The sequence below is a fragment of the Perna viridis genome, chromosome 5 (genome assembly GCF_037379345.1).
Source record: "Perna viridis isolate PV_CMFRI_1.1 ecotype Kerala chromosome 5, ASM3737934v1, whole genome shotgun sequence".
Taxonomy (NCBI): Eukaryota; Metazoa; Mollusca; class Bivalvia; order Mytilida; family Mytilidae; genus Perna; species Perna viridis.
The window spans coordinates 10,386,757-10,675,114 of record NC_142449.1 but is presented as its reverse complement, the minus strand read 5'-3'; the positions used below and the strand labels follow the sequence as shown (position 1 = coordinate 10,675,114).

At 33.5% G+C, this 288,358-nt stretch overlaps 5 protein-coding genes, 1 long non-coding RNA gene and 60 other non-coding genes across 71 annotated transcripts; 63 read left to right on the top strand and 3 right to left on the bottom strand.

The window, feature by feature from the left end:
* The first annotated feature begins 72,140 nt into the window (after positions 1–72,140).
* Trnai-aau (transfer RNA isoleucine (anticodon AAU)) lies at positions 72,141–72,214 on the top strand. Its single transcript has one exon. It is a non-coding gene; the product is annotated as a tRNA-Ile (tRNA).
* A 9,519-nt stretch (positions 72,215–81,733) lies between these two features.
* Positions 81,734–81,807, top strand: Trnai-aau (transfer RNA isoleucine (anticodon AAU)). Its single transcript has one exon. It is a non-coding gene; the product is annotated as a tRNA-Ile (tRNA).
* Positions 81,808–82,190: 383 nt separating this feature from the next.
* Trnai-aau (transfer RNA isoleucine (anticodon AAU)) lies at positions 82,191–82,264 on the top strand. The gene has a single exon. It is a non-coding gene; the product is annotated as a tRNA-Ile (tRNA).
* A 383-nt stretch (positions 82,265–82,647) lies between these two features.
* Trnai-aau (transfer RNA isoleucine (anticodon AAU)) lies at positions 82,648–82,721 on the top strand. The gene has a single exon. It is a non-coding gene; the product is annotated as a tRNA-Ile (tRNA).
* A 383-nt stretch (positions 82,722–83,104) lies between these two features.
* Positions 83,105–83,178, top strand: Trnai-aau (transfer RNA isoleucine (anticodon AAU)). The gene has a single exon. It is a non-coding gene; the product is annotated as a tRNA-Ile (tRNA).
* Positions 83,179–83,561: 383 nt separating this feature from the next.
* On the top strand, positions 83,562–83,635 carry Trnai-aau (transfer RNA isoleucine (anticodon AAU)). The gene has a single exon. It is a non-coding gene; the product is annotated as a tRNA-Ile (tRNA).
* Positions 83,636–84,018: 383 nt separating this feature from the next.
* On the top strand, positions 84,019–84,092 carry Trnai-aau (transfer RNA isoleucine (anticodon AAU)). The gene has a single exon. It is a non-coding gene; the product is annotated as a tRNA-Ile (tRNA).
* Positions 84,093–84,475: 383 nt separating this feature from the next.
* On the top strand, positions 84,476–84,549 carry Trnai-aau (transfer RNA isoleucine (anticodon AAU)). The gene has a single exon. It is a non-coding gene; the product is annotated as a tRNA-Ile (tRNA).
* Positions 84,550–84,932: 383 nt separating this feature from the next.
* Positions 84,933–85,006, top strand: Trnai-aau (transfer RNA isoleucine (anticodon AAU)). Its single transcript has one exon. It is a non-coding gene; the product is annotated as a tRNA-Ile (tRNA).
* A 383-nt stretch (positions 85,007–85,389) lies between these two features.
* Trnai-aau (transfer RNA isoleucine (anticodon AAU)) lies at positions 85,390–85,463 on the top strand. The gene has a single exon. It is a non-coding gene; the product is annotated as a tRNA-Ile (tRNA).
* Positions 85,464–85,846: 383 nt separating this feature from the next.
* On the top strand, positions 85,847–85,920 carry Trnai-aau (transfer RNA isoleucine (anticodon AAU)). Its single transcript has one exon. It is a non-coding gene; the product is annotated as a tRNA-Ile (tRNA).
* Positions 85,921–86,303: 383 nt separating this feature from the next.
* Positions 86,304–86,377, top strand: Trnai-aau (transfer RNA isoleucine (anticodon AAU)). The gene has a single exon. It is a non-coding gene; the product is annotated as a tRNA-Ile (tRNA).
* A 383-nt stretch (positions 86,378–86,760) lies between these two features.
* On the top strand, positions 86,761–86,834 carry Trnai-aau (transfer RNA isoleucine (anticodon AAU)). Its single transcript has one exon. It is a non-coding gene; the product is annotated as a tRNA-Ile (tRNA).
* A 383-nt stretch (positions 86,835–87,217) lies between these two features.
* Positions 87,218–87,291, top strand: Trnai-aau (transfer RNA isoleucine (anticodon AAU)). Its single transcript has one exon. It is a non-coding gene; the product is annotated as a tRNA-Ile (tRNA).
* A 383-nt stretch (positions 87,292–87,674) lies between these two features.
* On the top strand, positions 87,675–87,748 carry Trnai-aau (transfer RNA isoleucine (anticodon AAU)). Its single transcript has one exon. It is a non-coding gene; the product is annotated as a tRNA-Ile (tRNA).
* Positions 87,749–90,905: 3,157 nt separating this feature from the next.
* On the top strand, positions 90,906–90,979 carry Trnai-aau (transfer RNA isoleucine (anticodon AAU)). The gene has a single exon. It is a non-coding gene; the product is annotated as a tRNA-Ile (tRNA).
* A 383-nt stretch (positions 90,980–91,362) lies between these two features.
* On the top strand, positions 91,363–91,436 carry Trnai-aau (transfer RNA isoleucine (anticodon AAU)). The gene has a single exon. It is a non-coding gene; the product is annotated as a tRNA-Ile (tRNA).
* Positions 91,437–91,819: 383 nt separating this feature from the next.
* Trnai-aau (transfer RNA isoleucine (anticodon AAU)) lies at positions 91,820–91,893 on the top strand. Its single transcript has one exon. It is a non-coding gene; the product is annotated as a tRNA-Ile (tRNA).
* Positions 91,894–92,276: 383 nt separating this feature from the next.
* On the top strand, positions 92,277–92,350 carry Trnai-aau (transfer RNA isoleucine (anticodon AAU)). The gene has a single exon. It is a non-coding gene; the product is annotated as a tRNA-Ile (tRNA).
* A 383-nt stretch (positions 92,351–92,733) lies between these two features.
* On the top strand, positions 92,734–92,807 carry Trnai-aau (transfer RNA isoleucine (anticodon AAU)). The gene has a single exon. It is a non-coding gene; the product is annotated as a tRNA-Ile (tRNA).
* A 2,460-nt stretch (positions 92,808–95,267) lies between these two features.
* Trnai-aau (transfer RNA isoleucine (anticodon AAU)) lies at positions 95,268–95,341 on the top strand. Its single transcript has one exon. It is a non-coding gene; the product is annotated as a tRNA-Ile (tRNA).
* Positions 95,342–95,724: 383 nt separating this feature from the next.
* Trnai-aau (transfer RNA isoleucine (anticodon AAU)) lies at positions 95,725–95,798 on the top strand. The gene has a single exon. It is a non-coding gene; the product is annotated as a tRNA-Ile (tRNA).
* A 383-nt stretch (positions 95,799–96,181) lies between these two features.
* On the top strand, positions 96,182–96,255 carry Trnai-aau (transfer RNA isoleucine (anticodon AAU)). The gene has a single exon. It is a non-coding gene; the product is annotated as a tRNA-Ile (tRNA).
* A 2,461-nt stretch (positions 96,256–98,716) lies between these two features.
* On the top strand, positions 98,717–98,790 carry Trnai-aau (transfer RNA isoleucine (anticodon AAU)). Its single transcript has one exon. It is a non-coding gene; the product is annotated as a tRNA-Ile (tRNA).
* Positions 98,791–99,173: 383 nt separating this feature from the next.
* Positions 99,174–99,247, top strand: Trnai-aau (transfer RNA isoleucine (anticodon AAU)). Its single transcript has one exon. It is a non-coding gene; the product is annotated as a tRNA-Ile (tRNA).
* Positions 99,248–99,630: 383 nt separating this feature from the next.
* Trnai-aau (transfer RNA isoleucine (anticodon AAU)) lies at positions 99,631–99,704 on the top strand. The gene has a single exon. It is a non-coding gene; the product is annotated as a tRNA-Ile (tRNA).
* Positions 99,705–100,087: 383 nt separating this feature from the next.
* On the top strand, positions 100,088–100,161 carry Trnai-aau (transfer RNA isoleucine (anticodon AAU)). Its single transcript has one exon. It is a non-coding gene; the product is annotated as a tRNA-Ile (tRNA).
* Positions 100,162–100,544: 383 nt separating this feature from the next.
* Trnai-aau (transfer RNA isoleucine (anticodon AAU)) lies at positions 100,545–100,618 on the top strand. Its single transcript has one exon. It is a non-coding gene; the product is annotated as a tRNA-Ile (tRNA).
* Positions 100,619–101,001: 383 nt separating this feature from the next.
* Trnai-aau (transfer RNA isoleucine (anticodon AAU)) lies at positions 101,002–101,075 on the top strand. The gene has a single exon. It is a non-coding gene; the product is annotated as a tRNA-Ile (tRNA).
* Positions 101,076–101,458: 383 nt separating this feature from the next.
* Trnai-aau (transfer RNA isoleucine (anticodon AAU)) lies at positions 101,459–101,532 on the top strand. The gene has a single exon. It is a non-coding gene; the product is annotated as a tRNA-Ile (tRNA).
* Positions 101,533–101,915: 383 nt separating this feature from the next.
* On the top strand, positions 101,916–101,989 carry Trnai-aau (transfer RNA isoleucine (anticodon AAU)). Its single transcript has one exon. It is a non-coding gene; the product is annotated as a tRNA-Ile (tRNA).
* Positions 101,990–102,372: 383 nt separating this feature from the next.
* On the top strand, positions 102,373–102,446 carry Trnai-aau (transfer RNA isoleucine (anticodon AAU)). The gene has a single exon. It is a non-coding gene; the product is annotated as a tRNA-Ile (tRNA).
* Positions 102,447–102,829: 383 nt separating this feature from the next.
* Trnai-aau (transfer RNA isoleucine (anticodon AAU)) lies at positions 102,830–102,903 on the top strand. Its single transcript has one exon. It is a non-coding gene; the product is annotated as a tRNA-Ile (tRNA).
* Positions 102,904–103,286: 383 nt separating this feature from the next.
* Trnai-aau (transfer RNA isoleucine (anticodon AAU)) lies at positions 103,287–103,360 on the top strand. The gene has a single exon. It is a non-coding gene; the product is annotated as a tRNA-Ile (tRNA).
* A 383-nt stretch (positions 103,361–103,743) lies between these two features.
* On the top strand, positions 103,744–103,817 carry Trnai-aau (transfer RNA isoleucine (anticodon AAU)). The gene has a single exon. It is a non-coding gene; the product is annotated as a tRNA-Ile (tRNA).
* A 383-nt stretch (positions 103,818–104,200) lies between these two features.
* Positions 104,201–104,274, top strand: Trnai-aau (transfer RNA isoleucine (anticodon AAU)). Its single transcript has one exon. It is a non-coding gene; the product is annotated as a tRNA-Ile (tRNA).
* A 2,460-nt stretch (positions 104,275–106,734) lies between these two features.
* On the top strand, positions 106,735–106,808 carry Trnai-aau (transfer RNA isoleucine (anticodon AAU)). Its single transcript has one exon. It is a non-coding gene; the product is annotated as a tRNA-Ile (tRNA).
* A 383-nt stretch (positions 106,809–107,191) lies between these two features.
* Positions 107,192–107,265, top strand: Trnai-aau (transfer RNA isoleucine (anticodon AAU)). Its single transcript has one exon. It is a non-coding gene; the product is annotated as a tRNA-Ile (tRNA).
* Positions 107,266–107,648: 383 nt separating this feature from the next.
* Trnai-aau (transfer RNA isoleucine (anticodon AAU)) lies at positions 107,649–107,722 on the top strand. Its single transcript has one exon. It is a non-coding gene; the product is annotated as a tRNA-Ile (tRNA).
* Positions 107,723–108,105: 383 nt separating this feature from the next.
* On the top strand, positions 108,106–108,179 carry Trnai-aau (transfer RNA isoleucine (anticodon AAU)). Its single transcript has one exon. It is a non-coding gene; the product is annotated as a tRNA-Ile (tRNA).
* Positions 108,180–108,562: 383 nt separating this feature from the next.
* On the top strand, positions 108,563–108,636 carry Trnai-aau (transfer RNA isoleucine (anticodon AAU)). Its single transcript has one exon. It is a non-coding gene; the product is annotated as a tRNA-Ile (tRNA).
* A 383-nt stretch (positions 108,637–109,019) lies between these two features.
* On the top strand, positions 109,020–109,093 carry Trnai-aau (transfer RNA isoleucine (anticodon AAU)). The gene has a single exon. It is a non-coding gene; the product is annotated as a tRNA-Ile (tRNA).
* A 6,755-nt stretch (positions 109,094–115,848) lies between these two features.
* Positions 115,849–115,922, top strand: Trnai-aau (transfer RNA isoleucine (anticodon AAU)). Its single transcript has one exon. It is a non-coding gene; the product is annotated as a tRNA-Ile (tRNA).
* A 383-nt stretch (positions 115,923–116,305) lies between these two features.
* Trnai-aau (transfer RNA isoleucine (anticodon AAU)) lies at positions 116,306–116,379 on the top strand. The gene has a single exon. It is a non-coding gene; the product is annotated as a tRNA-Ile (tRNA).
* Positions 116,380–116,762: 383 nt separating this feature from the next.
* Trnai-aau (transfer RNA isoleucine (anticodon AAU)) lies at positions 116,763–116,836 on the top strand. Its single transcript has one exon. It is a non-coding gene; the product is annotated as a tRNA-Ile (tRNA).
* A 383-nt stretch (positions 116,837–117,219) lies between these two features.
* Trnai-aau (transfer RNA isoleucine (anticodon AAU)) lies at positions 117,220–117,293 on the top strand. The gene has a single exon. It is a non-coding gene; the product is annotated as a tRNA-Ile (tRNA).
* Positions 117,294–117,676: 383 nt separating this feature from the next.
* On the top strand, positions 117,677–117,750 carry Trnai-aau (transfer RNA isoleucine (anticodon AAU)). The gene has a single exon. It is a non-coding gene; the product is annotated as a tRNA-Ile (tRNA).
* A 383-nt stretch (positions 117,751–118,133) lies between these two features.
* Positions 118,134–118,207, top strand: Trnai-aau (transfer RNA isoleucine (anticodon AAU)). The gene has a single exon. It is a non-coding gene; the product is annotated as a tRNA-Ile (tRNA).
* Positions 118,208–118,590: 383 nt separating this feature from the next.
* Trnai-aau (transfer RNA isoleucine (anticodon AAU)) lies at positions 118,591–118,664 on the top strand. Its single transcript has one exon. It is a non-coding gene; the product is annotated as a tRNA-Ile (tRNA).
* Positions 118,665–119,047: 383 nt separating this feature from the next.
* Positions 119,048–119,121, top strand: Trnai-aau (transfer RNA isoleucine (anticodon AAU)). Its single transcript has one exon. It is a non-coding gene; the product is annotated as a tRNA-Ile (tRNA).
* Positions 119,122–119,504: 383 nt separating this feature from the next.
* Positions 119,505–119,578, top strand: Trnai-aau (transfer RNA isoleucine (anticodon AAU)). Its single transcript has one exon. It is a non-coding gene; the product is annotated as a tRNA-Ile (tRNA).
* A 383-nt stretch (positions 119,579–119,961) lies between these two features.
* On the top strand, positions 119,962–120,035 carry Trnai-aau (transfer RNA isoleucine (anticodon AAU)). The gene has a single exon. It is a non-coding gene; the product is annotated as a tRNA-Ile (tRNA).
* A 2,460-nt stretch (positions 120,036–122,495) lies between these two features.
* On the top strand, positions 122,496–122,569 carry Trnai-aau (transfer RNA isoleucine (anticodon AAU)). Its single transcript has one exon. It is a non-coding gene; the product is annotated as a tRNA-Ile (tRNA).
* Positions 122,570–122,952: 383 nt separating this feature from the next.
* On the top strand, positions 122,953–123,026 carry Trnai-aau (transfer RNA isoleucine (anticodon AAU)). The gene has a single exon. It is a non-coding gene; the product is annotated as a tRNA-Ile (tRNA).
* A 383-nt stretch (positions 123,027–123,409) lies between these two features.
* On the top strand, positions 123,410–123,483 carry Trnai-aau (transfer RNA isoleucine (anticodon AAU)). Its single transcript has one exon. It is a non-coding gene; the product is annotated as a tRNA-Ile (tRNA).
* Positions 123,484–130,240: 6,757 nt separating this feature from the next.
* Trnai-aau (transfer RNA isoleucine (anticodon AAU)) lies at positions 130,241–130,314 on the top strand. Its single transcript has one exon. It is a non-coding gene; the product is annotated as a tRNA-Ile (tRNA).
* A 383-nt stretch (positions 130,315–130,697) lies between these two features.
* Trnai-aau (transfer RNA isoleucine (anticodon AAU)) lies at positions 130,698–130,771 on the top strand. Its single transcript has one exon. It is a non-coding gene; the product is annotated as a tRNA-Ile (tRNA).
* Positions 130,772–131,154: 383 nt separating this feature from the next.
* Trnai-aau (transfer RNA isoleucine (anticodon AAU)) lies at positions 131,155–131,228 on the top strand. The gene has a single exon. It is a non-coding gene; the product is annotated as a tRNA-Ile (tRNA).
* Positions 131,229–131,611: 383 nt separating this feature from the next.
* Positions 131,612–131,685, top strand: Trnai-aau (transfer RNA isoleucine (anticodon AAU)). The gene has a single exon. It is a non-coding gene; the product is annotated as a tRNA-Ile (tRNA).
* Positions 131,686–132,068: 383 nt separating this feature from the next.
* On the top strand, positions 132,069–132,142 carry Trnai-aau (transfer RNA isoleucine (anticodon AAU)). Its single transcript has one exon. It is a non-coding gene; the product is annotated as a tRNA-Ile (tRNA).
* A 19,406-nt stretch (positions 132,143–151,548) lies between these two features.
* LOC148615938 (sodium-dependent multivitamin transporter-like) lies at positions 151,549–184,248 on the bottom strand. 4 transcript variants are annotated; one of them, XM_088582597.1, is made up of 15 exons: positions 184,137–184,248; positions 183,259–183,619; positions 161,253–161,318; positions 160,709–160,760; positions 160,106–160,173; positions 159,219–159,373; positions 158,754–158,894; positions 158,204–158,330; positions 157,862–157,950; positions 157,304–157,589; positions 156,760–156,980; positions 155,652–155,752; positions 154,567–154,664; positions 153,749–153,891; positions 151,549–152,855 (listed from the first exon to the last, which is right to left on the bottom strand). In XM_088582597.1, exons 2-14 carry the CDS (start codon positions 183,601–183,603, stop codon positions 153,766–153,768), a joined length of 1,875 nt encoding a protein of 624 aa, XP_088438723.1. In that variant the 5' UTR covers positions 183,604–183,619; positions 184,137–184,248; the 3' UTR covers positions 151,549–152,855; positions 153,749–153,765. The 4 variants fall into 4 exon arrangements, with proteins under 4 accessions (XP_088438723.1, XP_088438724.1, XP_088438726.1 ...); XM_088582598.1 differs by lacking the exon at positions 184,137–184,248 and adding an exon at positions 162,071–162,261 and having other exon boundaries at positions 183,259–183,391; XM_088582600.1 differs by lacking the exons at positions 183,259–183,619; positions 184,137–184,248 and adding an exon at positions 178,050–183,065.
* On the top strand, positions 183,613–184,734 carry LOC148615937 (uncharacterized). The gene is made up of 2 exons (XR_015922089.1): positions 183,613–184,174; positions 184,473–184,734. It is a non-coding gene; the product is annotated as an uncharacterized LOC148615937 (long non-coding RNA).
* Positions 184,735–186,965: 2,231 nt separating this feature from the next.
* On the bottom strand, positions 186,966–195,884 carry LOC148615936 (ADP-ribosylation factor-like protein 2-binding protein). 2 transcript variants are annotated; one of them, XM_088582595.1, is made up of 7 exons: positions 195,824–195,884; positions 193,116–193,170; positions 191,218–191,279; positions 190,615–190,721; positions 190,082–190,167; positions 188,434–188,530; positions 186,966–187,367 (listed from the first exon to the last, which is right to left on the bottom strand). In XM_088582595.1, the coding sequence occupies exons 1-7, from the start codon at positions 195,852–195,854 to the stop codon at positions 187,242–187,244; spliced, it is 564 nt and encodes a 187-aa protein (XP_088438721.1). In that variant the 5' UTR covers positions 195,855–195,884; the 3' UTR covers positions 186,966–187,241. The 2 variants fall into 2 exon arrangements, with proteins under 2 accessions (XP_088438721.1, XP_088438722.1); XM_088582596.1 differs by lacking the exon at positions 195,824–195,884 and adding an exon at positions 195,438–195,588.
* A 4,148-nt stretch (positions 195,885–200,032) lies between these two features.
* On the bottom strand, positions 200,033–232,637 carry LOC148615935 (NEDD4-like E3 ubiquitin-protein ligase WWP1). 2 transcript variants are annotated; one of them, XM_088582592.1, is made up of 20 exons: positions 232,554–232,637; positions 227,675–227,759; positions 219,243–219,390; positions 218,475–218,599; positions 216,251–216,397; positions 214,838–214,960; positions 214,155–214,350; positions 212,701–212,796; positions 212,018–212,247; positions 211,796–211,880; positions 211,430–211,558; positions 210,573–210,726; positions 209,990–210,078; positions 209,509–209,668; positions 208,880–209,013; positions 208,251–208,391; positions 206,669–206,789; positions 205,657–205,761; positions 205,102–205,198; positions 200,033–203,782 (listed from the first exon to the last, which is right to left on the bottom strand). In XM_088582592.1, exons 2-20 carry the CDS (start codon positions 227,733–227,735, stop codon positions 203,610–203,612), a joined length of 2,514 nt encoding a protein of 837 aa, XP_088438718.1. In that variant the 5' UTR covers positions 227,736–227,759; positions 232,554–232,637; the 3' UTR covers positions 200,033–203,609. The 2 variants fall into 2 exon arrangements, with proteins under 2 accessions (XP_088438718.1, XP_088438719.1); XM_088582593.1 differs by lacking the exon at positions 214,838–214,960 and having other exon boundaries at positions 232,554–232,626.
* Positions 232,638–232,799: 162 nt separating this feature from the next.
* Positions 232,800–254,463, top strand: LOC148615934 (RNA-binding protein NOB1-like). Its single transcript, XM_088582594.1, has 8 exons — positions 232,800–232,920; positions 240,407–240,539; positions 243,852–243,985; positions 244,417–244,485; positions 247,074–247,547; positions 247,966–248,063; positions 251,680–251,821; positions 253,819–254,463. The coding sequence occupies exons 1-8, from the start codon at positions 232,855–232,857 to the stop codon at positions 254,083–254,085; spliced, it is 1,383 nt and encodes a 460-aa protein (XP_088438720.1). The 5' UTR covers positions 232,800–232,854; the 3' UTR covers positions 254,086–254,463.
* An 11,793-nt stretch (positions 254,464–266,256) lies between these two features.
* Positions 266,257–282,730, top strand: LOC148615933 (uncharacterized). The gene is made up of 8 exons (XM_088582589.1): positions 266,257–266,861; positions 271,951–272,083; positions 274,918–274,978; positions 275,522–275,657; positions 275,970–276,052; positions 278,087–278,340; positions 279,524–280,564; positions 282,646–282,730. Exons 1-8 carry the CDS (start codon positions 266,367–266,369, stop codon positions 282,687–282,689), a joined length of 2,247 nt encoding a protein of 748 aa, XP_088438715.1. The 5' UTR covers positions 266,257–266,366; the 3' UTR covers positions 282,690–282,730.
* Positions 282,731–288,358: the final 5,628 nt, after the last annotated feature.

The window sequence follows — 288,358 nt, the reverse complement described above, 5'->3', positions numbered from 1 at the left end:
ATCAGTATTTCTATTTCAACTGTTAACAAAAGCCATAAAAGTACCGAACATCAGAAAACACTGCCAAAAGCATTTAGAGGAAATTACTGAAATATGTCTGAAGTTGTCCTAACTCCGAGGAGGTCTTTCAGATACAAGAATGTTTCAAATGAGGGTAGACAAAGGATGCAATAAAAAAACTGGTAATTGGTCTAGAATGTGGACCTTTAATTTGTTTAAGTGCTAAAATAGCAACATTGCCATGATAGATGAAATTCCAAGTGCTGGAGAGGTCTAGCTATAGAAATACACTGCCACTTTAAATTCTTGAATAATCAAGTGAATCAACACATTTAACGATTTCTTCTTCTGTTAAAAAGTATGTGAATCATTTGTCATTTGAGTTTTAATCAGAATGCAATATCACTTGACATCGATTTCAATCCTTCAAGGGCTATTGATCCATCTTGGATATGGTTAGAACGCCTCTGTTTATTTAACACATCATTATTCTCAGATTTCTGTCAAACCAATTGCATTCGAATCACCTGAAATTGCATTAGCTCACCTAAGATTGACAGGTAGAACAAGCACATGTATCATCAAAGTTTATCAAAGACAAACATAAGTAATCTCCCCTGGATTGTGTTCCTTGACAACTTATCTCCCTCAAGTACCCTGTATCAATATCTGTGACTTTGATTTTACTGAATGTTTACCAATCAGTTACTTATGTTGATAATAGTTCACACCTTTTCAAACAAATGAACCTAGTAGTTGTCTTTCTTTTCACAAAACTATTTTATTTTGACTCTTAAATTTCAGCAAAGAAAGTTACCATTCCTTGCAGTTTGAGATGCAAGTTTCATTATGCTATGACATTTATCCCTGCTCTTTGTTAACATATCACAAGTGCCCTCTGTTAATATATATCACATGTGCTCTTTGTTAATATATATCACATGTGCTCAATTAACCATCATATCTAGGTCAATGCATATACTATCAGAGTCAATTAAGCGGATCATTTTGTTAGTGACTTCTTGCACTCGTAATTTCAGTACTTTACATTCACATATGATTTGTATAATTTTTTGTTACTCCTCTACATTAAGCTGCTGATCGGTGCTGTATCTACTGCCATAGCTTCTTAGTTCTAGCTTCATACAAGATCAAAATGTACCTCTAAAATATCATACATAAGTGTTCTATGTGTATTTTTTGCTTCTTAGAGAACAAGTTTACATTAAAAGATGAACAGATCGGTTAGCATCAAACATTACCAAGTTTCCAATTCAGACACAGGGGCTCTTTACATTTGACTATGTACGTCATGTAAATTAGCACTTCCTGGTAACCAGTTGTTTTGACTGGAAAACAATCTGGTCATCAAAGTTTCGAATGAGTAATCATATCAAGGAAACCAAGATTCTAACGGAAGTTACCTGATTTTAGAATTTAGCTAAACCTAACAGATCTAGAGATACATGGGGAACCTCTGACTGACCCCTATGGTCAAGTTTTAGTAACAGTGGCTATGTTTTTTAATGAATCAAAATCCCCATAACAATTATACAGAGGACATCCTAGGGAATATTCATGTCATGTTTGATTGAAATTGCCAGAGTGGTTTCAAAGGAGAAGTTTACACTAACAAAGACGGACACAAAGTGAAAACAATAGCTCACATGGCCTTCAACCTGGTGAGCTAAAAATGAGAATTCAAAAGAGTTCAAAATTATGGTGCCTGCTTCTGTAGGCAATGCACATGCCTTCAACATATTATTATTTGAACATAATGCTAAACTGATTTTCATTAATTTTCATCAATAAAATGGAAAATATCTAATACTGCCATTATTCTCCATATCTGATCACACCAAATAGATTGTATTAAATCTATCAGTCATACAACTTGTTCCAATTAAATTTCCTTATCTACTAGCAATGCATGTACAATTATAAGCTTTGCAATATATATTAATAACCAAGAAACTCGGAATAAAAACCGAATAAAGATTGCTATGGATTCAAAAAACCACCTCAAAGATCTGGACATAAGAATATTTAAATAAAAAGATTGAATAGTTCCATAAACTGGTATATATATATAGATAAAATTATCATCTGGATGCAGCTTGATACAACCACAGACGTTGAATAATGAACATTTTGGGCATGTATGGATGTACCAACTAGCTTGATACAGCTCTGAATTTTGATTCCAAGTAAATATATGTCACAGGATAAGAATTTGACTAGAATCAAAATGGCACCTTTTCAACATCTTATTCAAAATTAAAATTTAACTGAAGTGCTATAATTTCTTTAAAACAGTAATTAAACTAAAATTCAAACTTAACTAAGTTGCAGTGGTAGACAAAATGAAATTCTAGAATGATTAACAACATTAACAAATCAATTTTAACTAAAGACTTTAGAGAGCCTGAAATACAATAACAGAACAGCGTACCAATGTCCCCAGCGAAAAGTGCAGAAAACTTTAAATTCAATGAAATTTTCTAAGTCCAAGGGCCATAAATTCCATAAAAATCAATCAACCGTAACCAAAAGAAGAACTTAATCAGTAACTTCTCATAGTAAGACTACATACAAAATTTAAAATCAATTGGTAAAAGCGTTACAAAAAAGTGCGGAAAACTGTAAATTCACTGAAATTTTGTAAGTCCAAGGGCCATATCTTCCGTAAAAATTGTTCAACTGTAACCACAATCAACCTTAATTTGTGACTTTTCATAGTAAGACTACATACAAAATATAACAAAATATAAAATCAATTAGTAAAAGCATTACAAAAAAAAAGCACGGAAAACTTCACTGAAATTTTCTACGTCCAAGGGCTATAACTTCCGTGAAAATCATTCAACTGTAACCAAAGTCAAATTTAATCTGTAATTCTTCATAATAAGGCCACATACCAAAAAACTAACTTATTCGGTTAAAGCATAACAAAAAATTGCAGAAAACGCGGATGGACGGATGCCTACACTCAGCGAACTTCATACAATATTCTCCTTCAATAACTCAACATACTAATGTATTAAAACAAATTCTTCAAATGAAAGACTGGTGTAGAGACCAAATGACAAAAGATGAAAACAAACTCTTAAGTCTCAAAGCTACAAAAAGTCAGGAGACAAAACAATACAGCTCATTCACATCTAAGTATATAAGATTGTTTTTATCCCCACAAAGACACAGAGAACACTGTTACTAGACTTCTTTGTCCTTGATCATACTACCAGTAAAGCATCCTATCTCATCTAACTATCTGACAAATAAGGATACTAAATTAACAAAACTCATTTAATTGTATACAGTTGTCAATAAATCAGACTCAGGAACATGGAATTCCCATCATTTCTTACAATGGCCAGTTTTATGCAATTAATCAATACAATAAAGTTTTATTATTCAGGAGCCTGATCGGTTTTAATGAATCTTATTGTGATGTAATGCAGGTATTCATACATGATTCCATTTCTATCATACCAGCTTAAGGGTAGAGCCATGATACCAACTCACGAATAATCACAAATATTATGTAATGAAATATCTTGTAACTTAAAATTCTGCAGGCATGGAAAATTCATGGCTGACAACTTGGATTAAAGTTATAAATGTTACATGATTCGAAGGAAATTACCTTGTATAGATGCAGGCAAAGAATAGTTTTCTCCCACATCCTGCCTGATCCTGGCAACTCCTTATTTTGCCCAAATTTACACTAGCTTGCACAATTTGCATTGTTCATGTATCATTTGTTTTCTACTTGACCATATTTTTTTCTGAATTCTCACCATCCATCCATCCTTTAGTTTCTGGGGTGAGTTTCCTGAATTCTAACCATCCATCTTTTTGTTTCTGGGGTGTGTTTCTAGAAAAGCAGAGGAACTTACCCTACTGGTGCACCTTGTAATAATTCTCATTTTTCGCTGGAGTTCCGACTGTTTCTTGATTTTTGTTTGTGTAATTTGTGAGATTTCTATATCTTGTTTGTCGTTTTTGCCTGAATTTTTTCAAGGCCCCTGGTATTTCTTGATCCAAGGTCCAATTCTACTTCCTTTCCAGGGAGTTCCCTGTAAATAATTGGATTTTTTATTATGCAGTCCATACTAGTTGAACCAGATTGATGTTGCTTACAGTGTTAGTCCAGTAGATACTTATAAATGATAGTCTAGCAGAACAATAAGTGAAACTATTATAAGTTAGTAAGAACCATCTGATGAAAAAACACTCAATATCATCCTTTTATTTCTTCAAAAATCAAAAGTTAAGGACAAATTGGCAACTTATGGCTTATTTTTCACAACACAATTATTAAGGGAACAAACTGAATGCAGTTTCGAAGATTCAGGACAGAATACCAATGATAGAATGTAAGATGCATCTCAGACCTTTCATGTCAAGTGTCATGATAAAGAACATCAATGTCATATCACATAACATCGTGCCTGTAAATGGCATAATTATATCAAAAAATATGTTCTATGCTTTAAGATTGTTTCAGATCAAAAGACGAAGTAGATTCATTCCTTTTATCATCGTTAGTCACAAAGAGCTATTGAAGCAGAATTATTCAATTGTACAAGGAGCAACAAACATTCGATAACTTGTTAGAAAAAATTACAGACTGAGATTTACGGTTCATGATGTAGATAGAAGCACGTTAATTTCTATACAATGTAATTATCATCCAAGTTCTCACGGAAAACTTTTTGTCATATGGGAGATGATATCATCAACTTTACCGAGAAATTTTTGGATCCTTTGAGATATCAATTCACAACAAGTAACAATCTATATTCTTCGTATGTAATAAAAGATAAGGCAATATGTGCTAGCAGCCAATTCTGTTAAGGTAATCAATAGTACTCTAAGGGAACACTGCACAATAAGGGTTTCTGTTTTTCATATTTGTCCATAAATTGGCAATAGAACTAATGTTTGTTTATGGCCATTTCTGTAGCCAGTGAAAATGACATAAGTCTGGCAATGTAATTGGAATCTTGTCTATTGATTTCTACTTTAAGAATGTAAAATAAGTTTGAACTGTATAGTGTTATTAGTACCGGTTCTTACTATAATAACCCTTTAATCATTTTATCACAGAAAAACAGTGTCTCCATTGTACAATAAAAGAATGAGTCTCATCAAGCAATTACATAGAACTGACTATTACCTTTGAGTTAATATGTTCAACAAGTACATAAATCAGAATATATACCATTTTATTGTCTCGGTAGGAATATGCTTCCGTCAAGTAAAATGTCAAAGATAAGACATTCTGTCAATATTCCTGTACTTCAAAAGATCTATACAACCGCTATCTGAAAGTAAAATGCAGGCTGTTTCACACAATAAATTCTATTAAGAGTTATTTGTGAATCAGTTTAAGAGGAGGCGCTGCCATAAAGATGTTTCTTAGATTTTAAAAGGTCAATTATAATTACAGGTCTCTATCAACTGTGGGTACTCCATATCCTCATGGCATATATTGATTGCTCTACACAGCCAAAAAAAAGTCATCAATAAGATGCAATTTTGCATATATATCCATGACGTAATAAGAAGATTCAGAAAAAATAGTGTCAAACTATGTTTGGAAAAATTAATAGATTATAGAAAGGATGGTGCAAGATACATGTCATAGATCATATTTTTGGCATTAAATGTTTGATGCTAAAAAATTAAAACATTGTTAGGGTCCATGCACTTAAAATGTATTGTTAGACTATTTGTACCATCAGAGTAAAGGAGACCTGGAATATAGTTGCCAAGAAATAGGTTTCTACCATTCTTTTGAAAAATTACCCAATATCTGCAGTGAAGCAGACAAAGATATTTGAAAATTTAATACTGATGGAAGGTTACTCTGGCAGGTGTTAAATTCAACAATTTTGGGATGAAAAGGTATACACAAATTTTAGGTGTTTCTAATTTTGGCATATGGTAAGTGCTCCATAAAATACTGATATCAATTAATATTTCACTAAAAAAGTCAAAACAAGCTCTTGCAAAAACTGCTACATGTAAACGCTATATTAGCTAATAATGACAACATTATTTGACTGCAGAAAATACAGATAATGAACATGCATAAAGCTAATACCAGCCCACACATTATTGAACACAGAGAAACAAACTAAAAGAAATGTACCTCCTACAGAAGAGAGCCCTTTACAAAGCTGGCTCTAGTACCAGACCAGTAATGGAGTGCACCCCATGACCACCATTTCTACATTAATTGCACTATTAAGCATAAAAATAATTTCATTTCATTCTAATCTCTTTGAAATTACACATTACAGAGCATGATACTGCATTTATTTGACAAAATGACAAATTCTCCCATTTAAAAATGAAAAATAATGCTACCAATGCAATAATGGACAAAGAGACATTAATTTGGATATTAGTGCTGTAGGATAATAAAGGCACAGCTTGACTAGCAGTGAAACTCAGTTGGCCAATTTTTTGTATTATTGGTCATTTTTCACATTTAATGTTTACCAACAGTATAATCATGAAGAGAGTAGACTCTGATGAGAAAAGATTTCTAACTTTAATAATTAATGGTACAATATCAGTTAAAGCTTTTAATCAAGTTCTATCCCACTGGTTTATTATACAGAGCTCTAAGCCCACTTTTAAAAGACTCAATGATCAGTAGTACTTATAGTCAGATCACATGCATCTTCTCTTAATTGGCTCAGAGTTTACTATTGATGACGGCTTAGTATTTCAAATATAGCTTTTTCACATGCAGGTGGTTCTCAATAGAGGGAAAAGGCCCAAAGTGTGAAACTACAAAATGGGTAATTTACAAACATGGGGTTAAGCCTTTACTCACTATTATTTAATTACATATATTTCCTTTTAAGTCAAGCAATTGAATCATTCACGATGATTATTGAAAATAAAATATATCCATGACTTGTTTACAAGAAGCACTGATACCATTTAGTAGATTAAAATATGACAAAGCAAATTTAGAAACTAAAAGTACATTTCAGTGAAATCAAAACCATGTTGAAACTATTACTGTGAAAGTATTATTGTTCATGGGGTACCAATTTTCGTGGTTTTTGTGGGTAGACCAAACCACTAAATTTGGTTCCTAACGAAAATGAGTTTTCCACTGAAGTATATACTGAAAACCTCAAAACCATGAATTCAAGAATCCACAAATCTGTGTTTCTTCCCTAATCCTTGAAAAATGGTATCCATGAAATAAAGTACTTTCACAGTAAGTATGTTTGAATTTAAGGAGCAACTATTCAATGATGATCCATTTAAATAAAAACTGGGCATAATCACAAAGTCCTTCAACAAAGTATTTCAAAATAAACCTAACTTTGAGGTGTGACTGGTGAATAGTCAAACAGACACAGACAGACAATATGAGAATACACCTTATAAATTTGTAAGACAATGAGCACTATTTTGTAACTGATCACATCTTAAAACAACAAGATGCTCTAAGGAGCCTAAATTACTCACTGTACCCTGTTTGCATTTCATGATTATTAACAAGTAATTCTAAAGTCATAATTGTTTAATTTCATCAAAATTGAACAACTATAGCTTTATAAGTTTACATTAACATGTCTACCATCAATTTAGATCAGTGTGTGAGAATTGTCAAATTTGACATATAACAGGCAATCATCCTAACAACAAGCTGCCAAATCATTTAATTTTTGGATTTAGATCTTCCTATATATTTGATTCTAATTCTGCTGATCAAAGGTTACTCCTTGAAACCTGCATACAGCATATCAAAATTTACAATATATATAATTGGTATCTTTGTATTTATTAGGTACTGAAATAAGTAGAGTCATTATGGATTTGCACATTACCCAGTTTACATTTATATGACCTTATTTCTCAGAACATGTAACTTTAAAGTCTCAAATAGAATATATCAGGATACGGAAATTCCAAAAATCAGAACGTTAAGTTGAAACAACCACGCCAACAACAATTACAAGGCAATATATGTTTAACAAATAATCTGTAATTAAATATATTCAGTAATACCAGTTTAATCCAAACGCTTTTTGGACTGTTTTTTTTTTCTTCAATTTATGCAGGAGTTGCAAAGTGATATGATAGGTACACCAAAGTCATCTGCTGCAACCAAGTTTCACTGTAACCATTGATGTGATATTTGACATGAGAATTTACATACAGGAAGTCATTTTCTATAACACCTTAATCTGTTACCCTACCATATGTGACTTCTCCCTCATTCACAGATTAACTTTCATCACAAAACAGATATTGTCTCAAATCTAAGACTTTTCAAGGTTGATTGTCCCATTCTGAAATGTATTGGTAAATACCTTATGCTCCTGCTTTCTGTAGTGTATTGCTGAAGAATACCTTATGCTCCTGCGTTCTGTAGTGTATTGCTGAAGAATACCTTATGCTCATGCGTTCTGTAGTGTATTGCTGAAGAATACCTTATGCTACTGTGTTCTGTAGTGCAGTGCTGAAGAATACCTTAAGCTACTGCGTTCTATTGTGTATTGCTGAAGAATATCTAATGCTCCTGCATTCTGTTGTGTATTGCTGAAGAATATCTTAAATGCTCCTGATTTCTGTAATGTTCTTGACATTAAATGAGGCCATTTCAACTTGTGATGAATATACAAAAAGAATCACTACCTGATTACATCCAAATAAGTGAATGAAACATTCAGCAGAATTTTTTTCTTGAAGGTGTGTTTACACTGTCTTGTTGAAGACCATCATCTGAACATATATCTGTTTTTCTATTCAATAAAATAACAACAGGCTTCAGGGAATCTTATTGATCAACTGTGTACTGTTCTATACACTAGAGATATTTCTATATACATGAACAAGCAAGGAACAAACATATTTCAAATATCAATTTTTTTTAAAAGAACACCTTTTAAAGAATATGCCCATAAAAGAACACTCATTAATGTGGTCAATTTTGGTTACTATTGGTCACCAGAGACATGGGCTAAAATCTGTTTCCTCTTGGGTTACAATAGAAAGTTTAGATTCATCAAGTCACATGAAAAAGAGAAGGATTGTAGAGGGCACAGAAAATTTATCATTAAGTACTGGCTAATCAGAACCTTCAACAGCCTTCAGTGGATTATTTTTTCAATCAAACAGAACTTAAGTTAATGATGTCTAATAAGGTCCCATTTTATTGATTAAGCCACAGTTGGTTACTATCAATTCATTTTTAAGCAGAGATATGGACCAAAATTTGATATCCTAGAATCCTGCTGCATTTTAACACTCACCATGCTGAATTGTTAGAAAAAATGTCTAGATTTCGATATTTTACAAACTTTTGCAAATTATATGCAAATTAGTTGCATCATGGTGCTGATGCCGATTGTTTTATATAAGTTAAAGATACATGATCATAGAGTGGGATGAATATGGTGAGGAGGTGGTGTAAGGGAGAGTGGGTGTGCATGCACAGGAAAATGGGTCTGTTGCCTGAAAATGTTCATATTCGGCAATTTTGGTCATTTTTCACCAGATGTGGTGCTCACCAGGGGTAAGACAGTGTCCAAAGTTTCCACAGCAAGACAAACATTGTTCATTACTGTCACAAGTGAAAGGTCAGGGGTCCCAAGAGGGGTCATTCATGAGAAAAAATGAGAATATTTTGCAATTTTTGGCTTCAGATTGGCCTAAAACCTGGAGTGGTTAGTATATGGGGTTGACATTGTGAGAGTGGTGAGAGACATCATTATTCTTTAGAAACCAGGTAAAATGAAGCACTAGGATCCATTCTGCTGTTGTTAGAGGCCAAGAATTGAGCCCTACCCTTAAAAACTTTTTGTGGCCTTCTTAACTCATGACCTCTTCTTCAGCTGTCAAGTCCATATTTTTGATAAAATTCTGTTTAAGCCTCATTTTAAAGCACATTCACTCTACTTGCATATGAAATCATACTGTGGTTTCCAAAGCTAAAAATAAAATTGCCAGAACCCAAAAATCAAAAAAACAGCCCATGACCGTATATCAAGGGTCTGGAAATGGTAAAAAATGCCAGTCATTGACTGACAAATTTTGCAAATGTCCGACAACCATTTTCCAATATCGGACATAAAAAAAAAGTCAACCCTTATAAATTACAGTCAGCATGGTTTTATTACTTTATAAACATCCTGGCTACCTGTCTCCTAATTGTTTATTGAAAATTATTTGACAGGTGTACGTCAATTAGCCAATGTGCAGCCACCCGTGACTGCAATTTTACCTGTAACTGATTGGTTGATTGCATAATTAAATTAACGCTACACGTGCAGCACCATTGTGTATATGAATTAAATGAAATGACTCGCAGAATTTTCATACATTTATTACTTAATTTAAATAAGAAAAAGATTGACAAATCCATTATCCCGCCAATCATTCAATGGTAATGAAAGCACATGGTGCTGTTGAAACTATGGATCAGTCGTAGTTTGTTATTATTAATTCATCGATTGAATCTTTTCAATACAAAAGTCAACAACCCATTCAAATCAATATACTGGTTCACATGTTCAGATATTTTGTAAAAGACAGAGTATGTGATGGAATAACACAAATTCCAATATTTATCTTTAAATACACTACTATCAACCAAAATTTTAATTTCTCCACTCTTCACAGTGGAGTCATGTCCTATACTGTGACTCCACTGTGACTCCACCAAAGTAGAAACCAGGATAAAATTGCCAAATTTCAATAGTTTTCAATATTTTTTTCTACCCTTTACAGAGTAATCAAGGGAACCAAGGTTATAGCGGTAATCAAAAGAATGTAAAACAAAGACCAGACATGGAAAACAGACATACACAACTAAGAACATAAAGTAACTACAATCATACATACAAAGTAACAAAAGTAAATGAGCAACTCGGACTCCACTAAAAACTGGGAGCATGGACCAGGTGCACTGGTAGGGTAAGCGTCCTCTGCTTTTCTAGAAACACCCACCGCGTTGCTCATAAAAAGTCAAGTCCAGGGTAGACAAACGAGGGAAGGAAAACTATGACCCGTTGAATAAATCAGTTTTCATGATGCTGAGGGATACACCATAACGAGAAATGGTATTTAACTACTAGAACCATAAAATATATCTTGGCATAAAGACAGAAGAAGTTAATTACAGACAATTTTGGAAATGGTGACTCCACTGTGGAGAGTGGAGGCAATGTGACTCCACTCAAAATATCTCCACTGTGGAGAGTGGAGAAATTAAACTTTGTGTTGACAGTAGTGTAACTACAAATAGGTTTTTTTAAAGTTTATTCTCGATCTAGGCAGGTAAAAGACTGACACAAACATCTGCTGAAATTTTACTTACAAGGAAGTACTGCTCAGTTAACGAAAGCTATATTATATAGCCAAGTTGGCCGAGTAGTCTAGAACATTGGACTTAGTGCAGGCGGTATTGCCATAGATGTCAGAGAAGAGAAGGGGTTCAAATTCCGCTGAGGGAGCCTTGCATCAATTCTAGAGTTGGGGTGTAGTTTAGACTTGATTTTAAATATATATATATATGGTTCCTGCATGGTAAGGGTTAATGGAATGGAAAGTGGAAGCAGCCACCCACAAAGATCAAAAAAGTGTATCCGAGTAGAAGATACAATCGAACTTCACTCGCTCGAACTCGGATGGCTCGAACACCCGGATTTCTCAAACACAATTTGAAAGTACCAAAATTTCCCCCTATATAATGAATATAAATAACCTTGGATTTCTCGTACTTAGATTTCTCAAACACTTGAACGGACTAGTCGGTCCGTTCGGTAATAAATCTTGGAAAATAACGCTCACTAACTCAAATTCCTCAGCCATTTTGTCAGCTTGGGTAATAAAAGGTGTGAAAAACTGAAACCCTATCATTAATCAATGGCATTTTAGTTAATTACAGGTAAAATTTAAGTCATCACTAATTAGATAGTTTTGATCTTAACTAGTACTGATTGAAGTTCGAGAATGTTCCGAAGTCGGCATGATGAAATCATCAAAGAAAATCAGATGAAAACAAATTACTGACTAAGGAACTCAAACTCTGAAAATTTTTAAAAGCAAACACAACATTTTTAATGCCATTAAGTCAACATGATCTTCACCAATCGAATGAAAAAAGATCCACGAAATAACAAAACTTTGTAGGAAGTAAGCAATTTCTAATGATAAAGTCAAACTCGGACCAGCATTTTTCACCTTTCACAGACAGCAATTCATCAAAGAACCAAGCATACAACTTAGACCTAATCAAGACCATTTTTGTACAGGAGGTTTTATTATAAGAATATCATTGAAAGTTTCTTTCTATATTACACCTGTTTACTTTTTGAAAACTCAAATGGGATAACTCCCTCTTTCAAACATTTCAAAGAATGACATATAGTGTGAATGAACTCTTCAGAGAAATACAATACAAAGTTGCATTAACAAATTAAGTTAAATCAGCATTGATAGACCATTGGTATGTTTTTATATTTATATGAATGTTTTTACAAATAATAGTAAGGGCAATAACTCTTACAAGGCATCATCCTTCAACTTTGACTCAATATGACTATTGTAGGTCTTATCATTAAGATCATTCCATCAACTGTTCCAAGATATTGGTTAAAAAATGCAAAAAAGTATCATGTATCATTTTTAGCTTTTCAAGGGCATCAACTCTTTCAATGAGTTGTCCTAGGACTTCATATCATAAGGATTATTTCATAAATGAAATGTATTTTCAATCCATTATGATTTTCAAGATATAAAATAAACTACAAAAGGTTAATGTATTACATTACAAGGGTAATACGGTATTATCCTACAACTTTGATCATCAAAAAACTTAATAGAACTCTTCAAGCCCAGAAAAGAAAGATATTTATCAATCTGGGTTATTAAGATATGACTTCAGATAAAGAGATTCATATCTATGTCCTTTTTTAAGCTATGGTGGTCATTCGAACGCTCTTAGGAAGATGGCAACAAAAAAATTATTACCAAATCTGTGGTTTAAGAGATATGTGGAGAAGATTTATTTTAAAGTTTACAGTTGAGGACTGATGGACCACTTGAACCATGCGATGGCACTAGCTCATATAGACATTTGGTACAGGGGAGTTAATAACCAATTCTTAGTATATGAGACAAATGATAAAATATCTACATGCAAAAATGTCAAAATTAGGCTATAACCATGAAGGAAAATGTCACTGATGTGGATCCTAATAACTACCTGTGAAACAAGTTCAATAATACTACTTATTCTTTACACCCAAACCCAAACAGCACTGAATGCTAGAATCAAGCAGAGACACTGAACAATTTAAAACTGACTATCGGTATTGCAATGTAATACTTCAGTTTTCTTTTCATTAGTATGAGGCTAGAATATATAGATAATAAACAAAATTATATCAAACACTATACATTTTAATCTTTGCCATTTTTTTTTTCATCAAAGATATAGGTCTCTGTGGGTAAGAAACATTCCAATATGGTTAACAGTATTGGTTCTCATACAGAACATTTTACTGAATAACCTGAAACAGAATGCCTCTACTCTACTAAAGGATGCAATATGAATAGTGAAAGACACAATTATCTAAAGTCATGGTGATAATTATAACAAGTCATACAAATTTCAACTAGCAATGTCATTTTTGAAATGAAAATCGATTTGCAATTAGGATGTCAAATCAGCCAATTAACTCCTAACCAACAATTAAGGTCCTGACTGAGTTTAACTGCAACAAATTAATACCAAATTAAAATCTTGCATTTAGATGCCAACTCAATGTGAATTTTATGCAGATTAAATACCAACATTGTATTCACCATTGCACAATAAATAGCGAGTTTTGTATCAGTTCAGAAAATAAACAAGTGTTGTTGTCGACTAACAATTAGATAACAAAGTGCAATAATTGGTAATTTGTCGATGCATTGAAATGTAATCATAAAATCAGAGAAAGAATTACTTTCTCCACTGATAATGGAAAGAAGGAATTTCAAACGAAAACAACTTTGTTTATTTTTTATAATTAGTAAACAAAAACTCATTGAATTGAATTTCATTTATTTCACCACCAAAGCAAAATAATATTAGACATGAAAACAAAGAAATTCAATTCCAGAAAGTAATAAATTGCATAAAAATAATAGCTTCCTCCCCTGTTTCTGTGTGTGGAGGAAGTACCATTAGACAAAGGAAGCCATTATCATATTTTATTAAGACAAATCTGTATTTTACTGATAATGGTTATTATTATCCAAATAATTTGTATTTCAATTAATGCATCAATGTGTCTGCCAAAAAACCTTCAAATTGTTATCCCCAACTAGCATAGACAAGGAACAGTAATAATTGTCACTCAAAATTTAATTACAACTCAGAATGTTGAACAAGTTGGGCATGGCAATTCCAAACACATGAAGAAGTCTTCACATTCATCATACTTTAAAAACACATGTAATCAAATCAAACCAAATTTTCACAGTATTTCACCTCTAAATATGTATGTATTAACACTTTGAAAATAATGTTTAAATGGGATTAAATTAAAACCATCGTAAAAGTCCTTCAGTGCTGAGACAACTCTATAACAGTGAGGTTCCATTAATCATACTCTACAACAATCATACAGTACCCTGAGATATAGCAAAACCATCCAGGATACAACCATCATACAGTACCCTGAGATATAGCAAAACCATCCAGGATACAACCATCATACAGTACCCTGAGATATAGCAAAACCATCCAGGATACAACCATCATACAGTACCCTGAGATATAGCAAAAATGTCCAGGATACAACAATCATATGGTACCTTGAGATATAGCAAAAATGTCCAGGATACAACAATCATATGGTCCCCCGGGATATGGCAAAACTGTCTAGGATACAACAATTATAGGGTACCCCAAGATATAGGGATACTGTCAGGATACAACAATCATATATTACTGTGATTTAGGGATACTGTCCAGGATACAACAATCATATGGTATGCAGTGATATATGGATACTCTCCAGGATACAATAGTCATATGGTATGCTGTGATATAGGGATACTGTCAGGATACAGCAATCATATGGTATGCTGTGATAAAGAGATGCTGTCAGGATACACCAATAATATGGTATGCTGTGATATAGGGATACTGTCTAGGATGCAACAATCATATGGCATGCTGTGATATATGGATACTGTCCAGGATACAAAAATTATACGATATGCAGTGATATAGGGATACTGTCTAAGATACAACAATCATATGGCATGCTGTGATATATGGATACTGTCCAGGATACAACAATCATATGGTAATCTGTGATATATGGATACTGTCCAGGATACAAAAATTACATGGTATGCAGTGATATAGGGATACTGTCTAGGATACAACAATCATATGATATTCTGTGATATAGGGAAAGTGTCCAGGATACAACAATCATATGATATTCTGTGATATGATAAAAATACAAGAGACACAATCTTACCTTCAACATTAAGTTCAACTCAGTAAAAACTAAACAGTTTGCCATTCTTTAATAAGTAATTTATCTGGATAAGATCAATTCATATATAAATAAAACTGAATGGGAAGAAAACAGGATAGGGATTTAAAAAAAAGCAACTGTAAGGAAATACAGAAAGCTAAAGCTTTGTTTATGAAATGAACCACTCGGCTTCTAGTCCATATTTTACTTGAACTACTTGATTCATAGTTTATTGTTATGAAATATTCACTTAAGAAACACAAATACCAGAATAACTCAATTCTTTTAAAATAATGCTTCATATACCCAGTCTCATTGCCAAGATAAAACAATTGTCCATGTCAACATGTTGATATTGTATTGATTGTGAGATGAAGGGATCATGTAAACTTTCTCACCAACTCTGGTCAGGATAATTACTACCCTGTCAAACTCAGTGTAATGCTCATTGATTGGCTCAGATGGAAATGGACAATTATCGTAACATAACATGCATTTTTACTATGTCCATGTCCGGAAGAGAAAAATCTATTTAAAGTGGATAACTAGTGCATTAGGTGATCAGCCATGGACAGACTACTGTAATCCTATTTTACCAAGGAAGTGGGGTAAATTAATAAATGGATGAAGGTGTGGAATTATCTCTGATATTTAGCCATGAACAGTGTTTAAATTGGGTTCACCAGAGAGCAAAGGTTATAAAGGGTTAATGATTATAATTAGTGCTATAACTAAATCTTAAGTTTAGAAAGTGTTCAATAAAAGGTTCAATAAAAATCTATGATTAAAAGTCTCCTTCAGAAATTCATTTTTTTTCTTTATTTCGTTTCTTCCAGTCTCCTACAACTAAAAGTTTGCATTTTCTCACTGTCAAAATGATAAGTTCAGTCACAATCAGTACTTGTAAAATGCTCAAAATTACTAAATGGCACTACAATATAGCTTGTGACTTTGATTAAAGAGACTGAGTGATATGGAGATCCTGGATAAATGTGACAATCTGCAAAGAGAGGAAAACTTTCCAGCAAAAAAAAAAAATAAGCTTGCTATGGTAATTTTAGAACAGAGCTACAATTATTTTACAGTAAGACTTAGACTTATTCATTAGAGCCTTGAAATAAAATTCTTTATGTTGAAAAATTTCAGAAATTGAAATTTTAAATGAATTTTCTCATAAAATTTTCTAATAATTTAATTTCGAAAAAAAAAAACAATAAAAATATTCTTTAATTTTTATTACATCACATTAGTTCCCTATTATACTAGCACCCCAATGCTGTATTATCTATCAATACAAGCAAGCTTTGCAAACACCAACTAAAATCACTTCACATGATGGGAGTTAATGGAAAGGAAACATTAAAAGAACTAGGTTTTTACACAATTTCCCATTAGGTAGTGATTCAACTCATGTCAAAGCAACAATCATCTTCTCCAGCTTAAACATTGAAAGGCCTGTAAATGAAGCCAATATCAAACCCTTAAAAAATTAACAGGAATTTTTGCAATCAACAGAAAAAATTGACAGAGTGATACATCATTAGATTCATTACCCAGCTTAGGAAAAAATCTGAATCGGAATTAGTCAGCTTTCTTTGCAGGCAGATACTGTTAATTAACCCTACTTTCTCATAAAACCACTATTTGCATTGTAATTCTCAATCATACTTCCAATCCCTGACAATATTTGACACTTTCAATTATCTCTTACCGCCAAAAATTTTTCCTGTCACCGCAGTGTAAGGACAATTCAAACAGCAAGAATATCCCCTCCTTCATGTCAATCTAATTACTATGTAACCGGGCAGGGAAACTCAACAGTCATGTTAACAACTGGAACTGATAGGGGGAATTGAATGGTGATATCACACATCAAAAAAGAAATGTCAGATTATCACAGAATTATCTGACAGACCTATTTCACAGTACAAAGTTCATTGTGGTTCAATGACTAATTAGGGACTTGCATTTATTGTAAATAAATATCTTTTCTACTTTTTCTTAAAAATTTATTTTTCATGCATCAGCCTGTCACCATTTCTACCAACTCTCAATACAACAAGGCAGATTTTGAAACTTTTCTATCAAGCCAAGAATCCATATAAGTTAATCCAAATCATTTCAGATCTTGACAGAGCTATGATGGAGTAATCAACAAATACATTCCTGGGCAACAATCAACCAGCCATGTTCAGACATCAGGAAAAACAGAGCAGTATCTTATAAGACCTAATTCTTTTATGGTCTACAACACATGATAAGTGCAGTTAATTCAAAGATATGCAAAATACCTTCTTATCATGTCAGAGAATTTATGAGAAAGTACAGAGTTAAATTGGAAATGGATGCCTGTGATCAATTTTTAACAGAAATTCAATAAGCTACGGAGTTATTGGCCTTTGTTGGACTTGTCACTATCGCAGTGCTGTAGATAGAGACGTCAACAATATAACTTTATCTCTATTTTATTGTCTTTTTAAATCTTATAATGGTATTTCATTACAACATTCAAAGCACGAATACAATTTTAAGATACAACTAAATGTCTTTACTCAAATTAGACATGTCAAAGAAAAGCTAGATTAAAATCGTTGGTCTCTCTTGAGGGTTTACTGCTAAATTAAAACGAGAAATTCATTTGTTCGACTAAGCTAAATTTCTCCAATCTAAAAACTTTTAAAAGCTTTCTGGAGCCGACAAAGTTGTTCTAACAATGACATTCAAAATGAGACAAACGGGTCTCTCTCAACAATTCAATACATTGTTATTCTTTAAATGAGAAATTTCTGTCAATGATAAAAAGTTATTTTTGGAAAGTTTAAACTATTTTAGACATTATTACCACAATATAGACTAACAGTATACTTACATATTATCAAGGCAATTTATCATCACAGTATTAGTAGTTTAGAGCTTAATGCAATTCTAATATTTGAAATACAAATGTATAAGCTTACAGAATATACTTGTACTGAATAAAGTTAACAATAGGCTCCTATAGAGCCAGACTTGCTCATCTGGAAATTCCTGGAAATAACTGTTTATTACTTAATGGCAGTTCTTTCATAAATGAGACATTATACATGTACATCCTCCATCAAATCTATAATTTTTGCAGGTCAAAAGGAAGGTCTCTTTTATTCTGGTTATGGAAATAGAAGTTAAATTTTAACTATAATTGGACTACAATTCATGTGATAGTTTTAGGGGAATAAGTTTATAACAAACAATAGCAAATAATGACAACAGATCTGCAGGGGAGGATCAAGGATTTCAGGTTACAGGGTGTAAATAGAGTTAAATGCCGAGTGGGGGGCAAACAAATTTTTTTTGGGGGAAAAGAAATCTTGCTTTAAAAAAATCATTTCACAATTATAGAGGAAGTAAACCTCCCCTCCAACCTTTCTGGATCCCTCACTGATCTTTATTATGACAATGCTCACATGTAACTCAAGTCAAGGTACTGGTAGTTTATAAGGGTGGCTTTGACATTATTCATCATTTAAATGTTTTTGTCTTCTACAGTTTTCATTGGTTATGGTAAAAACAAACAAGAAGTTGAAAACGATGCTGTGCTAAGGAAGCTAAAACTAAAGACTTCCAGGAGTTTGAATTGCTCACCTGGTATATTTTTTGCCCTTCTAAGGCAGTGACTCTAACGAGAAGTTCTCTGACAACTTTGACCCAATATAGACTTTAGTAGGCTTCATCAATTCATAGATTTCATCAATTGATAGTAGTTTTCTACCTATTATAGTTATCATGATATTGGCTAAAACCTCAAGTTTCACTTTTCAAGGGCAATAACTGTAATAAAGAGTTATCCGAAGAATTTGACTGAATGTATACTTTTGTAGAGCTGAAGAAGTAACATATCTCTTATAGTTTTTGAGATATAAGTCAAAAATAGTGATTTACCCCCAGTGGTTAAGAACAACAGATGACACAGACTAGGATAGAAGCTAAATGATAGCAATAGCTGCTAAAAAGTGGAAATTGGGGTTTGATAGAACTGAAAAAGACCACGAATAATTAGTCTTGACAAACCTAATAATATAAAAGTTTGATCTTTCTAATTTTCGTATTGCTAATATTGGCAAATGCAAAGTTGTGCTCCAAGTACAACATAGAGTAAATATTTTATGAAATATCAAAGATCATGCACCACTCACATCAATCCATATACTCTTCTAAATAAAAAACCATTCTGCTCTTTGGAAAAATACCACATAAATTAATTTGTACCAAAAGAGACAAATGAACAGCCCCTCTGTAGTGAGTGGGGGTATAAACAGATAATGTTGTCTAGCTCCTCTGTAGTGAGTGGCAGGGTATTAACAGATAAACAGAGTGTTGTAGACCCCCTCTGTAGTGAGTGGATGGTATGATTGTAACCAGTTTACCTATATGTATATTTTGTTTAACCAGCAAGATTGACATACCACCATGTTTTAGTTAACATCTAAGTTTTCAATCCAAATCAAAAATAACTAAGGAAAGACACTTGAATTTAAAACATTAATCATGAGTAACTGTACATGCATGTTCCTTCACTAAAAGTAGTACATTGACTAACAGTATAATTCAGAAATTGACTATTTCTTCTTTTACCTATATGCTCCACTCTTGTTTAGTCTTTACCCTTTGAAGACAAAAACTTTTCTATTTTAAAACCAACTTTGATTTGAAGATGAATAGAGTGACACACCTCATACTGTAACAGAACACAAAAGTATCCAACTCTGAAGCCTTATTGTAACAAATATAATTAGAATTGATATGGTGATCATGTCAAAGTGACAACAACCCTAACAGGATGAAAAATGTCAGCTTTAGGCCACCGATGGGTCTTCATTGAATGAGGAGGAAACCCTCATACCACAGGGCAGGCTGTAGTTGGCATGGAAAGAATATTATACACAAGTGCAGCAAAATAGTTGCCCCAATGTACTCCAACAACATAAGAGTAAACTGGAAGTGAAAATGAAACAATTCATACAAAGCATACTACTAGTATTTGTCCCCATCTTACTCCTAACACAATGCTGAGTATCTATTTTCATATTATACAATATATATGCAATAAACGTTCAGATGATAGCATTATAAAGCTATTCTTACTATCATAATCTTCTCTGAAACAGCTTAAAGCCTATAAACAATGACAATGAATACAATTTGTTTAGAAATAAAGCATCTGTGTTAATGTAGAAGGTATTTCAACCTTTATGATCAGTACACAAAAGTCTTTCTTGCTATGTGAACCGTGACAAAACTTGATAAATTTATTGACAATTACCAGCAGGCATCAGATGCACAATAAAAACAGCCACAAAAACCAAATTATCATCTATAAAAGGATAAAAGCTCATAAAATTGTAAAATTAAATCAACTTACAGTTGTTTTTTCACTGCTGTCCAAGCCCTATCAATTTTTTTAACCAATTTGGAGGTGAAAATTAATTAAGTTCCGTAAATGGCTACACATAACTCAGCCTGATGCGGTGGTGCATCAATCGCCAGCTTCCTATTCTAGATTGCCTTTGATCAATACTCAATTGAATGCTTGCATCTTTCCATCACAAGAAATTTCCACCATTTTTACTCACATGCAACAATTTACAACTTTTTTGAAGGAATCAATTGTTTAAGTTTGACCTTGAAGGTTACAGGACAGAAGACATGAAAATAAAGAGGCAGGTGTTTCAGATTTCTCTGTACCTTCTGAGGATATCTGAAGCCTTTGTTGTCCTTGTTAGAATCTTTCTTTTAATTTTCTATACAAGTAAACCTACATACATGTATCAAATCATTTTGTATAGCCAGGTACTCTCTATCAAAAGCTAGAAAAAATGCAGCATAATACATCATTTTGTCTTGACAAAAATACAAAATGTAAATGAGAAAGTTTGTGACATAACAAGCACTTATGAAATATAGTATCCACCATTAAAATAGAATTTTCAATGATCTAAATGGTTTCATTAAGTTTATTTGTATAAGTAAGTATAAACATTCCAAGAGACACATACATGTACATGTAAAACCATGTGGAGATCAATTGCTTGCTGAAAAAAAGGGAAATTTTTTGCAGTATAAGCTATCAATATAATTGTGCACAGTTTTGAAATCTCAAATCAAAATTATTTTATTTATCTGTGAAAATAGTGAAAATTCAACTGCCATAAAGAAATTCATGTTTTACAGTAAATAAAACATTGCCAATTTAGCAGCCAGTTTATGGTGAGCCATACCACAATTTTGTTTTAAGCATGTACCTATACACCTATAAGGTTATGGGTTTTTTTTGCACTGTAGAATATAAATGTAAGTACTGAACTTCTTCGTGTCACCCAGAACTTATAATTCTACAGAATTCCCATTTTCCAAAAATGTACAAGGTGGGCTGCCCATCAGTACTTGTATTTATGAGTTTGACATCATCATCATACTGGTACTTTTTAAAGTAGACTTCAACTGGGTAAATTGACTTAGAAATCCAGGAGTAATTAACTCATCACTCAAACTGTCAACATATTCTACCACCCAAGCAGGTAAATACAGAACTGACAGAGACCATAACAATATCACTTGCCTTATTACAAAACCCTACGTGGTATTAAATCTTACTATAATAGAATATCCATTCATCTCTGGAAACAAAAATTGACCTTATATCCGTTTAAACTGTATCATTCAATACAAATAAATTCACATTCAAAACATGCCACAATAGATTCCTTTCAATCAATCAATATTATACAGCTGCATGTGACTAAAATATAATGTTTCATCAATTTTTTGTAAAATATTAATTAACTATGAGTGATAGAAGGGCTAGTGATAGAAATAATCAGAATTATATCTTTGCTTTTAAAGTCACTTTCAGACAAAATATGACATTATTGCAAAAATATTATGAGATCGCTGTCAATCTGTGTTCAACATTTCAATAGATTTCCTGGGTGAAAATTTAAAGGATTATTTCTCTTGAATGAATCACTGTAAGAATTTACATAATGGAGAATTATGGTGGTACCAGGCAGTTTTTTTTTTCTCTCACTAAACCTTAACTTGATTTTTCACATGAGGAAGTTCTAAGCATTGGAAAACATGACAAAGAATTCTAATACTAATTTCTATATGTTTTCAATATCTGATAATAACTGAATTTCCTGGATGTTTCCAGGGATTTCAGTGGTTGGTTCTGCCCCTCTTATAATTCACCAATAATAGCCCGAACCTACCCAACACTATATTCAAGTTTATTCAGCTAACACTGCCGTCCACTACGTGCAAGTTCATTTCGCCAACACTACAGTCCACTACATGCAAGTTTATTTAGCTAACACTGCTGTCCACTACATGCAAGTTTATTTAGCTAACAATGCAGTCCACTACATGTATATTTATAAAATTTTCAATTCAGTACACTACATATATGTATATAACTTTCATTTCAGTACACTACATGTATGTTCATACAGCTCCCAATGCAGTACACTATATGAATGCTATAGAACTTTCATTTCAGTACACTACATGTATGTTATAAAACTTTCATTTCAGTACATGTATGTTATAAAACTTTCATTTCAGTACACTAAATGTACATTTATAAAACTTGCATTTCAGTACATTACATGTATGTTTACAAAACTTTTATTTCAGTACACTACATGTATGTTCAACAGCTCCCAATGCAGTATACTACAAGTATGTTTATAAAACTTTCATTTCAGTACACTACATGTATGTTTATACAGCTACCAATGCAGTGCACTATATGAATCTATAGCTAACATGTAATGTACAGTCAATTTATAATGATAAAATTCACACTGGCATTATCTGTTATCAATGAATAACAAAAACTACATTGTAGGTATACAGTAGTACAATTTTATCAAATTTCTAAAGAATTACTAAAGAATTAGTAGTATTTTCAAATCATCATGTGAACAAAGTGCTCCTGCATTTTTGTTTAAATCATGCTTCATTTTTGACAAGATAGTCACAACTCTTTTAAATGCAAATTTAGTGGGTTGGTTTGACATGAAAATTCACTTTTCAACCAATAAAAACTTTCAAATATAGCTTTCCATGACCTTAATCTACCTTTCCATGGGTGAAGGTAAACAGGAATTCTAAAATCCTTCAGTTTGTAATTAGCATTTAGTAAAATGTTCTTGTCAGTAAAGACCGTATCATTAAAATATATTTAGTTTAGTTCCTGAAACAATTTTGTACATAACATCAAAAAGAATGGAATAAACAGCTTAATAGAAGAGAAGAGCAAATGAAGGATTTTCCAGAAATCTTAAAATGATCACTGAACACCTTGATAAATTTATCACTGCTTAAAAGGTCTTGTAAAAGGGAAGATATCAAACAAACTAGTGAACAGAGAGTAGTATTCTACTGGGTAGAGAATCATGTCAAGTCATATTCTGCTGGGTAGATTATCATGTCAATCGTAATCTAATGGGTGGAGAGTCAAGTCAGTCGTATTCTGCTGGGTAGAGAATCAAGTCAGTCATATTCTATTTGGTAGAGAATCAAGTCAGTTGTATTCTACTGGGGTAGAGAATCATGTCAGTCATATTCTACTGGATAGAGAATCATGTCAGTCGTAATATACTGGGTGGAGAGTCGTCAGTCATAATCTATTGGGCAGTGAATCAAGTCAGTCACATTCTACTAGGTAGAGAATCAAGTCAGTCACATTCTATTTGGTAGAGAATCAAGTCAGTTGTATTCCACTGGGTGGAGAATCAAGTCAGTTGTATTCTACTGGGTAGAGAATCAAGTCAATTCATTTTGACAACAAGACAATTCATCACCAATTCAACCCCAACCAATCTATTTTAACACTAAAATATCAATTTAAATGCACAAGAGGTGTCCACAACTTTCTAAGAAAGGCAGAAAAGATTGCCAGTGTTAAGCTGGTTCCACATCAATAAACTGAAAGAATCATCATTCACTCTGTGTCGCTCTTGCTTCTTTAATATAAATGTTCACTTAACTAAAATCCATTTTCACATTTCCTGCATTAAACGAGCACAGTTCATTTGCTAGCCAATTAATATCTTTACAGAGTGTTGCATGTTGTGGAATACCAAGATCTTCACAATGGGAAACGATCAAATTTCCAGTTTGGTATCCAGATTTTCTTAGAATCAATACAAAATGTAGCCAAGTATGAAAAAAGATCAAAAGATTTAAAATCTTGTAACAACTCGTTTTCTCTACCACATAGGTAGCGTGGTGGATTGGGGTCTTTTACTTGACTGAAACATTACCATGTCCTACTGAGTACTAAGTCAAGGAGAACCAGAAGATATTCAATACTTCTCCAGCTGGAATTTACATTTTAACTTGAAAATATCAAAGATCTGCTGTATAAACAGTTATATATGTAAAGAGGTTAGAACAGAGAAGTGACTTATTCTTCATGCTAGCTACAACTGGTCTATACAATGTATGAAGTACAATTTAGCAGAACTTTCAATTCTGTACAATTAATCCTGATGGCCTTAAAATTCAAAGAATATCTTTGAAGAGAGATATGCAGCTCATTAAAATCTGCATGTAAAACTGTTTGTGGGATATAAAAAGTAAAAACTACATGTACAGTCTTATATGTACATGTATTTGAAAACATATAAATGCAAGTCCTACCTACTAGATTACTTTCTGTTCAGTGTTACCTTGATTAAAATATACTTAAAAACGTAAATAATTGTGCTGCTGTTTGGTCTAAAGATAGGACCCCAACCATAATAAAGATGAAGTTTAATGCACAGTGATTAATATCTTGTCTGGATTAAGTGCACACAGTATGCCCTTAAAAAGCACAACATTTATCATTTTTTGTGAAAACCCATAACGGCATGTGACTCAAAATGTAACACATGTCCAAAATATTAAACAAACACAATTTTTGGCTTAGAAACCTTAGAGGCATACAATAACTTGATAAATCTCCCGCCGGCAGCAAGCGACAACCTCTCAAGCCTTGCAATTGTTACACAAAATTAAATCTTTTTTTGTTCATTACATTTCTCGCTTTATTAATGTTGCTTTTGACAATAACCATTCAGGACCTCATTACAACACATTCAACCCAACACATCAGATCCTTTTATAAGAAATCCTATTACAATTTTTTAAGAATTTTTAATCGGAAAGTAAATATGACCCATTCAATCAAGCAGATGTCTTAAAAAACATTTCTCAGTTCTGCTGTAAGTAGATTATAAAAAATCAATTCATAAAAATCCACAAAGCCCTCCATGACCAGCCCAATCCAGCATTACGTTAAACATTAAGTTAACACATTCTTCAAATTTTCATACTTATCACTGAATTACTAAGACAGATCTGTAATAATAAAAGTTACATGCATGTATGTGTATAAATGTAATATATTTTTTGGATTTTCTAACTTTCCTATAAAAGTTGACGTAAAAGTGCAAAAACAGTATACAATAGTATCAACAAAAATCATTGATACAAAAAAACATTTCATCCAACAAAAAATACCAATATATATATATATATCTATCCAACGAAATCTGCAAAAACTAAACTTGGTTATGGTGTCATATTTTTCATTGCTAGAAGCCTATGGGCTATCATGTTCTCTAGCATCCAAAAATACAGAAGCTAATAGGTTTCTGACTGTCATATGACATTTTTTTTCAAGTATGTTAACTGTCTAAAATTGTTTGTCAATAGATGATACAGTGTGTGTTCAATCTAATTATCATATAAAAAGCAGTGATTTACCAAATTTACCCTGTGTAAAAAAATTTGAAAATTCATACTGTGAAATAAATTCTATAAATTTTACTCTTGGACTTTCTCCAGCCTAAACATTATAACATGAATATCAATCCACCGTAATAATAATTTAAAATTTAATATTGGAATAATGGAGGAAATATACATAATAAACAGGATAATCAATTGGTTATTGTGATTGATTGATTTTTGGGGTTTAACACTCGAGCAGCAATATTTCAGCTATATTCAGGCAATGAACATGAAATGGATGATAAAATGATCATGAAACGATGATGAAATGAAAAATGGGATGGGACACAAGGACAACGGGGTCGAAAAACTCTGACTGCCACTGTTAACAGAGGGAGGCAGGTAGGGTCGGGCAATTTAGCCTCCTGTGGCAGAGCGCAAAGGTTCGTACTCCTATCAAATACCACAGCAGGGTTCTTTAACGTGCTAGGAACGTAGCATCTTTCCCAACATGGAGAACCACTATGATTTGCAGTCAGGTTTTTCGTATTATAGCCTGACAACCCAAGCATGTAACATGCCAAGGTTACCACATTCCACCACCTGGGGCACACACCCCAGTTAGCGCTGCTGCAGGTCTATTCTTTTGACATCCGGACGTGCACGGGGCATTGGTTATTGTAAATAACTAAAATATGATCACTTGTGCCAAGAATGCATTAAGACTGAACTCGTGCATGGAACAAGTTTCTCACATTTGTTAAATCTGGGCATTCTTCAGCACTAGTGATAATATTTTGGTTATTCACACTTTCAAATAAATTATCCTAGTAGTAAGAACTTTAAGACATTTTTTTAGACAGTCATGTTATATCAAAATATTCCAATAGGAATATATTTCATAAAATTGGTATTTCACGCTGCAAATTTGACACACAAAAAAGTCACATGCATCTGCATCTTGACGTCAGTGATGGATTAGGGTAAAAAAAATCCCTCCTTCACATTATGACTCAGATCTAGATGACATTTTCAGAAATGTAGATCAGTGAGAAACCTAACATAATTCTGATAAAAATACAGTATGTTGGTGATCTCAATCTCTTGTCAATGCTCTTCTTCTAAAAACATATAAATTTTGATTACCAATTTTGATGAATGATTGTAGCACTACACAAATATGGTTAAGATATGGAAAGGAGATAATTATAAATAGTCAATTACTACATTGATGACATTGTCATGGCAAGTAGGGTTCTTTAGGGAATAGAATGATACGATAGCAAACCTGTAGATGACTTTTAATTTCATTACAGATCGTATCCATACTGGAGATATTTGTTTAGCTACCCCATGTGAAAACACACCAAAACTTTACAGTCTATGAAATTCCTATACAGAAAATCTAATTACAAAGTTCTGTTTTGGGAAAATATGCATTTTTTATTATTAACTCCGACATTCACATAGAAAATGATTCTATTTTGTTTGCACATAATGATACTGTGAATTGATAGAAATAATGGCTTTATGACACAGTGTTATCTGTTTAAATCACAGAAACTAATTCACAACTCTGCATTTACCCTTTTAGCTTAATACATTTCAAATCTGAGATATAGGGATTAGTTCAGAGGAAAGCTCAACTGCAAACAAAAATTCAAACTGCAAATAAAAGTATTTCAAATTGACTAACTACAACATGCAATAGAAAAATCAATCATTATAAACAGGACTTAAAGCTACAGAATCAGTAGACTGTGTACAGATATGGAATTAAGCAAGAAGAAAATTCCCACAACATCTTACACACCAATAAAATAATCAGTGTCCCAGCTAACCTGAAATAGGGGGATATCTGGCCAAAAGACAGCAATTTTTTAAAGGGGAGTTAATATGGCAACATTTTCCTAATTTGAACAGTCCTTAACTAAATTTAAGTAGTTTTTAATCTTCTTAGCTTCCAAGGAGGGATACATGTAATTATAATACTATTACTCATCCTCTGGTTGTGGACCTGAACACCGTGCCCCTCAGCAATTAAGATGAACCTTTCCGGCCTGTAAAGGAAAATTGGAAACAATGTTTGTCGCAAATGTACTTTAAATGCCAGAATTAGCTTTAAATCCCTTTCAAACTATTTGTTTACTGGTGCACCTGGTCTATGGTCCAGTTTTTAGTGGAATCTGAGTTGGTCATTTACTTTTGTTACTTAGTAATTTTGGTTATTTTATGTTCCTTGTTGTGTGTGTCTGTTTTCCATGACTGGTCTTTGTCCCTGGATTACATTCTTTTGATTTCTGCTAGAATCTTGGTAATCTTGATTAGTCTATCGAACAGGTACATTGAAATTCATTGGGAAACCCCCAAGTATGGACTCCGGTGAAAAATACTAAAAACTTAAAGTTAAGAGTTTAAAACTGTCCTTGACAAAATAAAAATTGAAATGATTAATATTTTATCTTGAATTTCTAACTTTACAAAACAACTTGTACATTTGTGTATGAACAAAAAACAGTTCAATGCAATCTTGACCGTAAAGGAAATCTTACGACAATTTTATTTTCATGATCACACCTACATCACTAAAATAAAGCTAAGACGAATACTTTCTTCAGATGATAGTAAAATAATCAGACACAAGATATGGAGTTTAAGAATGCACAAAAGAAGAGGAGAAAGGCAGACTCAAACAATTTCTATTTACAATGTTCTCTAAACCAATATTGACTTCTTCATCAGAATATTTCTCTGTACCAAAACACTATATTCTGTACTGCAACAAATGTATTCTGTATTTCTCCTATTCAAGGAAGATAGAATCATATATCATTACTTAACTTGATTATTAATCAATCATAGAGGAATGAGTTCAATTCAATCTCTCCTGGGATGACTAATCATTAACAATCTACAATGAACAGCGATGGCCTTCAGGAAAGGTATTATTATGAAAAGTCTTGGAGCTACAATAACTGTAGTCCAAGTGATATACTATGAACAGATAGACAAAACCTAGTTCTATATCCCAGTGTGTGTTCATCAAATTGCCCCATTCATAAAAGTTATATACCAATGAATTGAAAGCAAATGTCACAATACTGGTCAACGATTGACAGTCCTTTTGTTATACCATCCCAGTCAACATAACCTAATTAAGCGACAATACAAGGATGACCAGGAAGGAAGACCAATTCAAACCAAAAGTGATATTGAATACCAAATCTAATCTATAAACCGAAAATAAGGACCATCAATAATAGTAAGAAAATCCAGCATTCAACACATCTGTCAAATCATTACAAAGAAAAAAAAATTTTTAAAAATGATACTCATTCAACAACTAAACTTGCTATTTGATCAGACATACTGTCCTTCAGATTAATCAACAGTGTCCCGGACATGTAGCCATTGATTTTTAATCAATCACCTACTTATCATCTGATGAAATTTGTAGAAAACACAGATAAATCCAACTTAATGCACCAATATAATCATCTAAACAAGTGGAAATTATAAATTAGCTGTCTAAATGAGAAACTGGAAGAAATGCCCTTTAGTTGGCCAGATTAACACAAAAAATGATGTATATTTATAGAAGGTTATTTTGTGGTGGCAAGATCGCACATGAAGATGCTATCATTTCAATTTGGACGCTGTAATCAAAAAGGCGATTACTCACATGGAACATATATAATAGAATGTGTCAAATTGATTAATTCTATAGAGATCGTCATATTCCTGGGTACAAAGTACATAAATGGAACTGATCATATTGAAAATTTTATTAATTAGGTTTTATCTTGGAAAGAAAGATGTATCGGAATCTGACGAGAATGGCGTGAGAACCAACAAGTTAATTCTACCTCGTCCTGTTTTTTGCAATTACAAAGATTAGATTCCTAATGAAAATTTTTATTTCCTATTCAGTTTGCTTAAATAGGGAAATAACAGCAGTACATGTTCAATTTGTTCATTTTTAACATATCATGCTATCAATTCTCCTTCAATGATGTATAGAATCAATGCTTCAACTTCATGCATGTCCTCAGTGACTTGGAAAACTCCTATTGCGCAATATACGAAATCACTGTCTGAGATATGCAGCCAATCTTATGCTGGCAAGACTTGTTTTGTTAATATATACATTTTTTTTAGACACAAATTCTACAATTGATGCATTTAAATCATTCAAAGTAACCTTCTAGAAAATTTGAAGCATTTTTGTTCATTGACCTTGAAAGCAGCACTTCCTGTTTAAAATAGATACATGAGAGAAGTAAAAAGGTTCATATGAACTTCTCTTTTGATTGTAAGTCAAGGAAAGGAAGACAAATATTTAGCGAGTTTTTTTCCTGGATGGAAGGACAAGCTTCTTACTACTGAAATATTTAGTACATTTTTTACTTACCAAATTAAGTCCTACGATTTACATGTACATGTAGTACATGAATCAATCAATATCTGAACCAATGAATTATGTTGATCTGAGTGTTACTATAATAGATATATAATTACACATTTACATGAACTACACAATATCATACTTTTTCTAACATTTTCTCCCATTTGTATGCTGTAATCTAACTAGAGGCTCTAGAGAGCCTGGAAACATTGTACTTCTAAGAGAACAGACACTAAGCGATAACAGTAGGTGGAATTAAGAGCTCTAAAAACATCCTCTAAAGTATATAAAAATGAATTTTAAGACCCCTGAAAGTATATCATAAAAAGCTCTGCCAAGCACAGCATGATATGACTGCAGTGGCCAAACTCTGAACAGTTACGGCAAGTGTGGACACAATATTTTAGTTTCTGACACACTTAACCATAGGGACTTGCATTCCTAATGGACACATCAGGTTTGGACACAATATAGCACAAATTTGACAAAAAATATCAATTTTTTCCAGGTGTGGCCTATTTGACCCCTTATAACTCAAAAACCTTACAAGATATCTGAAATCTGAATGACAAATGCAGTCAGCGATTTTCAAGGAATCCAATAAAAAAAATTTCAAAATCATACCAAAAATAAAGAAGTCATTTTTTTGGGATGTGGCCCATTTAAGCCCTTATACCATATTTTGGTGAGTATCATGCACACATTTTTACATGGAAATCATTTCCAGAGCATGGAGGTGTGTATTATGCATCAATTTATAAGAATTGGCCATGAGATAAAACATTTTCGTACAAGAAAAGACATTGCGTTATGTAAACAAACAAACTGGAAGTGAAATTTTACTGGAAGAAAGATTATCTAATCATCAAATACATCTTTAAGTATTGAATTACCACATCAAGGTAAATAAATTGACTGATCAAGCGCAAAATATCAATCTTTTGTCTTTCAAAATTTTACTAAATTACTAAATTTTAAAAAAAAATTTTCACACATCTTGACCTTCAAAACTGCACTGCATACAATACATAAATGCATATTGTACACACCAAAATATGGTAACTTGAAAATAATCAGGCATATCTGGTCTGACTGACAACTGTAGACAGGAATTTTCTTATGGGCCGGAAAAATTAAAAAGTCAATTTTTGAGAGTGTGGTCCATTTATCTGCTATAACTCTAAAACCGTAAGAGATATCAAAAATTTGATTGATAAACAGTAGGTAGTGATTTTCATATGGAATCCAATAAAAAACAAGGGGCCCCTAGGAGCCTGAATCGCTCACCTGGTTAAATTTTTGCCTTTCAAGGGCAATAATGCAAACAAGGATTTGTCCAACAATTTTGACTCAAAGAATACTTCAATTCTGACTTTGTTAGGACTTACTTTATGTCAGGAAAACGCTTATTTCTGTGAATTTAATGATTACAGAGCCCGTAATTTTGGGAAAAATTATCGAAAAGTATACTTGTCCTTTAACTTATCATGGTGAACTTATTAACCAAAAAAATATTTCAATATCTGCAAGTGTTTAAAAAAAAAGTCTGGAAAACTTAAGATGGACTGATGGACTGACGGTCAGACGGACGGGTCAAACACATTTTACCCTGCACAACTGCATTGCGTGGGGTATAATTATTTAAGCTCAGAGTTCTTCTCCTTTGAAACTAAGAGAACCCATATTCCATAACAGATGTAAAAGATTAGTACTGCTACTGGAGTTGCGCACAATCAGGTGATAAAGGGCAAGTGATTCTTTACATTTACGACATACTGCGAGGTGAAATATTGCATGAAATCAGTCATGAACTTAAGCCAAATTTGTGTAAGTCATTTGACCATAAGGTCAAAGGTCATGTTCAAAAGTCACACACCTTAATTGGTACATCACACTCAACCTTGGCATGAAATACACATATACCAAATGTCAGACAGGCGCATAGCTGAGGCCAAATTGAAGTGTAGGCAAAATTATGGCAGGGGGTCCAGGAGGGCGAAGCCCCCCCCCCTCCCTTCAAAGCTACACGGAGATAGCGTTTTATCTCCCAAAAAAAGAAAAATTGGCAAAATTAAGTGCAGGCAAAAGCTTTTTTGCCTACCGGCAGCTACGCACCTGTCAGATATCTTAGTAAAAAGGCAAAAAAGTTATGGCACAGGTTTGGTGGTATTTTGCCAAAATGTGTATCTTATTTGACCATGTGGTTAACAGGTTAAATTCCGGTAAAATTTCATCTATTCTGGTACACAACACTCCACCTTGAGAGGATATACCAACATACTAAATATTAGAAGTCTAGGTCAAAAAGACAAAAAGCGTTATGGTATGGACAAATTTTGTATGAAAAACGTTAAGAAGAAGAAAAGTCCTTACAGGGGGTGATTTGGGTGCAGATGAGCAAAAAACAAAGACATGCAACATATTTTTATTTTTTATATGTTTCAATGGAGAGCACCTACTACACATCCATGCATACATTTAATTAATATCTTCTTGCTCTTGTTAGCAAAACAGGTCTGAACATAGCCTATTTTCGTACATTTCAAATTGTCAAAAATTAAGAATTTTGGTTGCTATGGTAACCAGATCTAAACCAATCTGATTGCTTTGTACTTTATTGTAAATTGTTTTTCATAAGACATACTTCATTAATATAATTATGTAGTTTGACAAATTTCCACCATTAGATACAAAAAAATTCATGTTTGTTTGTTTGTTTGTTGGGTTTTAACGTCCGAGCAGCAATATTTCAGCTATATTCAGATGATGAACATGAAGTGGATGATAAAATGAACATGAAATGATGAAATGAAAAAAGGGATGGGACACAAGGACAATGTGGGGTCGGCCAATTTTGATTGCCACTGGAAATAGGGAGAGGTGGGTAGGGTCGGGCAATTTAACCTCCTGTGGGGGGGCCCTATGGTTCCTACTCTGGGAGAATACCACAGTAGGGTTCTTTAACGTGCGAGGAACGTGGCATTTTTCCCAACACAGTGCACCACTATGGTTAGCGGTCAGGTTTTCCGTATTATAGCCTGACAACCCCAGCATGTAACACACCAGGGGTACCCCATTCCACCACCTGGAGCACACATCCCAGTTGCTCTGTGGGCAGAGTGCCCTAGCCCCCGGCTAGGGTTCTGAGCACTATTTAGTCGCCTTTTACGACAAGCTTAGCGCTGCTGCAGGCCTATTCTGCATCGATAAATCACCCACTGCATGATTCTTAGGTGGACTGCTACTTTTAAAAAAGGACCATATCATATATTGAAAGTTTCTTTTTATCTATTATAGTTTTCAAGATATTGGCTGAAAACTGCTAAAAACATCATTTTTCGCCTTTCAAGGGCAATTTTTCTAACAAGAAGTCGTCCGACAACTTGGATCTCCACTCACTAATATAAGCTTGATCATAAGGTTCATTTCATCAATTGAAAGTTGCTTTCTATCTATCTAACTTTTCAAGTTATTGAATAAACATGTAAAAAAAACAATATTTTTCACCTTTCAAGGGTAAAACTCTAACAAGGAATCTTTGACCCAATGCAGGCTCTTGTAAACCACAAAATGAAGATTATTGCGACAATGAATACAATTTGGTGTAGCTTTTTGGTTTTGGAGATATATGCAAAAAACCTACGTGTAACTCCTATGTTCTATTTTTAATAATGACATCTACGTTTTTCAACAGATAAAAAAATCCCCACAACAGCTCTATGCAGAACACCCTGAGGAAAATTCATACCAAGTTTGGTTCTGATTGGTCAAGACGTTTCAGAGGAAAAGATTTTTGAAAGAAATAACATTAAAAATAGGGAAAAAAACATCAAAAAGGGGGAACATGGCTTAACAGAATAAAACAAAAATTTGACCACAGATAGATCTCATCATGCTAAATACTTTTACCCCCATATCAAACTAACAGCTTTGGAGATATATGGAAAAACTTCTGTCTGACCCCTATATTCTATTTTTAGTAATGGTGGCCATGTTTTCTGGCAGATCAAAGATCCACACATCAGTTTTATGCAGAACACCCTAAGAAACATTCATACCAAGTTTGGTTCTGATTGGTCGAGTAATTTAAGAAGAGAATAATTTTTTAAAGAAATAACAATAAAAATAGGGGAAAATACGTCGAAAAAGGGCAATAACTGAAACATGGCTAAGCAGATTAAAACGAAATTTTGACTGCTGATAGATCTCATCATGCTGAACAGTATGATATATGTGAAAAAGCTCTGTCTGACCCCTATGTTCAAATTTTAGTAATGGCAGCCATATTTTTTACATATCAAAAAGCCACAAATCAGTTCTATGCAGAATACCCTAAAAAACATTCATACCAAGTTTGGTTTTAATTGGTCAAGTTTTTTTTCACGTTTTGAAAAATAGTAAACAACAACAGACGATGGACAACGACGAACAATGACAGAGGCCAAGTGACGGCAAATGCTCACCTGGCCTCTAAAAATCAGACCAAAAATGAAGTTATTGTCTTGACATCAGGAATATGCAGGTTTCTGGCTCCCTTTTTAGCCCCTAATTTATGAAAAGTTCAAGTCTTCACCCAAAAGAATCAACTTGAACTTCACCCCAAAAGAATCAGTCTGACCAATGTGGTGTAGAATACTGTGAAACAATATTATTGACATTCCTACACTTTAACAGGAAATTCTATGAAATGCTTATTTTAGGCTTCTAAATCTAAAATGGTTGGGGCTATAACCCCAAAAATCAATACCAACCTTTCTGTTATAGTTTGAAACTTGTTATAAAATTTTATATAGATCAACCAATACTCAAGTTATCACACAAAAACCGAGTGTCTCTGACAATGACAATTTTTTTTTGCGACCATATAAAAACAGATTTTAAGACCCCTGAAATATTGCTCTAAAACACATAAAAACAGATTTTAAGACCCCCAGAAACCTTCCTCTAAAATATATAAAAACAGATTTTAAGACCCCTGAAACCTTGCTCGCTCTAAAATATATAAAAACAGATTTTAAGATCCCTGAAACCATGCTATAAAGTATATAAAAATGGATTTTAAGGCCCCTGAAACCACCTTTAAAGTATGAAAAATCAACTCCTCATACACACGTAGCTGAATTTTAGAGGGAAAAAAAAACAAACTGTGCAATATGATTATCAGATAAAACAGATTAGTGCAAAGCACACAATATAACAAGTAACAAGTTTTGAGCTCGAATACTTGCAAAAAAAATTATGGTGATGTATACATGTGTACTCCTTCCATATCTGTCAATGAAGCCATGACAGTGGCTGAAATTGACCTAGGCATCACATGAAAATCTTGCTAAATATCATAATTTGTGGTTGCACTCACATGCATCCGCGATCAATAACATTGCAAATAGAAAAGAGTGAAATGTAAAATGGAAAGGAGTAAAAATAACCATGAAATTGATAGTTAATCAAACAGCATGCAAGGGAAATTTCGCATTTTCCATTTTATTTAGAAATCCGTGTAATATTTACAAACTATTTAATGACTTGTTTCTTCCGACTGTTGATCATGTGGTGAAAAATTGTTAGTGACCGGCCATCTCATGCATATGAATATCTCGCGTGACTTTAGAAGAAAAGTTTCTGAAGCTGAAGGGGACACCAAACAGGAAATAGTTTGATTACATAAGGTGGGTTACTGCACGAAAGCACTCCCTAATGTAGACACAATTCTTTCATTGCAGATACTATTTGCGAACAAGTTTTGATTATCTTGAGGGAAAGAATGGATATTTTTCTCTGTATCTGTAGACCCCGTTAGTACCCTCGCGTCACCCCGCCATCTTGGATTTCTCTAGTTGAGCATCATGACAAATCTAAATATATTCTTTAATTTGCCTGACAATTTTTAGATGTAGACTTAAAACAGCTAAAAATATTTTTTGAGGATTACGTTTCATATATTTTAATATTGAAGGAAAAATGAATCCTTTTTTTTTCCACAAGTCAACCTGTTAGTACAGTACTTTCACGTCACCCTGCATGCATCTCAACAGACAATTATCATGTATTAATCCTGTTTAATTTTTTTATAGCACTGATATACAATATTTGTAAAATGTTCTTTGTACTCTGTTAGTTTATGATAAATAGGTATGCATCTATCATGATCTCATAGTCCTGATAATTTACCCTTTTTGCAGTGTAACGTATGATTATATTCACGTTACAAACTTAAGAAGGTTTGAACTTTTTTAATCAATTTATAATTATGCAAGAACAGCTAAAGTACAGGTATTTGTAACATGTATTATTTTTCTGACGCATTTATTTCCAGAATGAAATGCAGAAAATTATAAGTAAAAAGAATAAATTTTACTGTGTTGGCTTTTTTTTTTTTTTTTCGACTTCTTTACAATGTGTTACTTGTAAACAGTACAAAAACCTGGTTTCAATTGATGTATTCATATCATTGCTTGTCATCTTAATACATATACACATATTTACAATTAACAACACATGTTGAAAACTGAGTAATGTACCTGTTTTTGTCTAAGTTTAGAATAGATAGTAAAAATGTTATTTACCAGAAGTTTTCAGTTCCTGTTTATTTAGAATATTTTGACAGCATTGCATTTAATAGGGATGGGCCTTGCTAGTTATCTGATTTAGCCATTAAACAAATATATGGGGTCCATTAGTACTGAAAGATACAAGTTGTTTGAATGACATGAAAACACAGATTGTTCCTATCACAGTATTGAATACCCTTTTTGCGTCTCGCAGGACTGATCCATTTTAAGGCTCTGTTAGTAACTCTATTTAGTAGAGGTGAAAGATCCTTGGTTTTGGGTGAATTACTATGTTGAAGATTTGGTCTGATTGTATGGTAATAATTCATTTTGAAAGTAATTAGACACCAAAAATGGCAAATTTACATGCTTTGACACAGAAACATAGGATTCAACAGTGGTTTAACTAAAGAGTCTTTGTCCATGCATGACCAAGGAAGAACTTGGAGCTGTATAAATATTTGCTTCCATTCTATGATAAGTAAAAGCAAAAGCTATGTAGTTAGGTGTTTTAAAAAAGCAAAAAAAAAAACATGGAAGAGTGAATTAACATGTATATTTTTAAATATGTACCGTCAAATCTGTGTGTGTGAAAAGTAAGAAAAGGTTGTGAGTCTTGTCAACTCGTGAAGCCATGGCTGCTCAGCTAATAAACGGTCTTTGAAAAAGAAATTCTTCCAAAAGAAAGAATGGTAAAAATATTACTTTCCCTAGTTCAAAATATTACAATCCTTTTTTTATGATTAGAAATGTGATTGTGCAGTATGAAACAGAGCAAAATATAAAGGCTTCATTGACTCAGTACTTCAGTACTTTGATTCAATACAGCCTGACAAGTTACAAATGGCATCATCCACAGGGACCCATCATATGACAGGAAATCAACTTGGCTAGTATTACTAAAACACCAGACAGGGCTACTTGTATGGTGCCAAAATATGAATCATATTCATTTCTGTTGAAAATACAATATTAGATCATCAATTTTATTGATAATTTATTACTATGTTTTAACATTAAATCATATTTTAAAATTTTGTATGGGGAGTCATCCCCATCCCCCTTTTGGATAATTTCAATTCTTGAACATTTGATAAAAATCAACACAAGTACAATGTATAAAATTCACCCTGGAGAATGGCCCAGGCCTGTCTTCTTAATAAGATTTAATGGAAACTCATTAGCTATATGGAGTTCCAAAAGCAAGATTATCATTTCGTTAAATTCAGATAAATCTTTCCAAAAAAATCACTAAATGGATAACTCAAATTACTAATTTTCTTATCATCAAAAAAGTCCCTCACATAATTTCAAATTAAAGAGTAATGGTTAAAGACAAGAATTTTTACCCTTCGGCTTTTTCAACGTTAACGTTGATTTCTTCACTTTAAATTTACTTCCCTGACAAAATTAAACTCTAACTGAGTTACATAGCAGTAATGACTAAGAATCCCTATTAAGTTAATGTCATTAACTCAAAAGTCCTAATATGCATTAGTTTCCTTCACTGTCTATTATACTGTAGAGAAGAAATAAACAGTATAATGACTAACAGATTTGACACAACAGATTATGCCATAAATGTTATATCCCAAAAAACTCTTTTCATCAATAACTTGATGAATACAATTTGTAGATGTATATCATCAATAGCTTTTAAAATCTCAGTTTTCATCCTCCATATTCTACATGGATATGGTATAAAATAGTAAACCAAGTTCATTTGCATGAGTTTGCAAACATTATATAAAAAGGACTCATCTTTTGAGACAGACTATATAAACCAATAACAACTGTTACTCTTTATCCAAACTAATAGGTCTGAATGGTTAGGAAGAGAAATGGTCACTTTTTGCCAATCAATGAATTGATATAATTAATTTACTTGTAGCTTATAACCTTTATTATAAATATGTGCCCAGTGAAATCCCTTCAAAGTTAATTACATAAGTAAAGGATTGACCAAGCTTAATGACCAAAATGTCCTTGTCATAATTTTCAATTCAGACTGTGATTTTGGGAGAGTTCAAGTGTTGTAGATAGCACCTCTCTTCTCAATGTCCCCCTAAAGGTCCAAATGCAGTGAACCATGAAATATCAACTTAATAAATTATTTTCTTATGGACAACATATTACAGATCTAGAGGTTATTCCACATTGAATGAATTGTGGCCTTTTATTTGACAATTCGTTCCTCCACTCCTTTTAGGCAGAATTGAAATAGTTTATTTTGTTCAAAAGAAAGAGCAACATTTAGCCAGGTCCTTCATTTCCAGTTTGAACTTAGGTGATGTTTTTTTTCAAAAAATTATCCTAAATTAAGCAATTTCCTACATCACATCTAACTCAAATCCTCGAAATAAATGCCACTACAGACACTATCAAGCATACATTGTATCTGGTATTTAGACATACATTGAGGAATCAAGACCAAGCAATTGCATATGACAAATTTTTTTTTCAATTTGTCATTCTAAATTGTGAATATTCTATTGTCTTCAACATTCTTTCAGTTATCGCTTCACTGCTTAATTTAATGGATTATGCAAGAGCCAATTTAATTTAAACAGCACATACATGTAAGTTGTTTTTCTGTGCTGAACTTCTGTCACCCTTCTCATGTTTATATACTAGATCGGCTGAATTTTTTATGGTGGGAGCAAGCCTCTGTAGTCCGAGGGACATGGGCAATATTTGTTGAAAGGTAACATTGATGAACCCGATCTTGACAACCCTGGGAGAGCGAAAGGAATTTGATCACCATAAGTACTGGAAAACACACCAAAAACGGATCAAAATAGCGGTAGTCGCATGTTTCATTTTTTAAATAAAATCATTTGGAACCCACTTAACTGCAGGCCAGGTAGTAAGATTCTGTAGGATGACAAATGGCGGGAAATATAGATAAAGCTGATAACCTGTAGTGGGAGCTGTGGCGGATAGTGCAACCACGTACATTTAATAGACCTTAGATTTTGCAGTGCAGTATGAAGTCCTTGGATTTTACGATCCTGTGACTGTACTGAAAGATTTCTGAAATGTATGCATTTTTTTTTCTATTTTTTTTCTATTTTTTTTGTGAACCAAACTGAAGTGAACTTAAGTTTCTTTTTAAATGTATTCCAATTAGTTTTATACAGAAAAGAATAGAATAAAATAGAATAGAAATGAGTATTTTTATTAGCCAATGATCATAGGCCCTTTCAGATAAAATTACATTACAACAGCATCAACGAACTTGAACAAAGAAATACAACTGAATTACAAGAGTATCTAGAAGAGTAGCGGATGTCTTGTATAACTGTCCTTGTTTGGTCTGTACAGGGAGTGGTCTGTTTAGGGTTTCACGGCACAGCATAACGAGAAGTTGGGGTCAACACATAACCCCTCCACTATTTAAAGTAATGATATAGCTTTCCATTGTGTCGCCACGACAACTTAACTTAAATAAACAGTATAATAATGTGTCATGTCCCAGCACAGTAAAATATATAATAATCAGTCAATTTTTTTGTCTGTTCAAGGATCAAACCGTCATCTGCTATCTTGCTTGTAATTTCAAACTGTCTTTTTCTTGTCAACATGTAGTTGCAGCAGAGAAGTGGTTCCTGCAACAGTAGACTGTCGGAATGACGTTTACGTCGCTATTGATTAAGACATGATGAATGTGTTCACAGCATCCTAAGATAAAGCACGTGCATTTAAAATTAGCTGATCAATCAAAATAATGAAATTTCATGTAGGGTTATACAAAATCTATCTTTTCTGTAAAAATAATAATCCTTGTAATGATATGGAGTTAATTCTCTATTTCCTAAGAAACTGGCGGTAATGGGTAAAAAACGGCGTGTGCCACTTCAAACACTGGCTATGAAAGTTGGGATATTTATAATGACTTACGAGACGTGACAGGAGGTATAAACAAGATTTAGCATATCTTACATCGATTCTCTTTGAAACATTGAAATTAAAAAAACATAAAAGAGAACCAATACGTTTGGCATATTTTAAGTCTAAAGCAAACAAATTCTAGTATGCGAAAATACAAGTCTAGAAAATAAAGAATTTCAAAAGAATGAAAATAGACATTAGTTTTGTTGCAAGAATGGAATGTTATTTCAATAACAAGGAAGTTGACGGTGAAAAGAAAAACATCACCTAATTGTCGACATGAAGCATCTACCCTAAAAACTAAACACTAGTGTCCAAGGGTCTGTAATTTCTTTTTAGTTTCCGTTTCTGTCTTTGATTTCTCTCCCCCGCCCATAGAATTTCGAATTCCGATAATCATAATGTTCAAATTTATGTCACTTTGTCCTATTTAGGCACTTCCTTGTTAGATAAGCAGCTGTCATGGGAATATTTGAAATTTGGTTTGCAGCTTCAGCTGAAGGTTTGTATAACGTGTATATTAAGCACTCACTGACAATCTTTTTAAATTCCTGCTTGCCGTGACGTAAACCTTTCCATTGTTTTTTTTCTTTTCAGGATTTCGCAAATAGGCGCCGCAACACAAAAAGGTTTCGGTTACTTTTGATGGGAAATTTCGTATGCAATTGTTTGTGCCATATCTAGTTTTTTTTTTTTTATTTGGTTTGAAGTTTCAGTTTGATTGCATGGTTTTAAGTGAAATGTTTAGCTCAGTGCAACATCCACTTCCTGTACAATGTCCCTTTGATTTTATGGATGGTGGGGTCATCTGCATATTTCCAATTTAACTATAGTACAGACAAAACTTTTGACATGAATCAACCTACATTTTCAATCGCATGTTAAGTAACAAGATCGGTCATGATGTTCGGAAATGATTTGTCATTCGGATTGCGTCGTGTCATTTTATCGTGTTATCTGTTGATAACAGATTGCCAAGGGATTGGTAGCGTCAGCGACAAGTGCATAACGCCATATTTATTTCCAGGTCCCACTAATCTAGTCTTAACCCTACTGTCTTTTCAATTAACCTTTCCTGTACTGTTGCATGGTATGTTATTAAAGCCGACCAAACGAGTGTAATATGTTTGCCTTCTCTAACAGGATTTGGCTGCAGTGGTAGGACAATAGCATAATTGGACCACGTTCTTCATAAACCAATATGTCAGCTTTGACAAATGAAGGATCAATCCGTTTTGTTTTAGTAATTCACTTGTTAACACCGGTGAACTATCGACCTTAAAACAAGCATATTGTATCATGAGAACATTCCCACAGACACAAACTTAGGCACTTGTCTCATTTAACAGTGTGGATTTGTAATCGCAAGAAAGGCAACAAGTGGAACCATTTTGTCTGATATTCTGCTCAATGTTTTGTTTATACATTAAATCATGAGATTTAGAATAACTTCCTTTTTTATAAAATCTGAATTATGCAGAATTCAAGTGTTAGCGAGTAATCAAGGGAACATAGATTCGAGTGGTAATCAAAAGAATATATTCCAAGGATAAAAACTAGGCAGGAAAAATACACATACACAACAAAGAACACAAAAAAATAGCAAGTACTAAGAAACAAAAGTAAGTAAGCAACCCGAGCGCCACTAAAAACTGGGATCATAGATCAGATGCACCAATAGGTTAAGCTTCATCTTCTTTTCTAGAAACACCCGCCGATTTGCTCATAAAATGTAACATCTGGGAAAGACGAAATAAGTTATTAGGTAAACTATGACACGGTGAACAAATCGGTTCCCACGTGCAGATTGAAATACCATAACGATACACGAGTCATGATGACGATCATAAAACTTCTTTAGTCTTGTAGAAACATAACCCTGTCCCAGAAACCTAATTGTAAATATAAAAAAAGTCCGCGTAATTTAGGCCAGCTATGGCATGACGTATGAGTTGTGATATGAAAATTTCATACGCAGGTGCTGAAAATATGTAGTTTGAAAAGAAAGTTGACAACATATTTGTCATGTATAGTACATTATGTTTTGCTACATCATGGTCTTTGAAAACTAATGTAGCATTGACAGTATTGACAGTATTGACATATTTCAGCCTTTCATACGTTTCGAAGATAAAGAATTCACAGCCTTTGTTGTACAGTTTGTTCATGAGCTTTCCTTTCCATCGATCTCTAAAAAAAGGTTAAGATATGAGGCTGACTACATAGTTTCTCTGGTGTCCTTTTTGTCACGAATCTCTCTATAAGATCCTTTCTAAAGGCCCAAGTACCGTAAATCACGCTCCATAGATAGAATTATAACTTTAAAGTTTTGGATGCTGTGGGGGACTACGCAAGAGAATGGATAAAACGAGAACAAGTAGATATTGATTCACTATCTGAGTGGGTACAGGCTGTGAGGTTTTTATCTTCGAAACGTATGCAAGGCTGAAATATGTCAATACTGTCAATGCTACATCAGTTTTCAAAGACCATGATGTAGCAAAACATTATGTACTATACATGACAAATATGTTGTACCAGCAGACAAAACCCAAAACAACATTGTTTTTTTTTCTGCAAAACGTATTACATCCATGATAGCTGGATCCGCAAAATGTACCACCAAACCTCTTTCAACACTTTTGACTTATTTACTCACGTCTGTCAGAGAGGGTCTCCAGTCCTACCACGACACTTGTTACTCCTGTAGTGGTGTCATTTCAATGTGGATCCTGAAAAATTCGAAAGTTCTTACGGAAACCCTAAATTTCAGGTTATTATCAGAACACAATAGAATTAAAATTTATCATTTTTTTTAATTCCCTATTCTTCTATTCTCCATACTCACTTAAAATCTCGACTTAGAATCATATACATTGCTATTACTCCGAGAAAGACGGTACACCTAGCTACAAATATGTAGTTCTTGGTAGAGGTTCCACATACTTCGTTAAAAACAATTTTTCAAATCATCTTCCAAATATACTGAAGAAAATGTTTTCAAAATGTTCATTTTTTTATTGACAACAAGTCATATTTGTCCAGTGTGGTGGACGCGTTTTTCAACAAATAGTTGGCATTCCAATGGGAACAAATTGTGCTCCTATAATTGCTGACCTATTCCTTCACTCTTGTTAGGCTGACTTTACAGCTGATCTGATCCAAAAGAAGGAAAATCGATCCTTTATTCTCAGTTTTCGCTATATAGATGAACGATATTATATTTAAAAATACATGTTTCGGGGTTTTATACATCGCATCTACCCGAAAGAACTTGAGACAAAGGATGTTTTTAGTGGAGTCCGATTTGCTTATTCACTTTTGATACTTTGTATGTAGTATTTTTCTTATTGTATATTCTTTGTTGTGTGTTTCTGTTTTCCATGTTTGGTCTTTGTCCCTGGATTACATTCTTTTTTATTTCCATTAGAATCTTGGTTCCTTTGATTACTCTCTCTCATACTTTGTGATAGATGCAATGTATAAAAAAACCCCAACCTATGATTGTTTAAGGACAACAGGTCATCTTTATAACATCTTTAATGCTATTACATACATGTATATTCCAATAATAATCTAGCAAGGGAGGTTTTCCAGGCGATCTTTCCAACATTTCAGGATTCAAACTTAATTGAAACCACTGAAGACCCTCTTTTACAACTGGAAATATTGAAGTTACTAGTTTCGAAAGAGGCTTGTAGAATATATCGCAGATCCAGCTAAGAATCCTTGTTTGAATTAATTCTTGTGGAGTTTTGGAATCCAATACATGGGTAGTAGATAACCATCATCGTCTTTTGTGAAGAGACCAAACGAGGGTAGAACGGATTTTCCACTATCTCTTCAAAGGAGAGTGTGATAGCAGTATGTCTTGTTACTGCTATTATTTACTACATCCACCTCCGACAACATCGTGCGTACAAGAAGAAAACAAAAAGGAAACTAATTTATCTCAAAGAGCCAAAAGTAAAAAGAAACTCTATAACACAAATGTCTTCCTCTTGTTAGCATTGCATTCGTTTCAAAACAGACCACAGATTGACGCTACAATTTTGATTAATCATTAGCATGTCATTTTCATACTTAATGAAGGCATCAAAATAAGCCGAATCGAGGATAACCTATGAACCGTCATCAAAATACACTTGTCAGTTTGATGAGCATATGGTCCGAATTCTCAATTCCAGTTTCTCAAAAGGAAACCAACAAGGATTACATGTAAACTATGTGTAGTTATAAACTGTTAGGATTATGCCAGAACCAACGTTACTGGTGGAGTTGAATTATGCATTTGTTTTTAAACAATTTTTTTAATATTTCTATCTAAATCATTCCCGCTTTGTGGTTTCTAATTTTGGCAGGGTCACATTTCATGTGCTCTTTCATTAAGCAATCACGCTTATTGCGTAATTTACATCTCAGACATGACTCTTTGTTCCGTGTTTCGGTTGTCAGGCAAGATTGATAAAGTTGAAAGGTCACGCGAAAAATTGATTCAAAATTTCAAAATGAGTGACAAGCACCGGACATTTTCAATAAAGTATTGTTGTATAATACAATTATCTAATGTCTATCTAATTTGGGTTATTTAATTGGGATTTTCCTCTGATAAAATGCTGATTAGATGCCCGTACAGGTCACCTCTAGAGGTCATAGTGGTTGTCATCTTTACTTGTGGGCAACAGTCAGGCTCACAATGCCCGTCATATTCCTTTTCTAACACAACATAACTTTAATTCCATCGATAACTCTACCTTAAAAAAGTTGACTCAAAATTCCTATAGAAAAGACAATCAAAGCACATCCGGGTTATTGTATTTCGATTTTTTGTACCTCATGTAATAATTGATGGAAGGAAATTTTACCAGAATGTACTTTGTATGGTTTATTTGCGTGGTCATCTTGGTATGCTTGTATAGCATTGTTTTCTTGGAATCTCTGTCAAACTACTCGAGATGCTAATCGATATTTTGACATATACGAGGTCCATATATGATAAAATAATGACATTCTATGAAACCATATGTTGATATATTTTGTTATGTTTCTGGAAACTGGAAAATAATGTCCCTTTGTTTGATACTTGTGAGTGTTTATTTAAACAAATATTTCATTTCCAACAGACAGTTCCTTGATGAGGAAAAAACATTGGAAATGATTTATTCTACAGTCATGAGTTTTTGATAACATTATTTCACGGTGGAATTAATCCACTAGATTACATTTTGTTTTGTTTTCCCTTCTTGGCAATAGGGCAACATATGGGCATGAAAAAATACTAATATATCGTCAATATTTATGTAACTGCTTTGTTCCTAAAACAAAAGGTTCTATTTCAAAATTTAATTTACTGCTTGGATTCATAACAAAACAAAGACCAATAGAAAATTATTCTCTAACACATCATGTCAAAATTTTCATTTAAAAACTTCCAAGCCATTGATTTCCAAGATTAGAAAACCGATTGAAATAAAACCTATTTTCCTCTTCCATATTAATCGGTTCAGAAACTATTTCAGCATTTTAAGCATTCCTGTAGAGTGCAACTCTACTCAAAGGTGGATAGGGGGAAGTCATGGAGCCCGTGTGCTCCAAAGGTTTGGTTGATTATACAGAAATATACAGTAAATCATTTTAGCCCATTCCTTTGCAAAATTTCTGGATCCGCCACTGCTACTATTTCAGTCTCGGAATGATGCAATAATGACTGAATGAATAACGTGGAAAATGTCCGTCAACCTGTAAATACGAATGAAAGTATTGGTCCTATGTTGTGGAATATTAACTGAAATTTGTAAAAAAAAACTAAAACAAACAAGAATACTACGTATCTTATTTAAAAGCAATCCAAAATTAGTCCGTAAAAATAGTATAGATAAATTTTAGAGATGTTTTAGTGTTTGACACCAATATTTTGGGAGTTTTTTAGTACTGCCTTAAAACACTGACATATATTTAAGTACCACTATGTGATTATGCTAATCTTGTGCATCACTTTTTCGTATTTTATCTTATCGGAGAAAATTACAGAAGTTTGATTGATATGCGGTTTATTCCCCGTGTTCTGTTTGTGCAAAACATATCATTTGAAACTTAACTCACACCAAACATCAATTAAATGCAGTTGTTAGTGGCCGTCAGACATTTATACTTAGTCACTCCTTACATAGACCAGGATTTTCATTGTGAATCCATAAAGAGCTACAATAATTGCATATAGAACACGTGCAACAAAGAATCATTAACACCCAAAACTAATTTGATATAGTAATTTTGTAGGCTTTTTGTGTCAGCGTGATGGAACAATTGTTCTTTACAAACTAGACATTTGTATCCCCTTGACAATTTCAATAACGACCGAGGCATATTAACTGCGGACCGGTCATCCAGCAGTAAATCAGGTCCTTTTGTCACAACTAGTCAGCTAATATCCGGGATAAAAGAAAACACTATTATATTAACAACAGAAATGCGATCTAAAAGACATTGCAGTATGCATTCATTAGGAAGTGCAAATCTAAAGTACTTTTAACCAGACTTACTGGATGAACTCAGCTGATGTGTCATATTCCATAAATATTAAAACACATGATTTTTTTGTACGACAAATAACAGAAAGTCAACAGAAAACTGTATGTGTTAGTTTGAACATATTTGAACAGCAAAAATATAAGTGAGATTTGGTACTGGTTAGATAAACTTGTCGAGTCTTTCCCAAAGTACACATATTTATGAAAATGGAACTAAAGAAACAGAGGACTGAAGTGTGTGTAAACTGCAAATCAAGCATATCCAGGCCTAATGAAAATCAAAGAGTCTTCAAAGTCGCTAATAGTCAAATATTCTCTGCCACTGATTTTGGCTTACTTTCAACATCCGAAATGGCACGAATGCGATATTGAGTGACTTCTGTAAGAATCTTGGTTCCCTTGATATGATTACTCTTTCATAACCGTGATGACCCGAATGCTTTCAATCAAAACAACTAGGAACCAAATTAAACAACTAGCAATGGCTACATATCGGTGCCCTGATAATGTATATGACCTATATAGTAAGTCAGCTGTAACTAGCCCCTGCGTTTGAATCGGAAACTGGGTAATATTACATAAATTCACTACTAACCGATCATTTCATCTTTTAACTCCCTGTTGTCATACAAGCAAAAAATTAAAAAAATTAAAAAAAAACACAGACATGAGTATGATACGTTTTAGCGATCTTTGGATCGCTTAATATATGATATTGGCCAGGGAACCAGATTAGGAACCAGAATAAACAATTGGCAATGAATATTTAAAGACATCGGGGCCCTGCTAATATATATATATATATATATAAAGGTCAAATTTGCGATGCAAATTTTTGGTCGTTTCCCTCGAACTCGTACCGCTGTGACATCTATGGCAACATCGCCTGCACAAAGTCCAGCGCCCTAGACCACTCGGCCAGCTAGGCTATATAGGGCGCTGGACTTTGTGCAGGCGGTGTTGACATAGATGTCACAGCGATACGAGTTCGAGTCTCACGGAGGGAACGATCAAAAATTTGCATCGCAAATTTGTCAGTTCTAACATCGTTAGGAATTTTTCAGAGGACATTTTAAACGAAAGTGAAGAGTGTGTTTCCTACAAGTCAGAACATAGTAATGTTTGCTGTCAACTCAGTTAAAACACTATTAAATTTGCGTGTGTCATATAATACACTAAGTCAAATTGGTACATTTTTTTTAATCCAATGCATATATGTACAGTGTTGATGTTAATGCGCTTGGAAGTTAATGCTATAATTCGACGACAATCTGGTATACACATTTCCCGTATGTGACACCTAACTTGACATATTAGAAGAAAATGGTCTGTGCCTAGTAAGCGAGCCATTGCTAAGTTTTTACCACTATCGACAATGACATTCACCTGTTGTCTTAGTCAGAGTTAACACTCCATCATCTGCACTGCAACATAATCCGTCCTTGTCTATGATCAGGCTACTTTAGGTATCAATTCTCCGAGCTTATAGACAGCTATGTCCACATTCAAGGAGGAAATAAATACGTCTTATTCAAGAAATGGTCGATTGCAAAAACTTGAGTCATCAAAAGGCATAGGGAGAAGATGAAAGTTCAGGAAAAAGTTATATTGATCAAAATTAAAACCTTAACAGCGTGTGAATGTTACTACCAGGGCACGACCGTTAAAATGGTACCATCATAAATCTCTAATCTCATAATGATCGTATATTGGCCTTTTATGTTTGGATGGGATTATGGATATTAATTGACCGTACATATAAAAAGTTAATGAAATAAACCTGTCATACATTGACCAATGCACTATTTATAATTCCTGTCCACTTTCCCAGGAAGATGAACCAAGATTTATTGCGTTTATCCTTCCACAAACAGTTGGGTGATAATAACAAGTGATGGTGGAAACCCAAGCGAATGTTATATTCCTATTTAAGGAAAGAAAGCACGAAGAAAACTATAACAACAATTTTTCGGTTGTACGCAAGCTATATAATCCTAGTATTATACGCCATAGTTTGCATCAAACACATGAACTTTAAAACTGACTGAAAATAATCACAAAACACAATATATTAAGGCTGATTTATTTGGTTTTAAATGCTGTCTTTATCATTAATTTTTGTGATAATTTCATTTCGTTTATAACTCTAAAATTTTTCTGTGCTTTGTTCATCATCTGTATGAACCCAATAAACTTGTATGTTGGTGGACCAGGAAATTATTTCTCTTGTAACAATTATAAACCCGTTTACTTAGTACCTATATTTGCCATATGCATAGTCATATATAATTTTTGATTTATAGCTTTGTCGAAATGATGAATAAGAAATTGTTTCCACTAATATTTTATAAGAACTCAGTAACAATAAATGAAATTGAAGTTCAATTGGTAGACAAAGATACGATGATTCAATAAAGAGTGATCAAGGGAACCAAGGTTATAGCGGTAATCAAAAGACTGTAGTCCAGGGACCAGACATGGAAAACAGACATACACAACAAAGAACATAAAGTAACTAAAATACATACAAAGTAACAAAAGCAAATGAGCAACTCGGACTCCACTAAAAACTGGGAGCATGGACCAGGTGCACCGGTAGGGTAAGCGTCCTCTGCTTTTAATAAAATCATAATGTAACCCAGACTTCAATGATAGGTTACAGAGAAACGACGGTCGTCTATTTTAGGTGCCATGACACATCATGGTAGAAGTCATGCATTGCTTTCGTAACTTAAAAAAACACATTTAAACTAGGTACTTTGTCACAAATATACAAAGAAAAACATATAGAAATGAACTAGGAGTCCCTTGGTTGCCAGACTAATGCAAATACATCGTATTTGATTCAATTATTGTAAACATGTTATTTCTACCAGAATATACATTAAACTGTCTACAAATAATAAAGACGGACTAACTATTTGTAAGTTTTAAAGCGGTAATTTATATGACGAAGCAATGACTTAAAATACAATTTAAACAGTAAAGGAAGTCCATTTCCGCATTAGTAAATGTCCGTACGTGAATAAGGAAAACAACTGTTGATTATTTGAACCGACTAACATTGAATTTATTGGAGTCGGAGAGCTTAAATTCCTATACTTAATTTCATGTAACGAGCCTTAAAAGAATTTACGACACTTTCAACGAAATAATTCAAAAACTGCAATCTCCCGAGGACTAATACCAACGCATGGTAATTTTGCAACAGCGTCGTTAAACCTGAAGCATTAATTCAGATTTATAAGAGCCGTACCGTCACTGGTTTTTGTAATGAAATAATCAAAATAAAATTAAATGATGGTAATTTATTGATGACCTTAGAAGGAACTGTCTTAATGGAAGTGAAATTGAAAAATCTGAGTAAGGAGCGCTGCTGTGACGAGTAATGACTTTTGATTTTAGGTGTCAGCAAATATTATGCCTAGCATCGTTACGTGAAAAAGAATCACAGGATAATGGTAACTTGTTACTCCAATGTTAAATTACTCCGCATAAAATTGAAAAATTCTACCATAAACTATTGGAGAAACACGAGAGTCGACTAATTAAAACCATGAAAAACATTAAAGCCGTAGTAAAACTTGTCGCAAAATGTTTAATCCTGCAAATTCGTCCACTGAATTAGAATTGAGACCATAAAAGGTGAAATTAAAAGTTATCTTGCAGTGCCCTCGCATTACAGAGTTTTAAGAAACATGTAATGTACCAAAGTCAATCTTTTTTCATTGTAGAAACTTACAAGAAGGTTATATTGTATTCACCCTGTAACTACAGCAGGGGACCAGAACACTGTACGTCCAAAACGGAAAGCATTGTAATTCCTAATCTCCTTCGCAGGCCAATAATTAGTACACAGCATTACTTCATCATATTAGCTCTGCTATACATAATGTAAAAATTTACTCAAGGCATCCACACTACTTTTGTAAAAATCCGCGAACTCTTTAAAATGACGCGGTGCAATTTACTATTTTTTTTTTCAAACCGGCTGACGGGATTAATCTCTCAATATGTTGGATATGTTATAGAATTTAATACCGCGCAGGATATTCTGAAGTACACACTGATCATTTATTAAACATGCATCTGTATTCTATCTTTGACCGCTGAAGGCGCTAGTTTCCATTTATGCGGGGAAGCACTATCAATTACCAGTAATCGAACCCCTTTTTAACTCAACATAAAACCCCAGCCCACCCTCCCCAACCCCGAGAAGAAAACGGTGTTGTGCCTTACCATCAATGCACATAACTTCGGTTGTGCTTAATACAGTAAAAGTAACGAGTGACCCTTTATTGATAGAATAGTGTTATGATGAATGTTGTCAGACCAAGTTTGACAGTTGTATAAAAACTAAACATAACCAGAACAACTTAATGGGTATCGTTCCGTCATAAATATTCCACAATTTTGGCAACGTCTTAGAAATGCGCATCATGAAGTATGATTTGTATGAAAGGTCTTCGCTGTTAATCAAGTTTTTCCAGACAAATCTAATACAGGAAAAATGAAAAATGTGATATTAAGATTTGAAAAATAGTATGAGGCTATGCACTGATATTTTTTTACCTATCTCTCCTACTAATAAACACTATATATACATGTGTTAACTGAAGAGTTTTTGTGGTGCTAGAATTAATCCTTGAATTGAGATGATTTATGATAACGCCGCAGTTTTAATATGACCTGATAATTTTGGGATGATTTTTTGCGATGACGCAGAATTGGGATGACTGTGTGATGCGGCACAATGCAATGATTTGTTGTGATGGACATACGAGACAATACTTCTCAAGCGCACCCACGCATGTACACTCAAATACCTAAAGTAGTGAATAAAAACACCTTCATACAACAAAAGAAGTAATCACTGTGGTCTTTTCATATATTTTCATTTAAAATAAAACAATAAAAGACAACAACACAAAACAGCTGACGTTGCTTGAGAAGCACTTATTATTTATCATCCTGATATTACGATTCAATTAAAATATTACACGCAGACTTTTGCAATTAGAATAGGTTGCTATTTCCTTAATTGGTTTGTATGTTGATAATATTGGTAATATATAGTAATATTCTTACTATTTATCCATTCAGCAAAAAGGAGACACTAATTAAAAATATCAAAGAAGAAAAGACGTTTCATGGCAAATTTTGATCTCTAAACTTTGTTTCCGGTCCGATAATATTCCTTGTATCAGACATGAAAAGTGGCAGGTATCCGGAACCTTAAATAATTTCACATCGTTTCTGTACCAATTACTGAAAGCGATTACGTTTAGATTTAACAATTAAGTGTTGGTATGAAGCAATTGTTTTGTCTAAAACTATTTGTTGTCTAATAAATGTAATGAAATTATTGAAACGTTTTCATGATATAATCACATTCGTTGCCTCTGCTTCCGGTGCGTTGTTTGTTTTCGCCGCAAAACTTACCGAGAATTACCGAAAGTTTCCGCAGCAAACAAAAATTACTGTACTTAGATATGACAGAAAATCACACACCGTTACTTCAAATAATTATCATAGGATAGTAGATACTGATTCAGTAGAGAAGGAAATTTGCTTAGCTATGCAACTGTTCTTTGTCTGGAGTCTACATTTACAGCTGTCAGCAGGTTTGATTTTTAATTTGTCAATCGGTCAATATTCAGTCCATTTTGTACAGTTTATACCATATGAAGCAGCAAATGACACTATGTAAACAACATTGTTTCTGTTTTAAAATGTTACACTGTGTATTTGACAAATAGCACATGTTGACTGAAAATGCTTATGAATGACCGTTGAGATCCAACAGAATTATACCACAGTTCCTTAACTAGCACACCTCTACGAAAACAGAATTATACCACAGTTCCTTAACTAGCACACCTCTATGTATAATTCTCTACTTCGTGGTAGTGTGTTATGCGTGGTTACTTCGTGGTAGTGTGTTATGCGTGGTATATCATGATTATTTTTAAAGATTCATTTTAGCTCACCTGGCCAGAGGCCACGTGAGCTACTGCTATCACTTGACGCCCGTCGTCGTCCGTCGTCGTCCGTCGCCGGTAACAATTTTTGAAAATCTTCTCCTAGGACCAATTGGAACCAAACCTAGTTTGAATATTCTTTGGGGTATCCTGCATAGAACCAAATATGGGGATTTTTTATCCGTCGAAAAATATGGCCGCCGTTACTAAAAATAGAACATAGGGGTCAGACATTAGTTTTTCGCTTATATCTCCAAAACCTTTAAGTTTAGCCAAATTCTGACGCGGGTAAAAGTATTCTGCAAGATGAGATCTATCTGTTGTCAAATTTTCATTTTAATCTGTTAAGTAATGTTGGAGTTATTCGACTTTTTTTGCTCTTTTTAATGTTAATCTAAATGTAAATCTTCTCCTCTGACACTACTTGACCAATTGGAACCAAACTTGGTATGAATGTCCCTTGGGGTATCCTGCATAGAACTAATGTGAGGATTTTTGATTTGTCGAAAAATATGGCTGCTGTTACTAAAAATAGAACATAGAGATCAGACAGTAGTTTTTCGCATATATCCCCAAAACCGTTAGGTTTAAGCTAAATTATTTCAATGGCTGAATTGATTTTATTATTAGGACTACAAAAGTCTTCAGGGATAAAAGTTGTCAGATGACTCCTTGTAAGAGTTATTGCCCTTGAAAGGAGAAAATGACGTTTTCTTTTTTTTTTGCAGTTTTCAGCCATTATCTTGAAAAATACGATAGATGGACAGAAACTTTCATTTCTGAAATAATCCATATGATAAGTCCTACCAAAGTCTTCTTGAGTCAAAATTGTTGGACAACTTGTTAAATTTGTTGCCTTTGAAAGGCAAAATTCAATCAGGTGAGCGATTTAGGCTCTTGAGAGCCTCTTGTTTTCATGTTTTGTCTTTAATAGTATGTCTATGTGTCACATTGTAAAATTCGTAGCCAGACTGAAGCCGTGCAGCCCTTACTATTCTATAAACAACAGTGGATAGCAGAGGCTGGCTTTTGTACGGACATTTGTATTTCTCAATAAATTAAATGATTTCATATCTAAAGTAAAAAAATAGTCCTATATTTTCAAGTGGAATCAATTTTGATTGTAAGAGTTATCAATTAACATTGTATATATACATCTTAAACACCATATTACAATTCATATATTACATGGAAGCAACACATAATGGTTGTTTAGGGGGACTAATGCAGTTGAGAAATTGTTAATTCTGTAACTGATTCGCAGAAAACGACGGCTCCAATAAGCCTCAGATAAAACCATCAACATGTTTTGTTTGGACTTCTTGGAGACACAATAGTTGCATATTGAGCTCTTAAAGGAGAAACAATATGACAGATGGCGCCACTGACCCTTTTTAAAAAGGTTGGAATTGTGGAATGAGAAAGCTAATGCAGCGTTCCATTCCTTGAATTAATTAGGTCCACTTCAACGGAGTTTGAAGAAATATTTGCAATTTTACAAATAGGAACAAAATTCAATTGTGTTTAATTTCCTCCGCATTCGACATTTTCCGTAATCAACTCTTACGGAGACTAAATAGAATCGCAATTAAGATTTCTAATTTCACAATGGAGGAATCGAGTGGACCCTTCAGATGATGACACACAATGTCATACTTCGTTAGATACAACCTTAATTTGGTAATCATTGTGATCAGCCTCTTTTCATGTTATAACGGGATCCTCGTTAGATCGCTATCTCAGTTATGCAATTGGCCATTATTATCGACACTAGTCTTTAGATTATTTCACATGTTAAATTAATAACGGGTTTCTTTGTTTCATAGTGACGGTAAACGGGAAAAAAAAGTCACAAGAAAAAAAGTCACAGGATAGAAAGTCACAAAATATGTGGGAAAAAAGTCACAGGAAAAAAAGTCACAATATATATGATTTGTTTGTTTTTGGTTTTGGTTTTTTTTGGTGTTTTTTGTTGTTTTTTTGTTGTTTTTTTTGTTTGTTTTTAAAGTTTTGTGACTTTTTTCTTTGTATGTATGTTTGTTTTGTTTTTAAAGTTTTGTGATTTTTTTGTTTGTTTGTTTGTTTTATTTTTTTGTTTTTGTTTTTGTTTTGTTTGTTTTGTTTCAAGACTTGATTGAAAATCAAATTCGATTGTCTCATTGCTATGTCTTCAATCACAACTCCTTCTAAATATAAGGGACTTATAGAGACCTTGATAAATGAGAACCATGTACCTTTCGCCATGATGCTTGAGTCAGGTGGTGGAAGCATCCCTGGTGGTTGATGTGGCGACCAAATACAGCTGTAACTGCACGAAGGACTGCATCTTCAAAGTCGGTGATGATAGCCTGGACATTGAGTTGTAGGTTGCTGGCTTGGCAGTTGTCAACAATAGACTGGAACAGCTCTCTGTACGTGTCTTGGGATTTATTTGGCAGGAAGGCATATACTGCAGTGACTGTTACATCTTTGAATGGAACCCGGATGGTGTACAGCTGTTTGAATAGATGTGGAGCTACAGAGAAGGTACCGTCCATGAAGAAGGTCTGAGCATCGGCTAATCTTTCCAAACTATCTGGTGAGTAGAAGACTAACATTCTGTTTTCTGCATTCTGGCCGTTGTCATATTGCAGGAACTGTTGGTTGTTGGTAGTTGTTGTGTACTCTTCAGGCAATCTGTCATCTGCATGAGTGGCTGGAACTGGAGGAGTAGGACGCTGGTAGCGAATTGTGCGTTTGCAGTTTTCTTCACGAGGCAGCAAGGCTTGAACATTGTCATCACACTGGGACACAACCTGGGCAAAGATCTGGCTGGGTTTGTCTCCGGTGTTGGTTGCTAGGTCTTTCATGGCATTTCTGGCTTTTGTGTACTTGATACTTGTATCACTGGGAGCGTGATTGTGTGACTTCCCTGGAACTGGATTTTCATTCTGCAGTGTAGTACTAAGGCTTCCTCTGCATCCTGTACTGGACCGCTTAACACACTTCTACCACTGACTGGTCTTTCTGGTAGCATGTTTGGTATACATGTACCCCTGGTAACATAGTTTGGAACCACCTCTGTTGCTTGGTATAATTTCCATTTTGGTTTATTGATAGTGAAAGTTAACTTTTCTTTTTATAGGAAAAGTGAAGGAAACCATACATTTTGCTCTGGCATCGGATTTACCAGGTATGGTTTCTCCATATGTTGATGTTCAACAATTTCTTTCACAATTGTATTCTTAACTACTAAATATGACCCTACAATTAATAAAGTATGTCAGTGTATAGACATTTATGACAATAGCAAGCAAGTGGCTTCTTTTTATAAACCACCCCTTTCAATTTCAATCATTAGGGTTTCTGAGTCATTTATAAATTAAATTCATGTACTAAGTAAACAACTGGGTTTCTATCCAGGAAGAATTAACTACAGTATAAACAAAATATATATTAAGGCATTTAAATTATATTTACCACAAAAAAATAATTATCCGTAAAATGACATTTTATATATCTATATAACAAATTAATCCTAAATACATGTATGATAAAGATATTAAAAAACAAAATTAAATTTATAACTTTTTCCCTATATATGTGACCATTATTCCTAACAAAAGATATATTGTGACTTTTTTTCCTGTGACTTTTTTTCTTGTGATTTTTTCTGTGACTTTTTATCCGTGACTATTTTTCTGTGACTTTTTTTCCTACATTCCATAGTGACTGTTTAAAACATATAAACAAAAATTGATGGCCTGTATGCATTATAAACTTAATAGGACAAGGAGTTAGAATTAGGACAGATATTCCGTACCTAATACTTAAGTTATTCATAGATAAATATGTATAATATTTTTATTGTATTGTAAAATCACTAAAACATTGTGCTTAGTTCCTCGATATAAACACATGCATGAACATCGTTTGTTTTGACTGCATGCATGATTCGACCGTAACCACTTTTTCTGTTGGACAAACAGCTATTTTTTCCCTGTATACATGACTTGTTTATTGACATATGTATATATGAAAAGGGAAATTATCTTAGGGATAGAAAAAAATATTTTGGTGATTTCGAGAGATTTACAGTCTTTAAATTGTAAGTTGATGGCGAAAACGCGAAAATATTGAAAGTTAATTTTTCACTAAATGGCATTTGTCTTTAATGTAATGCAAATAAAAAAGTTACAGCGAGCAAAATCATCTGACAGTTGTAATAAAAAGGACCAAAAGTGATAATTAGGACGGTTTTAAAGACAAAAAAGTGTTCAAGGCGATGTCTGTATCGATAATAAAAATGTCGAAATGTGAATATTATGCTGTCCAGCCTTTCTTCGATTCCGATTTTTTTTCAAGAAGAATGACCGAGGAGTATTTTACCGTACATTTATGTTGTAAACATGTCTAAAGTGATGATGTCATTTTGCAACTACATCGTAAAATAGAAATCAACATGTCTAAAAGGGTGTCCATTAATTTAGTGTTGAGTTAAAGCATCTTTGTCGAACGTGTAACTTCTATGGCGGATCCAGAGATGTGACGAAAAATAAGTGGTCAAATAGGATTTAGTAAATAACTAGGTCAAATAGGATTTACTAAGTAACTAGGTCAAATAGGATTTAGTAAATAACTAGGTCAAATGATTATCTAATTGTATTTTAATCGAGGGTGTTTTTTCCATGTCAAAACATACAATAACATATCTGGGGCCCGCCCCTTCCATCAGTTCGCATTTTTAACTGTTCAGTTGGCGTACCTCCAGGCGGTTAGTGGGTCTGGGAATCAACCAGAACAGAGCAGCCCAGCCGCTGTTAGGACTATGACTGAGTTCTTTTGCCAGTTACCCCGAAGGCTGGTCTCCGCCACCAACAAATGTTTGTTTTACTAACATTTAAAACCGATCATTCGAGATCAGGTCGTTATTAAACATTCCCACATTTATAATTTTATCTCTCAGACTTATTTTGTTTTCAACGACAAACATAATCTCATACAAATCTGACAAGAATATGGTGGTTGTAATATTTGACAACATTGTTGCATTTCTACTTGCATCATATCTCTGAAAGAAGCCATGCCTTCCAATTGAGATTCTTCTAGATTGTTATACAAAGCAGGTGATGATGTCACAGACATTTTTTTTTTCAGCAGGAAAAAATGAGCTAATAAACATCGAGGTTCATTAAGTTAATTAGGTGTGTATTAAAATATAAAACCAACAGACGGGACAGGAGGGTTGGTCATGGAAAGCCTAAAGTTAATTAAAGGATCATTAATTTCTTTGTATCAATTCATGGCCCATTTCTTTTATGAATAAGTTTATGTTTTACAGACGCTAGCCAAACAAAAGAGGTTAAAAGGGCTTCAATTTTCACTGGCCGAACTGCGGCCATTAGCCATCTATCATCTTTGCCCTTCCTATCAGCCCAGTATCCGACCACCCGACCATAAGAATTTGACAATTTTTGTAATTAAATAAATTGCATGTTTTGAAAGAACTTATCCAAGCAGAAATGTAAAAGCTGTGGTCATTGAATTCTTCTATTAATAACTAATATTTCTTCTAATTTTTGATTAAAGTGTCAGTTCTAATCAAGGCGACATCCGTTCTGCATGTGGCCAACGTATAGAGATTTGATTTTAAGAAAGATAGTCTTTAATCAAAATGAGTATATGATTTACAGTGATTGTAGATAAACATAAAATGGCTTTTTGAAGATAATAAACAAATGTTTCCATATTTAGTATAAGTAGATAAATGAATCAATCAGATCAGGGTTAAGGTACCATTTACTGTTATAGAATATGATGATTGTGGGGTTTGCGGTCTTGACTACTCTTTGGGTCTCTGTTACGAGAATTCTGTTAGCAGTTGGTGGTAGTTAAAAGACACTTTTGTTGGTGGGTAGTCCAGACTTCGGGATACCTGACTAGCGTACGTATGCCCTTCTAGTGACGACTGCTCAAGTCGTTTTAGAGGTACACCAACTGAAGAGTGTTTACAGAATAACTAATCGTTTGAAGTATTATATATACTTTGAATAAGTCACTAGATTAGATTCGACAGGACTTTCAAAATATAAGTATATACACTAAACATACTATATGTGAATACATGTACGTCACTATTGCATAAAACAACAAATAATGTGGATGTAAAATGACGAAGTAAATAAAAGAAAGATAATCATAATAATAATGCAACTTTGACTCCTTATAAGCTGGCAGCATTGTTATATTATATACCTTCAATAGCCGTCCATCTGTTAATCGCGCAGAGACTGATTCATGGATCAAATATTTTTATTTTTAATATGCTGTAAAGAGAGCTTCAGTCCTGAAGTTCAACAACTGTTTCATACTTTTTATAATCTTTTCAATAATGGCATGCATTATCATTATCTTTCAACGGGAAACAACTCTCATTTATCAAACAAGAAGAGTCATTATTGATTATATATATAAACAAGTACTATTTAAAAAAAAGATAGCCGACGCAGTAAAATTTGTTCTTTTTACTTAAAATTTTCATCAGGAAATAACGCATGGCACGCAATTTCAATTTCCTTTTTCGAACCCCACTAAGTTATCAGTATTTGGCCAATCTGGAAACAGAATTTTGATCAGGTGACTTGCGTTTCCATGGAAGAGCATCTTTAAGGTCAAAGGGTAAAAAGCGAAACTATACCGACTGCGTCGGAAAAATATTCAACATTTTTGATTACCACACGAATCGAAACTCCTTTGGTTTCTTCTTCACATAGTGTTAGGTTTGCACGATCACTAAGTGATTTTTTTCACTCGAAGTAGAAAGAATGAACATATAGGAACTACATTTTACCCTCCTGCATGATTTTGACTTTCTTTCTCGTAATTAGGTTCAGTGCAGCGTTCTGAATAAAGTTTTAAGGTCCGTTTTTAGTGTCCCAGAGGACGAGCAAGATTCAGAAATAGAAAATAACATGAAACCAGATTTAAACCAGAAAATATTAGAAAATTGTTCTTTGTTGTAAGAAATGAGATTTTAGATTCTCTTCTTAACAGTGTAAACATTATTCCGAAGTATTTTATTGAATTTTCGTCTTCTTTCCAATGGAGATATTACTATTTAATTGCATCTTGGAGGTATTTACACTATGGAAATTGGAAACTCTATTTACAAACTTGCCTATCCAAGGAGAAAAACACATCTCATATCTAACAATCAAGTGGTAATTTCTGTCTGAATTATTATTAAAAAGGCATTTAATTTTCCAGGAACCGAACGAAGCGTAGGATATTTTCCCATTTTCGATTTTTGACCTTTAGTCAGAAGGCACCGGACAGACAAAGAACAACTAACAAGGTAATATACCTCGATAATCACAGTCTGAGAAACATAAATAACTTAATCAACACTTTATATTAGATACCAATATTGCAACAAAGAGAGATGTTGATAGTATAACTAATACCCTCAATATTGCCACAAAACGCCTTTTCTTACTAATATACAGTTAATAACAGATGCTGGGACCATTTTACCATAAAACGACACAATCTAATACAAATTTTAAGACATATATTTTTTTCAGACACACTAGCACCCAATTAGAGTGATAAATCAGTCAATCAATCCATCAATCGGTTGTGGCATTCTTCAGTCAGGGTCATAGATATGTATCAGTCTATATCTCAAGCAATGCACATTTTATAAATGTTCATCTACGTGTATAATACATTTCACTTCAAAGACTTGGTTTCTGTACCGACATGTTTCCAGTCTGGTTCATGCCTGTGCTAATGTCGTTAGAATTTTCATTTGTGGTTTTAGGTCTTATCTTCGACAGATGAACACGTCTTGAATGACGTTTTCGAAGATAACAGCTATCCATGAAGTCTGATGGAAATAAGTATAAGACAAAAACATCGGATTCAGCCAAAACATTAGTGACCTTTATCGTAATTCGTCATAATGAGTGACGTCTGAATCAATGTGAAAGACAGAAGAAAATTGATATTAAAGTATAAAGTTTGAACTAATTTGATAGCATAGCTGTTCTAAATGCCAATAAATTTATATCTACTTATATACAGCGTTATTTTTTTTTTTTTAAATTTCAGTCAAATCGTTTCTGCTTTTTGAGCAATTGATGTAGAAATTACAGGGTCGGATCCACGATGTCAGGCTTGGGTCGTGTATGGGCCGAGCGAAGCAAAGCAAGACAAACAAAAATCAAGATTTCGTGAAAAAAAATAGTAGACGTACACTGGGTTTGCCCCTATAAATCCGCGCCTGGGAAACGAAGCATTGTTCTTTCCCCATTAAACGATATTGTTTTTACCACTGGTATGTGCTTTAATTTCAGTTGCAACAGGGATATTTCCCACCTACTTGCACTTCCCTGGTTTTATATACTTCCATGTTTGTATTCTTAGTTTAAAGGGTGAAAATATTCTAAACCAATCTTCGCTGAGAGAGAATCTTAAATATAAGCACTAAACTGACAAATAAACAAAACAAAATCAATAAAATCGTAACTGAAAATGACAATAAAAGTACTCGAAATCGCAATTGTGGGTATATGAATCATTTGAGGAAAAGAGAATCGGGAGGTGGGACTTATAAGGTTCCTTCTCCCTTCTGTTTGGAGTTCTTTTGATCTGACTGAGAAAAAAATGTTTGCATAATTTTGTTTTCAGTACCGATAAAAGATACAATAAATGTAAGTTTTATACTACCGTTTACAGCTCCGTCCAAAATATAGTAAAGGAAGCATGGTTTTGTATGTCTTCTAAAGTGCTTGTTTGAATTGACTTTCTAAACTTTCGAAACTAGGTACGTTTTTACTTCAGCATATGATAGTTCAAGGTAACATTGACACAATTCAACTAATAAACAAAAAGAAACGTAACAATATATCAGATACTAAACCACATGACAACCATAGCTAAACTTTGAAATATAAATGGAACCACATGACGACTATGGCTAAACTATATAGGAGATACAGAATCTCATGACGACCAAAAGAGGACCGGAGCCACATGACGAATATGGCTATACTATATAAGAGAAACGGAACCACATGACGACTGTGGCTAGCTTTTGTAATACTTCACTACATTTTATAAGTATTCAGTATTAGTTCTCTAAGTAGAAACTTCATCAGTACCGATCTGTCAATGTCGGATTTTCCGAGAGAGCTTAGTGATCCATATCATAGGTTAGAATTATTTTGGATTTAATTTAGAAATCTCATTTGTTTCAGAGTAGATTTCTGGAATTAAAAGACATAAAACTTGGTGATGTTACACAACGCCTTCTAATCAATTTTCTTCAATAAGACATGTTGAAGTTTATCTTGTAATGTAGGAGATTAAGTTTTCCATACGTTAACTTGTGTTAAGGACATTTATAATGTTATCATTTTGCAAATTTGTCAACTGCTTCTACACTTTTTCTCACAAAAAGAGTTATATTGCGCTCAAGTCAGAGTTTAGGAGTATGTATGGCCAAATGAAAACTGTTTTCCTTGTAGTGCCTGAATAATTTTAATACTACCAAAAGAGATTTGAAAAAAGTTATGTCATTACGTCATGTTTTCATAGTTGTATTACGCTGTGAACATTTTTATACATCAAAAGTTAAAGAGCTAGTGTATTACCATTTTCACCATATTATTGTAAGGCATCGACCATTTTCATCCTGAAGTTTGGGGGATGGGGGTTGATGTCGGATAAGAAATTTCTTTTTCGTGCAAGCGCATTTTTTTTTATTGATATTTAGCAGGAACCAAATCAATCATTTATTTTTTTGAAAATCTGCATGCGTTGCTAGGATACTGGGAAAATATAGAATCATTGTTTCCAACAGTAACTTGTTGATATTATGTGTATTTGATTTTAAACATACTTGATAATGTAGAAAACCTTATTTTTGCATGGTCGTTAGTTTATAAAGTACCTAAAACTTGTCCAGAAAACTTATATTCCCACTTTTTTTACCACGAGAACAAATTTTAATAGCAATATTTAGAAATAAATTTATTAGTTTCATAATCTCCACAATATTAGGATTAAAAAAAATGTTTTCTTAAAGGGCAACTTCAATTTGCTTGTTCAAATGCCTAAATAGACTGACATAAATTTATCTGTTACAGAATTATTATTTGGAACAATTCTTTTTTTCCAAATAAAATCATAGAGAAAACAGTTTTTTTTTTGTTTTGTATTGGTTCATTGAATGATTGTTTATAAGCATTTCTGGTAGGTTTTGTGATTTGTTTTTTTCCGAATAAATTCTAGTGGAACATATATAAGAAATAACATTTTTACAGATGATATCATCTAATTTCTCAGAAATCTGTTTTAGAAAAGACAATTTTGAAAAAAAAGACCCTTTCAGATCGAAATCTCATCTTCAAAACTATTAGATCTTAAGGTTGGTTAGAGAGAAGTTTTCGGTCGATTTGAGTTAATAGTTTGGCTAATGGAAAAATGGGAAAATAATGCGACTTTCGGTATTCTTATCTTATAGTACTACGATTTTTACTAATAACATTAACGGAAAAAGAGTAGAAAGTTAGATAAACAATAATAACTTTTGGGTTTACCGGAAGGACAAATAATTCAACTTACACATCAAATTTGTCTGGGAAAAACAAATGGAGCGATTTATTAGAACATTCATAACATTACTATAGAGAAATGGCTCTCAGTTATAGACAAGATCACAGAGATGAAGATAATGTTTCATTTCAACTTTATAATTTTTATCGAATATCTTACCTACTGATTTTAGAGCAGAATTGCTACGCTGGTGTCAGAAACAAGGATAAGGATATTCCAACCCGATCATTGATCGAAATTTTTTATTTGCTTAATATAAGAAGAAAAAACTATTTACTAAGATAAATTGTCCAGCTGCCCTTTATGTAATTGAGATGTTATTGTTATCGGATATGTATGTTTGAAACTTCAAATAGGCTAAAAGAAAATCATAAGATGGGGATAATCACATAATCGAGGGCAATGTAAGTGCGGGGCACAATATTTAAAGTGGCAAGTGGGGATCTTGCTCGAAAAACATGCCGGCTTATCTCAAAAAACAAAATTAATATGTCATCGAGTGCGAAGAAATAAAATTTTGGAAGCAGTATTGATTAGAATTTCGATAGTGATTTAGAGTCTTTCCCTACAAAGTACGTACACTTTGATCCATATGTTATTCCGTCACGGCATGACGGATATATACACCTGTAGTTAGTGGCATGACCGTTAACAAAAGGTTTATATCATGCCTATGATATTATTCCAAATAACAAAGAACCTATGGGTTGTAATGGTGAAATAAAACTAGAGACTCCTAGGATCATAGATTGCTCATCTGGTTCATTTTTCGTCTAACAATGGTAATACTCTAACAAGGAGTCATCCAACAATTTTGAGCTAATCGAGACTTTCGTAGGCCTTTTTATAAGGTTCATTTCATCAACTGAAAGTTTTTTCTACCAAGATATTGGCTAAAAACTGCAGAAAATGCCATTTTTCGCCTTCCAAGGGCAATAACACTATCAGGAGTCGTCCCACAACTTCGATGGAGACTTTAGTAGAACTCTTTAAGCCGAAGAAGAGAGGTCATCTTCATTTTTTTTCTTCCCATCATATTTTTTTAGTTATATTTTGATATAAGTGGCTTTACCTATGTTCTATAAATAGACATGGCGGCAACGGATCAAAAATCCAAACGCAAAGTTTGTGCAGGATACCTTTAAAAACATTCATGTGAACTTTAATTAAAATCTGTCGATTAGTCTCAGAAAAGAAAATGTTTATAGAAAAGTTCACAGATTACGACGAGGACGACGACGACGCTAGGAGATAGCCTGGTAAGCTTAAAAATCACAAAAGTCGAAACTCGCAGTCCTCAGGTAAGTTTTTAATTTTTTTATACCATATACTATCTGGTCACGTGCCGATTGTTTTTGATGACGCACAAATCCATACATTTGCCTGCACTGAGGATATTCTTCAATGTCCTTGACTTATCTTTGAAGTCTCAGACTAGTGTTTCAACGTCTTTGACAACCATTGCAAGTTTCACTGGGGTGGCTTTAACGTCGTTGAGTACCATTGGAAGTTTCACTGGGGTGGTTTTAATGTCGTTGACTACCATTGGAAGTTTCACAGTAATCTGGTTCTCTGGTCAATATCATAAGCGACCCTAGGATCGCTACAAATATAGAGGTATAACACCACTATTATGGGGAACCAGTCGCCTGCACATACCAGATAGTAGTCCGTAAAAAACAAAGTAGTTCCTAGGATGCATTGTATATTTTTGTGATTTAGCCATTATATGAAAACTGGGTATCATTTGAAAGCTTATCATTTCAGGTACACACTGAATACAACAGTTTTGAACTCTGATGTAGAGAATAATTTGTTAGAGTTTAGATCTTGAGCCCATTTATTTGTCAAATTTCCAAAAGGAAAGTAGTATTTTTAGTACCTGTCTACTTTCACTTCACCGTTCTTTCTTAGAAGCCATTAAAGGTATGCTGCAAATTTTATAAAAGAGTCTTTAAAGGGTCCCCTCTATGATAAAACCTGTTAAAGTTCATTTTAACAAACTTTAAAAAAGATTGGAACCTTGAAAATTGCTTAATTCAACATAGAAAGTAATGGGACTTTTAATAGTGGTTTTACATCTAGACTCAGGTCACCAGCGACGGATTTGAATAATATATATGAGTATAATGCCGCTTATAGAATAAAATAAAAACAAAGATTCGATTATTTGAATTAACTTTATAATTGTGCACTTATATCGGAAGATGATATAGGTAATTTGAAAAAAAAATTTAAGCGTATTTTTTTTTTTAATTTGAATATTAGAACGTATAAAAGTAAATAGGATTCAACTCAAATTCGCTCAGACAATAAAAAGAGAAAAGACGTCACTGGTGACCCGGGGTTATATTTGAGAGAAACCTTTGAACGAAAACATTACCCGGGCTTCCAGGTTAGTTTCACATGGGTTGTGTTTATTGTCATTGACTACCCTTGCAAGTTTCACGGTGATGGTTTTTACCCTTACAAGTCTCACACGGGGAGCTTAGCTTTTCTCTGAAATATTCTTCCAAGGAATTTATACTATTGGATATTGATAACTTTATCCCTAAAGCATATATTGTTAGTCTGCAATGAAGATGAAAGTGTATTAATGAGACAATAAAATAAGCAGTTGTCACCAATTATTTGAATTTCCTACAAGTTTGATAGATGTCACGCCACGACAATTATTCTCGAATTTCATTAATAATTCTAAATTGACATTTGTTGCTATGAATCATTGGTCACTGGTAAAAATTCTTTGATCCTTGCTTTGATCCACTATACCAATTAATTCTCCTGATCAGCATACAATATATTTTCCGTGAATACCACAGATAGGGTTAGTTTAAATCAGCCTGACTAATAGATAACGCTGTTCAAAATATAAAATATCAAATACAATAAATAAATAAATAAATACGTGTACAGTTCTTATCTCTATAAAAACAATGTTTTTTAATAGGATGCTAAAATAAAATATCAAATACAATAAATAAGTAAATAAATAAATAAATACTTGTACAGTTCTTATCTCTATAAAAACAATGTTTTCTTTAATAGGATGCTAAAATATTGTAATAAATTCACGTCAAATACTACTTGTTAGACTATTACACAGACTTCTATTGATCTATGATTAACTATACAAACTAGAAAAAAATTATAATTTCGATCCGTCAAACTTATATAAGACAAACTACACTGTACTTTATATGGTTGTACATGTACATGTACATGTTGCCTGGTAAAGAAAATCATAAGCACCAACAATAAAATATACATTGTATCTATAAAAGTTGTACCCAAAGGCGGACACAGAAGAGGAAAATTTGTGAAAACGCAATTAAATTCATCATGGTTTCCCCCTCCCCCACCCCACCCAGAATCCAGTACACATTTTGGTTGTTTGACCATTTGAAAAATGTAATTTTTAAGGGGATGTAAATTAAACATTGTAACTGACCTAATCGATTTTTAAGAAACTTTATGGTAAAAACTCCTAAAATATGAGTGTAAAAAAGTACACACAAAAACGTAAAGAATGAAAAACAAAAACAGAACTATAAAAAAAAAACCAAAAATAAGTTATAACGTCACAAAATTTGACACAATTTTGTTTTCATAGCTCCTGCGATCCTACAAACGTTGACGATTAGGTTGGTTTAGCTATCTGATCTTGAAACATTCCTGTCATGAAATACTTTTCTGTTGTCGTTTGCATTTTAGGGTCATGACTTTTTACTCCTACATTCTGTTTTTTTGTTTGGATTTGTTTTTTTGTTTTTGCTTTGTTTCGTTTGATTTTTTTTCGTCCCATGTTCATTCTTGATATAAAAAGTTTCAAAAATGACTTCGTTTGACCAAACAAAACATAAGTACTACTTAATATTAAGAAGAAAGCAGTTTTAAATCTCCCCATTTGACCTTAAACAAAAAAAAAACGAAAAAAAAAAATAATAAAATAGAAAGTTGCATTGGAAAAATACAGGGCGGACTAATTATACGTTTCTTCTTTTACATCTACAAACAAGACAAACGTTTCATTGATTATATTTATTTTCAGTTTTAGTTTTAGTTTACGAAAATAAGCTCCTTGGGCTTTCGTACAAAACAACCAAAGATCTATGTTTTCAGAATGGATTTTCCATTTTTTAAACTGAAAACTGACAAAAATGTTCTCAATTGAGTACATATGTACGACATTAATATATACTTGAATTACAGTAGAAAGAACGATAACTCTACTACCTACAAAAGTGGACTGTGTGATGATTCAACCGCCATGAAAGTTTCTGCATTTTGTATGCCTTTAATGAAAATGCAAATGTTATTAAGCGATGATACTTAGCTCAAACCTGTGTCGGTTATCATTGCTATCTATTCATCTCTTGATGTTCTATTCGGCCACTGTATCCATTCCTGGTGAACAGGTATGGTGTATCTAACGCTGAGAGTGTAATCCAGAACACCTCAAGTATTGGCAGGAAGGCAAAGAAGACGCGATGGAATTTTTCGCCCACTGGATGGGAGTCACCTAGGATTATTTATTCCGTTACACACATTGCAGGCTTATCAATCACTTAATTGTAAAATCAGGACTTCGGTGATCATTCAAACCACCCCCGAAAAAAGTTTAGCTGAATCTAATCACTCATCCGCTTCACCACATATGTATCCCTGTCATGTACATCCGGGACTCTAACTGGACCCTGTTGAGTACGTTGTATTTGCACAAGATTTTGCACACTTGAATACTACAACCAGTTCATGTCCCTTATTCTACAAAAATTCTACATGTACTTGATGATGCTATGTCCATAGATGAACTAGAGCAGTATTTCCTCGATCTCTAATAACATGTAGAAGGAATCTGGAAAACAATTTCATAAGCTTAGCATCTGTTTGTTTCAAAGCTTCAAGAATATTAAAGTAATTAAAATGACCAATTAGAAAAAAATGCCATACTATAAAAAAAAAACTTACGCAAATGAGCTCAGTAATTTTCTGATACTAAATTATCACGTCAATTTAGTTCGATGCATAAATCATTATCCAAGTAACTTTTGCCGAGTAGATAGCTATGTCAAATTACACATCATAGCGAATTCGTTTCAAATAGTGAATATCTCGAAAGTGTCTAACCCAGTTGTCTAATATAAAAATCAGTGGTCTAACCATTCAAGAATAGTTAATTATAGTTTATTAATTGTAATGGGAACTTGGAACCTACATGCTGAAAATGAAGCAAAATCAAAAAAGATTTGGATCTGATACATTGTTGTAATATCGAACCGAAAATAAACGAACAAATACAGTTCACGTCTCCAATGAATATGTTCAATGCACATCAAACAGACTTTAATTGACCTATCAATACCACCATCATCTGAATAAAAATCTTTACAATTAACGGTTTTCTGGAGTTAATATTGAATTTAAAAATACTTGTTTTTTATTCTTGCAAGAATACATTTTCAATACCAGAATACTTACTGATCATTCCAAGGCACGTCAATATTAAAAATCTTTACCATTCTGGTAAAGATAATGTTTGTTTTTCCCCCTTTTTTACAGAATTAATTGTTCGGTATACTAATTGAGAAAGAGACAAGAAATAGACACCATAACATTCGCCAAATGATCATTACTTTAACTCGAATAATTCAACCTCTTCAATTTTTGTGAAAAAGTAGTTAAAGGATATATTATCATATACTGAGTACATTAAAAAGGGAAAGTCCCTGAACATACTAGAAAGTAGTCCATTTAAATGCAAAATAGTCCGAGACAAATACCAACGGTTCATTGTAAGTCAAAGCCGCATCGCCTTATGAGATGCTACGTTTTACTTTTCAGGAAAAGTTATTAATATTGTTAGGACGCACATACAAGTTGAACATTGATTCAGAATCTTTATCGACCGCATGCTGAATATGAAAAATTTAAACAAAAACCAATATTTTCATCACTTTAAGTCAAGGGCCGGTTAGCTCAGTTGGTTAGAGCGTCGTGCTAGTGGATTTGGAAGCATCTTTGTACTTATTTCTTTTCCAAAGTACAAGAAATGAAACTTGGTATTGAGATTTTGTTCTGTGAATTTAAGCAGAGACAGTTGGAGAGTTTACCTGATTTTTATAAATGTATGCTGTTTGCTTGGGGAAAGATACGTGATTATATTGAAATTGATATCAATTTGAATAATGTATTTGACCTGCCTTTGTTCAATAATCCTTTGATTACTAATAATGGTAATATGCTGTATATCAAGACTTTTATAGATGCAGGCATTATTAAAGTGAAAGATTTAGCATTTGAATGTAAAAAGGGATTTATGAGAGATGAGTTTGTTCAAGATATTGTTTCTGAAAAGTTTCCACAGGTATCTGCTGCTAAGAGTATTAAGGTAGTACAATGTATAAAACAATGTATTCCTGATGAATGTAAAATTTTAGTAGAAAATAATGAAAATGTTCGTAGAAATCTCAGTTTGAATATAGAATGTAATGTTAGTAATAGAAAATACTCTTTTCCTAGTACAACAAAGTTTTTTTATTCTATGTTGTTGAAATCATTATCAAAAGAACCGAATGCTGTCAAATATTGGTGTGAGATGTTTTCTGATTTAATACTCAAAAAGCCCAAACAATTTTGAACTTGCCATTTTTACCAAGTGATTGGATTGAGTTATCATTTAAAATATTTCATAGAGTTTTATTTACCAAGGAGAGGTTATTGAGATGTCGCATTACTGATGATTCATTGTGTCCAGTTTCTAAAGAAAAAGTATTATAATCGACAAATTGCATAAGCTCTGATATAATTCAAAGAAACTGTTGTAGAATAAGTGAGTAGCTATTGAGGTTATTGAGATGTCGCATTACTGATGATTCATTGTGTCCAGTTTGTGATGATATGCATGAGGACTTAGAACATCTTATAATTTCGTGTAGATGTTTGACTCGATTCAATGACTTTTTTAAAGACTTTTTACATAATATATTGTGTAATAGTTCAGCTAGCTTTATCAATATGTTAGACTTTAATTTTCTATGTTATTTCGATCTACTCAAGAAAGATAAAAAAGTTAACTTTTATTTTGTTAATACTGCTTTATCTGTTAGAAGGTTTTGTGTTGTAAAGAGAAGAAATTTAGTCATGAAAGATGAGAAAGTTTTGCACATTATTTCTTATTTTAAATCTGTTCTTCAAAAGCATGTTAATTATGCTTACATGTATTATATACAGAAAAAGAACTTTTCTTTGTTTCAGAAATATTACTTGAATGACAATCCTGTTCTGCGCATCTCTGATGATAATGTTGTGATAGACTTTTAAATATACTTATTCAAATATATACTGTCAATGTAATTTAAGGAAAATTTGTGATCTGTGATATGTGAATTATTGGGAGACTAGCCCAATAATTCTTTTATACGATGTTTTACTGTGAATAAAATTTTATCAAGATAACAAAAGAGCGTCGTGCTAATAACGCGAATGTCGTGGGTTCGATCCCCACACTGGCCATTATTTTTGACGGCATGAGATGAGCGCTGCACATTTCTTTTCCATAGTTCGTCCGTTTATATAGCGTTGACTTCTAAGTTGTCGATCGTGCGCTTCTTAATTCGTAACATCTTGGTAAGTTCAAGATTTTACAGAGTCCGACCATGAACAAAATCCAAAGTTGATTATTTTCTTAACACACCTTAGAATGAATCCAGTGGACGGGCGATAAGGGTGAAATAGAAAAGTATTATAATCGACAAATTGCATAAGCTCTGATATAATTCAAAGAAACTGTTGTAGAATAAGTGAGTAGCTATTCGGCTGTGCAATTTTTTGACGTTACTAACGGATAAAAGACACCCGAGTAATAAGAACCAATATTTTCATTACTTTAAGTCAAGGGCCGGTTAGCTCAGTTGGTTAGAGCGTCGTGCTAATAACGCGAATGTCGTGGGTTCGATCCCCACACTGGCCATTATTTTTGACGGCATGAGATGAGCGCTGCACATTTCTTTTCCATAGTTCGTCCGTTTATATAGCGTTGACTTCTAAGTTGTCGATCGTGCGCTTCTTAATTCGTAACATCTTGGTAAGTTCAAGATTTTACAGAGTCCGACCATGAACAAAATCCAAAGTTGATTATTTTCTTAACACACCTTAGAATGAATCCAGTGGACGGGCGATAAGGGTGAAATAGAAAAGTATTATAATCGACAAATTGCAGTGATCATTCTATTGTTAGTATGAAATTAGATTTTTCTGAAGTTGAAAAAGGACCTGGTGTTTGGATTTTTAACAAGTCCTTATTGAGTGATGATTTTTTTGTTGAAAAAATTAGAAATATCTTACTTGATGAAATTGGTTCAGATTTTTATTTTTCACATCCATTAATTTGGTGGGATAATTTGAAATATAAAATCAAGAAAACAAGTCAACTCTATGGTAAAGAAAAACAGAGAGAGTTATATAGAGATTATTATAGAATACAGAATAAGTTACAAGAATTGTCAATAAAGGCTGCTTGTGGTAATGATATAGATCATGTCAAATATTTAGAGTTGAAAGAGGAACTTGAAGGTTTAGAAAAACATAGCTGTAATGGTGCTGTTATAAGATCCAAATGTCAATATTCATTAGAAAGTGATAAAAATACAGCCTATTTTTTGAATTTAGAGAAACATAGACAGAATAGAAATATGATAAATGGTTTAAAAAATTGTGATGGTAATGTTGTCAGTGAAACTGCTGAAATTTTAGATGTTATTTATAGTTTTTATAAAAGGCTATTTTCTTGTGTACAAACTGATTATGAAGCAATTGATAAAATGTTAGATTGTATTAACGTCAATGTTGACGTTTGTGATGTTGAAAAATGTGATGAGGAAATTAATATTGAAGAAATAAAAACCTCTATAAAAGGTATGAAACAAGGAAAAACACCTGGTCCTGATGGACTCACGGTGGAGTTTTATTTATATTTTTTTAATGAGTTGAAAGATGTTTTGAAATATATTTATGATACAGTTGAAGAGAATAAAGTTTTATTTAGGTCTATGAGGTATGGAATGATTAACCTAATTTATAAAAATAGAGGTGGCAAAACTGACTTGAAAAATTTTAGACCTATCAGTTCATTGAATGTAGATTATAAAATATTAGCAAGAGTCATGGCAAATAGGTTTAAATTTGTACTTCCAAAGATTATTTCACCAACTCAGAGTTGTTGTATAATAGGTAAAGACATCTCTAATACTACTGTTACTGTAAGAGACATAATTGACTTGGTTGAAATGGATAATCTAGAATGTTATTTGTTAAAGTTAGATCAGGAAAAGGCTTTTGACAGGGTTGGGCATGAATATCTTTTTTCGGTTTTACAAAAATTTGGTTTTGGGGGGAGATTTCTATCTTGGATAAAAAATTTTTATACAGATATTTTTAGTACTGTCAAGTGCAATGGTTTCCTATCCAAATATTTTCCATTGGCAAACTCTGTTAAACAAGGTTGCCCAATATCTGCTTTATTGTATGTTTTAGTTGCTGAACCTTTAAGTATAACGATCAAAAGGAATGATAGGATTCAAGGTATTAACATTCCTGTTGTGAATATTGAAGAAAAAATATTTTCACATGCTGATGACACTACATTGATATTGTCTGACAAAAATTCAGTAACTTAATCATTTAATGTTTTACAATTGTATGAACAAGCATCTGGGGCAAAATTAAATAAAGATAAATCTGAAATTTTGGCATTGGGTACTGGAAAAATATCAAAAAATGATTTAGATGCTTGGAAAATTAAAGAGTGTGATGGGGTTTTACAGCTTTTAGGCATATGGATTGGCAAGGATAAAAAGTTATGTGATAGTCTGAATTGGGAATGCAAAGTGCAGTCTATTTCAAAAATACTGAATCTTTGGAAAATGAGACAATTGTCAATACATGGTAGAGTAACTGTGATAAATACTCTTTTAATGAGCAAACTTTGGTATACTCTGATGGTAGTTAATATACCAGAAAAATACTATTTCGATATAAAGAAATTGTGCATCGGGTTTTTGTGGAATGATAAACCATCTTTGGTTGCTTATGATGTTGTTATTAATAGAATACTAGATGGAGGTTTGAACTTTCCAGAAATTTTACATAAGATGTATGCTTTTAGACTTAAATTTTTAAGTCGTTTGTTAGATGTAGAGTATTGTGCTGTTTGGAAGCATCTTTGTACTTATTTCTTTTCCAAAGTACAAGATATGAAACTTGGTATTGAGATTTTGTTCTGTGAATTTAAGCAGAGACAGTTGGGGAGTTTACCTGATTTTTATAAATGTATGCTGTTTGCTTGGGGAAAGATACGTGATTATATTGAAATTGATATCAATTTGAATAATGTATTTGACCTGCCTTTGTTCAATAATCCTTTGATTACTAATAATGGTAATATGCTGTATATCAAGACTTTTATAGATGCAAGCATTATTAAAGTGAAAGATTTAGCATTTGAATGTAAAAAGGGATTCATGAGAGATGAGTTTGTTCAAGATATTGTTTCTGAAAAGTTTCCACAGGTATCTGCTGCTAAGATTATTAAGGTAGTACAATGTATAAAACAATGTATTCCTGATGAATGTAAAATTTTAGTAGAAAATAATGAAAATGTTCGTAGAAATCTCAGTTTGAATATAGAATGTAATGTTAGTAATAGAAAGTACTCTTTTCCTAGTACAACAAAGTTTTTTTTATTCTATGTTGTTGAAATCATTATCAAAAGAACCAAATGCTGTCAAATATTGGTGTGAGATGTGTTCTGATTTTGATACTCAAAAAGTCCAAACAATTTTGAACTTTCCATTTTTACCAAGTGATTGGATTGAGTTATCATTTAAAATATTTCATAGAGTTTTATTTACTAAGGAGAGGTTATTGAGATGTCGCATTACTGATGATTCATTGTGTCCAATTCAGACAAAAAAGATATCGAAAATGGAGATCTATAATTCTGTATTTCTGGTTTGTATTTTTGCAATGGTGCTATTAGTAAGCAACAATTGTAATGGATTGAGAGATATCAATAAATTTAAGAAATATGTATCAATCATTGATAACAGTAAGATTGATTTCTTGTTACTGCAAGAAACGTTCTGGGATGATGATTTCATTTTGAATTTTGATAGAATTTATGATGGTTGTGTTTTATATTCTAATAGTAGTACTAAAAGGCAAGGAGTTGCTATTCTTGTGAACAAAAGGTTTAAAAATAATGTTAAAGTTATTTTTAAAGATGATGTGGGCAGATTTTTACATGTCCAATTTGAACATGAAGGTTGTATTTATAACATATTTAATATTTATGCATATAATTCTATTAAGGAAAGGTGTGAGTTTTTTACATTCCTCAATCAATATATTAGTTCTTATGAGAATATAATTGTATCAGGTGATTGGAATACAACATTGTCCAGCCTAGATAGATGTGGTAAATCTGTACACAGGAATGATATGAGTTATAACTTATTATGTAATTTGATGACAGATAACAATGTATATGATGTATGGAGATGTAGAAATCCTTGTGTTAGAACGTTTTCATGGCAACGAGTAAGTGATTTTTATTTACAACAATCAAGATTGGATTATTTTCTCATTTCTAGAAATTTGTCAAGTTTTGTACAACATATAAATTACAAAGACACTACTTTAAGTGATCATTCTTTTGTTGAAATGAGAATAGTTTTTGATGATGTAGAAAGAGGCCCGGGTGTGTGGATTTTTAATAATACATTGTTAGATAATAATGAGTTTGTATCAACTGTTTTGAATATTATCAATGATAGTAAGGAATGTACTCTTTTTGATGATGATGTTTTAATTTGGTGGGATAATTTAAAGTTTAGAATTAAGAAATTCTCTCAAGTTTTCAGTAAGAAAATTGCAAAAGAGAAAAATGCAGAGTATTATTGCATACAAAGTAAGATACAGCGAATATGTATGAGAATTGCTGAAGGTGAACAAATTAATGTAGAAAGGTATGAGAATTTAAAGCTTGAATTAAACAATTTAGAGGAAGAGAAATGTAAAGGTGCTATATTGAGGTCGAAGGCTTTTTGGGCTACAGAAAATGATAAATGTACAAAATATTTTTTGAACTTAGAGAAATATAAGCAAGAGAGTAATAGTATTAAAGAACTTTTTGATCATGATGGTAAAAATATTGTTTCTGATACTGATGGCTTATTAGACATACAGTATAAGTTTTATGATGAGTTGTATTCATGTGTAGAAACAGACAAAAATGCTATGGAGGTTTTGTTGCAAAATATAGATGTAAAAGTTGATAGTTTTGATCGAGGAGTATGTGATAATGATATTACTGAAGAAGAGATTTTTGTTGCATTACATAAAATGTCTAAAAATAAGAGTCCAGGATCTGATGGACTAACTGTTGAGTTTTATTGTAAATTTTATCATGTTTTAAAAGATATTTTACTGAAGGTATTTAAGGCCGTTGAAAAATGTAACACTTTATCAAGGTCTATGAAAAATGGTGTACTGTCTCTTATTTATAAGAAAAAAGGTGATAAAAGGGATTTAAAGAATTATAGACCTATTTCATTGTTGCAAGTTGATTACAAGATTTTAGCACGTGTCATGTCAAATAGATTCAAATCAGTACTTTGCAAGATAATATCAAATAGTCAGTCATGTTGTATACCTGGTAGAGATATTGCAGATACAATAGCTAGTGTACGTGATGTAATAAATATGGTAGAAGATGATGGTGTAGAAGGGTATATTTTAAAATTTGATCAAGAGAAAGCTTTTGACAGAGTGTCTCATGATTATCTCATTAGAGTATTAGAATGTTTTGGTTTTGGATGTAAATTTATTAATTGGATTAGGATTTTTTATACCGATATTCAGAGTACTGTCAAGTGTAACGGTTTTTTAACAAAATATTTTAAGATACGAAATGGTATTAGGCAAGGTTGCCCTATCAGTGCTTTGTTGTATGTTTTATCAGCAGAACCACTGTCAATGGCAATTAAGAAACATTGTAATATTAATGGAATACGTATACCTTACAGTAAAGAAACTGCAGTTTTGTTTCAACATGCAGATGATACTACCTTATGTTTGAGCGATAAAAAATCTATTGAATGTACTTTTGATGTATTTAATTTATATAGTAGAGCATCAGGTTCTAAGATTAATAGAAGTAAGTCTGAAATTTTATGTATTGGAAAAGGAAGTTTGACTGATGTTGATAAGACTGTACTTGGATTAAGAATTTGTGAAAAATGTATTCAAGTTCTTGGCGTTTATGTTGGTGTAGACATTGATGTATGTAATGACATGAATTGGAAGGATAAGATCAGAAAAATAAGAAGTATTGTTAATATGTGGAAACAAAGACAATTGACTCTATCTGGTAGAAATATTGTAATTTCTTCTTTATTGGTATCAAGAATTTGGTATTTATTAGCTGTTTCGCCAATACCTGAAAATGTACTGACAGATTTAAAGCAAATATGTATTGAGTTTTTGTGGGATTCTAAATCTCATTTAATACAATATGCAACTATTACTGGTATGAAACAGGATGGTGGCTTGAATTTTCAAGATATTTATTTAAAAATGTGTTCATTTAGATTGAAATTTTTAGGAAGATTTTTAAACCCTGAGTGCAATTGTATTTGGAAAAGTATCTTCAGCTATTTTTTGAGAAGAGTACATTGTATGAATCTTTCTAGGCCTGTTTTATTTTTGCGTTTAAACAAAAATGATTTATTATGTTTACCGCATGTGTACAGAGAAATGTTGGAAGCATGGCAGTGCATTAGAAAAGATGTAACTTTTAATATAGGAAACTGTGATGTTTATAATCAACCACTGTTTTATAATAGCTTGATGTTCGTATCTGGTAAAGAATGGGAATGTTTTATAAAAGCTGGTATTGTACTAGTTAAAGATATATCATATGAAGCTATACCTGGATTTTTGCCAGTTCAGGCAATTTTTGATATGATGAGAGAAAAAGAAATAGATGTTAATTTTAACATTGTCAGGAAATTGTATATGTTATTATTGAATCATATTTCTGCTGAGTGGAAAGAAGTCGTTTTGACAAATTGTCATTTGAAAAATGAAGAACTCTCCCAATTTTATGTTCAATTCGACAGTAAAGTGTGTGACATGACGCTATGTACAACAAAAAGGTTTTATTCATTACTATTACAAAAGTGTTTTATTAAACCTAAATGTTATGAATTTTGGTATGAACAATATGGTATTCATGAAAGTGATTTCCGTTTTGTGTGGAAACAAGTACACAATTTTTGGAAACCATCTGAATGTATTGATCTAGACTACAAATTGTGTCACAACAGGATTTTTACTAATGTTAAACTTTGTAAGATTGGAATAATAGACAGTAGCACCTGTCAAAATTGTGACTGTGAGAAGGAAACTTTATTTCATATTTTTTTGACATGTGAGTTACTTGTTAAATTTCATGATTTTATGTTTGATATTTTAGAGACACTATTTGTAAAATCAGAGGAAAATTTGATACATAACTATACTTACATGAGGATATTTATGCTGGGTTTATCATCTAATGTGAAAGGTGTTAATATTCATTATGTTAATTTTTTGTTGTCTATTGGAAGACTCTGTATAATGAAGCAAAGACAAATGTTCAAAAATGGCACAAGAGGTATTAACCTAATAACATATTTCAAATACACACTGAAACATTATATTAGTTATTTTTATTTCTATTGTAAATTTACAAACAGACTAACAGTCTTTGAAAAGAAGTTTTTGAAAGATAATCCAACTGTGATGTTAGAGGAAGATGTGCTGTTATTCAAACTGTGATAAATTGTATATTCTTAAGTTCTGTAACATGATGATTTTATAGATATTCTGATTTGTATTGTTATTTCGTATAGTTTTATTCAATAAAGATAAAAAAAAAAAGAGCGTCGTGCTAATAACGCGAATGTCGTGGGTTCGATCCCCACACTGGCCAATATTTTTGACGGCATGAGATGAGCGCTGCACATTTCTTTTCCATAGTTCGTCCGTTTATATAGCGTTGACTTCGAAGTTGTCGATCGTGCGCTTCTTAATTCGTAACATCTTGGTAAGTTCAAGATTTTACAGAGTCCGACCATGAACAAAATCCAAAGTTGATTATTTTCTTAACACACCTTAGAATGAATCCAGCGGACGGACGATAAGGGTGAAATGGAAAAGTATTATAATCGACAAATTGCATAAGCTCTGATATAATTCAAAGAAACTGTTGTAGAATAATTGAGTAGCTATTCGGCTGTGCAATTTTTTGACGTTACTAACGGATAAAAGACACCCGAGTAATAAGAACCAATATTTTCATCACTTTAAGTCAAGGGCCGGTTAGCTCAGTTGGTTAGAGCGTCGTGCTAATAACGTGGAGAGGAGTCGAACGCACCCAAGATGTCAGACGTGTTTTGTTACAGTGTTCTTAATGTTTGTGGAATTAGTTAGATTATCAGTTTTGGAATGGCCGAAATATAGTGATATGATGGACATAGTTACACAAGTAGTAAGTTTCAGTTGACAAAATACGTATTTATATACAATTGACATTATCGTGATAGCTTCTGCCGTTTTTGATTTGAGGGTCTTGTGGAAAATTGATTTATGAATTCAATGTTGAGAGATTAATTTATGTGAAAATGGATTGTCTACCGAAAACATTAACTTCTTTGTTGAAAATTGTAAATGAACAATATACTGATTTTAGCTGGACATCTACTGAGCAAAATGGAAGAATGAAAATATCTTTATTGTGGACAAATGGTGATAAATTAACGAAACGGAAATCTAATGCATCTAGAAAACGTGACCGGAAACGACTGAAGCAATTTGTAGAAAAGAAAAATTCAGAAAATAAAACATCTGAAAGCGAAGATGAATTGTTTATTGAAAGTGATACAGAAAGTGATATTCCATCTGAACCCACCGATGCGTTAATGGACGTGATCGACAGTGTTCCGTGGAGCGCCTCATTGACGGTAAATACTAACAAAGGAAAGCAGTCAAGTGAAGAGAATAACCAATTGCGAACCGAGAGTGTGAAACATGTTAACGGAAATTTAAATGCCGCAGGGAAAATATGTATAAGTGAACATTCGAATACACAGAATATGTTAACGAAATCTCATGACGTTGTGAATACAGAAAATATTTCGAACACTGAAGAGAAATCAAAATCTCGACAGACACCAGTTCTAGATAAAATTGTTATCAAAACTTCGTTGAGTATGTGTAGCGCAACACTATTAACGTTGATCCCAATGATTAATTTAATCATGTCCTACTCATTGGGAAAGGAAGAGGACATTCATTATTTCGGTCCAGGAACAAAGCGGTACACGTACGCTTTGCACAATATTGAAAACGATTTTGATGATGTTAGGAAAACTAAATACATGAATAGTGATATAGCTAGTGCAATTGAGAAAATGGAAATTGTTGCCCGAAGGAAAATAGAGACATGGTTAAACTAGGTCTTATTTGATTTTTAAAATGTATGATAAAGTTTGAATGTATGGAAAATGTTTTGAAATATTTTTTTTTTACATTTTTTGCATGCCAATGTTTTAAAGCAGTATGGAATGGATAGCCAGCCGGAATCTTTAATATTTGGATATGAAATTGTGTAATGTATTTCAATTACCTTTTCACTTGTTTTCATATTTTACCTAAAATTAAAAAAAAAAGAAAATAAAAATGTGCATGAATACAGTGAAAGAGTACAACTGTGATATCGCTTGTGCGTACATGATTGTGAATAAAAATATATTAAATGTATGAATATAAAAATTTTGTAGGTATTGCGAAAATGGACAATTGTGGTGACTTTGTTTTCTATGCGTATGTAATTGACATATATGATATAACTAATCAATATGATAATAGTATGTCTATGAGAATATTAATAACAATATCTCTTTGATTTGTAAATGTTTTTCTGTTAATAAAATTTTATCAAGATAAAAAAAAAGAGCGTCGTGCTAATAACGCGAATGTCGTGGGTTCGATCCCCACACTGGCCATTATTTTTGACGGCATGAGATGAGCGCTGCACATTTCTTTTCCATAGTTCGTCCGTTTATATAGCGTTGACTTCTAAGTTGTCGATCGTGCGCTTCTTAATTCGTAACATCTTGGTAAGTTCAAGATTTTACAGAGTCCGACCATGAACAAAATCCAAAGTTGATTATTTTCTTAACACACCTTAGAATGAATCCAGCGGACGGGCGATAAGGGTGAAATAGAAAAGTATTATAATCGACAAATTGCATAAGCTCTGATATAATTCAAAGAAACTGTTGTAGAATAAGTGAGTAGCTATTCAGCTGTGCAATTTTTTGACGTTACTAACGGATAAAAGACACCCGAGTAATAAGAACCAATATTTTCATCACTTTAAGTCAAGGGCCGGTTAGCTCAGTTGGTTAGAGCGTCGTGCTAATAACGCGAATGTCGTGGGTTCGATCCCCACACTGGCCATTATTTTTGACGGCATGAGATGAGCGCTGCACATTTCTTTTCCATAGTTCGTCCGTTTATATAGCGTTGACTTCTAAGTTGTCGATCGTGCGCTTCTTAATTCGTAACATCTTGGTAAGTTCAAGATTTTACAGAGTCCGACCATGAACAAAATCCAAAGTTGATTATTTTCTTAACACACCTTAGAATGAATCCAGCGGACGGGCGATAAGGGTGAAATAGAAAAGTATTATAATCGACAAATTGCATAAGCTCTGATATAATTCAAAGAAACTGTTGTAGAATAAATGAGTAGCTATTCGGCTGTGCAATTTTTTGACGTTACTAACGGATAAAAGACACCCGAGTAATAAGAACCAATATTTTCATCACTTTAAGTCAAGGGCCGGTTAGCTCAGTTGGTTAGAGCGTCGTGCTAATAACGCGAATGTCGTGGGTTCGATCCCCACACTGGCCATTATTTTTGACGGCATGAGATGAGCGCTGCACATTTCTTTTCCATAGTTCGTCCGTTTATATAGCGTTGACTTCTAAGTTGTCGATCGTGCGCTTCTTAATTCGTAACATCTTGGTAAGTTCAAGATTTTACAGAGTCCGACCATGAACAAAATCCAAAGTTGATTATTTTCTTAACACACCTTAGAATGAATCCAGCGGACGGGCGATAAGGGTGAAATAGAAAAGTATTATAATCGACAAATTGCATAAGCTCTGATATAATTCAAAGAAACTGTTGTAGAATAAGTGAGTAGCTATTCAGCTGTGCAATTTTTTGACGTTACTAACGGATAAAAGACACCCGAGTAATAAGAACCAATATTTTCATCACTTTAAGTCAAGGGCCGGTTAGCTCAGTTGGTTAGAGCGTCGTGCTAATAACGCGAATGTCGTGGGTTCGATCCCCACACTGGCCATTATTTTTGACGGCATGAGATGAGCGCTGCACATTTCTTTTCCATAGTTCGTCCGTTTATATAGCGTTGACTTCTAAGTTGTCGATCGTGCGCTTCTTAATTCGTAACATCTTGGTAAGTTCAAGATTTTACAGAGTCCGACCATGAACAAAATCCAAAGTTGATTATTTTCTTAACACACCTTAGAATGAATCCAGCGGACGGGCGATAAGGGTGAAATAGAAAAGTATTATAATCGACAAATTGCATAAGCTCTGATATAATTCAAAGAAACTGTTGTAGAATAAGTGAGTAGCTATTCAGCTGTGCAATTTTTTGACGTTACTAACGGATAAAAGACACCCGAGTAATAAGAACCAATATTTTCATCACTTTAAGTCAAGGGCCGGTTAGCTCAGTTGGTTAGAGCGTCGTGCTAATAACGCGAATGTCGTGGGTTCGATCCCCACACTGGCCATTATTTTTGACGGCATGAGATGAGCGCTGCACATTTCTTTTCCATAGTTCGTCCGTTTATATAGCGTTGACTTCTAAGTTGTCGATCGTGCGCTTCTTAATTCGTAACATCTTGGTAAGTTCAAGATTTTACAGAGTCCGACCATGAACAAAATCCAAAGTTGATTATTTTCTTAACACACCTTAGAATGAATCCAGCGGACGGGCGATAAGGGTGAAATAGAAAAGTATTATAATCGACAAATTGCATAAGCTCTGATATAATTCAAAGAAACTGTTGTAGAATAAATGAGTAGCTATTCGGCTGTGGAATTTTTTGACGTTACTAACGGATAAAAGACACCCGAGTAATAAGAACCAATATTTTCATCACTTTAAGTCAAGGGCCGGTTAGCTCAGTTGGTTAGAGCGTCGTGCTAATAACGCGAATGTCGTGGGTTCGATCCCCACACTGGCCATTATTTTTGACGGCATGAGATGAGCGCTGCACATTTCTTTTCCATAGTTCGTCCGTTTATATAGCGTTGACTTCTAAGTTGTCGATCGTGCGCTTCTTAATTCGTAACATCTTGGTAAGTTCAAGATTTTACAGAGTCCGACCATGAACAAAATCCAAAGTTGATTATTTTCTTAACACACCTTAGAATGAATCCAGCGGACGGGCGATAAGGGTGAAATAGAAAAGTATTATAATCGACAAATTGCATAAGCTCTGATATAATTCAAAGAAACTGTTGTAGAATAAGTGAGTAGCTATTCAGCTGTGCAATTTTTTGACGTTACTAACGGATAAAAGACACCCGAGTAATAAGAACCAATATTTTCATCACTTTAAGTCAAGGGCCGGTTAGCTCAGTTGGTTAGAGCGTCGTGCTAATAACGCGAATGTCGTGGGTTCGATCCCCACACTGGCCATTATTTTTGACGGCATGAGATGAGCGCTGCACATTTCTTTTCCATAGTTCGTCCGTTTATATAGCGTTGACTTCTAAGTTGTCGATCGTGCGCTTCTTAATTCGTAACATCTTGGTAAGTTCAAGATTTTACAGAGTCCGACCATGAACAAAATCCAAAGTTGATTATTTTCTTAACACACCTTAGAATGAATCCAGCGGACGGGCGATAAGGGTGAAATAGAAAAGTATTATAATCGACAAATTGCATAAGCTCTGATATAATTCAAAGAAACTGTTGTAGAATAAATGAGTAGCTATTCGGCTGTGGAATTTTTTGACGTTACTAACGGATAAAAGACACCCGAGTAATAAGAACCAATATTTTCATCACTTTAAGTCAAGGGCCGGTTAGCTCAGTTGGTTAGAGCGTCGTGCTAATAACGCGAATGTCGTGGGTTCGATCCCCACACTGGCCATTATTTTTGACGGCATGAGATGAGCGCTGCACATTTCTTTTCCATAGTTCGTCCGTTTATATAGCGTTGACTTCTAAGTTGTCGATCGTGCGCTTCTTAATTCGTAACATCTTGGTAAGTTCAAGATTTTACAGAGTCCGACCATGAACAAAATCCAAAGTTGATTATTTTCTTAACACACCTTAGAATGAATCCAGCGGACGGGCGATAAGGGTGAAATAGAAAAGTATTATAATCGACAAATTGCATAAGCTCTGATATAATTCAAAGAAACTGTTGTAGAATAAGTGAGTAGCTATTCAGCTGTGCAATTTTTTGACGTTACTAACGGATAAAAGACACCCGAGTAATAAGAACCAATATTTTCATCACTTTAAGTCAAGGGCCGGTTAGCTCAGTTGGTTAGAGCGTCGTGCTAATAACGCGAATGTCGTGGGTTCGATCCCCACACTGGCCATTATTTTTGACGGCATGAGATGAGCGCTGCACATTTCTTTTCCATAGTTCGTCCGTTTATATAGCGTTGACTTCTAAGTTGTCGATCGTGCGCTTCTTAATTCGTAACATCTTGGTAAGTTCAAGATTTTACAGAGTCCGACCATGAACAAAATCCAAAGTTGATTATTTTCTTAACACACCTTAGAATGAATCCAGCGGACGGGCGATAAGGGTGAAATAGAAAAGTATTATAATCGACAAATTGCATAAGCTCTGATATAATTCAAAGAAACTGTTGTAGAATAAGTGAGTAGCTATTCGGCTGTGCAATTTTTTGACGTTACTAACGGATAAAAGACACCCGAGTAATAAGAACCAATATTTTCATCACTTTAAGTCAAGGGCCGGTTAGCTCAGTTGGTTAGAGCGTCGTGCTAATAACGCGAATGTCGTGGGTTCGATCCCCACACTGGCCATTATTTTTGACGGCATGAGATGAGCGCTGCACATTTCTTTTCCATAGTTCGTCCGTTTATATAGCGTTGACTTCTAAGTTGTCGATCGTGCGCTTCTTAATTCGTAACATCTTGGTAAGTTCAAGATTTTACAGAGTCCGACCATGAACAAAATCCAAAGTTGATTATTTTCTTAACACACCTTAGAATGAATCCAGCGGACGGGCGATAAGGGTGAAATAGAAAAGTATTATAATCGACAAATTGCATAAGCTCTGATATAATTCAAAGAAACTGTTGTAGAATAAGTGAGTAGCTATTCAGCTGTGCAATTTTTTGACGTTACTAACGGATAAAAGACACCCGAGTAATAAGAACCAATATTTTCATCACTTTAAGTCAAGGGCCGGTTAGCTCAGTTGGTTAGAGCGTCGTGCTAATAACGCGAATGTCGTGGGTTCGATCCCCACACTGGCCATTATTTTTGACGGCATGAGATGAGCGCTGCACATTTCTTTTCCATAGTTCGTCCGTTTATATAGCGTTGACTTCTAAGTTGTCGATCGTGCGCTTCTTAATTCGTAACATCTTGGTAAGTTCAAGATTTTACAGAGTCCGACCATGAACAAAATCCAAAGTTGATTATTTTCTTAACACACCTTAGAATGAATCCAGCGGACGGGCGATAAGGGTGAAATAGAAAAGTATTATAATCGACAAATTGCATAAGCTCTGATATAATTCAAAGAAACTGTTGTAGAATAAGTGAGTAGCTATTCAGCTGTGCAATTTTTTGACGTTACTAACGGATAAAAGACACCCGAGTAATAAGAACCAATATTTTCATCACTTTAAGTCAAGGGCCGGTTAGCTCAGTTGGTTAGAGCGTCGTGCTAATAACGCGAATGTCGTGGGTTCGATCCCCACACTGGCCATTATTTTTGACGGCATGAGATGAGCGCTGCACATTTCTTTTCCATAGTTCGTCCGTTTATATAGCGTTGACTTCTAAGTTGTCGATCGTGCGCTTCTTAATTCGTAACATCTTGGTAAGTTCAAGATTTTACAGAGTCCGACCATGAACAAAATCCAAAGTTGATTATTTTCTTAACACACCTTAGAATGAATCCAGCGGACGGGCGATAAGGGTGAAATAGAAAAGTATTATAATCGACAAATTGCATAAGCTCTGATATAATTCAAAGAAACTGTTGTAGAATAAGTGAGTAGCTATTCAGCTGTGCAATTTTTTGACGTTACTAACGGATAAAAGACACCCGAGTAATAAGAACCAATATTTTCATCACTTTAAGTCAAGGGCCGGTTAGCTCAGTTGGTTAGAGCGTCGTGCTAATAACGCGAATGTCGTGGGTTCGATCCCCACACTGGCCATTATTTTTGACGGCATGAGATGAGCGCTGCACATTTCTTTTCCATAGTTCGTCCGTTTATATAGCGTTGACTTCTAAGTTGTCGATCGTGCGCTTCTTAATTCGTAACATCTTGGTAAGTTCAAGATTTTACAGAGTCCGACCATGAACAAAATCCAAAGTTGATTATTTTCTTAACACACCTTAGAATGAATCCAGCGGACGGGCGATAAGGGTGAAATAGAAAAGTATTATAATCGACAAATTGCATAAGCTCTGATATAATTCAAAGAAACTGTTGTAGAATAAGTGAGTAGCTATTCAGCTGTGCAATTTTTTGACGTTACTAACGGATAAAAGACACCCGAGTAATAAGAACCAATATTTTCATCACTTTAAGTCAAGGGCCGGTTAGCTCAGTTGGTTAGAGCGTCGTGCTAATAACGCGAATGTCGTGGGTTCGATCCCCACACTGGCCATTATTTTTGACGGCATGAGATGAGCGCTGCACATTTCTTTTCCATAGTTCGTCCGTTTATATAGCGTTGACTTCTAAGTTGTCGATCGTGCGCTTCTTAATTCGTAACATCTTGGTAAGTTCAAGATTTTACAGAGTCCGACCATGAACAAAATCCAAAGTTGATTATTTTCTTAACACACCTTAGAATGAATCCAGCGGACGGGCGATAAGGGTGAAATAGAAAAGTATTATAATCGACAAATTGCATAAGCTCTGATATAATTCAAAGAAACTGTTGTAGAATAAGTGAGTAGCTATTCAGCTGTGCAATTTTTTGACGTTACTAACGGATAAAAGACACCCGAGTAATAAGAACCAATATTTTCATCACTTTAAGTCAAGGGCCGGTTAGCTCAGTTGGTTAGAGCGTCGTGCTAATAACGCGAATGTCGTGGGTTCGATCCCCACACTGGCCATTATTTTTGACGGCATGAGATGAGCGCTGCACATTTCTTTTCCATAGTTCGTCCGTTTATATAGCGTTGACTTCTAAGTTGTCGATCGTGCGCTTCTTAATTCGTAACATCTTGGTAAGTTCAAGATTTTACAGAGTCCGACCATGAACAAAATCCAAAGTTGATTATTTTCTTAACACACCTTAGAATGAATCCAGCGGACGGGCGATAAGGGTGAAATAGAAAAGTATTATAATCGACAAATTGCATAAGCTCTGATATAATTCAAAGAAACTGTTGTAGAATAAGTGAGTAGCTATTCAGCTGTGCAATTTTTTGACGTTACTAACGGATAAAAGACACCCGAGTAATAAGAACCAATATTTTCATCACTTTAAGTCAAGGGCCGGTTAGCTCAGTTGGTTAGAGCGTCGTGCTAAGGATACTACAGTAAGTATCAGAGATATTATAGAATTAGTAGAAATGGATGATTTGGAATGTTATTTGCTGAAACTTGATCAGGAAAAGGCATTTGACAGAGTTGGACATGACTACTTATTTTCTGTATTGCAGAAATTTGGATTTGGGGAGAAATTCATTTCATGGATAAAGATATTTTATACTGACATTTTCAGCACTGTCAAATTCAATGGTTTTTTGTCCAAGTATTTTCAATTAAAGAACTCTGTAAAACAAGGGTGTCCTATATCAGCTTTGTTATATGTGTTAGTTGCTGAACCCTTGAGTATTATGATTAAAAGGAATGATAGAATTCATGGTATACAAATTCCCAATGCATCTGGTGAGGAGAAAATATTTTCACATGCAGATGATACAACATTGATATTGTCTGACAAAAATTCAGTAAATGAGGCCTTTGGAGTTTTAAATTTGTATGAACAAGCATCTGGGGCAAAATTGAATAAAGATAAATCTGAAATTTTGGCATTGGGTACCGGAAAGATATCGAAACAAGAAATAGATGCTTGGAATATTAAAGAGTGTGATGGGGTTCTTCAGCTTTTAGGTATATGGATTGGCAAAGACAAAACTGTTTGTGATAATTTAAATTGGGATTGCAAAGCGCAATCTATTTCAAAATTATTGAATTTTTGGAAAATGAGACATTTATCAATACAGGGTAGAGTAACGGTTATAAATACCTTGTTGATGAGTAAATTATGGTATACTCTAATGGTGGTTAATATACCTGAGAAATACTATTTAGACATTAAAAAGATGTGTGTAGATTTTTTGTGGAATAATAAGCCATCATTGGTTGCATATGATGTTATAATAAATAGAGTTTTGAATGGTGGTTTAAATTTTCCAGATATATTTCACAAAATGTATGCTTTTAGACTTAAATTTTTAAGTCGATTGTTAGATAATGATTATAATGCAGTGTGGAAACATACTTGCACTTATTTTTTATCAAAAGTTCTAGATATGAATCTTGGTATGGAAATTCTATTTTGTGATCTTAATAATAGACAATTAGGTATTTTACCTGATTTTTATAAGTGTATGTTATATGCTTGGGGAAAGATTCGTACTCATATGGAAATTGATATAAATGTGAATAATGTATTTGATATTCCATTGTTTTATAATCCAATGATAGTAAATGATGGGAAAATGTTGTATATTAAACCCTTTGTAGATGCAGGAATAGTTAAAATTAAAGACTTGGCATTTGAATGTAAAAAAGGTTTTTTGAAGAACAAATATGTACAGGATATAGTCTCTCAAAGGTTTCCTGAGTTAGTTGCTGATAGAATTGTTGATGTAGTTCAGTGTATTAAGCAGTGTATTCCAGAACAGGTAAAACGTTTAGTTAGAGAAAATGCATATAACTATAATAAACCTGTTCTGAATGTAGTATATAATGATAATGGTAAAAAATATACATTACCTAGAACGGCAAAAATTTGTTATGGTATGCTCTTAGAAACTAGCACAATAATGCCAAATGCTGTCAGCTACTGGTATGAAGTATTTAGTGATTTTAATGTACAAAGGGTTCAAAATATTTTGAATTTTCCATTTTTACCTAGTGACTGTATTGAAACATCGTTTAAAATTTTCCATAGAGTTTTATTTACGAAGGAGAGATTATTCAGATGTCATATTACTATTGATTCTTTATGTCCAGTATGTTATGATGTACATGAAGATTTGGAACATCTTATAATTTCATGTAGATGTTTAACTAAATTCAACAACTTTTTGAAGGATTTCCTACATAATATTTTGTGCAATAGCTCTACAAGATATGTCAATATGCTTGATTTTAATTTTCTATGTTATTTTGGATTAACTGAGAAAGATAAAAACAGTAACTATTATTTTGTTAATACTGTCTTAGCATTTAGAAAATTTTGTGTTGTGAAAAGGAGAAATGTAGCTATGAAAGATGAGAAAGTACTAGATATTCAAAATTATTTTAAGTCCGTACTTCAGCGACATGTAAATTATGCTTATATGTATTATAAAAAGAAGAACATTTCATTGTTTGAAAAATACTACTTGAAAAGAAATCCTGTTTTATGTATCTGTGACGAAAATGTTGTGATTGATTTTTAGTATGCAAGCCATTATATAATATGGAAGATTGACTTAACATACATGATATTATTAATTGTTATCTGTGATATGTGAATTAGTGGGAGATTAGCCCAATAATTCTTTTACATGTAAATATATTTCTGTGAATAAACTTTTATCAAGAAAAAAAAAAAAAAAGCGTCGTGCTAATAACGCGAATGTCGTGGGTTCGATCCCCACACTGGCCATTATTTTTGACGGCATGAGATGAGCGCTGCACATTTCTTTTCCATAGTTCGTCCGTTTATATAGCGTTGACTTCTAAGTTGTCGATCGTGCGCTTCTTAATTCGTAACATCTTGGTAAGTTCAAGATTTTACAGAGTCCGACCATGAACAAAATCCAAAGTTGATTATTTTCTTAACACACCTTAGAATGAATCCAGCGGACGGGCGATAAGGGTGAAATAGAAAAGTATTATAATCGACAAATTGCATAAGCTCTGATATAATTCAAAGAAACTGTTGTAGAATAAGTGAGTAGCTATTCAGCTGTGCAATTTTTTGACGTTACTAACGGATAAAAGACACCCGAGTAATAAGAACCAATATTTTCATCACTTTAAGTCAAGGGCCGGTTAGCTCAGTTGGTTAGAGCGTCGTGCTAATAACGCGAATGTCGTGGGTTCGATCCCCACACTGGCCATTATTTTTGACGGCATGAGATGAGCGCTGCACATTTCTTTTCCATAGTTCGTCCGTTTATATAGCGTTGACTTCTAAGTTGTCGATCGTGCGCTTCTTAATTCGTAACATCTTGGTAAGTTCAAGATTTTACAGAGTCCGACCATGAACAAAATCCAAAGTTGATTATTTTCTTAACACACCTTAGAATGAATCCAGCGGACGGGCGATAAGGGTGAAATAGAAAAGTATTATAATCGACAAATTGCATAAGCTCTGATATAATTCAAAGAAACTGTTGTAGAATAAGTGAGTAGCTATTCAGCTGTGCAATTTTTTGACGTTACTAACGGATAAAAGACACCCGAGTAATAAGAACCAATATTTTCATCACTTTAAGTCAAGGGCCGGTTAGCTCAGTTGGTTAGAGCGTCGTGCTAATAACGCGAATGTCGTGGGTTCGATCCCCACACTGGCCATTATTTTTGACGGCATGAGATGAGCGCTGCACATTTCTTTTCCATAGTTCGTCCGTTTATATAGCGTTGACTTCTAAGTTGTCGATCGTGCGCTTCTTAATTCGTAACATCTTGGTAAGTTCAAGATTTTACAGAGTCCGACCATGAACAAAATCCAAAGTTGATTATTTTCTTAACACACCTTAGAATGAATCCAGCGGACGGGCGATAAGGGTGAAATAGAAAAGTATTATAATCGACAAATTGCATAAGCTCTGATATAATTCAAAGAAACTGTTGTAGAATAAGTGAGTAGCTATTCAGCTGTGCAATTTTTTGACGTTACTAACGGATAAAAGACACCCGAGTAATAAGAACCAATATTTTCATCACTTTAAGTCAAGGGCCGGTTAGCTCAGTTGGTTAGAGCGTCGTGCTAATAACGCGAATGTCGTGGGTTCGATCCCCACACTGGCCATTATTTTTGACGGCATGAGATGAGCGCTGCACATTTCTTTTCCATAGTTCGTCCGTTTATATAGCGTTGACTTCTAAGTTGTCGATCGTGCGCTTCTTAATTCGTAACATCTTGGTAAGTTCAAGATTTTACAGAGTCCGACCATGAACAAAATCCAAAGTTGATTATTTTCTTAACACACCTTAGAATGAATCCAGCGGACGGGCGATAAGGGTGAAATAGAAAGGTATTATAATCGACAAATTGCATAAGCTCTGATATAATTCAAAGAAACTGTTGTAGAATAAATGAGTAGCTATTCGGCTGTGCAATTTTTTGACGTTACTAACGGATAAAAGACACCCGAGTAATAAGAACCAATATTTTCATCACTTTAAGTCAAGGGCCGGTTAGCTCAGTTGGTTAGAGCGTCGTGCTAATAACGCGAATGTCGTGGGTTCGATCCCCACACTGGCCATTATTTTTGACGGCATGAGATGAGCGCTGCACATTTCTTTTCCATAGTTCGTCCGTTTATATAGCGTTGACTTCTAAGTTGTCGATCGTGCGCTTCTTAATTCGTAACATCTTGGTAAGTTCAAGATTTTACAGAGTCCGACCATGAACAAAATCCAAAGTTGATTATTTTCTTAACACACCTTAGAATGAATCCAGCGGACGGGCGATAAGGGTGAAATAGAAAAGTATTATAATCGACAAATTGCATAAGCTCTGATATAATTCAAAGAAACTGTTGTAGAATAAGTGAGTAGCTATTCAGCTGTGCAATTTTTTGACGTTACTAACGGATAAAAGACACCCGAGTAATAAGAACCAATATTTTCATCACTTTAAGTCAAGGGCCGGTTAGCTCAGTTGGTTAGAGCGTCGTGCTAATAACGCGAATGTCGTGGGTTCGATCCCCACACTGGCCATTATTTTTGACGGCATGAGATGAGCGCTGCACATTTCTTTTCCATAGTTCGTCCGTTTATATAGCGTTGACTTCTAAGTTGTCGATCGTGCGCTTCTTAATTCGTAACATCTTGGTAAGTTCAAGATTTTACAGAGTCCGACCATGAACAAAATCCAAAGTTGATTATTTTCTTAACACACCTTAGAATGAATCCAGCGGACGGGCGATAAGGGTGAAATAGAAAAGTATTATAATCGACAAATTGCATAAGCTCTGATATAATTCAAAGAAACTGTTGTAGAATAAGTGAGTAGCTATTCGGCTGTGCAATTTTTTGACGTTACTAACGGATAAAAGACACCCGAGTAATAAGAACCAATATTTTCATCACTTTAAGTCAAGGGCCGGTTAGCTCAGTTGGTTAGAGCGTCGTGCTTGGGAGGAGTCGAACGCACCGAAGATGTCAGACGTGTTTTGTTACAGTGTTCTTAATGTTTGTGGAATTAGTTAGATTATCAGTTTTGGAATGGATTTTCCAGCCGAAATATAGTGATAGGATGGACATAGTTACACAAGTAGTAAGTTTCAGTTGACAAAATACGTATTTATATACAATTGACATTATCGTGATAGCTTCTGCCGTTTTTGATTTGAGGGTCTTGTGGAAAATTGATTTATGAATTCAATGTTGAGAGATTAATTTATGTGAAAATGGATTGTTTACCGAAAACATTAACTTCTTTGTTGAAAATTGTAAATGAACAATATACTGATTTCAGCTGGACATCTACTGAGCAAAATGGAAGAATGAAAATATCTTTATTGTGGACAAATGGTGATAAATTAACGAAACGGAAATCTAATGCATCTAGAAAACGTGACCGGAAACGACTGAAGCAATTTGTAGAAAAGAAAAATTCAGAAAATAAAACATCTGAAAGCGAAGATGAATCGTTTATTGAAAGTGATACAGAAAGTGATATTCCATCTGAACCCACCGATGCGTTAATGGACGTGATCGACAGTGTTCCGTGCAGCGCCTCATTGACGGTAAATACTAACAAAGGAAAGCAGTCAAGTGAAGAGAATAATCAATTGCGAACCGAGAGTGTGAAACATGTTAACGGAAATTTAAATGCCGCAGGGAAAATATGTATAAGTGAACATTCGAATACACAGAATATGTTAACTAAATCTCATGACGTTGTGAATACAGAAAATATTTCGAACACTGAAGAGAAATCAAAATCTCGACAGACACCAGTTCTAGATAAAATTGTTATCAAAACTTCGTTGAGTATGTGTAGCGCAACACTATTAACGTTGATCCCAATGATTAATTTAATCATGTCCTTCTCATTGGGAAAGGAAGAGGACATTCATTATTTCGGTCCAGGAACAAAGCGGTACACGTACGCTTTGCACAATATTGAAAACGATTTTGATGATGTTAGGAAAACTAAATACATGAATAGTGATATAGCTAGTGCAATTGAGAAAATGGAAATTGTTGCCCGCAGGAAAATAGAGACATGGTTAAACTAGGTCTTATTTGATTTTTAAAATGTATGATAAAGTTTGAATGTATGGAAAATGTTTTGAAATATTTTTTTTTACATTTTTTGCATGCCAATGTTTTAAAGCAGTATGGAATGGATAGCCAGCCGGAATCTTTAATATTTGGATATGAAATTGTGTAATGTATTTCAATTACCTTTTCACTTGTTTTTATATTTTACCTAAAATTAAAAAAAAAAAAGAAATAAAAATGTGCATGAATACAGTGAAAGAGTACAACTGTGATATCTCTTGTGCGTACATGATTGTGAATAAAAATATATTAAATGTATGAATATAAAAATTTTGTAGGTATTGCGAAAATGGACAATTGTGGTGACTTTGTTTTCTATGCGTATGTAATTGACATATATGATATAACTAATCAATATGATAATAGTATGTCTATGAGAATATTAATAACAATATCTCTTTGATTTGTAAATGTTTTTCTGTTAATAAAATTTTATCAAGATAAAAAAAAAAAGAGCGTCGTGCTAATAACGCGAATGTCGTGGGTTCGATCCCCACACTGGCCATTATTTTTGACGGCATGAGATGAGCGCTGCACATTTCTTTTCCATAGTTCGTCCGTTTATATAGCGTTGACTTCGAAGTTGTCGATCGTGCGCTTCTTAATTCGTAACATCTTGGTAAGTTCAAGATTTTACAGAGTCCGACCATGAACAAAATCCAAAGTTGATTATTTTCTTAACACACCTTAGAATGAATCCAGCGGACGGGCGATAAGGGTGAAATAGAAAAGTATTATAATCGACAAATTGCATAAGCTCTGATATAATTCAAAGAAACTGTTGTAGAATAAGTGAGTAGCTATTCGGCTGTGCAATTTTTTGACGTTACTAACGGATAAAAGACACCCGAGTAATAAGAACCAATATTTTCATCACTTTAAGTCAAGGGCCGGTTAGCTCAGTTGGTTAGAGCGTCGTGCTAATAACGCGAATGTCGTGGGTTCGATCCCCACACTGGCCATTATTTTTGACGGCATGAGATGAGCGCTGCACATTTCTTTTCCATAGTTCGTCCGTTTATATAGCGTTGACTTCTAAGTTGTCGATCGTGCGCTTCTTAATTCGTAACATCTTGGTAAGTTCAAGATTTTACAGAGTCCGACCATGAACAAAATCCAAAGTTGATTATTTTCTTAACACACCTTAGAATGAATCCAGCGGACGGGCGATAAGGGTGAAATAGAAAGGTATTATAATCGACAAATTGCATAAGCTCTGATATAATTCAAAGAAACTGTTGTAGAATAAATGAGTAGCTATTCGGCTGTGCAATTTTTTGACGTTACTAACGGATAAAAGACACCCGAGTAATAAGAACCAATATTTTCATCACTTTAAGTCAAGGGCCGGTTAGCTCAGTTGGTTAGAGCGTCGTGCTAATAACGCGAATGTCGTGGGTTCGATCCCCACACTGGCCATTATTTTTGACGGCATGAGATGAGCGCTGCACATTTCTTTTCCATAGTTCGTCCGTTTATATAGCGTTGACTTCTAAGTTGTCGATCGTGCGCTTCTTAATTCGTAACATCTTGGTAAGTTCAAGATTTTACAGAGTCCGACCATGAACAAAATCCAAAGTTGATTATTTTCTTAACACACCTTAGAATGAATCCAGCGGACGGGCGATAAGGGTGAAATAGAAAAGTATTATAATCGACAAATTGCATAAGCTCTGATATAATTCAAAGAAACTGTTGTAGAATAAGTGAGTAGCTATTCAGCTGTGCAATTTTTTGACGTTACTAACGGATAAAAGACACCCGAGTAATAAGAACCAATATTTTCATCACTTTAAGTCAAGGGCCGGTTAGCTCAGTTGGTTAGAGCGTCGTGCTAATAACGCGAATGTCGTGGGTTCGATCCCCACACTGGCCATTATTTTTGACGGCATGAGATGAGCGCTGCACATTTCTTTTCCATAGTTCGTCCGTTTATATAGCGTTGACTTCTAAGTTGTCGATCGTGCGCTTCTTAATTCGTAACATCTTGGTAAGTTCAAGATTTTACAGAGTCCGACCATGAACAAAATCCAAAGTTGATTATTTTCTTAACACACCTTAGAATGAATCCAGCGGACGGGCGATAAGGGTGAAATAGAAAAGTATTATAATCGACAAATTGCATAAGCTCTGATATAATTCAAAGAAACTGTTGTAGAATAAGTGAGTAGCTATTCGGCTGTGCAATTTTTTGACGTTACTAACGGATAAAAGACACCCGAGTAATAAGAACCAATATTTTCATCACTTTAAGTCAAGGGCCGGTTAGCTCAGTTGGTTAGAGCGTCGTGCTTGGGAGGAGTCGAACGCACCGAAGATGTCAGACGTGTTTTGTTACAGTGTTCTTAATGTTTGTGGAATTAGTTAGATTATCAGTTTTGGAATGGATTTTCCAGCCGAAATATAGTGATAGGATGGACATAGTTACACAAGTAGTAAGTTTCAGTTGACAAAATACGTATTTATATACAATTGACATTATCGTGATAGCTTCTGCCGTTTTTGATTTGAGGGTCTTGTGGAAAATTGATTTATGAATTCAATGTTGAGAGATTAATTTATGTGAAAATGGATTGTTTACCGAAAACATTAACTTCTTTGTTGAAAATTGTAAATGAACAATATACTGATTTCAGCTGGACATCTACTGAGCAAAATGGAAGAATGAAAATATCTTTATTGTGGACAAATGGTGATAAATTAACGAAACGGAAATCTAATGCATCTAGAAAACGTGACCGGAAACGACTGAAGCAATTTGTAGAAAAGAAAAATTCAGAAAATAAAACATCTGAAAGCGAAGATGAATCGTTTATTGAAAGTGATACAGAAAGTGATATTCCATCTGAACCCACCGATGCGTTAATGGACGTGATCGACAGTGTTCCGTGCAGCGCCTCATTGACGGTAAATACTAACAAAGGAAAGCAGTCAAGTGAAGAGAATAATCAATTGCGAACCGAGAGTGTGAAACATGTTAACGGAAATTTAAATGCCGCAGGGAAAATATGTATAAGTGAACATTCGAATACACAGAATATGTTAACTAAATCTCATGACGTTGTGAATACAGAAAATATTTCGAACACTGAAGAGAAATCAAAATCTCGACAGACACCAGTTCTAGATAAAATTGTTATCAAAACTTCGTTGAGTATGTGTAGCGCAACACTATTAACGTTGATCCCAATGATTAATTTAATCATGTCCTTCTCATTGGGAAAGGAAGAGGACATTCATTATTTCGGTCCAGGAACAAAGCGGTACACGTACGCTTTGCACAATATTGAAAACGATTTTGATGATGTTAGGAAAACTAAATACATGAATAGTGATATAGCTAGTGCAATTGAGAAAATGGAAATTGTTGCCCGCAGGAAAATAGAGACATGGTTAAACTAGGTCTTATTTGATTTTTAAAATGTATGATAAAGTTTGAATGTATGGAAAATGTTTTGAAATATTTTTTTTTACATTTTTTGCATGCCAATGTTTTAAAGCAGTATGGAATGGATAGCCAGCCGGAATCTTTAATATTTGGATATGAAATTGTGTAATGTATTTCAATTACCTTTTCACTTGTTTTTATATTTTACCTAAAATTAAAAAAAAAAAAGAAATAAAAATGTGCATGAATACAGTGAAAGAGTACAACTGTGATATCTCTTGTGCGTACATGATTGTGAATAAAAATATATTAAATGTATGAATATAAAAATTTTGTAGGTATTGCGAAAATGGACAATTGTGGTGACTTTGTTTTCTATGCGTATGTAATTGACATATATGATATAACTAATCAATATGATAATAGTATGTCTATGAGAATATTAATAACAATATCTCTTTGATTTGTAAATGTTTTTCTGTTAATAAAATTTTATCAAGATAAAAAAAAAAAAGAGCGTCGTGCTAATAACGCGAATGTCGTGGGTTCGATCCCCACACTGGCCATTATTTTTGACGGCATGAGATGAGCGCTGCACATTTCTTTTCCATAGTTCGTCCGTTTATATAGCGTTGACTTCGAAGTTGTCGATCGTGCGCTTCTTAATTCGTAACATCTTGGTAAGTTCAAGATTTTACAGAGTCCGACCATGAACAAAATCCAAAGTTGATTATTTTCTTAACACACCTTAGAATGAATCCAGCGGACGGGCGATAAGGGTGAAATAGAAAAGTATTATAATCGACAAATTGCATAAGCTCTGATATAATTCAAAGAAACTGTTGTAGAATAAGTGAGTAGCTATTCGGCTGTGCAATTTTTTGACGTTACTAACGGATAAAAGACACCCGAGTAATAAGAACCAATATTTTCATCACTTTAAGTCAAGGGCCGGTTAGCTCAGTTGGTTAGAGCGTCGTGCTAATAACGCGAATGTCGTGGGTTCGATCCCCACACTGGCCATTATTTTTGACGGCATGAGATGAGCGCTGCACATTTCTTTTCCATAGTTCGTCCGTTTATATAGCGTTGACTTCTAAGTTGTCGATCGTGCGCTTCTTAATTCGTAACATCTTGGTAAGTTCAAGATTTTACAGAGTCCGACCATGAACAAAATCCAAAGTTGATTATTTTCTTAACACACCTTAGAATGAATCCAGCGGACGGGCGATAAGGGTGAAATAGAAAAGTATTATAATCGACAAATTGCATAAGCTCTGATATAATTCAAAGAAACTGTTGTAGAATAAGTGAGTAGCTATTCAGCTGTGCAATTTTTTGACGTTACTAACGGATAAAAGACACCCGAGTAATAAGAACCAATATTTTCATCACTTTAAGTCAAGGGCCGGTTAGCTCAGTTGGTTAGAGCGTCGTGCTAATAACGCGAATGTCGTGGGTTCGATCCCCACACTGGCCATTATTTTTGACGGCATGAGATGAGCGCTGCACATTTCTTTTCCATAGTTCGTCCGTTTATATAGCGTTGACTTCTAAGTTGTCGATCGTGCGCTTCTTAATTCGTAACATCTTGGTAAGTTCAAGATTTTACAGAGTCCGACCATGAACAAAATCCAAAGTTGATTATTTTCTTAACACACCTTAGAATGAATCCAGCGGACGGGCGATAAGGGTGAAATAGAAAAGTATTATAATCGACAAATTGCATAAGCTCTGATATAATTCAAAGAAACTGTTGTAGAATAAGTGAGTAGCTATTCAGCTGTGCAATTTTTTGACGTTACTAACGGATAAAAGACACCCGAGTAATAAGAACCAATATTTTCATCACTTTAAGTCAAGGGCCGGTTAGCTCAGTTGGTTAGAGCGTCGTGCTAATAACGCGAATGTCGTGGGTTCGATCCCCACACTGGCCATTATTTTTGACGGCATGAGATGAGCGCTGCACATTTCTTTTCCATAGTTCGTCCGTTTATATAGCGTTGACTTCTAAGTTGTCGATCGTGCGCTTCTTAATTCGTAACATCTTGGTAAGTTCAAGATTTTACAGAGTCCGACCATGAACAAAATCCAAAGTTGATTATTTTCTTAACACACCTTAGAATGAATCCAGCGGACGGGCGATAAGGGTGAAATAGAAAAGTATTATAATCGACAAATTGCATAAGCTCTGATATAATTCAAAGAAACTGTTGTAGAATAAGTGAGTAGCTATTCAGCTGTGCAATTTTTTGACGTTACTAACGGATAAAAGACACCCGAGTAATAAGAACCAATATTTTCATCACTTTAAGTCAAGGGCCGGTTAGCTCAGTTGGTTAGAGCGTCGTGCTAATAACGCGAATGTCGTGGGTTCGATCCCCACACTGGCCATTATTTTTGACGGCATGAGATGAGCGCTGCACATTTCTTTTCCATAGTTCGTCCGTTTATATAGCGTTGACTTCTAAGTTGTCGATCGTGCGCTTCTTAATTCGTAACATCTTGGTAAGTTCAAGATTTTACAGAGTCCGACCATGAACAAAATCCAAAGTTGATTATTTTCTTAACACACCTTAGAATGAATCCAGCGGACGGGCGATAAGGGTGAAATAGAAAAGTATTATAATCGACAAATTGCATAAGCTCTGATATAATTCAAAGAAACTGTTGTAGAATAAATGAGTAGCTATTCGGCTGTGCAATTTTTTGACGTTACTAACGGATAAAAGACACCCGAGTAATAAGAACCAATATTTTCATCACTTTAAGTCAAGGGCCGGTTAGCTCAGTTGGTTAGAGCGTCGTGCTAATAACGCGAATGTCGTGGGTTCGATCCCCACACTGGCCATTATTTTTGACGGCATGAGATGAGCGCTGCACATTTCTTTTCCATAGTTCGTCCGTTTATATAGCGTTGACTTCTAAGTTGTCGATCGTGCGCTTCTTAATTCGTAACATCTTGGTAAGTTCAAGATTTTACAGAGTCCGACCATGAACAAAATCCAAAGTTGATTATTTTCTTAACACACCTTAGAATGAATCCAGCGGACGGGCGATAAGGGTGAAATAGAAAAGTATTATAATCGACAAATTGCATAAGCTCTGATATAATTCAAAGAAACTGTTGTAGAATAAGTGAGTAGCTATTCAGCTGTGCAATTTTTTGACGTTACTAACGGATAAAAGACACCCGAGTAATAAGAACCAATATTTTCATCACTTTAAGTCAAGGGCCGGTTAGCTCAGTTGGTTAGAGCGTCGTGCTAATAACGCGAATGTCGTGGGTTCGATCCCCACACTGGCCATTATTTTTGACGGCATGAGATGAGCGCTGCACATTTCTTTTCCATAGTTCGTCCGTTTATATAGCGTTGACTTCTAAGTTGTCGATCGTGCGCTTCTTAATTCGTAACATCTTGGTAAGTTCAAGATTTTACAGAGTCCGACCATGAACAAAATCCAAAGTTGATTATTTTCTTAACACACCTTAGAATGAATCCAGCGGACGGGCGATAAGGGTGAAATAGAAAAGTATTATAATCGACAAATTGCATAAGCTCTGATATAATTCAAAGAAACTGTTGTAGAATAAGTGAGTAGCTATTCGGCTGTGCAATTTTTTGACGTTACTAACGGATAAAAGACACCCGAGTAATAAGAACCAATATTTTCATCACTTTAAGTCAAGGGCCGGTTAGCTCAGTTGGTTAGAGCGTCGTGCTAATAACGCGAATGTCGTGGGTTCGATCCCCACACTGGCCATTATTTTTGACGGCATGAGATGAGCGCTGCACATTTCTTTTCCATAGTTCGTCCGTTTATATAGCGTTGACTTCTAAGTTGTCGATCGTGCGCTTCTTAATTCGTAACATCTTGGTAAGTTCAAGATTTTACAGAGTCCGACCATGAACAAAATCCAAAGTTGATTATTTTCTTAACACACCTTAGAATGAATCCAGCGGACGGGCGATAAGGGTGAAATAGAAAAGTATTATAATCGACAAATTGCATAAGCTCTGATATAATTCAAAGAAACTGTTGTAGAATAAGTGAGTAGCTATTCAGCTGTGCAATTTTTTGACGTTACTAACGGATAAAAGACACCCGAGTAATAAGAACCAATATTTTCATCACTTTAAGTCAAGGGCCGGTTAGCTCAGTTGGTTAGAGCGTCGTGCTAATAACGCGAATGTCGTGGGTTCGATCCCCACACTGGCCATTATTTTTGACGGCATGAGATGAGCGCTGCACATTTCTTTTCCATAGTTCGTCCGTTTATATAGCGTTGACTTCTAAGTTGTCGATCGTGCGCTTCTTAATTCGTAACATCTTGGTAAGTTCAAGATTTTACAGAGTCCGACCATGAACAAAATCCAAAGTTGATTATTTTCTTAACACACCTTAGAATGAATCCAGCGGACGGGCGATAAGGGTGAAATAGAAAAGTATTATAATCGACAAATTGCATAAGCTCTGATATAATTCAAAGAAACTGTTGTAGAATAAGTGAGTAGCTATTCAGCTGTGCAATTTTTTGACGTTACTAACGGATAAAAGACACCCGAGTAATAAGAACCAATATTTTCATCACTTTAAGTCAAGGGCCGGTTAGCTCAGTTGGTTAGAGCGTCGTGCTAATAACGCGAATGTCGTGGGTTCGATCCCCACACTGGCCATTATTTTTGACGGCATGAGATGAGCGCTGCACATTTCTTTTCCATAGTTCGTCCGTTTATATAGCGTTGACTTCTAAGTTGTCGATCGTGCGCTTCTTAATTCGTAACATCTTGGTAAGTTCAAGATTTTACAGAGTCCGACCATGAACAAAATCCAAAGTTGATTATTTTCTTAACACACCTTAGAATGAATCCAGCGGACGGGCGATAAGGGTGAAATAGAAAAGTATTATAATCGACAAATTGCATAAGCTCTGATATAATTCAAAGAAACTGTTGTAGAATAAGTGAGTAGCTATTCAGCTGTGCAATTTTTTGACGTTACTAACGGATAAAAGACACCCGAGTAATAAGAACCAATATTTTCATCACTTTAAGTCAAGGGCCGGTTAGCTCAGTTGGTTAGAGCGTCGTGCTAATAACGCGAATGTCGTGGGTTCGATCCCCACACTGGCCATTATTTTTGACGGCATGAGATGAGCGCTGCACATTTCTTTTCCATAGTTCGTCCGTTTATATAGCGTTGACTTCTAAGTTGTCGATCGTGCGCTTCTTAATTCGTAACATCTTGGTAAGTTCAAGATTTTACAGAGTCCGACCATGAACAAAATCCAAAGTTGATTATTTTCTTAACACACCTTAGAATGAATCCAGCGGACGGGCGATAAGGGTGAAATAGAAAAGTATTATAATCGACAAATTGCATAAGCTCTGATATAATTCAAAGAAACTGTTGTAGAATAAGTGAGTAGCTATTCAGCTGTGCAATTTTTTGACGTTACTAACGGATAAAAGACACCCGAGTAATAAGAACCAATATTTTCATCACTTTAAGTCAAGGGCCGGTTAGCTCAGTTGGTTAGAGCGTCGTGCTAATAACGCGAATGTCGTGGGTTCGATCCCCACACTGGCCATTATTTTTGACGGCATGAGATGAGCGCTGCACATTTCTTTTCCATAGTTCGTCCGTTTATATAGCGTTGACTTCTAAGTTGTCGATCGTGCGCTTCTTAATTCGTAACATCTTGGTAAGTTCAAGATTTTACAGAGTCCGACCATGAACAAAATCCAAAGTTGATTATTTTCTTAACACACCTTAGAATGAATCCAGCGGACGGGCGATAAGGGTGAAATAGAAAGGTATTATAATCGACAAATTGCATAAGCTCTGATATAATTCAAAGAAACTGTTGTAGAATAAATGAGTAGCTATTCGGCTGTGCAATTTTTTGACGTTACTAACGGATAAAAGACACCCGAGTAATAAGAACCAATATTTTCATCACTTTAAGTCAAGGGCCGGTTAGCTCAGTTGGTTAGAGCGTCGTGCTAATAACGCGAATGTCGTGGGTTCGATCCCCACACTGGCCATTATTTTTGACGGCATGAGATGAGCGCTGCACATTTCTTTTCCATAGTTCGTCCGTTTATATAGCGTTGACTTCTAAGTTGTCGATCGTGCGCTTCTTAATTCGTAACATCTTGGTAAGTTCAAGATTTTACAGAGTCCGACCATGAACAAAATCCAAAGTTGATTATTTTCTTAACACACCTTAGAATGAATCCAGCGGACGGGCGATAAGGGTGAAATAGAAAAGTATTATAATCGACAAATTGCATAAGCTCTGATATAATTCAAAGAAACTGTTGTAGAATAAGTGAGTAGCTATTCGGCTGTGCAATTTTTTGACGTTACTAACGGATAAAAGACACCCGAGTAATAAGAACCAATATTTTCATCACTTTAAGTCAAGGGCCGGTTAGCTCAGTTGGTTAGAGCGTCGTGCTAATAACGCGAATGTCGTGGGTTCGATCCCCACACTGGCCATTATTTTTGACGGCATGAGATGAGCGCTGCACATTTCTTTTCCATAGTTCGTCCGTTTATATAGCGTTGACTTCTAAGTTGTCGATCGTGCGCTTCTTAATTCGTAACATCTTGGTAAGTTCAAGATTTTACAGAGTCCGACCATGAACAAAATCCAAAGTTGATTATTTTCTTAACACACCTTAGAATGAATCCAGCGGACGGGCGATAAGGGTGAAATAGAAAAGTATTATAATCGACAAATTGCATAAGCTCTGATATAATTCAAAGAAACTGTTGTAGAATAAGTGAGTAGCTATTCGGCTGTGCAATTTTTTGACGTTACTAACGGATAAAAGACACCCGAGTAATAAGAACCAATATTTTCATCACTTTAAGTCAAGGGCCGGTTAGCTCAGTTGGTTAGAGCGTCGTGCTTGGGAGGAGTCGAACGCACCGAAGATGTCAGACGTGTTTTGTTACAGTGTTCTTAATGTTTGTGGAATTAGTTAGATTATCAGTTTTGGAATGGATTTTCCAGCCGAAATATAGTGATAGGATGGACATAGTTACACAAGTAGTAAGTTTCAGTTGACAAAATACGTATTTATATACAATTGACATTATCGTGATAGCTTCTGCCGTTTTTGATTTGAGGGTCTTGTGGAAAATTGATTTATGAATTCAATGTTGAGAGATTAATTTATGTGAAAATGGATTGTTTACCGAAAACATTAACTTCTTTGTTGAAAATTGTAAATGAACAATATACTGATTTCAGCTGGACATCTACTGAGCAAAATGGAAGAATGAAAATATCTTTATTGTGGACAAATGGTGATAAATTAACGAAACGGAAATCTAATGCATCTAGAAAACGTGACCGGAAACGACTGAAGCAATTTGTAGAAAAGAAAAATTCAGAAAATAAAACATCTGAAAGCGAAGATGAATCGTTTATTGAAAGTGATACAGAAAGTGATATTCCATCTGAACCCACCGATGCGTTAATGGACGTGATCGACAGTGTTCCGTGCAGCGCCTCATTGACGGTAAATACTAACAAAGGAAAGCAGTCAAGTGAAGAGAATAATCAATTGCGAACCGAGAGTGTGAAACATGTTAACGGAAATTTAAATGCCGCAGGGAAAATATGTATAAGTGAACATTCGAATACACAGAATATGTTAACTAAATCTCATGACGTTGTGAATACAGAAAATATTTCGAACACTGAAGAGAAATCAAAATCTCGACAGACACCAGTTCTAGATAAAATTGTTATCAAAACTTCGTTGAGTATGTGTAGCGCAACACTATTAACGTTGATCCCAATGATTAATTTAATCATGTCCTTCTCATTGGGAAAGGAAGAGGACATTCATTATTTCGGTCCAGGAACAAAGCGGTACACGTACGCTTTGCACAATATTGAAAACGATTTTGATGATGTTAGGAAAACTAAATACATGAATAGTGATATAGCTAGTGCAATTGAGAAAATGGAAATTGTTGCCCGCAGGAAAATAGAGACATGGTTAAACTAGGTCTTATTTGATTTTTAAAATGTATGATAAAGTTTGAATGTATGGAAAATGTTTTGAAATATTTTTTTTTACATTTTTTGCATGCCAATGTTTTAAAGCAGTATGGAATGGATAGCCAGCCGGAATCTTTAATATTTGGATATGAAATTGTGTAATGTATTTCAATTACCTTTTCACTTGTTTTTATATTTTACCTAAAATTAAAAAAAAAAAGAAATAAAAATGTGCATGAATACAGTGAAAGAGTACAACTGTGATATCTCTTGTGCGTACATGATTGTGAATAAAAATATATTAAATGTATGAATATAAAAATTTTGTAGGTATTGCGAAAATGGACAATTGTGGTGACTTTGTTTTCTATGCGTATGTAATTGACATATATGATATAACTAATCAATATGATAATAGTATGTCTATGAGAATATTAATAACAATATCTCTTTGATTTGTAAATGTTTTTCTGTTAATAAAATTTTATCAAGATAAAAAAAAAAAAGAGCGTCGTGCTAATAACGCGAATGTCGTGGGTTCGATCCCCACACTGGCCATTATTTTTGACGGCATGAGATGAGCGCTGCACATTTCTTTTCCATAGTTCGTCCGTTTATATAGCGTTGACTTCTAAGTTGTCGATCGTGCGCTTCTTAATTCGTAACATCTTGGTAAGTTCAAGATTTTACAGAGTCCGACCATGAACAAAATCCAAAGTTGATTATTTTCTTAACACACCTTAGAATGAATCCAGCGGACGGGCGATAAGGGTGAAATAGAAAAGTATTATAATCGACAAATTGCATAAGCTCTGATATAATTCAAAGAAACTGTTGTAGAATAAATGAGTAGCTATTCGGCTGTGCAATTTTTTGACGTTACTAACGGATAAAAGACACCCGAGTAATAAGAACCAATATTTTCATCACTTTAAGTCAAGGGCCGGTTAGCTCAGTTGGTTAGAGCGTCGTGCTAATAACGCGAATGTCGTGGGTTCGATCCCCACACTGGCCATTATTTTTGACGGCATGAGATGAGCGCTGCACATTTCTTTTCCATAGTTCGTCCGTTTATATAGCGTTGACTTCTAAGTTGTCGATCGTGCGCTTCTTAATTCGTAACATCTTGGTAAGTTCAAGATTTTACAGAGTCCGACCATGAACAAAATCCAAAGTTGATTATTTTCTTAACACACCTTAGAATGAATCCAGCGGACGGGCGATAAGGGTGAAATAGAAAAGTATTATAATCGACAAATTGCATAAGCTCTGATATAATTCAAAGAAACTGTTGTAGAATAAATGAGTAGCTATTCGGCTGTGCAATTTTTTGACGTTACTAACGGATAAAAGACACCCGAGTAATAAGAACCAATATTTTCATCACTTTAAGTCAAGGGCCGGTTAGCTCAGTTGGTTAGAGCGTCGTGCTAATAACGCGAATGTCGTGGGTTCGATCCCCACACTGGCCATTATTTTTGACGGCATGAGATGAGCGCTGCACATTTCTTTTCCATAGTTCGTCCGTTTATATAGCGTTGACTTCTAAGTTGTCGATCGTGCGCTTCTTAATTCGTAACATCTTGGTAAGTTCAAGATTTTACAGAGTCCGACCATGAACAAAATCCAAAGTTGATTATTTTCTTAACACACCTTAGAATGAATCCAGCGGACGGGCGATAAGGGTGAAATAGAAAAGTATTATAATCGACAAATTGCATAAGCTCTGATATAATTCAAAGAAACTGTTGTAGAATAAATGAGTAGCTATTCGGCTGTGCAATTTTTTGACGTTACTAACGGATAAAAGACACCCGAGTAATAAGAACCAATATTTTCATCACTTTAAGTCAAGGGCCGGTTAGCTCAGTTGGTTAGAGCGTCGTGCTAATAACGCGAATGTCGTGGGTTCGATCCCCACACTGGCCATTATTTTTGACGGCATGAGATGAGCGCTGCACATTTCTTTTCCATAGTTCGTCCGTTTATATAGCGTTGACTTCTAAGTTGTCGATCGTGCGCTTCTTAATTCGTAACATCTTGGTAAGTTCAAGATTTTACAGAGTCCGACCATGAACAAAATCCAAAGTTGATTATTTTCTTAACACATCTTAGAATGAATCCAGCGGACGGGCGATAAGGGTGAAATAGAAAAGTATTATAATCAACAAATTGCATAAGCTCTGATATAATTCAAAGAAACTGTTGTAGAATAAGTGAGTAGCTATTCAGCTGTGCAATTTTTTGACGTTACTAACGGATAAAAGACACCCGAGTAATAAGAACCAATATTTTCATCACTTTAAGTCAAGGGCCGGTTAGCTCAGTTGGTTAGAGCGTCGTGCTAATAACGCGAATGTCGTGGGTTCGATCCCCACACTGGCCATTATTTTTGACGGCATGAGATGAGCGCTGCACATTTCTTTTCCATAGTTCGTCCGTTTATATAGCGTTGACTTCTAAGTTGTCGATCGTGCGCTTCTTAATTCGTAACATCTTGGTAAGTTCAAGATTTTACAGAGTCCGACCATGAACAAAATCCAAAGTTGATTATTTTCTTAACACACCTTAGAATGAATCCAGCGGACGGGCGATAAGGGTGAAATAGAAAAGTATTATAATCGACAAATTGCATAAGCTCTGATATAATTCAAAGAAACTGTTGTAGAATAAATGAGTAGCTATTCGGCTGTGCAATTTTTTGACGTTACTAACGGATAAAAGACACCCGAGTAATAAGAACCAATATTTTCATCACTTTAAGTCAAGGGCCGGTTAGCTCAGTTGGTTAGAGCGTCGTGCTAATAACGCGAATGTCGTGGGTTCGATCCCCACACTGGCCATTATTTTTGACGGCATGAGATGAGCGCTGCACATTTCTTTTCCATAGTTCGTCCGTTTATATAGCGTTGACTTCTAAGTTGTCGATCGTGCGCTTCTTAATTCGTAACATCTTGGTAAGTTCAAGATTTTACAGAGTCCGACCATGAACAAAATCCAAAGTTGATTATTTTCTTAACACACCTTAGAATGAATCCAGCGGACGGGCGATAAGGGTGAAATAGAAAAGTATTATAATCGACAAATTGCATAAGCTCTGATATAATTCAAAGAAACTGTTGTAGAATAAGTGAGTAGCTATTCAGCTGTGCAATTTTTTGACGTTACTAACGGATAAAAGACACCCGAGTAATAAGAACCAATATTTTCATCACTTTAAGTCAAGGGCCGGTTAGCTCAGTTGGTTAGAGCGTCGTGCTAATAACGCGAATGTCGTGGGTTCGATCCCCACACTGGCCATTATTTTTGACGGCATGAGATGAGCGCTGCACATTTCTTTTCCATAGTTCGTCCGTTTATATAGCGTTGACTTCTAAGTTGTCGATCGTGCGCTTCTTAATTCGTAACATCTTGGTAAGTTCAAGATTTTACAGAGTCCGACCATGAACAAAATCCAAAGTTGATTATTTTCTTAACACACCTTAGAATGAATCCAGCGGACGGGCGATAAGGGTGAAATAGAAAAGTATTATAATCGACAAATTGCATAAGCTCTGATATAATTCAAAGAAACTGTTGTAGAATAAATGAGTAGCTATTCGGCTGTGGAATTTTTTGACGTTACTAACGGATAAAAGACACCCGAGTAATAAGAACCAATATTTTCATCACTTTAAGTCAAGGGCCGGTTAGCTCAGTTGGTTAGAGCGTCGTGCTAATGGGATCGGTTTTTGGATGCATCATCTGTAGGATGTAAACATTGTGTCGTCCGAGAATTTTTCTTTGTTTGGTGAGTTCTTCGCCGTATTTTTGTGTATAAATATTTCCTGAACATTTTTAGATGATATTTGCTTTAAAGTGATAGTAGTTTCCATATAAATATTCGTTTTATATCCCCTTTTCCTGCTTTTTCGTAGCAGGAAAAAGGGGGAGGAAAGGTGCGCTCGATTCTTTTCTTGAGATCCATCTAAGAACTAATGGTGAACTTTGAAAAAAGTGGGCCAGAAAGGTCCAATAGAAAGTCTTTTAATGTCGAAAATGAATTTTCAAAGGAGAAAACTGTTTTAATTTCATGTGTACTTGAAGGTTCTGGGAAAGTAGAACCTGATTCAGTAATTGATGAAATTGAATTGAAATGTGGTAGAGGAAGTGTTATAGCATGTGTGCCAAAGACCGGCAGTGGATATGAAGTTGTATTTAGAGAGAGGCAGATGATGGAACCAATTCTTGGTGATTTATCAGTCAGTGGTAAAACATTTAAAGTGACTGAATTAGAATCCAGCTTCAGATATGTTTCAATACTCAACTTGAGTATGTATGTAACTGATGCTGAAATCATTGAAAGATTTTCAAAAATTGGAGTTGAAGTGGTGTCACCAATTAAAAAACATAAGATGAAGTCGAAAAACTATATTTATGATGGAACAAGAGTATTTAAGGCAAAACTTCCACCTAATATGAAATCCATCCCCTACTCGATGAAGTTCTCAGTGAATGAAAAAGAAACTGCATACTATCGTGTGATCCACAATCATCAAGTTAGAGTGTGCCATGGGTGTTTTAGCCCGGACCACATCTATAAAGATTGTCCTGATTTCAAGTGTTTTGAGTGTGGCGAGCAAGGTCATATTAGTAGGAAATGCTTGAAAAATAAGTGTTCTTTCTGCTTTTACAAGAAGGAGAACTGTAAGTGTGAAACCTTGAGGAAGACAGGCGTGGGTAATTCATGTACAGAATTCCAAACTGATTCCTACTCGGGCATTTTTAAGGATCATGACATTCAACATTCAAGTGACAGAATGTTTCATACAGAAAATGATGATTCAAGTGATGTTTCTGAAGATGACGAATGGGCACAGAACACTAGAAGACGTGAAAATGTTGTCAGTAGTGTTCATTCCCGTTGTCGTGATGATGTCAGTCATGTTGACACTAATGGCGATGCTACCCATACAACTGTGGAGGCGGTTGTTGAGCCGATAGCGAATGGTGATAATGGTGTTGCTAGCCATATCACAGATGATGTTCCGAATGGTGTTGCTAGCCAGTGTATGGATGAATGTGACGGTGCTAGTCACGATGGAGAGAATCATGAAGTGGATGGTGATGACGTTTCTGAGGTGTTAGATGTTTGTGACATGGTTCATGGTGTTGAAGATATTGTAAGTGGTGAAGATAAAGAAAAAGTAGAATCAGAAATCGATCATGACAATCTTACTAATAATGTAGATGTTAGCCATGTTAATTTGGTTGAATTTAATGACGTCTCTGGTGTATCTGAGAATAATGTTAAAGATATTGATCATATATCTAATATAGAAAATACTGTCTCCTCTCAGGATAAAATCAAAAGCCAGGGAGGAGTCAGCCATAGTACTTGTGATACTTTGGATGATTTTGAAATGGACACTCATTCATTGACAAGTGATTGTCAGTTGGCGAGTGGTGATGAGTTTACTGTTGTGGGTAAGAAAAAATCCTACCTGGGTATCAAAAGGCGAAATAAATTTCAGATTAAGCCTAATTTAAAGGCAGCTAGATTGTCAAATGTTAAAAATAAGTTAATGAAGTAACAATGGAGTGGAATGTGTCATTAATTATGAACTTTTGTTTTGTGATGGCTACTTTTAACTTCATTAGCCTTAATTGTAATGGTTTGTGTGACAAAAATAAAAGGGATTGTACTTTTGCATTATGTATTGAAAGAAAATATGACATTGTGTGTTTACAGGAAACATTTTGGACTGATAAATTGTATGAGGATATTCAAATTGATAAAACTGTATGGGATGGTGAGATTTTTGCCAGTAATAGCATTTGTAATAGGAAAGGGGTTGCCATTCTTGTAAGTAAAAGGTTGAAAAATGTTTTTAAAGTTTGTGAGAGTGTATGTGGAAGATTAGTTCATATACAAGGTAAAATTCTTGACAAAAGTTTGGACATAATTAATTTGTATGCTCCAAATAATGTTAGTGAAAAGTGTAATTTTTTCAATGATTGTAAAAGTAAAATATATGGAGATGAATTTATTATAATAGCAGGTGATTATAATACCACTCTTTCCCCTTTAGACAAAAGTGGGAAAACTGTTTTTTATGCTGACAGATCTTTAAAATGTCTGACTGAATTGATAAATGAAAAAGGTTTATCTGATGTATGGAGAGATAGAAATGTAGGTGTTAAAATGTTTTCAAGAAAACAAGTTGTACAAAGTTTTTTAACTCAAAGTAGAATTGATTATTTTTTAGTTTCTTGTAATTTAAAACCATTTATAAAGAATGTTTTTTACAATGATACATCTTTCAGTGATCATTCTATTGTTAGTATGAAATTAGATTTTTCTGAAGTTGAAAAAGGACCTGGTGTTTGGATTTTTAACAAGTCCTTATTGAGTGATGATTTTTTTGTTGAAAAAATTAGAAATATCTTACTTGATGAAATTGGTTCAGATTTTTATTTTTCACATCCATTAATTTGGTGGGATAATTTGAAATATAAAATCAAGAAAACAAGTCAACTCTATGGTAAAGAAAAACAGAGAGAGTTATATAGAGATTATTATAGAATACAGAATAAGTTACAAGAATTGTCAATAAAGGCTGCTAGTGGTAATGATATAGATCATGTCAAATATTTAGAGTTGAAAGAGGAACTTGAAGGTTTAGAACAACATAGATGTAATGGTGCTGTTATAAGATCCAAATGTCAATATTCATTAGAAAGTGATAAAAATACAACCTATTTTTTGAATTTAGAGAAACATAGACAGAATAGAAATATGATAAATGGTTTAAAAAATTGTGATGGTAATGTTGTCAGTGAAACTGCTGAAATTTTAGATGTTATTTATAGTTTTTATAAAAGGCTATTTTCTTGTGTACAAACTGATTATGAAGCAATTGATAAAATGTTAGATTGTATTAATGTCAATGTTGACGTTTGTGATGTTGAAAAATGTGATGAGGAAATTAATATTGAAGAAATAAAAACCTCTATAAAAGGTATGAAACAAGGAAAAACACCTGGTCCTGATGGACTCACGGTGGAGTTTTATTTATATTTTTTTAATGAGTTGAAAGATGTTTTGAAATATATTTATGATACAGTTGAAGAGAATAAAGTTTTATCTAGGTCTATGAGGTATGGAATGATTAACCTAATTTATAAAAATAGAGGTGACAAAACTGACTTGAAAAATTTTAGACCTATCAGTTTATTGAATGTAGATTATAAAATATTAGCAAGAGTCATGGCAAATAGGTTTAAATTTGTACTTCCAAAGATTATTTCACCAACTCAGAGTTGTTGTATAATAGGTAAAGACATCTCTGATACTACTGTTACTGTAAGAGACATAATTGACTTGGTTGAAATGGATAATCTAGAATGTTATTTGTTAAAGTTAGATCAGGAAAAGGCTTTTGACAGGGTTGGGCATGAATATCTTTTTTCGGTTTTACAAAAATTTGGTTTTGGGGAGAGATTTATATCTTGGATAAAAATTTTTTATACAGATATTTTTAGTACTGTCAAGTGCAATGGTTTCCTATCCAAATATTTTCCATTGGCAAACTCTGTTAAACAAGGTTGCCCAATATCTGCTTTATTGTATGTTTTAGTTGCTGAACCTTTAAGTATAATGATCAAAAGGAATGATAGGATTCAAGGTATTAACATTCCTGTTGTGAATATTGAAGAAAAAATATTTTCACATGCTGATGACACTACATTGATATTGTCTGACAAAAATTCAGTAACTGAATCATTTAATGTTTTACAATTGTATGAACAAGCATCTGGGGCAAAATTAAATAAAGATAAATCTGAAATTGTGGCATTGGGTACTGGAAAAATATCAAAAAATGATTTAGATGCTTGGAAAATTAAAGAGTGTGATGGGGTTTTACAGCTTTTAGGCATATGGATTGGCAAGGATAAAAAGTTATGTGATAGTCTGAATTGGGAATGCAAAGTGCAGTCTATTTCAAAAATACTGAATCTTTGGAAAATGAGACAATTGTCAATACATGGTAGAGTAACTGTGATAAATACTCTTTTAATGAGCAAACTTTGGTATACTCTGATGGTAGTTAATATACCAGAAAAATACTATTTAGATATAAAGAAATTGTGCATCGGGTTTTTGTGGAATGATAAACCATCTTTGGTTGCTTATGATGTTGTTATTAATAGAATACTAGATGGAGGTTTGAACTTTCCAGAAATTTTACATAAGATGTATGCTTTTAGACTTAAATTTTTAAGTCGTTTGTTAGATGTAGAGTATTGTGCTGTTTGGAAGCATCTTTGTACTTATTTCTTTTCCAAAGTACAAGATATGAAACTTGGTATTGAGATTTTGTTCTGTCAATTTAAGCAGAGACAGTTGGGGAGTTTACCTGATTTTTATAAATGTATGCTGTTTGCTTGGGGAAAGATACGTGATTATATTGAAATTGATATCAATTTGAATAATGTATTTGACCTGCCTCTGTTCAATAATCCTTTGATTACTAATAATGGTAATATGCTGTATATCAAGACTTTTATAGATGCAGGCATTATTAAAGTGAAAGATTTAGCATTTGAATGTAAAAAGGGATTCATGAGAGATGAGTTTGTTCAAGATATTGTTTCTGAAAAGTTTCCACAGGTATCTGCTGCTAAGATTATTAAGGTAGTACAATGTATAAAACAATGTATTCCTGATGAATGTAAAATTTTAGTAGAAAATAATGAAAATGTTCGTAGAAATCTCAGTTTGAATATAGAATGTAATGTTAATAATAGAAAGTACTCTTTTCCTAGTACAACAAAGTTTTTTTATTCTATGTTGTTGAAATCATTATCAAAAGAACCAAATGCTGTCAAATATTGGTGTGAGATGTGTTCTGATTTTGATACTCAAAAAGTCCAAACAATTTTGAACTTTCCATTTTTACCAAGTGATTGGATTGAGTTATCATTTAAAATATTTCATAGAGTTTTATTTACTAAGGAGAGGTTATTGAGATGTCGCATTACTGATGATTCATTGTGTCCAGTTTGTGATGATATGCATGAGGACTTAGAACATCTTATAATTTCGTGTAGATGTTTGACTCGATTCAATGACTTTTTTAAAGACTTTTTACATAATATATTGTGTAATAGTTCAGCTAGCTTTATCAATATGTTAGACTTTAATTTTCTATGTTATTTCGGTCTACTCAAGAAAGATAAAAAAGTAAACTTTTATTTTGTTAATACTGCTTTATCTGTTAGAAGGTTTTGTGTTGTAAAAAGAAGAAATTTAGTCATGAAAGATGAGAAAGTTTTGCACATTATTTCTTATTTTAAATCTGTTCTTCAAAAGCATGTTAATTATGCTTACATGTATTATATACAGAAAAAGAACTTTTCTTTGTTTCAAAAATATTACTTGAATGACAATCCTGTTCTGCGCATCTCTGATGATAATGTTGTGATAGACTTTTAAATATACTTATTCATATATATACTGTCAATGTAATTTAAGGACAATTTGTGATCTGTGATATGTGAATTATTGGGAGATTAGCCCAATAATGCTTTTATATGATGTTTTACTGTGAATAAAATTTTATCAAGATAAAAAAAAAGAGCGTCGTGCTAATAACGCGAATGTCGTGGGTTCGATCCCCACACTGGCCATTATTTTTGACGGCATGAGATGAGCGCTGCACATTTCTTTTCCATAGTTCGTCCGTTTATATAGCGTTGACTTCTAAGTTGTCGATCGTGCGCTTCTTAATTCGTAACATCTTGGTAAGTTCAAGATTTTACAGAGTCCGACCATGAACAAAATCCAAAGTTGATTATTTTCTTAACACACCTTAGAATGAATCCAGCGGACGGGCGATAAGGGTGAAATAGAAAAGTATTATAATCGACAAATTGCATAAGCTCTGATATAATTCAAAGAAACTGTTGTAGAATAAGTGAGTAGCTATTCGGCTGTGCAATTTTTTGACGTTACTAACGGATAAAAGACACCCGAGTAATAAGAACCAATATTTTCATCACTTTAAGTCAAGGGCCGGTTAGCTCAGTTGGTTAGAGCGTCGTGCTAATAACGCGAATGTCGTGGGTTCGATCCCCACACTGGCCATTATTTTTGACGGCATGAGATGAGCGCTGCACATTTCTTTTCCATAGTTCGTCCGTTTATATAGCGTTGACTTCTAAGTTGTCGATCGTGCGCTTCTTAATTCGTAACATCTTGGTAAGTTCAAGATTTTACAGAGTCCGACCATGAACAAAATCCAAAGTTGATTATTTTCTTAACACACCTTAGAATGAATCCAGCGGACGGGCGATAAGGGTGAAATAGAAAAGTATTATAATCGACAAATTGCATAAGCTCTGATATAATTCAAAGAAACTGTTGTAGAATAAGTGAGTAGCTATTCAGCTGTGCAATTTTTTGACGTTACTAACGGATAAAAGACACCCGAGTAATAAGAACCAATATTTTCATCACTTTAAGTCAAGGGCCGGTTAGCTCAGTTGGTTAGAGCGTCGTGCTAATAACGCGAATGTCGTGGGTTCGATCCCCACACTGGCCATTATTTTTGACGGCATGAGATGAGCGCTGCACATTTCTTTTCCATAGTTCGTCCGTTTATATAGCGTTGACTTCTAAGTTGTCGATCGTGCGCTTCTTAATTCGTAACATCTTGGTAAGTTCAAGATTTTACAGAGTCCGACCATGAACAAAATCCAAAGTTGATTATTTTCTTAACACACCTTAGAATGAATCCAGCGGACGGGCGATAAGGGTGAAATAGAAAAGTATTATAATCGACAAATTGCATAAGCTCTGATATAATTCAAAGAAACTGTTGTAGAATAAGTGAGTAGCTATTCAGCTGTGCAATTTTTTGACGTTACTAACGGATAAAAGACACCCGAGTAATAAGAACCAATATTTTCATCACTTTAAGTCAAGGGCCGGTTAGCTCAGTTGGTTAGAGCGTCGTGCTAATAACGCGAATGTCGTGGGTTCGATCCCCACACTGGCCATTATTTTTGACGGCATGAGATGAGCGCTGCACATTTCTTTTCCATAGTTCGTCCGTTTATATAGCGTTGACTTCTAAGTTGTCGATCGTGCGCTTCTTAATTCGTAACATCTTGGTAAGTTCAAGATTTTACAGAGTCCGACCATGAACAAAATCCAAAGTTGATTATTTTCTTAACACACCTTAGAATGAATCCAGCGGACGGGCGATAAGGGTGAAATAGAAAAGTATTATAATCGACAAATTGCATAAGCTCTGATATAATTCAAAGAAACTGTTGTAGAATAAGTGAGTAGCTATTCGGCTGTGCAATTTTTTGACGTTACTAACGGATAAAAGACACCCGAGTAATAAGAACCAATATTTTCATCATTTTAAGTCAAGGGCCGGTTAGCTCAGTTGGTTAGAGCGTCGTGCTAATAACGCGAATGTCGTGGGTTCGATCCCCACACTGGCCATTATTTTTGACGGCATGAGATGAGCGCTGCACATTTCTTTTCCATAGTTCGTCCGTTTATATAGCGTTGACTTCTAAGTTGTCGATCGTGCGCTTCTTAATTCGTAACATCTTGGTAAGTTCAAGATTTTACAGAGTCCGACCATGAACAAAATCCAAAGTTGATTATTTTCTTAACACATCTTAGAATGAATCCAGCGGACGGGCGATAAGGGTGAAATAGAAAAGTATTATAATCGACAAATTGCATAAGCTCTGATATAATTCAAAGAAACTGTTGTAGAATAAGTGAGTAGCTATTCAGCTGTGCAATTTTTTGACGTTACTAACGGATAAAAGACACCCGAGTAATAAGAACCAATATTTTCATCACTTTAAGTCAAGGGCCGGTTAGCTCAGTTGGTTAGAGCGTCGTGCTAATAACGCGAATGTCGTGGGTTCGATCCCCACACTGGCCATTATTTTTGACGGCATGAGATGAGCGCTGCACATTTCTTTTCCATAGTTCGTCCGTTTATATAGCGTTGACTTCTAAGTTGTCGATCGTGCGCTTCTTAATTCGTAACATCTTGGTAAGTTCAAGATTTTACAGAGTCCGACCATGAACAAAATCCAAAGTTGATTATTTTCTTAACACACCTTAGAATGAATCCAGCGGACGGGCGATAAGGGTGAAATAGAAAAGTATTATAATCGACAAATTGCATAAGCTCTGATATAATTCAAAGAAACTGTTGTAGAATAAGTGAGTAGCTATTCAGCTGTGCAATTTTTTGACGTTACTAACGGATAAAAGACACCCGAGTAATAAGAACCAATATTTTCATCACTTTAAGTCAAGGGCCGGTTAGCTCAGTTGGTTAGAGCGTCGTGCTAATAACGCGAATGTCGTGGGTTCGATCCCCACACTGGCCATTATTTTTGACGGCATGAGATGAGCGCTGCACATTTCTTTTCCATAGTTCGTCCGTTTATATAGCGTTGACTTCTAAGTTGTCGATCGTGCGCTTCTTAATTCGTAACATCTTGGTAAGTTCAAGATTTTACAGAGTCCGACCATGAACAAAATCCAAAGTTGATTATTTTCTTAACACACCTTAGAATGAATCCAGCGGACGGGCGATAAGGGTGAAATAGAAAGGTATTATAATCGACAAATTGCATAAGCTCTGATATAATTCAAAGAAACTGTTGTAGAATAAATGAGTAGCTATTCGGCTGTGCAATTTTTTGACGTTACTAACGGATAAAAGACACCCGAGTAATAAGAACCAATATTTTCATCACTTTAAGTCAAGGGCCGGTTAGCTCAGTTGGTTAGAGCGTCGTGCTAATAACGCGAATGTCGTGGGTTCGATCCCCACACTGGCCATTATTTTTGACGGCATGAGATGAGCGCTGCACATTTCTTTTCCATAGTTCGTCCGTTTATATAGCGTTGACTTCTAAGTTGTCGATCGTGCGCTTCTTAATTCGTAACATCTTGGTAAGTTCAAGATTTTACAGAGTCCGACCATGAACAAAATCCAAAGTTGATTATTTTCTTAACACACCTTAGAATGAATCCAGCGGACGGGCGATAAGGGTGAAATAGAAAAGTATTATAATCGACAAATTGCATAAGCTCTGATATAATTCAAAGAAACTGTTGTAGAATAAGTGAGTAGCTATTCAGCTGTGCAATTTTTTGACGTTACTAACGGATAAAAGACACCCGAGTAATAAGAACCAATATTTTCATCACTTTAAGTCAAGGGCCGGTTAGCTCAGTTGGTTAGAGCGTCGTGCTAATAACGCGAATGTCGTGGGTTCGATCCCCACACTGGCCATTATTTTTGACGGCATGAGATGAGCGCTGCACATTTCTTTTCCATAGTTCGTCCGTTTATATAGCGTTGACTTCTAAGTTGTCGATCGTGCGCTTCTTAATTCGTAACATCTTGGTAAGTTCAAGATTTTACAGAGTCCGACCATGAACAAAATCCAAAGTTGATTATTTTCTTAACACACCTTAGAATGAATCCAGCGGACGGGCGATAAGGGTGAAATAGAAAAGTATTATAATCGACAAATTGCATAAGCTCTGATATAATTCAAAGAAACTGTTGTAGAATAAGTGAGTAGCTATTCAGCTGTGCAATTTTTTGACGTTACTAACGGATAAAAGACACCCGAGTAATAAGAACCAATATTTTCATCACTTTAAGTCAAGGGCCGGTTAGCTCAGTTGGTTAGAGCGTCGTGCTAATAACGCGAATGTCGTGGGTTCGATCCCCACACTGGCCATTATTTTTGACGGCATGAGATGAGCGCTGCACATTTCTTTTCCATAGTTCGTCCGTTTATATAGCGTTGACTTCTAAGTTGTCGATCGTGCGCTTCTTAATTCGTAACATCTTGGTAAGTTCAAGATTTTACAGAGTCCGACCATGAACAAAATCCAAAGTTGATTATTTTCTTAACACACCTTAGAATGAATCCAGCGGACGGGCGATAAGGGTGAAATAGAAAGGTATTATAATCGACAAATTGCATAAGCTCTGATATAATTCAAAGAAACTGTTGTAGAATAAATGAGTAGCTATTCGGCTGTGCAATTTTTTGACGTTACTAACGGATAAAAGACACCCGAGTAATAAGAACCAATATTTTCATCACTTTAAGTCAAGGGCCGGTTAGCTCAGTTGGTTAGAGCGTCGTGCTAATAACGCGAATGTCGTGGGTTCGATCCCCACACTGGCCATTATTTTTGACGGCATGAGATGAGCGCTGCACATTTCTTTTCCATAGTTCGTCCGTTTATATAGCGTTGACTTCTAAGTTGTCGATCGTGCGCTTCTTAATTCGTAACATCTTGGTAAGTTCAAGATTTTACAGAGTCCGACCATGAACAAAATCCAAAGTTGATTATTTTCTTAACACACCTTAGAATGAATCCAGCGGACGGGCGATAAGGGTGAAATAGAAAAGTATTATAATCGACAAATTGCATAAGCTCTGATATAATTCAAAGAAACTGTTGTAGAATAAGTGAGTAGCTATTCGGCTGTGCAATTTTTTGACGTTACTAACGGATAAAAGACACCCGAGTAATAAGAACCAATATTTTCATCACTTTAAGTCAAGGGCCGGTTAGCTCAGTTGGTTAGAGCGTCGTGCTTGGGAGGAGTCGAACGCACCGAAGATGTCAGACGTGTTTTGTTACAGTGTTCTTAATGTTTGTGGAATTAGTTAGATTATCAGTTTTGGAATGGATTTTCCAGCCGAAATATAGTGATAGGATGGACATAGTTACACAAGTAGTAAGTTTCAGTTGACAAAATACGTATTTATATACAATTGACATTATCGTGATAGCTTCTGCCGTTTTTGATTTGAGGGTCTTGTGGAAAATTGATTTATGAATTCAATGTTGAGAGATTAATTTATGTGAAAATGGATTGTTTACCGAAAACATTAACTTCTTTGTTGAAAATTGTAAATGAACAATATACTGATTTCAGCTGGACATCTACTGAGCAAAATGGAAGAATGAAAATATCTTTATTGTGGACAAATGGTGATAAATTAACGAAACGGAAATCTAATGCATCTAGAAAACGTGACCGGAAACGACTGAAGCAATTTGTAGAAAAGAAAAATTCAGAAAATAAAACATCTGAAAGCGAAGATGAATCGTTTATTGAAAGTGATACAGAAAGTGATATTCCATCTGAACCCACCGATGCGTTAATGGACGTGATCGACAGTGTTCCGTGCAGCGCCTCATTGACGGTAAATACTAACAAAGGAAAGCAGTCAAGTGAAGAGAATAATCAATTGCGAACCGAGAGTGTGAAACATGTTAACGGAAATTTAAATGCCGCAGGGAAAATATGTATAAGTGAACATTCGAATACACAGAATATGTTAACTAAATCTCATGACGTTGTGAATACAGAAAATATTTCGAACACTGAAGAGAAATCAAAATCTCGACAGACACCAGTTCTAGATAAAATTGTTATCAAAACTTCGTTGAGTATGTGTAGCGCAACACTATTAACGTTGATCCCAATGATTAATTTAATCATGTCCTTCTCATTGGGAAAGGAAGAGGACATTCATTATTTCGGTCCAGGAACAAAGCGGTACACGTACGCTTTGCACAATATTGAAAACGATTTTGATGATGTTAGGAAAACTAAATACATGAATAGTGATATAGCTAGTGCAATTGAGAAAATGGAAATTGTTGCCCGCAGGAAAATAGAGACATGGTTAAACTAGGTCTTATTTGATTTTTAAAATGTATGATAAAGTTTGAATGTATGGAAAATGTTTTGAAATATTTTTTTTTACATTTTTTGCATGCCAATGTTTTAAAGCAGTATGGAATGGATAGCCAGCCGGAATCTTTAATATTTGGATATGAAATTGTGTAATGTATTTCAATTACCTTTTCACTTGTTTTTATATTTTACCTAAAATTAAAAAAAAAAAGAAATAAAAATGTGCATGAATACAGTGAAAGAGTACAACTGTGATATCTCTTGTGCGTACATGATTGTGAATAAAAATATATTAAATGTATGAATATAAAAATTTTGTAGGTATTGCGAAAATGGACAATTGTGGTGACTTTGTTTTCTATGCGTATGTAATTGACATATATGATATAACTAATCAATATGATAATAGTATGTCTATGAGAATATTAATAACAATATCTCTTTGATTTGTAAATGTTTTTCTGTTAATAAAATTTTATCAAGATAAAAAAAAAAAAGAGCGTCGTGCTAATAACGCGAATGTCGTGGGTTCGATCCCCACACTGGCCATTATTTTTGACGGCATGAGATGAGCGCTGCACATTTCTTTTCCATAGTTCGTCCGTTTATATAGCGTTGACTTCGAAGTTGTCGATCGTGCGCTTCTTAATTCGTAACATCTTGGTAAGTTCAAGATTTTACAGAGTCCGACCATGAACAAAATCCAAAGTTGATTATTTTCTTAACACACCTTAGAATGAATCCAGCGGACGGGCGATAAGGGTGAAATAGAAAAGTATTATAATCGACAAATTGCATAAGCTCTGATATAATTCAAAGAAACTGTTGTAGAATAAGTGAGTAGCTATTCAGCTGTGCAATTTTTTGACGTTACTAACGGATAAAAGACACCCGAGTAATAAGAACCAATATTTTCATCACTTTAAGTCAAGGGCCGGTTAGCTCAGTTGGTTAGAGCGTCGTGCTAATAACGCGAATGTCGTGGGTTCGATCCCCACACTGGCCATTATTTTTGACGGCATGAGATGAGCGCTGCACATTTCTTTTCCATAGTTCGTCCGTTTATATAGCGTTGACTTCTAAGTTGTCGATCGTGCGCTTCTTAATTCGTAACATCTTGGTAAGTTCAAGATTTTACAGAGTCCGACCATGAACAAAATCCAAAGTTGATTATTTTCTTAACACATCTTAGAATGAATCCAGCGGACGGGCGATAAGGGTGAAATAGAAAAGTATTATAATCGACAAATTGCATAAGCTCTGATATAATTCAAAGAAACTGTTGTAGAATAAGTGAGTAGCTATTCAGCTGTGCAATTTTTTGACGTTACTAACGGATAAAAGACACCCGAGTAATAAGAACCAATATTTTCATCACTTTAAGTCAAGGGCCGGTTAGCTCAGTTGGTTAGAGCGTCGTGCTAATAACGCGAATGTCGTGGGTTCGATCCCCACACTGGCCATTATTTTTGACGGCATGAGATGAGCGCTGCACATTTCTTTTCCATAGTTCGTCCGTTTATATAGCGTTGACTTCTAAGTTGTCGATCGTGCGCTTCTTAATTCGTAACATCTTGGTAAGTTCAAGATTTTACAGAGTCCGACCATGAACAAAATCCAAAGTTGATTATTTTCTTAACACACCTTAGAATGAATCCAGCGGACGGGCGATAAGGGTGAAATAGAAAAGTATTATAATCGACAAATTGCATAAGCTCTGATATAATTCAAAGAAACTGTTGTAGAATAAGTGAGTAGCTATTCAGCTGTGCAATTTTTTGACGTTACTAACGGATAAAAGACACCCGAGTAATAAGAACCAATATTTTCATCACTTTAAGTCAAGGGCCGGTTAGCTCAGTTGGTTAGAGCGTCGTGCTAATAACGCGAATGTCGTGGGTTCGATCCCCACACTGGCCATTATTTTTGACGGCATGAGATGAGCGCTGCACATTTCTTTTCCATAGTTCGTCCGTTTATATAGCGTTGACTTCTAAGTTGTCGATCGTGCGCTTCTTAATTCGTAACATCTTGGTAAGTTCAAGATTTTACAGAGTCCGACCATGAACAAAATCCAAAGTTGATTATTTTCTTAACACACCTTAGAATGAATCCAGCGGACGGGCGATAAGGGTGAAATAGAAAAGTATTATAATCGACAAATTGCATAAGCTCTGATATAATTCAAAGAAACTGTTGTAGAATAAATGAGTAGCTATTCGGCTGTGGAATTTTTTGACGTTACTAACGGATAAAAGACACCCGAGTAATAAGAACCAATATTTTCATCACTTTAAGTCAAGGGCCGGTTAGCTCAGTTGGTTAGAGCGTCGTGCTAATGGGATCGGTTTTTGGATGCATCATCTGTAGGATGTAAACATTGTGTCGTCGGAGAATTTTTCTTTGTTTGGTGAGTTCTTCGCCGTATTTTTGTGTATAAATATTTCCTGAACATTTTTAGATGATATTTGCTTTAAAGTGATAGTAGTTTCCATATAAATATTCGTTTTATATCCCCTTTTCCTGCTTTTTCGTAGCAGGAAAAAGGGGGAGGAAAGGTGCGCTCGATTCTTTTCTTGAGATCCATCTAAGAACTAATGGTGAACTTTGAAAAAAGTGGGCCAGAAAGGTCCAATAGAAAGTCTTTTAATGTCGAAAATGAATTTTCAAAGGAGAAAACTGTTTTAATTTCATGTGTACTTGAAGGTTCTGGGAAAGTAGAACCTGATTCAGTAATTGATGAAATTGAATTGAAATGTGGTAGAGGAAGTGTTATAGCATGTGTGCCAAAGACCGGCAGTGGATATGAAGTTGTATTTAGAGAGAGGCAGATGATGGAACCAATTCTTGGTGATTTATCAGTCAGTGGTAAAACATTTAAAGTGACTGAATTAGAATCCAGCTTCAGATATGTTTCAATACTCAACTTGAGTATGTATGTAACTGATGCTGAAATCATTGAAAGATTTTCAAAAATTGGAGTTGAAGTGGTGTCACCAATTAAAAAACATAAGATGAAGTCGAAAAACTATATTTATGATGGAACAAGAGTATTTAAGGCAAAACTTCCACCTAATATGAAATCCATCCCCTACTCGATGAAGTTCTCAGTGAATGAAAAAGAAACTGCATACTATCGTGTGATCCACAATCATCAAGTTAGAGTGTGCCATGGGTGTTTTAGCCCGGACCACATCTATAAAGATTGTCCTGATTTCAAGTGTTTTGAGTGTGGCGAGCAAGGTCATATTAGTAGGAAATGCTTGAAAAATAAGTGTTCTTTCTGCTTTTACAAGAAGGAGAACTGTAAGTGTGAAACCTTGAGGAAGACAGGCGTGGGTAATTCATGTACAGAATTCCAAACTGATTCCTACTCGGGCATTTTTAAGGATCATGACATTCAACATTCAAGTGACAGAATGTTTCATACAGAAAATGATGATTCAAGTGATGTTTCTGAAGATGACGAATGGGCACAGAACACTAGAAGACGTGAAAATGTTGTCAGTAGTGTTCATTCCCGTTGTCGTGATGATGTCAGTCATGTTGACACTAATGGCGATGCTACCCATACAACTGTGGAGGCGGTTGTTGAGCCGATAGCGAATGGTGATAATGGTGTTGCTAGCCATATCACAGATGATGTTCCGAATGGTGTTGCTAGCCAGTGTATGGATGAATGTGACGGTGCTAGTCACGATGGAGAGAATCATGAAGTGGATGGTGATGACGTTTCTGAGGTGTTAGATGTTTGTGACATGGTTCATGGTGTTGAAGATATTGTAAGTGGTGAAGATAAAGAAAAAGTAGAATCAGAAATCGATCATGACAATCTTACTAATAATGTAGATGTTAGCCATGTTAATTTGGTTGAATTTAATGACGTCTCTGGTGTATCTGAGAATAATGTTAAAGATATTGATCATATATCTAATATAGAAAATACTGTCTCCTCTCAGGATAAAATCAAAAGCCAGGGAGGAGTCAGCCATAGTACTTGTGATACTTTGGATGATTTTGAAATGGACACTCATTCATTGACAAGTGATTGTCAGTTGGCGAGTGGTGATGAGTTTACTGTTGTGGGTAAGAAAAAATCCTACCTGGGTATCAAAAGGCGAAATAAATTTCAGATTAAGCCTAATTTAAAGGCAGCTAGATTGTCAAATGTTAAAAATAAGTTAATGAAGTAACAATGGAGTGGAATGTGTCATTAATTATGAACTTTTGTTTTGTGATGGCTACTTTTAACTTCATTAGCCTTAATTGTAATGGTTTGTGTGACAAAAATAAAAGGGATTGTATTTTTGCATTATGTATTGAAAGAAAATATGACATTGTGTGTTTACAGGAAACATTTTGGACTGATAAATTGTATGAGGATATTCAAATTGATAAAACTGTATGGGATGGTGAGATTTTTGCCAGTAATAGCATTTGTAATAGGAAAGGGGTTGCCATTCTTGTAAGTAAAAGGTTGAAAAATGTTTTTAAAGTTTGTGAGAGTGTATGTGGAAGATTAGTTCATATACAAGGTAAAATTCTTGACAAAAGTTTGGACATAATTAATTTGTATGCTCCAAATAATGTTAGTGAAAAGTGTAATTTTTTCAGTGATTGTAAAAGTAAAATATATGGAGATGAATTTATTATAATAGCAGGTGATTATAATACCACTCTTTCCCCTTTAGACAAAAGTGGGAAAACTGTTTTTTATGCTGACAGATCTTTAAAATGTCTGACTGAATTGATAAATGAAAAAGGTTTATCTGATGTATGGAGAGATAGAAATGTAGGTGTTAAAATGTTTTCAAGAAAACAAGTTGTACAAAGTTTTTTAACTCAAAGTAGAATTGATTATTTTTTAGTTTCTTGTAATTTAAAACCATTTATAAAGAATGTTTTTTACAATGATACATCTTTCAGTGATCATTCTATTGTTAGTATGAAATTAGATTTTTCTGAAGTTGAAAAAGGACCTGGTGTTTGGATTTTTAACAAGTCCTTATTGAGTGATGATTTTTTTGTTGAAAAAATTAGAAATATCTTACTTGATGAAATTGGTTCAGATTTTTATTTTTCACATCCATTAATTTGGTGGGATAATTTGAAATATAAAATCAAGAAAACAAGTCAACTCTATGGTAAAGAAAAACAGAGAGAGTTATATAGAGATTATTATAGAATACAGAATAAGTTACAAGAATTGTCAATAAAGGCTGCTAGTGGTAATGATATAGATCATGTCAAATATTTAGAGTTGAAAGAGGAACTTGAAGGTTTAGAACAACATAGATGTAATGGTGCTGTTATAAGATCCAAATGTCAATATTCATTAGAAAGTGATAAAAATACAACCTATTTTTTGAATTTAGAGAAACATAGACAGAATAGAAATATGATAAATGGTTTAAAAAATTGCGATGGTAATGTTGTCAGTGAAACTGCTGAAATTTTAGATGTTATTTATAGTTTTTATAAAAGGCTATTTTCTTGTGTACAAACTGATTATGAAGCAATTGATAAAATGTTAGATTGTATTAATGTCAATGTTGACGTTTGTGATGTTGAAAAATGTGATGAGGAAATTAATATTGAAGAAATAAAAACCTCTATAAAAGGTATGAAACAAGGAAAAACACCTGGTCCTGATGGACTCACGGTGGAGTTTTATTTATATTTTTTTAATGAGTTGAAAGATGTTTTGAAATATATTTATGATACAGTTGAAGAGAATAAAGTTTTATCTAGGTCTATGAGGTATGGAATGATTAACCTAATTTATAAAAATAGAGGTGACAAAACTGACTTGAAAAATTTTAGACCTATCAGTTTATTGAATGTAGATTATAAAATATTAGCAAGAGTCATGGCAAATAGGTTTAAATTTGTACTTCCAAAGATTATTTCACCAACTCAGAGTTGTTGTATAATAGGTAAAGACATCTCTGATACTACTGTTACTGTAAGAGACATAATTGACTTGGTTGAAATGGATAATCTAGAATGTTATTTGTTAAAGTTAGATCAGGAAAAGGCTTTTGACAGGGTTGGGCATGAATATCTTTTTTCGGTTTTACAAAAATTTGGTTTTGGGGAGAGATTTATATCTTGGATAAAAATTTTTTATACAGATATTTTTAGTACTGTCAAGTGCAATGGTTTCCTATCCAAATATTTTCCATTGGCAAACTCTGTTAAACAAGGTTGCCCAATATCTGCTTTATTGTATGTTTTAGTTGCTGAACCTTTAAGTATAATGATCAAAAGGAATGATAGGATTCAAGGTATTAACATTCCTGTTGTGAATATTGAAGAAAAAATATTTTCACATGCTGATGACACTACATTGATATTGTCTGACAAAAATTCAGTAACTGAATCATTTAATGTTTTACAATTGTATGAACAAGCATCTGGGGCAAAATTAAATAAAGATAAATCTGAAATTGTGGCATTGGGTACTGGAAAAATATCAAAAAATGATTTAGATGCTTGGAAAATTAAAGAGTGTGATGGGGTTTTACAGCTTTTAGGCATATGGATTGGCAAGGATAAAAAGTTATGTGATAGTCTGAATTGGGAATGCAAAGTGCAGTCTATTTCAAAAATACTGAATCTTTGGAAAATGAGACAATTGTCAATACATGGTAGAGTAACTGTGATAAATACTCTTTTAATGAGCAAACTTTGGTATACTCTGATGGTAGTTAATATACCAGAAAAATACTATTTAGATATAAAGAAATTGTGCATCGGGTTTTTGTGGAATGATAAACCATCTTTGGTTGCTTATGATGTTGTTATTAATAGAATACTAGATGGAGGTTTGAACTTTCCAGAAATTTTACATAAGATGTATGCTTTTAGACTTAAATTTTTAAGTCGTTTGTTAGATGTAGAGTATTGTGCTGTTTGGAAGCATCTTTGTACTTATTTCTTTTCCAAAGTACAAGATATGAAACTTGGTATTGAGATTTTGTTCTGTCAATTTAAGCAGAGACAGTTGGGGAGTTTACCTGATTTTTATAAATGTATGCTGTTTGCTTGGGGAAAGATACGTGATTATATTGAAATTGATATCAATTTGAATAATGTATTTGACCTGCCTCTGTTCAATAATCCTTTGATTACTAATAATGGTAATATGCTGTATATTAAGACTTTTATAGATGCAGGCATTATTAAAGTGAAAGATTTAGCATTTGAATGTAAAAAGGGATTCATGAGAGATGAGTTTGTTCAAGATATTGTTTCTGAAAAGTTTCCACAGGTATCTGCTGCTAAGATTATTAAGGTAGTACAATGTATAAAACAATGTATTCCTGATGAATGTAAAATTTTAGTAGAAAATAATGAAAATGTTCGTAGAAATCTCAGTTTGAATATAGAATGTAATGTTAATAATAGAAAGTACTCTTTTCCTAGTACAACAAAGTTTTTTTATTCTATGTTGTTGAAATCATTATCAAAAGAACCAAATGCTGTCAAATATTGGTGTGAGATGTGTTCTGATTTTAATACTCAAAAAGTCCAAACAGTTTTGAACTTTCCATTTTTACCAAGTGATTGGATTGAGTTATCATTTAAAATATTTCATAGAGTTTTATTTACTAAGGAGACGTTATTGAGATGTCGCATTACTGATGATTCATTGTGTCCAGTTTGTGATGATATGCATGAGGACTTAGAACATCTTATAATTTCGTGTAGATGTTTGACTCGATTCAATGACTTTTTTAAAGACTTTTTACATAATATATTGTGTAATAGTTCAGCTAGCTTTATCAATATGTTAGATTTTAATTTTCTATGTTATTTCGGTCTACTCAAGAAAGATAAAAAAGTAAACTTTTATTTTGTTAATACTGCTTTATCTGTTAGAAGGTTTTGTGTTGTAAAGAGAAGAAATTTAGTCATGAAAGATGAGAAAGTTTTGCACATTATTTCTTATTTTAAATCTGTTCTTCAAAAGCATGTTAATTATGCTTACATGTATTATATACAGAAAAAGAACTTTTCTTTGTTTCAAAAATATTACTTGAATGACAATCCTGTTCTGCGCATCTCTGATGATAATGTTGTGATAGACTTTTAAATATACTTATTCATATATATACTGTCAATGTAATTTAAGGACAATTTGTGACCTGTGATATTTGAATTATTGGGAGACTAGCCCAATAATTCTTTTATATGATGTTTTACTGTGAATAAAATTTTATCAAGATAAAAAAAAAAAGAGCGTCGTGCTAATAACGCGAATGTCGTGGGTTCGATCCCCACACTGGCCATTATTTTTGACGGCATGAGATGAGCGCTGCACATTTCTTTTCCATAGTTCGTCCGTTTATATAGCGTTGACTTCTAAGTTGTCGATCGTGCGCTTCTTAATTCGTAACATCTTGGTAAGTTCAAGATTTTACAGAGTCCGACCATGAACAAAATCCAAAGTTGATTATTTTCTTAACACACCTTAGAATGAATCCAGCGGACGGGCGATAAGGGTGAAATAGAAAAGTATTATAATCGACAAATTGCATAAGCTCTGATATAATTCAAAGAAACTGTTGTAGAATAAGTGAGTAGCTATTCGGCTGTGCAATTTTTTGACGTTACTAACGGATAAAAGACACCCGAGTAATAAGAACCAATATTTTCATCACTTTAAGTCAAGGGCCGGTTAGCTCAGTTGGTTAGAGCGTCGTGCTAATAACGCGAATGTCGTGGGTTCGATCCCCACACTGGCCATTATTTTTGACGGCATGAGATGAGCGCTGCACATTTCTTTTCCATAGTTCGTCCGTTTATATAGCGTTGACTTCTAAGTTGTCGATCGTGCGCTTCTTAATTCGTAACATCTTGGTAAGTTCAAGATTTTACAGAGTCCGACCATGAACAAAATCCAAAGTTGATTATTTTCTTAACACACCTTAGAATGAATCCAGCGGACGGGCGATAAGGGTGAAATAGAAAAGTATTATAATCGACAAATTGCATAAGCTCTGATATAATTCAAAGAAACTGTTGTAGAATAAGTGAGTAGCTATTCAGCTGTGCAATTTTTTGACGTTACTAACGGATAAAAGACACCCGAGTAATAAGAACCAATATTTTCATCACTTTAAGTCAAGGGCCGGTTAGCTCAGTTGGTTAGAGCGTCGTGCTAATAACGCGAATGTCGTGGGTTCGATCCCCACACTGGCCATTATTTTTGACGGCATGAGATGAGCGCTGCACATTTCTTTTCCATAGTTCGTCCGTTTATATAGCGTTGACTTCTAAGTTGTCGATCGTGCGCTTCTTAATTCGTAACATCTTGGTAAGTTCAAGATTTTACAGAGTCCGACCATGAACAAAATCCAAAGTTGATTATTTTCTTAACACACCTTAGAATGAATCCAGCGGACGGGCGATAAGGGTGAAATAGAAAAGTATTATAATCGACAAATTGCATAAGCTCTGATATAATTCAAAGAAACTGTTGTAGAATAAGTGAGTAGCTATTCGGCTGTGCAATTTTTTGACGTTACTAACGGATAAAAGACACCCGAGTAATAAGAACCAATATTTTCATCACTTTAAGTCAAGGGCCGGTTAGCTCAGTTGGTTAGAGCGTCGTGCTAATAACGCGAATGTCGTGGGTTCGATCCCCACACTGGCCATTATTTTTGACGGCATGAGATGAGCGCTGCACATTTCTTTTCCATAGTTCGTCCGTTTATATAGCGTTGACTTCTAAGTTGTCGATCGTGCGCTTCTTAATTCGTAACATCTTGGTAAGTTCAAGATTTTACAGAGTCCGACCATGAACAAAATCCAAAGTTGATTATTTTCTTAACACACCTTAGAATGAATCCAGCGGACGGGCGATAAGGGTGAAATAGAAAAGTATTATAATCGACAAATTGCATAAGCTCTGATATAATTCAAAGAAACTGTTGTAGAATAAGTGAGTAGCTATTCGGCTGTGCAATTTTTTGACGTTACTAACGGATAAAAGACACCCGAGTAATAAGAACCAATATTTTCATCACTTTAAGTCAAGGGCCGGTTAGCTCAGTTGGTTAGAGCGTCGTGCTAATAACGCGAATGTCGTGGGTTCGATCCCCACACTGGCCATTATTTTTGACGGCATGAGATGAGCGCTGCACATTTCTTTTCCATAGTTCGTCCGTTTATATAGCGTTGACTTCTAAGTTGTCGATCGTGCGCTTCTTAATTCGTAACATCTTGGTAAGTTCAAGATTTTACAGAGTCCGACCATGAACAAAATCCAAAGTTGATTATTTTCTTAACACACCTTAGAATGAATCCAGCGGACGGGCGATAAGGGCGAAATAGAAAAGTATTATAATCGACAAATTGCATAAGCTCTGATATAATTCAAAGAAACTGTTGTAGAATAAGTGAGTAGCTATTCAGCTGTGCAATTTTTTGACGTTACTAACGGATAAAAGACACCCGAGTAATAAGAACCAATATTTTCATCACTTTAAGTCAAGGGCCGGTTAGCTCAGTTGGTTAGAGCGTCGTGCTAATAACGCGAATGTCGTGGGTTCGATCCCCACACTGGCCATTATTTTTGACGGCATGAGATGAGCGCTGCACATTTCTTTTCCATAGTTCGTCCGTTTATATAGCGTTGACTTCTAAGTTGTCGATCGTGCGCTTCTTAATTCGTAACATCTTGGTAAGTTCAAGATTTTACAGAGTTCGACCATGAACAAAATCCAAAGTTGATTATTTTCTTAACACACCTTAGAATGAATCCAGCGGACGGGCGATAAGGGTGAAATAGAAAAGTATTATAATCGACAAATTGCATAAGCTCTGATATAATTCAAAGAAACTGTTGTAGAATAAGTGAGTAGCTATTCAGCTGTGCAATTTTTTGACGTTACTAACGGATAAAAGACACCCGAGTAATAAGAACCAATATTTTCATCACTTTAAGTCAAGGGCCGGTTAGCTCAGTTGGTTAGAGCGTCGTGCTAGTGGATTTGGTTTTTGGATGTACCATGTTTAACATGTAAACAAAGTGTCATCCGGAAATTATTATGATTTTGGTGAGTTCTTCGCCATATTTGTAACTATAAACATTTCCTGAAGTTTAATGTGTATTATATGATTGAATGTGACATATATTATCGCATAATATTTGTTGAATAGCCCCTTTTCCTGTGTTTTCGTTACAGGGAAAAGGGGGAGGGAAGATGTGTTTGATTTGTATTCAGTGGTTTGACTAAAGACTGATAGCAAACTTTAATAATAGTGGGGGAGAAAGTTTCCGAAAAAAACATGAATTTTTCAAATGAAGAGTTCTCAAAGGAGAAAACCGTTTTAGTTGGGTGCCCCGTAGATGGTTTTGGTGCCGTGGAGGCTGAAATGATTATTGATGAAATTGAGAAGAAATGTGGTGTTGGAAGTGTCGTTGCATGCGTACCGAAAAATGGAGTTGGTTATGAGGTGGTACTCAGAGAGAGAAAAATGATGGAATCCGTTATTGGTGAACTATCTTTAAATGGTAAAAAGTGTGCTGTTAATGAATTAGAGGCAAGTTTTAAGTACGTTTCAATTCCAAATTTAAGTATGTATGTCTCAGATCGAGAAATTATTGATAGATTTTCCAAGATTGGAGTGGAGATTGTTTCTCCCATAAAGAAGCATAGGATGAAGTCAAAGAATAATGTCTTTGACGGAACTCGTATTTTCAAAGTTAAACTTCCGCCGAACATGGCTTCAATACCGTATTCAATGAAGTTTTCAGTTAATGAAAAGGAGACGGCTTACTACCGGGTTATTCATAACCATAAAGTCAAGGTGTGCTCTGGGTGCTTTAGCTCAGAACATATATACAAAGACTGTCCAGAATTTAAATGTTTTGAATGTGGTCAGCAGGGGCACATTAGTAGAAAATGTTTAAAAAACAAGTGTGCGTTTTGTTTTCGAAAGAAAGACTATTGTAATTGCAAAGCCAGAGAAGAATTGCAAATTGTGAATCAATTTCCACAATTTTCTTCTGAGAATTTGCAAGAAATGTCATCTCGGGAGTTGATAAAAGAAGCAGAAGAGGAGGCTATGAAAACCACAGATGTGAAAGTTGGATATACGGATAAAAATTGTAAGGAGAAGTAGGTTTGTACAAGTGTGCAGGAGGGAGAATGTTGATCCTCGTGAAGGTATAGATGTAGGAGATAGTAGGGAAGATGGAATCGTGAGTGTAAATGGCGATGCTAGTCATTACACTGAGGATGTAGATGAAGTGGGTTTTGGTGAAAAAGGTGGTGCTAGCCTTTGCACTGATGATGAGGGTGACGGTGATTGGAATGCAGATGGTATTTACATTGATGAGGAGCAGTGTTTTGAGATGGAAGATGGTGTTGGTGATGACAGTGCGGAATGTGTCAGAGATGATAAAGTCAAGAAAGGTACAGATAAAGAACTAAACAATATTTGTTTGAATAATTGTAATATTGAACCAATTTTGCTTACTAAATGAAATGTTGAATTGTCTGGTGAAAATAGAATTGATAAAATGTCTGATGGTTTGAGTGTTGAAAGTGCTGTCTCCCCCTTGAACAAAATGACAGTAGCCAGGGGGAAGTCAGAAGTTCATGTGATTCTCTGGATGAGATTACTATGGACACTTTTCCCGTGGTCAGTGAAGACCAAGAGGAAAGTGGAGATACTTCCACTGTTGTAGGGAAGAAGAGAAATTACTTGGGTATTAAAAGGAGAAGTATGCTTAATATCAAGCCTAATATTAAAGCAGCAAGGTTGTCAAATTTACAAAAAAAACATTTGAATAGTTAATAATGGAGTGTTTAATGTTGTATATTATTAGAATTATTTTTGTGATGGCTACTTATAACTTCATAAGTTTTAATTGTAATGGTCTATGTAACCAAAGTAAAAATGATTGTATTTTTTCATTATGTAATGAAAGAAAGTATGATATTGTATGCTTACAGGAAACATTTTGGAATAATATTATTTTTGAAGATATAAAGAATGATAAGACATAATGGAATGGTGATATTTTTGCAAGTAATAGTAACTGTAATAGATAGGGTGTTGCAATTCTTGTCAGTAAAAACCTTTAAAATGTATTTAAAGTTTGTGAATGTGTACCAGGTAGATTTATTCATATTCAAGGTAAAATCAATGATAAAATTGTAGATATTTTTAATTTGTATGTTCCTAATAGTGTAAGTGAAAAATGTGAATTTTTTGAAGATTGTAAAAGTAAAATTAAAGAAGACGGATATGTTATAGTAGCAGGTGATTTTAATACTGCACTGTCTCCTTTAGATAAAAGTGGGAAAACTGCTTTTTATGCAGATAGGTCTGTGAAATATCTTAATACTATGATGCACGATAATTGTTTGTTTGATGTCTGGAGAGACAGAAATGCAGGTGTCAAAATGTTTTCACGAAAACAAGTTGTACAAGGTTTTTTGACACAGAGTAGAATTGACTATTTTTTAGTTTCTAGTAATGTTAAGCCTTGTATTAAAAATATTTTTTATAGAGATACTTGTTTTAGTGATCACTGTATTGTTAGCATGAAATTAGATTTTACAGAGGTTGAAAGAGGACGAGGTATCTGGATTTTTAACTATTACTTATTAGATAATGAAGAATATGTAACAAGAATCAGAAAGTTATTAGAAGATGAAATATGTTCAGATTTTTATTATTCAAACCCTCTCATTTGGTGGGATAATTTGAAATTTAGTATTAAGAGAATAAGTCAAATCTATGGCAAAGAAAATCAGAAAGAGAGAAGCAAAGAATATTCTAAATTGCAAAATAAGTTACAAGAATTGTCAGTGAAGTCTGCATGTGGTATAGAAATTGATTATGTAAAATATTTAGAATTAAAAGATGAACTTGAAGCTATAGAAAAACATAGATGTAATGGTGCTATATTAAGGTCTAAATGTCAACATGCCTTAGAAAGTGACAAGAATACTGCTTATTTCTTAAGTCTAGAAAAATATAAACAAAATAAGAATTTGATAAGTACTTTGAGAAATTGTGATGGTAATGCTGTTAGTAGTACTGTGGAATTATTAGATGTTGTGCATAATTTTTATGAAAAATTGTTTTCATGTGTAAATACTGACAATGATGCAATCAATGACATGTTAGATTGTGTTGATGTTAAAGTTGATGATATTGATATTACTAAATGTGATGATGATATATGTATTGATGAGATTGAACAATCATTGAAAAGAATGAAAAAAGGCAAAACGCCTGGCTCTGATGGATTGACTGTTGAATTCTATCTTTATTTTTTTAAAGGGATTGAAACCTGTATTGAAATATATTTATGATAGTATTGAAGAAAATAAAGTTTTATCTAGGTCTATGAGATATGGCATGATTAATTTGATATATAAGAATAGAGGTGACAAACCTGAACTTAAAAATTTCAGACCTATAACTTTATTAAATGTGGATTATAAAATACTAGCAAGAGTAATGGCTAACAGGTTTAAGTTTGTATTACCAAAAATTATATCACCTACTCAAAGTTGCTGTATTATAGGTAAAGACATTTCTGACACTACTGCAAGTGTTAGAGATATTATTGATTTGGTTGAAATGGATGATTTAGAATGTTACTTGTTGAAACTTGATCAGGAAAAAGCATTTGACAGGGTTGGACATGAATATTTATTTTCTGTCTTGCAGAAATTTGGATTTGGGGAGAAATTTATTTCTTGGATAAAAATATTTTATACTGACATTTTCAGCACTGTCAAGTGTAATGGGTTCCTGTCCAAATATTTGCAATTAAAGAACTCTGTAAAGCAAGGTTGTCCTTTATCAGCTTTATTATATGTATTAGTAGCTGAACCATTGAGTACAATGATTAAAAAGAATATTAGTATTAGAGGTTTGAATATTCCTAATACAAACGTTGAAGAAAAGATTTTTTCACATGCTGATGACACTACTTTAATTTTGTCTGACAAAAATTCAGTATATGAAGCCTTTAGAGTTTTACATTTGTATGAACAAGCATCTGGGGCAAAATTAAATAAGGATAAATCAGAAATTTTGGCATTGGGAACTGGAACTATTTCAAAACATGAATTAGATGCTTGGAGTATTAGAGAGTGTGATGGGGTTTTACAGCTTTTAGGCATATGGATTGGTAAGGATAAATCTCTTTGTGATAGTTTGAATTGGGATTGCAAAGTACAATCTATTTTGAAGCTATTGAATTTTTGGAAAATGAGACACTTATCAATACATGGTAGATTAACTGTAATAAATACTTTATTGATGAGTAAACTTTGGTATACTCTTATGGTTGTTAATATACCAGAAAAACATTATTTAGAAATTAAGAAGAAATGTATTGATTTTTTGTGGAATAATAAACCATCTCTAGTTGCATATGATGTAATAACTAATAAGGTGTTAGATGGTGGTTTAAATTTTCCTGACATTTTTCAGAAAATGTATGCATTTAGACTAAAGTTTTTAAGTAGGCTCTTAGATATGGATTATAATGCTGTTTGGAAAGTTACATGTATTTATTTCTTTTCTAAAGTAGAAGGAATGAATCTTGGTGTTGAAATATTGTATTGCGATTTTACTCACAGACAATTAGGATGTTTGCCTGATTTTTATAAATGTATGTTGTATGCATGGGGGAAGATACGTCATTGTATGGAAATAGAAATTAATGTGACTAACGTTTTTGATATTCCCCTCTTCTGTAATCCAATGATTGTGAATGGTGATAGTATGTTATATATGAGAACATTTATAGAAGCAGGTATTATCAAGATTAAGGACTTAGCTTATGAATGCAAGAAAGGTTTTATGAAGGACACTTATATTCAAGATATTGTATCTCAAAAGTTCCCTGATGTTTCCGTTGATAAAATTATTAAAGTAGTGAAATGTATTAAGCAGTGTATTCCACAAGATTATGTAGTTTTAGTTGAAGAAAATGCAAACACTTGTAAAGCAACTGTTTTAAATATAATTTACAGCGTTAATGGTAGAAAGTATGCTTTACCTAATACAAGATCATTTTATGATATACTGTTAAAGACATTAACAAGAGAACCTAATTCTGTAAAATACTGGTGTGAAATATTTTCAGATTTTGATGTTCAAAAAGTACAAAAAGTTTTGAACTTTTCATTTTTACAAAGTGATTGGATTGAGTCATCATTCAAAATTTTCCATAGAGTTTTCTTCACTAAGGAGAGACTGATGAGATGCCAAATTACTGTGTGTCCAGTTTGCGAAGATGTGCATGAAGACTTGGAGCACTTGATCATTGTGTATAGATGTTTGACTCAGTTCAATGACTTTTTTTTAAAGATTTCCTACATAACATTCTGTGTAATAGTTCTACTAGCTTTGTCAATACTCTAGATTTCAATTATATATGTTACTTTGGTCTAGTCAAGAAGGATAAAAATATAAACTTATACTTCGTAAATACAGTTTTATGTGCTAGAAGATTCTGTGTAGTAAAGAGGAGAAATATCTCTATGAAAGATGATCATTTGATAGACATAGTGCCATATTTTAAAAATGTTCTGCAAAAACATGTGAGTTATGCATACTTGTATTATAAACAGAAGAAGTGCATGTATTTATTTGAAAAGTATTATTTAAACAAATATCCTGTATTAAGGATAAGTAATGATGAAGTACATATTGAGTTTTAATTGAGATCTGTTGTTAATAATTGTTACAATTCTAACCAACACTGTGATCATATGAATTAATGGGAGACTAGCACAATAATTCTTTTATGAATGTATTTATTTGAATAAAATTTTATCAAAATAAAAAAAAGAGCGTCGTGCTAATAACGCGAATGTCGTGGGTTCGATCCCCACACTGGCCATTATTTTTGACGGCATGAGATGAGCGCTGCACTTTTCTTTTCAATAGTTCGTCCGTTTATATAGCGTTGACTTCTAAGTTGTCGATCGTGCGCTTCTTAATTCGTAACATCTTGGTAAGTTCAAGATTTTACAGAGTCCGACCATGAACAAAATCCAAAGTTGATTATTTTCTTAACACACCTTAGAATGAGCCCATGGGCGAAAATTGTATAATGGACATATTGCGTAAGCTGTGGTGTCATTTAAATAAACTGTGGTAGTAGCTATTCTATTGTGCACTTTGTAAAACCATTTTTGATTTGTTTTTGTTTTGTTTGTTTTTGAATAGTTTAATGAACTGGGACAATATGGTTAAATATCTAAACTTTGGATTCTATCTTCCTTTATTTTATGTTTTTGTTAATTTGATGTTTTTTCGATTAACGTGTCGTTATTTGACGTTTTAGTTTATTTTGATGAAGTAACATTGTTCTGCTAACCGTGGAATTTATTTTTTTTTTGTGGAACCTTTCAGAGCTTACTTGAAGGTGTGTTTACACCTATTGGAGACCTTTGGTGATCTCTTTAAGTATTTGATATTTTCTGAAAAGTTCGACGATTGTACATTTGTTGCGTTCCAGCATATCTGTTCCTTTTTTTATTTTATAATACAAAAATGATTGAAAATTTAAAATTCATCTCACTTACTACACTTTTTGAAAGTTCATTAATTGATATCAACGTATTGCTATATTCCCTTAGGTTTTCCTTTCTATTTGCACCTTTAGTTTATTTGACAATATATTTTGCCTTTTTGCCTTTCCATATGCAATTTAATCACTTGTGTCGTAGCTCTTTCAACACAAACATTTCTCAAAACTCTATGTTGAATGCTGAAAAATATATCAATGTAATCATCTGTTTGTAGGTCCGTATAGTTAGTGTTGAAAATAAACAAGTTGCAGTATTGTTAGTTCAACGATGACATCAAACACTTCCATATTAAAAAAATTAAATCCTGAATATAACCGAAAAATGTAAGATAATGATCGTCTTGTTACCTCTATTTTCAGTTTTTATGTGTAATCCATTCGATTCAGTTCTCTACATTATGTATGTAGTTCGTCTGTGTTTCATGTGCTCACGATTAGGTCATGTTTTGGGGATTCTGCCGTATTTGAATTATCCCAGTGTTGGCGCTTCGTTATTTTATTTTATTTTTATTTTATTTATTATTTTTGCCGATATCTGTCTTCCATCTGTCATTTAACTGTTGGAGTAACATGTAATTTGCCTGCTTAAGGGTCGGCATTCAAGTCAGCATTACTTCAGTACATTGATTAAAATGTGTAATCAATAAAGGATGGGGGTACATGAAGCTATGTAGCGTCTACTAGAAGAAATGACATTATCTCCCTTCACTAAACTTGAAATGTTTCCAATTTTTTAAAGATCAAAACAAATTTTTTCATCTTTGTTTTTAACGAAATCTAAAAATAAAATTGATTTTCGTTCATCAAAAATAAACAAAGTTACATCATGTTCAATTTGTATATGTTGAAAAAAAGAAGAAAAGCAATTACATCTTATTTAATATTTTACGCTGTTCTTTAGATATATAAAATTAAGTAGCGGTATCCGGTCAGGGACGAACATATAGTATAGTAATATTTATCTTCTCTTTAGTGTGGATCTGCTGTGTGTTTTATTGATATGTTAGATGAATGGATTATCGAAAACATAATATTTTATAGGTGATATAATTTTCATAACCATATCATAATGTCAATATTGTATGTTATTTTTTCACTTTGCATTCCGCCAGAGAAATGTTTTACGAAGCGTAAAGGACTCTACATAGTTAAGCATTGAAGCTTCAAATTGAGGAGGCATTAAGATATAAAATTTACTTTTAACAGCCCGGTGTAAATGTGAGAAAAAAATCGTTGGGTATTCACGCATTGGTAAAGTCACTTATTTACTCCTGTTAAGAATGTTTACATTTGTACCTTTATTTCTACGCGTCAAAAAGCTTTAATCAACGTAAGTTGCAGTTAAATAGTGTTTTTCAACAAGTATTGACATAATTAAAAACATACTTATATAAAATTCGGTGTGATCAAGAATATGTTCCACTGAAAATGGAATCCACGGTATATAATCATGTTTTACCGTTGCCACCTCAACTATAGACAAGGTAGCACTGCATGACTAAATCTTCAAGATCACTGGTGTTTCTTGTGTTTAACTACAGACAGACAGACAGATCCTCGCTGTGTTTAATGTTTTCTGAGTACAATAAGTAAAAACATAATAAGCAGGTACATGTACAAATCATGTTTGATACATTTATAATTATTTTTAGCAGAAATCAACTATTCCTATAATTTTTGCGAAGTTTTAAAATATACAAATGAGAAAAATAACATGCTAATGACACTTTTCATTAGAAATTATAACCATGAACAGTAGTAAGTTGATGTGAGAAGTTTGAAATGGCTGCATCTAAATAGATGTTAACGCTCGCGCTTTCCGTTGGAGCCTCCCGATATTTCATTTCATCAAACATTTTGTAATCTCCGACTGTTATGTCCGTCTCCCAGCGAGAGCTTCGGAATTGTCAGTATTCATCGGTTACAGTGATTGGGAGAAAAAGGGGGTCAGGGAGCTCAGATGTGACACACTTCAATTTATGTTCAAGATAATTTTTTTGTCCAAAACATGTTGTACCGTATGAAATTGAACTGTCATAAATTTTAGAATAGTTTATATCAAAAAGAGTTGACAACACAAATATGTCGTGAAATGACGTTTCGTCAAATTTCAGAAAATCATAAATGGCGGTGTTCTTCTTTCCGCGGATTCACACCTACGCAAATGGTATATCCGCTCAAATGCACAAAATTCCATATCTTCAATTCAGTTCCAAAAACCATTTTCATTTAAATGTCATGTGGATATTATTACCACAGCACCTCAAATGATTCGCCACCGGGACGCACCTGCCCTTGTTTTTTTTTTAAGATTAACAGAAATTATAAAAGACAACTTAAACACAAACTAAAATATAAAGGTAAAATTTGCATGAAAATATTCGAAAAGACGACAAAAGCTGGACTGTTGACAACAATAAGCACGCCAGGACCGCTTGGCACCAATGTTAGAACTGTCATAACAAATACTTCAATTATAAGTAGGCTATAGAGCACAGCTATTGACACGTGACCGCTGAAAATTTACAAGTACATCCATGCTCTTCATAAACTGTGTGCATCGGCAAAGTAATTCATCTGGTAACTAAGGGTCAGTGTTTACAAATTCTTTGGCCTATGTTCAGAAAGGTGTACACTGAATACGAACGAAATGTTAGAAATTTTACGTTGTATACAAGAAACTCAAGCAACAGGATTTTGTTCGCACAAAAATGCGTCAGATTTAACATATATTTTGCATATAAACTTAGCAAAATCGAATTAACGTAGGGGCATGTTTGATATGTGTACATTGTACATATACATGCATTTATTGTACATATTATTTATTTTTTTTTTGGATAGAGAAGGCAGTCTTGAATGAACATTGTTAGATATATAAGACTGTTCTTAATCATTTCATGAGAAAAAAATAACAAGAGTCTTCATCTTCTTAACAGACAAACAAAGAAAATTGCGTTGATCAAAATAAGGATCAGAAGACGTAAAAGCTTTATTTGCGCAAGATATTAAAACAGTTTCCAACTTTGTAGGATCGTGTTAGGGAATAAAAAGCAACGCGATAATAATTATACAAAATTATTATCTTTATACAGCGTGTTACTATACACTAAGGGAGCAGTTATTAGATTTTTAGGAGGGGCTAGGATCAAATTTTCTATCACGCCTTTTAATTTTTGCGATTTATTATTTAATACAACGAAAAAATCAAAGTACTCATGTACTGAATAAATTTATATCGATTGTTGGAATTTTTACGCCTCAAATAATTGTCAAATTGCAACAATATCGAGTAAAAGGAAAGTACGGGATCGAATTCAACTTATCTAGTCGCGGAAGGTTGTCAAAGCCAAGGTGTGGTATCGGGAATGGGTTCTCAATATCATTTAAATACTCCTTTCGGCGTGCGTCTCAAGCAGCCTCTGACAACTAAAGTCCAACTTCAACCTTCACGACGTGTTTACCAACTGGTGGACCTGGTCCGGCCGTTTCGACTGACTGGAGAAGGAGCGAAGGCGAGTCACTGGCGCCTTAAAACCAGATATTCTCGGGTAGATGGGGCTCGTAAACTTTGGAGGGTAGCCCATCTAGGAAACGGAAAACTGATCTAAAACGTCCGTTGCCTTGCGGCTACACCGAAGACAACCTCGAAAAATCCAGGACCAGGAATCTGTAACTTCCTTCCTGTACTTCCAGGATCAGAAATTTTGTTCAGAAGCTAAGGTGAGATAACCCCGACAGAAAACCTAGAGTGCTGGACGGAGGTGTTGGGTGATGCAGCGCACTCGAACAGACCACAACACCAGGCACAAACAGCCAAAATGATACTTGAAACCATGAACAAACGATTTAGTGTTCGCCCTATGAGGATCCACCAGGCAGGTGCAGTGCCAGGCTCTGTTTCGAAGGAGCCCAACCAATGCTCCTGGAGGTACCTTAGTTTCGTCTTGTGGAGTCGGGGGACAAACAAAGAGAGCTATTGACCATAGAAAGATCAAATCGAAAAGGAAAGAGTAACCACATATTAACATCATGCAGTGGAATGCAGAAGGGGTATCAAACAAGAGAGAGGAACTTCAACACATTCTTCATGAAACCAATGTGAACATCTGCTGTATTGAAGAAACACATCTGCAAGAGGACAAACATTTTAAGATCAGAGGATACTAAGTCTTCAGGAGTGATAGAAAGGAAAGAAAGAAAGGTGGTGTAATGACTCTTGTAAAAAACAACATTAATGCCTTAGAGACAAAAAAAGTTTATGGACGAAGCAGAATACATTGAAATCAAACTATTGGGAAAAGCTCGTATAACATCGTTAACTTCTACTGCCCCAATGATAAGAAACTGTCACTTGACACCATACAAATACCAGACAGTTCATTCCTCATAGTAGATTTCAACAGCCAATCACAAAGTTGGGGATATAATATAGGATGAAAACCACCTTATCCTTGTCAACGACGCCACTGACGCGCCTATTTTTTATTCTCGTCGATGGCATACAACCACCACACTAGATCTAGCTTTCTCTACTGATGATATACGCCAAAAAAAAGGCACCAGGTCCAGATAACATCACCTATGAAATGCTTCAACACCTTGGCGCCCCATGCAGGTCCGGGTGTTAAAAGAATAGGCCTGCAGCAGCGCTAAGCTTGTCGTAAAAGGCGACTTAATAGTGCTCAGAACCTTAGCTGGGGGCTAGGGCGCTCTGCCTACAGAGCAACTGGGATGTGTGCCCCAGGTAGTGGAATGGGGTACCCCTGGTGTGTTACATGCTGGGGTTGTCAGGCTATAATACGGAAAACCTGACCGCAAACCATAGTGGTGCACCGTGTTGGGAAAGATGCCACGTTCCTCGCACGTTAAAGAACCCTACTGTGGTATTCTCCCGGAGTAGGAACCATAGGGCTCCGCCACAGGAGGCTAAATTGCCCGACCCTACCCACCTCTCCCTATTTCCAGTGGCAATCAAAATTTGTCGACCCCATTGTCCTTGTGTCCCATCTCTTTTTCATTTCATCATCATTTCATGTTCATTTTATCAATTTCATGTTCATCGTCTGAATATAACTGAAATATTGCTGCTCGGACGTTAAACCCCAACAAACAAACAAACAAACAATCAACACCTTGGCACCTTAACATTAACAACTTTGCGAGAGATTCTCAACCTGAGCTGGAGACAAGGTCAAGTCCCTCAGTGTTGGAGCCACGTGCAGGTCCGGGTGTCAAAAGAATAGGCACGCAACAGCGCTAAGCTTGTCGTAAAAGGCGACTAAATAGTGCTCAGATACCTAGCCGGGGCTAGGCGCTCTGCCCACAGAGCAACTGGGATGTGTGCCTCAGGTGGTGGAATGGGGTATCCTTGGCGTGTTACATGCTGGAGTTGTCAGGCTATTATACGGAAAACCTGACCGCAAACCAAAGTGATACGCCGTGTTGGGAAAGATGCCACGTTCCTCGCACGTTACAGAACCCTGCTGTGGTATTCGATAGGAGGAGGAACCTTTGCGCTCCGCCACAGAAGGCTAAATTGCCCGACCCTACCCATCCATTTCTTTTTTTCTTGTGGCAATCACAATTTCTCGACCCCATTATCCTTGTGTCCCATCCCATTTTTCATTTCATCATCATTTCATGTTCATTTTATCATCCACTTCATGTTCATCGCCTGAATAAAGCTGAAATATTGCTGCTCGGGCATTAAACCCCAACAAACAAACAATCAAACATCAATGTTGGAAAGAATCCATAATGATGCCAATTCTAAAGAGGGATAAGAACAAGTCGAAAGTCTCAAGCTACCCCCCAATTAGCCTCACAAGCGGTTGTTGCAAATTAATGGAACGTATAATCAACAAGCACCTACAGACATACTTGGAATCGGAGAACATTCTTGGTCATGAACAAGCTGGTTTTAGACAGTACAAGAGCACAGAAGATCAGAAAACACGTCTATCTCAAGTAGTCGAGGATGCATTTCAATCAAAGAAAGTAACGCTAGCTGTCTTCGTAGATCTTCAGAGAGCATTTGACAAAGTGAAAATTCTTAGATTTGGAGTAAGTGGAAGAATGTACAAATGGACCAACTCATATCTGTACAATAGAAGGGCAAGAGTACTCGTAGATGGGAAACATGGCCGAAAAATACTTCTAAAACAGGGTGTACCACAGGGAGGAGTATGCCACCGTCTCTCTTCATACTCTATATGAATGACCTAGTTCCAGAGCTACCAAATGGTGTACAATCAACAGATGCAGATGATCTTGTCCTCTGGTGCTCTGAAGAGTATGCAACTACTGCAAGGTACAGGATACAAACAGCATAAGATATGGTAGTCAAATGGGCCAATGAGTGGTGTGTTACCATCAATAGAGAGAAAACAACAGCAACCCTCTTTACACCCTCACCTAAAACCTAATCTGTCAAACTGACCATGGATGACATCCATATCACAATAGAAGACCAGCAAACATACCTTGGTGTAACCTTCGATAAAAGATTTACACGGAAACAGCATATAATGACAGCAGAAGCCAAAGCCAGACGAAAACTAAACATCATGAGAAAACTTGCTGGTACAAACTGGGGTACTAATGAAAAAGTTTTGAAATCTGTCTACGAAGGAAATATACTCCCATATCTAGAATATGGCTCTACTGCTTTGATGACAGCAGCTAAGTCTCACCATCAGACTCCAGATAAAGTCCAGAATCAGGCACTCCGCATCATCACAGGAGCCATGAAATCAACACCTTCTGCTAGTATGGAGGGAATTACAAACATGTAAGAGAATGTAAAGTTATGATACAGACCACCAAATACCAATGGTTACCAAACCACACAATGAATGCGAGACTAAAACAACTATCCTCAGGCAGACTCAAAAGATCCAGTTTCACTCTAGAAACAAGAGCATTGCAAAGAAAACACAAAGAACATCTACCTGAGCAAACCTATAGATTTTAAAATGAATGACAATCTATATGCAGAGAAGGAGGACAATGTATCCATTTAGACAACAGTTCCGTTACTCAGTGCCAAAGATGAACAATCAAACATCGTCAGAAAGATCGTAACAATGAGCATGCTGGAAGAAGAGTATCAATCAGAATTGTGAGCAAGAGTTTACACAGACGGTTCAGCCATAAATGCGACAACAAAAGGAGGGGCCGGTATCTACATAGAATACCCAAATGGAGAACAACAGTCAATGGCAATACCAACAAGACTACATTGCTCCAACTACAAGGCTGTAGAAGAAGCACTCATACATGCGGCAAATTATATCGAGGAAAACGCAGAAAATATGCAAGTAATATTCCTAACAAATGTCCTCCCCGTAATACATGCATTGACCAACAACAAACTACCACAACTTGAAAGAGCTATTTATTCCATCAAGATCCTTAAAACTGCCATATAGTGGATACGTTCACACTGTGGAATCATCGGAAATGAAAAATCAGATAAGCTAGCAAATGAAGGCGCTCATCAACAGCAAGATGAAAATCTTGTCTGCTACACAGAGATGAAGACCATCATCAAGTCTCTGCACAATACCCCTCAGAAGCAAGATAGCTACCATCAACTAAAAAGTTGAGCAAACTACAATCTTCATGCTCAGGACAGGACACAACAGACTCAACCAACATCTGTACAGAGATTGGAAAGTCATACCATCACCTATGTGTCCCTGTGGAGAAGCAGAGCAGAATACAGAACACTTTCTGCAGATGTGCAAGTTACAACAGGCACAGAGGGAGAGATGTGGGATAAACCAACCCCCATTACAGAGAAAGTGTATGGACCTGTGGAAGACCTACAGAAGACGGCTAGATTTGTGGAGAGGACTGGCATTTAAGTGTAATGGCGAACGACAAGAAGAAGAAGAACGTATCTCAACACAAGCTTTTTGTTATAAATCATAGGGTAATTAATTGGAAGGAGTGAATAACCAAAATATGATCACGAGTGCCGAATAACGCCTAGATTTAACGAGTGTACGGAACTTGTTCCGCGCACGAGTTAAATCTTACTGCGTTTTTGGCAGGAGTGATCTTTTTTTTTTGGTTATTCACGATAACCAATTTATTACCCTATGATTTATAACAAAAAGCTATTATTCGTTGCTATTTATTAACATGAATTTCAAATGTTGTGAACGGCGGATTGATTTCAAAGTTGTGACGTTTTGGCGGGAGAAAGTCCCAGAGTGAATTTACCTAATTTATTTCACAGTATGAATTATCGAAATTTATTTCACTGGATACATTCGATAAAACACTGCTATCTATATAATAACGGTTAATAATGAACTCTTTGTTTTATTTTTAAATTCGCCATTCTGATTACGAAGGACATTTAAAAAACACACACACCAAAATTCATGATGCATCGTAACGGTGCGGCAGTTTGCGTAAGATTTAGGTTCGATATCGGTTTATAAGGAACACCTAGATGAATGTACACAAAATTATCCGACATAGTGCATAATTGAAGAACAAACTACTAATTGGCCATTGTCAGTTTTTAAATTTCCAGATCGAAATTCAATTTATCGACATCCAGATCGAAATTTAAGCCATAATCATTGAAATAAATCATATCCTCAGATACACGATACTCTCAACTCTGTTGCTATGCTTTATAGCTCAAGTGTTACAAGTTGTTTCATAGTTGTTTTCATACCCGTAAACGATAAAGTCTTAGAATATAATTTCAACGATCATGTCTAGTGCAGGAACATTAGCCATGCACCTACAACTCTACATGTATTATAATAACATGCAAATGGCCAAAATAGTCAACTAGAGTAAGAATGATTACGAAAAAGAAAAAAATTGCCAAAATAACAACAGACCAAAACTGACAATGAGAAATGCATTATCGAAATTCCTATGCCATCGTCTATGCAAAGCGTCATTTTTATTTGTAATCTTCGGGCTTCCGATTTCACGTAGCGGTAACCGTACCAATAAAAAAACGCGATACAGTGGGTGATAAGTCAGTATGGCCTCAGGGGTTATGCTACTTCTTTGTAAAAAAGAATGACCAAAATACGAGGCCTGAACCCCTTTTCTTTATAAAGGTTCTTGATCGGAACCACTTCCCCTCTTATCTGCATGAAATATCTGAGGACATCTAATCCAATTGGTACTCAGCATTCCACTGTATATTTCAATTCTACGATTGATGACCATTTATAATCTCGCATGGTTTCAGTTCTGGCTAAACGTCAACTGGTTTATTATGAACGGGGCGCCAAATGGAACTTGATTTTATTGTAATCAAAATCAATTTTGTGTACACAAAATAGAATTCTGTCATAACAAAATAATTTTTGTAGTACAAAACTATGTTATACAGACTTGTTTAATGATCACTTAAATTTTCTAATGACAAAATTCAATTTTGTCAAATAGGTATGCAGATATTAATTTATTTGCATAGAAAATTGACTTTTGTTACCTGATATGGAAATTAAATAATAAAAGTCAATTTTGTGAGCCAAAAGTCAAGTTTGGGTCACAAAAGTCAATTTTGTATTCAAATTAGTTTATAGAATCCTTTTGATATGCAAATGAATTCTCTCATCATGATTTTGTAAGAAGGCCTTTCATTGGATATAGTAACCGCGGGTCTCGCGGGGTTCCGATTAATATCGAGCAAGAGCATATCAAAAGTGAAGTGCGTGAAAAAATGAATTCTGTCATGACAAAAGGAACTTTTGTCCACTGAAAAATTACTTTGTATGACAAAATTTAAATTTGTAGTATATTATAAATTTTGTTAATCTGAACTCATTTTTGTTGAACAAAGTTCACTTTTGTCTATACAAAATTGAATTTTGAGTACAAAACCACAAGAGTCCCATTCGGTGCCCCGTAATTATACGTCTAAAAATAAATAGACAACTTTAATAAATTGATACCGAATGACTTATTCAGGGATAAATGCATATAAAGAAACAGGTACTGATAAGAGGTTTGAGGTCAACTATTTTTTATTGGATCGTTGTTAATGCAAACCAAATTAATCGCAGTAAAAATTGTTTATTGGGTTTGTTTATTGGGCGTAAATAACACAGAGTTGAATTTGATATAGTAGAAATGCCTACAAAGGGTGACCTAACTATCTGCATTTGAACCTCAATGGGGGTATGCCAATGGGACTATTTTCTTGCGGTTGTGTCAAATAATTGCAGATGACATCAGGTTTTACAAACCTAAAGGCTCTGACAACAGTTATATCAATTCTGATCTAAATTGATAAAAAAATATATATATATATATTGGGACAATAATAGAACCTACCCCCCCTCCCCCATATAATCAAACAGAAGTTCCCTAATGCTTATACGAATTTATTTGAAACCTCTCATTTTTTTGTATTAGTCAACGCAAAAGTAAATCATAGAGTAGAAAACTAAGGAAATTTATACGGATACTAAAACCAACAATGGATTCAAGTGAAGAGACAGTGACGCGGTTCAAAGTTAGTGGTTGACAATTTTAAGGGCTGAAGTCATAATAATTGACAGCTATTCAAAATTATAAGAGAGTGTCCATAGATCTCACAAGTGTTTTGTGGTAGTTAAGTAGGACTCATTGGTACAATTAAGGGCATATTTCTACCTAGAGAGTATTTAAATTACTCACTAACCTAGCTGGATTTCTATTGCAATTGGAACTGGTCTATTTCAACTAGCTGTAAGTCAGGTCTCATGATACATATACAGGTAAGGATGGACTTTTTAAAGCAATTTCAAAGGTGATTTTTGATAGTTTTTTACTAAAAGGACAAAGCGACAAAGCATTAACCAAAAATCCTTATTCCCGTAGAATGAATGAATAAATGCACACTTTCAGTTTCAATGTTTTTGGGTAAACGCTGAATCTCACTATGAAATAAGTTGCAAAAGAGTGAAAAAATGTTTTTTTCTTTCCTGAATGGCCTTCCAGAGGGTTTTTGGTGCCTTCGATTGTTTCTCAATATTTCCTTTTTAATTTACAAACTTAATGCATACCATTGAAAATTTACCACTTAAATTACATTATTGTTGAGTTTTCTTTCAAAATTAATGATAATTTCCCCATGATAATTTTAGTAGTCAAAATAAGGCCCTCCTCCTTTTCTTGTATACGCAAATTGAAGTTAATTGCATTTGCAATGAACCGCATTTAGAAAAATATGATACCGCTAAATTTGGTATCATTTTTACTAAAGAGTAATCAAGGGAACCAAGGTTATAGCGGTAATCAAAAGAATGTAATCCAAGGACAAAGACCAAACATGGAAAACAGACATACACAACAAAGAACGCAAAGTACCGAAAATCATACATACTAAGTAACAAAAGTAAATGACCAACTCGGACTCCACTAAAAACTGGGAGCATGGACCAGGTGCACCGGTAGGGTAAAATGACTCTACTTACAAATGAGAATTGTCGTACTCTACCAACAGCGTAGAACATAGTGAAGCTGATTTTCATTAGATTAAAATAACTTTAATCGTCAATTTTAATAATAAAATCTTAATTTAAAAAGATCTTGCTATCAAAACAACATTTAATCAATTTCCATTTTTTTATTTTAACTCTGAAAACTTCTCACTTCCCCTCGTTTTTTGTTTTGTTTTGTTTTGTTTTGTTTTTGTTTGTTTTTGGGTTTTTTACCTGCATTTCAATGAAAGGGCAAAACTAATGGTTCAAGTGAACGAAAGAATGTGCGTTGTATTAAATTGATCTATGAAATGTAGTTATAAATTGATGCGAATACCGGTATAATACTCTAATATACTATAAAGAACAACACATTACATGTTATATCAGTTATTGTAAGTTATGATTACAACGTAAAGCAACTCTCATTGTCTGAATTTAGTTCAGCTTTTCATTTATTTTAGAATTCATTAATTTCAAAGATTTCCAGTTACATTTAAAACGTCAAATGTGAGTTTTAAAAGACAGAAATTTGAATGATATTTTAGGCATCGAATCCCATTAGATTGTTACCTGTATTTCTATTGTATAATGTAAAATAATTATATTGGTAAACACATAAGTAACACTCCAGATAAGAATCATGCAAAATGTGATTCATGGTTGGAAAGCCTACATATTTTCATTTTTTATATTTTGTTTAAAATGTTATAATTAACAGAAATTAACGTGGCTTTTCATATTACCTGTGCTCTTAGAAGATAAAAATTGTATAGAATGTACAGGAGAATTCATAACTAAGGGAGATAATTCTGTAAATGACACTAAAATACAATAGAAACTGTTGGATTTTCAATGTAGATTATTACCAACGAGCAGACATATTGGAATTAATGATAATATATTCCATCATATAGACCCACAAAACAACTTAAAAATATATAGTTTTCTTTTTTCTTTTTTTTTTTTTTGTATATCACATTTTACAGAATTTGCATGATTCTTACAGAGACTGTTACATAATACGTGACAATAATACAAAAGAAACTGACTTGCAACCAATGACTGTCTAGAACATTCAAAACCCGTTTGTGTGGGCCTTGTAAGTATAAGGGGAATCTAGTATGTATTACTATAATGCAGTTATACCTCGCACATTTCACATGAGATTTAATAATGAAATAATATTATGACGTCATTTAACGTCTTATTTTAATATAAAAAATCGTTACACTATTCCTTAATCCACTGACAACATGTAATTACGAATAACTGTAAAATCTAAATAGTATGATTAAAGGCAAATAGATCTGGTTTTCTTAAATAAACGGCAAATATGCTATCTCGTCAGTTAACCCCAAAACGTCAAAAACGTCGCTTTGGCAATCTACCATAAAACAACAAAAATGTCGGTTTGGCATTCAATACTAAAAAAAATGTTGGTTTGGTAATGATAGGGTTAAGTACTGGCGAATTTATGTTCCAGACAGTTTGCAATATAGCTGAATCTTTTATGAAGTTTTTGTGAGGTTGAAATGCTTTGTTACAAATGATCGTGTTGACAGAAACATGTTATTTAAGAAATAAAAACAGACGGACAATTTTGCAGTGTATTTCTAGCAATTTTGAACAGGAAAAAAATTCGATCTGTGGTCTATAAAATAAAGTAGATTGTAAGTATAACTGAGGTATTTGAACATCAAACAATACAAGTATACAAACTTCAAAAGTCCACGTGCATTCACGGAATTTCGTCTAAATTTCTTCACACCTAAAACATTTTTTTTACCAAAGAAAAGGGAAAAAATACAAAAAATAAAGTCTGGCCATTAAAGCCAGGAAATAAATGTATTTGCATTTTTTCGACATTATTAATTTTCCGAAATATTGTGTTGCTTCGACTTGATAGAAAAATGAACATGATAACGATGTTTAGGGTCGAAATGTGAACTTATAAAGTGATTGAAATATGAAACACATTACAACTACATGTATAGCGAGTGAAAACAAATAACAAATACAGCCGCTATAACATAAAAAAATGATTCTGTATAAAAAAAAAACCTTTGATGCACTGAAATGAAAGAGATCTTCCATATAACCAAGCTGAAGGACTTCATCTTCCAAAGATAACCAACTATATATAAACATTTAAATATTTGTTAAATCAATAATCCATCGGATGTGAGTCTGCTTATTGGTGTCCATTATGACTATTTAATCGTTACTCGAACCACCAAGACTTGAAACTGCTGAAAAACAGTAATGACAATTCAGGTAATTTCGTGACATTACAAATTAATTGTATTTTATTTCATCGAAATACGTACAGTGATTGCAACTGAAATCAAAATAAATCCACGGTTTACGGTATTAAAAACTTCTCAAGAGTCGAGAAACAAAAAAAACTCAACAAGAAACAAAACACATGAAAAAAACACTAAAGAAACTAAGAAAAAAAATACTGGAAGTATGCAAAAACTATCTCGTTTAGTAATGTATCCGCTGTATTTATGAAGCCATCAATTTGTGTTTTAAAAGGCACGAAAAACTATGAAAAAGATTATATCTTTTCGACAGAGATTTATTTTGACTTATTTTGTCCATAAATGAGAGAGTGAAAGACAAGAAACTGAAAGATCTTGAATCGCAAAAAGATGGTTTACAGTAAAAGTGTAAAAACGTAGAAGTATAATTCAATATAATATTGAGTGTTATCGCTTTAGCTAAATCCAAGCAATGGATATTTTTTTAGTCTTGTGTATGGTACAGCTAGAATAGAAATCATTATTTGAACTGTTTCAAACTCATTTAATTAAACAAACGGAGTCGCTTTTTCTACCGCTCTTTTTCAAATATGACATGTATAATATCTAATTTTAGATGTGACCCGCTTTATGATTGGATAAGAAATTTTGTCCATCATCTCATAGTCCAATTTTTGTAAGGTGGCTGTGACGTCAACTTTTTTTGCTGATACACTTCTTAATTTTTTTTATACTAAAATTAAATTACAAGGAATAGCTGTTATATGTTTTCGGTCTATTTGAAATAGATAAACGTAGAACATTTCATTTCCATTTCTTTTTTAACTTCGTACACGTTGTGCTGTAATCAACTGACGTATAAATAAAATTTCACTTACTAGGTCTCTGGCATTGACTACAATTTTTCAATTTGTTCTTTTACACTGCTGTTTTCTGTTTTATCCAGTGTGATCGAACCGTTCTCTTTTATCACTCCATTCACACTTTCTAAAGAGGGGTCACGCTTTTTAAGAACATTTAGCTGTAAAATGAAATTCATGTAAAATAATTCTATGTTGCTCATTGTTAGTTTATATGGTCCACAAAATACCCCCTACAACCTAACATTCGAAAAACTGAATGATTTATAATATAGATAGCAGTGATTTATCCAATGTTCCATGTGAAAATAAATTTCTTTAATTCACATGTGAAATAAATTTGATAATTTTTCCCATGACTTTCTCCCGCCAAAACATGAATATAATTCCGCCGATCACAGTATCTAAAATATAAAAAAATATGCAGTCATGAGGATTAGCATATCTGTTCTTTGTTGTGTTTTCCTGTTTTCCATGTCAGGTCTTTGTCCCCGGATTACATTCTTTTGATTTCTGCTAGAATCTTGGTTCCCTTGATTACTCTTTACAAAACCTAACCAATTTTATTTTTTCCGTGATAGAGCGAAGAAAATGAACACCAAAACACAGTTTTTCTTTTCACAGAGAGTTGGTGGTAGTATAAGTATGTTCCGTATCGCATTATCTAGGCATTTGACTACTTTCTATAATAAAAGAAATCAGAGACATTTTGCTGAGAACTTGGCAATTTCGCCAATGTAATCATCAGCCATTCATTTTGCCAACACTTAACACAAACTTCACAAGATGCAATTGTTGATCAGAATTGAAGAGAATATCTAAAAGAAAACACAAACTTCAACGTTGTCAGGCGACTGTGTTTTTGCAAGTGAAGCTATGTACAGGTATAACGGAGATAACAATCTTCTGTCGACAGGCTTCTTTCTTGTTCCACCTAAAATAAAAACTTTGATTTCTAGTACGTCTCAAGAAGAGTCTGGCATCTTAAGGTCTGGTAAAAATATTCAGAGAAGTTAAGGTTTCCTGTATATCTTAAGTAATGTTGTCCAAGAAATATAATCCTGGTCAGTACAAAGTTGACTGCTTGACATGTTCGTAGTGAATAAACATTCTTTATATCTTTTACCATCATATTTTTTTCTACGCTAGAAAACATATTTTACTGTAAACAGGAATCCTTATATACGTTCACTATATACGTTCACTTGGTATGAAGTATTGCTCATGCCATGTATGTGAATTTGAAACAAACTGTATTTGAAATGTCAAAATAAATACGTACAATACACTACTCGAGTATCTATAAACCGTTATTTACGTATATATGCTAAAAGAAAAATAATTCCAAAAAAAAAAAATAAATAAAAATAGTTATTTGGAAAAGGAGACAGAAAACGATCATAACTTATAACGAAAGTTCACAGAAGCTGTTGAATATGTATGCAGAATTTAAGTTTATATCTCATGCCAGATTAAACATTGAGATTCGAATTGTTTATTATAAAAATTTAGAGTAATATGTAAGACAGACCTACCACGATTTGTTGACTTTTGTATCAATTCTGAAGAAAGTTTGATAATTATTGTGCTGTCTGTCAATATAAAACACTTTTTACCATATAGAGATCTGGACCCTGAAAACTTTGATCTTGTAAACGGAACTTTGATCTAGTAATTGAATTTACTTTGAACAAAAAACAACATTCAATTCAGTATATACACGAAAATGGATTTGAATGACCACAAATACGACTCCGCTTAACATTTAACCAGTGAAGAAATATGTAAAAGATGTTTTTTTTTTTATTTTAGGTTTTTAATCTCTATATCAAGATCAAACAAGGAAGTGGTATTGAGTAACTAATCACGTGATTTTCTCTAGCCATAAAAAAAACAGTAGTGTCTTTATATAGCAGTTTACCTGTGAAGCAACTGATGAACATCGCTACAATAACAGCTACTAGTACTGCTAAAGTACTGTACCATAAATATGATATACTGTAAAAAGTCTGTAGACCAGTCCTAAAGAAGTGGAAAAAAATACAAAAATACCATTGATACATATATTACAAATTTCGATATGCTGTACACGTATTTCAAGGGGTAACCTCTCGTCATCAGCATTAAAACAAAGAATTTAGGAAAATCTAAATCTAGAAATGATTCAAAGATGCAAGATTGTTCAACTGAATCTTTCATTTCAAAAATGTAAGATAAAAATGAAATATTTTGATTTTGTAGTTTAAAGACTATTTATATTTTAAACTTTTTTATCATTATTAGTATGATAAAGATCAGTCAATCACCTTTTCGGGGCACCTTTTGTCACCTTTTTTTTTAGTTTTGTGTGATGTCTTGCTTTCCTTTTCATCAGTTTCCAAATGCAAGTGTTTTTTTTTGTCTACATTGTGTATACATCTCTGCTTTCTGTTTTCACGTCTTGGTCACGTACTTTAATTTTGGTACCTCTGAATTATTCTTATATTTCGTTGCCTCTAAATTTTTGCCGATATTTCATACAATTTTATTACTGATAATCATGAATGTTATAGTTGTACTCGTGATATTTTTCAGTTTCAGTATGTACTTTTTTTCATTTCTTCCTCAGTAATTTGCTTTTCCTTTGCTTTATATGTCTTTGTTCCTTGGATTATGATTGTTGGATTTCGATTCAACCATATTCATTCCCGATTTCCGGACATACTTGTTTTGTTATTTAACGTTAAGTTTTGCTTTGTTTTTACTACTTCATGTGATATATTATTTTCTTAAGACGAATTTTGTTTTGTATTTAGATATTCAATTTGATAACTACCTGCCTTAATAGAAATATTCTCCTGTTTTACCTATCATTATTACTATGTAAATTTATGATATAATAAACCTACAATTACAAATGAAGTGTACCGAACGGATAAATTCTAGGCAATAGTCAACAAAAGGAATAATCAAAGAAATTACATATAATAAATGGCAATATCAATGGAAAAACTGGAAAGTTGGAAACAAGTACTTATCAGTGTACTTACTTTTCAACAAATGTGGCAGTCATTGCTGCAGTTGTCGAGTTCACTGTAGTAGTTATATCAGTAGTGAAGGCATTAGTGACATTAGTCCCTATTAGGGCAACGAGAGATGTGTTGGTATTAGATGGACATGTGGGAAGCGGAGGACTAGGTCGAGTTGCTATTGCTCCTATAGCTAACCAGAATGAGAATATCATACTACATACCAGTCCTACTATAGCACCCTACAATAAACAAACTTTAACTTCATTGAATGACTGCTTTTTTTTTAGGAGAAAAGGCTGTTTGGTGTCAATAAACATTGTTCTATATTCATGACAGTGTGTTTATTCTTTAAGATATTCTTATTGTAAATATTGAGTTTCTATGTGTAAGGTTGTGCAGCTTTACTCAAAGCACAAAATACATAAATAATCATAAAATAATATGAAAAACCCGCTCTAATGTAAATCAAAGAGCAAATAGAATTTACTTTAATTTTGCAAATACTGGTAATGCTTTTTTTCGAAGACTTATATAGACTACGTATTTGAATTTGACTACTTACAAGTGAATTTATACACGGAAAGAACAAAGCCATGACAAACAGTGCCAGCAGTGGTCCTCCCACCATTCCAAATATACTCAATGCAATTTGTAGAATCAGACTTCCAAAGTATTGGGACAGGAAGGCTAAAGCAATGGTTATTAGACCATAAACCAGGGCTATAACTTTGGAGCATATAGTTGCCTTTGTCTCACTGATTTCTGTCTGTGTAAATCTCTTGTACACAGGTTTGAACATATCGGTCATGAAAACTAGGGCCAACGCATTTACTCCAGATGAAACTGTACTGTAAAGTTCAAATGAATAAATTGGTAAAATTTTAGTATGTCTAAAGAATAAAACAATGAATCCAAAATAGCGACAACTAAATTATTATATGACGAGTAATATCAGTTATCAAAAACAAACAAAATTGGCGATTCAAGTATTTATTTAAATTAATGTAACCTTCAACTTATTATAAAACGTCAACAATTTCATCGCTTTTTCCGTTTATCTTTAATTCAATGCTATGTTCATATGCGTTTGATTCTAACACTGCTGATGATTCAAACATACCTCAAAGAAGCACTAAATATACAAGCAACAAACAATCCTGGGACACCATGAACATCACCAAGAACATCCATCACTAGGTAAGGAATAAGCTAGCAAAGAAAACTAAATAATATTTAAGATTTTCTATGAAGTTCTGGCGTTTTTTTTCTCGAAGCTTTGGTTCTTAAAGCGAGGATATAATATAAAACTTTTTACCATCACTAAGATTTACAGTAACAATACAGAAAAATAAATAAAATAAAAAAGTTCGTCTGCATTATTGTATCTAAATCTGGATTCCCTTCAAGTTGCTAACTAAATCTAGTTATTGACCTTTGTGGCATTTTAAAACTTTTAACGTACCTGGTCATTTTTTTCTATGATACATGGAAAGGGGTTTTGATCACCATACTTAGCATATAGAACCAATCCAGTGTACACTAATAATGAGGTGAATATAATACTAGCTGGAAGCTGAAGGTAAAGAGCTCTGAAAATAATAGTTAAGGTAAGATATAAGTTACAATGAGTAAACTATTAATTTATTACACAAATTAAAATTAAAACTCTGGAATCTTTGACTGGAGTTAAGTATGTAGTAATTTTATTCTATGGATAACAACCATCGTGACAATAACAACGTGATAGCGAAAAATCAAGTTTCATTTACAATAAATTTTGACTATCAAGTAGAAGTGACAATTATTAAACTGATTGATCATTACATTTCGAAAAAAAATCATAGTAAACAGGCATTCAATTGTTTTTTGTAGTGTACATAAAGATAGTGACAAGTTCTACCAATCGGAAGCATGTAACTAAAGACAGTGAAGAGTTCTAACAATCGGAAGTATGTAACTAAAGAGAGTGACGAGTTCTAATAATCGGAAATATGTATAAAAGACAATATTACTTTTGTGCTCCTCTTAAGTTCTTCATACTAATGTATCTCTGAACCATAGCTTGATTTCCTCCATAAATGGTCAAGGACGTCATGAAACCGCCAATCATTAGAGTCCAAAAGGTATGTCGAACAAGAGGACTAGGATTGAAGCTGAAATACAAGAAGATAATAAAGTTAAATTGTATACTTGTATCTTCACGAAAATTCTGCAGAATTAATGTAATGTTTTTAATTCAAAACCTCCTGAAATCCACTTTAAAAATCTTTAAGTAAATGACTTTATTTTCCAGTACATGCTCATAAGTTGTCCCGTAAATTTAATAGTGTCGAGGCTTATCACTTAAGCGGTAGTAAAAATATTTATCTTATAGACGCTTATGTTTAAACGTGTCTTTTCCTCTCATGAAGTTCACTTTGACCTCGGAACACATTTTCTTTTTTCATAATTATAACTACACTGTCGTTGATATTTACTTGTCTACCTCAAGTTTACCCCCAGCTGACGCTTTTTCAAAAACATATGAAATTCCTCCTACTTCTATAGTCGCTTTAATAATTAATGTTAATAAACCAGCGAATACGATGAACATTTGGAAGGCATCTGTCCACATCACAGCTTTCAATCCACCCTGAAATTAAACAAGTGGCTTGTGTAATTAAGAAGCAATTTAAGACGTGCAGTATGGTTTTTCTATAAACTCATCAATATAAACATTTATAGAATTTTAAAAATTAAAAGTTTGGAAATTGATCGACACAATGTCAATTTTTTCAATGGATTTTTTTTTCAAATTCGATTAAGGTAGAAACGTTTATATGATACAGCAATGTACTATAGCAGTATAAAATGTGCAGACTAGACCGATAACGAGTATAGACACGAGCATGTCGATACTTATTATGGCTGTATAAAATGTGCAGCCTAGACCGATAACGAGTATAGACATAAGAATGTCAATACTTAATATGGCTGTATAAAATGTGCAGACTAGACCGATCACGGGTATAGACACGAGCATGTCGATACTTATTATGGCTGTATAAAATGTGCAGACTAGACCGATCACGGGTATAGACACAAGCATGTCAATACTTACTATGGCTGTATAAAATGTGCAGACTAGACCGATCACGAGTATAGACACGAGCGTGTCGATACTTATTATGGCTGTATAAAATGTGCAGCCTAGACCGATCACGAGTATAGACACGAGCGTGTCAATACTTACTATGGCTGTATAAAATGTGCAGCCTAGACCGATCACGAGTATAGACACGAGCATGTCGATACTTACTATGGCTGTATAAAATGTGCAGTCTAGACCGATCACGAGTATAGACACAAGCATGTCAATACTTACTATGGCTGTATAAAATGTGCAGACTAGACCGATCACGAGTATAGACACAAGCATGTCGATGCCCATAACTGTAATATAAATGAAATGACATCAAAATACATAAACAATTTAAAAAAACGAAAATTTTAGGTCAATATGCATTTTCGAATTAAGGCTTTCGTTCATTTTATACTTTTGTTTTGTTCGTTTTTTTTTTTTTTGTTTTTTTTTTGTAATTTTTCGTTCTTTCTTGTTACTCTGAATAAAATCATTCATTACACGATCAGTTACTTCTGAAGTTATACAACATGTAATTGTATATTATGTAAATCGCTAATAAATCGATGAAATTTTCTCTCCATCAAGAATGACTTGTAGGGGTAATATTTCGATTGGTTGGACTTCAAAAATATCTAGGCTTACTAATACGTTTTTTTAACTGTTGACCGTGACTTACTTTATGTTGTTAAAGCTAACAGTGCATCAAGGTATACATGTATCATCACATTTTCTGCAAGAAACTTAAAAAAAAACATAGTTGCAGTTTTCTCTAGGCATTTAATTATAAAAACAACAGAAAACACGTTTGAGGTGTACTTTTAAAATCTCCACCTTTGGACTAACCTTGGTTCAGGGCAAGAGCGGGGGCATACAGGACTACTGCCATGTAGAGTATCTGTAAAAATATCAACACTATTTCGGTCTTTTGGTTGTAAACTCATGTCAATAGCAAACATAAACAATTGTATGTCTTACCTGTGATTAAATTAGTTTGTTGTAAGTTTGCCTTTGCGTTGACAAGAAAAGAAACCTTGTATATCTTGAAAAACAATGCGAGTCATAATATTCACCAAAAAATCACCTATTTTCAGTTGACGAGATTACATCTTCTTGTTTTTGTAAAATGTTGTCACCTTAGGATCATGTGTCAATCCTCAGCGTTGAATGCTGAACTATGCCTTATTGCTGCTTTGTAAGTTAAGTTTAAAACTGAAGCCACTATTCCAGTGACATATTTCAATATATAAAGTTTTAGGTCGCTCGTTAACACAGACATCAAATTTATACTACAAAACAAATATTACCAACATACAACTTATTTTTCTTATCCATGTATCGAATTTTATTTTTTTAAAATTAGAAACATACCAAATAATACAAAACTTACCATCTGCAGCTGAAATACTAAACATCCTATAATTCTTGCGGTTTTGTTGAATCGCAACTCAAGGTACTAGGGGGGAAATACAGAAAATATAGTCATATAAATAGCAATAAAAATTGTGTGTAACACAACGAGAACTCTTCAAAATAAATAAATACAATTTGTGAATTGCGAGAGATGCAAACAGAGAAAAAAAAAACTACGTAAAAAGAATGGAAACAATCAGTCAATTGGTTATAGATGACCAACTAGTCATCCGAATAAAGGCTTTGAAATAACTGGTTGTTCTTTCGTGAATCATCTACTCGAATATCAAAAATTTAGCTATTTCGAAGTTAAATTCCTCTTCAATGTTGTCTACCGGTATTTCAGAGTAATACCCCTTCAATGCCGGCTATTTCAGGCAGTATATAATGCCCTTTAAATGCCCTTAGCGTTAGGTTTTATTCTACGCACAATAAATTGATTAAAAAGGTACTCGTAAATACACATTTGAAAGAATAATGAGAAGTTTTTTTACGTTGTGGTATGTTTATGATTTTTGTGACAAAAAGTTTCAGATTTCTAGCAATTTCCTTTATTAAACAAAAAGGTTATACACATGTCATGTATTATATATATGACGTTAGTCATAAACACAAGTACTTTGGTTAATGTTCATCTAAGAAGCAAATATCTAACAGTGTTGTATTAGGTTCTATATCGTCAGAGGCGTAGCTGCCTATACGTAAATACGCAGTTGCGTACTTTCGGAAAAAGTAACCAAAATAAAAACACACATTTTAAAGATTAAATAAAGGTTATTTATCACATATGCATACCATGAACTTAGTATAGGCTCTGAAAAACTTGCTCCATAATCGTTAAAATTCAGGAGTTTCCCTCAGGACTTTGCCTTGCCGGACTCACTGGGGGCCTTGAGCGACCTACCCCCAAGACCCCTCGCCGTAATTTTGCGTACAACTAAAACAGGCCTAGCTACGCCCCTGATCGTCACACATTTCCATTGAACCTATAGGATGTACATAAATTTATTTTGAGCGTCAACTTTAATGAAATGCTTACTGCGTATGTGTGATATTCACACAGTATTGAGATTCTTGACATGAAATCAAAATTAGGGAGACAATTGCAGGTCAAGGATTTATAATATCGGATGACAATTTTCGTCTTAGTCCAGTATTAATATTATTGAATACTTTCAAGAGACGAACCTTGAAAGGCGTATTAACATGACTTTGCATACTAGTACTGGATTAATGACTTACACCTGGCAAAAGATACATATTGATTTTTCTGAGGTAGTTTCAAATACACCTTTCATACATATGCAATGTCTAAAACTGTGCAGATTGACCCTAATTAATTGAACATTTTTTTTTATGTGATGCCTTACTGCTGGTATAACTAGACAACACTTATCAATTATTTGTCATTAATTGCAAATCGTATGTAGTTCATTTTGAAATACGATCGGGGATATGGCTGTCCAAATAATTATCTAAAAGGGTTCTACGGTTAAAGCAATAACGATACATACATAATTTACAATCGATATGCCATCATTTATACCTCCAACCACATTGTTATGAATCCTGTTTCCAAATCATGTTGCAATTTATTATTTCAAGTACGCACCTTGAAAACCATATTACACTGTACCAATATTATGCCAAATGTTTGTAGATGCTAACAATAAATGGGTGACTTGAGAGACACTAAATTCACTTTATTTGCATTGTGCACACTTTTAACATTATAAAGTATGTTTCCGATTGGTACTAATTCATTTACCTGTCAATTATAACCCCTTCCCCTCTTTAAAAGTAGTAAGTATAAATTGATCATGGCGCCTATTAGTCCATCCCCACTTTTTTCGTTACAGACAGTTTGTCTTGAACTACTTACCACAGCAACTTGATATTTTAACAAGCATCAAGTGAGTTTCCCATATTGTGGGGTTCGATTTTAGACCGTGAAGTGACATTCTGTTTCTGTTGGACGATTTCGTTTATTTTTTTACCATATATTCTCTATGATGCGGAACGGGTCTCTTTGAGTGAGCTTTGTTTTCTAGCATTTATTTTCATTTAAACACTATTGAAACTTTAGGACTCTGTCCTGTTTCATTCGCATGGGCTATCTATGACAAAATTTTCAAATGTTGCTTTATCACTTTAAATTGAGTTGATTATGAATCTAGAAGGCAACTGTAAACCGGAAAATTTCGCGCCGTCTTTTTTTTTGCGGTTTCCGCTATTAATCTGCTTTCACGCAGTTTTAATTCGCGATCGTTCATTAAATTGTACTGTAATATTATTCGAAGAAAATATTCGCGACAGTTTAATATTCGCGTAATGAATTTTAAAACATAATTATTTTCCAAGATTTGAAGTCGTGAGTAAAAATCTTAGTGTTGCTAACAATTAGTTGATTCTTTTATAAGGTAGTCTTCGTTTTAACTATACCAAATACGAAGGTTCAGTCTGCGTGAATAGTTATAAATTCTCGTCAAAAGGAAACAGGTAGCACCAAAACTAATCCACAAAGTTTGTCAGACGTCCTGGACCTACCTCATAAGCACTTGTAATGTCTAACTTATGAAACACAGGCAGTATGCAGTGAACAACAAATGGAAAAGTCATCATATTAGAAAAAGATATCATCCAGTACATTGTTCCATGGTGAAATATTTCAGTTGGTACTCCTAGCACAAGAATAGCCGACAAAAAACTGGCTGTTAGAGAAAGGGTAACTGGTAATAACCTCATTTGTCTCCCTCCGAGTAGGAAATCTGAGGTATTTTGTTTTCGTTTGTCTGTCCATGCGTAATATATCCCTATGCATGCAGATATAACTAAAGTTAACACAAAGATCACATAATCCGCCCAGTGAAATTTGGATTGTTCCTTCGATGCCATTTTGAAGAATTCTTATGTTATGTCATATTCAATTTGGAACATTTTGACGACCTTTGTTTAGATAACTGGGCTCTGGTCATTTAGGTCACAGGTAAAAGTTACCAATAAATGGGTTCATCTCCTTTATCTATATCTAATCAACTTTCAAACTTTAGGACACAACATGCATAGATTACATGTAGGTCGATCAGAAAAAAAACCAATCCGTTGACATTATGCATCGTTTAATTCAAGTTTTTGCAAAACAAATACTTAGTTTTTGTTTAATCTTTTTAAAGAGGTGCCGTTCAATAATTGAAGAGAGCTATTGTGGCTCGTGTTATTTTCTAAATAGACTGGGACCAATTATTGAAAAAAGAATATTATAAAAAAAAATTTAAACTCAGTGCAATATACAATAACGTTATCTTTTTTCTTTCTTTTTTTTTTCGTAGTAAAATATTTCTAAACATTCGGAATATTCGCAGTGCAATATATCTCATTTGGGAATAAGGGGACACGTGCAAATATGTTTACATGGCCTAAGTTCGTGAATATACATTAATCCTAATGTGTAAACTTCGTTGTACTCAAGAAATATAACTACACATTCAACGTCATCATTAATCTTAATTTTAGATTTGAGATGGAGACCTCGCATTTATGAATGAGTCACCTACAACTAAAACAATTTAACCAATTCTTTACAAAACTAGAAAAACTGTGAGCAATGCTCACTAACAATACCCCTACTTCCCTAATTGATACCATGCACCTTTTGACCTCCATATTTATTTGGATCAATATCAAAAATAGAAGGTGCACACTGGAAACATGTAATAAGCATTCTGTGAAAGTAATCAGTAGTGAAGGCGGAGTAATGGATATGCGATGGATCCCCATGTCCCCATATTCACAATAACGGAGTCCATGTTATATTATGTGAAACCCCCAAATTGATTTGGATCAAAATCAAAACTAGGAGGTGCACAATGGGAACATAAATGATGCCTCCCTTTGTATAACGGAAGGACGGAAGAACAAACGGACACCTCTATCACTATACACCCCACTTTGTATGTGAATGGTATAAATATTTAGAATATACACTACACTTGAATTCAGGGAACACGATGTATTTTACTGGCCTTGTGGAAAGCTAAACAACGATTTAATGCAATACAGTATATTTATATGGCATCCTTGGAGTTCGAAGTCAAGTGGTGTTACTCGCAAATTTACCACAATTCGGAAATCTAATGAACAAAATTCAGATAAAATGTATTTGAGAACATGAACCTTTTACGCGATTCTTCAGGGGCGGGCACTTTGAAAAGGAGGGATGCCAGCCGTTGTTCCTCCGAAAAGGGTGGTACTATGACATTATCTGCAATTTTTTGACGATTTTTCACATGAAAATGACAAATTTTCAAATAAAAAAGAGGAGTACCAACCCTCTGAACCGTTCCCTTGATCAGCCACTAAAACATGTCAATGATTAAGGTCTGTTAAATTCAGACAGTTTATCTTGTACTCGACAGATCCGGTGTATTCAAAGTCGATTCTGGCATTACCGGACTACGTCCTTATATAATGTACTAGTTTGAATATTTGTGTAACTTAGGACGCTTATTGGGAATCTTCAAAATGGAACGAATTGTTGTTTCAATCACATATTAATCACCTGATTTTAAGAGAGATAGTTTGTTGGTATTTAAGGCGTTTTTAGTGACCGTATATATGCATTTCCTCCAGTTATTTGTATATTAAATACTTTTATATCTTATGTTATGTCAACTATGCCATAGTAAATAGACAGGCGTCCTCTAATATGCTCGGCTATTTCCTGACACTTACATTTGAATTGCATTTTAGGCCATATGAAAGTACTCGCTTGCTCTTCAACTATCCAAGTATTTAAGGAGAATGCGTGCACACTTGACAGAATCAATTTATTATCTAAGCCAGCACTCTACAGTAGTGTAGAACTGCCTAATTTTGGTCTAGTAATCTGAAGCTTTGTAACATTTATCACTTTAAAAAATTGTCAAGCATCTGTAAATCTATATATTTAGAATAGCTCAAGCCAAGGCCTTCAGGATGCAGTAAAAAATATTCTGGAAAAAAATTACCCACAGCATATAGGGTTACCATAGAAACCATGCAAAAATATGCGAAAATTTGAAAAAAAATTCATAAAATCAGGTTTAAAAATATCAAATTTCCCGCAAAATATCTGAAATTTTTATTTCATCCCCTGAAACTGTTCAAACTTTTTCCTTCGAAAACCCCTTCCTCATATGGGCATCGCCGGTTAGATTTTGAGCTATTTCACTTTGTAATCCACTTATTAAATTTAGCATGGTGAAAAATTGACTTACTTTCACTTTCACAATGAAGTCAAATTGTCATTGAAAAAAAGCCCCTTCAACATTGAAAATATATAAAACATTGCAAAATACTTTTAAAAGTCCCCTTTTTCAGAAAAAGTTTTATCAACAATAGATTCTTCATTTTTAATCACTATAGCAACCACCGGTTTCCATTTATGTCATTTTTCATCCCTAGCCAAAGGTGCGAAACTAAACTAAACTGTGGAGTGTTGGCTAATATATAACTCCAATCGATTTTCGTGCATTACGAATGGTTGTTCACCATTTTAAGACCTCGGCGATTATTGAACGCCGTATTTATATTTATTCCAATTTGTAAATGTCTTATATAATTAAGTAGATACCTTCTAAAGTTTATGAGATATCTGATAAAGGATTTAAGATATCTTACATAGTTTATTAGATATCTTATAAAGTAGAAAAGATATCTCATAAACTATAAAATATATTATAAATAAAATTTTATAAGAAATCTTTATATGTAAAATAAAAGATCTCTACAGATTGAAATAAATATAAATATACATATCTTATATAATTTAGTAGATATATTTTACTGTCTATAAGATATGTTATAATATATAAATGATGCCTTACAAAGTTTTGTTAATAAGATATCTTATAAAGTATATAGGATATTTCATTTGCTATTTACTAATAATGTATTGAATATTGAAATTGACAACAATGTCACGTCATCGGTTGAATGCCGCCATTTGCAATGTTAATTTGTCAAATTCATTAAATGAGAGTCTACAAGAAAAAAAACAATATTTATAACTCAGATTGTTTGGGATTGGAATGACAAAAATACATTTTCCAACATTTATAGATGTGTAAAAATCGGACCATTCACTTGCTAACATGATATAAAAGTCGAAGGACTTATATTTGTCTTGTGAATGAACGGTTCAATTTTAAACATCGATAAATTATGTGAAAACATTGTTTAAACCCATAATATTTTTATATTTTTCATACATATTTAGAAATAGGGTACGAACGGTACTGTACGTGGTTGGTGGTTGTTCACTATTCATTACAGTGAAGGGGAAAGATTTTTTTGGTGTGTCCTAAACGATTGACTTCTGAAACGAATGCATTAATTGCATACTTAAGTCAAAAACCAGTATGGTTCTTTTGTAATGCACATTTCCGCCAAATGACGTTAAGGACTTTAATTGACAACAAACTTCTGACATAGTTTTATACAGGTCACGTGTGTGATATTCTACCTACGTCTTCTTTACGAAGAAGAACATGGTAAATCCCCGTAAATATACATTTATGACACGCTGTATTTGCATTCATTCTTCTTTAATGATATCTCGCATACTAAGTTAAGGAGAAATACTAAAAGTTGAGTAAATGATAGCCTGTTTCCTCTTTAATGAAGTCTTGATCGGTCCCTTTGTTATAAAATTCCGGATACGCCCCTGGGTGTCTACTTGATAGCCTGTTTCCTCTTTGATGAAGTCTTGATCGGCCCCTTTGTTATAAAATTCCGGATACGCCCCTGGGTGTCTACTTTGAACTGATTTTCCGTGACAAATATGACACCATTGTCTAATTCATTTAATCAGAAATTTGAAAGTGAGCTATCATTTTGACATCACAGTCCTCTGAAAGTGCATCTTCAATGACAGGGAAAATGCGTTAGAATTTTATTCTCCATTTTTTTTTTTTTCAAAATCATTAACCGGACGTATTATATTCCATTCATAGGCCATTAACCCGGCCCAAGATTTTTAAAAAAAATTATTGTATAAGGAGGCGGTCGCCCATTCATGTCTACAGAGATATCAGATATCTTATGTATTTTATGCGACATCTTTTAAACTAAACATTCAAAGGGGTATAGTATAAACTTTATTCGATAAAAAAGAAGATACATGTAACTTATAAAATTCATACAATATCCTTAAATAAGAATAAATAGAAATGCAGTGCTCAAGACACATTCACCAATATAAATCTAGGACTATAAAATATTTAACATATGGCTAATTAGGTAATAACATTGTACAGAAATTCTGATCTGTATAACGTTTTCAACCAATGATTTAACCAAAATATAATTTGCAGATTAATTAGATAGACTTTTTAAAGAAAGAGTATTTTTTTCTCCGCCTTTAAGTTAAAACATATTTATTCAAGTAAATAAGCACAAGCAAATACAGTACGCACATTTACATATAAAACTAACAACAGGATTCGGAAAGAAGCTAAAAATAGCTGAAACAAAGGTCCGTGTCCTTAAGAGTACACTTGCAAGAAGATTCTTATAAATCATGTGCTGTCTGGATTCGTTAATTGACTAACAAATAAAACAAACAAATAGAATCAATAGAAGTACAAAATCAGTGAAGAGATTCAGTAGATGGAAGTCAGGCATTGATACAACCTTTTACTTTTGATAACAAAATTCTATATTTCGTTCAGAATTTAGAACATTTGAGACGTACATTAATACAGCAATAGGTACACCAGGCGCCTTTTACTTTGGTTTATCATAGGTATAAACATCAGCTTTTTGCGATAGAATTCAAAATGGTGAGAATTGTCGATGTCTGAAATTTAATTTAAAAGATTCTTGTACATTTTAACGAAGTACCTATAACTTCCAGTGATATTTGAACACAATGATGCTTCAAACTCAAATATATGGGACGAACGAGAGAAGTAAAAAAATGAATGTTTCAATAACATGATTTTTCTATGATATGTGAGTGTAAAAATCTGTTAAGTTTTAATTTTGATTATTTTCATGAATTAAAAGTCATCCTTGACTCAGTGAGTCGCCACTTTTTCTAAGTCCAAATTGGTTAGCGGATCCATTATGACTTTCCAACATGTCTACTCGTATAATAAATGTTAAGATTGCAAATACGTTTTAAACCTTCATTACTCTAGTATTGACAGCACCACCTCCAGTCAAAATAATGACAGTTAATTAAAAAAAAACAGTAGTTTGCAAAACTTTAAGTATTTCTTAATTTTGCGCCTAATTCAGTGTGTATATGAGATCTTTCCCTTAATTTCTTTCTTTAGTGAACAATCATAAAATAATGTACGACATATATAAAAATAAAACGAATTATTTTATTTGATGGTCAATGAAATTCATAGCAGAATTAATTCTTTTCAATTCTTAATTCTAATATGACATTAACTCAAAACATTCTTTTTTACATACAAAACATTCTTTTCAACATATGTTTTGAGTCCATTTTAGGGGTTATTAAAAACACTTAGGAGAGCAGGTTTGTAGTGAGTAATGGTGATGCAAAAATCCGCTTTATAAACCTCATTTCTATGTATGATCTAAATATTCCTCGCGTTGGTGATTCACTACTCAATACACCGATGCATGATAACATATCAATATACGCATTTGATGTAATTTCAATCTTGTTTTTCTGTATAGAAAAAAGGGTGGATGAATTAACATATTTAATTATATTTCTCAAATACTGCACAAATAATAACGCATCTGTTTTAATGTATATATTGTGCCTATAGCTAGCGATTTAAGAAAAAAAATCAGAAATAAGTCACCAAACGCGACAACAAAAAATATTTAAACTATTCATACCCCAAAATCAGTTTTTTTTAAATATCAAAATGTTCCATGATCCACCTTTAAAGAATGTAGGCCCTATAAGAAATCAGCTGCCTTTTCTATCGTGTTCTAGATTCAACAAAGTATTTTGGACAACCGATATCCTCCTTCTTCAGCATAAAATTTAATTTCAATTTCATACTGAAGAAGGACATCGGTTATCCGAAATATTCAATGTAAATTTAACCATCATTTGGTGTTGTTGAACATATTTAGACGTTTTTTTTTAAAATCATAACATCATAAATGTCCTTCCAAGGGATTGCCAAATATAAATATAAAGCATTGAACACATCAGTGGATTAAAAGAAAAAAGGCAACAACAAAACATAAATAGAAAGAAAAACGCAGAAACATGCATTTAAAAATTTTCTATATATTAATTTATGTACTTGTGATTTAGTTTCTAAAACATTAGAAGAAAAACGGCTTGTAAAACCGGTCGTAAACCATATTATACTAATCCTACCTCATATGCGCTAGTGATGCGAAGGTTGTGGAATACAGGCAAAAAGCAATGTGCAGTAACAGAAAACACCAACACTTTTGAGAAACTAATAATCCAAAACATACTTCCATTGTAATAAACTTCTGCAGGGGTTCCCAACAAAAATACAGCAGACAGAAAACTAGCTGCGATTGATAGAGTTACAGGAAAGATGTTCATCTTTCTATCCCCAAGTAAAAAATTCAAAGTGTTTTGTTTTTTCCTGTCTTTCACTGCATAGAATATTCCAATGAAAGTTGATATAACAAGAGTCATTACAAATATTAAATAGTCAACCCAGTGAAATGTCTTTGGTTCCATTTCCTCTGAAAAGTATGATCTTGAACGACAAGCGATGTATATAGTCTACAGGGAAAGAAGTTTTGAAAAGTATGCCACTTTCAGTTACGCATATATGCAGATGTAGAGGTTAGTTGCAGGTATATACGTGTCAACACATAATTTTAGAAAAAGTTTAATGCTTTGAAACTTGTTTATGGTTACGTCTACTTTCATGGACCCAATAACAATCCTATGATTTATATAATCAAATTAAGAAATAAATCACGGAAACTCCATTTTATCATTGTTTTACCACGGGCTGGCCATTTATGTCGTTATTTAACCCTTAGCTATCGCTCGTGGTAAAACATTGATAAAATAGGAAATTCCATGATTTATTTCGATTCCAATAAGACTAGTTTCTTCATATTTTTGAATAGACACAGACCATGTGTTTCACGAAATGTTGGCCATGTGTTTATCAATTACCATGGCTGTTGTCTGAAGAGCTAACTCGCATACATACGTTTAACCGAGATAAATCTTTATTCCATCACGACCTCTATTCGTTCAACCCAGATATAACAAACCAAGATGCATATTTGTTCTACCAAGTTCAAAACATACAAATTATTTAAAGGGAAAGACTACCTTTGCATTAAGTTAGGCTGTTATGAAAAATCATACCCACGTAAACAAAAATAAATAACTTTTAATGCAAAATGGGCTTTTATAAAATGCTCAAGGCTATGCAAAGTTCGAAATCCTTGAAATTTAAGTGTATAGCCATCTTGCAGAACTCTCCTATCTGAAGGAAGATTATAGCCAGATTTTATTGATTTTTACCGATGATTTGTCAAGCTTACGATTGCACGAATGATACAAGAGAAATGTTCTCAAAGTTTGTTTTTTTTACCAGCAACACGAACATTCTTCGGAAGTAGCCATAAGATTTTCCTTACAAATACTAGTCATCTGGCTACAAATCCCGTTGTTCGTCAATGATGTCTGACATTTGCTTACATGTTGTGCCTCAGTCTCTCCTTCTATTAATTTTGGGTTGAAATTATAGGGGAAAATCCCAAATTTGCGATTTCTTCGGACATCGTAATAATTACCTATTTACTTTCACTTTACTTCGTGACGTCACAGTTCAACCGATCATGCGCGGGAAATTCATTTTTCTAATTATAAATCTTGATTAATTAATTTAAGAAAAGTAATTATCTTGTTTCAATTCAATTTTCATGCATATTTAACAAACTAGTTTCGATATTTATGACTTGCACAATAACATGGTCATCTCCTTTAAGTAAGAAAATCGGAATGGTTAAAAAAGAAAACGATCGATTAAAAAATCACCTTTGGTCATTACATAATATGTAATTGACAAACTGACAGAGTTGTTGCCAAGAAAAAAAAACAAACAAACAAACAAAATAAAACGAAATAAAGAAACAACAACAACAAACAAACAAACAATCTATCATCATCATGTTATGGCAAGCCAAAGTGGACAAAAATCAATATTTTGTAATCAGTCACATTTTTTAATATTACAAGATGATTTTCTAATATTAAAAAATCGTCATTGAATACGACAAATCCATTTTCTAATACATGTATTTGAAAATCAATTTCTAATATTCAAAAATAGTTTTTTTTTAATATTAGAACTTCAATTGAATTTTTGATGTTAAAATGATTTTTTTAATATTAAAAAGTGCTTTTTGATATAAGAAATATAATTTGTGATATTAGAAAATGAATTTGTAATATTAAAAAATCATTTTTAATATAAGAAAATGCTCATTTTTGTCCACTTTGGCTTGCCATAGTCATGTAGCTAAGTCGATACTGTCCAATAGATGTGTTCATTACTGGATCTAATACAATTAGGCCAAAAGTCCATTATTCCCTTGTTCTGTAACATTGACCATCATGTCTGTTTTATATCAGATGTATGTTTTGTTTGCAAACAGTGAAGGCATTATACTCTCTGATGTCACCAGTTCCTCCGCAGACCTATAACAGATCCAAATTTACTACGTATCGCTCCACCAGCGTATAGGCTTTGCTATACAGGATGTGGAAAAAAAACTCAAAGGGCATGAGGAAATTACAACTGAATGAATAAGTTAATTAATTTGGAAGTCAGATCCGAAAAAAAAATGGAGAGACCGATTAAATCAGAAAGCCAATCAATCCGCACAAAAACATGATGATAAGGCTCGAACAAGAAAGATAGTACCTATATACTGTCTTTTTTGAAAAACTGAACAAAAATCTATACTAATCCAGTGAACTTCTTCCATCTGAGTATCATGCTTCACATGAAATTGAAAACAGAACGGAATAAAATCCGACAAAAACATTATGTTTACGGAGTTATCCCCCCTTTCCAATGTTAATTTCCATAGGAAAGTTGAAATTCATATTTTGAAGTTTCCACACGTAAGATTTTGTTAGACTTTTCTGTGTTTCTTTGTAATCAAATTGCTACCTATTTCACCCAAAATATTTTCGGTTGCATTTTTTTTTATAACTTATTTTGACTGGACTTAACTGAAACTTGTGAATGCAGGCTGTGCTATTTTCCACGGATTATGCAAACAGATTCTACAGATAACGCGACTCAAGCGACTGCTATGTCAATTCCGACCTTTGATCTTAACTGACAAAAGAAAACTTCAACTAAACGTAGAGTACTACAGGAAATGGAAAGGTAATTATGGTAAACAGACAAAAGTTCAACATGGAAATTTACTCTCTCTGGAATCTACTGAAAATGACTTTAAAAAAAACTTTACTTTTGTGCAAAATGTTGATCGCAACTTGATGCATGTGTGATTTGCTACATTATGACATGAAGAAGTTACAGATTATTTCATAAACATTTTACGTTTACAATTATGTTACCGATGTGTGTACAATTCAGTGAGTAACCAAATGTGTCATTAGCTAGAACGTCCTAAACCAAAATATAAACAAAGGTTACAGACTATTTAACCAGTCTATTTAATCAACCAGTTATCGATGTCACAATTCACTTCCGATAATAGACTTCGTAAATTCAGTGCCCTTACTCCTTCGCTCGAGAACCAGCATGTCAGTACTAAAAAGACATGCACCATGTCTGAGCAGTCCGACTTTAACACGGCCCCGCTTATTCATACAAGAACACAAGCCTATCAATCTGGTTCACCAATCTTGTTCCCTCATCAAACATACAGTTCCCCACCACCAACTACATTTGCATTGCAACATAGCGACTTACGAACAATTATTCAATCGCTACAAACTACAATTCATTAAGAAATTAAAACAACACTTGCACTTACAATAAAGCAGGAAGTAGAAAAGGCAGTAAAAAGTGCGTCCAAACCTTACAAACAACACATCGATCGATTAACTGCAGAGAACGTTAAACTACGTGACGATCTCGATAGTTTAGAGTAGTACGGGAGACGGGGACTATTGAGGGTGAGCGGTATTCTCGAGTGCATCACCGAAAATACCACTGATATAATAACTGATATAGTCAAAAGTATTGATGAAGATTACCAAGAAGGTGATATTGTCCGTTCTCACCGCGTGGGCAACCCTAATTGTTTGTTTTTTGGGGTTTAACGCCCGACCAGCAATATTTCAACTATATTCAGGCGAGCAACCCTAAAAGAAAGGATCGCCTTGGAAGGCCGTTGCCACCTCGGCAAATTATTGTACGTCTGAAAGACCCTTTAACAAAAAAGTGAATCTTCAATTCGAGTAAAAATGTAAAGGATAGAGAAAACTTCAAACAAGTTCTGATAAATGAAGATCTGACAAAACCACGAAGTCTTCTCGCCAATAAATGTCGACAATTGAAGAACAACCATTACATTAAACAAACTTGGTCAGTTGATGGTAAACTTTTCGTGAAGGAAAACAATGACAGGATAGTAGTTACCAACACTGAGTCAGCTCTTAGGAAATTTGTTCATGGCAGATGTCCTCCACAAGCCATGAATTTGGTGATCCTTGTATTAGACTTCGAGGAAGAGACAGGTGCTGCTAGTATGGACTTCCGGCGTTCATGTGGTACTGCCGCAGGTAGCAGAACCCGACAGGTGCCGTAATTTCATAGAACACCAACTTTACATTGTATAATAAAGTATTATTCTAAATATTCCCATCTGCTGCTCATGTAGTTTAACATTTTATTTAATTACAATGCATATTGTATTGAATGTTATTTTCTTATTGAAATGTAATATTTCACAATCAAATAGGTTATCTTGTTACTTGACCTTCAGTGACTTGAATTATTATCGATCATTAAGTCATTAGAGTGGAAAGATCAATTCAAATACCCGATCACATCACTTTCTAAAGTTAAATCCTTTTTCAATCAATACCTACTAATATAAAAAAAATAACACTTTGACTATCTCTTCCGCCTGTCTTTAACTGTCACTTTACCTACTAAGTTTGCTTGCACTAGGTTCGCATATGGACTGCTGCCAGGATTGGAATACCACAGCACATGTCCTAGACCTCTGCTGTTGTGATATCCCAGTCCTATCACTCTAGCGTGTAACGGCGCATTACATGCATGCACACAGGATGGTGATTATGTGATGATGACATATGATAGTAATACTACACCTTGTTTTCATAGGAGATTTCTTCGCTCAAGAGAAACCAATTGATCTACAAATTATTTTGACACGATTTGATTGGTTAGTTCGTAACATTAGTCTAGCCTTCACGATCGTAATTATGATGATTTAATCCCCCTGCTATTACGGTTACTTTGTACTAACTGAATTTATCTCAAGTATACCCGTGTACGCTAAATCTTGCAAGAATAAATATAATCATAGAAAAATTGTTAACATGATCAACTATTTTTCACATCAACATTATTTTTCCGCTCACCTGTACCTTACAAGTGTGACATAATTATGGGTAACGGTATTGAATAATATAGAATGAGAGTGGGTCTCTTTAATATATCCATGAAATACAGTAGAACACGGAACTTGTTATTATTAGATGTAATATGTATTATTCTTTTTGCGCTTTACAAGCTTGATTCTTTACTCATTATATTCGTGTTATTGTCACATTCAGAACTGAGCCATAATCATATTAATTCTGTGCAAAATGAGAATTTTTTTTTTTATCCAAAAGCCTGTTCATGTTATATTGTTATAACATTTCTACTGTTATTGATAATAGAGATGTCGCTTCTTATGTCTGGTTTAGAATTCAATCTTTAAGATGGCCCTTTTGGTCATGATAGCGAATCTGGGGAGAGTGTTTCCATATCTGATAGCGATGCTTCAGAGTTTTCACACATTTATGAATTATTATCCGACTCAGTGTCGTTTCTACATCTAAATGTACAGAGTTTATTACCCAAATTAGACATTATATTAGCAGAATACAGTGAGTTTGACATATTGTCTTTTACAGAAACATGATTAAAACAATCTGACACGGATGATTCCGCAGAACTTATTAATTATCAAAAACCATTTCGTAGGGACAGGGAGGGAGATAGAAGATGGGATGGGGTTATAGTGTATGTCAAGGACAACATTAACGCCATCGGGCGCCCTGATTTAGAGTTACCAGACCTTGAGGTTATATGGATCCAGTTAAAGATCCGTAACAAAAGCGTTTTATATGGGACTTTTTACGTTCCGCCTCATAGTAGTAACGAGGTATGGAGTAAAATAGAACATTCTGTGGAATCAGCCGTCAATGATGTCTCTTGTGACTATGTCATGTTAACTGGTGATTGAATCATATTTGTACTACATACTGTTTAGAGCAAATGATTAATGATCCCACAAATTTTACTGAAAACTCATCGTCTGTCATTGATTTTATTGTCACTGGTAGCATAGATTTTGTGCCTTATACTGGGGTGGGTCCTCCCTTATTAGACCAGATTAGATATCACTGTCCCATTATTGGGATACTAAATTCGCCAAAACCAATCCACTGTTCATTCAGGCGTAGAATTTGGTTGTATGACAGAGGTGATTATGATAATGTTACAACAAAAATATAAGGGTCAGAAATAACCTCTTAGAAAGATTCAGCCAACAAGAGACAAATAACAATTTCAATAATTTTAATAAAACTAAATAAGTAATGTGTTACAATTTACAGTAATTGTAATTACAAAAGTTACTTATCACTATATACTCTGGATAGTTTGCTAATCTGCACCCCTCCATCGTATTTATCTTTAGTCAGATTTGATTACTGGACCTGTTGTCATTGGTGTTCGTCCAAGTTTACCTATTGAAGGTATTTCAATGTTATTAGGAAATGACTTGGCAAGACAAAAGGTGGTTGCTGAACCAATTGTTACCAATTTTTAATTGTTAATCCTGAAGTGGATACTGATCCGACAGAAGATACAGACTTGTACCCTGCTTGTGTTGTTACCAGAGCTATGGCTAAGACAAAGCAAGATAACACAAATTTTAAATCACAGTCAAAATCAACTTTCATATATCTTTCTGATACTTTCTTTGGCAATATAGAAACCATACATAAGAATGAAAAAGAATCTAAAGACAGTTTCAAATCCGCTACCTACTGTGGAGCACCATTCTCTTACTAGAAAACAGCTCATTAAGGAACAGTTCAAGGACCCGGAACTCCTTGAAATCCGAGAAAAAATTCTACTGCCTGAGGAGGCTAGCAAGGTTCCAGAATGTTATTATCTAAATGAAGGAGTCCTGATGAGAAAATGGAGACCACCCAATGCAACCCTTGATGAAGTGTGGCGAGTGGTATACCAGATAGTAGTGCCACGGGTCTACAAGCACGATATCATAAAGCTTGCCCATGACACCCCTATGGCAGGTCATCTTGGCGTAAAGAAGACTGGTTTGAAGATCTTGCAACGTTTATACTGGCCAGGACTTAACAAAGAAGTTGCATCATTTTGTAAGTCTTGCCATGAATGTCAGATGGTTGGTAAACCTAACCAGAAATTCCGCCTGCACTACTTCTGCCAATTCCAGCTTTTAAAGAACCGTTTAGTCGAGTTATCATTGACTGTGTTGGGCCACTTCCAAAGACTAAATCTGGTAACTTATATTTACTTACAATAATGTGTGCCTCTATACACGTTTTCCAGAAGCCATTCCATTGAGGAACATCAAGACCCAAGCCATAGTGACGGTTTTGGTTAAGTTCTTTACCTTGTTTGGATTACCAAAGTCTATTCAGTCAGATCAGGGTTCAAATTTTATGTCCATGTTGTTCCAACAAGTTGTGCATTGGTATAAGACAATTCAAGTGTCTACCATCCGGAGTCTCAGGGATACTGAATACTGTGTTACAATTTACAGTAATTATAATTACAAAGGTTACTTATCACTATATAGTCTATAGTTTGCTAATCTGTCCAACTTCTGATGTCCACTTATGAATTCTGTTATATAGCAGGAATCCCAAAGTTGATTTAGGTAGTATTAGCCCAGCACAGAACAATTTCAAACACTTAGTCCAAGTTGCAAAGGTGTCCTCAGAAGTCCAGTGCTAAAGAATGAATGTACTCACAAAACAGCATTCAGTCATTCATCAGTCAATTAGATTAATTCCCTTTTCAGATGTCCAGTATTTATATATAAAATATCATAAAAATCAAGAAATACTAAGAAAGTTCTAGAACAATTTAGAAAACAATTAATCATTAATGAGTCAGATAAACAATACTTGTTCGTTCACAAATTCTAGAAAATTCTATTATTGAAATAAGATGTTTACAAATATGCCATTTCTATATTTAGCAATAAAGGTCGGACAGATCAGGACAAACAATCTTACAATTGTTAAAAATAACAGCATCCTATCAATAAATACATGCAATTATTATCAGATACTAACTGGAACCGCGCGTTCCTGTCGGACGATATTGACCAAATAGTTAACGATTTTTCAGATATCATCTTGAGTTCGGCTGGCGAGTCGATTCCAAATAAACTGGCGACGATTCGGAAATCGGACCCGAGATGACTGATGAACGATTTAAGGAGACTTATCCGTAAAAACAGACGCTTGCACTCTAAAGCGCGACGCACAGATAACGCAAGCCTCATTACCGAGGAGACGGCCAAAGCCGAAACCGAACTGAATGACTCTAACGCTCATTTCCCGAATCCTATCATATGCGATAACGAGCTTACCGAAAACGTTATTATTGAATCTGAGGTAGAAGAAGTATTCAAAAACCTTAATACTGGTAAGTCCTAGACTTTTAAAACCGCGTTTTCCGAATTGAAATGTCCATTATGTAGACTTTTCAACTTATCGCTCTCGAAGTCGTTCTTTCCCACCATGTAGAAGAGAGCTAACGTAACGCCAGTTTTCAAAAACGAGAACGTGCGAGAGGTTTGAAATTATCGGCCTAATTCTTTACTCAGTATCGTATCAAAATGTATGGAACGTTGCGTATACAAGCATGTAAATTTTTGCCCGAGAGAAAATCGGATCATCACTCAGCTTCAATCTGGGTTTACGCATGGCGATTCGGCTGTGAATCAGTTAACTGACATTTCTAGTTCGTCTGGGCAAGCCTTGGATTACGGCAAGGAAATTCGTGTCGTCTTTTGTGACATATCTAAGGCATGTGATCGTGTTTGGCATAACGGATTATTATTTAAGCTACAACAGTGTGGACTAAACGGACACCTGTTACTGTGGTTCGTAGTTACTTATCGGATCGACTACAACGCGTTGTTTTAAACGGTGGTTTTTCTGGTTGGAAACCATTGAGAGCTGGGGTTCCGCAAGGATCTATACTTGTCCTTTATTATTTCTCATTTTCATAAACGATATCGTTGATGACATTGATGCTTATATTAAATTAATTGCCGATAACACTAGTTTTTTTTTACGTTATATTGGAGACTCCTGACGACGCGGCACTGGCATTGAATAGAGATATTGAAAAAATCCACTAGTGGGCTTCACGTTGGCTTGTGCGGTTTAATCCTCAAAAGACGGAAGCCATGTTAGTATCACGTAAACATGTCAAACAGGTACATCCTGCTCTACAGATGAATAATATCGATCTTCAAGAGGTCTTCAATCACAAGCATTTAGGGGTTTACTTTTCGGACGCTGGCTCATGGCATGATCATATTGATTATATTGTTAAAAGGTGTATTCGAGGATCAATGTACTTCGGCGTTTTCGTTTGGTTCTCCACCGTTTTACTTTAGAAAACATGTACATGTCATTCATAAGACCTATTCTAGAATACGGAAATGTAGTTTGGGACACCGGGTCACAGATTTTGATTAACAAAATCGAAGGTGTTCAGATAGATGCAATGCGTATCGTAACTAGTGGTACAAAATTAACATCGTTAGAAAGCTTATATCGAGAAACCGGATGGGAAAAGCTCGCGGATAGAAGGCGAAAGCACAAGCTTGTGGTGTTTTATAAGGTGATAAATGGGACACACCCGAATATTTGAGTACCCATGTACCAGACGCGCGGGTTAACATCCATAACCATTTTACCCGTCAATCTAATGACATCAGAGATACGAACAAGGACATCCTTGTATTCGAACTATTTCCCGCCGTCCACTATTCGATTGTGGAATAACCTTCCGATCGAAACGCGCAATTCTATATCATTACATGTCTTCAAAGTACATTTATATGTTTCGAACGAACGCCGACGGCCATTATGTTATAATATTGGAAGCAGGCTAGGTCAGGTATTGCACACCAGGTTGCGAATGAACAGTAGTTCGCTCAACGAACACCTGTTCAGGCGTAACCTCGTGGGTAGCCCAAACTATGCTTGCGGACAAATTGAGTCAAACAGCCATTTCTTACTTGAATGTAATATTTATTCTGATTTACGACATACCACCATTCACACTTTGAATTTTCAGTTTGACAATGATATTCTCCTAAATGGGTCTGATGCTCTATCAACAGATCAAAATACTGAAGGTGCAATCCTATATTGTGAAGAGTAAACGATTTGTAAAGGCTTAAAAATCTAATTTGTATACATGTTATCTTTTGAGTGCATTAAATCTACTTTTTATATTTTTTTCTTTTATTTATTTATTTATTTATATTTTTTGTATATTTTTTTTCTTCTTTATAATCAATTTTCTTTCTCCTTCTATTTTTTTCTGTAATTAATATTTTCCCAATAAGTTAACCCTTTCCAACTTCATTACACATATAGTACATGTATTTGTAAAAATTCCAGAGCATGCTTCTGAATGTATTGAGATGTCTTTTGTCCTTTATTTGGAGACGGATTAGCATAAGCCATATGGTTGTGTTTACTACACTGTCATATCATGTATAATATTGACGTATTCTTTGATATAGTTTAATATAGTTCCATTATTTTTTAAAGAATAACCAACATCTACTTAAACCACGAGTAGGGAGAATTTGCCGCATCTTCAAAAATGTGAATGCCCTTACGAAACTGGGTTCACAAATTTAATTAATTTAAAACAAATCTAATGATAGTTCTAGTTTCTTGAAAAAGTAAACACTTCATTTATTGTGTTTTCACACGGAATTCATCTGTAACAAATCGAACCTGACCTTGCTCTAGCTTCTGGGCTGAATCCGATGTTCATATTTCGTTTTGATTGATAAACGTCACATTTCTAAATGCATAACTTTATACCGAAACTGAAACAATGTGGTAAAGCTGCTCGTGTATTGTATGACCTGATATACTATATAGTCTATGATATTAACCCAAATACCAGGGGTATGTGCCGGTTAGCGTGAACAAGTTTATCGAAATAGTCCCATGCGCTCTTAATCAATATAAAATGATTACATCATTTATACGTTCTTGGAAAAAAGATATTTTTGAATTACTCAAATCTCCTGCAACGACAAACTAAATGATTTTATTCACTTTTTCTTGTCAATCAATCTTTTGTAAACATCTTCCCTGTAATAAACATGGACGGATGGACGAGCAGACGGAGTGACATGAGAATGTAGGTGACCGTATACACAAATAGCCTTTTCAAAAAAGACGTTTGCGTACTACGAATGTGATATCACTGATAATGCCTTCGGCTGCGGGGTGTTCCGGGTAATATCTCTGAACAATCAATTTAAGCAGTTACTTTTGTAAATACATCGTTAACACGTACGCGTCATTTCCATATATGTACTTTTTGTATGCCATTCCTGGTGTGATATGAAACCCTTTCATTGTCCGCTTAATTCATTTGCTTTATAGATTATCAAATATTGTGTGACCTTTTCATACATGCATGTCTATGGTGCAATCATGTGACAGAGATTGAAATATATCATACTGTAAAGTTTCCTATTTACAAAATACGAGTTTTAAACAAATTCAAACGTATCAGTGAGGAAGTAAACAAGGAGTTAGAAATATAGATACTTGTTTTATTATAAATCCTTGAACTAAGTGGCTTATTTTTTATATAAAGAATTCAACGCATGTGCGTTTGGAATTATTTTAGGCGCCGATTCCTAGGAGGCGGACCCTGGCAAAACATTTTGGCATGAAATCTTGATTTTTTACAAATTCTATCCCCAACTTTTGTTTTCTTGCCTTTAAATCTCTTTACTCCCCCCCCCCCCACAACTCGAAATCTTGAATCCATCCTTGACCTTCTATGTATAGATTGCAACATACACATAATTTTTTTTGCTAATGTAAACAATATTTTTTGGGACATTCCATGACAAAGGCGTTTATACCAGGGGCGGTTCCAGAAATTTTAAAAAAGCAGGGATGCCAGCCTTGGTTCTTCGGAAAAGGGGGCGTTGTTTGTATATTATTTGCCACTTTTTGTCTTTGCAAAAAAATTTTCCAATAAAAAGGAGGGGTGTCAGCTGAACCCTCCTAATTTAAAGTTACACCAAGGAAATTTAAGGGATATATATATCTGTATCTAGAGTACATAAATTATTCTGCTTGTAATGTACTAAGATTGATTACTTGATTTAATTAAACATGATTAAAGTAGATAAAGGCACACTACCTTCACTTATAACATTATAAAAGTACAAATCATTCGGCAAATATATTTTGCTTTTAAATAACGGAGAAGTACAGGTATTTTGACAAAGACCCAGTATATGTTAATCATACAAATTTTGTTACATTTAAATTCACACTTAAAATAAACATTTCATTTTAACATTTTAAGAAACCATGTTTTTATTATGTTGAAAAATTACGTGTCGTTGCAGCACGACTTTGTGTTGAAATGTATATACAGGTTGCATTTGGGTTATTATAGAAGAATAACAAACAGGAAAAAGAAACATACCTCGAATGCGCTAGCCAATCCAATATTGTGGAATACCGGAATTATAAAATGTACAATGAAGGGAAATCCGAGAAATCCTGAAAAAATTCCGACCCAGTAGATGGCACCATGGTAGAAAACTTCGGCGGGAATGCCCAAAACCGAAACCGAGGAGAGGAAACTAGCCATCAAGGAGAGTGTAACTGGTACAATCGACATTCTTCTTCCTCCGAGTAAAAATTCCGTCGTAGTCTGTTTCCTTTTGTCTCTCCATGCGTAAAAAACACCGATGCCAGCAGATATAACCAGAGTCAGAGTGAAAATGACATAATCCAAAACATGGAAGCTTGATTTCTTCGTATACATTGCCACTTTATTTTATCTTTAAATAAATAAAAATAAGTGAAATGAGTTTATCCTGATACATTGATATTCCGGATCGGAAACAAAGAATACAGTCATTTGTACAATCTTATTAAAACCACAAATCATGTTCCGATACTAAATGCAGTTATCAATTGGATAAAATGTCCAAGTTATTTTACGAGTATCCTCTTGTCGTCAGTGATATTACTGTAATAACATAATATGGTTGGCAAACTAATTCAGTGACTCTCTCTAGAATCGTAAATGTAAAATCCACTCAGAAAAAAAATGTTTTAATAGGTTGAATGAGCCGTTTTGACAAATGTTATCCATTAACATGGGATACGGTTTCTATTGCACTCGACGACAATTGTTGATGAAGTGAAGTGTATCATTTTTCATAACAGCCCGATAACATACCATATTTTATTTGGAAGTAGGTCAATTCTTAACGCATATGAATTTAGAGAAATTATGTAATTGGGACAGTCCTTTGGAAGTGGAGATCTAATGTGAATGAAGATTTACATTACCTGCAGGACATGGGACAGGCTTTCCAGAAGAATATAGGGTATGCCTTTTTTATAAAGTACCAGAGTTAATTGTGAGTGTTATGGGTTCGGTTAAGCAAAACACCGTCGTTCACAGCCCTTTATTTCGTCAGTTCATTTAAATTTGTTAATATGTAATAAATCCTAAATTTGTTGAATTTGACACCGTGGGATTGAAGTTGATGACAAATTCAGAATATAGTAAGGATATCGAGGATATGTTTTCAACTACATGTATATTATAATTGCGTAGGCTTAGTAGGATGTTTGTGCAACATGAGAAGTGAGCATTTAATGTTTACTACCTCTTTTTACCAGGCAGACAGCGGAAAGATGATATATGCTGCTGGATAGGAGTTCTCTGTGTGTCATATAGCAGAATATGTAATAAATTATATGCTTCCTTTCGTGTGATCTTTTTTACCTCATTGTATAAGAGGAAAAACTAAATGTAATACGATTAAAAAAGTATTATTTATCTTTTTGAAGTGATCATTGCATATAGTGATTATGTAACGTTATATGTATTACAGTGTGTACATGTTTTTATATCTTATTAAATACATTTTTTTTCCAACTATTTGAAATCATCTTATATAATTAAAATGATTTCTCACTAATTTATTATCATAAAGTTTATGAAATATGTTTTTATGAGACAAATTTTATAGTATATATAAATAGAAGATGTAGTATGATTGCCAATGAGATAGTCATCCACCAAATGCCAATGAGATAGTCATCCACCAAATGCCAAGCAATGAACAATTAAGCTTCTACAAGTCACCACACGGTCTTCAAAGATCGGCAAAACCAATGCCATATAGCAAGCTGTAAAAGGCCCCAAAATAAATGAAGTGAAACTATTCAAACAGATAAAAATCAAATAACTTGTTATGAATAAGACATTGTTTAAAAGTGAATTTATACGATATCTTATATATTTTAAATCTGATATCTTATAAACTGTACAATATATAAGATATCTTATAATTTATTAGACATCTTAATAAGACCAGGAAATATCTCAGACCTTTACAAAAGAATACCTCTCAACAAATACAGTACGAGTCCAGCGCATGATGTGATATTCGACGATACAATACCAAGACGAATTTTGACAGTTACCACTGCATATCGAGAAGTGCAGTGTCATCCAATCTTTTTAAAGAGAGAGGGAGAGAGAAAAAACATGACCACCAAAGAAATGGGAGGGACAGAGGTTATTATTTTATTTTCTTACATCCCTTTTCTGAAAAACAATTAATGATTATGGAATCTTTTCAAACGTGTGCTTACGGCCATTTAATGGCTGAAGCCAGAAGTTTATTTCCAAATTAGTGCACTAAATTACTGGTATTAAATTTTCAACAACAAAAAATAACCCCTAGAACCCTCCCTCGTATCCGCCACAGATGTGTTGTATAAATATTCACTTCTTTCAAATGTGCATGTACTTTAAAAATATCAGACGGAGGACTTTCTATCTACGATTTACTATACTAAGTATTGTATTTTGTTTTATCAAAAGGACGAGGAAAACTACAAAATTAAAGTACATTGTGTATATAGAACAGTACAAGATCGGCGTTAAAAGCTTATATTATTCACTTAAATTGCTAAACTGTTGATCTTCAGCTTGGTAATCATTTATATTAAAATAAACACAAGGGCACCCCAAAGTTCCTTGCATACTTTTAAAGTAAACAAAATGCACATTCGAAAGTTTTGTTTCACCTAGACACAATGATTATGTAATGAACATCTGACAATGGAGAAAGTTATTCAACATGAAATGTTTGGTATTGTCTGGAAAGTTATTTTCCGACTTGGTGCCACAATAACTATGTAGGAACGGAAACCCAACCTGTTCCAGTGTAGAAGTATAGTGATAGTATGTTCTGATGTGAATTTTGATCTTTTCTAAATGTTTAAACTAACTGTTAATTTTAAACATATCTATCAAGCAAATAGGTACAACATAGCAGTTATGTTAATGTTGTTTATGGAGTGGCTTAGTGGTAAACTGAGTAAAATCATGTACGATTTCGCACTTCTAGAATATTATGGGAATGATGATCACCAACTGTGCCAGGTATAATGTTTTGCATATAGGGTATGACATCTTGAATAATTCTGTACATCATGATTTTACTATGATTATCTCGTCTGACAGTAAGCTTGTCCCATCCCAACCTCAGAATATAACTTATCTAGAGATGTCACTCAATGTTAATCTTTAGGGGTGATATCATTATATTAGATCAATAGTTAAACAGTATCCAACGCACATTTACACATTTTGCTTCATTTCACATCTTCATTTTTTTAAATTAATTTGCAATTACATTAAGAAACTATTTTAACCTAATATTAATTTCTTCACTGGAATTATACTCAAATACTCAAACCAATTTCAGCATAATAAAATAATGGAACAACCATTCTAGCTATATTTTTAAATTATAATGCAAAAGAAAACAACAAACTGTTCTGTTAAGTTTTAGTTTGTACAAATTTCCTATGACCCTGTAACCTTCCTCTGTTTATTCAGATATTTACAGAAGGGCTGCAGGGTCAGAGGAAATTCAACTTAGTCTCAGCAAACAGCTCTATTGAGCAAAGAAAAAGTCTGATCAGAAAAACATGAGCATTATTTTTACCGAAATGTATACAGTATATACCCTTCTGACTAGAATGGAGCACTCTTTTCCAAGACTGACCAACTCTGTCAAATTTTTGTTTCTAGCATCATTAATTAGTCAGTGCTTGACAATACTTCAACAATAAATTCAAAATAACATTAACAAGCAGGCTGATAATATTTTTAATAATGAAATACAACAATGGCATGTAACTTGGCAATGAAATAGCCAAAACTAATGTGAATAATAATTGTAGAAAGAATAAAAAAAATTGATAAAAATCAGAATACAGTAGTTTGGCCTACATAAACGCCTATCTGCCTATACAGTTAGACAGCCCAGCCAACAGGACGGAAAATCTGCTGTGACGAAACGTCCATAAGGTAAGAACACAACCTTTATCGCACCACACCAGGTAATATCTTGCTATAAATCATGGATGTTATTTTGGCCCAAAAGAATGTCCACTAAGAGCAAAGTCTAATGAGAATCCATCCCCTTCACCTCCTTCATGTACTGATGTTACAGTAATCCCAGCACTTAAATCTACACTTCTTCCTTCTTTATCCTGCAAAGAGCAAACAAACAATGTATATCTATAATAATTTTCTGTATTGTAATAATTTCACATTTCAGTCATTACTTACTGTGACTGCTTCAAAAAAAGACTAATGAAAGTTGAAGACTATAAATAATTTGTGTTTTAAATTGTGAGAACAAATCTTGATAGAAAGACAAAAAAAGTTTCAGTCTGGGTATAGTTCAAAAGCACTCAGTTTTACCAAGATCTTTGTCAAAGGTAATTGACAATGCTATCCAGAACATTGCCTTGAGATGGTCTTTAAAGCCAGTTATCAAAATCCTACCTTCCAAAACAGTAATCTGGTCTGGACACAACTTGTGACATTTCAAAAACCATTAAAAAAAATAGGCATTAATGTAATATAATACCCGTCATGTTATGGGGAAAATGTTAAAAATGGCTTAACACCAAAACTACATTTTGGACTTTGCAGAGAATACCTTAACCTCTGTTTTATGGAATTTTACACCTGTACAAAGTTTCAAAACAAATTTATCAAGTCATCATCTGGAAACCCTGTGAGATGGTCATAGGGACTATCATGCCACTTTTCGGAGGGTATCACAAAATACCTCGCCACTTCATGTTGCTTGGCATAAAAAAACACAATAACTCAAGGTCAAAAGTCATCAACCATAATATACAATACAATGGTTTAATGTTGTCTACCTACATGTAAAATATCACCTATTACAAAAATCAAAATAGTTACAGCCCGAATATAAACACCATAGGGCTACCATCACTTATCATAAGACTTTTATCAAAATCGGACCATGTTAAAACTGTCACACTGATGAACATGCTCAGAAGATTTGACATTGCTTAGAAAAACAACAGTAAAATTTCAAAACAGTATAGAAGCAGTCAGTCTTCAGACCATCATGATTGAATTTTCGGAGAGCCTTTCATTAATGTTAGTCAGATGCCATATCTTACGTCATACAGTTGTTACTAACCAGACAGATGTGTATTGAAATTTGTGAGCACTGGTTCTGAAGAATTAATTCTTCAACTTATGAAAATTTGTAAATAAATAACAAATACTTACAGCCTTGTAATCTAGGAACATTTCTTTGAATGCCATAAAATCACTAAACGTAGACAGCATTTCAAATATTTCACCATCCAATTCATTTCGCCTCTCTCTACAGAAAAATGAATCCATTTTTAATGCTGTCAAGTTGTGATTAAATTTTTTTTTTTTTACTCTTGTAAGTTACACCTTTCACTTTTTGAGAATAAATAATGTTTAGATATGGTATGATTGTGATGCTATAATCAGTTTGGTCATTCTAAAGATATTGTTGGTTTGTTTGTTTGTTGTCTCTAGGGTATAGTTGGTAGTTGTGAAAATATTTCAAGGCCCCAAAAAGCAAGAAAACACCTTTATTATTGCAATAGTGCACACAAAACAAGAGGCTCCCAGGAGCCTGAATCGCTCACCTGGTTGAATTTTGTCTCTGTTCAAGGGCAATAAATTAAACAATAAGTTTTCCAACAATTTTGACTCAAGAAAACTTTGATAGGACTAATAAGGATCATGTCAGTAAATGAAAGTCTAAATCTATCATAGTTTTCAAGACATTGGCTGAAAACAGTAAAAAAAACAACATCATTTTCCCCTGTCAAGGGCAATAACTCTTATAAGAAGGCGTCTGACAAATTTTATGCATGAAGACTTTTGTAGTCCTAAAAATAAGGATCATTTCAGCAATTGAAAGAATTTGGCTATACCTAACAGTTTTGCAGATATATGCAAAAAACTATTGTCTGACCCCTATGTGCTATTTTTAGTAATGGCAGCCATGTTTTTCGATGGATCAAAAATCCCCACATTAGTTTTATGCAGGATACCCCAAGGAACATTCATACAAAGTTTTGTTCCAATTGGTCAAGTAGTGTCAGAGGAGAAGATTTTTGAAAGAAATAACATAAAAAATAGCAAAAAACGTTGAAAAAGGGCAATAACTCCAACATGGCGCAATAGATTAAAATGAAAATTTAACCGCAAATAGATCTCATCAGGCTGAACACTTTTATACCTATCAGAATTTGGTTAAACCTAACCATTTTGGAGATATATGCAAAAAACTACTATCCGACCACTATGTTCTATTTTTAGTAACGGCGGCGATGTTTTTCGACGGATCAAAAATCACCACATCCTTTCTATGCAGGATACCCCAAGGAATATTCATACAAAGTTTGGTTCCAATTGGTCAAGTAGTTTCAGAGGAAAAGAGTTTTGAAAAATTGTTAATGACGACGACGGACGCCAAGTGATGGCAATTGCTCACATAGCCTTCGGCCAAGTGAGCTAAAAAAAGAACTAAAGAAACATTCAACTAGAAAACCATTTTTTTTAGTGTAGGACGGTATTTAGATAAGAAGATAAAAAAGCAGGTAGGTATTCATTAAAATGAGAAGATGAAATTCCAAGATAAATACTGAATCTCGACTAACACAGTGTATTTAAAATAATCCTGTCATTTTTTAGTTAATTCATTTGGACAAACTCTTGATAAACCATGTGGCATTTAAATAATTTAATTCTGAAAAAAATATAACTGAAAGTGATGTAAAATTGTGGCAGCTGGGTTCATGATCTTGTTCAATCAAACTTTCGAAAATCATTTTATACAAAAAGTTCAAAAATTTTGAAAATAATAAATATTATTAAGAGACATTTTACTTACAATATTTGTCTAGTAAATTCTGCCATTGAAAATTGTTCTATTCTCTTTGACAATTCATCTTCTAGATATTTTTCTATTAATTCTACCTAAAAACAAATTAATATACAAAATCAGTGATATTTCTCTTATATAAGAATAAAATTTTAATACAATGACTATAAATGGGCAATAAACTTTCAATGATTAACCTTCATTAACTGTAGAAGAATTACACTTTGTGTGGTACTAAACTTTATGATTATGTCAAAACATGAATCAAAATCCCAAATAAATCCCAAGTCGGGAATAGGCTTTATCTATGAAGGACAGAGATAACAGTGACATTGTTGATGATGTACCACTATGTTGTTTTTCCACTGATGTAACAATAAACAGGAATATGTCAGACTTATTAATCCTATATCACACACTGCATGTCCATGTCAAAAATCTGAACAATCACTCCCTAATTGCAAGCATCACTTTTATGAAGTATTATTTAAATTTTGCATTACATATAGTGGTGTCTCATTTGTAAACCTTAAAAAACTTACATATTCTCTGTGAATATCTGTGTATATGAATTTATTTTCTTCACTGTCATCAAATTCATGGTAGTATTTTTCTAAGAAGTTATTCTGTAATGTCTGGAATTCATCCTCTAAAATGAAAAAAACAAATATTGAACCTGAAGTTGTTTTCTATCAAAATATTTTGGTTTTCTGGCAAACATGAGATGTGGAAATGAACTAAACTGTAAATATTATTAATAAAAAAACTGAAACTTGAAGAAAATCTTATATTCCTGCATAAATCTGCAGTAATTAGGATTAAAATTTGGAAAAGGGCCATTTTAATGGTATTCATTTTTTAAAACTGTGAAATAAATTCTAATTTAAATTCAACATATTCAAGATGAATGTGATAAATGGCACATAGTCCCCTCAACTCCCAATCACTGCATCTGTGTAAGGAATTTTTAGGCTTTTATATTACAACTACATGCATATTTAATATTCAATGCTTCCTGGGAATTTTCATACTTATTTACCCATAAAAATTAATTGTACCCTCCATCCCCTCATAGGAATTATAATTGGAAATGAAATTCCACTCCTTGTATGATCTCCATTATTTTTTCTTGTATGATCACTTACCCATGATGATATCTTCAATATGACCTATGGTCTCATCGAATCTAGTGTCTACATCACTGGATCTAATAAACAAAAATATTTTTTTATAAAAAGGCAGAACAGAATTACATGATGAATCAATTCAAGAAAGAGCAATTGGTCCCATTTCCTAAGGGTGAGTGAAAAAAAAAGGAATTGATCAAGCACCCAGCTTCCCAATATTCTGAAATATGCAATAGTCTGTTTTCCATTCCAAAATCATTCAAAATTGTATAGAATGATACTGTTTTTTTTTCTCAAGTCAAATTGCTCAAGTCTAGTACATGTCTGTGTTTATATAGACATAGATGTAAATTATGTCTGCTGTTGCATATATTAATTTTAACTTATTTAAAATAAATAATATCACATACTGAAGCAGTGATCTTCCCAGGGCCGTATAGCATTACATTGCCCTGATGCTATATTTTTTACCAGAATGTCATCTGTAAATCTTAAGGAAAACACTGATAAACTGTACAGACATTGAGAGATTTAAATATAATTGACTTCATTAAGTGTAATTAAACAACAATGTGTTAATTTTAGTCAACACAGAAAGGAAGGAAGTTATAAGAAGTAAAAAAAAAAACATTCACAAAAAAAATCACTCAACATAATTAATAGCTCTTTCCCGTTTTTTTTTTAGATGTATAAATAAGGATCCAGTTCTCTGAATAAGCTATTATTGACTATGACGATTTGATTTTAACTCAAATTCTTTAAGGCAAGATTTTTCTATGATTTTGAAAGCTATAGCCACTGAGGAAAAATAGGACTTTTTTAATGTGATTTTTAAAAGAGACCTTTTGCACCAGACACTTCTGCTGTAAACCCCTTGATTGATACTTGAAGCAAAATGTATAGGAATACAGCATATGGTCTAAAATCTGTTTTTCATACAATCCAAAAAGGACTCCCAAACTTTAAGCCTAATAAAATGCTTCCTTGACCAAAATAATTAGTCACTTGCAATAAGACTAATAAAAGATTACATGAACAAACAGACTGATGGATGATGTGATTTTCGAAGATCAAAAAAATTTGTTTCTGGAAAGTATTATAAATAAAAATCTTAAGTTTTAATCAAAGGAAATAAACAATTCACAATGTCATAGCATTCTATGGATGCATTTTTGAAGTATAGTCTGAAAACAAGAAATTGCATATTTTCTGTATGAATTAAGACTTTATAATACCAGTAACTCAAAATTTTGTATAATCCAAAATATATAAAAATCAATAGGGAGCTTATTATAATAGAAAGAAACAATAGTTTAAAGGGCTTTCAAGTTATATATATATTCTGCGAATATGGAAAATCCCCCTTTTTTATGAAATAAGTCCTATAACTATGGAAAAACAGAAATTTATTATAAATTATAACAATAGAAAAGGAAGCTTACAAAAATAGAAATAAACTATACATGTATCCCAAAGATTCCTGAGAATGAGTGCAACCACTCCTGAGTTGTAGTCCAAATACTGTGAATTCCCCCACCCCTTTATGATGAATAAAGTCCCATATAACTCTTAATCATAAAATCAGAAATTTACAAATATAGACAGGGAACTTACATCAATATAAATAAACAATTCCCCAATGTTTCATTGACATTACTACAAGGGTTTTTGAGTTATAGACAATCACCCCATTTCTGTACAAATGAAGTCCCATAACTCAAACCAGCTAAATACATGTACATGTAGGTCCTGAAAATCTTAGTATTTTTAGAAGGTCTTTAGCCAAATCACAGTGACGAGTACTAGAAAAATCAGTGATTTAAGTATGTACATACAATGCACTACAGTATGAGTCGGGAAATGGGAAGCTATATGTATATCAAAATGTCATAAACTAATTAGAGTAGAAAACTTACATTCCAACAGCTAAGTCCTCATCATGGAATGATAATTCCATAGGCTGTACATCATCTGTAATGTAGAGATTATCATTTAGCATGCTGCTAAATAAATGATTAAATGAAACATAGCTTTACAGGTACAAATTACATATGTACAAACTCTGAAGAAAACCGTCTGCTATAAATTATAAATGACTGCAGAAGCATGTAAATTACATGTAATACAAGTACCTTTGAGCATCACTTAATAGCTAGGCAACCATTTCAATACATGTATGTGCTGGACCAAGGCAATAAGAGGCAAATTTGGAGTAGGTGCAGCAATTCATCCGGCAAACCTTTGAAATAGATAGCCTTTTTACTTATATGTTAACCTTCCCACATTAGGGGGAAGCCTCACAAAATCATTGAAAAATTTAGAATCTATCACATTAAAATATAAAATTTGTGGTAGATTTTTGGCTAAAATTATTATACATGTGTATTTTCTGCAAATATTAATAAATATATGAATTTTTACATCAAAGTTTGCTTTAATATAAAAAATTCCCAAAAGATCTGTTCAAAAGGTAAACAGGTATGTTTGTACTATTATTTTGATCCCATCAATTTACTTTGGAACTAGCAAGACAGGGTGTCCAGCGAAAAGGTTTTACATTTCCATGATAAGACTTCTTTACTATTTATTTTCAATTCTTACCCATCTATACTGTCATGAAACAAGTGTTAAATGTAACATTACATTCCCTACACAAATACAGTCAATGTCTATAATCTCCAGTAATTAGTTGTATGTACATCGGCCATATTATAAATGGGATCCATTTGACAGTATAAATAATGGATTTCTAATTCTAGTTACAAAAATGTATTGGAACATTCTGGTGTGGTAATCTAGTTCAAGTATACATAGCATAGTGGAAAATAAGCTGAGATCACAGAGGCCTTAACATTCAAGTGTGGTTACAAGACTTATGCAGATAATTTGTGTCATCTGATAACAAATGCATTTTGAATCTTTCTCAGAATTCTGAAAATCATTTTATGGCAAAATTTACTTACGAGGTACAAAAAATGGAGTATGAATTTTAACAACTTAAGGATAATCTATCAGCAGTGAAGTTCTAAAAATAAACATTGTTCCCAATTTCTGTCACAACATTTATTATTATTTTTCTTGATAAAGAAGATTTGCAATGGATTAATGATCAAGATTCATGTATCTTTTCCCTGAATAGAACTGTTAGAAAAATAGACTTTTTTACAATTCTTTTTTACATCAAAACAATCAAGTATTACATCAAATAAGTCAGTAGTACATGTATATAGCAGACTTACATGTAAGTAAAGCCATGTCAAAAGAATAACTATCCTAACTGAACAACTTCTGTGTATGACAAAATTCTTATACACAACAAACACTTTATCTACGTAATATGATCTTCTGAATCCTACTAATCAGTAAGTCACAAATTTCATTTTCTAAATTTCTTATTTGTTTAAATTTCTTCAATTGATTTTTCCTTTTATGTTTAGAAGTGTCCTGACAAGTTCTTACACATAAATTAATCCCAATTAAGGGATTAGGCATTATTATATCCTTACATATTGATTATGAAATATTGATTACAAATTCTGAAAACAAAGTTTGTACAAACAATAAATGACTATGATCAATATTTACCCATTACCTTATTAAAAAATAATCAAATGTACTTCACATTTACATTTTTGCTCAGGCAAAGATATATGAAGGGCATTCATAATAGTGAAAATCACAGAATTTAAATGACATCTCATGTCAAAACATACCAGTTGATCTCAATCTTTTATTAACAGAATTTAGACAAGTTTTACCCAAAGTTCAATTGCAAAATTCCCATAAATTTTTCTGTTGATTAATAATGAATTTGATTCCATTCAATGAGTACATTTACATACATTTCCATGTTGAAACATACATATCAAAAGAAAATGCATCTTAAATTTAAAGAGAACATGTATGAACATGTTTAAGATGCCAATTTCAAGATTATCTCCCAATTAAGAACAGAACTTATCTAAATATTACTATGTTAAAAATCAAAATATGTTGTGGTTTCAGTATCTGAATTATGTTTTATTACATGGGCAGTGTTTTCAAAGTTCTACGTTATGATGTCACTTGTCAGGGACAGTATCAGGTGCCATAATTTGTAATCACGACTGTCATGTCAGATTAAAACTATTAATAAAAAGCAATGGGAGTTTGACAGGAAACACTTAAAATGAAGTTTACGAAAATAAAAATCCATATAAAAAAAGAAAGAAAACGTGGTCAAGTAAATATTCACTCACAAAAACAAAGGCTCATGTTTGTTGTCCGCTGTTTCCTACAGGAAGTTTACATCGTCAGGATTAGTGGCGAGTAAATTTCGAGAATGCATCTCATTCAACGATTATTTTTCATTTGACCAAAATAGTTTCGACAGAGAAAGGGGTGGAAGAATACTGAAAAAAATATTGCTGTGATTATTGAGACTATAAGAAATTACATTTATAGGAGCGATATAACAAGAAACCAAAACAAAAATAAAGAAAAACATAAAAAGGGGGCCTGATTGGCCTGAATGACAAAAGAAGTGTTTATATCAATTTGTACGCTCTTCTATGTATTGCCTAATAAATTTGATGATTTGCTTATTTATGTTAGTGTTAAACGCGAGCCATAATAGCCCTTTTACCTGTATTTTCATCATCGGCATTTGATGCCATGTTCCTTTTGGAGGAACCGGAAATATTAGGTCTCGCTAAAATTCGGACGAAATTTATTTTCAAAAATATTGTCAATGAAAGGCGTTATACATGTCTAAACGTCTTTTTTTTCTAAATGGTCTTCAAATATTCAGTTGGGCTTCGGAGCTAACTCACATATAAAAACCAGAAGATGTGGTATGGTTGCCAATGACATAGTCATCCATATTGGAATCTTTAAATATAACCAAGAAATTACTTCATGTATGGGGTATCATCCGCTCCTCCCTTTAAGTCCAAAGTACATTCCATGTTTTGGATGAAGTCCAAAGTACAAGTTTACTTTTTGGTAAAGTCCAAATTGCATGAACTTTGAAGTACAAAGTACGGCTGTTTTGAAATGTTAAGTCCGTAGACTTGTGTGCTAAGTTTAAAGTACTCTCTAAAAAAATAACAAAATCCCGAGTCAAAAATGGGGTGATACCCTCACGTATCAAGGTTTTCGATATCACAAGCTCATAAAAACGTTCACATATTTTTTCAGCAATACAAAGAACTCATTCTCAAATACAGATGTACTTGTAAAGAATTAATAAGTGCAGGTATCTCTCACCCTTTGTTTTACGGTAATATTCTACACCAAGCACGAAAAGCTCGAAACCCAATAAGGTATAGTTGTGTAATATTTTTCCAACATTGGTCAGATTTTAAAGGGGAGGGTTGTGATCACACCAAAGTACGTTTTTTTGCGCCTGTCCCTAGTCAGGAGTTTCTGGCATCTGTGTGTCTTGTTTCGTTTTCACCTGTAGTTACTTGAGTTTTAAGGGGCAACTATTTTGTTGTACTTGTGTATAATTATGCTTTATGCTTTTGGGCCAGCTGCAGCCTGCCCCCCTGGTGTGAGGGTTTCCTTGTCGTTCGAAGAAAACCAATGGGTGACCTTGGGCTGACATTATCACCCCGGTGGGGTTATTGCCCCTTTGAATAATTCACCATACCTATTCTCGTAATATTAGCATTTTAGTGAGTTATGCGTTCGTGTGTTTATTGCATTTCACCATATGCATTCATTCTCCTAACATACAAGGAAGACACAGGGAACCTATACGCTATACCTATTTCTGACAAAAATCACATGGAATACCGATCTAATTAAAAGCCGATCTCGCAGCTCCCGGTTTTCTGTTATGTCACACGCGACATAAAAGGAAACCGGGAGCTACGAGATCGGCTTTTAATAAGATTGACGAAATACAATTTTAAGCAATTTTATAAACGATGGTTGAGGGGATGTGGATCGGTGATTGAAGGGGCGGGGAACGGGTTGTGAAAAAATGCGATAAGCGGGGATTATGACTGTGGCCTAGGTGTAGGGAAGCGGGTATGAAGAACCGTCCTGTCCACCACCTCAGAGAGGGAGGAGTACCTTTCTGTTTAAGAATCAGGCAACATGTGTATAAGGTGTAGCCTGGCAAATGAATAAAATTGTGTTTAGAGATTTGATGGCATTATCAAATTATTTATACATCTTACCTCCAGATAGATATAACCATCAAAGTGTTTGTAAAGTTTGCCTTTTTAATATATTCATAAGTCAAATTTGGTTGAAATGCACTATGGAAAAATGGCGGGAAATTTCCCACTCTAAGCATTTAATAATATCAATGCCACAGATTAATGTCAATTTTTTGTATGAATCGCAAAAATATTATCTAGCGTGGAATATTTTTTGTCTGGAGCCGAATTGATTTTCTTCGGAATATTTGTTCAACCTAGCATTATACAATTTCCTATAGAGTAGACAGCTTAAAAATGACCAAAAATTAGGAAATACTCATTAATATTTTGTTTCAAAATTTACTCAAAAAGGTACCTTTTTGGTAAAAACAAACACACGTCACTACATAAAGAGGAATCTAATCAGACAGGAGAAATTATCATATCCAACTTAAATCATTGAAAATATCGGACATTTTTCCTTGAAATGATTAATTCTGTTCACTGCATATTTTTTATGACAAATAAGCTACAGCTTTCCTAAGGCTAAGTATGACAAAGTTCTATGCCATTCCAGAAAAGTAGTGCCGGCATGGGAGAGACCAATGCTCCAGGGTCTGCAACTGGCTGTTTTTCAAAATTGCAAAATTTCGCACAAACTTGAAGAATTAAAATCATGAACAAATAAGCAGAAAAATGTACACTTTTTACTTGTTTTTTTTAACAATAATACCATGCGAACTTACTTTTTCTGGCAGTTTTTAAGTGCCATATATTTTAGAAAACCTGTTTATTTACTATTAATTTTAGGAAGGCACAAAATTATGTTATAAAAGATAGATATTATTTTTATTTTGTTACCATGGCTACAGATTTTCATAACAAAATAGAAAATAATATCTATCTTTTTTTTTATGGATCTCCATAGTAAGGTTTTGAAAAATATATACTTTTTACGGGAAAAAAATGTTTGATTTGCTTGTTTAAGTGTCTCAATATATAGCTTTATTTCCACAAATTGTCATATTTGTTTAACTATCCACAAAAAAACTATAATTATATAATAAAAAAAATCAACAAATAACACATTCTAAATAAACAGAAGATGTTCATAAAGTTGGTATTTTGGATCAACAACATATTTGTTTTGCGTTCAACAGACGGTCGGCATTCCGATGGGAAAAAAATTGCTCGCTACTAGTATATTTATTCCTTCACTCTTGTGAGACCTACTTAACAGCTGATCTTATCCAAAAGAAGGAACATCGTTTAGCCCGGCCGTATGATCTTAGTTTCCGATATATAGATGTCATTTAAATCTTATCTAGGATTTCTATACATCTACCCAAAAGAACTTTAAATAAAGGATAATACAAACTCTATGAAGTCAGCCCCATATCTAGATCCACTCTTAGAGATCGATGAAAAGAGGACTAAACGAAAAGCGCAATGATCTCTCGTTTCTTATCCTCAGCTTTTCTTTCATCTGTGGCTCCCCGTGCAGATCCGGGTGTTTAAAAGAATAGGCCTGCAGCAGCGCTAAGCTTGTCGTAAAAGGCGACTAAATAGTGCTCAGAAACCTAGCCGGGGGTTAGGCGCTCTGCCCACAGAGCAACTGGGATCTGTGCCCCAGGTGGTGGAATGGGGTACCCCTGGCATGTTACATGCTGGGGTTGTCAGGCTATAATACGGAAAACCTGACCGCAAACCATAGTGGTGCACCGTGTTGGGAAAGATGCCACGTTCCTCGCACGTTAAAGAACCCTGCTGTGGTATTCGATAGGGGTAGGAACCTTTGCGCTCCGCCACAGGCACAGGAGGCTAAATTGCCCGATCTTACCCATCCCCCCTTTTTCTAGTGGCAATCAAAATTTGTCGACCCTGTTGTCCTTGTGACCCATCCTTTTTTTTTTATCATTTCATGTTCATTTTATCATCCATTTCATGTTCATTGTCTGAATATAGCTGAAATATTGCTGCTCGGACGTTAAACCCCAACAAACAAACAAACAAAAATTCATCTGTGGCGATATCACTTCCACCCCCTGCGTATTGAGTTTTCTTATCACAACTTATATGTTATGCCAGAGCTAGCCGAAACCACGCGGATTTTTTTAGGCACGCTAGTCTTCATACAATTAGGCATCTGGACCAGGATTACACTGCTACAAGATTAAAGCTAGTACTGCTCAAGTTTTATGGCCATAACCACGAACCCGTAGACCGCCGTGATTTATCCATCTGCACCTTGAAAACCGATTTGTTCAATGTGTCAATTTTCCTCTTCAGTCTACTGGGCGTGACATTTTATGATCAACTTGGTGGGTGTTACTAGAAAAGCAGAGGACACCCAACCTAACATGCATCTGGTCCATGTGCCAATCGGGTTGCTTATTTACTTTTGTTTCTATGTGCATGTTAATTTCTTTGGTAAGTGTGTCTACTTTCTTGGCCATTATTCCTCGATTATGTTCCTTTTTTATTACTGTTCTTACCAGATTCTCCTGATTTCCCTTTAATAGCATGGGTAGACAGACATGGTGAATGATAACAGAAGTAACATCTTTCTTCCGTTTTCATTGCTAACTGATTATCAATAAGATATGCAAGATTTGTCACTTACAATGAAGGCATTTCAACCCTCTGAAAGTCTACTCCATAAATCTATTTTAACACCAATTTGGTAAAAATGAAAAGAAAAATCACAAGTAATAATTTTTTATTAGATAACAGAACAATCTTATATCTTCTTAACCAATGATGATAAATAAAAATTTAAAAGCCATATTACTATACAATGTCAAATTCACAATAAAGAAATCAAAGTTTACATTGATTTAACAGGCATATACTGATATGCCTCAAATTTTTTTACAGATAGTTCTACATCACATGACACAACTATTGAGTAGAGAACAGCTTCATGCAACATCAGACAGTACTTGAAATATAATGTAGAAAACTGTACCACTTCTTTCAGAACTAGATAGGGGACACAAGTTATGTTCAGAAATCTGCATATTGTTTTTAACTAAACAACCCCAGGATTTAAAAATTGTATAAAAATACATTTTTGTTTGGGAAAAAATGCCACTCTTGCAGCAAATAGTGTTCAATATTACATTCTTGCATGTCAAAAATCCTGAATAATAGGCCAATACCTGTGACACATTTCTTCCATTATAAATCTTCCGCCATGTTATTACAAATAGCTGTGAAATTAGACCTACAACACATATAAGACAGAAAGTGAAAACCCCCAAACCAATAACACTACGAATCCCTTTCCTTTATCTAACAGTACTAGAATGGTCTTTTATAATACACATCCATGTAAAAACTTGGCAACTTTTTACAATCCCCTTTTTCTAATGACATGTAATCTTGTCTAATTAAATTGAATTTAAATGCTGCAATGAAACATCTGTGATGTATAAACACTGCCCAACTTTGACATGAACCTGTACTTAACCAGAGGTATAATACCAATCAAACTGTCAGAACAAGAAAGATTCAAGATGTATGGAGATTGCATTGACGTATGAAATGAAAGTACATGTATGATATGTAAAAAGCACAAGCAAAGCATGTTCATTCAAACAACCAGGTGACAAATTTAAAGGCTTCCTTATAAATATAGCCATTTAAAATCATGTATTGTGTTACCTTTTAGTTCTATCAGTATCCATTTTTTTCAATATGGAGAGAAAAACAAGTAATTAATATTTTAACCTAGAACTGATCTCTGACCTGTCCTAACCAACTGCCCACATTAGTCAGGATGTAAATAGCAAGGGCTAATACATTTTAATCTGTTATTCTACCCCATTATTTCTTTCCTCAAAGGGACAAGTTTAGTATTGGACAACCCTCTAGGTGCTACATTTCGTGTTACCTAGATATAACATAAAAACAACAAGGCAGCTCCATATGGGTTCGAAGATACAGAGTGATGATTAATAAATTCTCTTCAAATGAAGCAACATCAGAAAATAATACTATATTTTCCCTACAATTCAAGTGAACTGTAAAGGTAATCATAGCACAAGTATTAAAGATAACACCAAAGATAACTGAATAACTTTAAAATTTGTAATCAGAGGACAAATTTGACTGAACTATCCTATTACTAAAGATTGATCCAGTCAAATCATATTATCTGAAATCAAGAGCATTTTTAATATTTAATTTAAAAATTACAAGCAGATAGCTAATAGAAACAATAGGAGGGACAGACATTTACATATACATGAAATGTCTGTTCTATAGGAAAGAGCAGGAGGAAACAAAGAAGGTGATAAAAGGCAAGGTGTATAAGACAATAAGCATTTGAAATAATAACAGATAACACAAATCAGCCTACACAGGTAGGGACAACCAAATCATAGAACAAATATGGAGGCATACTAATATACAAAACAGTATATCATGAAATGATATGAAAAACATTAAAATGAATATTTATATATCACATTTGACTCTCACTAATTAACAGGTATATACGAAAACATGGAATTGTTCCCTGAAGTTACCATTTTAAGATTTAAGTTCACAGTTCAGGAAACAATTTGATGGTTGTTTAATACCTATAATTCAATGATTTCTTGATGGGTTCTTTACATCTGGAATATTTTGCTAACATGTAGAAAATTATGCTTAAATCATGCATGCATCATGCTCAAATGACACCTAATACATTGTATAATATGACCAGCATAAACAATAAATTATGGGTGTGGCACAATGTGACACTAACCCACAATATCACATGAACCAAAACTGAAAATATTTCCTTGTATTGGACACATTCTAATCACTAAAAATACACACACATTCACACAGTAAACATACACTACACATACCAACAAAGCAGAGGCACTGGTTGTATAGAACAATATTGACACATAAATCTACACTTACAGCCAGAGTTAACCGATCAATGGCAGGTTTAAAAAAAAATGATTTAAGGTGTTCCAGTCACCATACAATCTATTGTGACATCATCGTTCCAGTCACCATACAATCTATTGTGACATCATCGTTCCAGTCACCATACAATCTATTGTGACATCATCACTTTCAATACTTTAAATCCAATGACTGAAGGTGATATCTGCTATTGAACATTAATTACCACACAATTATCTCCCTTTGTGAAAATAAAGTTACCACAAATAGTTCACACCAAGTGGGAAAAGGGTTAATCATTGTCACAGACATATGTTTGAAAAAAAAAGCAGCATGGTAAATGCAAAAAAAAAGAAGTAAAAAAAGGCAAAAACACCCAAAAAAACCTAATCAATTTATGACATACAGTGATCTTCAGGTTAAGTGATTATTTGAGCTTTAATATTTGAATTACTGACAACCCACATCTGATATGAGTACCTAATAAAAATCATGAGTTTTTAATAAAACTTTCTAACAAACCCACAAAACAGTATGTGCCAACAATGATGGTAGCATGAAGTATCATTTAATTATATACAATAGACATGTTTGGGACTTGAATTGAACTTGCAGCACTGAGAAGCTAAATCTGATAATTAATATACATTACATAATAAATAGATAACAATTTTCAAATCAATATCAGATCATGTTTTCACAGTCTATTTGTAGATATCTGAATGATACGTATATAGAGTAAGTCATACATATATATACACATACAGAATATAGATCTGCTTAGTACTAGATTACAACATGATATCAGGTTTAGATTAGAAAATTGGAAGAATTTCTTAATACTTTAAAAACTGATTTACGATGGTTCAAGTTAACTATTGACTTCCAACATATTTGACAGTACTGGCATATTTTGGTAGTATTAATTACCACCTAGTGTTTATAATATGTGATGCAAATTGTTTTGGAAAGTAACTGTTTAAATATAACTTTTGTTGCACATGCCATTTTGAAAAACAAGGTATGTTCAGTCATGTCAAAGGTATTGGAAGTCAGAAAGAACTTTCTTTTCAAGTACATTAAAACTATGACTAAATATTAATCAGTAAGGATTCATAGTACATGTTTACTGCACTGAGTCATCAGAGAAATAGACAACACAAAAAATAATTCCAATTATCATAAAGCAACATGTATGTTACTTTTACAGTGCTGATCATTCAATCATAGACGAAAAGACAAAACTTTCATAATCAATCAAAATCATTCCATTATCACATAATCAAACATATCAATACAAGAAAATACATCTTTGGTTTTGGTAGTGCCAAATATTGTATGTTGTATCAAACACACACTCCAAGAAAGACTTTATTCCTGACCAAATCCTTCAGTTTCTTCAATTGCTAAAGTTAATTTCTCTACTAACTGTTCATAACTCCTGTAAGGTGGGAGATCCAAACGATTGAAACATGTGTGACTTCTCGGTAGCCATGTTTCCTTACCAACTTTTTCAATACAAAACCTCTGTGGACCGTTGCTCCCTAAATTACAACAAACAGAGTATGTATAATAGTGAAAGTTGATGAGATATAAATCTTACATGATAAGAATAATGTAAATACTTTAGACTAACATAAGCCATCTATCATGACTTATCAAAGTCAATAAAATTTTCTTTTTCTTCAAAATCAATATAAATATGCTTTCAATACTGAAGTCCCCTCAATATATTTACAGAATACTGACAACATTAACAGAAAAGCAAGTTTCATACCTGAACCCAACTGAAATCAGTAATAAAATAAGCATAAAATAAAATATAATTGTTTATTATTGGCCCACTTCGGGTCAGGACAAAAGCCCCCTGGAAAAAAGCCCCCCGGATAAAAGCTCCCTAGGACAAAAGTCCCCATGAGAAATTACTTAATCAATTATGAATAATATTTGTATTAGTACTGAAAGTGTAAAATTTGAAATTTAATTTCTATAATTTTTAACATTTTAACTTTTTGCTTCTTTTTAAGACAATATTTTATTAATAAAATGATAACAGTTGTCAAATATACACTCTTTAAAAAGGAAATATATCTAAAAGCAATCATTTTGTTTTCTTTTTGAAAAGGGTATTACTGGCAGCTTACCATATGTCATTGAGGAAATTTCAAATGATTCTGATAATAAGAAATACAATATCAAATATAAAATAAGTATACCCTTGGAAAAAAAATTACACAGAAATTAAACCATTTTAATTCAAACAAAAACTTCCTAATCACTCTAAACAGAATTAAAAATTGTACAAAAAAGACAAACACAAATAAAATGCAACACTAATATAAAAGGAACAGTCACAACAAAAGAAAAAAAAAAAATACAAAAAAAAACAACAAAAAAAACAAAAAAAAAATTTTTACATTAAAATTACGCTTATCATAAGATGGGGGCTTTTGTCTGGGGGCTTTTTTCCTAGACCCGGCCCACTACTTTTAGTTGGATTATTAAAATTCTTTCTCTTATAGTAAGCAGTCTAAGATTTAATTTTATACATGACTACAGTTAATGATTTTCATTTTTGTTCAGTTGTATATTCAGATCACTATAGAGGACAATATGGATTTGATGATCAGACTACTCACATGCTCCCCAGTAAACTCAATTTGTGATATATCAAATCTCCAATTAACTACTCCAAAATACTAATCTCCAAAGAGGATAATTAAATAAATATGAAATGTAAGTTGTCATCATATGAAAAGGCATGCCAGCAAACTAACAAAATCAGTTTATGTGCTTGACCGTTGTTTTGCTTAGTGTTGACATGTTAGAAAACTACAAAGTATATATTAAAAATAAAATTTACCCATTAGTTCCATAAATCCACCAACTGGCAGTCTGCAAGTTCCTGTCACAAACTGAAGTAATCTTGTTTTTCTTTCGTTGTCAACTTCTCTTACAAACTATATAAAAATACATCAACTTATCATTTCAATTTCTACTGAATCAAAATTTGACCCCTCATTAGAGTGAATTTAGAAAAAAATATGAATCACATGAATTACTGAGGACTTTATTTTATTAGATTAATTTTTTGACATTTTTTTTTAAAGGATTCCTTTAACAAGATCTTGCCTTATTTGTTTCACTCTATAAAAACGGGAAAATACACACTATGTCAAAGCACAATCATATGTGTTAACAGTAGCAAAAAATGTGCTCATAAGACATTCCCCAATCATCTTTATATGGACCAATATGACAGTTGCACTTAAGCAATACAAATTACCATGTTGAAACTGCATACGAAATTTCATATCTTTTCCATTAAAGGACAAAAATTGTCATAACTGATATGCCAAATACTTCAAGATGAGAGGATGAATAACAAATACTAGTTTAATCTTGTTACTATTTATACCTTCCAGAACCACATTATCTGTTTACTGTTCCTTTGGTAGTGTCTATAAATAGCACTTCTCTCCCAATCATCAACATCGATCTCCTGCATACCGCACAACATCAACTGGAAACAAAATAGTTGTTCAATTCTATGCAACATTTACATACACAGTAATTCTTCAAAACACACTAATGTACTCTCTTGAAATATCAAATTTCTTTCATTAAAATTGTTTGAAAGCATTGTACATGTGTAATGAAATTTCATAGTTATACCAAATTTAATCAAACTTAGTGACCAAAATAAAATTCAAGAAAATATGTGATTCCAAATGACCCATGATTATGATTTTGAGGTCAGTATAACTTCATTTTAATATTAACTATGTCATAATAGGTTTTAGATTTTATCAAATGTTTTTGAGATTTTTAGTATCTAGATGGTTTTCCTTATAATTTTTCAACAATCTGATGGATCATCACTTGAGTTGAAAACAAGCTGGAAATACATGTACCTTGACATATAAGGAAAATTTTGAGATTTCATTGGTATCACTCAACCTGTATTTTTATATACCTCTTATGAGTAAAGAAATTTTGTTTGCAGGTATCTCATTTCTTTTTGATCATTTATGAACATGTATTATGAAAAAAAAGGAGAAGACTAACCATTGCCTTTTAGTTAATTGTGAAGGGTTTTAAGCTAGGGTTACTGCATATGCATCAAAATTTGATGTGTACTAATTTTAGTTACTTTCAAAGTAGTAGATATAATAGTGTGAAGTAAATACCTGTGAAAATGATTATTAACACAATAAATCAATTATCATTTTTCAAAGACAGGGAACATAAATATCCGCTAATATGTTATAAATCAATTATCATTTTCAAAGACTGTGAAAATTAATACCTGCTAAAATGTTCAATTAACAGAATCTGCGAACTAAACAAACTAGAAAATAAGTATATAGTACTGTCTCAAGCACATTTTCCATATATTTTTGCTTCACTACAAATGTGAATATATATACCTCCAGTTCTCTTTCATCAAAATACTGAAGCCATTGCAGTGGTACTACTTCACTGAAACCTTCAAGGAATGCCTTAGTCTGTTCTTCAACTCCTCGTGAAAATCTCCATTGTGTCATCAAACTGTAAGAAACATATCTGTTAAACAAGTTTTCAACTTTTTCAAGGGTAACCCCAGTTGAATCAAAATCCAATGTAATCTTGTAAAAAGGACAGGGATGAAGCAAAGAAAAAAAAAGATGAAATAGGTACAATTACATTTTGTTTTATAACAAGTTTTAAGTTGTGCTTGCAAGCAAGTCACATGCAAGTCCCCTCATGTTCCCTAAACGATCACAAAACCCGAAACTTTAAATTCAGTATACGATTTTAAGCCATGTTTCATAAAATTTGGACAAATTTTCCAGTTTTCCAGTGGGGCACCTTATTTCAGATGGTGGCCATTTTGAATGGCAGCCATCTACAATAATCCAAATATGAAACTTATTCACACTTGGATGGTATTATATATCCTTTCAGTTTGTGTAACATATCTCTAGTAATTTGTCCTACACAAAAGAAAAACATCTGGAAAATCACAAAAATCAACCAAAGTTTTCATTTATTTTTCGTTACCATGGCAACACATGAAATATCAATTCATTTTGTTGTGATAATATTATCAAGATCATCAAACTCTACAACCACACCAATTTTCAAGTTGATACCTACTAAGATTTACGAGATATCACAATGTCCTATACTATGACCTATACTCCTTTTCAACCGAAGCACCCCTCATTGTATTTTTTTGTGATGTGAACATCTATATGTTAACATTCCCAAAATTTTGAATTTTAGCATTCAACTTTAAGCCTGTATAAAGTTGCACAAAATTCTAATGACATTTTCACAATTTTTCCAAGGAGGCACCATACTTTGGATGGCGGCCATCTAAATAAATCTGAAATTAGCTTTCAATTACAAATAGATTGTTTTACACAGCTATTAAGTTTGGGGAAGATATCTAAAATCATTTATCTATGGGGAAAATATCTAAAATCATTTATCTACATAAAGAAAAAAACAGCTGAGAAAGTGCAAAAAAATGACAATTTAATTTGTGTTATTCTGTTACCATGGCAACACAAAACATATCGACTCTATTTTTTGCGTAATATTGTAGAACTCTTCAAATTCTATAACTACACCAATTATCAAGTTCCTGGCCACCTAGGTTTCCGAGATATCACAATGTCCTAAATTATGACCCATCCCCCTTTTCCGCCAAAGCGCCCCTCCTTTCAAATTTTTTTTTTGCGGCATGCACATCTATAGAGTGAGGCCAAAATTCTCAGTATGTTTCATTCCAATTCCTCTATTAGTGTCTGAGAAAACGTGCGGACAAGTTCATCGGTTAAAACAAAAACAATAAGTCCCTGACACTTCGTGTTTGGGGACTTAACAAGAGTCCTTCCACAGAATTGGTGACTCTGCATTCTGATGTTTTGTTGAAAGGATTTCAGTTTGTTTGTACCTTTGGATTCAACATTTTTTCTTCAGAATTTGAACACAAAGATTTAAGAATATACAAAAATATCTTACTTGATGTATTCTTCCTTATTTTCCTCTGTAACTTTGATATCAGCCCCACCCTCCTTCAATTCATGCTGATTTATTTTACCAAGAATTTCAAAATCAGCACAGAAATACATCTCCAGGCCACATTCTTCTATATCATTATCCCTGAAAAAAAATAATGCATTGTTTACAATAATAAATGTGTGAATTTAATTAGTATTAATTTATTCCAAACAGTTCCTATGATGAACACATTTGTTGCTTCAAGTTCAAACTTATTATTCTTTTTTTATACAAAAAGGTTTTCAATTCAATAATACCAGAACTATAGCATAATCAATATTTGATTACTGTAGTACTATACTCAATATTTCACTTTCATTGTGTTACAAAATAGACATGATCAACAATAACAAAAACAAAGGTGAACAAGAAGCTTCAATATGTCTATGAACTTTTGTAAGTTAAAAAGTGTGAAAATTTATGGAACAATTACGATCTTTCAAGGAGACTCTTTCCTTCTGATGAAATATTATGAAATTGAGATTTTGCTTGTAAAGGGATAGATACAGTGGTTAAGGAACAGCACATTCTATTAGGGCCACTGTATCTGTATTCATTACAACAACACTCTGTAGTTGCACAAAACTTACTTGATCCAAAGGAGAGAGTTGTAAAACTCAGAATCTACTGTTTCTATGTCTGTCAACTGTATTTTCTTATTCAACATTCGTTTATAAAATGGTAGTGTGAATCCACTGTCTATAAACTTTCCATGATATAGAGCCTGGAAAATAGATAAATCTACTGTGAAAGTACTTTAATTTGTGGATACCAATTTTCGTGGATTAGGGAAGAAATACAAGTTCATGGATTTTTGAATTCATGGTTTTGAGATTTTTAGTATACAAATCAATGGAAATCTCCTTTTCGCTTTGGACCAAATTTTGTGGTTTAGTCTTACCATGAAAACCTCAAAAAATGGTACGAACAATAGTACTTTGACAGTATACAATTAATCAAAATAAATTACAAAATAAATCTATCATTTTATGTAATGCAAATGATTTAATAACACTTTGATTACAAGACAGTTGTCTATAAATCTGGAGGTCAAACATTTGAGTATTTCCTTCACAGAAAAATATTCCAAGCAATTATTACCTTTAAAAAATTTTGCTTATTTTCAGAGTAGTTTGTAAATGTATTGGATATGTGTTCTTTTGACCAACAATAATCAATGACCTGAAAAATCAATTGTGAACCAATATAGATATCCTACCATTGCAATGAATCTTCCAATAAACCTGAAGTATATAAGATGATCTGGGTTAATACTTGAAGCTGGATTTATCTGTAGACAATAGTTACTGTGGCTGGCATACTCAAATAGACAGTACATTGGATTTAGTACATCATGTGAAAGGTGAAAGAACCACTCCCTGAAAAAAAAAAAATATAAAGAAAGGTTTGATTTTCAGTGATTAATATTTCCTCAACAAATTCTCTTTTTACCATTAAAATATGCAGATCCTCAAAATCTTTTCTTTAATTTAAAAACTAACTTAGGGAAGGGGTTTCAATAATCATGTTTTTATGACTAAAGTATTACAATGTTATAAGTTCAGTGAGCTAATTTCCTTGGTTGTGTAAATGATCCCCCTAATAATAGTTTAATCAATACCAATATTTTACAGCCATAGTCATAAATTGCTTAATCAAAGACATTTCTCACAAACAGTGGATGAACTGTATAGGTTTACCTTGCTACACCACCATAATCTAGACCCTCTTCTCCTTTAAAGATTATATACAACCTTCTTCTCAGATCAAATGGTTGTAGTCTCATTATCTGTAAATAAGAATTATGTACACTGAAAAATAATTGTTCTCAAAATTTGAATACTAGCAAACAAATTAAATATCATTTTATAATGAGCAAGATAAAACATATCTGACCACTGTAGAATAGAATATTGTGGAACAATATCTTAGACATTCCTATGCTCTTACGTGAGTTATATGCTAGTAGTTTAATTCCATGAAATGCTTGTTTTAGCCTCTACTGGCACCTAAAATGTTTGGAGCCACAACCCCCATAATCTATACCAACCTTCCTTTTGCGTTTTGGAACCTTGTTATAAAATTTTATAAAGATCAAACAACTAATACTCAAGTTATTGCATAAAAACCAAGTGTTTACTGAAGACAACAACACGGACAACAATGACGACAGTGCTTTACCAATTTTTGTGGATGTATAAAAATCACATGAACTCTTACTAACTTGGATATCAATGTTTAATGACACCAACATTTTAAAAGACTATTATTTAGCTTATCTACCTGAGCAAAAGAGTCTTCAAAGAGATTGTCTCTGGAGACTGTGATTTTAACATGTCCAGGTAGGCAGTTAGACTGGCAAAGATACCGGAACTGTCCTAGCTTCCATCGGAAACTTCTCTCATACTGTATAGGAACACCATATGCACCTTTAGGCCTGAAATATTTTTAGTGAAACAAATTGTTTCAAAATTACGATTGCTACATTTATTTAATCAATTAATTTTCTTACCTTTTCTATCTATAAGTGAGTCGTAGAATACTGTAAACCAACTTGTTTTTTGGGAGCAATTTATTTTCAATAATTTCATAAGCAAATGGATAAAAATAAATCACTGCAAAGAAATTCTTTCATTTAATACGGAATATTTGTTAAACAAAAGGTAAGTCAAGAAAACAAGTAGAATTGATATCACGAAATGCAACTGTTAAAGACAAGGCATAATGCATTATTTCAAGGTCTAATTCATTAAATAATGAAGACTACTTCTGTTAATATCACATGAAAAGGACAGAAAAGTTTCCAACATACCTTAAATTAAAGAGATGTAACAACAATGCCATTTTTGTTTGTTTTGAGACCTACCCTTTAAGGATTCTCATCTAGGCTTTGCTATGACACTCACTCAGAAGACTGTCATCCTCTAGGATTTGTTATGACAGTTGCCCTTAAGACTGTCATCCTATAAGATTTGTTATGATACCTTACTTTAAGACTATCCACAAGGATTTGTTACGATACCTTTCTTTAAGACTATCCACAAGGATTTGTTACGGTACCTTTCTTTAAGACTATCCACAAGGATTTGTTATGATGCCTTCCTTTAAGACTATCCACAAGGATTTGTTATAAGACCTACCCTTTAGACTGTCCTCCTCTAGGATCTTGGAATGTGGTTGTTTTAGTGTTATGATCAACAAAGTATCGGACACCGTCTGATGTGTATCTCATTTCCCAGCCTTCTGGTAATGGATCCTCTTGAACAATGCTGGTAATGAAAAAAAAAAAAATACTACTTCTACATACTAGTACCAATGAAGTATCAAGAAAAAATATGTTTGATACAAGTTCTTACATAAATAATCAGTAAATCATCATACAAATATTACGTAAGGAACTCAGCAAGAAACAATAAAACAAAACTACTAGTATTAAAAATAGGAGTTTAATATCTTTAAAAAAATATGATTTTTTAAAATAAAAGAGTTACACTCAAGAAACTTACCCCTGTGTTCTGGGATCCTCCCACTGTGTTGTTCTGTTTTTGTGATTGACAAAGTACACTCTACCATTTGGATCCACTCGTTTTTCTAAAAATCAAGAAAATTGAAGATAAAAATATAGCGTAGTAAAATTGAGGAAAATATTCATAAACATAAGAAGTTTCAAAAGTACTGTGAATGAATATACCTGTATTTATAAGGTAGGAAAAAAATATAAATCTTACCCCATCCATCTGGTAGAGCTCCTAGTGGATCATCCTGTACCATAGTGGCTGGATTAGGAAACAGAAATCTGTTCTGTAAGTTTTCAAATGCCGTACTTCTCTGGTTGCGCCAGGAATCCCACTGATTATAGTTGCTGATTATATCTGTAGTTGGACGCTGCCATGTTGTTGTTCGACTGTTGTGATCTACATAGTACACTCTGCCCCTGTTGTCTACACGTCTCTCCCACCTGGTGAACGAAAAAAAAAAGTGTAAGCAGGAGTAGGATAGCAACACCCTTTTGTCTGATTTTATAAAATTAAGCTTTGAAGATGATGAGTTTTAGTAGGGAATTTTTTATTTAAATATAAAAAATTGCTAACAAACCTCAGAGGAGATATAAAAATGATAACTTCAGCCAATAAATAATCGTTAATGGACACAGAGGATAACATGATACCATTATATGTAAGAAAAATTGTCTCGGCCATATAAAAAATTTCTAGTTAAAACTCTGATAAAGTGCCATTGTGCTTTTAATCTGCAGGAACTAGAAAGGGATCTTAAACTTTTCATTCCAAAAGTTTTAATTAAACATGTTAACTTGATAAAATGCATACTGCAAATGGTGCTATCTCTGAGCAGAAGTTTTCCCCTTAGATATTAATGTATAAGGTGCATTTGTACTTTCATAAAGGCTTACCCAGGTGGTAGAGGTTGTGGTCTCTCCCAAGTGGTGGTTCTGGTATTGTGATCAACATAATATTTTCTCCCATGTGAATCTGTTCTTTCTTCCCAACTGAAATATACATTTTCAAATAAATTTCTTTCAAGATTGCAAAAAAATCTTTCAAAAGATTTATCATAATATCTATTTAATACCATACTGGTAAGCCAAAAACATCAATTTTCTTCATAGTAATCATTAAGTTAAGATTTCATAAAACAAGAGGCTCCCAGATAGCAAGATATTGTCTGACAATTTTGTGTCCATGAAGACTTTGGTAGGACTTATCATGAGGATCATTTCATCAATCGAAAGTTTCATTCTATTTATTATAATTTTCAAGATCTTGACTGAAAACTGCAAAAAAAACTTTGATCCCTGAGACTTTTGTAGGCCTTATAATAAAAATCATTTCACCACTTTAAAGTTTCATTCTATCTATCAAAGTTTTCAAGATATAGGCTGAAAACTGTAAAAAAAGGCATTTTTCACCTCTCAAAGGCAATGACCCTCACATGGAGTCCTCTGACAACTTTGATCCCTGGAGACTTTTGTAGGCCTTATAATAAGGATATTTCAGCAATTAAAAAATATTGGCCAAACCTAATGGTTTTGAAGATATATGCAAAAAAAACTACTGTACGACCCCTACGTTCTATTTTTAATAAAGGCGGCCATGTTTTTTAACCGATCATAAATCCAAAAGGTCGTTTTGTTAAGGATACCCTACAAAACAAAAATACCAACTTTCACTGAATTCTGTGTAGTAGTTTCTGAGAAGATTTTTGAAAGTAATAACACCAAAAACATCAAAAAATGTCCAAAAAGGGCAATAACTCCAACATGGGTCAACAGATTTTCACCAAAATTTGACCAGGGATAGATCTCATCATGCAGAATACTTTTACCCATGTTAGAATTTGGCTAAACCTAACGGTTTTAGAGATATATGCAAAAATTTGCTGTCTAACCTCTATGTTCTATTTTTAGTAATGGCAGCCACATTTTTTAACCGATCAAAAATCCAAATGGTCATTTTGTGCAGGATACTCTAAGGAACAGTTGTCATAAGTTTCATTCAAATCTATTCAGTAGTTTTAGAGAAGAAGTTTGGAGAAATTGTTAATGACGACGACAACGGACGCCAAGTGACGGCAATAGCTCACATGGACTATGGCCAGGTGAGCTAAAAAATTGAAGTAGTTTCATGTCACCAGATCAGATCCATATAGAAATCCTATTCTCATACTTTGTCCGGCATTATTTAGAGAAATTGTTTCACCTGCCCTGCATCTTTTTAAAAGTTTTTGATCACTAAATCAGCTAGTTAGATTAATGATGTGAATAACGCATATTCTCAAAAGATGGGGACAAAAAATGTATATAGATTAAATAGTTAAATGGTATTGCCATATGATTGCACTACTAACTTGGAAGGGAGGGGTTCATCTTCATTGTTGTTGTTAGGGGGTGGAGCCTGTCCTGGTGGTGGTTGGTTAGCCGATGCTGGTGGTGGTGGTTGGTTAGATGGTGCTGAACCTGCAGTACCATCTGATGCCCCTGCTCCTACAGGTTCACCATTTTGTTGTGGTCGTGACTGAGTCGTAGTTGTGGACGGAGAGTTGCCTAGAAAAATGAAATCTTGGACATGCTCTTTCATTTAAAATAACAAAACCCAAGTTAACAAAAATCATTCTGAAAATACAAATTCATAAAAGCTTTAGAAAATGCCTAGGAGATACCACATTGTATATCTGGCAAACAAATTTCAAAACTAAAATATGACTCAAAACCTTCATATACATATAGACACGATTTTACGAGGTCTACAAGCAGAAATTGGCAAAATTGGAAGTAAATATACAGTAAAAAAAAGAATCATAACAGTAAAATCCAGACTTGAAATAGCAGAATTCTGTTAAAAAGCGGAAAAAAATCATGTCTGTACATATTAAGTTCCACTAAATTAATTATTTTCATGACAGATCAGTTGAGATTGTGCTACATTTGTGCAAGAAACTGGACTGTGACTAGAAATAAGACAGATGAACTGACAACTATATTATCTTTCCAGTTTCTAAAAAGTTTAGTATTGTTGGGATATAGAACCAACCTGCTGCAGCACCTGAACTTGTATTTTTATTTCTGTTTGGTGGTGGTGGTACAGGTGGAGCACGTCTGTTACCGCTCCTTTCATTGGCTTGTCTTCTTGAGCCACTCCCACTCCCAACTTGACCTTGAATGATTAATACATCTTTAAGATCAAGTTTCCCTTAGAATCACAAAAACGTAATTATTCCATAATTTATTAACTTTCTAAATAGTATAAGTCTCAGAAAAAGTGTTGCGCATTAGAAATAACACATTTATGAAATGAATGGCCACTCAAATTTTTGTATGTGCTCATAAAGGTGTGATGTAGCAGTAACGTAAAGCAGCGCCATCTAGCACAGATTCTCGGCTTCCTGTACCACCTGGTGTTAATTACAAATTTTGTTCATTAATTTTGCAATGACGTGTTAATTTTGCATTAATGTCTATGTTTTTGAAACGAAACTGATGATTTTATTTTTGACTTTTAATTCAGTTTCGTTTATATTTAGAGTATTTGATCTTTGATTTGCATTTTAATGTTTCTAAATTAGTTGTTTATTTCGTTTTGATATCTTTTTTGCCCTATCTGCCAGCAATAAGGGTGTCCATGCACATGGTAAATTTTATCCCACCAAATTTCTTGTTCCAATTTTATTTATATATATCATATGCAAGTCAAATTGCATAAAGTTTGTTAAAAATTGACAATGGATGGGTCAGAAAACGATATTAAAATTTCCTAACAAAATAAACTATTTTACTCCAATAAAAGAGTTATCTCCCTTTCTTCAATGAATTTTGATTTCAATCTATGTTACATATTTCTCTTTAGTCATTGCAGTAAATCAAAAACCAACATTCAACTTTGAGAAAAGATGTATTTGTGATATGAAATGGGTGAAAAGATTTTGAAAATAAAATTTGTCATGTGCCACACACTGCTCTGTTTTTGCATTGCCTCCCTCTTAACACCTTTTGTCAGATTTATGGCTTCTCTAATGATATTGAAAGATGAAAAGGCACAAGGGCATTTTTGGGTCAAGTTTAAAGGGCAGAAGGGCATGACCCAATTCTACATTGATCTAACAAGACCACTGTGCTTTATCAATGGGCAATGAGAATGAATGTCGTAACTTCTCCCTAATAACAATTATTGAGGAAAATAGATTTGAACTTATTTCCAACTTCTTCTCATCATTCTAGAGTGATTTACAAAACTCTTACACAGTGTTAACAGTGAAATCTGTGTAAACCTAAGCCCCTTTGGACATAATATTTCATTCGGTTCAAGCAGGAGTTCAGTATGAAATGAACTTTCACAAAAAGAAATCAGAAAATATCTGGAGTAGACAGGTATTAAGTTCAATCTGGTCTCACCAAATATAAAAAAAAAATAAATAAGTGATACCCATTTTGAAAATATTTTTCTTACCATTAGATTGTGATTGAGAATGCCTGCTCTGGTTTCTCTTGGGAAACTGTGTCATGTTTAAATTCATTCCATGCAGAGTGAGATTTATCTCCCCTGTCTTGCCTTTTCCTTCAAGGGTAAGTTCAATAGCTTTTGTCACATTATCCACTATAAGAAAAAAAAAAACGTATGTCTCCCACTTACACACATAGACAGGTATCTTAAAACTGCAAGAACAATATCACTTTAATCAATATATGTAAATTTAAACAGTTACCCGGGCAGTAAGCAGTAACGACATTAAATTTTCATTACAGTAAAACTGTAGACGTGTCAATGATAAAAACTCTAATTTAAGATGCAATTCAAATTCTAATTGCTATGAAACTGACATATTACAAATTCAAAAATACAAAAGATTTACATAAGAAGTACATTAAGTTTTTATATCATGTGGAGGAAACCTTTCAATGTTATTGATTTTTGTATTGATATGATGTCAAATACTTTTTACAGTAATAAGATACATAAAACTCATATTTTTTGTACCATAGGCAAAAACAGATTGATTTGTTTCCCTTACATGTATCTACAGGTACATGCTATCAATTTGATTTTTTTTAACTTTAAATACTATACTAAATGCTATTATATTTCAAAACTTGAGTATGCTTCATTTCATTTAATGGAACAATTGAAAATTCAATCGAAATCAATATCTGTATTTCGAATAAGAATATTAGAGTACACAAGAAATTCAACATTTAATGAAACCAAACAATACTTCATTTTCTCGCCTTCAACTATGTGGATCAATCTGAAATAAAACTTACAACTTAATTGAAATTTATCGCAAATCAGCAATTGATACAAAGTGTTAAAAAGAGCTTTTTTGCAGTCTCTTATTCTATAGAGTAAAGGTCATAACCCCAAAAAGCAATAAAAACCTGTCCTTTTGAAATACAGGACCTTTTGGTATATTTTTTTCAAGATCCTATAGTTTATACTTGTTATCACAGGAAAAACCAAGTGCCTACAGATTAAAAAATGTAGTTGCATATGCTGTCATCCTAGAGATACCCACACTCAAAGTGGACAGCAACCAAAATCAATGTATGCCCACTTATATAAAGCCACTAACCAAATTTAAAAATCAAACTCCCATTGTGAGCAGAGATTTATGTGACGAAAATTCTCTCTCTCATTCCATATAGTGAGAAACGGTAACATACCACGAAACAGGAAGTTTATATTGTACAGCAACCACTTTTAATGTATGCCCATCTATATTTAGGCTTCACATCAAATTTGAAATCAATCCATTCTTTGGAAGTTGAGATAATTGCAATAAAATATTCAAGATTCAAATTTACCACCTACTAGTTGATTGGGAGTACAGTTGTGCCCTGCTATTGAACAATTGCATATATTTTGCAGCCATTTGAAAATTAATAAGCCTTAAAGAATCACTTAACTGTATGTAATAAGTTTTTCCAATGGTTTATATCAAAACACACACATACATGCATTTCTAATTAGAATAAGTGCTTTACATAACAATTTACGTAAGTCCACTGGGAAAATTTTTAATTCTATTGATTTAGACATTTAACATAATACAGACTAAAGCATATCTAGTATCACTTGTACTAATAATGCAACATTTTTAAATCATCTAGGCAGTATCAAACAGCTCTAGTTGCATTTCAAGGAATTTGATATTATTTTATGTTCTTTTATTCTCCAAAACAAAGAACAAAGTTATAATTGGTTTACCTGCAACAATAACACACTGAGAGAAAACATTTTTAGTACTTACATTTGACTCAGTTTTCCTCTCAAGTATTCCATGAAGTAAGTGCTTACATTTGACTCAGTTTTCTTCTCAAGTATTCCATGAAGTTTAATACTAAGCATGCCATATAAAGCATTTGTAGTACTATCTGCCTGAGTTTTCCTCAAGTATTCCATGAAGTTCAATACAAGCTGTGCCATATAAAGCATTTCTAGTACTTACATCTACCTTGGTTTTCCTCAAGTATTCCTTGAAGTTCAATACTAGCTGTGCCATATAAAGCATTTCTGTTACTTACATATGCCTCGGTTTCCCTCAAGTATTCCATGAAGTTCAATACAAGCTGTGCCATATAAAGCATTTCTAGTACTTGCATCTGCCTCAGTTTTCCTCAAGTATTCCATGAAGTTCAATACAAGCTGTGCCATATAAAGCATTTCTAGTACTTACATTTGCCTCGGTTTTCCAAAAGTATTCCATGAAGTTCAATACAAGCTGTGCCAACAAGAGTATCAGCTCTGAAGGTATTCTGACTGTAGACTTTAATGTCAATCTTTGAATATGGTGTTACAAGCCTAGAAATATTCATTTACAAGTTTCTGAATGAGATGTTACGTGTTAAGCTATCATATAGGTCAGCAGCTGTTTTAAAATGCTACTGTAAATGATCAGAACTAAAACTTCCATTTGTTTACCAGTTGTCTTAAAATAAATGGTAAATGACATTACCGTAGTTCAGAGTAAATGGGCTGAACAGCCAAACAAAAATTTAAAGCTAAATATTATCAAGTATAGTTCCACTTAAGAATCATTTCGAAAGTAGAACATAAGTAATTTATGCATTCTGTATGTACTGGTATATTTAACTATTCTCTCTAAAATTCCATTCAAATCTAAATCTTTCATTATTTACCCAAAAATTCATTTGAGAAGTTTATGTTTAACAGTCAGGCTTTATTTCTAAATATCAGAAGACTATCATGCTAAACATGATTTTTTTAACAAGTCTACTTCACAGTATACAGAAAGTTGGGTCTAGCAAAACTTTAACAATACAGTGACTTTCAACCCATGATATTAAGGCCTGTGTACCAAACATCAAAACATTCTGCCCCATAGAAGCTGGGACAAATCAATAGACAAGCAAGATTGATAAAGTGATGGCAGTATGGCCTTATTTTTACAATTGGGACTATAATAATAATTAGAGCAACATACAAAGTAAAATCTTCATCCCATTTTGGAGTTAAAGTTTTCTTGAGAATTTCTGTCTTTCTGGGAGGCTGTCCATCTACACTGATTTCTGCGAATGGATCTGGTTTTGAAGGAACTAATCCACCAACAGTTGATAGTTTAGATGATTTTACTAAAATAGAAATAAATGAAAACATTTCATTAAGCTTTTTATTATGTCAGACATAATAAGTTGATTTTTAATAAATGTAATTCAGTACTTGCTGAAATTTTGATGAGTTTGAGATCATGTTAGAGAGAATAAACTGCATTGTCATTTTTTAAGTGATTACATCTATAAGTGTCAACTAAATTAACAATTCAATACCATTATATAATGTTAATACAACATAAGCCATTACATTCACTTGTGAAATGTTAATTTTCCTTCTTTTTGTTCTATTTCAACTGAATATTTGTTGTAATTCATCAGTAATTAGGAAATGATTAGAAACTTTATTTGTCCAGAATTTCCTACTGAACACTTTTCAGATATTTCATTAACAATTGCAAATAAAGATTCAGTTTAAAAAAAAAAGAATTTCTAACTAATGTTGACACCCCAAGTGTTTTACTAGTTTCCAACGTATCAATATTTTCACCAGGAAAAAACTTCCATTGTAAACAACTGTATCACCAAATCTATGCCATTTAAGACAAAAAGCTGAGAACACAATTGTTCAAGTTACATGTAGCCTTGTACAGAGCTACATTTGTGTATATTGTTATTTTCAGAAAAGAACCAATGATTTCATAAATAAACTCAAGATTTTTCATCAGTCATTGTACTGTTATCATGTGTTAATATGAAATGGTAGATGCTGATCATTCCAAAATGAATTTTTTGTTGTTGAAACTGTCAAATGTATATCCTATAGATGAGATATACAATGTATGTCGTAAAACATTCATTTCCGAATAACGTAGTTGAGTTGAAAAAGAAGTTCTAGCAAGAAGTTTAGTGCTCGAGTTCTAATATGAAATTTTGATGGATTTCAGTTAAACTAGTTAAAGAATGTATTTTATTCATGTATGATATGATACAAAATGATGTCTAAATTACTATATAATAAAAGGGTTATTGCATCAAGCAACTTTATCATATCATTACATGTTCCAGTTAACATCAAAGCATTAATTTTTTGGCTACAAGTTCAAAAATGAAGCCTTGCTGGCTGCAGCTTGATATGACTACAGAGTTCAAACCCTGAACAGTTAGGGTACATTTTAACTGTTCAGGGTCAATTACTGACACCATGTCAGTTTTTTTCACTTGATTTATAGCCATGTTATATCAAGTTCAAGATTAACATTCTGGCATTTTTCCACATATAGTTGATATTGACCCAAGTTTTATAGTGATTTTTGTTAATCTTAATTTGTCTATTTAAGATAATCTTCCACCATTTCTCCAATATTATGTTATTAACACCATGATACTTTGTAGAATTGAATTATATCCCCTAAGTGTGAATTGTTTTTGATGGGATGCCTTTGTGACTCATGTTCAGTAGCTGCATTATCACGATTATAGTTGCTGGACTTTTACTAGATAATACTCACTTGCTACTGGCTTAACAGGACATGCTTACCCTTCCAAAGCACCTGATGTCACTCCTTATCTTTTCAAAAATTTTTTTTTGGGGTTTTGCTACACTGTGTATGTACATGGTCTTTTTTTCTGTTTAAATGCTCAAACTAAGTAGTTGACGCATTTGAATTGTCCCATTATCAATGCCTTGGTGATATTTAATACCACTGTAATAGCCACAAGGAAGACATTCCTTGTTCTTTTAATATCTTTATATTTGATTAACATCATACTACTTTCAGTATATTTATTATCATAAGCTCAAAGTGGTTACATTTAGATTATATTTGGAAAAGGTTTCATCTGATAAAGTTTTAAAACAGAAGTAATGAGATTTATGGGATGGAGTAATGTGGGTTATTTTTGTTGAAATTAAGGAATTTCATGTGCTTATTAAAGATGAATGTTTACCTTTCAAATGATGCAAGCTATTTGCAGCTTCAGTAGAATCGTCTGAATATAGCTGAAATATTGCTGCTCGGATGTTAAACCCCAACAATCAATCAATCAATCAGTAGAATCGTCACACTGTTGCTAATTTTTCCACTATCTTCAAAAGTTAGGATTTCACTGACTACTTTCATTTTGTCAGCACGCCGGCATAACCGGAAGTTTTATTTATAGATATATTGGTTATCTCTATTTCTATCAAGAAACAGAAATGTTTCTTTCACATCTCAGTCAAAGTCTAATAGTTTTAGAAATATTTATCTGATAGTTTTAAACAGTAAAGTAAATTTGCTGTTACTATTTTTAAGTAACCATGTTTACTATTAGCGTCCTTAGCGAGATTGTGATAAGTAATTAGTTATCCTTATTCAAAGTTTTATGCCTGGAAAATTTATAGTTGTAATAGTTTTGGTATTGAGCCGGCTAGGATATATTTACTCATTTTTGAGTATTTTGAGATGCCCACGGGATATGAAAATTTCTGCCGGCATCCGAGAGTATATAAGGCGGGAAGCTGAAGCGTCATGTCATATCGCATAAGTCAGTACACTTGTCAACTTAAGACCTGAACTTAATGAAGACAAGAAACTTAAGAAAATAGTCACATAGCTGTTATAATGATCGCAAATGGATCTTTAGTTGACTAAAAGTTGTAAATAAGCCATTCAAAAATATAATACAAGCTAATAACTATGTACTGTCGGGTATAAGCAGTACACATATTCTAGGCACTGCAACTATTTATATATACTTCTACAATACAAACAGCAATGGTGACTATTTACTTTCAATTTGATTTTCTTAGGTTCTACATTAAGATCCTAAAAATCAACCAGTCATAAAATAAGAAGAAAGTTTGAAGTTAATTTTGTTTTCGGACATTGGATATAAAAGTAGTTTAACAGGATGCAATATCCCACCACATCGACGCTCCCCGCCTTATCCTTTATAGTTATATATATATATTTTGGAGAATTCGGAAGGCCATCATCATCTTTGTTGACTTACAGAATTGCATGTATTTGCATGAATAAAAATGAACTTCATTTAATATAATATTGAAGCAGCATATCTTATCATTAAAATCAAAAAACGAGGAGCCGTGACAAATTTACTTATAAGGGACCACTTGCCTGTCTATGACACCACTCTAAGTTCTGATTGTGAATAAATGCTTGACACAGCATAAGAATCCAACAAGAATGAAAGGGTTCAAAGACCTTTAAAATTAGCAATTAAACATAAATAAGTGATTTATAAAAAGTTAATAAAACCGTTTGCTTCTGATCACATTTAGGCCCTAATAACTAAAAGGAAAGGTCCATGACCATTGAAATCCATCTGAACTTTCTTTTTCTTATTGGTATGGAATGGTAAAAACAGGATTTGAAATAGCAGATGAAAATCATGTCTGTAGAAAAATTTCATACCATGTAGAGATCCATACACCTTTACTCCATTTATTGTCTAGATACCAGAAAAAGCTTGCTTCTGGCAATTCCTAAATGGTTCCATAACAACCACTACTTCAATCGCAGACTTCTTTTGTGGCATGGGACTTGTCATAAAATATCACAGAGATCCATACACTTTCACTCCAGTAATTGTAGTGTCACAAGCAAAATGTTCAACTTCAACATGCATTTTTTTGGCCCCTAATTTTTTAATTGTAAAAAACAACCCCTTAAATTAATCCCAGCTCTCTTTTTGTAGCATGGCACCCTATGGTACAATTTCATACACCATATTTTGGTGTTTGCATAATGCACATTTATGTACATATTGTGCACAGTGTAATTTTGAAGGTCTAAATGTGTGAAAGAAAGTTTTTTTAGACTACAGTAAAATTTTGTAAAACAAAAGATCGATATTTTGCACTTGATCAGTCAATTTATTTACCTTGATGCGATATTTCCTATGAAAATGTGAAGGAAAGAAACTTATATGCAGACTGAAACATCATCTTAAGATCAGTAGCTACATAAATTGGATAATTGTAATTTCGAAGCTTGATAAAATTGACACAGGATATATTAAATGGCTTATAAAACAAAATTGGAAGTTGAGAAATTGGACATTTCCGGTTTTGATTGTAACTCAAATTTCACAATTATTCATCTAAAAACACACTTTTAAGAAAGAAAATTGTAAGAAACAATCAAAATAAGTATCAGAATAATAATTTTCAGCTGTAAAAGCATTTGATAAGGAGGGTTTGACCAAAAAAAAGCACTTTGTTACTTTTTGGTTTTCAGTTGTTTCATTTTAATCTCTGACCATGTTTTATAAGAAGGAAATATTGTACAACCTTTGTTTGAAACATGTTATTAAAACATTTGAACATGATCTGAAGAAAATATCATTAAAAATTCAATACTTAAACCAGTGTTCTCCCCAGGCCTTAGCGCAGCGCTTTCAAGTTTAAACGCTGTGCTATTGACCTCTGTACAGTGCTATTTCGCTATCAGCACTGTGCTATGAAGTTTAATATGAGGATAAAAAATCAATAATGACAGGAAACATGTGTGCCCCAAGGTCATTTATGGCATCCTACAAGGCAATTAGCTCAACAAATAGCAGTAAACACGCTATGGTCTGTTGATCAACGCATAACTGCACAGGTGTGTGAAGCCAATCATGATTATGACATTGCCAACAAATTTCTTAGTCAGTCACCCCAACTGGCCACAAAGTCATTTTAAGGAAGGTGTCAATCAGATACAAATATCCATGCACTGAACCAATCAAAACTGACTATGGTCAAAGGTAACTCAACCCTGACCAAAAGCATGTGGCTATTTATAAATGCAAGGTTGAACGTTGCACAACCACAAGACGTTTTCAACATTTAGAAACTGATTTACCTTATAAAAGAATGTATTTAATTCCCAAACATGATTTATTCCATCAGATACTTACACTTTATTTTTTGAAAAGAAAAAAGGAAATGGCTGACTTTTGTTTATATTGCCATGTTGTTGTGTATCATCTGCACATTTACCCTACCGGTGCACCTGGTCCATGCTGTGAGTTTTTAATGGAGTCCGAGTTACTCATTTGCTTTTGTTACTTTGTATGTATGATTTTATTTACTTCGTGTTCTTGTTGTGTATGTCTGTTTTCCATGCTGGGTCTTTGTCCCTGGATTACATTCTTTTGATTACCGCTATAACTGTGGTTCCCTTGATTATTCTTTGGCGGGAAAATCAGTGAAATAATGGATAGAAAAATGTCCAAGTCTAAAAATAGTACCACAAGTGTGATGAAAGTTCTGTCAAGAATAAACTTCATTTTAACATAATAGTAATTAAAAACAAAAAAAACAATAAAACAAAACAAAACAACTGAAGTGTCAACCTTAAATAACAAGAATAAGATTTTTGTTTTTGATTTCCTGAAATTATGGCAACATGAATTTTAAGACCAGAGTTGTCTATTACATGTACCTGTTAGATAATTCTAAATCTATATATTGAAAGTCAGAAAGACTAGAAAAAGAGTTTAATAGAGAATGATCTTAATCAAGTGAACATTTCATTCATAAAAGGCCCCAAAACAAATAGAAAATTGTTATTTCCAATGGGTCTGCTGTCAGCAAAAATTTGCAGGTAAAACATCAATGAAGAACCTTGGTGTGTATGAATAAGTGGAAATGTTTGTGAAGGATTACTTATAATATTTGCGTAAAACATAAAAAATAAAAATATTAAACAGCTGCCCTTTTAACTTGTCCTCATACTTTCAATGAATTTATATGATCAACTAGAAATACTGTGAATATCCCCCCAAAAAAAGTAAATAAAAAATGCTAAAAAAATTTGGCACTATCAAGGCTACCTCAATTTTAACTAAGTTTGTTGTCTTGATTTTTCACCCATGCATTTCTACCTTGTTTAAAATACACTTTTCTGACAAGGTTACCAAGTACCTTTTATATTTATTAGTCGATCATCATAACAAATGGTCTGTTTTAAACAACTTTTCAACAAATAAAATTACCTTGGCCGTTTCCGGCTTTGTTTAAGAGTAAACACAGAAACGTAAAATTTGACAAAAAACGAAAGGCAGCTTACTTCAACAGATATGAACAATTCACCAAAGTTTCAAAAAAGTTGGTGAAAGTGCTTTTGAGTTATTGTCCGAAAACTTTAAAAAAAAATTTAACGAAAAAATTCATAGCACGGAAATTGAGAAATCTGAAATTTATAAAAATCAAAAGGGAGCTTACGTCAACAGATATGAACAATTCACCACAGTTTCATTAAAGTTGGTGAAAGTATTTTTGAGTTACTGTCCGAAGTAAGGACGATGGACGGACGGATGGACAACGGTACACCATATGTTCCATCTTTGACGGGTGTATAAAAAACTGTATTAAAGCTATAATTACTGCAATGGTAAAATATTTACACAGATCAATATTTAAATAATACATAAAATACGAAGTGGCACTTTAAGACAAGGGACCTATTAAGGACAAGTCACATGCACTGAACACAGTGCTATCCAAAAATCCTGGGAAGAACAATGCTTAAAGATGTATTTGAATTATAATTTGATAAAAATTTTTCAGTAACATTTCACTTCCGGATTGTTTGTTTACATTATGCAATTTCTTTTCTCATACTAAATTTTTTTATTTCATGGCCAATTCTTATATATTGATGCATAATAAGCACCCCCATGTTTTGGAAATAATTTTCATGTAAAATATGCACATAATATACACCAAAATATGGTAGATCAATTCACTTTCACAGAAGTTATATTGTTGGGTCTTTATTGCTTTTAGTCCCTAACCTCAAAACTCAATCTCAGCTTCCTTTTGTAGTACATGTAAGGTGTCTGGTGGTTAAATTAAAGTGTTTCAAAGAGATTTATACTCTTAACCCCCAAGGTCAATTCAAGCTATCCTTCTGTGCTATGGCACCTCATGTTACAATTTCTATGAGATCCATGCTCTGTAACTCAAGTACAAGTCAGATTTAAAAATATTTCTGATATTTGGTAATTCCATTTTTACATACATGTAAGACAAAATAATTCATACCTTTTTTTGTCTTTATTTCATATCAAATTGTAAATAGAAATGTATGAATTATATAGAATGTTTAGTGACCACATAATGGTGAAAAAAGGGGATGGGAAAATTTTCAAAACTCAAAAACTTCATTAAGGATTTAATGAATATTAAACTTAACCTGAATCTAATGGTTTTAAACAATTGTGTAAAGTTTAAAAAAATTATTATTTATCTATCCTCAGGTTATCACCTAGAAACTGTTGTGGGACTGACAGACAGATGGGTGGACTAACACACAAGGGTACTATCACATAATGCCTCTTATCTTGGGATCAGGAAATGCATTTTGGACCTGATTTCTGGAAAGTTGAGTTGCAACCCTAAAATCTGTCAAAGCCTTCCTACATATATAAAGAGATGGCACCTTGTGGTAAATTAAGTAGATGTAAAGTCACATCCATACATTTTTATTCAAATTATTACCATAACATTAGGATAATGCATTTTTGCATAAATACTCAAGTTATAGTCAAGACACAAAACATCTATGTACTGTACTAATTTTTTGCAGTCATATAAAATGAACTTACCAATTCAAATGCTTATGCTTTCAAGGAATAAAAATATAAAAGTAATGCAAAGAGTGGCATGCCCTTTGATCAATGACCTTATATACTGACTGGTCCAGATTTTCCTAAGGACTGTAAGTTTGAAGCTAGGTCAAATCTATAGAAATCACTGTCATATTTGTCAGCACATAGGTATCTTCCATATGTACAAAATGTATACAAACAATAATAACTTAAAAAAATTAATAAAAAAAAGAAATTAGTGTGGATTCCTACAGTAATGTAAATGTACATTAGCATAAACTGTTGATGAAGTGGGTTAGTTCAACATTCTAAAGACTTAGGAAAACAAGTTTTTCTACAACAGGAGGTGCACTTCTTCAATACATGTATATATACACTGCAAACAGATTCAATGTTATTAGGTAAATACTTTTTGTGTTACCACTTACACAGCATACTTTTCAGGGCATAAAGTGATGACAAATGGTTAAATTCATTTTGCTTGAAAATGTAGGAAAGCATTTGTCAAATTTCTTCATAACATGAGGTGCACAAGTTAAATTAATACATTTGTACTATGTATGTAAATGAACATTGTGCAAAGATTCAAAATCATTTAGTAAATACATTTTAAGTTGATGAGTACACAAGGTAAGTCATATGTGTAAAGTCTCCCACATTTGGCGGGAGTTTCCTGATATGCAACTATATTTACATGCTTAATTTTAACCATGACTTGGCACCTGTAATCAACACTTACCACACATGGGAAAACACTTACCAGTTACTTTTAACTGTGAAAACTGTGTACTTCCTGTAGCTGCAGAGGCTGCGTCGCCCATTATTTGGACGTGAAACTAGATTACCTGAAAGACCAAATAGTTCCATGTATTACAGACACTTGTTCATGCTTTCAGTAAGAATTTTATTACCATACAGAAGATATTATAGATAGCACATTGTAGTGTCAGATTGATTGATAATGGTATATTGTCCTGTGGCAGATATTTCGAGCATTTTAGGATGATAATGTTTGATGAATTAAACAGACCCTGCTTACTGCTAGTCTTTCAGTGACATAAGGCCAGACCACCGGACAGTGTTCAATTAAAGTCCTGTCAGTCTGGCATTATATGAAAATTACTGCACCAAGTGTCTGACGAAAGTTTGCCACTGCGACTAGCTCAAAATCGTATAACACTACTTTAGTAGGATTTCTATTAATAGATCTTAAGACTCTATATTGACACAGAATTATCAAAAGTGTTGCAAAGGTGTCTTCCAATGTTGAATGGAAAAGTCATATATAGGTGAATTGATAAAGGCATGAAAAATCCAGAGAAATCAGATCCAAACGGCCATTACTATTTCAAACCTAAAAGAAGTGACTCATTCCAGACCCACACAAGTTATTTTATTTGTTCTATGTTGGCAGTCACCTTTGACAGAAACTGATAATTGGTTGTATTTTTATGTAAATATTACAAGAATATATACTTATTTCCCTACCTTGCCTATATTTTTATAATTTATCATAATTTTGATAAAGAAATGTAATACAACATGTTTATCTCAATTGCAAATTACAGTGATACATATATATCAAAGTAAATTTCAACAGAAATTCAATTTTTCAACAAAAAAATTTCACAAAAAAGTTACGTTTTTCAAAGGAAATAAAAAACTTCGCCTAGCGTGGCATGGTTCCATTGCAGCAAGTTTAACTCAGTTCACCTGAGGCAAGAGTGGACACAATATTAGTATTTGACACACTAAACATGGGAACTTATCAGTTCATTATGGACACAAATTGCACCATATTTTGAATTTCAATTTCAGTATAAAGGTCTGCTTCAGGGTGCATTCATGGATCACTTAGTACCACATTAACTCAAAACCAGTATATGATAGGGTTAGTTTAGTAGGCATACTTCTTAAAGCTCTTGTACATAGGCTGGGACTTTCACACAGAATCTCAATAAATTTCTTTTTTTCAAAATTGCACCAAAAATAAATTTTTTTGGCTGTTTTGACCCCTTGTAACTGAAAAACCGTAAAGAGATCTGAAATCTGATTGAAAAATGCATGCAGAGATTTTTTTTCATGAGGAATCTAATAAATAAAATTTTCAAAATCAGACCAGAATTTAAAACAAGCTATCGTCAAGAAATCGGAATCTTGTTTCTGACCCTTATTCTTACTTGGCGCCCCGTGCAGGTCCAGGTGTCAAAAGAATAGGCCGGCAGCAGCACCAAACTTGTCGTAAAAGGCAATTAAATAGTGCTCAGAAACCTAGCCGCGGGCTAAGCGCTCTGCCCACAGAGCAACTGGGATGTGTGCCCCAGGTGGTGGAATGGGGTACCCCTGGCGTGTTACATGCTGAGGTTATCAGGCTATAATACGGAAAACCTGACTGCAAACCATAGTGGTGCACCGTGTTGGGAAAGATGCCACATTCCTCGCACGTTAAAGAACCCTGCTGTGGTATTCGATAGGAGTAGGAACTTTTGCGCTCAGCCACAGGGGGCTAAATTGCCCGACCCTACCCACCCCTCCCATTTTCTAGTGGCAATCTAAATTTGTCAACCCTATTGCCCTTGTGCCCCATCCCCTTTTCATTTTATCATCATCATCATTTCATGTTCATCGTCTGAATATAGCTAAAATATTGCTGCTCGGGCATTAAACCCCAACAATCAATCAATCAATCATTCATTCTTACTTGGCTCAAGTCACAACCCATAAAATCAATCCCAGTCTTCCTTTTGGCACTTGGTAAAACAATTTGAAAATGGTTCATTCACTAACAGTCAAGTTATTGTCTGGACATCAGGAAAATGCATGTTTTTGGCCCTAAATTTCTGAAAAGTTCTAGTCTTTACCACAAAAATTAAATTCTATGGAACAATATCATTGATTTTATTGGTATATTTTGTCAAATCCATGAAATATTTGCTTTCAGGCCCTTTTTGGCCCCCTGATTCTAAAACTGTTGGGGCAAAACCCCAAAAATCAATGCAATCTTCCTTTGTGTTTTGAGACCGTGTTTTTATTTATTTAAAGATTAACCAACTAGTACTCAAGTTATTGCATGACCAAGTGTCTATGGACAATGACAACAGTGCCATATATGTACCAATTAACAACCACAAATTTTTTAGGTCGTATAAAAAAGGTGTCAGAAGAGGACAAGAATGCAGAATTTGGCTTCTTTTGCCCCAGAGCTTCTGAAATAGTAAAAGAGCCTTTAGTGGCCCCCCGACCATGACTGTTTAAATGACAACCTTAAGCTTGATGCAGCAGACAGGGTTGGACTCCACGTTTGTCAGTCTAGTCCTTATCTATTTAATCCAGTAAAATTTTCCACACACCTTGACCAATCTCCAGTCCCATTCTCTTCTTAATTTCTTTGACAGTATTGACCTTAAAGAAGCAACATCCTGCAGATATGCATGCCATCACACTTGCACAAATTTTTGTGACAATGCTTGGTCTCTAACCTACAACTGCATTTGAGGTAAGCATGCTATCCAGAGACAACCAAGGAGGTTCATTGAACTGTCTGGGTTTGATATCTACATTGTATGACTTCGGCACACTAGTTTATGGAACAAGTAAAGTTGAACATTACCTAGCCCGGCAATGAAACCACTACCAATTGTTCAAATATTAATTATTTCTAAATTTTCTTTATTTCACTTTTCCAGAGGTTGGGAAGGCAAGGGCCTATAGGCCACTTGCCCTTTCCAGCTGGAAAAAGCCCTTCATCTATATATAAGAAAAATTTTATGGTTTCTAATCAAATGATCCTTTCAAATTGTGAATATCAAAAAAAATTTCAAAAATGGCCTTCTCAGAATTTCCTTCCCAACCACTGCTCTTAAAGTTTGTTCCCACCACATCAAGATTTATGTATGTGATCCGAATGACAAGATACATTCTGCAAACAAATCCTTCAATAGCTTAAGTAATTTTACTAGCCTGAGGCTAAAGGTTTGATAAATGTAATGAGAGTGGATATGGTGAAAATGACAAAGAGAACAATAAAACCAGGATGAAAAATGTCAGCTCAAGGCCACCATGGGTCTTCAATGAATGAATGAATTTACAAACTATCTGAGCAAAATTACCTTCAAGTTAATATTTGGACTATGAGGGAAGAGCTTGAAAGTTAGTTTTTCAGCCTCACATTTCATTGATATAATTGGGCTGATAAAAGTCAAAAGGGTGTCCCAATTAATTCTAAATACTGATGAAGTAGGAATTGTATGTCACCCTATAGTGGGTATTTTACTAAGAATAATTAACCAGAAACATACTATACTCGGCGTCACATAAATAACATACTGTTAAAATTTGAATAAAAATATTTTCTACGACTTTATTGACACCTACCGTCGTTTAAATTGTCTTAAATGACTTGCTCATTCGTTTAGCCAAACGGCTTCTCCCTAAACATTGAATCGTTAAATTCCTGTCAGATTTTAATTCTCGGTGCCAATATTTACATTGTAAAAAGTCTGCCATGTTTACAGTGATCGGGTTGCTAGGAGATGTTGTTTACGTTTAAATGGTTTGTCCAAAAACCGAAGAACCCAGAATGCATTTCGGCGTTATTTCAGATATCTCGAATTTATTTTACGCGAACAACGTACAATACCGAGAAGTTGATCAAGCAGACGATTGTCACCAGAGTTCGACAGGAACTTACGAACTTCGTTTGTAAACAAATCGTCCCGTAGAAACCAACATGGCGGATATTAGTATGGGATTTTCCCGTAAGGATTTGTTACGCATGATTTAAGCTAATAAGCAACTTGTTTAGGGAGAAGCCGTTTGGCTAAACTAATGAGCAAGTCATTTAAGACAATTTAAACGACGGTAGGTGTCAATAAAGACTTAGAAAATATTTTTATTCCAATTTTAACAGTATGTTATTTATGTGACGCCGAGTATAATACTTGTTCTAAAAAGCTGAAGCAATGAAAAAAAATCCTCCGTTCAATCAACACACATGCATCATTTAAATGAATTGGATAATGGGTACTCTCCCTCGTTCTCCTCATGCAACATATTTACAAACGTTCCAAAAATTTCACAAGATTTCAATCCTGTCTTCTATAAAAATTTGTGAATTTACATTTGGTTAAATATCTATTATTTAGTTATTTTACAAAACATGTTTAGTATATAGTTTTTGGGGACTTCCAACATGTCAGGATAGCATTAAATCAGAAAATAGCTTGCCAGACAATCTCAAGAATTGCTGGAGTATTTGTAGTGGGAGCAGAGTTTATTTACATTAAAAAGCCAGGCCATGGTCATGTGTTCATGCTTGATAAAAAGAGACTGTTTCCATTCATTCCTAAACTGTCAACATGATCAAAATAAACAGTCGACTAATAAACAAATGTTTAAATCAATTTAAAAAATGTTAGCTGTTGCTCATGAAAAGAAATGAGATTCTTGTGAAATATTTATTGTCATGTTCTGCAAAGGTAAAACGATAGCCAAGCAGGATGTGGTGTAAATAAAGACCTAATGCGTAATCATTCGAGGGCTAATTTCTGCATATATTTGTATTCAAAGCAGACTAACAATTTGTGTTAATATTACACGGATCCAAATCACTAAAATGTCTTATCAGATAAAGAACGGACCTGTATTTGGTAACGAGCAAGCACTGTCAAAATAGTTACATGTCCACCATTTCTGATTGGTCATGTGATACATGACGTAACAGTATTTTTTCTCAACTTGTTCTACTTTGTGACATATAACGAAAAAGACATTTTAAAACCCTTTAATAGATATTTGTTTGAAAAAAATACAATATCGAATTTAGTATAAAGACTATTAATTTGCACACTATAGAATTTCGTAAACAAAAAAATACATTGTCAGTCGCGCGTTTTAATCTCAAAGAAAACTAAAGCGTCTATTAAACGTCGATTTACAGAAATGTCAAAACACGTGAAACACGTTGTTGCTGATTCTGGTGCATTTATTCGAAATGTTTCCTTACAGGTAATTAATTTGTAACCTCTCTGATTTTCAGTGTGATTGACTAATTATCCCTTTAACTGTCACAATTTTTGTTTCATTTTTATACACTCAATGAGTAACTCAACATTACAAGTACAACAAGCAAGGTACAAATCAAATTGCAAATACATGATTTTGCTCCGAATGACCCCAGATGAGATTTGTCTCGGAATAACCTTTTGACGTCAATTAAACAATGTAATTTGAAATTGTTACACCATTGATCTTTTAGGTGAGGGATAACTCAGTAAGAAAACGGGAAAATATATTATTTTCGTCAATGGCGTCCATAACTGCATAACTTACATAACTGAAAGTGTAAACTAAATACACTACAGGTAACAACTATTTTGACGATGCCACTTGCCCGCAGTGGACAAATCAAGTTGTCCACGCTTTGCCCACCCTTAATGCCCACGGTGGACAGACGACCACATGCCCACTGTGTCAGGTGGACAGTATAGTGTCCACGCCGACGGTATCTGGTGGATGCGTGATAACCTGTTGATTAGATTTAATCCATGATCAGCAATTTTATTACAATGTTCAAACAGTTAACAAATAAAAGAACAATGTGTCAATCATTACCTTGACCGTGAGAATCAATTTTCTTTCACGTATAATTGGCCTCAAGCCAAAATTGTGACACCACCAGGTGTTTACTTAGGAATTAATATAATTAGGTTTTTATATGAATTAAATGCTTTAAATTCTTGTTTTTTTGTGGTTTTTTTTTTACTATTTCTTACGGCCCACATCATACTTAAGTCTGTCATTATTTAGTATCGTCGAAATGTAAACCTGGATTAATCGGAAACCAAAGTTGATATAATTTTTTAAAGAAATTCATAAGGCCTTAATTATATCATTTCTAGTTGCTACATATATCATGTAATAATATTGTACATCTGACCTGTCACCAGATTGTTACAAATTGTAAAAACCGCGTAGTTCATGAGTTTTCAGATGGCAACAGATTTAACCGCATATCATCTGAGCACAAGTTAGCCAAATATAGTGATGGGTGAAAATATCCCCTCTTAAGTTGAATATGCAGTTCTTTTAGATTTAGCGCGCCATAGACAATTGAACAACTTATTTCTTCTGTTTTTTTTTTCTTCACTTAGTTCAACAATTTTGACTACAATTAATTCTGTTATTATGTAATAACAGTAGCATACAAATTGTAAATTAAAATGTTCAAAAAAATTGAGTACTTGCGAACAACTTATTTTACTGACAGGTTTCGTACGTAATAATTCTAAAAAAAAAAGAACAAAGTGTTTTAAACCAATAACTATAAAAATGCTTTGAGTGTGTCAATTTCTTATGTAAATTTGATAAACGCCTTTGCAATATTGTCGACCAATCAATGTGTTTCACGTTTTATCAGAATATTGACATTTTGTTGACACGGCAACAATTATCGATCGACGAACAATGTGCCATATTTAAGATTTTAGATAATAAGAAGAGTAATAATACATGAAAGTATTTAAAATTCGACACGTCGTTAAAAAAAACATTTATGTTTTCTTAAATTTTTCCTAACTATTGACGTTAAATCATAACTTTTCCTTTTACGAGTCAGACTTTTTAATTAAAATTAATTTATATGTAATTCCTGGAAATCTTCGCATATCAAGTTATTAATCAAAATGCACTTCGAAAATGGATTGCCTTTAAAGTGTTTTATTTTAAAACTTCTGTTTTTTTTTTTTTTGAGGATCTTCTGAAACTTTATTCCAGAAACATTATTACTTTCATTTTTGAAATATCCATTGTTAGTTTATGAATATACAAAATTTGTGAATAATACAAGGGCAATCATATTTTTATTTCAATAATTAAATGTTAATTGTTCTTGTTTCTGGAATAAAGTTTCAATACAAGTATTTATTTATTTTTACTAAACGTAATAATTTTGTAAAGTGTGATTTTCATATCATAGCCACCTAGAAATAAAATTAATTAATGTGTTTACAATGTAAACTTAATTAGTCAAATCAGTATTATCTGTGTAATGTCACTACTTAATACCCGAGCGTGTCACACTTAGCCAATATACAGGAAGTGGTCGATTAACAGCTAATTAACGAGAAGGAATTGTTTGGTAATATTTAGATTAAAGAATAAAAAGAAACCTAATTTAATGTTTTATGATAACACAGGCATATTAGGGACATCCAATAATTTATAATTTAATCAAAATTTCGACATTTAAAATCCCTTATAAAATATGAAATAGTGTTTGAATCCCCCATATATAATATGATAAAAAAATTAAATTCTTCTAGTATGACTATGTATAGAATAAATTCATTGGTATCTTTATTCACACTGGTGTGCTGACTTAGTAGGCCTTTTTCTGAGAATCTCCAATATATTTCAATACTAAAACGGGACAAAATGAGTTTGAAAATTTCTTATTTTTGCGTTATTTTGTCTTTCACTTGTATTTGTTGAAATGAATACATATTAAATTAGTCATAATTTAGAGTATTATTCAAATTTTAGCATATTTAAAATTCATAACACCAGCCCACAGTCGTTTCGATTTTATTTTCGAATTTCATGAAGGTTGCACTCATCGTATATCTCGTTTATTTGTTGATGGTTGTTGACAAAAAAAAAATTTTATTACTCCTATATCTTAATACACATGTGCACGAAGGTCTAATCTTGATTAAATCACCTACATGAATACATCTTCTAAAATACATGTAAGTGTCGTTAGCTAATACGCGCCTGTTAACTGTCCAGTTTCAGTTTACAATACTTTAAACCACACCCTCAATATTCCTATAATTTATCACCTGTCAATCAACGTTACTGGATCTTTACTTATAACCACATCCTTGACATTTTATTTAATTGATTATCTGTCAATCAAAGGTCCGAGCACCTGCATCTTTAGCCACCTTGAGAAATTCAAAGCAAAATAATGCAGTGCCGTAAAAGGGGATGCAGTTGTAAATAGTTTCATCTTTCAAAGGGACTGCACATCCAATCTTAGCTGATTTTCTCTAAGAATTTTAAATATTATAAGCAAAAGGAGGGTGCAATTTTTCCACAAATGGCTGTTAAAGTATTTTTCTCAGAATTCATCTTACAAGATTAGTTTCTGTTTCCAAATGCGTATATGTTATGTTGACCTATTCAGTATTTCTGAATATATTCTAATCCAACAAGTAACACTTGATTAACATTAAATCAAATTTTCTTCTATAACACAATTTATTTTTTGACAAGTGATAACGCTGCACTGTATTAAAACCTGCCGCTACAGTTAATTGATTAACTGTCAATTAAAGAGATCAAATGGCACCTATCAAAAGGTTACCACAATTTCCTGTATTTATTCCATTTATTGGCAAATGCTCACGCTTCTCTGCTTTAATCCCGCCCATAGGTAATTGATGACTGTCAATTATAAAGAAGCTCTCTATTGACACCTGTGAAATATTGTTACCGATAGTTCATACAATTAGATGGGCTTTTTATAATACAACAAGACCGTAATATTTATTACGTAAGAATGAGTTTTAACTCTGATTCCTGTTAAAACAGAACAAGATTTAAAAGTGACCACCAGAATGCGTGGGCAACGTTGACAGAGACCAACCACGTGTTCACCGTGGGCCGGTGGGAACATGTCCAAGGGTGGACACAAATTGCCCACCATTGCCCATGCCCACTGTGGGAAAAGGGAATCGTCAAAATGGTTGTTAGCCATAGTGTACGTCCATGCACTGGTCAACTCATAGCTAGAGTAGATGCTTTCTAGTCATCTCGGCCATAGAACGTTTCGACCACAGTACTTTTTAGCCATAGTTGTTTCAGCCATGGATTTCAATATGCATTCAATTAAGTATTTTGATTTGTAAAAAAAGTTTCATTTGATGCATCATTTAATATTTTAATAAATATCAACATCTACATGTAGTTGACTTCAATCGTTCCCAGCTTGGTTTTGAAATATTAATTGATTATGAACTTGATAGTTACCTGTTTATACTGCCTGGTACGTATTCTGCTAAAAGTGAATACAAGAAACTGGTTAAATTTGTTATCATGACAGTACAAGAGAATAAATGGAACAATTGAACAAGTGAAGGTACTCATTTTCAAAGATTTAGGCATATTATTGATTGTGTGGAATTAGTTCCTTTTTAGAAGTTATCAAAAACTAGACATGATATAAGACACTACTATTTGTACTAGTGACTGACATTCCGAATAGCACTGCTGGTTTATGTGTGTTTTGCAATGGTGTGTTCACGGGTGTTGATGTCATGCAACTTGTTACTGTTCCGGAATGCTACCTCTACAAGATTTATTATGGGGCTTGCTGATTGAACATTTTTCTGTTTCATGTTCATTGTGAAATGGTGTGTATTTTTCTTGTTTCGGGCAAGTTGAGTCCTAAACAGTACTCTTATTATTGGGCTAGTTGTTGAGAATTTTGAAGGAAAGGACTGGCTTTTTGAAGTATTTGTAGGAAAAAATCAGTTGAAATAGGAGACCTAGATTTGTATGAGTTTAATGGGTTATGCTATGTGCACATTGTTCAGTGTTAAGGTCATTATTATAAACTTTTGAGTGCCAGAGCTAATGCTTGGAATGATCAAGTTAATATCGCACCAAACTACATTTTTTTTATATCTACTATTTCTCACATTATGGCATTTCTGTTATTTGAATTTGATATATACATTTTGATTTTTTGTCCTTTTGACGCTCACCGTTATGATAATGTGTATTCTGGATAGGTATTTGATGAAAGTAATATAATTGGTTCATGCAAGCAGCAAAATGATTGAAAATCCCCAGAGTTCAAGGAAGCTTGCCTTCCAATTTTACATCACAATGCTGCAGTGTAGGAAACCAGTATTCACCAGCTTGCCAAATACGAGTAGATGTGTAATTTGGCAAGTTCTCATTAGCTTACACTCATCAATTTGGCGACCGTCATTTGATTGGTGAGTTCCAAGAAAAGTTAACCAGCCAGCAGGTTATTTAATTTAATCAAACCCTTAACATCATACATTAAAATATGTTCCCTTCATTTTAAGAACTTTAGCTTGAATATGTCAACTTATCATTTTCCTTATGTCAGATTTACCGAATAAAACTTTATGTATATTTTGAAATCATTTATATTATTGGATTTCTCTTAGGTGGTATTTTGCCAATAATAATGCAGTCTCTAACCCTGGTTACACGATATGATGTGTTTTATGGGCCTCCTTGTCCTTCGTTTGCTGCCCCAACAGCTGCACAGAAGGCAGAGAAAACTATACCCTTTAGTACTGAGTTATATAGCTTGTTTTACACAAATATTCAGAAAAAAAACAGATACTTAAGTAATATATAATAATATATAATTAATCTATCCACCATTATCATTCAACTCAGGATACCATGTTTATTACAAAAACCAAGGATTGTTTAAATCGAGCAAATATAAATAACAAAAAAAGCAGGAAAATAACAGCAATTTTGAAAATGGCTGCTTCAATCAAATTTTCAAAATTACCGTTAAACTCAGGATAACATGTTTTCCTGCATGTACCAAATTTTATTGAAAATCAAATAATTTTTCAAATACTGCCCAAAAATGGCAGTAATTTTGAAATGCTACCAAGTGATTGGTAAAGGGGGTGTCATGCACTAAAGAAAGGTGAATGGTAATTCATTCCATGGTTCATGGAAAATAATAGCAAATAAAACCCCTTAGTTCGTGGGAATTTGAAAGTCACATGCATGATTAAAAAATGTATCTGTAAAAAATGGACTATGATAAACCTAGTACAAATGACATAGCATGCCCTCAGTGTTGAGCGATCTGAAACATGTTTTATCAGTATGTTGTAAAAAAAATTATCATGCCGATGGGATGGTCTAACTTTTCTATGTACCCAAATACTGTTTAGCTAATTTCTTCCAATTTCTTCATTATTACTTGATATTTCTAGCTGAAAGTTGGTACACATTTGCAAATTGAAATGATGGATAGGCTTGAATTAATGATTTTTAAAATATTTGTCAAAAAAATAGATTTTATTCAATTTTCTGTTTTCAAAAGGTCTAAAATGTGTAAACCTGAAATTCCCTTACCCAAAATCAAAGTCTGGTATTGTTGTTATCTGTACTAATGTATTGCATATTTGACAATAAAATGTCATAATATAATTAAAATTTTCATTGACCATAAATTAAAATAGCATCAGACTCTGTTTATGAGATTTTGTTTTTCATATATTCTGGATAAGATCATATCCATTCTTTGCTGGCATGGGGATTGATGCTAGGTACATTATTGAATTCAAACTCAATCGCTTCTTTTTTTTTTTTTTTTTAAATATCAAATCTTTCAAAACGTTATCCATAGCCTTAAGGTGAAGTTTTAACCTCTTTAATAATTTTAGAAAAACATGAAATTGGGATAGGTTAGTGAGAAACAGTCAATAAATAGTTGGGTATGGTAACTTCCAGTTACACATTTTAGACTTAACAAAACCGATCAAACAAGAGATATCAGAAAACATATACATCAAGTTCTTGATTAGAAATGAATTAAAATGGACCTTTCTACATCTCATGCAATTTTCAGTTCTTAAATGTGGCGTAAGAAGGAATATTTTAGCAAAACAATGTTTGGGTACAGGAAAAGTCGGTATGGATGCGGATACGGGTTACACATTTTAGACCCTAACCATACGAGTTATCAAGATTGGAAAAAAATAGACAGTCCTAATCATGATGCATGAAAAATAAAAAATGCCCGGAACAGTACACGAAAATAACCCCTTACCACCCACTGTTTATTTAAATTTACGAACAATCTAGAGGATATGGTAAAGACCAGAGAAAGCCTAGTCACATCATCGATGCGTTTTCATCTATGTCGATAACAAATACGCTTTAAAGGACAGCATCCCCTTCTTATATATTTGGCTCCTCCATTACATAGGAGCCACCACAGCATGGATTTTAACAACAACTTCAAAAGTAATTTCTTCACAAATTCGGCAATAAAATTATTTGGGTCGCGACAATTTTTTCGGGTCAGTCAGGATTTGGAAAACAAAGAATATTTTATTTTTGGCCCCACCAGGATGGAAATGTCAGCCCAAGGCCACTCATTGGTCTTCAATGAACAAGAAGGAAATCCTCATACCAAAGGGCACAGCTGGCCCCAAAACATCATTACACAGACTTGCATAAAATCACTTTTAAGAGTTCCTGTGGTATATACTACAAAACCAGATAACCTGAGTCAGAGACAGTTACAAGTGCCAACCTTCCCTGCACTGAGTAGTGAAAAATCATTTTTGCTTAATTTTATACAACCATATAAAAATTAACATTAATATTGAGATTTTCCCCAGTGATTTTACAATTGTATATAAATGTAAATTAAAAATGTAAATGTTATTTGAATTAAAAAAAATGTCTGTTTTAGGATATAGGGGAATGTGTATATACAATACCAGAAGTTATCAAAGAAATCAAGGATAAAGCCACAATACAAAGGTTACAAGTCCTGCCTTACAAAATAGAGTTCAGAACCCCTTCACAAGATTCTATTCAGTTTGGTAAGTTTATTTTATATACATGTACTAGTTGACTCTTCTCTAACATCTGCCCTCTTTCTGTTTTTTTTTTCTATAAACTTGCTAAAGGCAAGATGAGTAAATAAGGCTTTCTGTTGAACCTGTTGTATTTTGTCTTGCCGGCAACAAATGTTGCAAAAATTGCAATTGGCAAGACTAAGATATTACTTTCATGGAATCAGTGCCCATGTTAGGTTTTCTTATTACATGTAAGTCAGTTAAATATGAACAAGTAATCAATGTTCTTCCGTAAGATTTACAGAAAACATCCTGAAAACCCCTATATTCCAATATACAAAATGTAGCATCTTGCATCTAAAAATTATAGCATCAAATTTGTATTGGACTCTATTGGAAGTTCTTTTCAAATAGCATCCTGGTAAAAAATATAGCAGTAGGGCATTGTTTAAGAAATAATATCAGGATGCCTGACTTTATGACAGTATAGCCTAATTTTTTACCAAAACATTAGATATTTCTATGTGTTCTTATGTAGTACACTATGAACGTAGTAGAATAGATGCGTTTGTAAAGAAGTATTTTTGACTTTCTTGCTTTCATAATTAGTTAACTATTACCATCAGTGAATACAATGAAAAGTGACCAGTTCATTACAATGATTGCACAAGTGCGAGCATGGTTTTTTGACTATTTAGAGACTACTGGTATGTGGTCCTGGAGAGATCACTACACTTATACTAGTTTGTTATTCAGTTGCATTGGCATCACTATACCACAGTTCTACCTGTTTCATGCACATGCCCCTGCAGTCACGGTCTATTAACTTTAAATTTCAAATTTAAGGTTAAAGTTGCATTAGCTGTCATTTTTGTAAATTTTTGTTTCTGTTGAAATATACGTTAACTTTGAATTATTTCTACTAAATTGTACTTTCCTATATAATTTCATTTGATATCCACAAATAAAATGCATTAAATATGTGAAATAGGTATCTATATATTTATTGTGTTGCAAGACAAAAATTGACCTAGGTAAATTTGTATACATGTGACTTCTGGTGACCTTAATCCACCCATGTGCTGTAAGGGTTGCTTCTTTAAAAACAAATCTGATTGCAAAGTGAAAGTGGTTATTCTACGGCAAGGAAGACCGACAGACTCAAGCCATAAAAGAAAAAAGTTCGAAAATAACGCAAGGATCCTTTTAAATTTTACGTATTGTGATATAATGTGGCTCATTATTATTTGAAAACCAATCAAGAAATAGATGAAATGAAAACAAGACACTTGCTTACCTGTGTATCTGTTATTGTTATTTGTTTTTTACCAAGGTTAAAGTATTTTTAACCAAGGCTAATGTTCTGTCGGCAATCTTCGGAAGTAATGGCGAAAAGTAATTAGATCAGAGCTATCAATCTTCTCTGATTAAAAATACGTTGTTTTCACAATATTCTGTAGGTATTATGGACATTTATTGCTTTAATTGCATTACTACAAACTTATTTCATTGAATCAGCAAAATTCGGTAGAATCAAAACTGAACCAATTTGACAGCTGATGCAGCTTTAAGGTTTTAAGTAAAGTTTTCCTATTAGATCAGTCTAATATAAACCACTTGTGCTATGTCAATCATATTTGGTATGCTGTAGTATTAGCATCATTTTTCAACAATTCTATATCTGTTTCATGCACATGGCTCTACAGTCATGGTTATTGACTGAAATTTCACAAATTTAAGGTTAAGTTTCTGATTAGGTGAGTTGAATAAGAACCATTCATACAAGGTCAATCTTACTTGATGTGCATTTGCATTAGCATTACTATGCCACAATTCTGTTTCCGTTTCATGCATACATGTATGCCTCTGCAGACACAGTCTATTGACTTTTCAATTTCAAATTTTACCTTAAGATTTTATGATAATTTTCAGATTAGCCAATACATGAAGGTCATTTAAACATGTATCACTTCTACTAAGTCAGTTGTATTACATTTGCTTCACTACTTCACAATTCCATATCTCTTTCAAGCACTAGTCTATTGACTTTGAAATTTCAAATTTTACATCAATATTACAATTAGATTTTATGATAAGTTTTAATATGAACCACATGTGCTTGGTCAATCATATTTGGTATGCAGTTGTATTAGCACCACTATTCAACAATTCTGTATCCATTTCATGCATACATGTATGTCCCCATGGTCAGGTCTATTGACTTTGAAATTGCTTTGTCACAATTCTACATATTCAAACAATGAACCATACCTGAGAAATCTGTCCACTTTGAGGGTGTCAAATGGTTATATAGATTATAAATTTTTCATAGTGTATAAAAAATTACTAACAATGTGACCATCAATCAAGTTTTAAATATCAGTGTGCAGACATGTCTCTGATACAATGTTACAGTTTATTTTCAGACCAAGCCAGTATTGAACATTTGTTTTTGGTTTAAATAACACCCCATTTTTATAATGCTCTGTTGTCATCATTTTTGTTGCTATCATTGACAGCAAATTCATCCAGAGACATTGGGTTTTTGCACAGTAATAAGTATAGATTTTAATGAAATTGCACCACAAGTTTCCATATCATTACAATCAGGTAATAAAAAATATTTAAAATTTCGTAAGAAAGATCTTAAACAAAAGTTTGTTTCTTTTTTTATACTCTGCAACAAAGTTTGGTGATAGCGATATTGGCAGCCAGAGAACAAACAAATCAACAATTAATAGAGAGAAAGTGGAAAATGTCAAATTATTCCAAAGGAACCTGATTTGGAAAATTCATGCATTGTTGGACCCGAGATCTTGGGATTCAAGTGCTACAAAAAACTAAAAATACATGTTCTCTTATAAGAAAGAATAAGTACAGATAGCAGACTCAAAGAGTGATTATCCAATTTTAGGGTTTAATGTGTAAAAATGTCGTAAGGGGAATTCTTCCTAAACTGCTCTTGGGATTCCAATGAAATTTTATAGCAAGGTTGGGTATCATATGTACATTTTGTAGATGTGCATGAAGGTATATAATAGCAGTTGGATAACACCTAAGGGAGATAATCCAACAAGGGTTTTACATATAAGTTCATTTGAAGTGGGGAGTATTCTCTTTGTGAGCTTGTTCACAGTATTTCTATTTTTTTTTTTAATTTCTGGAAGTTCTTTATTGTTTACTTGAGTTAATCCTTATGACTAGGCTGTAAGGCATAAGTTTACTTTTATGTTAATCAGAATTATACAATATTCTTACTTTTGCTATTTTATTATAGTTCATAGTTCATATGCTGATTCATTTGCTTTATATATCTTGCATTTCTTGTGGTTTCAGTAAGCAACTTTGCAAAGAAAACAGGTGACTACAAAAGTTTATCTGCTGTAGACATTAAAGTGCTTGCACTAGCCTATCAACTAGAGAAAGAACATGTTGGAACAGATCATATAAAAACTACTCCAGATAGACAGGTAATGTTTAAAACCATCATAAAATACATGGATTTCCAATTTCTCAATCTTGCCACCTTTTTTGTTATTAACACGAATATTTTACCCTGTCTGTCTGTCTGTTTGTTTGTCTGTCCATGATGAAGGTGCCACACTTCTTATACCACTGAATGGATTTTGATAAAAATTGAATGAGAAGGTAAGGAATGATATGTAGATAAGCATGAATGAACATAACCTTGGAAATCTTTTTCATGTTTGCTGGTCAGTAGGTCTTGCAGAAATTGACAATGTGCAGGACCTGTCCAATTCTTGCCAGAACTACCATTTTCTATTACTTCTACTCTATTACACATTCAATTCATTTAAATTAATAGATATCTATTACTATGCTACCAAATAGCATTTCAGATTTGTTTTAAATTAAATAATGTCATGTGTGTTATACTCAGATTGAATGGAACACTAGAGGAAGAATAGAGAAACCATCTGACATTGCTGGATTTTATGTGGCAAATAATGTAAGTAGATTAAAAAATACTAAATTTTATTATATTTTATAGTTATGAATTTTTGCCTATTCAATTCATATGAAATTAATGTGTGGATCTCACTCTTTTTTTATATATTACAGTACTGTTATTATATGGGGATGTCCTGAATGTTAATTTTCATATTGCACACTTTTGGTCCCGTGAAAAAAAATAAAATTGTGGAACAAGACATCACTATCTTTTTAGAAGAGGATAATTAATCCAACCCCTAGAAATGAAAACCACAAACTTAAATCAATTAAATATTTGACAAAAGAAAAGTGAAGGTTTTATAGATAAAAAGAAGTAAACAGCTGTAAACAATACAAAAAGGCACTTATAACTTGGTGGCTGGATACTTTGTCAAACTTGAATGACATTTTGGGCAAGCATCCATATTGAAAACTACATTTAACTTAAATTTCATGACCTATTAAGTAGCACTCCACATAAGAATCAGGCAAAATGTGATTCATGGTTGGAAAGCCTACATATTTTTATTTATGATATTTTGTTTAAAATGTCATAGTAAACATAGAGTAACATGGGGTTTTTCATACGATCTATGTTCATAGGAGATAAAAATTATGTAGAATGCACTATAGATTTCAAAATTAAGGGAGATAACTCTGTAAATGACAATCAAATACAAGAGAGTCTATTAGATTTTTAGTGTTGATTATCTCCTAAGAGCAGACAGATATGATAAATAATTACACATTTCATAAAATAGACCCATAAAACAACTTAATTCCCAAAATAAAAATATGTAGCCTTTTTTTGGGTGTATCACATTTTCCAGATTTTGCATGATTCTTACAAAGATTGCTACTTAATGTCACAGTCTGGAAGTAATTGTAACCAAACAAGAAGTATAGAAGCATTTTGTAAATTGACTCATCTAATACAGTTTACATGATTGAGTGAAAAATCAAAGTTTATTTATCATGTTTCAGTAAAAAAATAAAATGAATGGATGAAAACAATTTTAAACACATGTATTGAATACATGTATAAACACTATCAAAGGAAAACTAATAATATTGTACTAGTTCTATTATCAGTATACTGAACCTAGTGCAATATAAGAACAGTGTGTAAAACATCTGCTAAAATATACTGCAGGAACACTAGAGTATTTATACCTATAGGATAAAAGGAGTATTTTAAGTCCAAAGGGGACTTAGGTTTGCACTCTGTCTGTCCGTCAGTCTTGTCAGTCCGTCAGTCACACTTGGTTTTCTGGACTTTCTATTGTAATGCCTCATCCAATTGATTTCATATTTGGTATATAGTCTTATCTTGACAAGTTACAAATTAAGTTCGAATGATGTTACGGTTGAACGATTTTACAGAAGTTATGGCCCTTGGACATAGAAAATTTCATGAAATTTTATGTTTTTCGGTTTTTTTTTTGTAATGCTTCATCCAATTGATTTCATATTTGGTATATAGTCTTATCATGACAAGTTACAAGTTAAGTATGAATGACCTTATGGTTGAATGATTTTTACAGAAGTTATGGCCCTTGAACGTAGAAAATTTCATGAAATTTTATGTTTTCTGGACTTTTTTTTGTAATGCCTCACCCAGTTGATTTCATATTTGGTATATAGTCTTATCATGACAAGTTACAAGATAAGTTTGAATGATGTTATGGTTGAATGATTTTTACAGAAGTTGTGTCCCTTGGACATAGACAATTTCATAAAATTTTTTGTTTTCCAGACTTTTCTTTGTAATGCCTCATCCAATTGATTTCATATTTGTTAGCTAATCTTATCATGACAAGTTACAAATTAAATTTAAATATTATTGCGGCAAAATGGTTTATATGGAACTTATGGCCCTTTGACATAGAAAATTACATAAAATTTTATGTTTCATCATATTGATGCAAATTGCTGCTGTCATTCTAGAGTTATTTGCCTTTAATTCATAATAACGAAGTTTTTTTCAACTTTCCAGGTGATAGAAAGAGAAATAGAAATAACACCATCCATTGTTAGTTCACATATATAAAAAAATCTCATAAAGGCAATGAGTTCAAAGGCCGAAAGGTGACACTGTATCGCATACAGCAATACAGTCAGAATGCTTGTTATACTATATTTTATCTTATCTAATTTTATCTGCTCAACCAATTCATTTAATGGGGTCCTGCTGTTGTAAATAATGTCATCCATAGACATTTCATGTCTAGGCAGTAACATCAGAATAATTGTCTAGATCTTTTTGAAAATATACCGCAATAGCCATACCATCAAGTAAGCCAGGGATTGATTTTGGGAGAGTATGACTTAAATTAGGGACCACGAAGGGACCAGAAATAAGCAGAAGCAGTATTAGGAGCAGAATCAAGTTTGAATGGTGTGTCCATACTTGCCTCAACTTTTCAGGGTCGAACTCCTATGTTTGTATCAAGCAAAGCATTTTTATTAAATTTGAACTCAATGCTTTTGTCTGATAATGGTGAATAAGGATTTTTATCCTTTGGTGTTATTGACATTTTTAGCTTCTAAACTTAGGATTTTCAGAAATTGTTAATTTTAATTTTTTCCTTTTAATCTTTACAGAAAGGACAGTCAAGGACAACATCAACGTGTGAAAGCGTAGGAACTAAAGAAGAAAAATCATCCGAGGTTGCATCTGAAAGTCATGTGACAAATGAGTCAGTTAAACAATCAGGTTACAATGAAAGTGATAGAGTAAGTGATTGTACAAATAAAAATGAAACTGTCAATGAGTCTTCAAAATGTGCTTTTAGTGAATCCCAAAAATCAGAAACTATAGAATGTGACATTTCAGTTGGTCAAAATGAAGATGTTTCAGATGCATTGGAAAATTACCTGAATCAACAAACTATAGAAGTGGAATCTGATGAAGATTCAGAGAGTGAATGTGAGGAAGAAGATGATGATGATGATGATGATGAGGATGGATGGATAACACCTAGTAATATCAGAGAAGTACAGAAGAAAATGGGAGAGGTGCCTGCAGAAGAGGCTGATATAATGGTTGGATGTTTGACCCTTGATTTTGCAATACAGGTACATTTGTATCCAGAACAACTGGGTGGTGTATTGGAATTATCTTGTCCCTCCATCTGAATTTTGTCACAATTATCTCAGCTTCCAGTAGATGGATTGATTTCTAATTTGATCTGTGGCTTTATATAGGTGGGGCATACATTGTAAGCAATTATGTGAGTTTTCTGATTTGAACTTCCTATACAACAGATGGGGGTATATCTAGCAGGATAATGTAGGCAGCTTTTTGTGCACAAATGTTGCTACCATTCTTATGATTTATGCACTAACACCTTTTGTCACTTAATATTGATAGAAAGTTAAATAAGGAGATAATTCTATTGTATATGAACATTTTGAAACATCGTTCATAGATATTGCAACCGAACAATATCAAGTTATACTTTATGTCTAAATACCTGTACTTTATCCATTTCAGAATGTTTTGATTCAAATGGGTTTAAATGTGGTATCAGTGGAAGGCTATCTGATTAAGAGAGCAAAAAGCTATGTTCTTAGATGTTATGCATGTATGAAGTAAGTTTTAAACCATACTTTAAGTTGATTGCTTACAGTGTTTTTAGATACATATCAGTTGATGAAAGAATAATGTCTATCTATATAGTCATTTCAATCTATCAAAAGTTTTGCCCTCAATCTAAACAAATTGCAACAGAAAATATTTAAGTTGTAAACTTTAGCCTTATGACCAGAAGAAACACAGAAAAAATTAAATATAATGTGTGGAAATCTTGAAATAAGCATTTCAGATAACATTGGAAAGGGAAGATAACTCTGTCAAAATGGCTATAGAAACAATAAAATTTGATACAAGATCGTAATTATACTTTATCTGATAAATAAAATGAGGCTATAGTTGACATTTTAGTATTGATTAGAGGATCATTGACATCTTAAAAAGATTTTTCTCATCTTTTACCAATAAAGTAAACCATGTGTCCAAAGGCTAGGTGAGCTATTGCCATCACTTGGCATCCATGGTCCGTTGTTAACAATTATACAAAACTCTATTACTTTGAAACTACTTGGCTGATTAGAATTCACTTGGTATAAATGTTTCTTGGAGTATCCTGCATAGAACTGGTGTGGGGATTTTTTATTCATCGAAAAACATGATCACCGTTACTAAAAATAGAACATGGGGGGGGAGGGTGTCAGACAGTGGTTTTTCACATATATCTCCAAAACCGTTAGGTTTAGCTAAATTCTTACAGAGTTAAAGTGTTCAGCATGATGAGATTTATCTCTGGTCAAATTTTGGTTTTAATCTGTTAAACCATGGTAGAGTTATTGCCCTTTTTCAACGATTTTTGCTATTTATAATGTTATTTCTTTCCAAAATCTTCTTCTCTGACACTACTTGACCAATCGGGACCAAACTTGTTATGAATGTTCCTTGGGGTATCCTGTATAGAACTGATGTGGGAATTTTTCATCCATCTAAAAACATGGCAGCCGTTATTAAAAATAGAACATAGCGGTCAGACAGTAGTTTTTCACATATATCTCCTAAACCGTTAGGTTTATCCAAATTCTTTCAGAAGCTAAATGATCCATATTATTAGGACTACAAAAGTCTTCAGACTCCTTATAAGAATTATTGCCCTTTAAAGGGGAAAAATGACTTTTTTTCAATAGTTTTCAGTCAATATCTTGAAAAGTATGATAGATGAAACGATTCTTTCAATTGTTGAAAAGATCTTTTGATAGTCCTACCAAAGACTTTCGTGAGTCAAAATTGTTGGACAACTTCTTGTTAAATTTATTGCCTTTGAAAGGCAAAATTCAACCAGGTGGGCGATTCAGGCTCCTGGGAGCCTCTTGTTTGAGATAGTGAAGTTAAAGAATTTTACTTTTTGTGGTTATAATACAACAAATGCCAGATAGTTGATAAACAGCTTGTAGAAATAAACAATATAATTTTTATTATTTTTTTAATTAAAAATAATGAAAGTGCCTGAAAAAAAGCATTTTCTTTAATTAAAGCATTCTAAAAATGTGACAATACCCATCCTAATTTAAAATGTTAAATGTCATATGCAGCATAATATGGGAAATAGTCAATATGGAGAAAAAATCTAACAAAAAAACATATTTTTATGGAGTTATCTTTCCTTTCCAATGTAATTTACCACACGTTAGTTTTTGTTAAATTTTTTTCTGTGTTTAATTGGGTCATTTATTGGGTCATAAATATTTTAATCAAAACATTTTCTGCTGAAATTTGTGTAAGTTTGAAATTCATTTGACTGACTAATATGGTTTAAATGATGTACCAGTTACATCTCCAACACCTGAATGGAATTTAATGAAATTTTCCCATAAGCTTTATTATACAGTCGAACCTCATTAAGTCGAGGTCGAAGGGACCATGCAAAATGTTGGAGTTATCCAAGGTCGAGGATAAACCGGAAATACTAGTAGTTTGGTCAATGATTGTTTCTGTATTTACATCATTTTTTGTGCTTGTACATGTACATGTACTTCACTTTACACGGTACTTTATAATGTTTTGCGTTTCATATCGGAAGATTTTTTTTTGTATGTTGTATATCATGTTTGAAATGGTAAACGGCACCAAGTGTTTTAGTGAAATTTCCTTTTTATTTTTACTACATCAAAAACGTCACAGTTCATAACGTGCTGCTTTGTATGATTCACTATCAGGAGTATCATCAAACCATGTGCTCTACATTATTACAATAAAATTTCAAATGCACTAGCAAAATGAATGCAGTCTGTTTGATGTTTCATTAAATAGTAAGATACCATTACAATTCATCTGTATTTTTTCAAATTTTTTATCAAAATATCTGATATCACTGTTTATAATGTAAGTTGAGACGTGTTATTAATACAATTCATTTCTTTTAACAACACGCGCAACTTTAAATTAATTAAATAAACAAATCAAACCACAAAGAGTGTCAACAAATTAATTTTAAAAGCCACGCTAATCGTTGTTAAGACATACTTCGATCATGGTTTGTAATAAAGCAATCAGTTTTCTGACTAATCAGAGTTCGACACATCGAGGTTCGACTGTATATTCTTTTTGTGCACATTCTGTATTAAATTTTGGTTCAAATGGATTTCAGGGATTCACATAGCAAGACATTGACTTTGTCTTTTATGAATTGGGGTCATAGGCTTTGGCAAATATAAAAATGCCTGGTCAACTGAAACGCAGCAAAGCTTGAAACATACTTCAATTTTTTAATGGAAGGTACAAGACCACAGTTAATTTCATCTTGCGTTATAATGTACCAATAGAAAAAACAAATTTTTTGAATTACACCGCTTCAAACTTAATAAAACTTCACTAATATAAAAATATTTATATAATTGGATTCCTGTGAGAATTTCAGAAAAATTCACAATAATTTTTATTTTTAACACCTGTGATTTGGAAACCTTATAGACATGAAAATTGGCCACAGTCAGGGGTCTTGCATTTTTTCCCTTCTTCCACTAAAAATTAGATTTAAAAAAAATCACATCTAAATTTCATCCTTGCCCTACATTTCAGTAGGAAATACTAAGCAATAAAGCTTATGACAGCACTAAAAAAAAGCAAGAGGAAACATAATTAAAAAAAAAAGAATTATATTTGTAAAGTTAATTATGATCTCATATCTGTAATTCCAGATTTTTAATTTTTTTTCACTTTCAATTTGCAGATATAATGACAATGGGTTGGCTGGGGAAACCGTAAACGGACATATATTTTTATGGCCTAAGGGTATATGCATACAAAAGATGCAGTCTGTGGTCAATTTTAAAGATTTGTGAAAGAAGAGAAATAATTCACTGTTTCTTTTGAATTTTGCTTCTCATCACAAATTACTGGTTTTACTACTGTTTTTTTTTAAACAAACTTTTGAAAGTAATATGAAATGAGAAAAATAACTTGCAGCAAATCAAATATTTTTTGGGTATTTTAATTCATTGTATTGTGGAAAAGTTTAGTTTCAATGGATAGCATTCTTGAACAAGTATCTCTTGATTATATTTTAAAACTTGTTTCTTTTTCTTAAATTATAATGGACAAAATTATTTTGGTTTATATCACATTCTATTAAGACATATTGCTTTGAATGTTACTCAGAACCAGGTAAATTTTCATTTTCAGAGTTACAACTAATGTACTGAAGGAGTTCTGTCCATTTTGTGGAAACAACACACTACAGAAAGTTTCCATGACCGTGGACAAAGATGGCAGTATTCGTTACTTCCTGTCAAAGAGAAAGCAAATGTCAACCAGAGGAACTAAAGTATGCATTGTTAAAACCTCAAGGAATTACTTTTATGTTCTCATATTGAAGTAAAAATTACTAATATGAGTTAGGCACAGCCTACAACCGAGCATTGCAGTCATACATTTTTCTTATGTTTGTAAAATAATTGAAAAAAGAGACAGGATAGATAAATGGTTTCCCTCCCCCCCTTTTTTTTTTATTTTACCTGGCCATAAGCCATACGAGATATTGCCATCACTTGGCATCCATTGTTGTCATCATTAACAATTTATCAAAACTCTTCTCCTCTGAAACTTTTTGACCATTCAAAACTGATTTGAGGATTTTTGATCTGTCGTAAAACATGGTTGTCCTTACTTAAGGGGTCAGACAAGTTTTTTGCATATATCTCAAAAACCCTTAGGTTTAGCCGAATTATATCATTTGTTGAAATGATTCTCATTATAAGACCTACTAAAGTCTGCATTGGGTCAAAGTTGTCAGATGACTCCTTGTTAGAGTTATTGCACTTGAAAAGTGTAAAATGACATTTGTTTTCACAGTTTTCAGCCAATATCTTGGAAACTATGTTAGACTATAGAAAGAAACTTAATTGCTGATATGATCCATATGATAAGGCCTACAAAAGTTTGAGGAGATCAAAGTTGTCGGATGATTCTTTGTTAGTTATTGCCTTGAAAGGAGAAAAATTATGGGTTTTTTTTTTTGCAGTTTCAGCTACATGTTGTAGTATGTTGAAAACTATATTAGATAAAAAGAAATTTTCAAGTGATGAAATGATCTATATGATAAGTCCTACCAAAGTCTTTTTTGAGTCAAAAGAGTCAAGAGTTATTGCTTTTGAAAGGCAAAAAAAGCAATAAGCAGATAAGCGATTCAGGCTCCTGGGAGCCTCTTGTTTGATAAATCAGCGTGCTGGATCTAGACGCTGTAAATAATTAGTTTTTTTTTTTCTTTTTTGTTTTTGAATTGCATATTTTAATTTTAAATCAATTCAAAATCTACTTTCACTTTGAATTCACTTCCCTGACCCATTTCTGTGGGCCTGTCTGATACCTAATCAGTTTGATTTGAACTACACAATCTGATTCTGTACCAACTTTGTATGTTTTATTTATACTTGTCCCAACTATCCAGAGTTCAACACTTGCTGTCTTATCATGCTGTGTCCTGCAGAGGATATTTATATGCCATGATCCTAAAGAATCAGTGTGTATATTGCACATTTATATATTGAACACAATGTTGTTTTGAAGGTCAAAACATGTGAAAAAAAATCTAGATTGCAGTAGAATTTTACAAGAATGATGGTAATATTTTGTAATTGATCAGACAGTTAGCTTACGTAGATGCTGTATTTCCTACAAATATAGGCGTGATTCTTCTTAGAAGAACCTTAAATTCACACTTGAAGATCATATAGAGGCCAGTAACTGCACAAGTTAGATGATTTTAATTTCAGATCATGATAAAATTGCCACCAGATGTATGATATTGCTAATAAAACAATGTCAAAGGTCAGGAGAATCTGACATTATATGTAGTGGTATTACTAAAATATTTAGTTTTTCATTTTAAAACATTCTTTAAAGAAAGAAAATAATAAATTAAGATTTGAAATACTCATTTTTAGCAGATTTTTTTCTTTTAACATTTACTTTGACATGGTGCCTTCTTGTTATTTTTACAATATATTATTCAAATTTGGACCATTGATAAACCTCGTTGTGAACTTTGACATGATGCTGCTGTGAAGGATTTTATCATCTTTTATTGATTTTGTAAGCTTTTTTTTAACATGGTCCCACCTCTGTGTATTTAAAGGTATTGTGACATGACTTAGTTAACTTGTATTCCATGTTTTTCTAATATGTAAGAATAACTGGAATGGTACTTTTCAGCCTACTTAATAACCTAAAAGCTAACTTTAAACACAAGTGTAAAATTTTCTTCCATTTCTATTATACTTTATCAATTTCATTCAGTTAAATGCACACCTTATCTTTTCTCAGTATTCCTTACCATTACCAAAGGGAGGTAAGCATGCCAACAACCCTGTACTGTTTGAAGATCAACCACTACCACAACAGAGAACATCTAAGAAATCTAAACAGAAATTAGATGTGTTTGATCCAGATTATGTCGCTGGCTGTTCCCCTTTCATGATAACCGATATTACAAGTCGAGCATCACAGTTAGGAATAAAGAACTCTAGAAATGGACAGTTTAATAAAAGAAACCCAAATGAAGTCAGAAAAAAGTATGGCAGGAGAAAATAAATTATTATTAAATGTTGAAATGTACAGTTAAGTCATTATTCTAATATTTAAAGTTCTGTTATAAAAACAGTATCCTTTGGTGAGGAAGTCTGTATATTTACTTCTTTTTAATGGAATTTAAGTATGGATAATTTTTTTTATTATCAGTTCTTTTCATCTGTTGTATTGTCAGTCTACAAAAACAAATAAACCTAAATACACAAGTGGCCAGGATAAAATTGTCAACCTGTTATAAATTGTGTTAGTACTTGGGATGTCTGTGATAGTTCACATTCCTTTTGCTTCTGTTTACACTGGTAAAATTAGCATCTTTTTTATTGTCGTGGCAGTGAGTGTTGATGTGGAAAGATTTGATATGAAATTAAAGTTAATTTTCTTTTTGGTTTTTAGTTTGTTTTTGCCTTCAAAAATGTATGTTTCCTTCTTTGTTGTATGGCTGGGATTGATTTTTAACTTTTTTTTTAATTAGGAGCCTTAAACAAGCATTTTCTTTTAATTCGGACAATAACTTGAATAAAAATGAATGGATCACGTATAAATTTTACTACAAGGTGCTATACCACCAAAGGAAGACTCAGATTGATTTTTGGGGTTTTGACAAGCCAAGTAAGAATAAGGAGATACAAAGGGGCCAGAAACAAGTAATTTTTTTTCCAATTTCCTGAATAATAATTTTAATAAAAGAGAATGAATTGCTTTGAAATTATACCACATGTGCCTTACCCCAAAGGAGGGTTTGGATTGATTTTGGAGGTTTTGTCCAACCATTTAGAAATAAGGGCCAAAAAGTGACCAATTCAGTTCTGGTCAAATTCTTACTCTGTGTCAAATATCTAATCATTACTAAAATTAAAAGCTTCAACAAGTTTGAATGGTGTGTCCATACTTGCCCCAATCGTTCAGGATTCTCCTATCGTATTATTAATCCCCTGTGAAGCATTTTATTTAGTCTAGCAATAGCAGTATTTCTGTTCACTGAGAAACCAAAAGAGTGAATTAATTTTATATGTTCATTTTCTGACAGACCTATTATGGTATATAGCTGCAGATAAAGAACAAAAAACTGAAAATCTATCTAGGTTTCTTTTTAAAAGGTTGATAATGTACATGTATTGTGTATTTTTAAGAATACCTTTTTGATGGTGCTGTCATTGTCTGTGTGCAATAATTTGAACATTAGATGTGGTATTGAGTTTTGGGGTTATTCCCCAACCATTTCAGAATTTGTCGCTGAAGCAAGTATTTCATAAAATGTAACTTCATTATACATATACCAATGAAAGCATATGGATCACTTTTATATTGTTACCACAAAGTTCAGATTGTTGAGGGTAGGTGTTTTTTAGTTCAGACCTGAACTATTTTCGAATAAGGCTGGAAATGCTAAAAATGTGGTTTTGTTGTGTCAAGCAGCAGCATGAGTAAAAGTGAAATTGTACCAGAAATTCAAAATCAAAATCATGGTCCCTCAGGGGCATTTACATTTAAACCTAATATCCATCAGATGACATTATAAGACATGACACAATAATACAATATAGAGACTAAACATGTTATTTAATATTCATGTAGCACAATAGATGTGTCTTGTTTATTTGTAGTCCAGGTGAGATGAGTTGTCTTACAATTGAGAAAATTAAGTTTTATGAAAGAACAAAGTAAGTTTTTCCAATTAAATTTTGTCCTGTAACAAGATGCAGAATTCTGGTTGCCTTGGATAGTCTTTTTTTTTTTTTTTCTTTTCTTGTTTAATCAAATGACTTGTGAGAGTATTGTTTATCTACCGTGGTGCTCAATGATACATTACCAGGTAGAATCATTGCATTCCTCATGTCTTATGTCAGTCGAAACAACTTGTTCGCCTAAAGGGTCCATATCACAAAAATAAAGATGTTTGTTTGTATATGGACCATTACTGTTTAAGGAAATGGTATCAAAAGAAAGTATCCTATAAAAATTACCAATAATTATATTTACAAATCTCTAGAAATTAAATTACTAAGTTCATGCCACCAAAGTCAGTCTTAAGGGGTGTGGTGATGGCTGCATCTATTTAAAAGTTTTGATGTCCAGATTTCCATGTTTTTAACCATACTACAAAACATGTATCACCCACAGGTTATATACTAGTGGGGCTGCATATTTGATAGTGGGAGCAAGCCCCTGTGAATCACTGAAGCTAGGCTAGGAATTCTCGCTATATGAATTATTGTGAGGGCGGTGACTATGGGGCGCCCAATGAGACTCTTGTGGTTTTGTACTCAGAATTCATTTTTGTACAACAAAAATGAGTTCAGATTAACAAAATTTATAACATACCACAAATTTAAATTTTGTCATACAAAGTACTCTTTCAGTGGACAAAAGTTACTTTTGCCATAACAAAATTCATTTTTGTATCACAAACTTTACAAAAAGTCAATTTTGTATGCAAATTAGTTTAGTTTGGATTCTCTGAACAAATTTGCATAAAAAACTGAGAAATATTTGTGTCCTAGCAAAATCACTTTTGCATGCAATTTAACACAAAACTCACTTATGTGTCTCAAAATGAATGACACATCTTCCATGAAGATATTACCCAAATTTTCCCTTTATTTCACCTCAATTTATACTTTAATAGATAAATGATTAATTTAATGTGCTAGTTCTAGTGGTACTTACTTTTAGAAATATTTTGTGTTAATCATTCAATTTACTCGTGGATCTTTCAATATCTCTACAAAAGAGCCCGTGAATGATCCACTTACAAGTTCATAAATAAACAATAAAACAGTCCTTTATTTCAACAGAATTACATATTTAGTCCGAAGACTAGTTTACAATATGGTCCTGCATTATATACATAATGTACAACATAAAATAAAATACACATTAAATGAAATAACAATTTTAAATAGATAATTTTACATGTATATGATAGGAATGTCTAGTTATTGGTTGACATATTAAAGTAATTATCTAAGTATGTCTTTTTAAAACATTCAATTGTAGAACAGTTTCTTATGTTCAATTGTAAATTATTCCATAACCGGCTACCTGACATAACAAAGGATCTTTTAAAATATTCTGTTTGAGCTTTTGGTATATATGATAAATTTCTTTCGCTCTGTCTGGTGTTTCTAGAGCTCACCTCATGTACATATCTAAAAACATAAAGACATTCAGGTGTTAACTGATGAAGTGACTTGAAAGCTAAAATAGCTTTTCAGTATATAAAATAATCAGGCATTGGCATCCACCTCAATCTGTTAAATAATACACTATATGGTGTCATAATGTTATGCACATTCAAAATTATACGTGCAGCTTTTTTCTGTAGTTTAAAAATCTTATCTATATTTGTCACATTTTTGGAATTAGACCGTACAGTGCAACAATAATTAAAATGAGTTGTATACCTTTAAAAGCACTTCAGTTGACATAAAGCTTTTATAAACGTTTTAAAACACCAGTTTCCTGGTAAAAAATCAATATGATAAGACCAAGATAAATAACAATCAATATTAATACCTAAAAACTTGGAATCAATCAGGATAATCGTTAAATATAATAAAAAATAAAGGCCCTAGGATATACCCTTGAGGTACACCTGTAGTAATGTTAATATCCCTTGGTTTTGATAACGTACCATTCAAACCAACACATTGTTGTCTAAGTGACAAGTAAGATTTGAACCATTTTAAACTATTTTCACAAACACCAAACATTTTAAGTTTATATAATAATACAACATGATTAACGTGGTCATAGGCTTTACTCAGGTCTATAAATATATTTGATTCCCTTGGTCTATATTATTTAACCAATGATCAATTGGACAATTTAAAACAGTTTCACATGAGTACTAAAACCAGACTGACGATTAGCAATTAACTTATTTATGGATAAATAATCATAAACAGAATTCAATACTCGTCTCTATATTTTTACTGACAATAGGTAATACCGCTACTGGTCTGTAGTTATTGACCATGTGCTCATCTCCAGATTTAAATATTGGAGTTACTCTAGCTATCTTCCAATCATTTTCAAAAATACCACTTTCAATTGATAAATTCAAAATATGTGTTAAAATATTAACAATGACATCAGAAATAATCTTCAACCGTTTTACAGAAATATTATCAAGTCCAGTTGCTTTGGCTGTAGACATACCATGTATTTCTTTTTTAACAAAAGTTTCAGACATCTGAAGTATCGAAAAAGAATTTAAGTCCATTAATTGTTTCACTTTAGGTAATGAATCGTCAACGTTTTTACCAAGATTATGCCAAATATTGAAGAGGAAATCATTAAAATTGTCCGCTATTTGATCACTTTGCGAGACAATTTTACCATATACCTCCAAATAAGATGAAGACACTGATTTTGATTTAGATGTTAAAAATTGTTTCAAACGCTTCCACATGTCTTGGTTTCATTGAAGATTGTTCAATAGCTTCGTCTACAAAAGTTCTCTTTGCCTCCTTCACTTTAGACACCACAATGTTTCGTGCTCTCTTGGATACTGCCCAGTCTACGTTTGAGTTGGATTTCAGAGCTTTGGCGTGTAAGAAGTCTCGTTGGTGCATGGCTGATAAGATATCATCATTAATCCATTGCTCTGCGTCTATTTTTATTCGTCTTTCTTTGTACGGAAGGTGTTTATCGATTATCTCCGTAAATGTCTCTTTAAACGTTGACCACATCTGATTAACATCTTTGCTTTGATGGCATCCCAGTCAATTTTATACATGTCCTCTATCAATAAAGCTTCATTTTGATGTTTGAAGTTTCTATATTTAATTGTGTGTTTTCAATGGCCGCATATCACTTTTTTGCGAATAACGTTAGTTAAATTATGATCACTGATGCCAAGGGGTATTACACCAGCCGTTGAAAAGTTCTCCTCATTTGTAACATATATATGATCTATGAGTATTGATGTTTCTTACGTGACTCGAGTAGGATCTTCAATAAGCTGCTTGTAGTTGTTTGTATTCATTAAGATGTTCAGTTTATTATCCCTTTGTTGATCGATATTGAAGTCTCCCATTATGACGGTATTTTCTGCTTGGCTTGCTAGTTCTTCTGCAACATTTTCAAATTCCTCGAGCCATTGAACAGTTGAGTCAGGCGGTCTGTGGCAACTCCAAGTTGTATGGTTGGTGAATTTAGTTGCTTGATATCAAGAGTAAGCACCTCCAAGATTTCGTGAGATGTTACATTAGTCACAGACCACTTGTCATTTATATAAGGAAGAACACCGCCACCATGCCTATTTCGATCTCGTCTGTAAATTCTATAACCTTTAATCTGAATTTCAGAATCATCGATGCTGTTGTCAAGTTTACTTTCTGTTATTCCAAAGACATCAAAAGTTTCTTATAAAATATTCCTTTAGGTAAATTACTAAGTAGTTGATCTGTTGATTGGTCTAGATCATAGTTCATTGGTATATAATTGATGCAATTATCACATATCCATTCTAATTCATTGAAATACGTTACTCCGTTAGGCAATGGTGAGTTTTCTTTACATCCAAGGTATAACGGCCCGGGGTTCAAATTTATATCACCAGCAAACACATAAATCCAATCAACGGTAATGTTTTCATATTTCCTTTGTATTGTGAAGTGATTTTACTTTTTGAACTATTTGAAATTAATTTTTGCAAAATATCCTTTCCATAACAAAAAACGTTTGACGTATGAACTAGTCAAACTAATCCATGTTGGCATTATAATGCAAAATACTAGGAGAGGTGCCAGCACACCACCTACTCCGGCGGCCATCTTGTCATGATAACCATATACACTTTTGAAGTGATGACGTAATCTTGTCGCAAATAAGAGTAACAACAAAATTAGAATACTAATCCGATCCTTAATCTAGTCCAAAAATAGATATTGCATCACCGAAGTAGCTGGTACCGCAATGGTCCTGACTTGGTACAGTCATATCAAACGATATGGTGGGTTAAATCTAGGTTTTACAGAGAGCTAAACCTCCATCTTCTAAACCGGTGGTGATGAAATAGAGTTTCCATGCTATAGTGTCATAATCGGTAAATCCGTGCATGGACATACCAGTGGTAAGAATGATTTACAAAAGGCAGTCATTAGTAATTGTTTTAGTAGAAAATGAGTATTTTTCAACCAAGGACTGATATACGAAGAGACCGCATTTCCTTATACCCCTGATTCAGGAGTCTGTTACGCCGTATTTATGGCATTCAAGGAACTAAGAGTAGTTGGTTCTTTCTCTAGATAGCGTAACCAACGAATCAATTGTGAAATATAAACACCATATGCAGGAGATGAAGGCATATTGTTCCACAAGTAAGGAAAATTAATTATTTAAAACTGAAGTCTATTTTATCATAAATATCAATACTGTGATTACCACTGTTTCTCGAATTCGAGATTTAGGACTTTAAGATATGCTGAATGAGCTGTTTTTGTAGTTTTCTTTATTTCGAGCTGTGGTCGATATATTGAAGAATAACCAAGAAAATCAAGGTTATAGCGGTAATCAAAAGAATGTAAACCAGGGACAAAGACCAGACATGGAAAACAGACAAACACAACAAACAACATAAAGTAACTAAAATAATACATACAAAGTAACAAAAGTAAATGAGCAACTCGGACTCCACTAAAAACTGGGGGCATGGACTAGGTGCACCTGTGCGATAAGCGTCCTTTGATTTTCTAGAAACACCCACCGAGTTGCTCTTAAAAATCAAGTCCGAGGTGACGAAAGAGGAAAGGAAAACTATGACACGTTGAACGTATCCGTTTTCATGGTGCAGCTGGATACACCGTAACAATCCACGAGTTCATGATGACGACCATAAAACTTCTTTAGTGATAACTTCAATCTTGTAGCAACATAACCCTGTTCCAGAAGCTTAATTGTAAGAAGTCTGGCACGATACAAAAAGTCTGCGTAGCTACGGCAAGCTCTGTCATAACGCATTTGTTATGTTAAACTCCATACGCTGGTGCTGAAGGGATGTTGCCCCAGATGAAAGGAAAGTTGACAATTCTGAATGAAAAGTCATCACGTTTGTCGTAAAGTTTGGTCAACAGTTTTCCTTTACCATCGATCTCTAAGTGTAGGTCAAGATATGATGCTGACGTCACAGTGTCTGTAGTATTCTTTATCTCAAATTCTTTGGGGTAGAAGGGATGTATCAAATTCCCGACATTAGGATTGTTTAACGATAATACGTCATCTATATAGCGGAAACTGATATTAAAGGATCTAGCTATACGATGTTCCATCTTTCAGAACAGATCAGTTATAAAGTCGGCCTCAAAAGAGTGAAGGAATAGGGCAGCAAGTAGAGGAGCACAATTTGTTCCTATTGGAATACCGACTGTTTGTTGAAAAACGCGTCCACCACACTGGACAAATATGTTGTCGATCAAAAATTCCAGAATTTTGAAAACGTCATCTGTATATTTGGAAGATGATTTGAAATTATTTTTTACAAATCATGAGGAATTTCTACCAACAACTATATATTTGTATCTGATATGATAATAATCTTGAATTGAGGCTCTTCAGGAGATCTTTTAGAATTTTTTCGGGATCCACATAGAATTAATACCACTACGAGAATGACAGATGTTGTGGTAGGACTGGAGACCCTCTTTGACAGCTGTGAGTATAGAAGTTAAATGTTTTGAAAGGTTTGGTGGTACGTTCTGCAGATCCAGCTATGTAACGCTGATTTATGGTTTTTCACACTCTTCTTGGGAGAGTGTAGTGGCCTTATAGGTCTTATCACTGTTATTATTTTCTACATCTACCTCTGATAATAAATATTGGATGTAATACGTTTTGCAGACAAAAACGATGTTGTTTTGTTCTTTGTCTGCTGGTATGACAACATATTTCTCATGTATAGTAGATAATGTTTTTTGCTTCATCGGGGTCTTTGAAAACTGATGTAGCATTGACACTCATCGACCTACTTAGAACTTTCATACGTTCCAAAATTAAAGACCTCGCGGCCTTTACCCACTCTGTCAGTGAATCAATGACAATGAACGTAACCATTTACCATAACAGGGTTGTTAATGGACAATACATCGTGAATATAGCTGTATATACATGAATTAATGGATTTAGCGTCTTTTATTATTATTATTTTTTTGTTCTTTTCGAGATTCTGGAGAAATTCAGTCTCGTATGAATACAAAAACAAGTCAGCTAGGAGAGGAGCTCCATTCAGAGTGCCCATTGAAATTCCAACTTGTCGCTGAATAATGGCTCCTCCAAACGTAACAAATATGTAATAAATGAGGATGCTAAAAACCTGCCTTTCTATGTAACACACTTTATCATTCCGAGATGTTTTAGAAGAATATATGGATTTTTAACCTAGAACAACATAATTTCTCGAACCAGTAAAAGATTTACGAATAAGTTCTTTTATGCACGAGATTGCATTTAAAAGTCAAAATTTTGAAGAGAACTAACATCCGAAAAACTGCGGGATTTTAGGTTTCCAAATTAATCTTTAGAATTTTTAATATCCAGATAAGATTAATGCCACCACGAGAGTAAGTAATATTGCAATTAGCTTGCTATCCATCTTTCAATATCTTTGTAAAGTGAATTGACATCTCTTTCGTGGAGCAGATGCAGGTCCAGCTATGTATACCTTCTTAAGACATTTGGGAATCAAATACAAGTAAGACAAGTACTCATGTTTCGTTTCAATGTTGAGAGAAGACATGAAGGTCTTATGTTTTTTTTTTATGATTTTATCTTTGTCAAAAATAGTACGTTTGTGTGTGGCATTACCTGGCGTGCAACTTTCAATGTCCGATTCCTTGATAAGGCATTTGAGGTAATGGGCTTTGCAAACAAATACAATGTTGTTTATAGCTTTGTCCGCAGGGACTATAACATGTGTCATACAGTGAGGAGAGGCATTCGTGCAAGTGCCTTATGATCGTTGAATACGAACTCGAACATTGACACACTTCTTGAGATTGTCAATACGATTCCGTTTCAACGATCAGATAGTACGTAACCCATCTGACAAGTATTCAAGTTCCGGTTCTTGGTCCTTTTCTGTCTTTATCCATGATCTGGCATAACCTTCAGCAACATCCATTATGGCAACTTAATCCTGTCAGGCGCGGATCCAAGGACTGGCGTACCGGGAGTACCCCCCCCCCTAAATCGGTAAGAATTTTTTTTCCACAAATTTCGCCCAATTATATTTTTGCCTTGCTTTGCACTGCATTTAATTCAATTAACGCCCCCTAAACTCAAATCCTGGATCCGCCCCTGCCTCTCGTAAGAATTCTAGCACGGTACAAAAAGTCGATCCACGTAGTTTCGGCAAGCTCTGATAAAACGCATGAGTTGTATGAAAAAAAACTCCATATGCAACTAGGTGTTGAAGGGATGTTGCAATAGATGAAAGGAAAATGCTGGCCACGACATGAAAGTCATCGTTCGTCACATAGTTTAGTCATGAGTTTTCCCTTTCCACCGATCTCTGAGATTAGGTCAAGATATGAAGCTGACTTAATAGTGTCTGTAGCAGTGGCGGATCCAGGGGGGGGGGGGGGGGCTTAGAAAAAAAAATGTTGAAAAATTGTGTGTATTAAATCATGAAAAACACTCACCTCGTGATCCCCACCGGTGACCCTGTCAAGAATTATTGCTCCCCCCCCCTTTACCTAAAACTCTGGATCCACCACTGTGTAGTACCCTTTATCTCAAGTTCTTTTGGGTAGACACATGAGCTTGTTCCCACTGTCAAATACGTGCAGTTCGACTAGTATAGTGTCTGTAGTATCCTTTATCTCATGTTCTTTAGGGTAGACAAATGAGCTTGATCCCACTGTCAAATACGTGCAGTTCGACTAGTATAGTGTCTGTAGTATCCTTTATCTCAAGTTCTTTGGGGTAGACACATGAGCTTGATCCCACTGTCAAATACGTGCAGTTCGACTAGTATAGTGTCTGTAGTATCCTTTATCTCATGTTCTTTAGGGTAGACAAATGAGCTTGATCCCACTGTCAAATACGTGCAGTTCGACTAGTATAGTGTCTGTAGTACCCTTTATCTCATGTTCTTTAGGGTAGACAAATGAGCTTGATCCCACTGTCAAATACGTGCAGTTCGACTAGTATAGTGTCTGTAGTATCCTTTATCTCATGTTCTTTAAGGTAGACAAATGAGCTTTATCCCACTGTTAAATATGCGGTAGTATATAAACTAGTATCGACTAGTATATAAACACAAAAAGAAATATACTAGTCTAGCACGGTATATTGATAGTGAGAGCAAGTCCCTGTGGGACCTGTGGGGCAGATGCGATGTATAGAACCCCTAAATCTTGAAATGTTTAAAGACAAAACGTCATCTGACTGCATTTGTCGCTGTTTTAAGCTGCATTCCGTAGAGTACTTTTTTTCCATTTTTATCGGTATTTTGTATCTGTACTCTTCATGTCTCTGTCAAGGTTTTCTAAACTTGATACATACCCGAAAGGCAATATAATGCGTGTCCTTACCATGGACATAATATGCGAGTGATGTTTTGAAAAGGATACATACTAACAAGGTCGTAAACACATGCTATTGGTACAATTTCGGTTAAAATACATTTGTATAAAATAGATTTACCAACTGACAAAAATGGATGCATGGAGTTCAGCGGTTTCGAGACTTAAATTATTGTACGCGCATATGTGATTTGTGTTATCATAGGCAGGTCCAAAAAGGGATTGAGGGGGCTATATATGCTCGAAAATTTAGTTGATTATATAGAAAAACTGGAAAGCATTTGAGACCTCCCTTATAAAGGCCAATCAGCGGTACTCTTTTGGACTCTTTTTGGTTATCATGGACCATTTTTAAGTTGAAGTATACTGAAAAATATGGACTTGCTGTCACAACTGGGTTGTGCGCGCTGTTCGTACTCCTTTGAATAATCAGTGTATATGGCTAGAATCGTGCTCGATAACCGCAATTTTCGTGCGAAAGAACCACTTTCTCCTGTATTAATTTATAATGTAATGATATTTAAGACAAACAACAAAATATAAGGCACATATTTTATATATAAACTAAACCACTATTTTCAAGTAAATAACAATATATAAGTAATGAATAAGATATCATTGCCTTTTCAAACAAGGAGGTTCTGGTAGTAATATTGGTAATATTCTATGTTCTTGTGATGTCACGGAAAACTTATTCGTCCCTTATGGAAAAAGAAAATATGACCCGCATAAAAATGGAAGCGGCAAACAAATTGTAGAAGCAAAGAACGAAGATTTAAATGAAGTAAGGGTGATAATTTTATTACTAAATAGATGTTATTTTGCTAGAAGTATAATTGTTCCGCAAAATTACCATCAAATCGTAATGTTTTGTAATATGAGATACTTTACTGAGGCTTACGGGATTGTCGCACTTCCAGTTTTGTCCGAAATACGAGACTGACTGAAGTTAGCGGCTATGGTTAGTTTAGTAATGCTCTTTTATAGGTTTAATTTCATGAAATTTCAGAATGTTATTTTTCTCAATTTTTACAAAAAATAATATTTTATTCCGTTGCATAAGATTAAAACACTTTTTTTTTAGTCTGTCAAGAATGTCCGTTTTCCCTAATAGCTTGCGTTGCTAATAATCTGCTACGGTTCTGTTCCGCTTTCATGTACGCAGGGTTGGATTCAGGCGGGCACGTGGCGGGCGTGCCCCCCCCCCCCAAAGAAAAATGCAAAGCATGGGTTGTCAAGGGTACATTTAGGCGATTTTAGGTTGAAACTTTAACTTCTCGCTAATTTTACTACAAAAGATATCTACATTACATCCACTCTAGAAGAATACTTAAAAAAATTAACCTTAAAAATTTTTTCGTCTCGCTCCGCTCGGCGAAATTTCAACTATGCGCCCCCTAATCTAAAATCCTGCATCCGCCCCGGATACGAACATCGCGCGTAACGTAATGCAATTTGAAATTCAGTGAAAGTTAAAAGTAGAATATAGTTCTCAGTTTCGGTCACCTTTTTGTTAAACTCTGGATCCGCCACTCCATTTCACAACCATTAATAATATGGATAGAAATATTTACAATCCCGTTTCAAATATTAGCTAGACTCGAAAATTTTTAAGTTCGGAGATTACTTCCGAAATTAGCATTACCATATGGTGTTTCACAAGGTCCCCGGATGTTGGTCTGAAACTAGCCACAGAAGGCGAAAATGATACGATAGATTTTAATTTTACTTTCAGTTTCTATAACCATTTAACTGACAATGGTGTGCAAAGAACTAGACGAACTTTGTGCCAAATTTAGGAGTTTAAGTCCACATCTTCGGATTGATTATATATACGGAATGCTGAGAATGTGCCTTCCCCCGGAGTTGAGATTCATCGGATCTGTTGTGGAAGACCTTGCTAAGAAAGATTTTAATCACTTACGGGAACACGAAAACAAAGCTAACAATCAGATGGAACTAATGAAGTATAAAATGGTTGATGAGAAAATGCTAATCGAAGGGATGGCTTTTAATTTGTCTCTGTTGCATTCCGTAAATACAGCATGTGCTAACATCATTTTTAGCCTATTGAAGGAGAAGTCCAAGACTGCATTTCATATCACAAATACAACTGACAGCAAAACAATTGACATTATTCTTTTGGTGCTCACCATGGCGAAATACCACCCTGCTTTCACATTTCATCAAAGATCTGAATTTGCAGAATTTTATAGGACTGTGGAACAACAGTTACACAATATTTGTTCAAAGGTAAAACAGGAATGAAAAAAATGTTGAGCAATGGCAGGAAGGATATTTTTTGTGTATTTTTGTTTCCATACAATCTACCTAAAAGCATCATCTTGCATACCTGCCAACTTTTGAAAATCCTCATGGGGTTTTTTATGCGTAATCATTTTTTTTAGTCAATTTTTATGGAAGCTACATGTACTTTAAGTGTAATTTTTTTGTGCACAAGTTTTAAATTACAAGCATTTCCTTCTATTTCTATTGACTCAGATATACTGGCAGTAAATGACAAAACATACTATATATAACATTTATCAGGGTTTTAACTAGGATTTTGAGGGCTTTAGTCACTTTTGCGTAGAGCTTGAATGACATATTATGGGCAGCAAAATTTTGTAAATAGTCCGTAGTATCATAAACTAAAGACATAAACACTCTTAATAAATTCGTTCTAAGTTTACAGATACAGGCATAACAATAAATACAATAAATGTTACAACAAAGTAACTATTATTTTCTATAAGAAAACGTGTGTTACTTAATAAAATAAAATAGTTACTATTAGAAAAGTAGTAAAATAGAAATTTTTTTTACATCATGACGAAGCTTTGATGCATTCAGTCTAAAAATAGCTACTATTTGACATAAGCTACTATTATGGTATGACCTGACACTCAACTAATAAGAGAAAATCCTCCTGTCCTTTGCCAAACACCACACCTCAAAAGCCCTCTTCAACCTAAAACTCCTCAAATCAGAAGGATGGAGACAGATCTTTAGAAGAGAATTAATTCATGAAACCTTGAGCCTGTTCCTAAGATAGGTCTTGATTAGCTGCGAAATCGTAGCTCTTAATCTTTTTTTTTTTGATTTTGCGATCTATACAAAAAAAAATAGTTAGAGCTACGTTTCGCAGCTAGGTCTTGATCAGATAGTACCTACTAAATCCCCTCTCAATCACCAGAAGATAATGCAGAAACTAGACAGATAGAAAGGAGGTTGGGCACATTGGCATAGTCAACTGTAGAATGTTGCACTCTATAAGCGGTTGCTGCGTGATATCTTACTGCTGGGTGGTAATTTTTTAGTGACCTTTGACCCCAGATCATGAGTAGAATTGAAGGCGTTCGTAATCATTGTGATTTCGTTTCAAGAGGAAAAGAGAATAGTTAAATAAATATTTATCGTTGATTAATACTTCCTAACTGTCTGCTATTGCTTTAAAATTAATTGAAATGACCAGTCACACATCGGAGACATTGTTTTTGTGTGCATTTAAATTTCTAATAATAGATAGCTATATATGTTGCGAGGTTCGTGAAGGGTTTGTTTTTGTATGGGAGTAAAATCGGTCGGTATCCATTAAAGATCGGAATCATTTAACACTACTAATCCTTAAAATAAAGATATATATAAGTTATATTTTAAATGTACTTAAAAGCAGAAATGTCTCAAGTCAACTCGTGGCTTTTTTCAGCGGTCGAAAACGACTGGCTGAAGTTGAGTGAGAACCCAGGGGTTATCTTTTGTGGTCCTAATGATCAAATGATTGAAAAATTGTTGTTATTTTTAAGGATTATTAATGATGCACATATCAGGGATGCCAGGTTAACAACAATAGAATGTATTTCACACCTGCTTGACCAGGTAATTACCAAGCTTGGGGTCATAAACTTATCAGAGCGTAAGGCCAGGTGAAATTATGTAACTTTCGATTGACAGTTTTTAACAACATTTTTATTTAAGGCGACGAAAATTTATCTGAAACACTTATTGAATGAAATTTTTTTTTATACACTTTTCAAATTTTAAGTGACGAAAACGATCTAAAACATTTTCGTCATTTACGAGATTCTTTCGTAAATGGCGGAAATGATGAGCGCTAGCTAAATCACTGCCTTTTTTATTCTTTTTGAAATACATGTATGTAATAACCAATAAATAGTAAGACATCACAAAACATACATCACTCTCTCTTCACTATTTCACAACAGTATCAAAATTGAAAAGAAAAACCATGAACATTACATTAAAGTTGGTACATGAAAAGATCACATGGAAACAACATCACACACTCTAAAACTACCTTACAATTTGTTAAATATCTCATAAATCAATATTAGCACTACAGACAACTCATTTGCGCACACTATTTCACTGAAAACAGGTATACATCACATGTACATGATTATCACATAAATATATAAAAAAAGAAAGCACTAAATATATAGATATTCACATATATATATAGTTTGAGTCCCGCAGAGGGAACGACCAAAAATTTGCTTCGCAAATATACTGATATAATGTTACAGTTTCATTGCAAACATTTTCTAATTACACACTGTGTTGTATGAGCAGCAGGCTTGTTTAGAAGTTTTAAGCTAATCCTGACTTGGTTTAAAACATGGCAGTTTGTGCTAGACGCAGATCTTCCCATATGTACTTTTCGGTTGCGCGTTTGTAATTAAGTAAACACTGATATACTTTCACTCTTGCATTATAGTAATAAAAAAATGAAATTAACAAGTAAATTTAATGCAAAATGAATCAAATCTGTGTGTCTTTGTCAGTTACACACAGTGGATTGAATAGCTTCAACAGTGACCTGCATCGATACTAAGCAGGGTGTCCATATCCAAGTTTAAGGATTTTATTTTAAAATATATGAAATGCCTAGATTTTTCTCTTTTCATACAATGTTTGTAATTATCATATTGACATAAGTTCAGATGTTTCAATATCTCCACAAGTGCATTTGTTATCCTCCACATGTAGCCCATTAATCGGGTGTTGATATCCCTTAAGCTTTGAGTATCCTGATCCGAGTCCATTTAACTAAATAAAATGCTTTATAGGTTGCACTATACAAATGGGATTGAGGTGCACTGTTTCATACACAAAATTGACCCGATCTAATTTTGTAAAACTTGATTAAAAGAAGGTGAAACTTGGTGGGAATATTGATAGTGGGTTTTGTACATAAATAGATGCACGGTAAAGAGGTGTAAAATGTATGCTTTAAGCTAACCTATGATTAGCTCTCTTTTCCCTGCACCGTCTGGCTGTTTTACAAAAATGCAAAATTTCGCATGAACTTTAAAAATTAAAATCATGAACAAATGAGTAGAAGAGGTACACTTTTTATTTGTTTTTGTTTTTTTTTTTTTACAATTAAACCATCAGTGTTCTCACCAGGCCCTTACAGCACTATTGAATTTGAGCGCTGCGCTTTTGACCTCAGTACTGTACTATCTTGCTTCCAGTGTTGTGCTATAAAGTTTAATGTGAGGATTAAAAATCAATATGACAGGAAACGTGTGCCCGAGGTCATTTGCAGCATCCTACAAGGTAATTAGCTGACATTGCCGATGTGATTCTTGATCAGTCACCACACTTCGCCACAAATTGATTTTCAGGGAGGTGTCAATCAGATACCTATGAACAGATGTCTATGTACTGAACCAATAAAAACTGACTATGGTCAAACGTAACTCAACCCTGACCAAAAACATGTGGCTACTTATAAATGCAAGGTTGAATGCTGCATAATCAAAAGATCTTTTCAACATCTAAACTCTGATTTACCTTATGAAAGAACGTATAAAGTTCCAAAATAATATCAATTCCATCAGATACTTCCTAAACACTTTTGAAGGAAAAAGTAAATGGCTGCCTTTTGTTTTCACTGCCATGTTATTGTGTATCTTCCTTCAACTCTTGAGAACACATGGTTTTTTTGGTGGTAAAATCAATTAAGATACAGATAGTAAAATTCCCCAAGCCTAAAAATAATGCTACAAGTGTGATGAATAAATATGGATTTTAGTTATGATTCAAAGATTGTACATGTACATGGGGTTTCTGTAATGAATAAACTTAATTCATGTTAATAATAATAATTAAAGAAACAGACAAATAACAAAACAACTAGTGTGTCAACTTAACAGGAATAAGACTTCTGTTTTTTTCCCTGGCAACTACCGATATGTAAGCTCCAAACTTCTAACATCCTAAAAATTGCCAACTGGCATTTTTTGCAACATGAATTTTTAGAACAGAGTAGTCTAGTGCATGTACATGATTAGATAATTCTAAATCTGTAAATATATTGAAAGTTAAACAGACTAGAAAAAATTCTTTAATGGATAAAGCCCTTAATCAAATCAATATCGTATTCATAAGAGGCCTCAAAACAAATAAAAGATTGTTATCCCCAGTGGGTCTGATGTCAAAAAAAATTTGGAGGTCAGCATCAATAAAGAACCCTGGGTGTGTATGTGTCAGAGGAAATGTTCATGAAGAATTACTTACCATTTGATAGAATATCTTCATAGCTCACCTGGCCGAAGGCCACCTGAGCTATTGCCATCACTTGGCGTCCGTTGTCATCATTAACAATTTTTCAAAACTCTTCTCTTCTGACACCACTTGACCAATTGAACCAAACTTGGTATGAATGTTTCTTGGAATATCCTGCATAGAACTGATGTTGGAATTTTTACTTTCAGTTTGTGGATAAATTGACTTAGGGTCAGGGGAAAAACAGGGTCGATTGGGTAACCATAAAAGGACACACATGTATATTTTTTTATGGCTTAAGGTGCAGGGCCTGATCTGGACATCCATGACAAGGAGATGTTTGAGTTAATTCTATTTGAAAAAAAAAAACCTGTTGAGATTTTTTGTGTATGAAACCTATTGCAAAAAACTTCTCCCTGCTTTAAACACATGGGAAGTAAGCACAAACAAGGAGAATATTTACCTTATTTCTCCCTCTAGATTAGGCCCCGATAAAGTGCGAAGGGAATCCTACTCTTCGAATAAAATTTTCTAAGTCATCGGGTAACTATGTGATATCATACTTAATATATGTAGATTTTTGGATCTTACAGGGAAAATTTAAAATATGCATATTAAACAGTTTTAACTTTGGCTATATTCCAGTCTGTTTGAGCTAATCTTAAAGGCTATAAACAAAATTTTGACAAGATACAAATGTAATCACTGATAGTTTAAATACAAAATTCTCCTAATTGAATGTACAGTTAACAGGACTTATAGTTTATCTATCAAAACAAACTACATTGTTTTTTTCTTTTAATTTCAGTCGAACATACATACTACTACATCATCCGCTTGTTCCTCAAATCCAGCACAGCAACACATGACATTTGCCAAAGTGAACAGTTTGCCTCACTCACCATTACACTCTCCACAGGAAATGGATCAAAATAGACTTGGTATGTCTTCCTTTTTTGTGTTTCTTTTTTGCTAGACAATATGACTTTTCTTTTTGTCCAGTACTTATAGAATAAGTGAATACAAAATGCAGACATGATTTTCTTCAGCTGTTTTAAAACCTGTGTTTGCGATTCTTTTTTTAGCTCACCTGGGCGAAGGCCATTTGAGCTATTGCCATCACTTGGTGTCCGTCTTTGTCATCCATCGTCGTCGTTAACAATTTTTCAAAACTCTTCTCTGAAACTACTCGACCAATTGGAACTAAACTTGGTATGAATGTTCATTGGGGTATCCTGCATAGAACTGATGTGGGGATTATTGATCCCTTGAAAAACATGGCCACTGTTACTAAAAATAGAATGCATATATCTCCAAAACAGTTAGCTTAAGCCAAATTCTGAAGGGGTAATAGTGTTCAGCATAATGAGATCTATCTGCGGTCAAATTTTCATTTTAATCTATGAAGTCATGTTGGAGTTATTGCCCTTTTTCAAAGTTTTTTTGCTATTTTTAATGTTGTTTCTTTCAAAAATCTCCTCTTACACTACTGGGCCAATTGGAACCAAACTTGGTACGAGTGTTCCTTGGGGTATCCTGCATACAGCTGATGTGGGAATTTTTGATCCGTCGAAAAGCATGGCCGCCATTACTTAAGAACATAGTGATCAGACAATAGTTTTTCGCATATATCTCCAAAATGGTTAGGTTTAGCCCATTCTGAAAGGGGTAAAAGGGTTTAGCATGATGAGATCTATCTGCAGTCAAATTTTAATCTATTTAGCCGTGTTCGAGTTATTGCCCTTTTTCAAAGTTTTTTGATATTTTTAATGTTATTTCTTTCAAAAATCTTCTCCTCTGACACTATTTTACCAATTGAAACAAAACTTGAAATAAGTGTGTCTTGGGGTCTCCTGCATAGAATTGAAGTGGGGTTTTTGATCCCTCGAAAAACATGGCCACTGTTACTTAAAATAGAACATAGGAGTCAGACAGTAGTTTTTCGCATATATCTCCAAAACTGTTAAGTTTAGCCGAATTCTTTCAATAGCTGAAATGATCCTTATTTTTAGGACTACAAAAGTCTTCAGGCATTAAGTTTGTCAGATGCCTACTTATAAGAGTTACTGCCCTTGACAGGGGAAACTGACAGGTTTTTTTTTTTTAGTTTTCAGCAAATGTCTTGAAAACTATGATAGATTTAGACTTTCATTTACTGAAATGATCCTTATGATAAGTCCTATGAAAGTTTTCTTGATTCAAAATTGTTGGACAACTTCTTGTTTTATTTATTGCCCTTGAAAGGCAAAATTCAACCAGGTGAGCGATTCAGGCTCCTGGGAGCCTCTTATTTTACTATATAATTACAATGTATATGTTATATTTGCCATTTTCAGCTTTTTTTGTTGACCTCGTAAAATCATGCCTGCAAATGATGCTGGTCTGTCAGGAGTCTTAGGACAAAAACAGGAGTTTGAAATAGTATAGAATTTATTTTTAAATATAATTGTCTGTGCTATTCAATGTCTTGCATGTCTTCGAAAATAGGTTTGGACTAGGAATGATGGTAAACAAAAAGAAAAAACGAACTTGGTTGACATGATGACTTGCTGTTGATAATTTAAGACTGGTTTTGTCAGTTATATTAAAAAAAATATGTTGAAAAACTAGTCTTACTGATCAGGTTCAGTGGTGCACTTAGAAGATTAGGCACTGTGTGTATGTTATCACATTGCAAGGTAATATACAATGCATGCAATATGAAACAAGGACCTGATCAAATTAGGATTTACATTGTACAACATGCACATTTTGTATGACTTGTGATTATTCAGTTTGACACACATTCAGTCTGCAATCACTGTTAGTCATTTCAGTCCAGGTTAGCTTGAAATATTATATATGTAGAGAGATGCCATGTCCATTCCTTTTAATATACCCTTCTGCCCTACAGAAAAATGTACTATGTGAAAATTATTTTAATCTGTTCACATCTGCCAGTTTTTAGGTTTTACGTACTTTACCCTACCAGTGCACCTGGTCCATGCTCCCAGTTTTTAGCGGAATCTGAGTTGCTCATTTGCTTTTGTTACTTTGTATGCATGATTTTAGTTACTTCATGTTCTTTGTTGTGTATGTCAGTTTTCCATCTCTGGTCTTTGTCCCTAGATTACATTCTTTTGATTACAGCTATAACCTTGGTTCCCTTGATTTCTCTTTGAAAATATTTGTTTGAACTAAAAAAATTATCTAAAAGTTAATTAGCATCAACATTTATTCATAATTTTACTCCAGATGTATAAAATGTGCCCTAGTACACACCGAAGAGCCCTCTATTCCAACAATAAAAAACATAAAAATGGACCAGCTTTGGAGCAGTAACGACAAGTACTAAAAGTGCGGTACTCAAAATGGCGAAAAAGTTTACATATTTTTCCCTGTTTTTGCAAAAAAAGAATAGGCAATAATTTGAAAATTGTATCCTTTTCAAATAGATCTTTTAATGGCAGTTGATAAACCCATAGGATGTGGATTTTCTACCTTCCAAAAAATTACATGTCGGTCTGTCTATCTTTCCATCCCCCAACGATTTCCAGATGATAATTTGAGAACTGATCAGTGATTTTTTTGGAACTGCACCTTGTTAAGTACCATAAATACAGGTCAAGATTAATAATTAGCAAAATCCTAAATTATAATATATTTTCCTGTTAGAAAATTTTGAACATTTTTCTCCATCTCCTTTTTTTAACCATATGTGGTGGGGTATCACTTTTCATTCCATTAATGCCCAATTTAATCTACATCTTAAAATTTATGTTGATATCTATTGTAGGAGAGGCAGTAAGCTGTTTACCTGTCGCACATGTTCAACCTTATACTGAATCTGAATACAGGTAATGATTTATAAGACCTACATGTATTGTGAGTGAATGTTTGGAAGAAAGGGCATGTAATGACAGCTTTTTGAACAACTGCTTTCTTTCCAAAAAAATAGTGTTGGTAAACCCAGGTTTTGGCAATACTGGATAATACTGTACAATATATTGACAAGAAATTTCATCTGATAGTCTGTTTCAGATTACAATAACTTAGTGTCATTTTCTTTAATTTTCTTACTTCAAGAAGATACATGATTTTTTAGAGTGTGGGATAGAAAGTATGAAGTTCTGTTTATTGCCTTACATTTCAGTTATGTTTAAAGAAGAAATAGCAATGCTGCAGTTAACTATTCCATAATATCCTTTTGTATGTTCTAGAATTAACATCATTTAATGGATTTTGACAAAATTTAGTATCTGTAAAATCTGTAACCCTTTAATTTTCAAGGTCAAGATTATGAGGCCTGATCAGATGCCAGATTTTATATTGTCTTTGTTTTTTCCGGTAGTGATGCCAATGATATCCTCTTTCCATAAATATTTTGTTATCTATTTTAGACAACAGTTAGGATCTCCAGATTCCTCTGGTAATGTTTCCTTGAGCAACAGTAGATCCTCGTCACCAGATACTGAACTTACCTTACAAAATTCACCACAAAACAGCAAAATGACTGAGCCATTGAAAGTTCAGCAGGTATTTACAAATTTGTCAATGAACTCCATTTTGAAATGGAAGACCATAAATCAACATAAAAAATAACTAATGCCTCAAGAACTTGTGTGTATGAAGATTTTCATTTGAACAGCTGAAACTTTTATAACATTATTTGATGTGACAGATAAATTGATACTATTGTTGTTAGTGTATAGTTCTAATGATAGGCTACAGTGAAGATTAATTACAGTATTATTTTAACTGTGTATAGTTCTAATGATAGGCTACAGTGAAGATCCATTACATTTTAACTTGACTTGACATATTTTTCTTTTTATGTTTTTAATGTAGTCTCCAGTCATGACTATAGATGAAGGAAAAGATACTAAGATAACTGATTCAAGGGTTTCTGTTAATACAGAGGAAAAGCCCAGGTAAATGTGTAATACTTTCAGGGCTTTAGCCATGATTTTAAAACCATTGGTCAATTTTGTATGTGTTAACACTTGATGTAAATTTAACAGATTTGATTGGAGCCAATCAAAACACTTGTTGCAATTGAATTTCTAAGTGGAAAACAATGTCACATTAAGAAATTTTCTGGAGTAGGTGAATCTGATTACACACAGTTATTTAAAAGTAAATTCATCATCATTTTACCTTGAGCTATCATAGGGAGTTAAATAAGGCAAATAAAAGGCCAGCCTGTAGTTGTAGCTGTAGCCTATGATTAAATGGATTCGCTGTGAATTATTTCTTAAATAAACAATATCTACTTCAGAGTTTTGTCAGCATGGTTTGTTCAAGTAAAAAAATACAGTCGAATCTTGTTATGTCGAAGTTGAAGAGACCATGCAAAAATGTTCGAGTTGTCCGAGTTTCGAGTAATCCGAGGTCGAGGATAAACCGGAAATACTAGTAGTTTGGTCCATGATTGTTTCTGTATTCACATCATTTGTTGTGCTTGTACATGTACATGTACTTCACTTTACACAGTACTTTATAATGTCATGCGTTTCATATCGGAAGGTATTTTTTTTGTATGTTGTATATCATGTTTGAAATACTGAACGGCACTGAGTGTTTAAGTGAAATTTCCTTTATATTTTTTCTATACCAAAAAAGTCATAGCTGATAACATGCTATGTTTGATTCACAATTAGGAATATCGTCAAACCATGTGCTCTACATTATTACGATAAAATTTCAAATTCACTAGCGAAACGAATGTAGTCATTGAAGTACCCTTACTTATCGTCTCTTTGATTTTTCATTAAATAGTCAGATACCATTACAATTCATCTGTATTTAAAGAAAAAAAATCAAAATATCCGATATCACTGTTAGTGTAAATTCTGACATGTTTTTAATAAACTTTGTTTCTTTTAACAACACGTGCAATTTTAAATTAATTAAATAAACCAATCAAACCATAGAGAGTGTCAACAAATTAATTTTAAAAGCCACGCTAATTGTTGTTAAAACACACTTCGATCATGGTTTGTAAGAAAGCAATCAGTTTCCGACTAATTAGTTGACTTCGAGACATCAGGGTTAATTAACCTTGAAGTCCTATTTAGAGGACTGATTGATTACCTTGAGTTATGCGAGGTTTTGATTCATCCGAGTTTGAGTCATCCAAGGTAAAATTGTGAGTAAGGAGAGTTTTGCTGGGACTTTGTAATTAGTTAAGAGTTATCCGAGATTTCGACTAATCCGAGTTTGACACATCGAAGTTCGACTGTATGTAACATTTTTATGGAATACAATGTTAGGAAATATAGATTTTCTAACTGAAATGGCTTTCAAATCTGCCAAAAAAATACATGTATTGTTTGTTATTTCTCAAGTTCAGTTATATGAAGCAGAGACTATGAACAGTATAAACAAAAATCTTGTCTTCTTAAGACTGACTAAATGGTCTAAATTGACTGACCAATTTTTTATGCCATTCAAACATAAAGTTGTGAGGCATATTTTTTTTACCTTCCCTTCTCTGTCTGTCCCCCAAGTTTTTGCACTATAACTTTAAAATGCTTGCATCAGTTAAAATTAAACTTTGGGAATTTGTATAAATCCAAAGTGGTTAACTCCCTTATTTTTTTTTAAATTACAATTTTTTTTTTCAATTTCTGCAGTCCTTTCATGCTAGGCTTGGCAAGCATTTTATTAGACATTGATCCAAATCAATTTACAAAAGGTGCATGTTATCAAATTGGGGAATGGGGCATCAATTTAGTAAGAATTGCCAGTCATTACAAAATATATTTCTGACTTGTCCGATCAATACCTAAAGTTAACCTTTTTCTCTTATATAAGCAAAACAGTCAAAAAGATTTTTTTTGTCTGACATGTCTGTCAGTGAGACAGTATTTCATATTGACTACATTGCTCGCATTTTTTCTAGTTTTCTTGTTACAAACTATGAATGCTTTAGTTTTTAGCCCTTTTAATTGTTGCTTTTACAGAGAGAAAGGCCATGACCGACTTCCTAATGGAGTGATAGAACATCCTCCATACATGTGTCACCAGATGTACTTACACCCACCTCCTCAGCCCATGTATCACATGGGGGTACCATACCAGTTTCAAGGTCCTGCTTCTGTTATTGCATCTAGAGAAGCCTCATCCTCAGGAAATTCTAGTCCCTCCTATAGCCCGGTACCTCAGAAGAAGCCTCCAAATAGAGGAGGGGAAAGCTCATCAGATGATAGTGAAAAAGGTTTGATATTTAGAGAATTAACTTGCTTCAGTTGTTTACAGTAATTTTATGATCATTAGATGTGTCTCAAATAATCTCCATAATGTTCAGTTAAAATAATTATACCCCACAAAACGAAGTTGCGAAGAGTATAATGTTTTTGACCTGTCCATCAGCCGATCTTAGTTTTTCTGACTTTTTTTCTAAACGCTTGCAGATATTTACAAGATTTTTGGTATATAAGTTTACTATGATAAATTACAGTTAAATTTATTTAGGTTAAGTTTCCATTTTTGTTTTGCTCCAATGATTTTTATGGAAATTACAGGCCTTGAACTTAACAAAATTCACAGATATAACAGTTTTCTGGACTTTTTCCTAAATGCTTGCATATATTGACATGATTTTTAGTATTTAAATTCACCATGATAAGTTATAAGACAAGGCTGTAGTTGGTTCTTTTCCAATGATTTCTACCAAAATTATGGGCCGTGAACTTAGCTGAATTCACAGAAATAACCGTTTTTCTGACTTTTTTTTTTCTGAACGCTTGCAGATTATGACATTATTTTTGGTATATAAATTCACCATGATAAGTTATAGGTCAAGTGTATATTTTGTTGTGCTACAATGATATTTACTTTGGATTAACTAAAACTCAAAGAAATCACAGTCTGGAGTTTTAAACTACCATTCTGAATAACAGAAGTTGGTTAGAAGATAAAGGTGTAAAGTTTGGGAAACACTCATATTCCTTTTTTTTATCGGGATCCTTCTGTGTGTATTTCTCTTATGAAAAAAATCAAACACGGGGACCCGTGGGATATGTGAGCTCACTCACTAAGGTTCTTTAATATTGAAATAGCTATTTTTTGCTTCTACTGGGCAGAATAATTTTTCATCAGCTTGTGGCTACTGATACTAACTTTCACATAATAAGTTGTACATTTTATCTACCCAAAACTCATCATCCCACAAAGAAAGAAAAGGTCTAAAAAGTGTGGGTAACCTTACCATTACTCAGTCTCTCTGCATGTTAACTAATTTTTTCATGGTTATAACAATCTGTACTAAAATATCAATTTAATGATAAGAACCTTATTTTAAATACAAATATTCCATTATAGTCCCTACTATTCAGGGTATGATGCTTTATGTCTGGCCTAATAAAGAGAAGATCAACAGTTGTGTACTATTGTTTCAGGAGGTAACGTAGAATATCCTGATGTGAGAAAGAAAGTTATTGTTGTCAGTCAGGGCTTGGAAGATGAAGTAGATGACGTACCCCCACCTCAACGCAGTGCTTTGGATAATATCAGTGGTTGTAGTAACAACAGTGGTTACCAGTCTGACCCAACCCCAACACAAAATGTGCGCTTCTACTTGGCAAATAATGCATTTAAAGCCCCACCAACCCGTGGAAATGGATTTTTGGCTAATAAAAGTTTAGTCAACATGCCTGATGTTGTTGCAGGAAGACATTTTACCTATGGCTACCCTATTGTACGTCATGACATTCTTACTACCACAGTTGCATCAACAGCTAGTCAGCATGGTCAGAGACCAATTACTTATGCTCTAAATCCAGCTTCAATTCGATCTCCACCTGTCAACAGTACTGGACATAATACATTTATGTGTTCTGTCACCTCATCAACACACTCAGTTATGGCTACAAATCAGCAGAATGGAATCAACGCTAATAAATTGAGGAACAACATGTCTTCTGCAGCATCTGAACCTACTATGTCAAATATTCAAAGAATTGATTCAAGAGGAGAAATAGCATCTTCTACATCTAGTCCTGTGTCAAATGGCAATCTTGGTTCTGAGGTGAATAGTCCAGTAGGTTACAATCAGGCTCAGTGTACTACCTGTGGTTGTACAGGACGGCACCAGATGCCAACATATCCGTATCCTCAAGTTCCAAATCACTACTTACCAAACCATATGATGGTTCCCCATTATATGAATGGAATGGTCCCACAACCATTTTATCACCAATTTCAGTATCCTATAAATGGAATACCTCCGAACTATTTACCATCTCTCAGTCATCACTATCCACTTTCTAACTTCACTACACCACAGTATGGTTTTCAACACATGGTTGTACAGCGGAGAAATAGTGCAAGTCATAATATCAGCAAACCACCAAGAACATCTTCAGCTACATGTTCCAATTGTGGTTCTACAGAACATATGTCAACTGATTGTAGAGAGAATTCAATGGAATCCATGTCAGGTTAGTAAACTAAAGCAATTTCTTAAAAAAAACAAGATGGCCACTTTGTCAAATTTTAAAGGCTTTTGACAAATTTCTGCTTAAGTTATTGTGGTTTCATGAAAGTTAGGGTGTGAATAAAGACTTAAGTACTTAAGAAATACTGTAACCAAAGTTACTCTCAAATAAGCATCTTTATTACACCCCCTACTCGATGAGTGATTGGTTTATGGAATTATCTTGTCAGTCTGTCATTCCCTTCCTCCGTCTGTATTTTGTCAGAATTATCCTTTCTCCCAATGGATGGATTGATTTCAGATTCGATGTATAACTTAATATAGATTGGACATACATGTACATTGTATGTGATTAAAAGTTTCTCTCCAGTATCAGCTTCCTTTATGAGTTGGGTTATGTTTAGCAAGACATGTGAAACTTAATGTTTCATATGTTAAGCAGTCCCGTGCAGGTCCGGGTGTCAAAAGAATAGGCTTGCAGCAGCGCTAAGCTTGTCGTAAAGGCGACTAAATAGTGCTCAGATACCTAGCCGGGGCTAGGCGCTCTGCCCACAGAGCAACTGGGATGTGTGCCCAAGGTGGTGGAATGGGATACCCCTGGCATGTTACATGCTGGGGTTGTCAGGCTATAATACAGAAAACCTGACCGCAGACCATAGTGGTGCACCAAGTTTGGAAAGATGCCATGTTCCTCACATGTTAAAGAACCCTGTTGTGGTATTCGATAGGAGTAGGAACCTTTGCGCTCCGCCACAGGAGGCTAAATTGCCTGACCCTACCCATCCCCCCTTTTTCTAGTGGCAATCAAAATTAAAAGACCCTATTATTATTGTGTCCCATCCCTTTTTTCATTTCATCATCATTCATGTTCATTTTATCATCCATTTCGTGGTTATTTCCTGAATATAGCTGAAATATTGCTGCTCGGGCATTAAACCCCAATAATCAATCAATCAATCATATGTTAAGCAACAGAAGAAATGCACTGTTTCTTTCCATTGGGTCAAATTACACTATTGAATTTCAAATATGTGGTAAAAATATTTGATATACTAAAAAATTTTAACCATAGGTTTGATTGACATTAACACAGAAATTCAAAGGGTTTTGTGATTCTGTTTTAATGACGGAATTTCATCTATAGAAATTGAATTAAAAGCCTTAATTTGGTCACTTTCAAAATGAGTGGTAATGAAGAAGAAAAAGATCCCCGAACTGCTATGAAAATTTTTTTTCATTTTTTCAAGGTAAAAAAAAAACGTGTATTGCATCAGCTTATCAGCTTTTGACAAGACAAATTCATTTTTCATTTTAGGATTTTCATTTTCGCACAAATTGATGCTATGGATTCTACTTAGGCCAGATTTTTAGTTTGTTACATTTATTTTATTTTGAAATATCTATGCTTCGTATTTTTATATTCCAAAGAAATACATGTAAATAAACATTGAAGTCGTGTGTTTCCTCTGTTGCAGAGTATATTGACCAACCATAATGACAATTTGACATACATGTATAACTGTATTGTACTGAATAGTGAAGTGTTTACATGCATGCTTAATAGTAACTTATCGTTTTACTTAAAAGTCTGTTAATATTAATTTAAGCAAAATGTAGAAATTATATATCCTCAAATAGTATACTGTTGACAGGCATAAAGCAGAACTTGTAAATGGATATTTGCTGTCATCCAATCTTGATTGATGACAAAAAATCTTCAAATTCAATATGGTTATCTCCATTCTGATGCAACTGTAAATTATCACGGTGAAAATAACAATTAAAAATAAAATGGTGCATGTGTTAAAAATTTAGGACTGTATATTGTGAAATTAATACCCTGAAATTTATGATGTTATCCAATGAATGTTGCATTATAATGAAAGATACAGAGGTTCCTCTTAGCAGCCAGCTCTACATGGCATGGTGGAGTTTATTATATTAAAATTATTTAAGAGATTACTGTTATCCATGGCTAAAGTTTGTGTTCAGAATCTATCTCATATTAATTATGGAAATGTCACACAACTTGTTTAAAATGTCCATTTCATTGCAATGATTTAATGTTTTTTTTTATTATTTTAGCTGCATTTCAACTGAAATATGATCCGAAAGCAAACTCTGACTGACAAATGGAGACCTAAGTACAGACATTTTACATTTTAACACAGACTTCTAATGAAGCTATGGAGAGTGTTTTTACATCTATAACATTGTCTCTGTGATATACACATTCTCCATCTTTTAATCATGTGATTTTTATTGATTGTTAGGTTATTAGAAAAATATGTTTGTTTCTACTTAACTTGTATAATGTCAAATATTTTTTTAAAGTTTTTATGTGGTGTTTATGCCACATTAAAGGAAGGATTAGTTGATACCCTGGTAGTTTTTTATGAGGAAAACTCTTAATGTATTATAAATGTATTTGAGTCTTTAAAGCTTAAAATTGTAAACATTGTCTTGACTTATGACTTGGATGATATTTTTTCAGCAATGATAGGGTTATAAATGCACTTAAGTGTAGCAGTAGTATAATTAGACTTTTATTTTTAATAATGATGACCTGAGGCTTTCTGTATATAGGCATAGGGAAACAAACATGTTTTGATGATTGATATATGATATCAATGATTAGGATAATCATGATTATGATTCAAACACTGTAGATTGTTATTATTTAATCATGTCACATTGTGATGTTATATGCAGATGTAATCAGTAATTTTCTTTTGTATTGTGAATGGGTATCCCATTTGTAAAAATTGTATTAAACTGTTTCTGTGTTGTTATATCCTGCTAAAATGTTTCATTCATGGAAATGCACTGTTTCAAATGTCTTATAGGACAAGAAATATTGTTGAAATGAAAGACCTCAAATTAAATTAAATTAGTGTTTAGACTTAACTTGTTTCTGATAAAAAAAAAAAAGAATAGTCTTAGTATTGATCTTTTGCTTAGACTGCTAATTTCATTAGTCAAAAAATTATTTTTAATTTTTAGAGGACATTTTAAGTGAGTTGCAAAAGAAAGGCGATGAAAAATAATGAAGTTCTTTCCAATAAATTGTAATATAAATTGGTGTCTAACATGTGAGAATTTTAGTCATTGATACAATGCAATCAATACCATTATGTATTTATCCAGATCCTATGATTCTATAGAAATAGTAAAGAAAATGTCTTACTTTTCCTTAATGTGCATGACAGACTATATATGAAGTATGTTTTTGTGTTTCTTGTCCTAATCCAGGGTGTTAGATACACATGGTATTTTTTCATACCTTACCTGTAAAATACATGTATGTATAATTTTTTTAAAAACATTTCAAACTGTAACAACTGTCACAACATGTGTTTCAATAAGTCTTTACTAGCCTAATCTAGACCTGTGACTATATAAAAGTCCTTCTCTCTGAAATAATTCATTTGAATGTATTACTTAATTATAGATACTGATTCAGGTTCTTCTCAGATTTGTAATTTTTATGTTCCAGTACCCACTTGTTTATATGTCTGTTTCAATTTATTTTTAAAACAACCATTTTTGAAGTGGTTACAGCAGCAACAGAATCCTTTTTTTTTTCTTTTGTCAGTTTACTTTCTCTTGCTAGTTAATTTTCAATCATATATTTTTTGAGAAAGGTTAGTATGCCATTGAATAAATTCATCCATGCATTTATTGTATATGGATCATGTTGAAATTCCTGACTGGTAAAATGGCATTGATGAGTTGGAGTCAATATCTATAACAACATCTTTATACTTTTGTATGCTGTTGGTATTTAAAGCTGAAAAATACCTCATTTTTTTTTAACAAACCAACAAATTGTATTTTCATTTGACACCAATTAACTGCATCTTTTATCTGCAATTTTTACAAACAAGATCTCTTTCTTAAGAACTAAAACAGTTGTTTTAACAAATGGGATTATAATATCAGTGGGTAAAAATGGATTGTTTTTGCAATATTGTAGATTTTTTATATATATTAGACACGTCTGTTTTGACAGGTGTATACAATATATACTGCTGTTTGTCAGCCCATGGTCTGGTTTCATAAAAAATTCGCAAATTGAGATAGATTCTAATATTGTAGTTTTTGAAGAAAAGATGGGTGGGATATCATGTGCTTCAACATAGCTGGTTTAATACAGATCATGTTGATAGAATGAGGAACATATACATTAGTATGTATATTCTTGGATCAAATAATCCTGCAACTAGTTAAGTGAAGTTAGTAGATCTTTAACTTTTGTTGGACTGAAGATTTGGATCTGATGTGAATAGAGATACAACGGAATTTAACAGATGCTCGTGGTTGATTTTTTTTTCTCAATGTAAGGGTCTAAGATTTACAGAAAAGAATTGTAGGGTAGACTTGTTTTAGCTTCTTTTGGCAGGTTGTTTTATATATGGAGCCAATGCTTGGTAGCTTAGTTGTGAATTTGTATGTATTGAAGTGCCAGTCCATGCAATGTGCAAATAACCAATACCTTCTTGCAGTTATTCAACTTACTGGGGGTGTTAATTGGTTCATATTGCATTTTGCCAAGTATTGAATCTTTCCATTAGTGCTGTGTAATATTTGATTATGTACAGTGAAACCTGGCTATTTAAGCAGGTTTTACTGTATCTGAATTGATATGTTCTTCAGTGCTGCAGGTTACAGGGTTGGAGAAATTGACGTAACTTTTTTCTGTACAGTATTTATTCCTTGCAATATTTGACCTGTATTTAAACCTCTTAACTGAATTCTTGTAATTGTGAAAAAAGTTAATATAAATTTATGTCTTTGAAGTCATTGGTATGGTAAATAGTGAAAGTATAATTCTCTCAGGTTAAACCTGAAATCATATAGAAATTGAAATGGGTCAGACATCTAGCTATCATGGTTACATGAAAACATTTAAGTTTATGAACATAATTCTTTTATTAAATTATTTCTATTTGTTAAACTAGTATAAGTGGATAAGAAAGAATGTGCTCTGACAGTGATTCCCTAAGTTTTTTGGTCTTATCTGATGATGTGGATTAAGTAAATTATTCTAAGAAATGAACTTAAAGTGGGTTTGTGTCTTGACAAAGAACCCACATTTTTAAGAGGACATGACTATAAATTATTCTGTACATTTGAGAAAGTGTAAATGTAATTTTTGTTCAGTTTTTGTCTTGCTATTATAAATGTTTATTAATGGGTCTGTTGGTTATCAGCCAGTGCTGAGCCTTTTTCACAATGGTAATAAAAGTTCTGAAAATCTATATTCAAGAGCTTTTAAAATTTTAAAATGTGTCATATCAAATTTTACAACTACTTATATCGTGCATATAATTAATAGTTCTAGACACCTATTTACATGTCATTACTTAAGTAGAGAAATACCATAAGTGAAATTAATTTTATTTTAGAAGGTGTCCATGCAAAAACCAGGCAGTGGATAGCACAAGACAAATTTTGTTTTTGTTTTTTTTAAATACACCCTTTTCATATCACAAATACATCCTTTCTCAAAGTTGAATGATGGTTTTGGATCAACTGCCACCATAATGAAGAAATAAATTACATAATAAGCATTGAAATTCTTTGAAAAAAGGGAGCTAACTCTTTAATTTGAGCCAAATTTTGTTGCTTTGTTAGGGAACTTTAAGATCATTTTCTGAGCGACACATTTTCAATTCAAAACAAACTTTATACTTTTTGACATGCATATGGTATGTAAATTTCACTGGAACAAAAAAAATAATCAGTGGGATAAAATTTACCCTGTGCCACTCATATCATAGGATCTGCCTGATTTTTATATGGACAGCCTCTTAATATTCTGTTACAAAGTAACTAATTGTATTAAATCTTGTAATTGGGTAAATTTATTAATTATTTCTTGCACATGATGGTGACATGGCAAAGAAAATTGAATATGGTTAGAATTAAAATGTTTAAGTTACCATTATCTCTTGATTATAGATTTATTAAGAAATGAAAGTACATTATTTAGTTATTTTCATTTTTATGTTAAAAAATGTTGAAAATGTAGAACCAATATGAGTACATATGTTACAAAAATGATGGAAAAATATCGTACAGTCCATCAACATCATGTTTTATTTCATTTTGTACAATCTTTGCATGTAGCTTCTTTTTGGATTTATTTTAATTTCAAACTAAGAAAATTCCAATTACTTGATGTAAACCTTATTTTAAAATCAATCATTTTAACTGTAATCTTACTTTATAATTTGAAGAACGTACTACATGAACATGTATATCTTTATTTCAATACAGATGGATAAATTTTAGAATGCAGTATAGTGTGAAATATGAAGGATACAGGGGCAGATCCAGAAACTTTGAAAAGGAAGGGTTCCTCAGAAAAAGATGGATGTTATGTCAATTTTACACATGAAAATGACAAATTTTCCAATAAAAGGTGCCAGCCCCCTGGATCTGCCATGAAGGGTACTATTTTCATTAACTTTTGTAAAATATACCAACAAGTTTTGTTTCAAAATCTCCAGAATCATTACCAGATCAATATGTTAACACATAATTTGCATTTAATCAAGCCTTTTAGTCACCATGTATATATCTACGATACAATCATCATGAGTTTGTGCCATCTTGTTTTATGTGTGTTAGGGATGTTTTACCACCATGTCGCAAAGCATTTTAATATTTATATTGATTTTTATGTGAATGATATATATGAATTGTTACTAGTAAGAGTCCTTGTGCGATTGTAAGTAAAGTGCTGTTCCAATGATTTAAAAATAAAAGTAAGACCAAGGTGTAATCTTGTTGATTTACATAAACTTTTATAAGTTACCTTTTATACAAGTGCAGAATTTTTGCAGACTTACGATATTGTGGTGCTGTTGAATATTGAATAACCAAAAGTGCCGAAGAACACCTTGATTTAACAATTTAACTTATTTATTATATAGATTTTCTTTATAATTTATCGATGTTTTCAATATGAACTTTGAATTCTGTGATTGGCAGATTGATATCAAAGTTGTGACGTTTTGGCAGGAGAAAGCGCGAGAGTGAAATTACAAATTTATTTCACAGTGTGAATTATCAAAATTTATTACATGGAACATTCGATAAAACACTGCTATCTATATAATAAAGTAAGTATTCATTGATTAAGTAGTTGAAACTAATTTTGGGAGTTATCGGCCTCTTAACAAAAGTTATGGAATTAGGAGCCAAAACCTGCATTCTTTTAAATCTTGAAAAATATGTAACCTGGGTCTTAATGAAATTGTGCTACAAGGTTCAATACTTAGAAAGGAAGGTTTTGATTGATATTAGTGGTAATTGCCCTAATTATATAGGAATATGGGGCAAATAGGTTATAACAAGAAACTAGAGAACTTAAAATCGTGTGTAACTAGAAAAATTGTAGTGGTACAATTGCTTATTTAATCAAGTGGAACCAAAATTTTATCAGATGTTAGAGTTGTCCCTATTACCGTATTATTTCTGTCTAGAAAATATAGTCTACATAGTGTTTCAATGGCAACTATGAGTGGCCGCAGCTACCTGAGCCACACAAAAAGTGAATCGTTTGTAGAGGGCATTGAGGTCATTAATTTTCAAAATAATGACACCTGTGGTTTCAGAGAAGTGGATCTTTGAAAATTGGCCAATCAGAAGCTTAAATGGCCTCTGGCTGCCATCTTGTTTAATCAAATGGAACCAAAAGTGGATATTGCATACATTATTTCTGCAAAGTTTGGTTAAAATTGGTCAAGTAGTTCTCATGTAGTTGAGCAAAAAGTGAAAATATAATGAA

Coding starts and splice junctions, on each gene's coding strand:
- LOC148615938 (XM_088582597.1), bottom strand. CDS start 183,603: ATGTATACGAAGAAATCAAGCTTCCATGTTTTGGATTATGTCATTTTC. Junction 160,761..161,252: donor TAGTATTTCAGCTGCAGATG/GTAAGTTTTGTA, acceptor ATATTTTTACAG/ATACTCTACATGGCAGTAGT. Junction 160,174..160,708: donor CGCTCTTGCCCTGAACCAAG/GTTAGTCCAAAG, acceptor TTTATATTACAG/TTATGGGCATCGACATGCTT.
- LOC148615936 (XM_088582595.1), bottom strand. CDS start 195,854: ATGGCATCAAATGCCGATGATGAAAATACAG. Junction 193,171..195,823: donor TGCCGATGATGAAAATACAG/GTAAAAGGGCTA, acceptor TCTACATTACAG/ATGATGTACAGCCTATGGAA. Junction 191,280..193,115: donor GAGGACTTAGCTGTTGGAAT/GTAAGTTTTCTA, acceptor TTTGTTTATTAG/ATCCAGTGATGTAGACACTA.
- LOC148615935 (XM_088582592.1), bottom strand. CDS start 227,735: ATGGGCGACGCAGCCTCTGCAGCTACAGGAAGTACACAGTTTTCACAG. Junction 218,600..219,242: donor TGGGATGAAGATTTTACTTT/GTATGTTGCTCT, acceptor GAATATTTCTAG/GCTTGTAACACCATATTCAA. Junction 210,079..210,572: donor TTGAAGACTCTTTTGCTCAG/GTAGATAAGCTA, acceptor TCTTATTTACAG/ATAATGAGACTACAACCATT.
- LOC148615934 (XM_088582594.1), top strand. CDS start 232,855: ATGTCAAAACACGTGAAACACGTTGTTGCTGATTCTGGTGCATTTATT. Junction 240,540..243,851: donor ACAAGATTCTATTCAGTTTG/GTAAGTTTATTT, acceptor TTGTGGTTTCAG/TAAGCAACTTTGCAAAGAAA. Junction 251,822..253,818: donor TGTCAACCAGAGGAACTAAA/GTATGCATTGTT, acceptor ATCTTTTCTCAG/TATTCCTTACCATTACCAAA.
- LOC148615933 (XM_088582589.1), top strand. CDS start 266,367: ATGGTGTGCAAAGAACTAGACGAACTTTGTGCCAAATTTAGGAGTTTA. Junction 274,979..275,521: donor TATACTGAATCTGAATACAG/GTAATGATTTAT, acceptor TATCTATTTTAG/ACAACAGTTAGGATCTCCAG. Junction 280,565..282,645: donor TTCAATGGAATCCATGTCAG/GTTAGTAAACTA, acceptor TTATTATTTTAG/CTGCATTTCAACTGAAATAT.